This window comes from Talpa europaea (assembly GCF_964194135.1).
Source record: "Talpa europaea genome assembly, chromosome: 7".
NCBI lineage: Eukaryota > Metazoa > Chordata > Mammalia > Eulipotyphla > Talpidae > Talpa > Talpa europaea.
The window spans coordinates 120282655-120546279 of record NC_140074.1 but is presented as its reverse complement, the minus strand read 5'-3'; the positions used below and the strand labels follow the sequence as shown (position 1 = coordinate 120546279).

The following is a 263625-nucleotide window of genomic DNA, read 5'->3' as shown; positions in this document are numbered from 1 at the left end:
TCAGGCTGGGCAGATGAGATGTCCTGCTTTCCACCCAGGGCCTGGAGGCAGGTACAGTTGGGTGAGCAGGAGGGGAGGGAGGTGATGGTGGTGGAGGCAAGAGCAGGCAGAACTTGGGGTCTACAGCAAGAGGGACAAATGTACAGACAGCTTAGTGACCTTTCGAGTTCTGTCCCAGCCCCCAAGTCTCTGCCGGAGACCTTGAGAGCGGTATCACCTCCAGAGGGGTAGGCTGGAGGTTTGAAGTCTTAGGTTGGCATTTGAGCAACCCAAGACTTGCTAGACCCCCCACCCGCCCTCCACTTCCATCCCTGGCTAGTGGGGCTCATTTCCCCACGCAGACCCCATGGGAAATAAGCTAATCACCCCTGGACATGGATTCTTTGGTTCTCACTGCATTTTTTTCAACCTATGAATTAGTTACCAACAGAAGAGTTAACACAAAAGTCCACAGATTTCAGCCTTTCTAAAAATTGGGAGCACTGGTGACCCCGGGCCAGTGTTTCACCTGGCAGTAGCTGGTGTCAGGTGGCAACTCTGTTCTTTAGGTGGGTCCTACACCCCACCTCTTCCCAATCGCCAGGTTTCTTGATCTTCTGATGCCCAGCTAGCTTCCCTCATTTGAATTCTTTCTCTGGTCTCTGTGGGCATTTGACTTTGCAATCCCTGCCTTAGAGTGTGCTCCCAGGTTCCCGTGCCCTAGTGGGTGCTTTGGGGGCAATGCCTAGAGTTCCATCCCTGGGCCTGTCAATATGTCTGTTTCTGTCTCTCTGCAGGCTGTCATTGAAGGTGGTCTCTTCTGTTGCCAGCAACTTGAAACAGTCCCAGCAGCAACCCCCATCCTTCCATACCCCCAGACCTCAGCCTGTTCTCTCCACTTTCCAACATGGTCTCACTCAGGGCCCTGACTTCTTGCACTCACCCTGGTCTCCAGCTCTTGTTTACCACCCAACACTCTGGACTCACTTTTGGATAGGAAATAAATGCTTTATTTTTGTAGTTGTTGGCTCTGGCTTGGTTTCTGGGGGTTGGTCTGAGAACCCCAGGGCTTTGGAGGAGCCTACATGACAGTCACTCCTGCACTGTACCCCAGGGCCCTGTTGCTGTCTCTAGGAAGGGCAAAGGCGCCAACCAATCCACTTGGCACCACGTTCACGCCACCAGAGGCCCCAGGGGTGAGGCAGAAACCTTAATGAGTCACTATGGGCCTGTTATATCCCCTCCTCCCCCCAGCCCCACAGATTCAGACACAGTATAGGAAGAACAGAGTCCTGGCGCAGGCCCACCTCTAGCTCTGGAAAGAGGACCCCCAGGACACCCCACCAATCCTGTATAACCGATTCTGTATGTATTGCAGGTAACACACAGCAGGGTTTAGGGGAAGGTTTGTCATCCACAAGAACCTAGCAGGATTCCCACTATGCGTCATCACCTCTGCTCTCGCAAGTCTTCTTAGCTTTCACTTCTCTAATCATCACTGGAGGGTGGCTGGGGGATGTTATGGATGTTGTTGGAAACAGCCAGCCTGGTGACCCGATAGAAGGAGGCGTGGACAGCTTTGTGGCAGGTTATTCCTGACAGGTCACCTCAGGCTTGAGTATGACTGGTGTTGGCTGGTGTCTAGTAGGAACAATGCCCACAGCTGTCTCTGGGGTAAGTTTTGATTCCTTAGGGATTGAGTAGTGTCGCTGGGGATGGGATGCAGAAGCAGAGGAGGTACTGGTTTGTGTTGCGGGGTAGGGATTGGGCAGAAGCAGTTGTGGTTCTAATCCACATTAAGGGGCTCAACCAGAAAAAACAGAAATAGTCCTGAACCATAGGGACAGATACTTGGTGATCTGTAGCTAGGACTGAAAAAAGCTCAGGTCAGGGGGTCTGGGGATAGGGTGGGGCCAAACAGAAGTGTTCTGATGTGTATTTATGGATGGGGAGAGAGGAGACAGAAACGGTCCAGCTGGTTCTGGTTGGGGACGAGGGGAGGCAGAGGCAGAGGTGGTGCTGCTTTACAGCTGGACAGTGGCTGGAGCGCTTCCTTTCATCTTACCCCGTGGCCTCCAGAGAAAATTTCCTAAGGTGCTTCTATCACCTCCCCATCACGGAGTACCCCCAAAGGTCCGACTCCCAGAGCTAATTTGGCCCCAAAGTGCGGATGGGAGCTCCGGTTAACGAGTCACAGGACTAGTCCGCGCGGCCTCAAGTGCACACTCACACCATGTTTTTCCTCTCCCAATTCTGCACGCACAGCCCCCTGCCCTCTTCCAACGCTCTGTCGCCCGCCTCCCCTCCGGGCGCCAGGAACCAACCGTGACGCGGTTGGCACGCCTGCCCTTAAAAAGTTCCCGGCTGGGCTCCGCCTTGCCAGCAGCCGGCTCCACCCTGAGCCCGAGTCCCAGGCGGTCACCGGCTCCTCCCAGTGCCAGGAACTACAAGTCCCACCGTCCCCTGCGGGCGCACTGCCGCTTCTGCGGCGTCCCCGACTCACGCCAGGCGTGCCTCCCATTGGTCTCTCCTCCCTGCCAGTCACCTGGGAGTTTTGAGGGGCGGGGCCCAGGTGGACATCCGGATCCGGAGCGACTGAAAGGCGGAAGTGGAGGCCGGAGCCTGAAACACCGCCGGGGGGAGAGAATCGGAACCTGGCCGAGCCCCGGCTCCAAGTAACGCCGCCGCCCCGGAGCCGCCGTGAGTGTGCCTGTCCCGGGATCCGTGTCCCGCTAGCGTTAAATCTTCTTTGGGGCAGGCCTTCCTCCCGCCCAACCCCGGCTTAGGGGGATACTGACCCCTCCCCCGATCCGTAGCCCCCTCTTAAGGGGCTTCCCAGACGTCGGGCCACAGGGGGTCCCTTCTTCCCTTCTCCTGCCTGCCTTTCGTGAGCGGTGGGTTATCCCCAGGGCTCTCCTGTGGCCTGTCCAGTTCAGTTGTAGGAGGGAGATAACCCAAGTTCCGCTCCCTCTGTGCCTAGAATTGGAGGAGTCTTTGCCTGGTGCAAAGAAGCCTGTCCTCGTTCTCTTTTAGAGGTGGCCAGGAGTGTTATCGGTCGTCATTTTTCCTCACCCGCCACGGCCCCACAAAAAAATAGTGGTGCTCTCAGCCCTAGAGGAATTTTACCTCGGTTCTTTTTTTTTTGGGGGGGGCGGGGGTCCTAGGAGAGACCGTTGCACACCACACGCTCCCACAGACTCCTACTTCCTCTCTTTCTCAAGCCAGAGAGCCTAACAGGATCTCCGCAGAGTTTGGGTTACTTTTTAGGAATGGGCTGTTTTTCTCCTTGCCTCCCCGCCCCCCAATCCCGTCTTCCAGTTATGAATCCTGTCCTCCAGTTATGTTGTTCTTTAGTGGTGGTGTTCTCTGAGTATCTTTCTTCCTGCCTCTCAAGAATTTAGCTGAGGTTTGCTTAATCCTAGCTACAGATCACAGATCAGGGTGGATCTGCCCATTCATTATCTTCTGTCTCTGCTCCTCCTCCCCGCCCCCCCCTTGCTCCAGGCTCAGCACTGTCCTCCCAGAGCACGTGAGTGGTTTCCAAGCTGCCACTGAGGGACTGCTCCTCCTGGGACTGCTGCCTTCTGGCCTGTAGGGAGGAGGAAAAGATCGGGAATGAGGAATCCGGAATTGAAGGGTCCTAGGCTGTCTCTTTCCCACCCCAAAGCGCATGCACGCACACACCCCCCTGATCAACAGGTCCTCATCACTTCTAGTATCAGGGTCTGTCTCCATTTCTTTTTAGACTTGGACAAATTATAGACAGTAGAGAAATAAGTTGAGATCATAATGGTAACTCTGTATTCTTAATGTGCTAATCTTTGTAGCCCAGGGAATTCCCATACATGCCAGAAAATGCTAGTTCTTCTAGACTTCCTAGGAGACTACCTGTACTGTCATATGACCCTTGTCTGTTTCTTGGGACTTAAATGTGTGAAATGGCTGCTGTCTCAGACCAAGTTGGGCGGCTCTTTGTTATGTGGCCAAAGTACAGGCCAGAGACTGTACCTTAATGAGGGCAACCTGACTCTGAGGCCATGACTGACCCTTGCTATCTACAGTGGAGGGAAGACAGTGCAGTCTTTGGCATTTCTGTGGCTCAGTTTCTGGGCACCTTTACTGCCTTTGGATGCTATTTACAAGTGCTAAAAAAAAATTTTTTTTTTTTTGTGGGTCTTGAGAGCTTTTTGACTTCTAGACAGTCATCAGTGATCGTTTCCTACAGTCTTGAGCTAGACCTGCAGAGCATTTATTTCATTTCTTAACGGACAACAAAAAAGCCTTCCTTCAGTAATTGGAGCACAAATTCTCTGTATGGACGTCTTTGGTGGGTGTTGGGGACTTCTACACCCACCTAGTTTCTCTAATCTGGTCAGCCTGTGCCTCGGAGGGGCAGAGCCAGAGAGGCCACCTGTTCATCCGGCTTGGTGTGACCAAACTTAGTTCCTCAGTAGAAAGCTGCAGATCTGGAGCTCTTTGGGTGACCAGTCTTCTGAAGGGACCGTCCTTGTCTGGACATGCTCGCCTAGCTCTGATTCTGAAACAGACTTTTGAAAGAAGCTCTCCCTTTCAGAGAGCTGAGAAGGCCCCAGTGCACCAGGTGGTTAGGCAGCCACTTCTGGCATCGAGATTATAGAGTCTAAGGAGAGATCTAATGCCGCTGGGCAGAAAGAGGGAGGCTGTGTGTGGGGGGCAAAAGCCCCTCCTCTCAGAGCCATTCCTCTCCACTCTTGCTTCTTAAAGCTAGTTGGCCTTTTTCTACCTTTATACTAAAGAGGGGTGGTAACAAGTAATTTTTAGAAATCATCTTAAAGTTGCAAAGTTCTTTTTTGTACATATTCCTCACAAGAATCCTGGAAGATAGTGGGATTTGTATCTCTACTCTAGGGATGATGTTGAAGGAATTTAAATAACTTACTGTTGATCACATGGAAAGTGGCAAAGAGCAGGGGCCTGGAGCTCAAGAGTGGGACAAGATATGCCTCATCTTCCCTAAGAGTGGGCCTTCATTCAGTCAGTTCCTTAAAAGAGTGGACATGTTGGTGAGCAAGCACAGGCCCAGGTGCAGACCCATCAGCATTCCTCATCCTCTGCTTCCTTTTTCCTCCCCATCCCTTCCTCACCCTTCTGTCTTCTTTCTTGAGCCCCTTCTCCTCTGCCTCTGAGGCCCATGGCAATTATGACTGCCAAGTTAGTACTCTTCAGGGCCTGAGAGCTTGCTGACATCTGCATACCCTTCATTTCTTGGGAACCTAAAAGTCATGATGGCTAGAAAATGAAAGTAAAAGTGAGTGGACTCAGGGGTCCTTGGAGCAGGCCAAGGGTATAAGGAACCAGTGAGGCTGACCTCTGCTTAGCCCCCTGATTCTGCTTTGGTGCTGTCTCCTGCTTGCAGGTGGGAAGAATGTGACCCTCCACCATGAGCTCTTTTCACTAGAATTTACAGGAAAACAGAGCAATGTTCATATATTTAAATTCAGTCCCACCAAGCACTTCTGAGAAACAACTTTCTTCCTTGAAGGTAAAGAGAGAGAGGCAGTGTGGTGGGCTGGAAGGCCCTAGAACTTTAGAATCATCCAGACCTGAGTTCACATCTGGATTCCCCCATTTTAAGGTGTATGGCCTTGGGGTTGTTACTTGACCTCTTGAGCCTCTGTTTCTTCCAGTAAAATGGGGGTATAAAATATCTTATAGAAATAGGAACAAAGGGTGAAAGAGTGAGTCCATTCCCTGGTACAGAACTTATAGCTCACAAATAGTAATTTTGTGGGTTCATGGCATTTGGAAGATGCATCATAGAATTCCTCCCTTAGGTTTCTGATTCAACATTCATACTGCATGTCACTGTGAAGCCTGGTGCTTTACTTGATGGTTTCACATGTTGTCTTGTCTCATAGATTCTGAACAGTGGAAGTGGGTGGTATTCCCATTCTACAGAATGCTAACCCATGGCTGTGCATCTCCTGCTGGGCTTCCCCACCCTGCTGGGGTTTCTGACCTGCTGGGGTCGTGTGTGGTGGATACAGAACCTGAGTGAGGTCTTTGCATCTTTTAGGTACTTCCATCTTGCTCACTTTTACACATTTTCACATTAAAATAGTTCTGAACCTACTATAAATTGAATGCAAAGTTTGTATGAATTTAAGCTAAAACAGGAAACTTGAAGACAATATTTTAGTTGCAGCAGGCTGCTTTGCTTTTCCTCTCCCTGGTTTGAGTCAGGGTACTTTGTTGGGGCCATTTTAGAGACATCATTTCAGGAAGGATTTATAAACTAGGATGTCCCCAAATCCAGGTAATAGTGCTGTCTAGAGCATTAGCAGAGAAGAACTGGGGTATTTCTTAAGAACTTCTCTGCCTCTTAATACCATTAATAGCCCGGTGTTCTTTGGCATTAGTTTTCAGGGTAGACATACCTAGGTAGAAGCAGCGGTTATAGGTCACAGCTAAACTCTTCGAGCTTTTTGCCTACCACAGGCCAGGTGATCTCCTGAGCCCTTTGTATGTTCTCACCCCTTGAATCCTCACAGTGTCCCCGGGAGGAAGGTACCATGTGCGATCCCCAGGTTATGGTCACAGACTCCATAGTAAGTGGCAGAGCAGGGGCCAGAGTCGTGTCTGCTTGGAGCCCCATGAAACACAGTGCCGTCTCTGGAGTGTGTGCGCCTTCCTTGGCCTGGAAGGCTCTCTGCCTCCCCTGCCTGGGAGCTGCAGCTCTCCACTTTCTTTCCAAAACTCAGTTGGAATGCTGTTACCCTGCTTCCTCCGGAGTCCTTCCTTCCTCCAGGTAGGCTGAGGACAGGCCTCCCTGTGCTGGCCTCCCATTACCGGTATGCCCCCTTGTGTGGTGTGTGGCCTGCTAGGGGCACAGGTTGTTTTGTCTCTATGTCCAACACCTACGATGTACCCACGTGGTGGGCACCCACTTTGGTGTTCAAGGGAAGGGCAGCCCCTTCACTCCTGCCCTGGAAGCCAGTGTCAGGCCACTTCCCATACATGCACTTCTTATTCTTAAGCTCACAGAGCTTGGTTGTCAACCTCAGATTCACCCTCACATTCATCTGACCCCAACTCTTGTGACATTTCTTAGTCCTTCCTCCAATAAGCTGCTCACAGACAGAGCAGACAGGTAAATAAGATGAATGCTACGGTATGGTTGCTGTGGGGGCGGGGCGGACCAGGTCACACGCTCAGTCTCCAGAGGCCAGATCTCCATTGCCAGTGGAGGGGTTCCTGGGGAAGGTAGCTGTACTGCTGCGCCTGTGCGTGTGTGTGGCGGGAGGGGGGCGGGCGGCAGCAATCCCAGGCCAGGACTTAGTGAGGATCCACAGAAGCGAATTAACTCTGGCCCCAGGTGCTACTTGCACATCTGCACAAGACTCCTTGAGGGAGGTGGGTTTAGGAAGGTGATGCCCGCAGCTCTGTAGACTGCTGAGTGGTGCCTCCCATTGTGGGGCACAGGCATGGCCCCAGAATCCCCCGGCCCCGAGTCTGCGGGCTTTGAGTGTTACCCACTCTTCACCCTGGGCTGTAGTCACTTGGCATTATCTGTAAATTCTTGGAAACTGTAAGTTTAAGGGAAGCGACATATAATGAAACCAATTACTATAGACTGAGCAAAACAAGGGTTGAATTCCTGTGGCAGATTTCTGGTCACAAAAGCATCATAAAACGTCTAAATAAAAACCTAGGACACGTCCAATATTTAGCAATAATTCGTGCTCATTCATTCATTTTCCAACCTGTTTATTGGGTGGCTGGAACCCTTGCCGACAGCTCGGGTACGAGGCGGGAACCCACACGGTACAGGGCATCCTTCACCCTGGGCTCACCCACACCGCACTAGGCCAGGCCATTGAGACACGCCAGTGAACCTAACGTGCACACCTTTGGGGTGTGAGGGCAAACTGAGACAACCTGTGCAGACCTGGGGAGAACTGCCAACTTCACCCAGCAGCCCCCCCATAATAGATTGTTTTCTCGACAATGTTGTAGCAAAGTGATGTGGAACGAGACTTTTTGTTGTATTTCTGTGGCTCTCACCCACCTTCCCACACGCCTGTTGGCTCAGCTCATTTCTACAAACGTGAGTTCATGGTGACTGCGGTCCGTGGAGCTCATTTTGTCATGCGCTGAGCTGCGCCTTGTTTTTGTTTTTTAAATAAACTTTCATTTCAGAATAGTTTCAGAAAAATTGCTAAGGTAGTAGTTTTTCCACAACCCCCTTCACCCACTTTCTACGATTAGTACCGTCTTTACACAGGTGTGATACATTCCTCACCATTAATGAATCAGTATCAATACTTTGTTATTAACAAGAGTCCAAACTTTATTCAGATTTCCTTGCCTTTGATCTTACGTCCCTTTTGGGTTCCGGGATCCAGGACAGCACAGCCTTGTCATCACGTCCCCTCAGGCTGCTCTCAACTCTGACAATTTCTCAGACTTTCCTTGTTTTTGATGACCTTAACAATTTTAAGGAATACTCGCCCAGTATTTTAGAACGTGTCTCTATTGGGGTTTGTCTGACGTTTGTCTCACAATTAGACTGGCATGATGAGTTTTGGGAAGAGGATCACAGCAGTGCCTTTCCCACCGCATCGTCTAGGGAGCACGCAGACAACAGTGACGTGATTGTCCTGCTGCTGTCAGCCACCATCCCCTGGCTGAGGTGACACTTGTCAGGTTTCTCCCTGGGAAGTTCCCATCTCCCCTTTCTTTGGAACGAAGTCACCACTGTAGCCCACCCATGAGAAGAGGGGAATATGCTCCTCTCCCCGAGGGCAGAGTATCTACGTGGATTATTGGGAATTCTTGTACTGGCTACTGGGATTATCTCTGTCCGTGTGGAAATTAATTTTCACTTGGGTTTATAATCCAATACTACTTCATTGCTCTGGTTATTCCAACTTTGCTCATTGAGAACTCTTCAGCTCCCCTTGACCAGCCTCCATCATTAGGGGGGCTTTTCTTGTTTTCGTTTGTGAGCACCTTGTCTCTCTTCAACACGACAAGATGCTGCAGGCTCACTTTGTGTTATTTCCTGTCCGAGTCCTGGAGTCGGCGGTCTCCCCAAGGCCACCGTCTTTTCAGTAAACACTTGCTCTCACACCTGTCGATGTGGAGTATGGGGATGTTCAGTTCTTTCTCTTGATGGATAGTCATAGTCACTGAAGACTCCGAAGCTGGAGAAGGTGATATACCTGGGAAATCTCCCCCTGGAGAACCCTGGGTCTTTACCTGAAGAGTGGGCTGTTGCTTCCCTGCTTGCTCATTCAGGTTGGTATTTACCCTGGAGTAGGAAGCTGCGGGACATGAATTGTTCTCTAGTTCCGGTGCGGAGTTCTCTAGCCAAAGAGTCCCCATGGCGTGGAGCAGCATCTTTTGCTGCCATTCAAAACCTCCCCTTCGGGAGGTTGGAGGGTTTGTGGCTCTGGGTGGCTCAGGCAGGCTGTCACTTGGGACTGTGAGCCTGAATCATTGAACAGCTTAAATCCTTCCACTGTACTGTCTTCCCTCTGAACACGTGTAACTGGAGCTCTGCTGGAAACACTAACTTGGGATCCCAACAGGAGTTGGTTTACAAGCCTCTTGCCTTCTATTCATAGCTCGGTGCATCCCCTTCGGGTGGCTGTCGAGCTCCCAGGCCTGGGAGAGGGTATAGGTGGCCTCCCCTGCCCTGGCAGCTCTCCCACGCCTTGCGTTGCTCTCCTAATGACGCCAATTTCCAGACCGCTAGCATTTCAGCCTGATTTTTTAAAAAGGAACTCTGGTTTCTTGGTCAGCTGTCCTATTCCTGTCCCCTCCCCCCTGTCCACAGTGAACTACTTCTTCCCTTTCCTGAAAGAGGCATTGAGATAGAAGGAAGGGTGTTTGGGTTGTAAGATGCTTTTGCGTTGTGCACTTTTTTTTTTTTTTTTTTTTAAAGAAGTTAGGGTTTGCCTAGTGGAGGGCTTCAACTTTGTGCTAATGTTTTTGGGTGGTGGTGATTCCATACTTGTGGCTTTGGAAGCCCATCTCCAGAGAGTACAAAGGTGGGTTGTTGACAGGACACAAGATATCAAGGCATGAGCTGGCCCCTATCCTGGGACACTGGTGAGAGTTGGTGCCTAAGTCTGTCTGAGTCACCATATCAAAATACCGCCAACTGGGTGTCTTATCAACAACAGAAATTTATTTCCTACAGTTCTGGAGCTGTGAGGTTCCAGAGAGTGTTCCAAAGAGCGCACTCTGGAACCTTTTTGAAGAGGGCACTAATCCCAGTCGTCAGGGCTCTGTCTCGTGGCCAGGTCACCTCCCAAGGACCTAGTCTCCAAATACCATCGCATCAGGGATTGGAATTTCAATGTATGGATTTTTTGGGGACACACACATTCATACCATAGCGACTGTCCCATTTAGCGTTCTCACCAAAGGAGAGGCACTGAAGGATGGGGTCCAGGAGTGGCGTCTGCGTGCTCCGACTGAGAACTCCCCTCCTTCACAGGGACTTCTAGGGGCAGCCCCGTAACAGTGACTGGTGCTCACTCTGAGCCTGGACCTTTGATGGGTGATACGGTCTCTACGTTTCCACCTGAGGAAATGGGTTTAGTGACACAACGCAAGGTCACCCTATGAAATGGTAGCATCGGGATCTGACTGAAGCTTGTCTGGCTCAGGTGCCTGAGCTCTTAACCCCTGTTAAGAAGGAACCTAAGGGTCCTGAGGGGTTGGAGTGGGGAAGGTGTGTCCTCTTGTTGGACTGTGGCTCTGGCAGGGGAACTTGCTCTCTGACCGGGGGGGGGGGTTACCCCTTCAACTGTCCCCATTCACTTGTCAGACCTAACGAAGCCCAACCTTCGTCACAGGCTTGGTTCACCATATTTATGAGCACCTACTGTGTGTCATGTTTTGTGCTGTTAAAACAAAGGAATCCCATAGTCTGCCTTTGAGAAGTCTGTAGTTTGGTCTTTTCATCACTGGTTTCTCTCTCCGAACTCTCAAGCCCCCAAGTTCCAGCCTTTGTCCACCTCTAACCATCTTAATGAAAATTTGGGGGCATGGAAATAGAAGTTTGATTTATTCACTGAAACTTGTTTAGACCCATTCATTCCCTGATTTCGTCATCTGGTGCTGTCCTTGGTTTTGTTCAGCAGAAATTAAAGAAAAAGTCAGTCGAAAATATTGTCGCTTGCCATCCAGGCTCCCGAGAGATCCCACAGCGAGAACTTTGACCTCGGTTCTTGTTGGCTGGGCAGCCTTTGACCACGGCGTCCGTGGTGTCTGAGCAAGAGGAATTTGGTTTACTGGTATCTGATACCTGATTCTCTTTTCCCCTGCTCTTCCCTCAAACACGACCTCTGCCTCTGCTCTCTGTTTAGCAGCTGAGGGCAAAGCAAAGACGGCAGTGAATTAAAGTGGCTTCCTTGTTCTGTTTGATAAAGACAGGAAGTTTGTGGAAGGTGTCAGTTGGTCTGAGTAGCTGGATGAACAGGTGCTGCTGTTCAGTTGAGGGTGTCAGACTCCTGGGTCTAAGGCAGCAGTGATGTGGATGCTGGCCTAGCTGGTCTTCCTGGTTGCTCAGAGACCCTCCCGAGATGGGGCGCCAATGAGATTCCAGTGAGACCTGCCCTAAGGACAGTCGCTGCACAGGCTTGTGGATCAGCCGGGGTCCTGCGTCCATGCTGACTGGCTTCCGTGGGACCCGTGCTCCATCCTGGGTTCCAGGAGGGGATCGTGTGTCTAGGTTGGCTGTCTTCCTAGCTTCCCACCTGGTGCTGGCAGGTGAAGAGCGGAGGAACGGCCTGTGAGCCCGCAGCTGCGGCCCCTTGCCCACGTGCCCAGTGGCTGGATGTCTGTGTGGATTTGTGCTGCAGAAAGTGCTGAACTTCAAATTGACCTTTTGCTAGATGCTTCTTACAGAACTGCTCAAGCTGGGACCTGAAAGCTGCCCCAGCCTTGCTGACTGAAGTGTGCTGAGTGCAGGGCTGATATGGGGACAGTAGTATCTTAGGACTCTTGGGGTTAGGACCGAGGGCCCTAGTGCCTCCTAAAATCAGTAGTCAGGACGAGCCTTGCCTGGTGTAGCTCCAGGGAACCCCTGTCTGGCCTGCCTTGCTACTCTGTCACCTGAACCCCTGGCTCCTCTGCTGGCCATCTGGGCTCACGAATAAGAATCCCAGAACTGCCCATGAATCCTGGGGCCTTTCTGTGGGCAGTATGGACAGACCACACTGGCCAGGCTGATGTCAGCAGATACGTGGGGCTGTTCCGCCTGCCGCCCCCCAACAGTCTCCCTCCCTGTGGGTGCAGGAAGGAGAGGGAGCAGAGATTAGAGGTTTCCATCCTCGGCCTGCAAGTTAGTGCTGACTCTGCTTCTCACTGCCTCTGTGGGGACCCGTCTGTTATCAGCTTGGAGATCGGGGAAGGATTTCTTGGTGCTGCGCCTGGGGCAGGGCACCAGGAGGCTGGGGGTCTGTCCCTCAGGGTGGCCTCCATCTCAGTATAGCTTTTGTCCCAGTGGAACAGCAGGGGAGGTTGTGGGAGCAGCCGTGCTCTGTCCTGGCCCATCCCTGGCGAGGCTCCAGGTTCGTCCTAGGTGGCGTGGTGAAGGACCACTCCGTCCTATGTCTCCAGGGTTTGGGCCCCATGGTGCCCCTGCTCGCCGGTCCTTTTTGTAGCCTCGTGGAGTTGGTGGCCTCAGCTGACCACTTGTGGACTCCATCCGGGCCTCACTGTGGTTTGGAAATCCGGACATTCGGCCCCAGCGGAGTCTTAGTGTTCAGGGTAGTGAAATGAAACAAATGCCCATGAAGGGAATCGGGCCGCCTGGGGCAGGTGCGAGGACCTGTCCCAGCGGTAGGGGACCCCGCTCTCCCTGAGTCGCCCACTGGGATGAGTTGCCTCCGTTCCCCTGGAAGGAGGTCATCTTACGCTAGCTGTGTAAAGGGAGCACCCACTTCCTCTTCTGCTGCCATCTCCTCTAAGCCCCTTACTTCCTGCTGGCATGAGGAGTCCCAACCTTGGCCTGATGCATTCCACAGAGTTCTTCCCAAATCTCAACCTGGACTTTTAAATTTCTAGCTTCCAGGGCCCAGCTTCCTCTGTTACACACTCCAGGTCAGACACCACCCTGTGTGTGGTGATTCCAGAATCCTGCCATCTCCCGTCTCCACCCTGAGCCCCTGCTTTTTTCTCTACCTATCTCTAGGCTGGTTGAAGAGCTCACACCATCATAACCTCTTTTCTGTTAAGAAGACATAAATGTCAGCTTCTCTTTTTATTATCATCAAGCTTTAAACAGCTTTTAAATTCTTTAGTTTGCCGTTAAGTATAAACACAAACTATATCCTCATTAAATATGCAGCATTCATATTGTTTGTGCTGAATCCTTTATCTTGCCCTTGTTTGTACATCTTTATTCTCATTTGCTTTTCTGACGCAGGCTTCATCTTTTGATAGTCTATGTCATTCTGCTCTTATACTGAAGAGGAGGCAGAAAGTATTTCATACACAGGGGAGCCTGATTGGTGTCATATCATTTGTAAGCTTTAATTTCTCATGGGTGTTTGCAAACTTCTAGGCCAGCAGCATTTCTAACCTTTATATCGATATCTAACTACTATAGCAAAGCTTAAGGAAGTAGCCCATGGGGTTTCACATTTGTAGACCTCCATGTAACTACCTCCCAAGTCAGGACATAGAACAGCCAGTAGTGTGGTTTTCAAATTTTATACAAACTCATTTTCCACAGTTCAATGCCATATTCCACTATCGTATGTAATGACATCGTCAATATTCTTCGGTTTTCTGTCTCATCGGGGGAGGGCCTGGCAGGATGCTCCACTACCAGCTGGCCATAGCCCTGGACAGGCCCCCTCACCTTCATCTCCTTCTCTGTAACAGGGAAGAGGAGGGCCAGGTATTCAAGCACCTTGGAGCTATGGCAGTGAGGCAGACCAAGAGACAGCGAGACAGTCAGCCTCTCAGTATGGTGCCCCTGCCACTTGTTGGAGCCTCACCCTCCTGCCTGACGGCGCTGTGCACACCATGCCTCACCGTGCCTCACCGTGCCTCGTTTCATTTAACCTTGACAGCAGCATGGTGTGATTAATATTAAATAATACCTTTCTCTAGATAAGGGGCTGAAGCTGACAATGGTCACTTGTATGACTTGGTCAAGGTCACACAGCTAATAAATGGTGGAGCCTGGCTTTAACCAAACCCAGTTCAGTCTCCCCAGGCCTAACCTGCTTGTCCTGCGGGGGAAGGGCGAGTGGGCACCTCACGTGGCTCGTGTGGCGTCAGGTTCTTCTCTGTTCTGGTTCAGCCACCAGCTCGAGTCGGGTAACCCTGCTGTGAATGTGTTCTCCGGTTGTGTGTGCTGGCGGTTGTGGCTTTCCCCTTTGAGGAAGAGCTGTGTTCTCGAATCTGTGGGTAAATTGTCTCCCCCACTGACCCGAGCTCTTTGATGTTGTCCACCTTAGCCTTTGAGCCTCATTACCTCTCCCCCATGTCCCGTGCTTCGTTTTCTTTAAGCTAACAAGTTGCTTCAGCTGAGGTCTTCTCTTGCCCAACTCTTGGGGTGTTTAAATATTCAGGAATGCTAAATTCCACAGTAAAGTGTAGCTGAAGAGTCACTGGCTAGAACCACCTCCTGGGGGCCCGGGGTGGGGTCACCCGGCTCCGCCTCCCTCCCCCGCCCCAGCTAACTTAACCTTGAATGAGCAAGTCTTGGCCCAGCCTCTGGTCAACAGAATCTGATTGGTTTCCCTAATCAGCTCACTATCCAGACTGTCAGCTAGAGGAAGTCCCTGAAGCAAACAGGAAGTGTGAGAGACACCCATCTGCTGGAATTGCTCACCCTTTTACAGGAAGGACAATGAATATGAAGTGGGTGACTTCATGGATTAGAGAAGAGAAAGGTGAACATTTCATTTCAGATGGGGCCCGAGGAGGGGGCGACAGTCCGGTAGCACGCCTTAAAGAAGGCCTCAGTGATGAAGCAGAGACCAGGCCCACCCCCCTCTGACCCACCTGTATCCCGCACAGTGCTGATCTGGGGGTGCCTTTCTGTCTCCTGCATTCCTCCCTCCTTCCAGTAGCAACAGTTGTGCTCATACTTAAATTGACTGCCTAGAGTGACTTGGGGAACTTATGTTAAAATCCTTAGTTTCTGGGCTCCACCTCTAGAGGGTCTGTTCAGTTGGTCAGAGTTTCTGTCTGAATGCCTGAGTGATTCTGATGGGAGAAGTTGGAGACTCACTGACCGGTAGTGTCCAGAACGGAGACAGAAGCAAGGAAGAGCAGATGCTGCTTTTTCCCTGTCTTCTCCCCGCCCTCGCGGCTTGGCACGTGCCCTTTATGCCTGATCACAGGCGCGCATGTCCGGGAGCTCGGGCCCTCTGCCCTTCCGTGTGCATTGTGGGAAAAGGCATCGGGTGTCCCCGGGTCCTTACTTCACTCCCCTGTCCTGTGATGTGAGGTGGGCACGTGCACTCTTTCTTCACGGCCTCCAGACAGACCAGGTCCTGATTTGGAGGATGGTGGGGGAGCTCGTCTTGGCAAGGAAGGCCTTTACCATAGGTCTGAAGTTGGCCATGCCAGCAGCATCAGGAAGCTATCCCAGAGGAATTCCATCCTACCTGTAGTGTTTTTTTTCTGGTGTTGCTGAAACTGGCATTAAAAAAAATTTTTTGGCCCATTCTGTACCTCATAAGAAACTTGGCTTCAGCTTTAGCTCTTCAAGAGACTCTGCTTTTTGTCTGGGGAAAAAATACTTTTATAGTGCCATGTTTATTTGTGACTGCACCTGTGGATAATTCCTGCCCCTGGTTCAGAGGAAAGATTCCCTCTGTGAGGTTCCCTACTCCAGGCAGCAGGCCAGCTCAGTCCATGAATTCACCTTTACCATCTGATGTAAAGGTTTCCCAATCTTGAGGGGTGGAGGTGTATGTGTAAAGCTTCCTGGGGCTCTGGGTCTGGCCTGTGACTATCTTAGATACCCCCACGTCTCCATGAGTTCTTCATGGCAAAACCAGCTTCCTCCCTACCTTGGTGTCGGGAAGGTTCATTGCCTCTGTTCATGTGATCATGGGGGTGCGAGGGGGCAGGAAACCCATGGGACAACAGGTCATAAAGGTGCCATGCCTGCTCGCTCTCTCTGGAAGGCAGCATCAGTGTCCAGGCAGGACCTGTCCCCAGCCAGTTTGTGCCAGGGTGGAGCACCTACATATTTGAAAGAAATGCTACGGCCAGGCCCTCCTCTGAGTCTTCTGAGGGGTTCGACTGCACAGGTGATTGCCATGGGCAGTCAAGAGCCACTACATGCGTTATCTTTCTCTCCTGCCTTGTTAAAATATCAAATCCCGACTGGGCTGGTTTGACAGGGACAAGACTCAGATATTACCTCTATTTTTCTTCACTTATCTTCCCTTATCCCCATCCCCACAGCCCTGTATGCCCCAGTTGCTTTGATGGTTTTGGAACCCGAAACTTGTGCTCAGATCCCCTGTCCCCCACTCCTCTGCACCTCCTCTTCTAGTGTCCCAGCCTCACCCTGCCAGTCGAGATTCTCTGTTACAGGGATTCATGTTAATAACCAACTAGTAATTCCACTGTGCTTTCCCTCTGTCGCTGTCGTCTGGCCTGGCCCGGGGTGGCTCCTCCTCTTGTTGGGGGTACTCTGGGGTGGCAGGGATCACTGTGACTGTCGCCAGAGTAAGAGCCGGTGCCAGACCTTGCTGGGCCAGCAAAGCTGTTGCCACCAAAAGAGAGTTTCATTTACCCCGCAACCAAACAACGGGGACACGAGGGGTGGGGCATCACCCCTATCATTCCTCCCAAGGCAGGGAGAATAGCAGGATGACAGGAAGGCCACCCGAGTTTGTGCCCACGCAAGGTGGCCTTGAGCAGGGTGTTCGATACCTGAGCAGCAGGACGTTTATCTGAAAAACTGGAGATTGTTTGGAAACTTAAAGGAGATAAGAATTGCACAGTAAATGTTGCTCAGTAAATGTTAGTTAGCTGCCTTGAAAATTTACTTGATTTAGTAAACACTCTGAGCCCCCGCATGTGCTCAGGCCTTGGGAGTGTTAGGGGGAAAGGATGTCCTGAGCTAATCACCCCGTTTTGTATCGGGGCTGCCCTATAACAGGAGGAGGGCAGTGCAGAGAAGCAGAAAGCAGAGATCTTGCCTCAAGGCTGTAGAGTCTGCTAAACGCTGCTGGGATGAAAAGAGAGAGCATTTTAAACTGCAGGAGATTTCATAAATGGCATTTCTTGTCACTAATTGACGTTATCCCCCCCAACTTCCTTCCTGTAATTTTGGGGAAGAGGTGGCCCCCATTTCAAACCCCTTTTCCTTTGGTGCTATCCAGAAAGGAAACTTGGTCCTGGGGTCAGTGAATCATTCTTCCTGAAGCTCACTGTTTAAACAAGTAGCTGGGAGAACTTGGATGTGAAAATGATCTGACCTGAGGTTGAACAATGCAAGCCCTTCTCTGTCAGCTGCTCCCTCCATGGTCCGTGTTTCTTTGCACGGTCTTTGACTGTAAGGGAGCGCACTTCCCTGTATGCAGCGGGGGGGGGGGGGGGGCAGCCTTCTCTGGGGGGGTCTCACTCCAAAGACCCCTTCTTAAAGAATGAAGCCACTCAGAGGGTGGCCTCTCTAAACCTCTGCTTTCCCACTTAGGTTCACACGGGGCTTAGTTCACACGGAGTGTGCAGGACACAGTGCCCACATGCTCACAGTGTAAGTCTACTAGAAGCTTCTGGAGACCGGCTCCTCATCCTTCTTTGCAGTTCCAAAATCTGAAAGAAGGAAAAAAAAAAAGCTTGTCTTCCGCAGCTATCACTCACCGAGTGACTAAGATGTCAGTGCCGGAACACCGGCTGTTGGGTTGCGGGTCTGGGTGTCCCATGTCTGTCTCCGCCCGCCCATACCTCCCCCTGTTCTCTCCCCGCGTCACCCTCTGCCTGTGCCAGCAGAGAATGGAACTGAGGTCTCTATTTAAAAGGGAAACCTGGCAGCCGTTCTGACTGCCAGCAGAGCTCTGGCTTTGGTGTGTGTTTTGTTTTTTAATGTGTGTGAGACTTCTGGCCCATCAAAACTGAGAGAACTGGGGGAAAGAGGCTCAGGATTGGGAGTGAAGCGAGCCTTTGATTCCAGTGTACAGTGCAGTCTCAGACTGAGCAAGTCCATCGCTCCTTTAGGACATGGCAAGAAGAAAATGGCTATTTTGATAACGACGTGGACTGCCCAGGCCCTGTCCCCTTGGTGCCCCAGAGGGAGGCGAAGCACCTGGTCTGAGGAGTGCCCACGGTGCCGCAGTCGGCCTCGCCACCCGTTCTGGCATGGCAGAGGCAGCTGGAGCCTGCACTCCGGCATGTTGTTTGCTGACCTGGACAAGGTTTTGGTGGTTTGGTGACTTAACTGTCACCAGGCTGTCCACTCTTCTCTTGGGTGTGTTTATTTATGTGCGATTGTACATGGTTGGGTTTGGGAGGCCAGTGTGTTTGCTCAGAACCTAAAGGTGGGAGACCACTTTCCTCTTTCCTCTCAGATACATGTAGAGTGGATCCGGGGGCCTGGTCAGAGGGGCCTGGTTAGGCTGCTTCTGACTCCTGGGGTGGGCTTGGGTGGGGGTGCGGGGAGGCCGTCAGCCTGGTCACCAGGTTGCGATCTCTGAGCTAACCCCCTACTTCTGTTTGCTCTCTTGCAGTTGGAGCCCCCCTCCCCACTAAGTGCCTCTTTGCATAGCGCCAGCCCTGCCCCACGCTCATTGGTACCTCTACAGCGGGAAGGGCCATGGCGGGTCGGGGAGGTGCAGCGAGACCCAATGGACCAGCAGCAGGGAACAAGATCTGTCAGTTTAAGCTGGTCCTGCTGGGGGAGTCCGCAGTAGGCAAGTCCAGCCTCGTCCTCCGCTTTGTCAAGGGCCAATTTCATGAGTACCAGGAGAGCACAATTGGAGGTGAGTGCGCACCAGGGTGCTAGGTGACCTCCGGCAGGCCAAAAAACACCTTGGCATTGAGGAGAAGGGAGCTGCCTGCCCAGGGAGGCTCTCATGCCTGGGGCGGCAGCACCTCTTCCTCATCTGGGCCCCAGGATAGGCTCCACAGCTGGTCAAGCGGCTGGAGTCCTAATAAGCATGGCCTTGGGAATAGCCAGGAGTAGAGAATGTGCCTCCTCTCCTCGTTGCACCTCTCGTTCCGTCCCTCCTCTCATTGTGTGGCCTTGGCTCCGGCCCTCCTCCTGACCTGGACTATCCGGGTCTTCTTACTATGCCAGGCAGAACGTCTAGCCTGGCCTCTCTCACTTCCAGAATGGGGAGATGGCCTTGATGAGTGGGCAGGCCTTTCTGAAGCTGACCTTTCTTGAGCTTGGAGTGTGTCATCAATTTCCCAGTGGTCGGCATTTAGGATGTGAGGGTCTGTGCTTAGGCCCCTGACTCAGTGGTTAGTATAAACCTTGAGTGCTCAGGCCGAGCTTGGGCTTCATTCACCCTTTCTCTAGCCTCTTGGTTGGAGGTTTCCAGGCAGCTGGAAACAAAACGGGCCGTGTCAGCAGTCTCCTGCTGCCTCCTCAGCACTCGGGAGCTGGAGAGGGGGAAGTAAGGCGGTGTCCTGGCCCCTCGGCTGGGGGGCAGATGAGGAAAGCAGGCTTTCCTCACCAAGTTTTCTGGGATCCTTGCTGGGTCTGGGGCACAGGGGACACCTACCTGCCTGCCTCTCCCAGCCCTAGACTTCCTCCCAGGAAGCCTTTGCGTTAAATGCCTGTGTTCCCCTCCTCCTCTCTCCAGAGATAGGGTCACTGTGTTCCCTGAAGGTCGAACCATAGGGTGGCCAGTCAGGAATGAGTCTAGGTCAAAGCTGGGGGTGACAGCCAGTCAGCGTGCCTGGAGGTGGCGGGGGCGGTTGGGGAACTGGCCACCCCGCCTCTGCCTGGCAGTGGAACAGCTTGTACTTTCAGGCGTCCCCAGCATAACTGAGTGTGTGAGGATGTCCTCAGGAAACCGAAGGCCAGCGACACCTCGGGGCTAGAGCAAACTGAGGGGCTCGTGGGGCTTCCAGCTGGACTGCTCCCTGAGGGGAGGAAGGAGGGGCGCATGCCCACCCTTCCAGGCCTGGGGTCAGGTTTTCCCGGCTTCCCCTCTCCTGCCCCTTGCCACATTCCTCTTCAGCCCGTGCCCTCCCCGTCCCCATTGACACACACAAAACAGCCTCCACTGGCCCTGCCGCTGCCCGCTTTGGCGGCCAGGGTGGGGCCCTGCCGCGTCCCTCTCAGCAGAAGGCTTCCGAGTGCCGGGCCTGGGTGCGGTATGAAGGGTGGCCTCTCCAGCCCCTTCTTGCTGGCTAACACCGCTTTCCCTCCTACAGCGGCCTTCCTCACACAGACCGTCTGCTTGGACGACACAACAGTCAAGTTTGAGATCTGGGACACAGCTGGACAGGAGCGGTATCACAGCCTGGCCCCCATGTACTATCGGGGGGCCCAGGCTGCCATCGTGGTCTATGACATCACCAACACAGTAAAGATTTTCCCTTACTTCTCAACCCTCCATTCTTAGACGGGGTGTGGGCAGCGCTCGTCTGTCGTTCGGGGTTGTCTCACCAGAATCCTTTGGGTGCTGACATCTTAGGCACCTTGGATCTGCTGGCTTAAGTTTCTCTAGTGGGTGGTTCTGGACAGAATTGTTCTTCTGTCCCTTTGATGGTCTGACCCTGTCTCCTCAGGATACGTTTGCACGGGCCAAGAACTGGGTGAAGGAGTTACAGAGGCAGGCCAGCCCCAACATTGTCATCGCACTCGCGGGTAACAAGGCGGACCTGGCCAGCAAGAGAGCCGTGCAATTCCAGGTGGGGGGATGGACAGGACTTGGGGGTGAGGAGGAAGTTGGCTCCTCTGGCCCCCCGCCCCCTCCCCGGCCCCCGCAGTGGCTCACCAGCTCAGGGAAGGGCCGTGTTGGGAGGCAGCAGGGGCTTTGATTTGTTGTCCTCGAGACTCAAGCATCAACATGAAAGAAGCGGGCATCTGTTTCCTTGTTCTTTGGTGGCGGGATACGAGCGTGACAGATAGCTGAAGCATCTGCTTGTTTTCTCTGTAAACTGACTTTTTATGAAACTTATTGGAAAAGAAATACTTTTTTCCTGCATTTAAACCCTCCCAGAAGAATGCGCTGTCTCTGACCCTAGAAACACAATCTCCGGTCCCCAAGTTCCTCATCTCTGCAGAAATGTGTGTGCATGTGATCTCTCTGCATAGATGGGGATGTTGTGTATTTCATGTCCTTCCTACTAGTCCTCTGCTGATGGACTGCCACCTTGTGTGTGACGAGACTAGAGATGGTGCTGCAGTCGACAGCCATGTCCTTCTGTGCTTTTGTACAAATGTGCAGGGGGATTTATAGGCTAACTTTCTAGAAGTATTTTCTAGCCTAGTGATCTTGAAGAGCAGGAAGGCAGGATGGTCCTCGGGAAACCCAAGTCAAAGTCTGCCAATGTCTGTGAGCTGAGGGGTGCTCAGTGTGAAGAAAGGAGCAGGGGGTGTGGTACAGGTGTCTTGGGGGAACCCTTGGGCCTGAAGCTCCCTGCATGCGGTCTGTTACATGATCAGGGAAGGTTTTTATTCTGGGCCCCGGTCCCTGCTGGCTGTCAACATTTCTGTCCCACCCACTCTCTCACCTCCATCCAAACCAGGAAGCACAAGCCTATGCAGATGACAATAGTTTGCTGTTCATGGAGACATCCGCAAAGACCGCAATGAACGTGAATGAAATTTTCATGGCAATAGGTAAGTTGCTCTTCTTGTCCCCCACCCTCTAACCGGGGCCCTGTATTGCTTGCCAGCTGTTCTGTAATAGGTGTCTGGGCTCCCGTCACCAACACAACTGTCATCATTTGTAATGTTTTCATAAAAGTGTTTTCCTCTTTGTCTGATTCCCAAAAGTTTCTAAAGCCTGAGCCAAAGTCTCAACCTTTCATTTCCTGAACCTTTAGCTTGCCACCCACTTAAAACCCTTCATCACCATCCCCCTAACCCACATCTTGGGATTTTTGGCCTCATCTGGCTAGGGAGTCGTTTTTCCTGGGTTTGAATTCTAGCTCTGCATCTTATTAACGATGTGGTCTTGGGCTGGTCATTTAACTTCTCCTGCCTCAGTAATGCTCAGAACGCGCCAGGCACTTAGAAGCCCTCGGTATGTTAGTTCTCAGTGACTGGGTGGGAAAGGCCAGGTTCTACTCAAGTGGGTTTGGGGGAGAATGCTGGGGTACTCTCATAAACACGTTTTTCCCGTCTTCTCCCAAACAGCTAAGAAGCTTCCCAAGAATGAGCCCCAGAATGCAGCTGGTGCTCCAGGCCGGAACCGAGGCGTGGACCTCCAGGAGAACAACCCAGCCAGCCGGAGCCAGTGCTGCAGCAACTGAGCCCCTTGCCTGCCCACTGCCCCCACCTCCTCCGCCCGAACGACCCGACTGGAATCCACTCTAACCAATCGCACTTAACGACTCGGGCCACCACGGGGGGGTGGGGGGGACAGGGGGAGGGGTCCACCATGATTTCTCTATATAATTTTGCTCATAGGGTGAAGTGAAATACTCCACCTGCACCTTTGTGTACAAATACTAATTCAATTTTAAGTCTTAAGTCACTTTTTTAATATATGTGATCTCCTCTTCCCACTTCCTGCCCTTCCTACTGCTCTCCCGCTCTTCCTTTGCTGGTCGCAGCCACGGGCTCCTGTGCCCCCAACCCTTCTACGTGGAGGAGGGGATAGAGCAGTTACCCTTCCTTTTCCTCTTGCTGATTAGCACACTCAGCAAGAGCATCTGTATCCTTACCGTGTGTGGAGTGGGCTTGGTTACGGGCAGGCCTTAGGGGCACTGGAAGGGAGAGACTCTTCGGCTGATGTCATCAGGCTGCAGACCCCCAGCCCCCCGGCCCTGACGCGCAGCTGGGAGAGACCACAGCATCACCACAGCATTATCGTGACAGCCATGAACCCAATGCCCACAGCCCGCCCCCACCCCCTCGTCCTGGGTCACCCTGACCTCTGGCTCTGAGCCCTGTTCTGACCAAATCACGATGATAAGTATTTGGGGATGGGTGGGTAAGGGGGGGGAGTGGGAGGGGATGGAACCAACTTTTTCTGTATTTTGTATTGTATGTTTTCTTCAACATGTAACCAATCAGTATCTTGTCAATATAGTCAGCCGATCGATCGACCTCTAGCTTGTTGTCCTTGTCTTTCTCTGGCAGAGTGTATCAGACCATACCCTCCAGCTTACGTGAAGTTAACTGAAAACAGTTCAGTAAATCTCGTTAAAGCAAAGCACGTCTCTCCCCTCCCTGCCTTCCCCTTCCCCCAAATGAGGAGATGCTGGTGGTCGTGGTAACCAAGAGAAAGGGGCCTTCACAGTTACTGGCTTTAGTGGAGTGCGGCGATGTCCTACCAGCCTGGGCTGGACCTCACCAACTTTGAAGTTGAGGGTCCTCCAGATTATACTGGGGATGATACACAGTCTGTATTTAAAAATAATTGTTCTCTGAAACATCAAGCATCCCTTTGAGGTTATGGCTACTCTATGCCAGGCCCCTGAGGAGGAAGGAACACTGATGTCCCCTGGAGCCTGGGACTGGTCAGAAGGCCAAGCTGTGGTCCCCAGGCTTCTTCACCTCTATGGGCCGCAGCAGCCCTGTACCAAGTCCAGGCCATCTGGCCCTTACTCTCTCAGGGCCCTCTGCTGGTTCTGGAACCTGATGCCCATTGGCCTTCCTGGCCTCTGTGGCTCCCTGCTGGAGCTGCTGCCCAGGGCAGTGGGCTGAGGTGGACCAGCCAACACTTCTGCCTCCAGCTTCTCCCAGTGCCACATAGGCTTGGTTTTTTTTTTTAAGATTTGTTTATTTATTTATACAAGCACTGGGTACAGTCAGAAGCGTGGGAGGGTGAGAGAATCCACCAGAGCCAGAGCGGGGAGCAGAGCAGGCAGAAGGACCGAAGTACACTGCTGAGGGGAGCAGCGGGCGGCAGGAGAGGTCTGCGCACCACGTGGGACCCTCCTCCAGTGGCCGGGGAGCAGCCGGCGATTGAACCGGCGTCGCAGAGGCCGCGGGCAGCATCGCAACCCAGCGCTCAACCGCTGCGCCACCGGGGAGGCCCTAGGCTTGGTTCTTGATGGACCACCACCCTGATGTGCCTTTCCTGCTGCCAAGGGCATTGGGCTGAGGTGGGCCAGGCAACACTGCAACCAACCTCCAGCTTCTCCCAGTGCCACATACGCTTGGTTCTTGATGGCCCACCACCCTACTGTGCCTTTCCTGCTGCCTGGGCCCCTCTGCTTGGCCTTTCTCTGCCTTTGCTACACCTCTACTTTTGACCCCAAACTCCACCAGTGCCAAGGCTGCTGACACACACCCCAGCTGTTAAGTGTGTCAGGCTAGAGCCCCTGCCCCTGAGCCTCGTGGGCAGACCCCAAGAGGTATGGGCTTGGGGAGTTAGCATTTGGCACTGGCTGTGGATGTACAACTGGCCAGAGGGGGTCAGGTAGCAGGTACAGCCGGTGGGACCCAGCTTGGGCAGTTGTTGCATCTCCCAGTGAGTCTTAGGTCCCACGAAGTAGCTGTCCCCATCTGCTTGCAACCTTCCACTTGCCGCTGGCAGGTCACCATCAGGTACTGGCTGTCCACTTGCACCACCATTTCCTAAGGGGTGAAGCTGTGGGCATCCGTCATCACCTGGAAACCAGTCTCAACAAAGACATCATCCCTGGCAGCTGGCAGGTCTTCCCCCAGCAAGGCCTGGTTCTGTTCAACAAGCGCCAGGCTGGGGCACCTGTGTGCACCTGACTCTTGGGGAGACCACTGCTGAATGATCAACTGCTGTTCAACGGCACTAGGCTGCGGGCATGGTGCTCAGACACCAGAGCCAGGGTGCTCACTGCTCAAGTGCCCTTTGCAGCTTGGTTCTACCCTGTTCTGCTGGGCCCCCTTGACTTCCTGCAAGTTCTTGGCAGAATTCAGGTGATCTTTGCACATCTTTCTACCCATCAGATCAGCACCCTGGCCTGCCTGCTGCTTTTATGAAGGATCTTGCCCCTTTCTCAGATCCTCACCCCACTCCACCAATGGGCCAAGGCTGCCAGGGTCTGTGACCCAGTTGGACCCACTGAACAAGTTTGGAAAACATCCTGGAGCCCCTCCTGGTGCCACATGGAGATCAAGTTGAGTTGATCTCTAGAAGCGTCCTGCCTTTCTTAGTCTCCTGTGATATTAGGAGGTGAGCATGACTTTCTGGCTTTCCTAATTCAACTCTGAGGTTGATCGACTGCAGCAGGTCTGGGCTCCGGGGCCACTCCCTGCCTGGTACCCACTACTTGGGGCCAGAGCTGTTCCCAAACCTGGAGAGGCCCCTCCCCTCCTTGGTGATCATGGCCATGTCTCTGGCGCTCAGTGCTTTTATAATAAACTTTCTGTCGAAGTATAATGTATATGCAGAAAAGTACACAAAAAAGGGCACAGTTGAATTGTGACAAGAGAACACATTTGTGTAACCACTTCATAGGTCAAGAACTAGAGGTGCTGCTATTTAATCTGTGCAGCTGCAGTTCTGTGTCCGCAGATGTGTGTGATGGTGCTTCCCCTTGTGAGGGTGGGAGAGAGATGTGCCCGGAGGCCAACAGGACCCTAGGTCTGGGCCTGCGCGTCTACCTGGGGTTTGAGAGGTGAGCAGAGCCCACGACTTCCCCCTAAAAAGAAACCTGTTTTCTGGAATGCTTTTCCTTCCCAAGAAGACAGCAATTTAGTCTATCCCGGAAGCCTTCAAGAGGGATTAGAAGTGAGCAGAGGTCAGTCTTGGGTGCCGCCTCGGCCTAGTTTGGCTGTCTGGGACCAAGACACAGGACAGAAAAGTCTGGAAGCTGGAGATTAAGGGAGCGACCGTGTATGACTACAACTCCCATCATGCTCCGGGGCAGCGACGCCTGCGCACTGAGCGCCGGTTGCCCATGCGGCCCTAGGGCTGGGAGCGCCGCGCCGCGCTCCGCTGCGGGGGAGGCCATGGCGGAACCTTCCCAGGCCTCGACCCCGGCCCCGGCCTCGCAGCCCCGGCCCCTTCAGTCCCCAGCCCCTGCCCCAACTCCGACTCCTGCCCCCAGCCCGGCTTCCGCCCCAACTCCGGCTCCCACTCCGGCACCAGCCCCAGCCCCAGCTGCAACCCCAGCCGGGAGCACCGGGACTGGGGGGCCTGGGGTAGGAAGTGGGGGGACCGGAAGCGGGGGGGATCCGGCTCGACCTGGCCTGAGCCAGCAGCAGCGCGCCAGCCAGAGGAAGGCGCAAGTCCGAGGACTGCCGCGCGCCAAGAAGCTCGAGAAGCTCGGGGTCTTCTCGGCTTGCAAGGTGGGGGCGGGGTCTGGGGTAAAAGGGGCGGGGCTTGGGGCATCCTTGGGCTCCGGTGGGAATGGGAGCAAAACTGACTGGGGAGCGCTTTTTTGTCCCCCGAGCATAGGGTCATTGACTGAACTTTGTGCCTTCAGGCCAATGAAACCTGCAAGTGTAATGGCTGGAAAAACCCCAAGCCCCCCACTGCACCCCGCATGGATCTCCAGCAACCAGCTGCCAACCTGAGCGAGCTGTGCCGCAGCTGTGAGCACCCTTTAGGTAAGGCAGCTGGTGCGCTGGGAACTGGGGTGGGAGTGGAGGGCAGCAGCTGGGTCCTGCTTGCACAGGTGCCACTAAGCTTCTTCTCTGGAAAACCTAAGTTGCCTCCTAATGAGGGTTGGGTTGGTAGTGTGTGTGCCCCAAAGGAGGAGGAAAAAAAATCAGCTGGGCCAGAAGACTCGGGAGGCCACCCAGGGGCTGACAGCAGCAGTGAACTGGTTGCTGGCTGCACTGGTTGGAGGGACTGAGGTTGCGCCTGCGCTGGTGGTGAAAGGACCAGGAAGTCCTGTTGATCCTACTTCCCCAACTCTGCCACCTGCCCGTCTTTCAGCTGACCATGTGTCCCACCTGGAGAACGTATCAGAGGATGAAATTAACCGGCTCCTGGGGATGGTGGTGGACGTGGAGAACCTGTTCATGTCTGTTCACAAGGAGGAGGACACGGACACCAAGCAGGTCTATTTCTACCTCTTCAAGGTGAGCTCCCTGTGAGGGAGGGAGGAAGTGAGGAGTGTGGTGTTTGCAGCTCTGACCCCTGCGCCATCCTCTCTTCCAGCTCCTGCGGAAATGCATCCTGCAGATGACCCGGCCTGTAGTGGAGGGATCCCTCGGCAGCCCCCCATTTGAGAAACCTAATATTGAGCAGGTGAGGTGAGGAAAGTGGTAAGAGAATTGGGGGCCTCTTGGGGAAGTGGGGAGCCTTTGTTTCCCCATCTTCTCAGACTGAGAATGGGAGAGATACTCAGAAAAGGGAGGATGTTTGATGAGACCAGGGTGGTTCTGGAGTGGGGTGGGACAAGGCCATAGTTCCCCTTCACTGAGAGCCTTGGAGTGGGGGGGGGGGCCTTTTCCCTGTCCTCAGAAAGCACCTGCTTTTGGTTAAGAAGACCTGCTGGCTGCTGACCCCTCCTCCTGGGTTTGGTAACCCGCCTGTCCCTTTCAGGGTGTGCTGAACTTTGTGCAGTACAAGTTTAGTCACTTGGCTCCCCGGGAGCGGCAGACGATGTTCGAGCTCTCAAAGATGTTCCTGCTCTGCCTTAACTACTGGAAGCTTGAGACGCCGGCCCAGTTTCGGCAGAGGTCTCAGGCTGAGGACGTGGCTACCTACAAGGTCAATTACACCAGGTAGGCCTGGCCAGCGACGGCACGGGGGAGGCGCAGAAGCCACCCTGGTCTCAGCGGTTTCCCGTCTCACCGCCTGCCCACTCCCCCAGGTGGCTCTGTTATTGCCATGTGCCCCAAAGCTGCGACAGCCTCCCCCGCTACGAGACCACTCATGTCTTCGGGCGAAGCCTCCTCCGCTCCATCTTCACTGTGACCAGACGGCAGCTGCTGGAGAAGTTCCGGGTGGAGAAGGACAAGCTGGTGCCCGAGAAGAGAACCCTCATCCTCACCCACTTCCCCAAGTAAGGCTGGTTGTGCCCAGTCCCCCCAGTTGTCGTCTCTTTCCCAGGAAGGCTTCCTGGATTCGGCCCTCCTCTCCCTCCATCAGCTTTCAGGGGTCTGGGTGTCTACCTGGCAGTCTTGCCCATGGCCCACACACAAGCTGTAGCATTTCCTCTGCATGTACTAATCTGGGGGTAACAGGGACATGGCCCGAATATTAACACTGCCCCCGCCCACACCCTGGTAGACATTACTAATTGTCCCCGTGGACACAAGCTCAGAATCCTTCCCACCACAGCACTCCAGGAAACCAGACACCCCTTACACTGGAGGTGGAACTGACTTATACCCCTACGCTTGTTCTCTATAATATAATTTTCCGGGGTTCTATCTTACCTTTCCCTCATTTTAAACCTGGTTTGTAGTTACCCAGTTCAAGAAGCCTTTACTCAGTAATTCAGGCCTTCCAGTGCCTCCCCACTACCAGGTAGGAATAAGAGGTGGCATGAGAGGGTGGATTCTGAGTCCCATTTTGATACCAAGGCCTGGGGTGACTTGGTTCCCTGCCTGACCACACAGCACAGGGTGGCCTGGTTCATGCCCTGTCTCTCCATGCTGCCCACTGTGGCCTCTATCTCTGTGCTGGATTCTCCTGTTCTCTCTTCCATTAGGGGCTCCCTAAAGACAGGGGCTGTGCCTTCCCCTGGGCGGAAAGCAGGGGCCATCTCTACTCTCAGACTCTACTCTCAGTTCCCTGAGAGCGGCATCTGTCTCGCTCTGCCTCCAGCCCTCTGGTGTCTGGCTGCACCCTTGGTTGGAGACATTTTGGGGGCCTGGGGTGCCTGTGTTTTCCTTCTTCCTCAAGCTGAAAAGAGGGAAGCATTGAGCGAAAGGGGAATGTGCCCTCCCCACACACTGCCCTCCCTGCAGATTCCTGTCCATGCTGGAGGAGGAGATCTATGGGGCAAACTCTCCTATCTGGGAGTCGGGCTTCACCATGCCGCCCTCAGAGGGGACCCAGCTGGTGCCCCGGCCAGGTATATGTCACCACGGGTCCTGAAACTTCTTCCCTGTCCTCCCTGGCTGAGCTCAAACCCCTGCATAGAGGGGGGGCTGTGCTGGCAGAGGTGGGGAAAGGCAGGGTGGGAGCCCAGATCCCTTTGAGGGACCCCTCAGCCCCTGCCTCCTGATTTTTCTGTCTCTCTCAGCAACAGTCAGCGCAGCAGTTGTCCCCAGCACACCCATCTTCAGCCCCACCATAGGTGGGGGCAGCAATAGCTCCTTGAGTCTGGATTCCGGAGGGGCTGAGCCAATGCCAGGTGGGTACTTGAAACTCTGACCCTCCTTCACCCCTCCCTCAACCTCTCACTATCCCTAGGAGACCCTGTCTACCTCCCCAGCAGGCGAGAAGAGGAAACTCCCGGAGAACCTGACTCTGGAAGATGCCAAGCGACTGCGTGTGATGGGCGACATTCCCATGGAGCTGGTCAATGAGGTCATGCTCACGATCACAGACCCGGCCGCCATGCTGGGGCCGGAGGTGGGCCGCCCCACTTGCTGACCCAAGGGGGGCGGGCCTCATCCCCTGAGACCTGGCTCACCACCCCTCCTCTGGTACCCAGACCAGCCTTCTGTCGGCCAACGCAGCCCGGGACGAGACAGCCCGCCTGGAGGAACGCCGCGGCATCATCGAATTCCATGTCATCGGCAACTCGCTGACGCCCAAGGCCAACCGGCGGGTGTTGCTCTGGCTCGTGGGGCTGCAGAATGTCTTCTCCCACCAGCTGCCGCGCATGCCCAAGGAGTACATCGCCCGCCTCGTCTTTGACCCGTGCGTCCCCAGCCCCAGGGCCCCCACCCGGTGGCTCTCCTTGGCCTCCCTACCCTCCCTGCCTCTTCCGCCACCCCTGAGGGTTCTTGCTTCTCGGTTCCCAGCACTGAATGTAGCTCAGGCCTCCGGGCCTGTGGGACCCTCAAGAGCATTTGGGGGACAAGTTGGAACTGTGACTGTCCTTTTTTCCCCTCAGGAAGCATAAGACTCTGGCCTTGATCAAGGACGGCCGGGTCATTGGTGGGATCTGCTTCCGCATGTTTCCTACCCAGGGCTTCACAGAGATTGTCTTCTGTGCTGTCACCTCAAATGAGCAGGTCAAGGTGAGTGTGTGCTTGAGTGTGGACCAGGCCTGAGCAGGAGGGATGGTCATGCACCCGGCACTTCTTCCAGTGGCCCGACAGTTCCTCACGCCCCCACTAGGTGGCAGTTGCACTTTGACGGCTGTGGGTTGATAAAACACCTGTTGTCAAGTGGGCCCAGGACATGTTTAAATAGCCCTGAATTTTCTTCTCTCAAAACGTTCCCATACCTCGGGGAGTTGATTTTTGCATTAGCCCTTCACTGGGTGCTAATCCTGGCTTCTGTCCTTCCACCACACACCACCTGGCGTTCCTTGGTTCTTTTGTTGACATAACCCAGATCTGCAGGATGCCTGGGGGCCCAGACAGCTGTCAGAGGCAGAGCTCCTCCTCGGGGTTCAGAGACTCTGATGAGTAGGCTCCTTGTCACCCCGCTTCCGCCCACTTCCGAGCCTGTGGCCAGCAGCTTTCTGACGGGGCTTGGGTCCTGCTCCACCGTGGCTGGCGCCTGCCATTGAACATGTTTCCTACATGGCTGAGTTTCAGTTTTTCCTTTTGTGACGTGAAGGTAATAATACCTACCTCATGGGTTAACTTGAAAACTGGTTTGTAAAGCACCGTCCTTGGCACCTGACCCAGAGTAAGTGCTTAGAAACCAGCATCCTTCACTTTCCTCCCATAAACCCTCCTTCCTCCACTGCTCACCTTCCTCCTACCTGCCCTGGATCCCTCAGCTCAGCCCACCCCCGCTGCAGTCCGCCCCCTCTTCTCAGTTGGCCAGCACCAGGCCCACCTGCTCCCCTCCCCCACAGGGCTATGGGACTCACCTGATGAACCACCTGAAGGAGTATCACATCAAGCACAACATCCTCTACTTCCTCACCTATGCTGATGAGTACGCCATTGGCTACTTCAAAAAGCAGGTGACCCTTGCCACACCCCACACCTGCCTGCTGGGTGTTGGGGGTCATTCTCTATAACCCCCTGGTGTGGATGGACCGGGAGTCCCTTCCTGTCTTCTGCTCTGTCTGCCACTTGTGGGGAGTGAGTCATGCCTGTCTTCCTCCGGCTGCTGCCCGGGTGAAGGATTGAGTCGGGACAGCAGGAGGAGGCCAGATTTGGGAGGCTCCTGGGGTGAATCAGGAGGGGCAGCTGACCTGACTTTTGAGTCCACACAATGCAGAGCATGCTGGGACACAGGATGGCTCAGGAATCTGAGAGGGGATGTGTGCTGGGGAGGGCTGTGGAGTTGGAAGGGCGTCAGCCAGGCCTCACTGACGGATTGGCCACAACGCCCACTCCCTAGGGCTTCTCTAAAGACATCAAGGTGCCCAAGAGCCGATACCTAGGCTACATTAAGGACTATGAGGGCGCAACACTGATGGAGTGTGAGCTGAATCCCCGGATCCCCTACACGGAGCTGTCCCACATCATCAAGAAGCAGAAGGAGGTGTGTGTGGTGTTTGTGCACACATTGGTCAGGGGGCTTTTCTAGAATGTGCGTGTGGGCTGAGCACATGTGTGTGTGTGTCTGTGGGGTGTGCACGTGTACAGGTGTGGGGAAGGGCCAGGATCTTGGTTCTTGCCCTGCCTCTTGAGGTTTGGGTGGGAGGTACCTGGACTCAGTGGCAGGGGCTCTGGTTCTGATCCTGGGGGTCCAGTTTGTTCCTGGGCCGGAGTTGACCCCTCAGGCCCTCCCCTTAGATCATCAAGAAGCTGATTGAGCGCAAGCAGGCTCAGATCCGAAAGGTCTACCCTGGGCTCAGCTGCTTCAAGGAGGGTGTGAGGCAGATCCCCGTGGAGAGCGTCCCCGGCATTCGTGAGCAGGGGTCTTGGCGGGGAGGTGGTGCCCCGCTCGGGGTGCAGACAGGCATTCTTAGTGATGCTCTCCTTACTCCCCACTTTGCAGGAGAGACAGGCTGGAAGCCACTGGGGAAGGAGAAGGGGTGAGTGTTGTGTGGAGGGGGAGGGAGTTGGGGAGGCAAGGGGCCCAGGCCCCTCAGACTCAACATCTTTCACCCCAGGAAGGAGCTGAAGGACCCTGACCAGCTCTACACAACCCTCAAAAACCTGCTGGCCCAGATCAAGGTGGGGAGACCAGGTTCCCTTCTGGGGGTCCCTAGTCAGTGGCTGTGCTGCAGGACCCAGTTGGGTGGGTGGCAGGCACAGCGGGCTCGGGGCACAGCGGGCCTGACCCCATCTCGGTTCTCCTCTCCAGTCGCACCCCAGTGCCTGGCCCTTCATGGAGCCTGTGAAGAAGTCAGAGGCCCCGGACTACTACGAGGTCATCCGCTTCCCCATAGGTGAGGAGCCTCCATCCTCACCCCTTCCCTGGCTCCTGCTCTCGGGGCCACACAGCCCGCTGTGACCTACCCCCTGGACAGCCCCAGCTGTTCTCCTCAGCCTCCGAAAGGGCTCCCCTCTCTCCCACTGCCCAGACCTGAAGACCATGACAGAGCGGCTGCGTAGCCGCTACTACGTCACCCGGAAGCTCTTCGTGGCCGACCTGCAGCGAGTCATCGCCAACTGCCGGGAGTACAACCCCCCCGACAGCGAGTACTGCCGCTGCGCCAGCGCCCTGGAGAAGTTCTTCTACTTCAAGCTCAAGGAGGGGGGGCTCATCGACAAGTAGCCCCGGCTCCGGACCTCAGCCTCGACATGGAATGTCTTCGCCTCGGCTTCTGATCTGATCCCCGGAGCCCAGGTCCCTTTTGGCTTGAGTGCTGCAGCCCGGGCCGTGTAACCCTTTCTGAACCCTCAGTCAGCAGCTCTGTCCCACCCTTGTGTCTCACCTTGGGGAGCTGTTCCTGGGTCTGAGGGATGGGCCAGAGGATGAACCCAGAGATGACCCCAGCCCCTGTCCCCTTAGAGCTGTGGTATCTTGGAGGTCGGGCCTGGCCCAGGGCGCTATTTCCTCGAGGGCGGGACTGCCAATTTCAGCTAGAGTAAGGGGGCTGCAAGGGCTGGAAGTTCAACCCGGAGTGGAGGGGCCATGCCTCACCCTGCACTGTTCTGTCGGTCTGTCCCCCCCAGAGGTGGGGGACATGGGGACCATTTGTTTCCTGGCATTAATCCCTTGGAGGGAACAATAAAGTTCTTTTTTTTTCTCTGTGTGATCCTTTCTTCCATAGAGCCCCCAGTTAGCAGGCCAACCCTGCGCCCCCGCACCTCCTGCAAGCTAGACCCTATGAAGCTTCGGGTGGTGCGGGGCTGCCCTGCCCTGCAAGCCTCGTTCATGCCTAACCTGGTGCTCTTGTTATAGGACAGGGAGAGGGGCAGCCCAAGCCCCGCAAACCTGCCTATTCTAAATGGGTTCTGCCATCCGCCGCATCAACACAAAACATGAGACTTTAATGGGAAGGAACTTTAATTAGGAAACAATACAGGAAAGGCAAAGAATCTAGTTTCTAAATGAAGCACCCAAAGTTACCCGTCCCCTTGTGGGTAAAAGTCCATCCATATGGGATCGGCCCAGAACAAGGCCCCAAAGCCTGCCACAAGTCTAAAGCATCTTCCAGTGGGGACCCACAGAAAAGGGTCACAAACAACCAGACAAGTCCGGAAGGAAAAGAGCAAAATCAACATCAAGATAAAAGCTGCCATTGTCACCTCCCCACGGGTCTCACCCACATCTGTGTTACCCAGTCCACGACCAAAAGACAAGCGCAGTTCTTCACGTGTCTCTAGGCTCCATGCGCCTCCTCCAGGGCTCCTCCTGGCTCCATCCTGCTTCCTTCCCCAGTCTCCTCTGCAGCAGCTTCTCTCCCTGCTCAGCTCCACCCTCCCTTGGGTGGGGCAGGGAACCTCCCCCTTTCTGGGGACCACCCTGTTACAATCTGGGCTGATGGGACCTGCCTTGCAGCTGGTGGGGGGTGTGTGGAGGGGGGCGCTGAGGGGAGAGGCAGGTGTGGGGGGTAGGAGAGAGGAGTAAAGACCTAGAAAGATGGGGTGTTTTGTTGTCAGCGTTTGACGGCAGAGGAGGGATAGTCCTAAGGTCATGTCCGCTGGACTGGCTCCTCCCCCTAGTTTCAGTTTCCATTTCCCAGCTCCGCGGAGCTGAGCAGAGCCCAGTACAGGCTAAGCCACACAGGGGCTCCCTGCGGCAGGCCACTGGCAGCAGGTACAGTAGCTGGTGTCACTCCTGTCTCAGCTGTGGCCAGATCAGGCTCCTGGTCAGTGCCTATGACGCCCCGTTTCACCTCCAGCCGCATGGAGCCCCTGGCAACGGCAGTTTCTTCACCTGGGCTGGCCAGGAAGGGGGTGGGGGGGCGTGTTACCTCTGAGGGGTCTATTCCTGGGGGGGGGGGGGAACCAGGGGTCTGAAGCCCCTGCCCGGGAGGGGGCTGGGGATTTAAGGCCCCTGCCCGGGAGGGCCCGGGGGTCTGAGGCCTCTGCCCTTCCTAGAATGGATCTGCGACCCTACCAGTGGGAGGTGATCATGCCTGCCCTGGAGGGCAAGAATATCATCATATGGCTGCCCACCGGCACTGGGAAGACCCGGGCAGCTGCTTATGTGACCAAGAGACACCTAGAGACGGTGCAGGGAGCCAAGGTGGTTGTACTGGTCAACAGGGTGAGTGGCCTCCCTACCCTCAGTGGGACCTCAGCTCCTCTGGTGCTTCCAGAGTGGCTGCGGCCCTTGCTAAGCTCATCCCTTCCGTCTGTGGCGCCGCCCCGCCCCCCTGACTCACCCAAGGTCCACTCCTGCCTCCTCCACTCCCAGGTGCACTTGGTGACCCAGCACCGTGAGGAATTCCGCCGCATGCTGGACAACCGCTGGACCATTACCACCCTGAGCGGGGACATGGGGCTGCGAGATGGCTTTGCTTACCTGGCCAAGACGCATGACCTGATTATCTGCACAGCTGAGCTACTGCACATGGCGCTGAGCAGCCCCCAAGAGGAGGAGCATGTGGAGCTCAGTGGTGAGCACTGCGGACAGGGGTCCAGGGTATACACCTGAGGATGCCCGCCTGCCAATCCCAGGGTACCTCTTCTGGTAAAGGTGCCAGAGAATCTGTGGACTGGGGTTCCCCTCTCACCACTCCCCAGCATACACCCTAGTAGAAACAGACCTGGCAATAGTGCAGGATCTTGGGCAAGTCCCTTTCCCAGCTGAGCCTCAGTTTACTAATCCATGAAATGGGGGTAAATCATCCCCACCTGGTCCTTTCTCAGGGGCCTGACTACAAATTGTGATGGGGGGAAGGAACTGATGGTGAATTGTGGGGACTATATGAGACAGCGGAAGGCGAAGGGCTTTGCATGCAGGTCACAGCCTCCCTCCTGTACCCCAGCCTTCTCCCTACTCGTGGTGGATGAGTGTCACCACACACACAAGGACACTGTCTACAACATTATCTTGAGCCGGTACCTCGAGCATAAACTCCAGAGGAAGAAGCCCCTGCCCCAGGTGCTGGGCCTCACAGCCTCTCCGGGCACTGGTGGGGCTTCGGGGCTCAGTGGGGCCATCGACCACATCCTGCAGGTCAGTTTGGCCCCTGTGACCCTGCCACCTCCCACCCACCAGGGACTTCCCAATTCCCTCCCCACCCACCCTGCCCAGGCTCCCCCACACAGGGGCTGGGCCCTTCCTCACTTGAACTCCAGGCCTCCTCCGGTGGCTTCTTACTGCACTTAGAATAAATTCCCTTCCCAAGTCTTTACTCCGGGCTTACAAAGTTCCAGGTGATCTAGCCCCTTCCTACCTGTCAGCTTCGTGCCCTAAGTGCTCCCACTCGACTACTGTGCTGGCTTCTTTCTCTGTCTTGAGCGTGTCAGAATGGTTCTCATTCCAAGGACCTTGCACTTGCCATTCCTTTTGCCCTGAATGCCGCCCCCCTCCGCCCCTGGACTTCACCTGACTGGCTCCTTCTTGTCATTGAGAGGAAAGCTTAAATGTCACCTCTTCAAAGTCCCTGATTACCCTCCCCACACACAGTCTACCATCTCATCCAATTTTATTCTCTTCTGAGCTCCTGAAATCCTCTCATTCTGTCGCTCAGTACTGGTTTATCATCTGTGCCCTGTACATAGAACAGCACCAGGCACCAAGGGGGTGAGCACGGAATACTTGTTGAATGAATGAATCCCCATTCCCCAGTGACCCTTCCTCAGGCTCTCCTTTCCTTGGCCGGGACCCATCCTGTCCCAAAGCTCTGCCCATTGTCCCCCCAGGACTCACCCCACTGTTCCAGCGAACCCCTTTCTGTTGCCACAGCTCTGTGCCAACCTGGACACCTGGCGTATCATGTCACCCAAGAACAGCCTTCCCCAGCTGCGGGAGCACAGCCACCAGCCCTCCAAGCAGTATGACCTCTGCCAGCGGCGGAGCCAGGTGTGGGGGAGGGGCGGGGCTGGGGTGGAGTCTGGTGTGAAGTTCTAGTCCCTGGGGGTTGAGCTCCGACCTCATCCTCACTAGCTGTGACTCCAGATTGCTTTCTTATGTATCCGAGCCTCCCTTGCCCCTGCCTGTGATACGTTGACTCCCCTGTGGGCATCTGTCTAAACCTTGGGTATGACGGAGAGTTCTTTGCAAACGAAAAAGCTAGGTCACTTTACCCTGAGGCTGTTCCAGGCTCCTGTGGACACTGCCTGGTGTCTGCTATGATGGGGCTGGACAAAAACTAGACGGGACTGCTCAGGTCAGAGGTGTAGGACACGTAGAGGTGGAGATAGGATAGGAGTCTGGTGCAGGGACCTGACCTTTGCCCCCAGCTAGGACCCCTTCACCCCCAGCTGCCTTCCCTGGAGCTCACTTCTCTCCAATACCAACTTGACAGGGCAGGAGGGATGAGGGTAGCCGTGTGTGCAGAGATCAGTGTGTGCTGGGGGCGCCCTGGCCTCCTGGGTGCCCATTCTGGGATGTGGGTGGAAATCCCCTCACTCTTCTCTTCCAGGACCCGTTTGGGGACATGATTAAGAATCTCATGGACCAAGTCCACGACCAACTGGAGATGCCGGAGCTGAGCCGGGACTTTGGGACACAGACATATGAGGGGCAGGTGGTGGAGCTGAGCCGAGAGGGTGAGAGGGCTCCGCAAGCCGCGCAGGGCGGGGCTGAGTCGGCCTGGGTGGTCTTTTCTGGGCTACTGAGTCTGGGCATGAAGAGGCTGGACAGCGCACCTTGGGGGGGGCCTGACCCCTGTCTCCCCATCCCCGCTTCGGCCCCCCTAAACTTCCCATCCTCCACCCAGCCCCCCTAATCTCAGCCCCCACCACACCCCCTGCTAAGTGACCTGAGGGGTGAAGGGGGCGTCTCCGACCCTGCCCCCTTGGCTGTCCGCAGCGGCCGAGGCCGGGCTCCAGCAGCGGCGGGTCTACGCGCTTCACCTGCGGCGTTACAACGATGCGCTGCTCATCCACGACACGGTCCGCGCCGTGGACGCCCTGGCCTTGCTGCAGGATTTCTACAACCAGGAGCGTGTCACTAAGGCCCACATCCTTCACGCTGAGCGCTGGCTGCTGGCGCTGTTCGATGGTGAGAAGGGCAGGGAAATGGACTAGCTGGCAGGGAGCAGCCCAGGCACAGGCACCAAAGCAGGTTGGGAAGGTGGCGCAGAGCATAGTGGGGTCCTATTTTTCTCACCAAAGGGCAAGAATATGACAAAGGATGTATGTCCTCATTTTGTGTGTCCCAATTATATGAGCATTTCTATGTCCGAGCTTTGTGAAGGTTTACAGACATATGAAGCTACTAGCAAAGAGGTTTTTTTTTTTTTATTTATTTATGCATACAAGAACTGGGGTGTAGGCCAGAGGTGCGGGGCCGAGGGGGGAAGGTGTGTGTGTGTCAGAGGATTCACCAGACACAGAGTGGGGAACAGAACAGGCTGATCTCCTGAAGTACACTGCTGAGGGGAGCAGCAGGCAAGACAGGAGAGGTCTGCTGCTCCATGTGGGTTAGCTCACTGGCCAGGGATCGAACTCATGCCTCAATGGCTGGTGATAGCTTGATAGCGCTGAGACTTTAACCGCTGCACCACCACGGAGGCCCAATTCTTATTAATTTTTTCAACCTGAGAGATGCTGATTATTTTTTTTTAAAGATTATTTATGCATACAAGAACTGGGGTACAGGCCAGAGGTAGCGGGTAGTGGGTAGTGAGAGGATTCACCAGAGACAGAGTGGGGAGCAGAACAGGTTGATTGACTGAAATACACTGCTGAGGGGAGCAGCGGGTGAGACAGGAGAGGTGTGCTGTGCCATGTGGGTAGTTTCCTGGTGGGGGATCGAACTCATGCTGCAGTGGCTGCAGATAGCTTCATAGTGCTGAGACTTAACCCCTTGTGCCACCAGGGAGGCCCAGCAAAGAATTATTTTTTTAAAGCATTTAGTTGGAACTGTCACTGAAGTTCTGGAGTATATGAGACCCTTAAACTGGACAAGTGAGGTGGTCAGAAGGTGAAATTCAAAGTTGAAGGCTTCAGCAAAAGTTGGGGAGCAAGACCTGAGGTTAAATCAGTCCTGAGGAGAGGAGGTCAGCATGAAATGGTGAGGGGAGGGCCTCCTGGCAGCTGGCAGAAGAGGGGTGCGGGGTGAGGCATGTGAGCATGGACACCATACTGTAGGCCTCTGGTGTAAGGCTGGCTGCCTTGAGGCTGGCCTGGCAGAGTGTCTGTAAGTGTGCTCTTGCGGGGGCTGCTCAGGGGGAATTAGGCAAGAGCGGGCACTCTCTGGTCCCTTTCTTGCTCCTGCAGTCCTATCCCTGTGAGCTCACAGTACGCCCTCCAGCTCCTGCCCAGCTCTCCTCCAGCCCTGAGATCTGTTCTTCGGCTTTGGGCTTTTTTGCAGATCACAAGAATGAACTGACTCGACTGGCAACTCAGGGCCCAGAGAACCCCAAATTGGAAATGCTCGAACAGATCCTGCAGGAGCAGTTCAGGTGCCCCGACAGTCGCCGGGGCATCATTTTCACCCGGACGCGCCAGAATGCTTCTTCCCTCCTGCTCTGGCTCCAGCAGCATCCCAAGCTGCAGGGAGTGGACATCAGGGCCAAGCTGCTGATCGGGGCTGGGAACACCAGCCAGAGCACCCACATGACCCAGGTGTGGGCTTCGAGGACAGGGTCTGAGGCTGGGAAATTGTGGGGTGAAGGGATGGGGTCTTTAGCATGCAGAGATGGGGGCAGGGAGAAGGGTGTTGATTATTCTCAGCCAGAGGGGCAGAGAGCTTAGGGAGAGAGGTGGGCACTGAAATCCCCAGGTTGGGGGGCATGGTCCCTAAGTGTCTCTCAGGAAAGAGGTGAATGATATAGATTATATAGATCCTCAAGATAGAGTATCAGAGGTCTGAGGCTCCTTGAGGGAGAATAGGTCCTAGGGGTTCCTAGACCGGAGGAGCAGGGGTCCTTAAGAGTCCTTAGGAAAAATAAGGGTTAGATGGTCACCTGTGGAGGCGGGAAAATCCTGGGGAGGAAGGTGGGGCAAGTCTGAGAGTGAAGGTCTGAGAGGCTGGACTGAGGGAGGATGGGCAGGACCCACGCACCTATCGTCCCCTTTCTCCACCCACCCTCCCCCCCACAACAGAAGGACCAGCAAGAGGTGATCCGGGAATTCCGGGCGGGCACCCTGAACCTCCTGGTGGCCACGAGTGTGGCGGAGGAGGGGCTGGACATCCCCAGCTGCAATGTGGTGGTGCGCTATGGGCTGCTGACCAACGAGATCTCCATGGTCCAGGTGCCCAGCCCCTCTTACCCCTACCCCTGCCCTTACCCCCATCCCTAATAGCCCTTGAAGGATCCTGGGTGGGACCCCAACCCCACTCAGACCCCTCCCTTATTTCTCTCCAGGCAAGGGGCAGGGCACGGGCTCATCACAGCATTTACTCCTTTGTGGCAACTGAGGGCAGCCGGGAGCTGCGGCGGGAGCGGACCAATGAGGCCTTGGAGAGGCTGATGGAGGAGGCGGTGGCTGTGGTGCAGGCCATGGACCCGGCCAAATACCAGGCTAAGGTCTGTGGTCAGCCTGCGTGTCTGCAGGGGCCTGGGGTAGGCTGGGGGTCCTGAGGACACTGCCTGGAAAGTCCGATGCACCCACGGTACACTCCTGTTCCCCCCTCCTCCAGAACCAGGGCCTAATCAGCCCCCCGTTGTCCAGGATCACCGTGATCCAGCCTTGTCCAGGAGGGTTCTTTCCTCCCACTGTCCCAGCATAATTACTAATGATGTTAATGTTAGATTCAAGCAGGCACTTTTAAAAATTGGATTTTATTTTATTTTTCTATTGAAACAACATTACATTATGACATAATTTTCAGGTGTGCATTACTGAAAACCAACATGTGTATGCACTACCTTCCGTTTACCACTGAAAGCAAAGAAACAGCTTGACATGAAATCCTCCAAAGAGGGAACAGGGATTCAGTGAGACTCTCCCCACCCCCACCATCGGGCCTACCCCAATATTATTTTCACACTCAGAGCTGTTTCCCAAAGCCCCGGAAGGTGTGAGCAAAGTCCCTTCTGTTTACTAGTGACCTGAGCCCTCTGTCCCCTGGGAGCATCCCTGGGCTCAGGGCTCTTGGACTCCAGCCTGCCTGGTGTCGCCTCCTCTCAGATCCGGGACCTGCAGCTGGCCGCCCTGGGGAAGCGGGCAGCCCAGGCGGCCGACCGGGAGAAGCGGCAGCAGCAGTTCCCGGCGGAGCACGTGCGGCTTCTCTGCATCAACTGCATGGAAGCTGTGGGCCATGGGAGCGACCTGCGGAAGGTGGAGCGCGCCCACCACGTCAACGTGAACCCCAACTTCTCGTGAGACCTGTGGAATGGGTTGTCAGGATGAGGGCGTGTGAGGGACTGAGAAGCCCTCCCATCCAGACAGCACTTTGAGGGCTGGGGAGGTTAAAAGGGCATTTTCACAGCAGTCCAGTTAGACTGGTTTTTATCACCACCCCGTTTTACAGGTGAGGAAGTAGAGGCTCAAAGAGGCTGTGACTGGCCCCAGCTCTGCAGTCACTATATGGTTGAGCAAGACTAGGATTCAGGGCAATGCCAAGGGACCACAGACTGGCCTCCTGGTCCTGCCTACTCTGAACACAGAAGAGGAGCTGGTTGTCCCTGAGTCATCTCCTTTTCCTCTGCCCCCTACAGAGTAACTGCCCATCCACCATCCATTCATTCACTCAGTAAGCAATTATCAGACACCAACTGTATGCCAGGTCACGGTACCAAGGATTTCCGTACGGGTGCTCTCATTTGAAGAGAGCATTTTGATCGGGCCTTGAAGGAAGGATTATTGCGCTAGAATATGAGAAGATGAGGATAGAAGGATGAGGCAACAGGATTGATTCTCAGTTAATTTGAGAGGGAGAAATCATGAAGGATGAGGTTCTAAAGAAAGACAGATTAACCTGTGGAGGAGATGAAGGTTGGGCCAGAAAGTTTAGCCTTTGCCCAGTAAGTAGTGGAGAGTTCCTGGGTGGATTTTGAGCAAGGGAATGTTAAAGTCAGATTCCCGTGCTTAGATCACTCTAAGGAGCTGGGAGTAGGAAGGAAGCAGGGAGATCCACTGGAAAACTTGAAATCATCCAGGTCGGCAGTGCTGAGGGTTGAATTTGGGCTGAAGGAAGTGGAATAGAGATGGCATGGGCAGAGTGTACTGAATTTCCTGGCCCCTGTGCGGGCAGGCCCAAGGTCTAGGAAAAAGGATAAGCAAGAAAGGGAGTATGAGATCTGGGGTTGGTGGGAGGGGGGCAGGGGGTCCCTGAAGACTGCGACCACTTCCGTTCTCTCCAGGATCTACTACAGCATCTCCAAGCAGCCCGTGAACATTGGCAGAGACTTCAAGGACTGGTATCCTGGGGGTGCCATTAGCTGTAGGAACTGTGGGGAGGTAAGTGCTTGGCCAGAGCCCTCAACTCCAGTCTTTAGAAGTCCTCAGTTGAGGGTGGTGGTCCACTGCATCTCAGGGAGCCCGCAATGTGATGGGGGAGATAGCTGTCAGTGTGAAGTGGGAGACCCCTCAGACTTCTTCCTGCTTGTCATGGAACCCCAGCCTGAGGAGAGAAGTCCAATCCCATGGCAGAACCCCAGACCCAGTTGTCTCTGTCCCACTCCAGGTCTGGGGTCTGCAGATGATCTACAGATCAGTGAAACTTCCAGCACTCAAAGTCCGCAGCATGCTGCTGGAGACGCCTCAAGGACGAGTCCAGATCAAGCAGTGGTCCCGCGTGCCCTTCTCTGTGCCTGAATTCAACTACGTGCAGTACTGTGCCCAGCTAGACAAGGACTTCTTGGACTGACCACCTTCCTGCTGCAGTACCAGGTTGAGGCTGCAGGGGGCAGGAGAATCCACAGCAGCCACCCTCTTCCCCTGAGCAAAGCCGGGTCCAGGCCCCTCTAGCCTGAGTCATCAGCTACCAGCCCGGTGCTGAGCAGCCCGGAGGGAACTGTGACTGCTGTGGACGCCCTCACTGAGGAAGCAACTGGAAGGCCACAGCTCAAACCAGACCCTTCTCACACTCAGATACTTTGTGTGGATGGCGGTAGGGTGGAGACTGAGGCAGGAGACTCAGCGTCCTGGACTATATCAGGAATCTCCCTCAGCATTCTCTCCCTGCCAAGACCACCTTCATTTTTTGAGGCTCCCATAAATTAAAAACAACAACAACAACAAAGAATGGAAAATTGGTGTAAGAAATGTATGGTATTTTTGAAACATCTGTTGCGGTACAGCGGACATAAACTGTCCATATTGACAGTGGACAGTTTGATCAATTTTCTCATGCTCCTCCAACAATCAAGATAATGAACATAACCGTTGCCTGTTTCATCATCCCCCGTGGCAATCCCTCCTTCCCAGCCCTCCGCACCCCTCCACCTGCTTTGTAGAGCATTTTTAATACCAAGGCTTGTTTTGTTTTTTTTTTAACACCCCTCTTTGGGGCTATCATGTAACCTTGTTTGAAGAGATTGTCCAAGCCCTAAATTTGAGTCACCAAGAATGTGAAGCCTTCCTACCCCGCTTACCCTATAAGGGGCTTCAACCCAATGCCCTTACCTCCATCTTCCCCTGACCCCCCGATCATTTTCCTGGGCTGGGGGAGGCTGAGGTCCAGGAAGTGTGGGGTGCAGCTCAGGTAGACATGGGGGTGGAGGAAGTTATAGAGGCCTGAATTTTTTGTTCTCATTTTAGCAAAGAGAGAGAAAGGCAAGATCTAGGTTGATTCTTCAGGGAAAGGGCTATTTCTGTAGTAAGAGACCCAGCAGGCAGGAGTCACCTTCAAGAGGAAGGGAGGGGGCTAGGGCAGAGATTGGAGAGCAGAATGACGGTCCTTCCTGCCGTCTACCCTCTTCCTTCCTGCTGCATCCTGGGGCCTGCCTCAGGGCAGAGGGCAAATAATGCAGCTCCCCTCCTGCAGCATCTTCTTAGGTCAGCCGACCTTTCTTCAGATTGAGGGTGAAACTTCAGTTCCAGTCTTTGGCCTTCATCCCTTCCAGAATGTGTGCCCATCGCCCCGAGCGCGTGGCGCTGCCTCACCTCCGGGGTCCCTTGGCCTGCCTCCAGGAGCCCCCTTCTCCCTCTCCTCCCGTCTCCTCCCCTGCCCTTTTTTCTGCCCAACCACTCCCCCACTTTACCCTCAGTTATCTCTCCTGCCAGCAACGTGCTTTTTACGGGTCAATAAAATGAGCGAGGAGGGGCAGAGGGAGGTGGGCAGGGGCCCAAGGGTGCTAAGCTCAGTGGCCTTGAATGCGGCTGGACGCACGGCGCCCGGACGCCTGTCATTCCAGGGCTAAACAGTGACAGCTGGGGGACCTGAGCTGGCCTGGGGGGGCGGGAGGTGGGGGGAGCTGCGTTGCAGGGAGAGCAATGGACTGGGGATAAGGGTGTCCTGGGCACCTACCACAGGGCTCCCTCCAACACGGCCTAAGTGCCCGCACAGCTGCCCTGTGGACTTCAGCAAGGGGCGCGGGTGTCCTACCCCGCGTGGACCTTACCAGGCCAGGAGAGCTTTCTTGACCTCAGCTGGAAGGGACACTCAGGCAGGGAAGAGTTTCTTCTTGGGGTGAGGGAGCTTCCTATGGAGCCACCCTCGGGGCATGGATCCGGGCAAGGCTACCTGAAGGAGGCGGGGTGTTCACGACGCCCTGGGCCCCAGGTTTCCCCAGTCCTCAGAAAAGCTCAAGCGCCCGACCCTGCCAGTAGCCCGGATGCTTCCCTGCCCCACCCCCACCCCACCTCCACCCGCACCCGCACCCCCACCCCCACCTGGCTCTCCACCTGAGAAGCCCGCCCACCCCGCGCGGCGAGACTCCGCCCCCAGGCCCCGCCCCCGCGCGGGCCCCGCCCCCCGACAGCCCCGAGCCGCGGCGCCCGGCGCGGGGAGAGCAGGTGGCCGCCGCGGGCTCCGACTCTGTCCCGCAGGTAAGTCAGCGCCGCGGGCCGGCCCGCCCGAGCACCTCGAGGGCAGCGCAGGAGAACGAGACAGTTCCTTCTAGCTGCCCTGGACCCTCGTCTCAAAACTGGGGTACCCCAAGGGACAATAAGGTCGTCTCTCTGCCTCTGCCCGCCCACGCCGGGCAGTTAGCCGGGCGACGAAACTTCAGGGACGCTGAGAGGGTCCCGGCTGGCCATCCCTGCCTCCCGGGATGGGGCCGCGCGGAGGCTGAGGTAAGCGGCTTTCTGGAAAGCAGGTTGGGGCTGGTGAGTGCGGGGCTGCGGAGTAGGAACCTCATTAACTCAGCGCGCCCTGCGCCTCATCCAAGCTCGGCACCCTCTCTTACACCCCCTCTTCGGGAGTGATGGGGTGACCCCCAGCGGCTTCTATCATGTGGGCAAAATGAGCTGCTGAGCCGCAGGGCACCCGATTATTTACTTACACCGGGTACGGATGTGCATGGGCGAGGGGGGTAAGGGAGCAGGGACTGTCCCAGATGGCCTGGGAACCCGGAGAGTCTGGGACTGGGTCGATCCTTTCTGTGTCTATCTCTGTCTGTGGTGGGGGAGGCGATCACAGAAGTGTACCTTATTGTAGATGTGGGGCACACATGCCCTGTCCATGTTGGAATTTGGGCTGTAAGAAAGGGGTTCTGGGCCTCCCTGGTGGCGCAGGCGCTAGAGACACAGCACTATCAGCTATCACCAGCCCCTGCAGCACAAGTTCGATCCCAGGCTGCCCAGGGAGCTACCCACATCCCACATGGCGCAGCAGTCCTCTCCTGTCTTGCCCGCTGCTCCCCTCAGCAGTGTATTTCAGTAGATCTGCCCTGTTCTGCTCCCCACGCTCTCTGGTGAATCCTCTGAATCTTCCCCCTACCGCCCCGAACCTCTGGCCTACACCCCAGTTCTTGTATACATACATAAATAAATAAATCTTAAATTTTAAGATAAATAAATCTTAAAAAAAAAAGAAAAAGAAAGGGGTTCTGCCACCCAGGACGGTAAGGAAGCCTTCCTAGGAGAGAAGGTCCTGAATGACAGCTCAGATGTGATGCTTAGAGCCCTGAGCTGCAGAGGAGAAGCAGACTTTGGATCTTGGCACTGGGTTGGGGTAGAGCAGAGGACCTTGGATGGTAGAACTGAGGGGGATCAGGCTGCTGCCACCTCCTTCCAGCCCTGGCCCCACAGACCTTCCAGAGACCATCACAAGCCAAACTCAGACCAAGATCCAAACTCAGGTGGGAGGGCTCCTGTGTCTGTCCAGTCCATTGTCTCCTCCCTCCACATTCATTCTCATTGTCAGGAAGTTCTTTCTCCTATTTGAGTTCATCCTTTCTGCTTCTGTGTCAGCTTCTTGCTCCTGAGAGAGAGGCAACGCACTCAGGGTCCTTTGGGGCCAGTTACACTTGAGTTCTATCACCTCTACCTACCCTGTGACCCTGGGCAAATTCCTTAACCTCTAGGTTCACTTCCTCATCTGCAAAATGGAGCTAATAATAGAACCCACCTCCTGGGGTGGCTGCAAGAAGTCAACGAGAATACGCATGGAGTGCTCAGCGCAGGACTGGTGCCTGGTCAGGGCTAACAAGTATAAGTGCCACCTCATGTAGGACAGCAGAGCCCATCTGCGGGGGGCTGGGGGAAGGCTGGAAGTTTTTTTAAAACTTGGGCAGAGCCAGCAGTGCCCTTCACAATCCCACCAGTCCCTGCCCCTGCTGCTTCTTGGATCTCTGTTGGACCAGTCTGGGTGCCCAAGGTCCCTCACCTCCTCTCTTCGTGACCCTGAATTTTTTTTGTTTTTGTTTTTTGTTTTAGTCTCCAGGATGAGGAGCTGAGGGGGCGGGCAGCAGGCCAGGTACGAGTGGTAGCAGAAGCCAACATGTAGCTATATCTTGGGGAACTGATTCTAACTTAGAGACCTAACCAGAAAAAAAAAAAAATACTCCATTGTCACCACCTCCCTGCCCTCTTACCTCCAGAAATCCACAAGTTGGGATCAAGCTGCACTGAATTTCCCCAAGATAAATAATACAAGTAACTGAAAATCCTGTTTGGGGATTGTCCAAGTCACCCTCTAGTGGAAAGACATCTTCAGTTCTCGGCCCGAGCTCTGCAGGCTGCCAGGAAGCCTGGGATGACCCGTTCCCTAGAGGGTATTTCTAAGGACTCGATCTGACCCTCCATGAGCTATACCTCTCCTGTGGGCTGGCATGCAGTAGGACCAAGGGGTGAGCTTGTGCACCCTTTTTGAAAACACACATCTGAGACATGTAGCTAGAGGTCCTGCCAGGTGCTCACCAGGTTATTCCAGCCCATGCCAGCCTCCTCCCTGTCCTGTTCTCCTTGGGGTCAGAATGCACGAGCATGTACACCCCAAAGCCTGAGGGACAACTGAAGACAGCAGCTGTTCATAGGATGTTAGGGTAGAACTAGGATGTGGGGCTGATGAGCCCCCTGAGGCTCTGAAGAGGACCTGGCAGTAGGAAGGCACAGGGATGGGGGGCAAGGGTTAGGGGGGTGCTTGCTGGGGCCAGGGTGGGAGTGGAGTTGTCTCTACTCACACAACATCATTCTGCAGAACTCCCAGGGGTCCCAAAAATCTAAACTGGAACTTTCTTCCAGGTCATTATGAAGGTGTATTTATGAAGGCGAAAGATTAAAACATGATCAACGTTTCGTTAGTGTGTTTGTAACTGTAAAGTGTGTAGACATGTGTGTGCGGATCCCATTTGTTCTCTTGCCCCAGGGCCTGCAAATGTGACCTGGAAGTCTGCACCCCAAACCACCCTTTGGTGAATTCCTTCCTGCTCTCCCTGTCCCCTAACATATAGTAGCTCCCTGGTAAAATAGGCTTAGGACACACCCACCTGGGCCAGGAGGGAGTTTCAAGGTGACATGAGGACTGTCAGCTGTCACCAACAAGCAGTCCCCCCTTGGGTCTGCTGACCTCATTCTCCACCCCAAAAGTGGAACAATTTTTTTAAAGTGTCCTGTGATGCTTGAGAGCGAAGGAATGAGGATGGGGGGAGACAGGCTGCTGACTTTCTGAGCGTGGGGAAGGTGTCATCATTCCTGGGGCCCCTGGAGCAGGAGGGAGCTGGTGGGGCTGCAGCAGCAGGAGAGGTGGAAGTTAGACTGGGGGAAATTCAGGATCGGTCCCCAACAGCCCTCCAGCTGCCCTTCTCAGAGGGAGCTGCGCCTCTTGCCCGGAAGGACCACATGTCTGTAATATGGGTTCCCCTGTAAGTGTGGCTCTTGGGCTCGGGGAAGCATGTGGGGGCCAGCTGGCCGGGCGGTGGGAGTCATCCCTGACGGGCATGAGTGGCATATTGGTCTCGACGGTCGTGGAGAGCCCTGTGGCTTCTGGACACACCGTCTGTTCAGAAGAGAGAGGGACGCAGGCTTTTGTGACTGTGGCTGACTCACTGGTTGATTGACTGGGCTGCTTGAGGACCAAACCTGCCCCCTTGGCCTCATTAGCACTGGAGGTGTTGGATGGAACTGGACGTGCACACACGCACGCTTACACACCCGGACAGGCGTGCCGCCCTGCACTCACTCACGATTTCGCTGCACCAGCTCATGATGTTACAGTACCTCACAGCTGCATCCTCCAAACGCCGCTTCAAGTGCAGTCTCAGCTCCTGCCCTCACCACCTCCGCCACCGTCTCTCTCCACTGCTGGTGACTTTTCGCTCACTCTGGGTGACCCGCCGGCTCCAACGGCCAGGCCTTGGCTGACTTGAGTGCGGCTGGGGGTCAGACGCTTGCAGTGGCTCTGCGCTGAGGACAGGAGCGACCCTGCTGCCCTCCTGGGGCTCCCCACAAACCCTGCCCAGCTCTGAGTCTCATCCCGCACATCTCCAGGTCCCCAGTCTCTCCGTCCTTCTGTCTGTTCCGGCTGTAATTCTGTGAGTCTTGCTCTGCCTGTCAGCCCCTGAGCACGTCTGTCCCTGTGTTCCCTGCTCCTGGATAGCTTTTCCTGTGTCTTTTCTCTTCTTCCTCCTTTTTCTCCCTGTGTGTGTGTCTCTGTCTCTCTTTCTCCCTGAGTGCCTGCCCCCTGGTCTGTGTCTCACACACTCTTCCTCACTGTCTCTCCTCACCCCACCTCTGTGTCACGGGGTATGGCTTCTCCACTTGATCTCTGTGCCTGTGTCTGTCCTCACCTCTCTCCACCTAAGTCTGTGTGTCTCTCAGACTCTCTGCCTTACTCTCAGGAAGCGCCCCGGGGAAAAGGACAGCAGAATGTGTCTGAGTGTGTGGGAAAAGGTAGCAAAGTATCTCCCCCGGCTGCCATCACTCTGGGCCTCTCCGCTGCCCAGCCAGGCCAGGCCTGGCCAGGGAGGGGTGACCCCTGCCCCCCCAGAGGGCAAATGTCCCGCATCTCCTGGCTCCTCTGCTGAGATCTTGGGAGCTTGGGGTCTTTGGCTCCAAACTGAAATGTTGTTCTTCAGCAACAAACCCCAGTACTGGAGGTTCAAGTTGCCGAGGGAGCACCCCTTATCTGTCTGCTTGATCTGATTGGCCTTGAGCCGAAGGGAGGGTGTTGGAGACTTGCTTCTCCCTCAGGTGAGGTGTTGACCGGAATGGGGCTGAATTGACACTTTTCTTCTTCCTCGAAGCAGCCCAGCTCAGTGCACTCGGTCCAGGCCTCAGCTTCCTGCTCCAAACCACCAGTGTGTGCTCCCCACCCTGTTCCAAACATTTCCGCCAGCTGCCCCTGGGCTTCGGGGCCTGTTCAAACAGCCTCCCTGCCCTCTCCCCGGCCTTCCCACCTCTGAGGCCTCGTCTAACTGCTGTGGCTTCTCATACAGGGGCTGCTGTGTTGGCTGTTTGTTTATTTGACTAAGGTTTCCTTGGGTGGGGTGAGGACTGAATCCACAGATACTTCTCCCCCCTTCAGATACCCAGGCAAGAGGCCAGGCAGGGCCCCATCATGCTCCATTGCCCTCACTGCCCTATAGGCCTCTCCTAGATCCCAGCCACCCTCCTCATCTCTGGTCTGTTGATTCCTACATCTGATGCCAGCCTCCCTCCCCCCACTGCCAAGGGCAAGCTAGGGAGCTATGAGACACACCCCTGCTCCCTCTCATCCTTCGCCTAGGGGAGAGGAAACGGCAGAGAAAGCTCTTGAGAACTAGAACCCTTGGTTTCTCTGGAGGCTCCCAAAGAGGAGCACATTGGGGCGGTCTTCAGAATGTAGGAGAAACTTCCCGCTGCCCTGTCCATACCCATTCACCCAGGCTGGAGCCAGTGCTGGAGTGAAACTTCAGCAGAAAAATAATTTTCTGTTGGGTTTGGGGTCCCTTCCAGGAACCATCCCAGAGCCATCTCTCTGGGACCCCGAGGGTCTTTCCATCCTGCGTTTTGTAGGCCATTTTCCTGAATGCAGAACTGTCTCCCCCACCCCGTGAGCACCTGGACAGGCAACAAAATCCCAGAGGAAACGAAATCTCCATCCAGGCATTCTGGATTCAAACCCAGGCCTCCTCACCCCCCGCAGCTAGGCCTCCTCTCTGCGCCATGCCGGAGCTGCTCCTTGGGGCGCCATCTCTGTGCTTCTCCCCACCTTCCCGGGCCTCCAGTGGGGACTCCTGGTCCCCGTGTCTCTGGCTGGGAAGGGAGTATAGGGACAGGTAGTGTTCTTGTGACCTCGTTCTGAGATCTGCTGTCCTAGATAGTAGCTTCCTGAGGGGAGAGGGACACGAGAAGCTTTTCGGGATGGTTTCAACCATCTGGGTGCTAATTGGAAACATGACTGTCTCTGGGTTGAGGCTAGGGACAGTTATTCCCGGGGCTTCAGGATGAAGCGTGGGGGTGGAGAGGCCAGGAGGGGGATCAGGAAGTTTCCCCAAATAGACTGGCCAGCAGCCAAATGTGGGAGGCGGGGTTGGGGGCAGCTCAGCTGGGGGCCAGCTGGCCACTTGGCACCTGGGCCTGGAGACCTTGGGATCTGGGCAAGGGGCAGAAATGGAGCAGGGCTGGTATCATCTCCTCTTCACTCGCCTGCTGAAACGAGCTGCTCTGGACACTGGCGGCTTTGAGTAGAGACGTGATAAAGGTGGAAGCATGTGTCTCCTGGGGCCCTCATAAGCCAAGCCCATGCCCCTGGCCCTCACCCCAGTGCCCTGGCTTATTCATTCATTCGGCCAATATTTATTGAGCACCTAGCATGTGTGAGCCTTACTAGGCCCTGCCCTGGGAGTTCGAGAAGGACCAAGACAGGGAGAGTAAGAGAGAGTAGGGAAGCAGGGTGGCCATCAGCCTGAGGGAAAAGAAAGGTCTCTCATGGAGGTGACGTTTCAGCATCAGCCATGAGAAGGGGAGTAGGAGGCAGGAGGGATGGAGTGTTCAGGATGGACTAAAGGAACAGATTTGGAGGTGAGGAATACCTTGCTGTGCTCCAGGGAGAGAAAGAGCCCAGGGTGGCCGGCAAGTCATACGTAAGGTAGGGTGAGGCATGAAAACAGACCCTAGGGAGGGACACAGGATATGTTGACCTGCACATTTTGACCCCAAAGGTGTTTGGAATGCAAACATTTTACACCAAAACATACCAACACTGAAGACTTTTTTAGAAAGTGTTTTCCAGTTTAAACTCACTTCATCCAACTTTATTCCTTGATCAGATTTTTCACTATTTCCTCCAGGGGACAGTTCAACGTATTTCTTTTTTTTTTTTTTTTTTTTTTCTTTTCCTCATTCCATTTTAATTTGACTGAAATCACTTGGTGGGCATCAATTTGGCATAAATCTTACTGTTTCATCGGTCAGTTTGGCATCAACGGCTCCTGATCCTCATTTCTGCTGTTATGCAGCTGACTGGGTGCATCATCCAATTTTGGAAGGTTTCCATTACTAAGGCAAAATTTCTGGCAAAGATGGAATTTTTCTGTCCATCTTAGCCAATAACAAGTTTTCTTGTGTCTGGTTCTAGCCTCATTGGTGTCACTTCCAGCGGTAGCAGCCTTGGGTGGAGAGCTGTATTTTCTGTCTCAAGTGGATCTGTGCATGGGTGGGGTGAGAGGAGCCAAGGGAGAGCAGGGTCTTGGGGAGGTGGGTCTGGGTCAGATCTTCCAGGGGCATAAGGATTCTCCTAAAGTGAGGTGAAGCCTTTGGAGGCTTTTTTTTTTTATGCATAGAAGAACTGGGATGTAGGTCAGAGGTGCAGGGGGTGAGAGGATCCACCAGAGACAGAATAGGGAGCAGAACAGGCGGATCTACTGAAATACACTGCTGAGGGGAGCAATAGGTGAGACAGGAGAGGTCTGCTGCACCGTGTGGGTCAGCTCCCTGGCTGGGGATCAAACTCATGCCTTGGTGGCTGGTGATAGCTTGATAGGGCTGAGACTTTAACCCCTGCGCCACTGGGGAGGCCCGCATTTGGAGGTTTCTGGCAGGAGACTGAGGAAGGGGAGGTGGGAACTGCAGGCAGGGGAGCTGGTGAGGAGGCTGCTAGGTCAGTCCATGTGGTAGAGAAGTGAACAGATTGAAGAAAGACTAGGGAGGAGGAAAACACAGGGTTATCAGCACCGCACCCCCCAGGATCCCAGCACGGCCCTCCCCACAAGCACAGAGTGGCTTCAGTGCATTTCCCCACACCCTCTCTACTGCCCTTTACTTCCTCCAGGGCCCCAGCTACCCCAGAGTCTGCCCACTGGAGTTTGCACAGGGCGGAGACCAAGTACTGGGGTGTTTTCCTTGGGGTTCCCTCCCAGTCTGTCTCCTGCCTGAATGCTGCCAAGGGAGGATCAGGGATGCCCTGCTGAGGTTGGGTGGGGGGCTGGAAGGGGTGGGAGGTGGCCTTGGGATGCAGGAGCAGCCAGGGCTGGCGGTAGAACAGACCCAGACACAGGGTGCTTGTCCGGCCCATAGCTCTGAGTTTAGGGTGTGACCCTGGGCTGGGGCACAAAGGGACCTCTGTCTGTGCAGGGCATGGAGCCCACCTGGGCCAGGCCTGGCGCCAGTGGAGCCAAGGAGGTGGACCTGGGGGCACTTGAACAGAGGAGACTTAAAGTGAGAAAGACCTGAGGTTTGGGTATTATCTGGCGGCACTTCCTTTCCTTGATCCTCAGTCTTCCTGCCTGTAAAATGGATTTTTTAAAGATTTATTTATAAATGCATACAAGAGCTGGGGTACAGGCCAGAGATGTGGGGGAGAGGGGTGAGAGGATTCACCAGAGACAGAGTGGGGAACAGAACAGGCAGACTGACTGAAACACACTGCTGAGGGGAGCAGCGGGCGAGTCAGGAGAGGTCTGCTGTGCCATGTGGGTTGCTCCCTGGCCGGCCGAGTATCGAACTTGTGCTGCAGCAGCTGCAGATTGCTTCACAGTGCTATGCTTAACCCCTTGCGCCACCAGGGAGGCCCCCTGTAAAATGGAATCTTAATCCCAGCCTCCAAGACACAATTTTTTGACTGACTAAAGCATTACTTTCCCAGAATCATGTATTTTTAAACATTAGTTAACAAGCACAAAATGATTACTGTATACAAAACACTTTGCAAATTCTGGCTCATTTAATGTCCATAACAACTTTTAAGAAAGGTACTATTTATTCATATTTTACAGAGGGGAAACTGAGGCGGTGAGGTGGCCAAGGTCACACTGTCATGAAGAAGCAGGATTTGAACCCAGGCAGTATGGCCACACTGGGCTGCTCTCAGAAAGGAAGGGATGGCATGGCGTCCCTTGGGCCCAGGCACCAGGGGTGGAGGGGTATTCTGAAACATCAGGCCGTGGTCTGCCACCCTGGGCCTGGCCATGGGGCTGAGAGTGCGGTCAGAGGGAGAAGTCAAGACCACGAAGGCATCCGGGACCAGAGACACAGGGCACGAGTAGGGGTAGCGAAGGGATCTCAGGTGTGGGGGGGGGGGTCACACCCTGTTGTGACCAGTTGTGGGAGCAGGTGTGTGACCTGGAGGCTGGGGTAGACTCCATATTCCTTCGACTAGGCTGGTGCTAGGCTTGGTGCCACATGCTTGGAGGAGCCAGCCCTACCCCCAAGGAGTCCACAGTCCAGGCAGACACGAAGCATGGACATGGAACAGAATGGCACCGAGGCTTCAGGGGCCGAACGACTAATGGCGGTGTGGATATGTGGGGTTCGTGACAGGCCTAGGAGCATGCACGGGACTTGATTGGTAGAGAAAGGAGATGGGGCTTCCCAGGCTGAGGGCGCCAGGGTGGGGCTTGCTGGAGTGGGCGTGGCTGGGTCCGTCTGCGGAGGGGTCCGTCAGACCCGTGAATGTGAGCCCCTGGGGTTGGGGCCCAGCCCTGGATGCCTGAGTAACACCTGATGGTGCTGACCTACTCTGGCGCTTGGGAATCCCGGGGAGCCCTTGTTCTCACCCTTGGCTGCGCATCAGAATCACCTGGGCAGCCCCGCCCACTCCCCAAACCAAGCCCTTGGGAATCCCTGGGCAGGGGCCGGGTGATTCCAGTGAGCAGCCAGGGTCGGGACCCTTAGGCAGGTGGGTCTGTTGTCCCTCATGCCAGCCAGGTCTGGACTACATTGTCCGCTCCTCAGAGACTCCTTCCCCGACCTTGTGTGTCCCATGCCCACTGACTTTGCGCGCCCCCACTAGGTTGCAAGCGCGGTGTAGGCCCCTCAGGACATTTATTCACTCCTGGGTCCCTGGGCGTGGAATGGAGAGCCTGGCATATAGTGGGTGTTTATTTATTGTATTTTTTTTAAGATTTATTTATTTATACAAGAACCAGGGTACAGGCCAGAGGCATGGGAGGGTGAGAGGATTCACCAGAGACAGAGCGGGGAACAGAACAGGCAGACTGACAAAATACGCTGCTGAGGGGAGCAGCGGGCGGGACAGGAGAGGTCTGCTGCGTCATGTGGGACCCTCGCCAGCCGGCAGGGATCGAACTGGCGCTGCAGAGGCTGCGGACAGCTTCACAGCGCAGCGCTCAACTGCCTGCGCCACCAGGGGAGGCCCTATAGTGTGTGCTTAATAGATGTTTGTTAAGCCCCTACTGTGTGCTGGGCACAAAGAGAGATACTCCGGATGTCATCTCTTAATCCTCCCAGCAGCCCCTCTGGGTAGATACGAAGACGGGGCCCATTTTACAGATCAGAGAGGTGGCCAAGTCTGAGCACTCCAGAGCCCAGCCTGTCCCTGGGTCCTCTGCCACGTCTCAACCACCACCTTTTGCTCCACCCTGCTGTGGGGGGCAGCCTGGAGGCTGGACAGAGGGCTGGGAGCACGGGACGTGTTGACACAGGCCATCCGCAGGGCGTTTCTTGGAATCTCTGGTCTGCTCTTGAAAGGCCTCCTTCATGGCCTGCAATGGTCTCGTGCTTCCATGCTCTGGATGGACCGGAGCGGAGGACTTCTTGATGTGGTCGGCAGCTGCTCCCCAGCCAATGAAGTGGACTGTGGTCACCCAACACCTCCCCCTGCCAGTGGGCTCCCCGGTTCTGCCCCAGGTGACCCCCAGAATCTCAGGGTCATCCTCAGCTCCCCCCACCCGCCTCCACCCTTCTGGGGTCAGGAAGAGTTGGGGTTAGTTTCTCCTACTGAGGAGGGGGAAAGGACCCAAGGGCTGGTGGGATGGGCAGGGATGGGAGGTTCTGCTGGACAGGCTAAATAAAAGCCTCAGGAAATGAAAGAAGGGTGGGTCAGGGAGACTCAAAGATCTTAATTCCTGCAAGGTTGATCCTGGCTGGCTGTCAAGACCCCTCCCGGCCTTTGCTGAATGCAGCTCTTTAAGTAAGAGGGGCAGTAGCCAACGTGCCACTGGGGACCCCAGGTCTTTAGCCACGCCTTCCCTTTCCATGCGGAAGTCTCCCCAGTATGCTGACTGCCTTCTGGACTGATGCTATTGCAGCTAATATTATTGGGGAGAGGGCCACCCTTGCAATGAATACCCCAGTTCCCTGCCCCTTCTCCTCCAGCTCTGGCCTCTCCTCCACAACCCAGGCAGCTCTGCCAAGCTGGGTGAGAGGTTGAAATAATTTCCGTTGTGTTGGCAACAAACACAGGTTGGATACAGCTCCTGGATGGAAAGGTTGGGGCCGGCCTGGCAGCCCTGGGAGGCAAGATGATGGGCAGAAACAGGGTGGGGAATTTGGTCTGGACATGGGGATGGCATCTTGGGTTATGACGGTGACAGTTGATGAGGTTTTGGGGGATTCCACGTGGGACCTTGGGTATTGGGGGTGGGAAAAGCACCAACTTCAGGTGTCTTGTCTCTTTTTGCCCCATTAGTTTCCAATGCACCCCTGTGAGAAAGTTCTTTCTCCAGTCTTACCACTGTCACTCCTGCTGTAACTAACGGTGTCACCTCGCATCACAGCGGCTCTTGACAGCTTGCAGGATATTTTCTAGGTTATCTCACTTAATCTTCTGCAACTGTCAGCCTTGGGTCAGGAGCATTATTATTAGTGATTGTTATTGTCATCCCCATTTTACAGATCAGGAAACTGAGTGTGGAGAAAGGGGGTGCGTTAGTAAGTGCAGAGGTATGATGTGACTGCATGTTTGCCTGATTCCGGATTACTCTGGTTCTCATGGGATTCTCCAGGTTCCCTCCACGGATAAGCTAACCCCTGGCCCCTCTGCCCGTGCATCTCACCAGAGCTCAGAAACAGCCCAAGTCCAGAGAGGGCATCCTGTCCGTCTCCCTGCCTCTGGCCCGGGAAGTGGAGCCTCCGTGCGGCTGGTATCTGGAGTTCCTCTGGCCATGGTCCAGGAGAGGGTGGTGGAGTCAAGGGTGTCAGCTGCTGCTGCTGCTTTTTGAGCAAAGACTTTTAGAGTTTAATGTGATAATCTCATCCTGATTACTGCAAACTGAGGCCTTCAGGCCCGTCCAAGAACCCATTATTAGCCTCATATGCCGAGGGATGGGCCTTCCTACCCCATCCTCAAGCCTGCTGGGAGGGACTGAGCCTTGTGCTTTTGGTTCTTGGTATTTTTTGGGGGGGCGGGGGGAAGGAAAGAAGGTGTTTCTACATCGTGGGTTGACCATGGGGCTCCCTGCTTCAAGATTTGTATCGAAGGACCCCAATCCTCCCCCTTGACATCCAGGGATTTCATGTTCTCAGGAGGGGTGTGGTGAGGCTGGTCAGAAGGCTTAGACAATCAGCACAACCAGGGGCATCATGTCCCCTACCCCATTTTACTGGCCAGGAAACTGAGGCCCATTGCTGTTTTCCCCACATCATCTCTGTCCAGAGGCAAACTAATTAGCGCCGTGTCTGGTTCTGTGTTCCCAGCGCCTGCCTCATTATTGGGGATTTATGTCTCGGTCAACACGAAGGGCAACTGTGCCTGTTTCCATTGGGGCAGACTGGCCCGCCCTGGAGCCCAGCAGCGGTGGCAGGAGGTGGTGCCATTCTGCTTGGGGCAGGATGGGGATTTAATTTCAGGGGGATTTGCAAGCAGTGGGGAGCCGCCCTGGGCACATGGTGGCTGTGGGCTATTTTAGGAGGCAAAAGGCTGGCCCTGTTGGGGGAGGGATGATGGTGGACTTGTTTAAGGAATTTGCCATTCTGCCCTTTTAGTGGGAACGAAAGGACCCATGATGGGCAGGCAGCCAACCCGAGTTTGGGGCTTCCCCCACCCTCCAGAATTTCATGGCACACCCCAACCCCAGTCTGGGCTATGACCAGAACAGAAATTGCTGGCTGGGCAGGGGGTGATGGCGCCTGGCCTGAGCCCCTGGCTTCAGCTGAGCCCTTGGTATCATCAGTGTGAATAAGTATAACCTTTTCCTATATTTGTGGTAGAAATTACACTTGTTGAGCACTCAGGGGAGGCCGCAAGGGGCAATGAGAAAGGCATAACCTTAATACCGTGTACACCAGGCACCTGTTCTACCCCCAAGTCCGCCGCACTGTGGGTTGTGTGAGCCCCTCCCCCTTGCTTAGTGTCGGTGCTCCTGTCTCTTCAGTGGGAAGTGGAACTCCTCACCTGGATGCCATATCGCTCACTGGGTATATGTGTGCCAGGTGCTCTATGGGCCTGAGCTCACATCACCCTCTGTCATACTGTTTTTATTGCTCTGTTTTACAGAGAAGCTCAGAGCAGGATAGGAACTTTCCTAAGCCCACAACAGCCAGCTCAAGGAACTTGATCCCTTCCTCACCCCCACAGGGTTCACCCCTCAAATGCAAATATATTGGTTGCCTTCAGTGTTCCAGGCACTGTTCTGGGGCTGGGGGTTCATCATGAACAAAACACAAGAAGAGATAATGGGAAGAGACTGGGCAGGAGCGAGAACTGAATGGCCCAACTAGAGACTCGTGGCTTTATTTAGACTAAGGGTCATTTTCCAGAGGGGGGAGCAGTAACTTAGGGCCTGAATCCCTCATTGGACAAGCAGAAGGTGGGCAAGGGAGTGTCAGCACCACTCACCACTCACCACCAAGAGGTTTTCTGTGTTTTCTGCCTCTTCACCCACCTTAATCGGAAAAAAAAGTCACTGGACATATTGGAATAAAGCCTTTAGCAGAGCCATGAAATAGAGGAAACACAGCAAGTAAACTAACCTCTCAGAGTCTCTCTTCCTTATCTTCAAAGTGAGAAGAATACTGACCTTTTAGTGTTGTTAGGAGGATAAAACAGATGGATAAAGGTGTGGGGAGGGACTGGACAAGGCTGCCAACAGCTAACAGCATGTTTTGTGCGGCGAAGGGTGGGAGTTTAGGGACATGTTATTCCTAGGTATCTAGGGGAAGCCACGTCTTGGTAGTGGCACTAAGCTGGCACCTGTGGTCCGCTGAATGATTTCAACAGGCTGGGCAGAACAGGAGAGCCAGCGAGCCTAAACAGAAGGTCGGGTGCTCCTGGTCCAGCTCCCTCTTTTGCAGCCTAGATGGGTGGCTGAACTTGCCAGCATGTCTTGTGAAAACAGACCTGGAGGGCAGGGATTCACAGAGCTCACTAAAGAGTGCGGGAAAGATAAGAGGTGGGTAGGCAACATTAATAGAGGACAAGATCGAGGATAGGGGAGGTGATTGCCCCCCTTGTTTTCTTCTAAGGAGGACATTGAAAGCCTAAATAAGTTTAGGGGGATGTGACTGGGATAATCAAACACCTGGAACCACATGTGTCTGTCTTTGCTTAGTTCAGGTCACTTGGTCACCATGCAAGGTACTGGGCATAAGTGAATAAAAGCCAAGAACTGCCCCACTCATTGCCATGGGGTGGCTGGGGCAGGGTTTGGGGAGAGAGTCAAATGTAATGCCTAAAAGCAACATTAAGGACCCCTGTAAAGTGCCTTGAGAGCATGTAGGAGGGGCTTCCTGGAGGAGATGGACTTATCGGGGAAAGAATGATTGAGATTCTTTAGCTGGGAGAAACAGCATCTTGGGAAGAAGCTGCCATCCACGTTTAGCTGACTTTGGAAGGTGGGGTACGCTATCCCCACATTACCATGGAGCAGACCTAGGACCCTGCATATGTGTGTGCTTGTGGGCAGCTCTCAGTCCTCCATGTTGACAAGCTTCCCAACAATGGAATGGGCCAAGGCGGGGAGCTCCGCATCATTGGCATGTGCAAGCAGTGACCAGAGGGTGACATGTCAGGGACAAATTACTAAAGGGACAGGATGACCTCAAAGATCCCTTCCAAGTCTAAGCAACTGCAGTTCTCCGTGGGCGGGCACAGATGTGGATGGACCGGAGAGAGGTGTGACTGGATGAAGTTAGAGGGTGGGTGTGTGCCCGAGGCCTTGGCCGGCGCAGGCATGACCCTACCCCGCTGGTATTATAATATTTCTTAGTAACGCCTTATTGAGATATAATTCACATACCATACTATTCACCCATTTAAAGTAGACAGTTTTGCGGTTTTAATGTTAGAGTGGAAATGCATTCGTTCAGCAGTTACTTACTCAGCATCTGTTAGGTATGCATCAAACTTGCGCCAGTGCTTGGGTTACCTGGGGAATAAAGGCCCCACCCTCCGGGAGACAGTAAGTGTTCAGGCAAAAGAATTACAGCCTGGGAGATGTGTTAAGAGGGAACTGGGGCAAAGAATAACAGAGCTGGGGCGATGAGGCCAGGGGCTGATATTTGAGCTGAGTTGAGAGTGACAAGGAAATGACTCTGAAGTTCAGGGGAGTCTTCCAGGCTGGGGAACTTCAGGAGCAAAGGCCTGGAGACAAAAGAAAGAAATGCTGAGACTGGTGGCAGCAGGTGCCCTGTAACATTGGGCCAGGGCTCCCCTCGTGGCCCCTGCCCCCATGGAATCCTGGTCCACGGGAGCATGAGGTGGGTGAGCAGCAACGAAACACCCCTTTTTTGACTCCATGAGCCAAAGCCAGAGCCAGAGCCACTGGCTTTCTTACCCGATACTGCTCCCCAATACTGGAAAGATGGCAGAACACGCTTAGAAGGTCACACTACCAGCTCCTGTCTGCTGCCCGGCCTGCTTTGGCTTCATGATCCTGTTGTGCCCAGTGTGATTCAGACTCTGTGCCCCGATTCCCTGGGAGGGATCATAAATAACCCTGCTCCACACACCGAAGTCTCCCATGGGCTCTGCCTGCCTCCCCTGACCTCCAAAAAGGTCCCTCGGAGCAGCCTGGAGTCTTCCATCTGGTGTTTACTTCCTGTATGACTTTGGGCCAGTCTGTTAATGTCCCCAATCTTTTGTTTCCTGATCTGTGAAATGGGGATCAAACTATTCCCGGGAGAGCGGTTATGAGGATTGACTGCGATCCCCGCTGGCTCCTGGTAGGTACCAGTGAATGGGGGTTTCCTCCTTCTCGCGCACCTTCCCCCTTAAACAGGGGTCAGTTTGCAAGGAGTGGAGCAGGTCATGGCAGATGATCCTGGGAGATGCCACTTTGGGGTCTCCTTCCCAAGATCTGGGACCCCTCTGGAGCCCAGGGACTCTCAGGCCTGGCAGGCAGGGGTAGCGAGGATACTCACCCGTGGGAGCGGCCCTGGCGCGGGGGGAGCCTCTGGTCGCCCCCTCGCCTCCCTTCTCAGGGAGCCCTAGCGCGCAGCCCTCCTGCCGGCCGGCGCTCGCCTGCGCTCAGCTCCCGGCGCGCGGCTCCTGGCACCCGCTCGGCGCGGCCGCCCAGGGGCGGGTTCGGGAGACGCTGCCCCGGACACGCGGCCCGGGACTCGGCCGCCGCGCACCCCTGGGAGCCGCGAATCCGGATCGCCGCGGGCCGCCCCCCCGCGCGGGTCGCCAGCCTCGGTCAGGTAGGCGCGAGCGCTCGCCCGGGGCGCACTTGTGTCCCCCCGTCCGCGACCCGCGCGCCCGAGAGACCTGCGCGCGGGGCGGGGATGGGGGTGACCACCCGTAGGGCGTGGGGCACCGCGTAGTCCCTGCTCCGCCTTGTGTGGCAGAGCCAAGCCCCCCAACTTAACCGGAAACTGAGGGTGATGACAAGAAGGACTTTCAGCCCCGGTAGGGAAAAGGAGGCTGGGGACCGCCGGTGGAGGGGGCGAGACCTTCTTCCCTAACGAGAGGACCATTCTCCGGAGCCAGGGGCTCGACCGAGACACCCGCCTTTTCCTAAGGAGTTTAGGGGATCTGACAATCAATGCCCCCGATCGGCCCCAGGGATTGAATAGAATGGAAGGGCTGGGGGAGGGGAGCTCTCCTACTGTCTTGGGGGAGTTGTGCAAAGAGCACACTTGCCACCCCCTCGCCTGCACCTCTGTGATTCAGTCATTGGAGGCCTCCCTGGCCGGCCCCTCCCCCTCCAAGCCAAGCCTCATCTTCAGCAATGGGCGTAGGTTGGTTTCCCGCCTGCAGGAGGAGGCAGTTCTGCCTCACCTGCCTTCCATCCCCCCAACTCACTGTCTCCAGACCTCCAGACCCTCCCTCTGTGGCTGCCAGGACTGATGCCCCCAGCCCTGGCTTCATGGGACCGGACCATCCAGGCAGGGAGTGGGGTTGCAGGGACTGCTGCTCAGGGCTCTGGGGAGTTGGGCTGGCAGAACAGCGTGAAGGAGGCTGAACTGTGTCAGGATCTGGTCCTGGTGCGAATAAGGGGGGCCACGGGCATGAGGGGCACAACAAGTCAGGCTTCCTTGTCTGGTGACTCACCTGCCTTTCTGCCCCTGCCCGCAACCTGAGGCAGCTCTGCATGGCCACCGCGGGACCCACGAGGAGAGATGCAGGTCAGACAGCAAGAAGGGCTTCCTCCCCAGGGTGACTCAGGGGTCTTTGGAGAGGGTCACGCAGCCCAGGAGAGGCAGCCCCAGTCTTTGGGGTGTCAGGAGGGAATGAGGCCTTCTGAGACACCCAGCCCATAGGGGGTGAGGACTGAGCAAGCTGGGGGAGAGAGGGCTGGGAAGCTCATCTCTGGACCGTCTCTGTCCCCTCCCTCCTAGTCCCTGTCTCCCTTCCTGGAAGCTGGAGTGTTGACCTTCAGCACCTCTCATTCCTGAAACCCCAGCACCCTGCAGTTCCCAGGGAAGGTGACAGGCTTCCTGTTACCACTAGAAGGGGAGTTGCATGTGGCTGCCTTGGTTTGCCCCTCACCTGGCCCATGACACCTGCACCGGCTGTTGCCCGGCCCCAAGACCTCCTACCCTGGCAGAGCAGGGAAGTGTGGGCTGGGGGTTGGCACAGCGGACCCCATGCAAGCTGAGCCCCTCCTCTAGGTGGCGTCTCTAGGTGGCGTCTCTGTGCCCTGGGGAATCTTTGGCATGACCCTGGTAACTCCAGTTCTCTGGGTACATGGCCGTGCCCTGAAGCAGGCTGCTCCCCTTTCCTAAGCTGTGGAGGTGTCAGTCCCGGGAGAAGGGAGGTGGTAGGGAAGAGGGACCAAACGCTCTGTGGTAGCTCCGTGGAGCCTTCAAGGGGCAGCCAGGCCACGAGGGCTCACACCCTACAAGGAAAGAACAGACGAGGCCTCTCTTCTTCCAGATTCTTCTTTCTGTGGCTGGGTCAGTGGGGAGGGTGGTACCCCAACTCCTACTTGTAGCCATGTGAGTGATTGGGATGAGGGCTGCCAGGGTCTGCTCCCCACCCACACCATAGGATGAGAAAGAACTAGCTTCACACCTGCCTCTTTTTTCAAGTCAGCCTTAGTTTCCTCATCTAAGTCTCACAAGGCTGTCATGAGGGCTAACAGAGGCCTTGCTTCTGCAGCGTCCAGAGGCACCAGGCAGTTGTTTCTCCACACCCACCCCTCCTTTCTTGGGTGCTGAGACAAACAAGTATTATTTAGCCTCCACACCCCACACCCCCCACCTTAGAGGCAGCTGCTCTGTGTTGCCACCACAATGCCGCCTGCAAGGGACCCAAGAGATTAGCCCAACCCCACCCCCTCTTTTTAAAGATGGGACACTGAAGCCCAGAGGGGCAGGGACTGACCCAAGGCTGGCAAGCCAGCCGGTTCCCTTCTCAATGGCAGGCCTGGGAACTGGCTGTGGGAGGCAGGAAGATAGGTGTTGGCAGATGTGGGGAAAATTCCAGAGGGTAATTGGGCTTTTTGAGTGTTTGGTGAGGGAGCCCTTCATGCCCTGACAGAGGCTGGGCAGGTCTAGAAACTTCCTTACCTATTAACCCTTTGGCAAAAGCAGGTCCTTCCTGAGGACCCCTTCCCCAGGCTGCAGCTGAAATAACTATGGCAGGATTTATTTGGCCTCCAAGTCCCTTTCCATCCAACCCTCTTGGATGGGCGGAGGATTCCCCTCCCTGCAGTGCCCGAGGACCCCACTGAAGCCCAGAACCCTGGAGTCCAAGGATCTCTCAGCAAGATGGGGCCCAGCCCCTGCCTTCTCCGGTTCCATGTGGACAGACACAAGACAGCAGCCCTGACCTCCATCAGCTCTCCAGCTCATCACCTGCTTCAGCACGAGTTCCCTGCCATGGTCCGACCCCCACCCTCTTGCCACAGCCTCAGGGAGGGTGAGGACAGGGGAAGATTCACCCCATTCCTTTGTGGATCAAAGATAGATGGACAGACATAGAGCGCATGTACGCTCGTCTTCTGTGCTTTCAGCTTGTGTTAATCCAAGTTAAGTTTGCTTCTCCCCCTTCCCTCACACCCCTTCTCCAGGCATCTCTGCCTCTTCTTGCCCAGGGTGTGGTGTCTCCCGCCCAGCACCTGGGCCTGACCTGGGTTAGGGAGCCCCGAGTCTCCCAAGGAACCCCTCTCTAAATCTGTAACTCCCCTCCCCCAGAAGTTCAGGTCGGACTTGGCAGACTTTCAAGAAGTGGGGTGCGGACGCGGGCAGGGGTTAAGGACTTGGGCTCCAGAGCCAGACAAGTGCAGGTTCAGGTCGGGCCATGGGCCCTCCAAGGCTGTTCTCTAATCCATGAAGTGGGATAATAGGTTAATAATAGTATCCACAGCATGGGTGTAAATCACCCGGCACACAGTAAGCTCTCAATAAATGGGGCTGTAATTATAAAGAAGAGGCGACCCGGGCAGAGAGGGAGGTAGGGAAGCTTCTTGAAACAGCTCTTGCACTGTCTTTCCAAGCACTTTGAAACAAGTCTGCTTGCTTGCTCTGGGTCTCCATTTCTTCTGTTACAGAGGGCACGTCCACTACAGGTCCAGCTAGGGTGAGTCATGCTGGTTCAGAATAGGGGCCAGCAAGGGGGTGCTGACTAGCTGATGGCTAATGCTCATAGCGGGGGTCAGACCTGTGTGTTCCCTAAAATTTGCCCATCCCTCCAAAAGTTCTGTTGGGGAGCCCTAGCTTAGCTAGAGCAGTGTAGGTCCCCAGGAGACAGCTGGGAAGGCTGGGTCCGGCAGGGCATGCTGTAGCAGGCCCAGGAGCCTGGCTGGAGGGGGACACAATTAGACCAGGGCCCTATGAGCCCAGAGGCTGTATATCACAGAGGTTTAATCAGCCCTGTGGCAGAGATTTGTCTGCTATCTTGGGCCATGTCCCCAGGCTGCCTGTCATAAATTGCACTGAGATTTCAAAATGCCCCTGTCCCTTTGCTGGCGGGCGGGCAGCGCTCTTTGGCACGGCCAGAAAAATCTGGTCTCTTCCTTCAGTGAGTTGGACACCTCACTCCCACACTTGTACCAGGTACTTTCTTCCCACCCCTTCTTCCTGGCGGGGGGGTGGGGATGAGAGAAGACTTTTAAAGGCAGGAAATAGCTGTGATGACCTCCATCTAGAGGTGAGTGAGTGCAGAATGTTGGTGGGGACCTCTGTACAGCATTGCAGGGGGTCTTCTCTCAAGGTGATAGGAATGACTTTCCAGTGTTCCCTCTGTGGGTGCAGACGCGGGGCCCAGGAGCATAGCGTGGCTCAGAGGGGAAGCCTAGCTGCTCCAGGTGGGCAGAGAAGTGGGGTCTGCCTTGCCCCCACGGGACCAAGTGCCACCTCTTACTTTCCTGCTACATGCTCGCCGCGCCCCCTGGAGGCCCTCTCGGGCACAGCACCCAAGTCTCCCCCTTGGCTGGGCAGAGAATGAGGCCCATAGGTCACCGGGCCCCATGAGGGCACCCATCAGATTCAGTGTATAGGTTTTCTTTTTTTTTTTTTTTTTTAATAGAGGCATGTTTTATTTATTTATTTGTTTGTTTGTTTGTTTATACAAGCACTGGGTACAGTCAGAAGCGCGGGAGGGTGAGAGAATCCACCAGAGCCAGAGCGGGGAGCAGAGCAGGCAGAAGGACCAAAGTACACTGCTGAGGGGAGCAGCGGGTGGCAGGAGAGGTCTGCACGCCATGTGGGACCCTCCTCCGGTGGCCAGGGAGCAGCCGGGGATCGAACCGGCGCCGCAGAGGCCGCGGGCAGCTTCGCAACCCAGCGCTCAACCGCTGCACCACCGGGGAAGCCCTCAGTGTATAGGTTTTCTAGGGGTGCTGTGACAAAAGTGCTACAAGCCAGGTGGCCTAACCAACAGACACTTATTACCTGTAAGTACTGGAAGATGATTGTCCATGATCAAGCTATCGTGGGGCTGGCACCTTCTGAGGGCCCTAAGGAGTCTCTCCTAACTCCTGGTGGTTTGCTGGCAGTCTTTAGCACTCCTTAGCTTGTAGAAGCATCATCCCAATCTCTGCCTTCATCTTCATGGGGTTCTCCCTGTGCATGATTGTGTCCAAATCTCCCCGTTATGAGAACAGTCATGTCAGGTTAGGGTCCACTCCAGTCTGGCCTCATCTGAACTAAGACCATCTGCAACCACCCTTCTTCCAAATAGGGTCATATTCTGAAGGGCTGAGGGTTAGGATTTCAATAATTAAATTTCAGAGGGGACACAACTCAGCCCCCGCCATCAGTCTCAGATGCACAAGTGACAGTCTCATTCCATGATATGGGCACAGTGACACCACATTGTGACACAGCTACACTGTGACATGCACACAGAGCAACATCAATCACGTCAACTCGTGACGACCTATCCAAGATGCTCAGTGACCTGGATGCTGTGACAGACATGGGGTGACAGACATGCACGGCAAAGCACGGACACTGCAGATTAGTAATAGCTGACTTGCACTGAAAGTGTTTCCGATAGATCAGCTCACACAATCCTCACGATGTGCTTGTGACCTAGGAACTGTCACTTATCACCCCATTTTACAGATATTCGGATGAGGGGACTGAGGCTTAGGCCCCCAGCAGTAAGTAGCAGAGCCGAAATTCAAACCCAGGTGTGAATCAACAAGGAGCGGGCGCTCTAATCACTGCACCCCTGTTCCCTTCACGCAGCCCCCACACATGCAATGACAGATGTGTTGCTTGGGGCCCTTGCCCAGGAAATGAGCAGCTCGCTGAGAGCAAGGGGCAGAGTAGGGGCCTACAGGAGGTTTCTTGAGAAGTGGCTTTTCCGCTGATGTGGGCTGCATGCAGGTGTGTGGCCCTAAGGGGATGCTAAGGCATCACTTGACTTCACTTGGTCTAATTTGCAAAGTGAGCCTGAGCCTGAAAAACACAGGAAATGCCCTTTAGGGGTCTCTGCCAAGTGAAAGCATCTCTGACTGAGCAGCCTGCAGATCCTGGGGGAGGGGCATAGAAGTCTGAGAGGGAGGATCGCAGGGTGGGTTTCTTGGGAGGCCCCTCTCCTTGCCTTGCAGACACTCATCTTCTTCCAGTGTCTTCACAGGCTTTTCCCTCTGTAACTGTGTCCCAATTTCCTTATAAGAACACCAGCCACACTGCATTAGGCCCACCCTAATGACCTCATCTTAACTTAATCACCTCTTTATACATATAAATCTCCAAAAGGGCAGGTTTATTATTAAAAAAAAAAAAAAAGGCTAATAAGGACACTTGCATAGACACACGTGGGCAGAAAGAGCTGCTCCGGGAGGGACAGGTTTGTTGAAAGACGCCTGCATAGTCACAGGCGGGCGGCCTTGGAAGGAAGCTGCCTCTGCTCTCTGCAAAGGGGGAAGGTTGGTGAAGAGAAGCACCTGCATAGGCCCAGGTAGGCAGGATAGCTGCCAACTTAATCACCACTTTAAAGATCCTCTTTCCAAATACTATCACATTCCTAGGACTTCAACCTAGGAATTTGGGGGAGCACAATTGAACTCATATCAAAAGAACAGGTGCAGTCTTGCCTCAGTCAGGCCCTTGCCTTGGGGCTCCCCCAGCTCCTGACCGCAGGAAGGCCCCAGTCTGAGGCGGAGGCAGGGAGTGTGCATGGGTTTCGGGAGAAGGGACAATGTACAGTTCCGTATGAGAAGGGGGTCGGGCAGCTGGGAACAGAGCTGGCTGGAGGCAGAGGAGACAGGCGGGGAAGTTTCAGGGAAGGGAGTTAGAAAGGAAAGACCATTTGTGGAAGATGAGAGGCCTGGAAGGGTGATGCATGTGCTCTGCAGGGGCCAGGGTGTGTGTGTGTGTGTCTGTGTGTCTGTGAAGGAACTGTGTTCAGCAGAGCCACACAACGGGGCCCAGGTGTCTACGGAAAACAACTGTTGCCACAGCCTAGGAGGCCAAGACAGCAGGGGCATCTGGAGCCAGGCAGGGCAGGCGTGGCGAGGCCTTCACACACTGTCACCCTGTGTGGCTGTCACGGTGGGTGCTGGGTTTCTGCCATCACACTCCACACGCCTGCCTGTCATTGGTTCAGAGCAGGGCTGAGGCTCCCCAGAGTGACTCCACTTACCTGCCTCTGCTCCCTCACAGCGCCACCTGTTCCCCAGCCCCGTATTTCCCTCCCTGAGCTCTGCTCTGGCTTCCCAGTGCGTAGACTTGTTACCCTTCCAGACTGTCCTGTTTTAATGCTGCTTTGTTTGAAACTGACCCCATTAGGCTCCCTTTGCTCTGGAAGCTGGAGAGCTCCTGCCCGGATACAGGACCCAGGCATCGGCCTGAGCCCTTTCTGCTCCTTCGTGCTCGCCACATTCAGCCCTCGTCTGTCTCCCTCTATCTGCTTAGGTATGAAGCGGCCACTGAGCCCCTCTCCCCTGGCTGAGAAGGAGCCCCCCATATCTGGAGCTGCTGAGTGCCCTCCTCGGCCCTCAGAACCGCCTAAGCCCAAGCGGGAGAGGAAACGGCCGTCGTACACCATCTGTGACGTCTGCAACATCCAGCTGAACTCGGCGGCCCAGGCGCAGGTGCACTGTGGCGGGCGGGCCCACCAGAGGCGGCTCCGGCAGCTCAGCCTGGGGAAGAGCCCCGCAGGGCCAGGTCAGTGTGGCAGGGCCCTGCTCCCGCAGCCTTGGTGTGGGCTCCTTTGAGGGGTTCTGGGTGGAGTCCTTCCTGTGTCTTATGGTCCGCATTCGCCTCGCAGGGCCTTAGGGTCTGAAGTCCCCTGGCTGCTGTGGAGTTTTGTTCTGCATCTGGACAGCCCTCTGTGGGGTGTCTCACAACCTGGGGTCTTTAGGTCGGATGCCTCCTCTGAGGTGTTTGGGGCTGGGGGTTTCCCCTGTGGGGACTTTTGGGACCAGGACTCCCAAGTAGCAATTCTGCATGGGGAGTGTTACAGATAAGGGCTCCCTGAGGGGTATCCGGGACTCCTGCTCTGGTCTCTGAAGACCAGGGTCACCAATGAGTGGTAATGAATGAGACGCGACGCTCCCATTGACCGCTGGACTCCTGGCCAGGATTTCTGCCTCTCCCTGGCTGGGGAGGCTTGGTGGAGGTTTGTCTGCCAGCGCTGAAGGGACAGCTGGCTGCAAGGAAGATTTCTGGGGGAAATGGGTGACTGCGTGCATGAGGGTGATTTCAGCTGACAGGCTCACAGGGGCCAGGGGCAAGGAGAGCGGGCTGCTGGCTGGCAGGGACACAGGTTCAGGCCCAGAGCAGAACATGGGATCGACTGGAATGTCTGTCTGGTTCTTGGGTCCATCGGAAACTCACCTTGCTGCTCGGTTAGTCAGCTTTGAACGACACTGATAGCTCCCCTCATAGCACTGGGCCTGGACACAAATCCCAGCCCTTCCCCTCCCCAACCTACCCCAAGATTGAGTCTGTCTTTTGGGCTGAGACAAGAAAAGATATGTAGGCATCAGGCAGGGCAATCCCCACCACCAGGGGTACAAAGGAGAAAGGGTGAGCATACCTGGGAATATCTGGAAAGGCCTCCTGAAGGAAGGGGTGCAGAGCTTTGGAACGGGGGGTTGGGAGAGGCGGGATTTTGCAGGCAGAAATCAGTGCATAAGCAAAGGCAGCTGGTACCAACTCCCCCACTTGAGAGACGCTGAGTAAGTGTGTAACCATATGGGTGTTTCTGGATCATGTGTGTGTGTGTGTCTACAAAGGTATTCATTTATCAAACATGTATAGACAGCTTACGAAGCGCAAGCTGCTGTTTGGGGGACCCATAGTTTTATTTTTTCCAGCTTTATTGAATGTTATTGACATAGACCAAATATAAGTTTAAGGTGCAGAATGTGATATTTAGATACACGTATATGCTGCAAAGTGATGGCCATAATACGGCAGTCAGCACCCCTGGCCCCTCACACCACAGTGACTGTGCAGGGGTGATAACACTGCAGATCTCCTGACTTTCAGGTCTACCATGCAGCTTTGTCATTTCCAGCCATGCTCTAGAGCCCCAGGTCCTGTTTATCTCATGGCTGGGAGTCTGTACCCCGTGACCAACATCTCCCCATTTCCCCCACCCCCAAGTAGCTGGCGGCCACCGCTTCCCTCTGTCTCTATGGGCTCTACGTGCTCAGATTCTGCACATCAATGAGAACAGCCAGTATTTATGTGGGGCTTCATAAATTTTTTTAAGATTTATTTATTTATGCATACAGGAGCTGGGGTACAGGCCAGAGGTGTGGGGGGTGAGAGGATTCATCAGAGACAGAGAGGGGAACAGAACAGGCAGACTGACTGAAACACACTGCTGAGGGGAGCAGTGGGCGAGACAGGAGAGGTCTGCATCGCCATGTGGGTTGCTCCCCGGCTAGCTGGGGATCGAAGTCGTGCTGCAGAGGCTGCGGATTGCTTCATAGTGCGGTGCTTAACCCCTTGCACTACCAGGGAGGCCCCAGGCTTCATATTTTTAAAAGGCAGCATGCCTGCCCTCTCAGGAAGGTGGAGTAAATAACCACACATGGGTGGTCTGTCCAAGGTGATAACAGGCTTCTTAGCAGTGGGGACCGGGAGATTCAAGAACTGGAGGGGGGAGCTAAAGGAATAGGCCTCAGGGGAGCTTCAGAGAAGTGACACTGAAGTTGGGGCTTGGCCCGGCCAAGGGAACCCAGGAGGGAAACAGCAGAGCAAGTGTTACGAGGCTAGAAGCCCGCGGCTTTGCAGGAGCAGCAGGCAGCACCGGGCACAGGCCTGGGGGGTGAGCAGCAGTAGCTGTGTGAGGGCGTTGCCGCCAGGCTGGGCACCGGGCCTGTGTCTGAGGGTGACAGGTGTCGCGAAGGGTTCCGAGCAGGAGTGTGTTCTGATATCTGCGGCAGGGGGGAAAGGTGACAGTTGGCAGTACCTGGAAAGGGGGGTGGGGCGGGGTGGAGGGAACAGAACTGGCCAGACCTGGTGACATGGGGTGTGTGGCCCCGGGGAGGGAGGTGCCGGAGACGCTCTGGTTGTGCTGTGCTGAGCAGTTAGTTCAGTTACCAGGAAGGGGGCACCTGGAGGAAGCAGGGCTGGAGGGCAGCGTTGGGTGGGGAATGCCAGCTGTGTGGCCAAGGACTTGGTCCGACCCCAACCCCTTCTACCACAGCCCCTTTAGGACCTGCTTCCCAGGCAGAGTCCCCAGGAAAGGCCTCCCGCTTTCTCTTCCTCACCCACCATACCAATGTGGAGCGAGCAGGCGGGGCATGTAGAGAAGACCGCAGCGGCTGAGTACCCAGAGACAGGCTGCCCAGAGGGATGGCGACCCCCTTACTTGGGTCTCCCCTTGCCCGATGCTCATCTCCTGAGTCCTGGGTAGGTGAGGGGTCCCCAGGAAACACAATGCTACATCCTGTCCAGAATGCTGAATGGATCTGGGCCAGGCATGGTTCCTCCGGCCACCTGTCTGTCCATTTGTCTGTCCTTCGGGCTTAGCCCTCAGCCCCATGCTGGCCGTGCAGGTCTCAGGAATTCTGCACTGAGCAGTGCCCGGTGCTGGCCCTGGGCACTTGGTCCAGAGGGGCACAGTCAGTTGCCGGGGAGCAAACAGTATTGTGGGAGCACTGAGGAGCAACTTATGCTTAGGGTAGGGGTGAAGGGGCCTCTGATTTCTGGGCACCCCGGAATTCTGGGGAATCCAGCCAGAGAACCTGTTCTCCATTGGCTTGGTTATCGCTGAGCCTACTCTGTGCCATGACCCCCAACATCCAGCCTCTCCTCGGACAGTCTCCTTGGCTCTCTGAGAGCTGAGGATGGGAGAGGCAGCTCCCAGAAAGAGGCTGGCTGCTGGCCCTGGGGCAGGGTAGGGTGAGGCGCCAGCCATGCTGACCTGCTTACCCAGACCCCCGTGGGGACAGACCAGAACCGAGAGCCCTTTGGGTTCCACCAAACAGAGAAAGCCACTACTTTCAGGATTGAGGCAAAGTATGAAACCCTTAACATGGCTTTGTTCCTAGACACGTGGCAGCTCGGAGGACCACTGGCTCCTTGAAGGACACTGGAGATGGGGGGAGCCCAGTGATGCCCCTTCAAGGTTTCCACTCTGGGAGGCCTCCTGGAGCTGTCACTTTAATTAGGGGTCTGTGCAGCGGGCAGCTTGCACAGTGACAGCCGTTTCTCCTGCCCACCTCCCTGAGGCCTTGGAGGGAGATGGGGGGCTCTTTCCTTTCTGAGCTTCCTTGCTAAGCCTCTGGTCAGAGACCTCCTTACTCTGCCATACTCTGTGAGCCTGGCATACCTGGGAGGGGTACAAGAAGGGGAAACCCAGGTACCTCACCTTTCCTGTTTCCCTTCCAGGTATGTCCCCAACTTTCCCTGCCCTGCGCCTCTCCTTCCTCCACACAGGAGGCCCTTTCATTCTCCAGGAATGTGTCTGGAGCCATCTCTCCCTCGCCCCTCCTCACACCTGGGGGCACTCCCACCCAATCAGACTGAACTGAATGGCTCCTGATCACCACAGCACCCAGCTCTAGCACCTCCAAAGGTTTGTGAACATCTATCTGTACAGAGAAAGGTTTGCTGGCTCTGTCCTCCCAGCCAGGCCTTTGTGTCAGGCCAGCACTGGACAGGGGACAGGAACAGCAGAATAAGCAGCAGTGACCTGCCCTTAGGCCAAGCTGAGCGTCTGCCCGCAGTCTCGGGTTGCAAAGCCCTGCTGCAGGTGGGCAGCATGGCATTCCCGCTCACCCCCCCTTCCCAGGCGTTCTAGCAGGAAATCATGCCAAGCCCCTTTCTGGCATCCCCAACACAAATGACTTATTAGAGTAAAACGCTGAGATTCCAGCTCAAACACCCCATGAGGGTCCCCGCCAGGCAGGAAGGCCAAAACCCCCTCTGCGGCGCCTTCCACGCCTCTGCTCCTGTGATCTTTTCGAAACTGCACTGCTCCTCTGCTGTGCCTTCTCGCTGCAGGGAGGCCTTTCCCTGGTGCAGTTTCCCAGCCCAGAAACCTGGCTCCCTGCGCCAGACCTCAGCTTTCCTGTCCCCCTTCCTCAGCCTGCCCCTGGGCGGCCCCAGGAAAGCAGAGATGGAGCGAGGCTATCATGGATTTCAGGGCAGAGGAGGCTTCATCTGCACCAGGTGTCCCTGTGCCCGTGGGGGTGGGGGTGCGAGGGTCAGAGTGGCAGGTAGAGGCTGTCCCTGCCCTGTGCCCTCCTCAGACTGTCCTCTGGCTCCTGTTCTAATCAGCCCATCCGTCTCCTCTCCTCGCCAAGGCTTTGACTGCAGAAGCGCCTGGCTGCTTTCTGAGCCCCAGAGATCAAAGCCCTTGAGCTGGGTGTGGGCTTCTCACCCCCCCCCCACTCCCCACAGATGGATTAATTTCAGTCCCATCAGGCGGCCCAGGAAGCCCTCCAGCCTGTCTCCCCAGAGCCTCAATATCTCCCTGAGCTGCTGCCTCCTCAGTGCCCCCAAGCCATCCTGAGGCCTTTGGGTACATGTTTCAAAGACTCTGCTCCCCCAGACCATTAGGAAGTGAGTTCTTGTCGCTCAGTGCCTTCTGCGGCCATTCTTAGGCGACAGGTGATGGAAGAGCCCCTCACTTGCTCTGGATGGCCACCCCACGCCCCTCCCAGGGGCCACCAGGAAAGGCGAGGCTGTCTGGGTGGAGAATTAGGGGGCTTAGCTCAGATCCCTGCCCCTGCAGAAGACAAAGATTCCGTCTGTGTCTGGGTGGGTTAATTAGCTCGGGGCTTGAGTTTCCTTCCTCTCCCCACACCAGCAAGTCCTTCCCCCTCAAGTCTCTTCCTAACAAACCTGTTTTCAGGAGTCACTGCTGCCAGGCCCTCCCCGGACCTTCTTTGCAGCTCGACCTGGGTACTGGCTGCTCCAGAGATTACAGGTTATTGTCTGGTGGAGACAGGATGCTGCGGGGGTGGGGGGCTAGTGCTGGGACCCAGGCTTGGAATGCGAGGCTGGATCCAGCTGTGGGTTGGCTGTCTCTTCTCCCCCACCCCACCCCCCTGCCAGGCACCAGGTGCGCAGGTGGTTAGAGAGTCAGGCCTGTTTCTGGAAGAGGAGGGGGAGAAAGTAGCAAATGGAGGAGAGAAAAGACTGGGGGACGGAGACCCCTCCCCCAGGAAGAGTTCTGGCAGGGGAGGGTGTCAGGAGTCCTAGCTGATCAGATGAACGCCCCTCGCCCCTCCGCAGTCACTGCCCAGGCAGCAGACCCAACAGTCTAGGTTTTAGACACCTGGGCAAGACACCTGGGCTTCTTCCCCCACTGCCAGGGCCAACGCTTTGGAATGAAGCCTCAGTTTCCCCTCCAGCAAAACGAGGTGACTATGAGGAGAGGGTGATCAGAGGGTGAGTAAGGCTGGACAGGGATCCCCAAGGCCGGGCTTCGAAGTTCAGCAGCAAGAACTTTCTGGCAGGCAGAGAAGGGGCTCCTCTTTTCCTGCGGGCCTCTGTGGGCAGGGAGTGGGGGTTGCCCCTGTATAAGAGGCACTAGGCAGGGACTGTCCGGGAGAGGAGAAGTGGGCGCCCCACATTCCCCCCTGTCCCTAGTCTGCATTTACCCCTCACTTCTCCCCTGGGGAAGGAAGTGCCCTGTCCTTTTCCCTGTGGTGGGCGGGGTGGGGGAGACCAGTACAGGCAGCTCCTGCCTGGCAAGGGGAGCCAGGGCCCAGTGCTCTCCAGGCAAGCGCAAAGGCCCTCCCTCTAGCCCTCCCTCCTGCCCCTCGCACCCCCACCCCTTCCCTCTGTCACTCCGGCTGGGTTTCATTTGCTTCTTCCTCTGCCTCAGCTCAGCCGTACCTCTAAAGGCAGAATGCTCTTGGGTGAGTGCTGAGAACACTCAGGTGGGAGTGTGGAGGGGGGCTCAGAGAAGTCGGGGGAAGCTTCCAAACGAGGGTGGGCCTCTCCCCACTTCCCAGCCCTATCCTTTCCTGCTATTTTGGCCCAAAAAATCATCTGTGGAGAGACTCCGGTAGTCAGTAAACCATTGGTGTCTTTCCCCAGGGCCAGGGCTAGGTAGGGCAGCCCCCTTACCCTGGCTGGGAACAAAGGTGGGGGTGGTCTGGTAGGAAAGGTTAGGGAGCTGGAGGCCCACCCTGCAGGAATGAGGGGTGCTGCACTTCCAGACAAAGGTATGTCCTGGGTGCCTGGGTCAATGGCTCCTTGTGTCAAATCTTACCTTCTACTGCCTCGAAGGGGGGCCTCGCCTCTGGGGCGGGCTGGGGACTTGTTAACGCAGCGGGAAAGAGAGAAGCAGCAGAGAGACAGGCAGAAACCTGGATGCCCGCTCCTCTCTTGCTCCATGTGTCCTGGTTCACCTCTCCAAACCAGTTTGCCTGGCCTTGTAAGGGGCATTTTTGGTACCCCCTTCTCTAGGGGCAGGGTTTGGAGACAGGGGGCTTGGGCATCTTCCTCCAGCACAGGGAGGGCAGGAGTCTGGAACAATTTGTCTCAAGTGTTGGCCTGGCCAGCCCAGAAGTAGGGTGGGGGCTCTGTAGAATGTGGGGAGTAGGAATCCTCGACTGCTGAGGAAGAGACACCCTGCCATTCTCTCCCATTCTCTGCCTTTGCCTCTCTCTCCCTCCTGGACTCCCATTTTCGGCTTTATCTGTGATCAGAACAACAACTTTACTATCTGAGAGGGGGTGTGTGTGTGTCTGTGTATGTGCACGCTCACACACTTACACCTCTGGGAGGACCCCACCATCTGCTCCTCTGATTTGGGGGTGGGGGTGAGAGACTCAGGCTACCTGAGCATGTGTGTCTGTGAGATGCATTTCACTCTGGAAGGGCAGGTGTGTGTGCCTGCACCTGTCTGTGTAGCGTGTCTGCACGTGCATCTTTGTGTACACGCCTCTCCGGGGAGGTGTGTGCCGCCGCCTGCCTGCTATTTTGAGTTGTCTGTATGTATGTCTGTAGAGGTCTGTGTGTCCTCCCCACCTGCCCCTCTGGGCACGTGCCAGCTGCGTCCACCTGCCCGTCTGTATTGCATGCTCATGCGTGGCCTCTGCGCCCTCCTCTGCCTCTGCCGACATGGGTGGCTATCACTCTCCGCGTGAGCAGCACCTCCATCTCTAGGCACATCAGCGTGCGAGACGGTCTCCTGGGGGTGGGCAGCAGGTGGGGGAGAGGTGTATGGCAGGTTGCCGCAGCAGCCTGTCACATCTGTGGGGTCTTGTGGTATGAGTCCTGTGCTCCTCTCTCTCTGTCTTCCCCAGGGATGGCAAAATAGCAGGAGGTGTTTTCCCCAGATCCTGGGAGGCCAGTTAGGGTGATGTTATTTTGGGAGACATCTGCTCCAGCCTCAGCCAAACCCCCAAGGGTGGTCTCTTCACCACCATTCAGGGTGGTCTGTTCACGTTTGACCAGAGCACCAACCTCCAACCACCCCTGCCCCCCCATCTGAGGCAGCCAACCGTGAGGCATGGTTGGGGGGTTCCCAGAGGTGACCTCTGGCAGGGGCTGAGGAGGGATTCTTTTGATATACTGAGGGTGACTGTTCTGCAGAATGCCATCAGAGAAGACCCCCTGTCCCAGCCCCTTGGGGAGTCCAGAATTCTAGATCTATCAGGACCTCCCTTCATTTGAGTGTGCCCAGGGGCCTGCCACACATGTGTGTGCACGTGCCAGGAATCCAAGCTCATCCCAGCGGCCCTGGGATGCTCTCAGCCGTGGCACAGAGGGGTGCTGTGGGAAGGGTGCTGAGGGAGTGGTTCCCAGCAGCTACTGGAGGGATCCAGACATCAAATCAACATGTGCACTAGGCCATGTGTTGGACAGCAGTGTACCCAAATATGAGGCATTTCTGGGTGACTCTGTGCTGACTGGAAAGAGAGCTGGGTCACCACATACCCCGGCACCTTGACACCTCCCTTGGCCTTCAGACCCATTCCTGTCCTACCCTTTACTCCTCTCCCAACTGTTAAGTCCCACTTCACAGAAGAAGCAGAGGCTCATTGCTCAAGTGTCCTGCCAAAGGCCTCAGAATCCACTGTAACTGGAGCTCCACTGCAGGCTTCTGGGCTCCACACCTGGGAGGGTTGGGGTGCAGCACCTGACATTCCTCCTGCAGGGATTCCACACAGTCATGGGCGAGGGTGCCTCTGAGCGTTCTAGCAGGAAATCATGCCAAGCCCCTTTCTGGCATCCCCAACACAAATGACTTATTAGAGTAAAACGCTGAGATTCCAGCTCAAACACCCCATGAGGGTCCCCGCCAGGCAGGAAGGCCAAAACCCCCACTGCGGCGCCTTCCACGCCTCTGCTCCTGTGATCTTTTCGAAACTGCACTGCTCCTCTGCTGTGCCTTCTCGCTGCAGGGAGGCCTTTCCCTGGTGCAGTTTCCCAGCCCAGAAACCTGGCTCCCTGCGCCAGACCTCAGCCTGCCCCCGGGTGGCCCCAGGTCTGCTCCTGCCTCTCAGCCCTCGCCAGGCTGTAGCTTTCCCAGCGCTCCACCTGTTGGGCTCTCACCTGCGGGCCCCTCTGGGAAGAGGGATAATGCCTCGCCCCCTCCTGTCCCTCCTGTCCCGGGGACCACCTGGTACCACCTCGGTCACCCCCGCGCGCGGGCGGGCAGGGAGAGGGTGATGCGGGGCCGGCCCCCCTGGGGGAGCCGCGGGGGGCCACCGCGCTGTCCACGACCCCGGGCTGCTGGCGCCCCGGTTACCGCTAGTGGCTGCTGTCGCTCAGTGGAGCCCAAGGAGACCGCGGCCAGAGCGTCCACCGCGCAAGATGGTGGCTCCCGTGACTCCGTGAGTGTGTGCGGGCGGGGAGGGGCGGGGGGCCGGGGCCGGGCGGGGCGCCCCCTCTCGGAGCCTCCGGGCCGGGGCTGACCACCCGAGCCCGCGGCCCTGCTGACAGGCTGGCCTGCGGGGCGGGAGGGTGGGGGTCCCGTGCCCCGCGCCCCGCGCGGACCCATCCGAAGGTTCCTTCATCACGCGCCCCCCAGAGGAAGTTCCCCGCGTCCCGGCCCCCAGGGTAGCTCTACCGTCACCCAGGCTGCTGGGGGAAGGGGAGCCACGCCCTTCCTTGCTGGGAGTGTAGACTTCTTTTAGTGGGGTTCCCAAAGGAGGGGGCCCAGAAGAGCCTGGGGAGGAGGCAGGAACCACCATCCTGCGCCAAATACATAGTGTGTGAGGCTCACCCCAGAAGCACACCCTCACCCAGGGGCCTCTCAGTTGTGCAGCCTCCCAGGTGTGCAAGAGATGGAGAGCTCTGAGTGGAGACAGGTGTGCCCCCAGCCTGAGTCACACAGCCCCTTTCCTGACAGCCTAACCAACCCATGTCCCTCAGGTTGTTAATGTTTGGCTTCCTTTGTTGATTCTTAGCTCAGTGTTGTCCACTAGAACTTTCTAGCATGACCTCAACATTCTCTATCTCTAGCTGGGTTGCCTAATTAACAGCCACTAGCCACACGTGGCTGCTGAGAGCTTGAACACGGCTAGTGCAACTGAGAAAATGAACTTTGATGTTTTCATTTAATTCTGATTAACAGCCGCATGTGGTTAGTGGCTGTCATTGGGCAGAGCCGCTCCAGAACTGCATCTTCCCACAGCCTCCTCCCTATTCTCCTGTGTTTTATCAAACACATCCCAGGCCTCACCATCACTTTATCCCTGGGCAGAATGGGGCAAGGCAGCAGTTTCTGGGTACAGGACGGATCTGACCAACTCCCAGAGGGAGTCGCCTTGGCCGGCCTGTACTTCCTCCCAATCTGGGGTCATGGGCTGGACAAGATCAGAGAATGGTGGGATCTTGAGAGGAAAGGACATCAAAGGCAGCTGCTTCAGCCCTGGACAGGTGCTGCGGGGCCCACTCCACTGCTCTCTCTGCCTGAGAGCCTGGGCATCCGTACGCACCCACCTCCCGCGTTGTGTGTTGCCCTTGCCAGGAGCCAGGCCTGGTCCTTCTCTGGTTCAGATGGGACAAGTTAGTCACTTTAGCGCTCCTGCCCTCTGGGAGTGTGCATGCAGTAGGGAGAGGCCAGACGAAACAATGGCGCTGCACAGAAATATGCCAGTTTGTACTTTGGGGAGTGCAATGAGGGAGCAAATAGGGGTTAGTGACAGAAAAGAAGGGGACTTCTTGGGAAGGGATAACTAGAGGCGCCTCCTCTGAAGAGGGACCGGTTAAACCAAGACGGGGGAAACTAGAATAGGTAAAGTGTTGGGGGAGGGGTGGGAATATTCTGGAAGAAGGTACAGAATGTGCAAAGGCCCTGGGGTAGGAACCTGGTACTCTGGAGGAACCAAGAAAAGGCCAGTGTAACTGGAAAAGAAGGGAGGCAGGTGCACATGGCGCCAAGTAGGTCAGCAATGCCTGGGCATTCGGCAAACCTCAATGGGAATTCTGGCACTGGTCTCGGAGCAACACACAGTAGCGGAGGGGCTTTACGTACTATACCTTAAAACACCCCTCTGGCTGCAGGGGTCTAAATGGCTGGCTGAAGGGTAAGAATGGAAACCCAGAGAGCCATCAGGAAGCAGCGGCCTTGTCCAGGAAAGAAACAAAGGTGGCCTGGATGAGGCGGGGGCCAACGGCATGGAGAGAAAAAGGGTGTTAGAGGTAGATGTGGAGGTGGAATCCACAGCTGGACCAGGTCCTGGGTGTGCACGAGAGCAGGAGCAGGGGAAGGCTTCTGGCCAGAGTGCCTGGGTGGGATGGCTGGGAGAGGAGCGTATTTTGTAGGAACAGATGGTGAGTTCTGTTTAGACAAACCAGGAATGGGGTGGAGAGGTAGGGGACCCAGAGGAGCAGCCCGGGCTGGGGTTGTGCCTTTCAGAGTAGCCAACATAGGTGATTCTGAAATCTTTGGGCAGTTCGAGGTTGAGAAGAGGAGGAAGAGGTGACATCATAGGTCCAGGAGTGGCTGATAAGGAAGGACAAGCAGGGAATGTGGCATCCTAGAAGCCTAGAGAAAAATGCATTTCAGGGAGGGCTGTTATGAGGAGGGTGAGCAAAACCAAATGGCACATGGAATGCGGGGGAGGGTGACCCAGGGGTTTTGCCCACATCTAGCAATATCAAGCACCTTTCCCAGCTTTGAAAGGGTTGCTCTGGAATTCCACTGCACTGCCTTGTCTTACCTACCTGATGGATGCCAGGTTCCAAGCAGAGTGCCAGGTACAAAGTCAGGGGGACAAGATAGTCACTTCCTTCTGGAGCAGAGAATCCCCTAACCCACAGCCTCAGACAGGAAGTTCTTTCAAATAGACAGAACCAATCCTTTGATTCATTTAAATGATCAAATTTTGCTGAGCAGCGTCTGCATGCCCAGCCCCGTGCAGGGCAGGGGTGCCTAGAGAACCCCTGTGTTCAGGCTGTAACAGGAGGAGGCATGCCAGGGAGATCTGGGGACACTGGAAGACAGGTACCAGCCCAGGCTGGGGAGGGCTGGGTGACAGAGGGGATACCTGAGCTGCTCTCCAGGAATGAATGGGAAGTGGCCAGGGAAGAAGAGGACAGGAAGTTCCAGGCACAGAGCATGAAGGTAGGAGCCACAGTAACAGGAGCGTGTGGGGGATGGTAAGCCTTGGGGTCCGCTAAGGAGACTTGGGTGGCAGGAGGTGCTGGGGGCTTCCAGAGGCTGGGGAGGGCCGCGCTGGCTCATGGCAAAGCAAAGGCACACAGTTGGATCTGTGTGGCAACTTGCTCTCTGGCTGCTGGTTGAGGGAAGAATTTAGAGGGATGACTGCCGAGGAGAGGCGGCTGCCTACCCCAGGGGAGCAGCGCAGCCCAGGATCAGGAGGTCTTCTCCTGACTGTGCTTCTGGCTTGGTCACTGTGACATCTTGGGTGAGTCACTTACAGTCCCCAAGCCTCAGATCCCTCCTCTTCCAAGTGAGGCCCCCACCACCACCCTCAGAGCTTACTTACAGCACAGGGCGGAGCTCGGGGCTCAGGTTTCAGGTCGTGCTCCATCGGCAGTGGCAGTGGGTGCTGTAGTTACCAGCAGGCCAGGCCGGGAGCTCAGAGAGATGGTTAGGAGGAAGAGTTTCAGCCTTTGGTCATCAGCTGGACATGGTCTTCTGGTCCTGAACTGCTCATCCTGGCCTCGTGCCTGGCGGATGGCAGAGTGAGGGAGGTAGAGGCAACCAGCTAGCTGCCTTCAGTCTGGGCCCAACCCCACTTCTGGGCTGCTCTCCCCAGAACCACTGCTGTGTGTCTGCGTGCCTGCATGCCTGCGTGTGTGCACTTGTGTTCTTAGGAAAAGGAGCATCTGAGAAAACAGATTCTGTTCCTCAGTCCTGGGGCTCATGACCTTGGCTTTGTGCTAACTTCCTCCTAATGCAATAAGTGAGCTGGACTGGAGGACCAGTCATCCTTTGGGCGAGGCTCAGCAGGCCTGAGTTTTAGTCCTGGCTCTGTCATGAATGATTCATGATCCTCCCTCCCTGCTCCCCAAATCCCCCCCCCATCTCTGAACTCAATCCCCCCCTCCATAAAATGGGGTGGCACAAATGGTGCCAGTCTCTCCAGCTCTGCATCAGTGGTCAGCACTAGTGCGTGTCTTGTCCTGGATGGAGGGAGACCCTTGGAGGGGCCTAAGGCCACAGCCTCCCAGCCCTTTGCAGGACCCACCTGCAGAGCTCCCAATAGCCCGCCCTCATTTGGTGCAGTCCAGCCCTGAGCTGGGGAGAGCTCTGTGGGCTGCATGAACCCATGGCGGACCCCTAACACCTCTCCCTTGTTTCTTTCATCTCCAGTCTCCCGCCGGCAAAGCAGGAATAGACTTTCCTGGCTAAGTTAGATGGACAGTCCTGATTAGCCTGGCGGGCTGCCCACCTCCTGCCTCCCCACCTTTCCTCTGGTCCAGGGAGGTGCCAGGGAGGCTGGGGGGCCAGGGCTTTTGGGTGGGGGTTGGGAGTACCCAGCCCCTGGAGCAGGAATGGTGCCCCCGGGTAAGAAACCGGCCGGCGAGGCCTCCAATTCCAACAAGAAGTGCAAGCGCTACTTCAACGAGCACTGGAAAGAGGAGTTTACCTGGCTGGACTTTGACTACGAGCGGAAGCTGATGTTTTGCCTCGAGTGCCGCCAGGCCCTGGTTCGGAACAAGCATGGCAAAGCTGAGAACGCCTTCACCGTGGGCACCGACAACTTCCAGCGCCACGCCCTCCTGCGCCATGTGACCTCGGGGGCACACCGCCAGGCCCTGGCTGTCAACAGGGGCCAGCCCACGTTCGAGAGCCAGGCCGAGGGAGGAGCAGCCTATCCAGGGCTGGCGACCACCCCCACCCCCAGGGGCATCAAGGTGGAGGTGGACCCGGCAAAAGTGGCTGTGCTGACCACCGTGTACTGCATGGCCAAGGAGGACGTGCCCGATGACCGCTGCTCTGCCCTGCTGGAGCTGCAGAGGTTCAATCTGTGCCAGGCGCTGCTGGGCACGGAGCACGGTGACTACTACAGCCCCAGGAGAGTGAGGGACATGCAGGTGGGTGGCAGCCAGGTATGGCTTGGGGCAGAGCAGGGGGCGGGAGGACATCCAGTGGTGTGGGCACAGCCTTCCCTCCACCCAAGCGTCAGGCACCCCTGCAGTGGCCAGGAGCTCCAGTCAGACCTTCACCCAGCAGCCTTCACTGAGGGCTACTTGTGCCTCGGGGAGCACAATAGTAGAGGCCAGACCAAGGCTGTCCTTGGGGACCCCGGGCCCTTCCCCCATGGGCATATAGGTTTAATTCGCCCGCAGTTGTGTTTTGTTGGTCTTCACTGTTTCCAAAAAATTTTAATTCCTTTCTGAGTTGAACAAAATAAGAGATCACGTGTAATAAATTCAGATTTGTGACTTCTGCAAAACCAGTTCCCCCCACTCTGGGGACATGATATGGTGGCACTGGAGAGTAGGACATGGGCTTCTCTATTCCCTTTGGTTTATCCCTGGCCTGCTTCAAGCTCCAAATCACCCAGTGGCCCCTGGAGGCAGGCAAGTTGCAGCTCAGTCCTAGGGACTAGCTGTGTGAGTCCTGGGGGCCAGTGTGGGGGTGGGGGAGCTAGAGTTCACCCTACAGAGAGATGACAAAAAGAGTGGGGGGTGGGAGTGAACATGGCTGTCAGTTAATCCCTCAGCAGCATATTAGGGAGGAGACCCACAGGAATAAGGCAGATTGGGGCCACCTTAGCAACACACACACACACACACACACACACACACACACACACACATACACAGACAGACAGACAATGCTATAGAACCTTTATGGTTCATAAGCACTTTACATTTATAAACCCAACAACAGTTACATTTAGAATTCACAACATCCTTTTGAGTATATTGGGGGCTGGTATGCCACTGATTTTAGGGCTATGGAAATGGGGGCTCAAAAGGGTGAAATGACTCGCCCAAGATCCTGCAGTGCAGCCTTAAATAGCAAAGCTAACTCCCTAAGTCTGACCCCAAGGCCTTTCCTGCCTGTCTCCCCTTCTCAGGACAAGCCTAACTCTGTCCTCCCTCCTTTCTCTCCCTGGCTGTCCCAGGTGGCTATTGCCAGTGTCTTGCACACAGAGGCCTGCCAACGCCTGAAGGCATCCCCATATGTGGGGCTGGTACTGGATGAGACCAGGGACTGGCCTGAGTCCCACAGTCTGGCCTTGTTTGCCACTTCGGTGTCCCCGTGCGATGGGCAGCCAGTCACCACCTTCCTGGGCAGTGTGGAGCTCCAGGAGGGCGAAGCCACTGCTGGCCAACTCCTGGACATCCTGCAGGCCTTTGGTGTGTCGGCACCCAAGCTGGCCTGGCTCAACTCCAGCCTCCCCAGTGACCGCCTAGGGAGTTTGGGCCTGCAGCTCCAGGCCACCTGCCCGCTGCTCACTGAACTACATTGCCTTCCTGGCCGGACAAATCCAGCACCCCCTGCCTACCTTGGTGAATATGAAAGTGTACTGGATGCCCTATTCCGCCTTCACGGTGGACCCAGCTCCCACATGGTCCCTGAGCTCCGGGAGGCACTGGACCTTGCAGCTATTGACTTGACAGGACCACGGCCAGTCCCCTGGGCTTCCCTGCTGCCTGTGGTGGAAGCAGTGGCCCAGGTTTGGCCTTGCCTGGTGCCCACACTGGAAGCCTCTGCCCCAGCCTCACCTACAACTAGGGCACTGGCCCTTGCCCTACGCCAGTTTACCTTCGTGGCCTTCACCTACCTGCTGCTGGATGCTTTGCCCTTGGTGCAGAAGCTCGCCCTCCTCCTGCAGTCGGAAGAACCAGACTTGGGCTTGCTGCAGCCCCTGGTAATGACAGCTGCCGCCTCCCTTCAAACGCAGCGCAGCTCCGGTGGGGCCCGCCTTCAGGGTTTCCTGCAGGAACTGGCATCCTCTGGTAAGGACAATGAGGGCAGTGGGCACTGCACCTACCGCGGCGTGGAGCTGGTCGGCTACTCCGAGGCTGCGGCCCGGGGTTTGGAGCGGCTACGGGGCACGTTCCTGGACTCCATGCAAAGGGGGCTGCGGGACTCCTATCCCGGGCCTTCGCTAGACGCCATAGCCGCCTTCGCAACCATCTTCGACGCCCGCCGCTACCCGCAGGCGCCTGAGGAGCTGGGCGCGCACGGGGAGGGGGCGCTGCGCATCCTGCTGCGCGCTTTCGCCCAGGCGGTGGAGCGCCCGCGGGCGCTGGGCGACTTCGCCCTCTTCAAGCGCGTGGTGTGCAGCCTCGGGCGGCTCGGCCCGCGCGCCCTGTGCGCCAAGTTGGCATGCACGCATTCGGAGCTACACGAGCTCTTCCCTGACTTCGCCGTCCTCGCCAACCTGGCTTTGGCGCTGCCAACGGGCGCCAGCCTCCTGGACAAGGTGGGCCGCAGCCGGGAGCTGCGGTGGTGGGGCCAGAGCAGGGCCGGGGAAGGCCGGGGCGGCCCCGCGGTGAAGATCGCTGTGGATGGACCCCCGCTGCACGAATTTGACTTTGCACTGGCGGTGGAGTTCTTAGAGAGCAGGTGGGGGGAGCGACTCCTGGGGTCACAACTCACGTGAGGGCCACCTGCTCTGGTGCAGCCAGCTTGAGGCTCTGGGCTCTCTCAGGGCCAAGGAGGGCCTGACTGCTGTTCCCAAGCAGACCTACTAACTGTGGCTTCCCACCCACCTGTGGGGCTGCAAACTAACCCAGCCCCCTGGTGGTTGCGGAGGCACTGGCTCAAAGGGGTCTGGGCGAGTGGGCAGAGAAGCTAGGGCCTGGGGCACCCTAAATATCACTCCTGATCTTTCTGGAATTTAAGGAGAAATCACTTACCCATTTTCCACTGGTTTTGGCCCTAGAAAAGTTGGGGGTCTTGGTTGGTGGGTGCAGAAGACAAGGTCTTGGGAATTGAGGGGTTGAGGGAAAGAATGGAGCCTTGACTTAGCCCCCTCCTGGCAGCGCCTCTTCCCATAAGTTAGGGGTGGAGAGCAGATCACCATCTGAGTTTCTGACACTCAGCTCAGCACCCTCTCTGTGCACAGCTGAACAGTTCCAGGGAAACAGCGGTGCACGCCCTGCCCCACCATAGGCTGCCTGAGACTGTATATGACCGTGTATATAGACGTATAAGGCTATGAATGTAAAATAAACCTACCCTTTCTTAGAGTTAACACAAAAATCTAAAAGGACTTCTTTTGGTTTTGCAATGACAGGGTCCAAAAAAGTCCCAAATGGACTTGATTTATTTCTAATTTTTTTCTTCCTCCAAGCCTGGTTCCTCCTCGAGTTCCTAGCCCTTCCTTGCCTCACCTCAGACCTTTAAGACCAAAGACTGTCCAACCACAGAGCTGTGCTGGCCTCCAGGAGAGCCTAGGGCCTCACCAGAGCTGGGGGAATGTCCTTTCAGACTCCATCAGGTTTCCCATGCCTTCTGTCAACTCTGCAGTCGCCATGAATGTGAGGGGATCTGGAGGAGGGTGGTTAGTGAGAGGGGAGGGGCCTGACCCTTTCCCAGGCCTCCTGGGTTTGGGGCTAATTTGCAATAAAGTGAAAACCCAGCACCGCATCATGCAGTCTTGGTGGTGGTTGGGGGGTGGGGTGGGGGTGGGGTGTCAGGGGCCGCTCTCCCCTCCTCCTCTCCCTTGGCTGGACCTTCCCCCTCACCCCCATTTGGCCCATATACTGCCTCTGGAGGGGCAGGAGGACCTCCTTTTGGGCTGGGAGACTTGCGCTGTGAACTCCCTGCTTTCGCTTCCCCAGTTGCAGAGCAGAGAGGCACCAAAATGGGCTACAATTGCTCTGGGCTTGGCCAGTGCTACTTTTTATTTATTTATTTATTTATTTATTTAAAAAAAAATTAATTTTACCAAACTAAAACAACTCTATAAGTAAATATAGCCTTCAAAAATTGAAGGTGAAATAAAGATACTTTTCAAAGAGGAAGATAGAGTGTCTGCCCTGGCTCCACACCTGAAGCCCCTAAGCCTCTGGTTCTGGCTGCCGGGACAGGAGAGAGCCTGTGGCTTCCCAGTTCAGACCCTGCCCTTCTTCCTCCTGCAGCAGGCCCGGCCTCCAGCACCCCCAGCCCCCTGCTGGCTTCCCTGCCCCTGCCCACCAGGCCTCTGCAGCCCCCGCTGGACTTCAAGCACTTGCTCGCCTTCCACTTCAATGGCGCCCCGCTCAGTCTCTTCCCCAACTTCAGCACGGTAGGGGCAGGCGGGGCTGGGGAGGGGGGCATTGGCCAAACTGGGGATTGGGTGGGGAAGGTGGGTTCAGAGAAGCCAGCTCTCAGAAGCTGGGTCTAACCAGGAGCTCATTCTCCTCCAACACCTCCCAGAATGACTATAGGGGCTCTCCCAATAGGGGTCCCTGGGTCCGGCTCACCCCTAGGACAAGGAACCCTTCCCCCAATATAACAACTGCTGGGCCTGTAGACTGCAAGCATCACTCGAGGGTTTGTATAGGGGCTTCCGTGGCTTCTCTGTGTGCATCTGGGTGCAGGTGGGGTGCGCCCTTCTGTTTTAGTTTGTGCCTCTATAGGTCTATGTGTGTTGCTTGTGGATGAGAATGTGTGTTGTGTTTGTAAACAGCTCGTTGTGCTGCATATTTAATCTGTGTGTGTGTGGACTCGGGAAGTGTTTGGTGTCTCATCACTGAGTGCGTGGGCAGGTTGGGTTGTGAATTTGTCTGTGGTCACATGTCATTTCTGTGTGTGTGTTTGCAATTTGTTACTGTCTGCAAGCTGTGTGCTCTGTGTCTGTGTATTGGTCTGTGTATTTCTGTGTGTGTGTGTATGAGAAAGTCAAGTGCTGTGAGCTTGAATTTTACTTCACATATGAGCTCTAAGGAATATCCCCCCTTTCTTTTAATTTTGATAATCCAAATGTCATCAGTGACAAGCTCCCCCGCCTCAGCCTGACAAGATGATGGGAACTTCCATCTCAGTCACCTTCCAGGGCTGTAGAGACTTGAGGCCCCTGAGACAAGGGGCGAGCCCTCTGGTCTTCGGCCCTGCTGTCCCTTCCATACATGCTCGCTGTTGGGGCAGGTTAAGGCAAGAGCGCTGTCCCATCTCTGGGCGCTGCAGGCCACTCCCAGAGGTGGTCCCTGCACCCATTGTCCCTGGGTAGACTCTCTTCCTGTGTTTGGAATTTTCTGAAACCATACTTTTCTCTCAAGGCCTCTGTTTTCTCTCCTCAGGAAGGTCTGGCAAGTTCCCCTTGACAAGCCTGGGCAGCTTCTGCTTCGGGGCCAGCAACCAGGTCCCTGAGAACAGGGGACATAAAGACTTGGTTTGAGAGAGGAAAAGATATTGAAAATAAGGAAAATCAAAACCACGCTGATTAATTTTTCAAAGAGAGATCGTATTGCTCGGGCCTCCATGGCTGCTCCACCCCAGCCTCCCTCTCCCTAGCAGGCCAGGGAGTGGAACAGACAGGACAAGCCCACAACCCACAGACCCAGCACAAAGGCTGGGTTATGCGAGAGGAAATTCCAGCAGAGGGCTTCCTTGTCCCTTCCCTGCCTCTCCCTGCCCCAGTTCTTTTTTTTTTTTTTTTTAAAGATTTGTTTATTTATGCATATAAGAGCTGGGGTACAGGCCAGAGATGGGGGTGGGGTGAGAGGATTCACCAAAGACAGAGCGGGGAACAGAACAGGCAGACTGACTGAAACACACTGCTGAGGGGAACAGCCAGCGAGACAGGAGAGGTCTGCCGTGCCATGTGGGTTTCTCTCTGGCCAGCCGGGGATCGAACTTATGCTGCAGAGGCTGTGGATTGCTTCATAGTGTGTTGTTTAACCCCTTGCGCCACCAGGGAGGCCCTCCCTGCCCCAGTTCTATCCCAATAGTTGTGATTCATGCGAAAGAGAAAAAACGATCAAAAAGCAGACCAGAGTAGGGCCTCCCCTGGTGGCGCAGCGGTTGAGCAGTGGGCTGCGAGGCTGCCCACAGCCTCTGCAGTGCCGGCTTGTTCCCCCACTGCCGGCGAGGGTCCCACAAAAAAAAAAAAAAAAAAAAAAGGCAGACCAGAGTAGCAAAGCTGCCCAGGCCATCCTTGGCACGTGGCTCTGTTCTTCAAGCCTGGAGGTTGCCCTGGCCAGCCCCTGCCTCCAGCAGCATCCCAGCTGACAGGTCAAGTTGGCCAGGGAAGAAGCTGATTCTCTTACCCTGTGGCTGCCATCTGCAGGAGGGCAGATTCTTCCAGGGGGCTGACCACTGCCCTCCTCCACAGTCTTTAGTTGTGGGCATTCTGTCCTGCCCCCTACCCCTGCTTTCCCAGGCTGACCCCAGAGTTACTATGCCCTCCCGCCCCCTTCACAGATGGACCCAGTCCAGAAAGCTGTCATCAGCCACACGTTTGGGGTCCCCTCCCCTCTGAAGAAGAAGCTCTTCATTTCCTGTAACATCTGTCACCTGCGGTTCAACTCGGCGGTGAGAGAGTAGTGGACACAGGCTGAGTAGGGGCCGGGCACTGGGCTTCCAGGGTCTTTCCTCGAGGAACGGGGGTGGGGCAAAGGGGCGGTGATATTTTCTGTCCTTGGTTATAGAAGAGGCACTTGTGTTCCTTTACCCCATCTTCTTCTCTCTCCAGATTTCTCTGCCCCTTCTATCTTTAGTCCCCCTAGGGTTCCCTATTCCTCCCCTATCCTCTCTCCTGTCTTCTGGATCCTTCTACAAGAGAGAAAACTCTCCTTTCCCACTCTGGGTGATAGGGGCCACCCTATCAGCTCCTGGCCCAGAGCTGAGTTTTTGAAGCTCCTGAGTGTACAACATGTGTTCATGCCCATCATTAATTAGTTCTCATGATAAATCTGAGATGGCCAGAGGTGCTATTATCATCCCCATTTCAGATGAGAATTGAGCCTCAGAGAGGTTAAGTGACTTGCCTGAGGCCACACAGCTGGTAAGTAGTAGAGCTGGGATTTGGACTCAGGCCTAGTTGACCCTGAGAATCACATTCTTTCTAGAACATTCTGCCCCTCGGTAGTAAAGGAGCCACATCCTGCCTCCCACGAAGGTTCACCTTCTGTTCAGGCAACTGTGTGGTTTGGGAAGATGCTGTCAGAGGACCAGGGACCCTTGGTTGAAGAAGGAAGGACCCTGACAGGCAGGGTTTGGGGATCCCCTCTAGAATTTCAGGTGCAGATAGATGGAGGGACTTCAGGTGGGAATATGTCCTGTGATGGTGGGCCTGGACCAGTGCCTGGCAAAGGCTCCATAACTATTTGCTAACAAAGCAGAGAAAGGGGTGAATGTTTGTGGGGTACACACTCCAAAGTGTGAGGATGGCTCTCTTGTTTGCATTTGTGCATTTATAGATTTAATAACCAGCTTTCATTGAGCACCTACTGTGCGAACTTCACCTTGTCATTCATATTCTTCTCACAACCCTGTGAGGTCAGTACAGTCAGCACAAAAGAAGGAAACTAAGCCTCAGAGGTTCAGAGAGCTGATGCCACTTGCCCGAAGATGCACAGCTAGGAAGTGGCGGGGTCAGAATTTGAAGCCAGAAGCTGCTTACCTGGGAGCCTGTGCACATCTGAGGGTGTGGTCTCTAAACCTCGGAGCCACCAGCACACAATGACAGCAGTGACAAGGAGTCGCCTCGGTGTGACCCAAGTCCTGCCCAGTGCCAGCACTTGGATGGGGCATGTGGACTCAGCAAGTGAATGATAACTCGTATCCTCCCCTCTCCAGAACCAGGCCGAAGCACATTATAAAGGCCACAAACACGCCAGAAAACTGAAGGCTGTTGAAGCGGCCAAGAGCAAACAGAGGCCGCAGAAGCCAGCCCAGGACGGAACACCGGCATCCCCAGCCCCAACTCTGGCAGGTGGAGCAGCTGGAGAGCCACAGAGCAAAGGTCAGTCCCGAAGTCTCTGCCATCCCCACTCCAGGTCTAGTTTCTGAGAAGGGGTTGAGAGATTGCTGCTTGTGATTATTTTGGCTTGTGTTGGAGCGAGCAAACACACATACACACAGGAAAAGGGGGGCACCAAAAGTGCAGGGTTCAATGCATTTTCCCATTCTGAATATGCCCAGGTCAACATAATTTCCTAGGGCTACCTGACAAATGGCCATGGGCTGGGGGGGCTTAAACAACAGAATATTTTCTCACACTTCTGGAGGTAAGAAGCCTATGATCAAGGTGTTTGGTTCCTTTACAGGGGTTCATGTCTTGCTTCTAGAAGCTTGTAGCTTCCGGTGGTTGCAGTTCTTGATGCATAGATGCACTGTCCCAATCTCTATGTCTGTCTTCTGTTACCTTCTCCCATGTCTCTGTGTTTTCACAAGGTCTTCTCATAAGGACACCAGTCATTGCATTAAGGGCCCACCCTATCCAGGGTGGCCTCATCTTGACAGGTTACATCTGCCAAGACCCTGTTTCCAAAAAAGGTCACATTCTGAGATTCCTGATGGACATGGATTTTGGACAGACACTTTTCAACCACCTACACCCTCCCCCTGGGGTAACTGTGTTCCTGAGTCTTGTCAGTGTATGATCAGTTTTGCTTGGCTTTTGTGCCTGAACATTCACTGTAAGATTTCTTCCATGGTGTTGCAGGTAGCTGTAGTTTGTCCTTTGGCATTGCTGTGTAGTACTCCATTGCACGATCACACAACTGTCTGTCTATCTATCTATCTATCTATCTATCTATCTATCTATCTATCTATCTATCTATCTATCTACCTTTTCTCCTCTCATGGATATTTGGGTAGTTTCCAGTATTATGCTGTTATGAATAGTGCTCTTGGAACATTCTGAAACATTTTTGGTGATTTCAGCTTATTCAGTCAGCTAATAACTATAAAGTATCTGGGCTGTGAGTGCCTTCTGAGACCACTCTGTCCAACTTTATGATTTCAGATGGGGAAACTGAGGCCAAAGAGTCCCACATCTTCCCAGTGAGTTAGTGGGAGAGTGGGGTCTGGCTTTAGCTCTGGTCATCCCTACACATAGACCCTCCGCTCTGCCATGCCACCCCCATATTGTCAATGCTTGTGATCATGGTCTTGAGTCATCTCTAGCCTCACTCATAGTGATGCCTCCCCTCTCCCCAGCAGCTCCTGCAGCTCCTCCTCCTGACCCCTCCCTCCAGCCATCACTGACTCCGGACCCCACACCCAGGGAGCCAGCCCACCCAGACCTCCTGGATGCTGCCTCTTCTTCTTCTTCTTCTTCTTCCTCTTGTCCACCCTGCTCCCCAGAGCCTGGGTCGGAGGTGCCAGAGCCGGAGCCGCTGGCGGCTGCCGTGGGAAGCAGTGTGAGCGGGGAAGGCCGGAGTGAGAAGGGGCGTCTCTACTGCCCCACGTGTAAGGTGACCGTGAACTCCACCTCTCAGCTTCAGGCTCACAACACAGGTCAGTGGCCCCACGAGCTGGAGTCAGGGAGGAGGGGGGCAGGGAGGCTGCCCCTCACCCGATGTGGCCGACTGGAGTTCTGGGCACTTTGTTTAAGGGCTCGGGGACAGGTGTGCTCAGCTGTCAGCCAGGATCTCAGGGTCTCCCACTAATGCCTGAGGAGGGAGAATGGGGAAGAGGAGTCTGAGGCTGCCTAACTGAGGGTCACTCCAGACAAGATGGGGGACCTCCTCCCTCTCTCCTTAGGTCAGATCCAGAAGGGCTTGAGATGAGGACGGAAGCTGACAGTGGCACTGCAAGAAGGCCTTTCTGGTGAAGGCTGGCACAGATTGAGAGCAGCTGGGGGTGGGGTGGGATGAGAGATGGGCAAGTGAAGTCTCCCGTGGCCAGAGGGATAGGCTGTGCAGAGCAGCCGGAGGCTTACAGGGACCACCAGACTGACCTAGTTAGGAGGGGCCGCCGTGGCCCTGGCAGCCCCCATCTGGTGCTGACAGTCCGGCTTCTCTTCCCTCCAGGAGCCAAGCACCGGTGGATGGTGGAAGGCCAGCGAGGACCTCCCCGGAGGGGCCAGGGGCGCCTGGTACCGCGGGAAGGAGCTGGACACAAGGCCAAAAGAGTGTCTGGGGGTCGGGGGAGCAGGCAGGGGCCCAGCCCCACCTTTCACTGTGCTCTCTGTCAGCTCCAGGTCAATTCAGAGACCCAGCTCAAGCAGGTGGGAAGAGAAGCGGGCTGGGACTGGGGTTGGAGCAGGGGTGAGGGAGGACCAGGGCCAGGTGAGGAAAGAGGCTGAGGGGAGAAGGTGGGGAGAACCGGAGAACCGAGCCCCGGAGCAGGGTCAAAGCAGAGGATCAAGTGTGACCGGACAGTGGGGTCCTGGGGGGCAGAGGCCAATGTCCCTCCCCTCTCCCAGGGTAAAACCGGTAAATGTGCATCAGTGCCTGAACTGGGAGAGGAAGGGTGAGCTAGTCGAGGGTGGGGGAGTGGTTTGGGGGTTCTTGGGCTTCCTCATCTTGTTCCCAGCCTGTCTGTCTGTCCATTAGCACATGAGCAGCAGGAGACACAAAGACCGCCTGGCCGGGAAGCCCCCCAAGCCCTCCAGCCAGCAGAGCAAGCTGCAGAAGCACGCAGCGCTGGCTGTGAGTATCCTCAAGGTATCTGTCTACAGGCAACAAAGCTGGGATGGTCGGGAGGGGAGAGGGTGGCCCAGAAGGGAGGACCAGCTGAGGGGGTGGGGCAGGAAGGAAGCCACACACAGCCCTGCCCCCACGCTGTCTGGTTTGGGGTTTTGGTTGTCTTGGGATCCACCCAAAGGAATTTCCGGCAGGTGGGCTGGGGTGGTCAGCTCAGGGGCCTGAGCAAGGGGTGGGCTGGGCGTGTATCTCCTAGAGACCACATCTACTTCCAACCCCCATAGCCTCCTCCCTTTGCCCATCCTGACTGTCCTCCCTCCGGCCAGGAAGACAGGTGGTGGAGAAAGCCCTTTGGAATGGGTGTTTGGGTGTGGGGAGAGGATTTAGGTTTGGAACCCTAAAAGGCACGTTTTTCCTGCAGCAAAATCCCAAGGATGGAGCCCGGGGAGGGAGTGGAATCTTCCTGGGGTCAGATACTGTGTCAGATACTGCCCTCTCTCTTCTTTGTAGTCTAAACTGGCCTTGCAGAAGCAGCTCACCAAGACACTGGCGGCCCGCTTCCTGCCCAGCCCGATCCCCACTGCAGCCGCGGCCATCTGCGCCCTGCCTGGGCCCCTGGCCCTCCGGCCTGCCCCTACAGCAGCCACCACCCTCTTCCCGGCTCCCATCCTGGGCCCAGCTCTGTTTCGCACCCCGGCTGGAGCTGTCCGTCCTGCCACGGCACCCATAGTCTTTGCCCCCTATTAGCTGCCCCTGGAGGCCGGGGCTGATTTCTCGGCAGTGGGCATCCAGCTCCTCTGCACCTTGCCCTGAGATGCCCAGGTCCCTGCATCCCACAGAGGACTGCTTTTTGCAGCCTAGGGGTTTCTGCTGGATTAATTTTAAGGACAGCTGCCCTTCACTCTGTCTAGACTGGAGGTTCAGCTAATCCCCCCTGGTCCAAGGACCATTCCCACCTTCCAGGACTAGTCTTAGGCTCCCCGGCACTTCCCAGTCTGATTTATGGGGAATAAACTGATAAATTCCAAAGATCTATGCAAAACCCCACCCCAGCCCTGTGGTGCTCATTTTGCCCACCCAAGACCTTTATCTACATGGCCAGATGCCCTAGGGATCTTAACTAGACAGGGGACAACTCCAGTGCCCCAGGGAAACTGTCGCCACTTGCTGGATTCTCTGGCCAATCGCTGGAGGGGCTCCAAGGCCAACCGGACAGTGACCGTGTGGAGGAGAAAGGAAGCAGTGCCAAGGTGGGGGTGGGGTGCTGGCTGCTCTGGGGCCTCATGCTGATGGATGGATGCAGCTAAGAGAGGGATAGGTGAGTGTGATGTTCTGACCGCCCCATTTTAAGAGTGACCAGTTCCATAAAAGCTCTCCCCTATTCCTCCTGAACCCCAGCTCTCAGCAGAGAACTGGGTCTCCCTCAGACTATGGACCTAGCTGACACCGAATCCCCCCAGAATGCCCAAATGAAGAGCCTCCTCCTCTAGCTCCCCACCCCAAGCTGGTCCCTAGCACCACTTAGCTTTCCCTCCTCCCATCCAGCACCCCAAGTTCCAGCTCACTGTAAAGCTGAGTATTGGGACCCCTTCGAAGACCCACTTTCATGCTGTCAAAGTCAATGTCACCACCTCCATCCCACCCCACACCCCCTCACCCCATGATATGGGACTTTGCCAGTATCCACCTGTGTTTTTGTTTTTTAAGATATTCCCAATGAATGGACATAGAAAAAAGGGAGGGGGCGGGGAAATTTTTGGTAACAGTTGTGGTTTTATTGTGTCTGACAAATCAATAAATGAACTTTAAACCTGAACCTATGGCCTTACTCAACCTGCCCAGTCCTGGACCACCCGCCCCTGCTCATCACTCCCGTTTTGGGGAGAAGGGGCGTGTCCTGGAGGTGCCTGGCTAGAGTTGTCTCAGCTCTGCTAGCAGTGCACGTTAGGAAAGCACACGGGCACAGGAAGTTGTGGGTCATAAGCTCACCCGACAGCATGTTGAGCGTGACCACCCTTCTGTGCCCTGACAGATCTGTGGGCGCCTGAGAAGCTGCTACTGGTTTGCCCTGTTCTGTTCAGGCATCTGAGGTAAGGAAGGGCTAGAGGAGCACCTTGTCCAGCCTTCACCATGGCAGCAGGCCAATTTATAACTGGTAATTTATAAACAGAAGTCCAGCTATTAGCTGAAAACAACCACAGGAAGGGGTGAAGACCAAAGCCACCAGGATGAGGTCCCCCATTGGCCACTCGGAAACCAGAGTGGATAGTGCACTCCTGCCCCCTGGTCGTTGGGGGAGAGAGTGTCCCAGCCTCCAGGGCAGTAGCCTTAGCACCTTGAATAGGGATAAGCAAAGGATACAGTCATAATCTAGTTGGGTCACAGTCAGCTGGAAGCCAGGGCATTATAAAATTATAGGACTAGAGAGGCTCTAGAAGGTTGTCTAAACAATTCCCATCACTTTACAGATGAGGAAACTGAAGCCCAGAGACAGGAAAGGCCTTGGTGGGTCACAAAGCCAGTTGGTGATTCATGGCCCATACATCATTCCATTCCTCAACCAATGAGCGCCATGTGCTCTCTAAGCAGGAAGAGAAACAACTGGGGAAAGAGGTAAAAGAGAAAATCTCACTTCCCAGGCCAGCTTCTTAGGGTAAAGGACAGGAGAAAGGTCAGGAACGTGGACGCGTATGCACACAGTACCCGACCACCCTTCTCCAGACTCCAGCTGGTGCCACCGATGTGTGAGGGGGGCATGGGGCCCCTGTGATAGGAACTAGGCCCTAGGGTGGGCACTTCTTCATGGTACCTCTGCTTCCTACCAGGCAGGCAGAAGGGGCACTAACCCACAACTGCCCCACGTCACGGCAGGGCAGAGATGATGAAAGCAGGGGGTGGTGGGGGCTGGGGGGTCTAACCTGGATTACCTGCGTTTCCTGGGGCTAGGAGGGAGCAAAAATGGCCCTAGCCTGGGACAGCCCAGCAGCCTGGCCTAGTGGGGTGCGCCCCCACTAACTGAGGACAGCTTGCCTAACCCCTTCCTGGAGCTGGAATGGGCCTGGGAAGGTGGAGAAGGGATGCAGGTCTTCAGCCATCCAAGGAGCCGCTGCCCTTGTTCTTGCGGCTGAGGGGGAAGGCGGACTTGCTCTGGGGCTGGGTCATCTTGCTGGCCAGGTAGATGAAGGGCTCCAGGAGGGATCTGCGGTCAGCCACTGACACCTCCCACAGCTTCACCTTCTCTGACTTGGCCCAGTGCTGAGCCACATCTGGGTCCACGCGCCGCTGCTCCTGCAGGTCGCACTTGTTGCCGAGGACCACAATGGTGACCTGAGGATAGGGACAGAGGTTGGTGGCTATACCATGGGCTTCAGGAATGGGTGTGAGAGCTGGTGACCCTCTAGGTGTTCTAGAAAGAAAGTCTCAATGGCTGACACCTCATCCTTTCCTATAGCAGAAATCATGGGCAAGGGGGGATGTTGAAGCTGCTTTTTCCTTCTCCTTCTTATTTCAAATTCTGAACTCCAGCTGGCCTTCCTCCAAGAGTTCCATTACAAGCCCTGTGTCACCCGTGACTGCTCATTACTAGCAATCAATTTCTGCCTAAACTGCCTGCAGCTTAAAGGGGGATTTAAGAACAGAAGGGCCTTCCTAGCTAAGAGAACAAAACACTTATAAAGAAATACCAAAGAGGCTTCCTGCCTTAGGTCAAGGTCTTCTTAAACTGAAGAGAAGTCTACTGGGTTGAACTGCCTCAATATGTGGCCACCTCAAAGGTGCAACACACGCTCCAAAGGCCTCCATCCCCCTTCTAGCTACTAATCCACTCCTTAACAAACAAGTGAAAAACAGCCATGCCAGGCCCCTAGGTAGCCCCCGGCCCCTCACTCATCATTCAGGCTCCCACACAAACCTCCTTCTTGTCCTTAGACTTGTCAATCTCCTTCTTAAGCAGTTCCACTCGCTGAAAGGACTCTCGACTGTCAGTGCTGTAGACCAGAACGTAGCCGTCAGTGCAGGAGAAGCAGTGTCGGGGCAGCTCTGCCCCATCTCGGAGCCCCCGGGTATCGTAGAAACGCACCTGCTCCCGGACCCCCCGGTCCGTCTCAATGGAGCCCACATAGATGTCTTCCTGTGTTTCAATCATCTCGGAACCTGGGATAAAATGAGAAAACTTGTTTGTAGGGAGGAGGGAGATGGGTAGATCCGAATGGGCCGGCCAGACGGGAAGAGAAAGGAGTGTGGGGGCTGAGGAGAGGGAGTCCGAGGCTGAGAATCTGGCCCAGTTGGAATGATGGGGGAACTGATTAACCTCATGCTAATGCTGGGGTAAGTGTGACTGGGGAGCTTTTCCTCCCTATCTCAGATACTGTTTCCTCCTTCCACATTTGTTCAGATTTGCTGGAGGATGGAGAATTATGATGTAGATTTTTTTTTTAAGATTTATTTTTATTTATTTATTCGTTTGTTTATTTATTTATTTATACAAGCACTGGGTACAGTCAGAAGCACGGGAGGGTGAGAGAATTCACCAGAGCCAGAGCGGGGAGCAGAGCAGGCAGAAGGACCGAAGTACACTGCTGAGGGGAGCAGCGGGCGGCAGGAGAGGTCTGCACGCCAGGCGGGACCCTCCTCCGGTGGCCGGGGAGCAGCTGGGGCTCGAACTGGCACTGCAGAGGCTGCGGGCAGCATCTCAACCGCTGCGCCACTGGGGAGGCCCATGATGTAGAATTAACTCTTTCAGGTGCAGTGATGATCAAGAGCAGCTTTTTTAGCCTTTGCATATGATCAAAGCCTATTCCTTCTTCTCCAACTCCTCCCACCAACCCCTTGGTCCCCAACAACACTCACCCACTACATGGTTCCCGTATAGAAGCTGCTCCAGGATTGAGGTTTTGCCCACGGATGCCTGGCCACACACGACCACCTTGCAGCTCTTCCCCATGCTTAGCCTCCAACCTTGAATTGAAGAACAGAAGTGCACTGGGTGAGGTGAGGCAAGACAGGATCAAAACAGAGCCGACCTCCCAGAACAGAAGAGCCCAAATTTTGACCTGATGAGTAGCCTCAGGAATTCAGCACTGCTTGATCTGGGGTGCATCAAAGGGATGTGTCTGCATCCACTACAGGAAAGTGAGGTGACATTATTCATCTTTGTTAATTTCAGTACATGGCCAGTGGAGCAGGTGATCAGGAAACGTTGCCTCACAGGGGGAAGAGTCGCTGGTTTAAAGGATTCCCTACCGTGCACAGCACATAACAAAGGCACCTGGGCTCAGCTGCTTCTTTTCAACCATGACACCACACATGTGTCTTAAACCACTCTTCCTTGGGGCAGCAAGCAAATAAAGAGGCTGTATCGCTTTCTTGTATGACTATGTGGACAATTCCTTCTAATTCCCAGTCAAGTCTATGGGTAAGATGAAAAACATCAAACAGGAAAGAAAGGACCTGACCAGAGGAGCTAGGCATCTAAACCAACAATTTCAGAACAGCATGGTAAGAGCTACTGCAGAAGGAATCTTAGGGAAAGGCTTCGAAACATCATCTTTGCTGCCTTGGACTGACAGACTCAGATGAGAAGGCACACACACACACACACACACACACACATCTCTTGTGCAAAGAGGTCCCAGAGCTCTCCCTCCAAGCACCACCAGAAGTAGTCCCAAGCAGAAGTTCCCCCGGAAAGCAGATACAATCCTCCCCAAATGGGGTCCCAAACAGAGGTCCCTCTGCAAAGGGATCTCTCTCTTTTTTCAAAAAAGATTTCTTTATTTATGCATACAGGAGCTGGGGTACAGGCCAGAGGTGTGGGGGTGAGAGGATTCACCAGAGACAGAACAGGCAGATCTGCTGAAATACACTGCTGAGGGGAGCAGCGGGCGAGACCGGAGAGGTCTGCTGCACCATGTGGGTAGCTCCCAGGCGGGGGATCGAGCTCAAGCTGCAGTGGCTGCCCACAGCTTGACAGCGCTGCCTTTAACCCTGCGCCACCAGGGAGGCCCTGGGAAGGAACTCTTGATACAGGCCTCCCTCCCCTTCTATCGAGGGGCCCTAGAGAATAAACCCCACCGCAAGGGCTAGCCCAAGAGAGACAAGCGCCGGAGGGGCCTCGGTCACAGATTATCCCCCGAGGGGACCCCGGCAGGAATCGGAGACCAGTCACCTAAGGCGCCCCGGCCGCGGCGGCCCACCCCACGTCCCAGCTCCGTACCTCCCGGGCCCCTCGCAGCACCCGGGCCGGGACCTGGAGGCGCGGCTGGGCCGGGGAGGCAGTGCCGACTCCCGAACTCCGCTCTCCTCCGGCTGGAGCCAGGCCCCGCCCGGCGCCGCCCCCCCAGCTTCCGTCTGGGAAGTGCAATTCCGACGGCGGAGAGCGGGCGCCGGCCGCACAGCGCCCCCAGCGGCCGGCGGGGGGATGGCGGCCGAGGGCTGGGCCGCCGCTGCGCCGGGCACACGCTGCTAGGCTCCTCGGACGCGGGGTGCTGTCCTTTCTGGGGTCTCTGATACCCCAACACTCTTTCTCGAAAGGCTACCATAGTACAGTCACACTTCGTTTATTTATCAAATGACTTCTGAGCACCTGCTCCGTGCCAGGTACAAGACCATATGCTGAGAAAAAGCGGGCGGATTAGATCCAGTAGAGTGTTGCCGACTAGAGGAGCGAGACATCTGAACCAACAGTTTCAGGACAGCATGGTAAGAACTATTGCAGAGGCGTCATTACAGAGGAAGCCTAGCAAAAGGGGCATTTAACTTGAGGGCAGCAGCATCTTGGAGAACTTCCTGGAGGAGGTCATGTTTGTGTTGAGGTTTGAAGGGCTTGCGAGGAAAGGGTGGAGCCATGGCAAAGCCTTGGTGTTTTCTGGAACTGCAATATTGATGCTAGAAAGGACAAATAATCAAAGGCCTTGCGTGGTAGGCCAGAGAGTTCAAACTGTATTCTAACTGCAGCAGAAAGCCATTGACAGATTTTATGCCAATGAAGTGATGTCAGTTTTTGCTCTTAAGAAGGCCACTCTGGTAGAAGAGGGAAGATTGGAGACAGATGAGATGGGGGCGGGTCAGTTAAGAGACTACTGGGTAGAGCCTCCCTGGTGGGGTAAGGGGTTAAGCACCACACTATGAAGCTGTCTGCAGTCTCTGCAGCACGAGTTCAATCCCTGACAGGACAGGGAGCTACCTACATGGCAAAGTAGACCTCTCCTGTCTCACCGGCTGCTCCTCTCAGCAGTGTATTTCAGACAGTCTGCCTGGTCTGTTCCCCACTCTGTCTCTGGTGAATCCTCTCATCCCCCACATCTCTGGCCTGTACCCCAGCTCTTGTATGCATAAATAAATAAATCTTTTTTTTTAAGATTTATTTTATTTATACAAGAGCTGGGGTACAGTCCAGATGCGTGGGAGGGTGAGAGTATTCACCAGAAACAGAGTGGGGAACCGAACAGGCAGATTGATGAAATACACTGCTGAGGGGAGCAGCAGGCAAGACAGGAGAGGTCTGCTCACCATGTGGGTTGCTCCGAGGCCGGCGGGGATCGAACCAGCACTGCAGAGGCTGCAGACAGCTTCACAATGTTGTGCTCAACTGCGTGCGCCACCAGGGAGGCCCTAAATAAATAAATCTTTAAAAAGAGAGAGAGAGAGACTATGGTAGTATTGCGAATTTTTTTTTTTTTAAATGATGAGAGCCTGAATTGGGAGGGGAGAGATTGGGGAGACATTTAGTAGGATTATCAACAAGAATTGGTGATAAATTGGAAGTCAGGGAGGAGTGAGAAAGGGAGGAATCATGTTTTCTATCTCATTCTGTGACCAGCTGAATAGTGAATCTTTTTAACAAGGTAAGAGAAGCACCTATTGGTGAGGGGCGGGGAAAGCATCAAACATTCAAGAGATATCCAGTAGAAAGCTGGATAGATAGATCTGGAAGAGAGGTCTAGGTTGAAGAAGGGAAACAGAGTTGAGAGTCAACAAAGTTGATGCAGTTAGTTGGCTTGATGCAGAGAACACAAGTGGGAAGCTGGTTAAAGACGGCTGGCCTCCTGACCCAAACTGCACACTGTGAGCCATTGGCAGGCAGGGCCAGTGGTCTGTGAGTCTGTGCCCTCCCAAACTAGCAGAGTGGGCACTTTGGAGAGGGCTATGGCAAGACAGGCTGGATAAATGCTCTACAAAGCACTGAGCTGCTTGCCATCTCCCACCCAGTGGTGGGTGTGGCTTCAGCTACCCCAGCACTATGATAGGCAGGGACCATACAAGCAGCTTATGGACAGTGTCACAAAGTGTTTTGTTGGAGAAAAGAGTAAATCCATTTTAAATTTCCTGTTCCTTTCTTCATTTAGTTTCCCTTTAGCTTTAAAAATTTAATCTCAATCTAACCCCAGAAAGTTCCACTTTAATTCAAGCCACAAATATTATTGGTTAGGGTGAGGGAAGTACTACAAAGATGATTAAGTTGTATCTTTGCCATCTATTAGGTCCCAATCCAGACAGCATTTGGCAAGAGAAGCGTGCTGAACAGGGAGTTTATATGAGGGGCGGGAATATCGGGGACACGGGGGCAGGGACCTCACCCCGTGAGCTGCCTTATAAACTCCAGGGCAGGGTCTGAGGCATCGTGCCACCCTCCCTAGGCTTAATGCTGAGATGGCACTCCCAGGCGGCTGACATGAAAGCAGCCTCATAAAAGGCCCAGCGTCATTAGGGTGATGAACCAGTTGGTGCTTGGAGATCCAGAAGGGATGAAAGGCGGGGGTGAAGACGCCCTGCGTTCCCCTCGCTTGGTTGGGCAGGGCTTCCAGGGCCGATGAAAGCTGGGGGAACTGGGCTCAAAGTGTCTCTTCTGGCCTTTCCCGAGAGGAAGCTGTGGACACACTCCAAGGTCGGAAAGGTAGTAGTGGGAGCGCTTTCCTTCCAGAGTCCTGGGTCGCCGGGATCTCAGGCAACAGACTCCCTTAAGCCTTACTGGAGACGCTCTAGGATTGGAAGTTGCTATGGCAACGAGGCTCTCGGACTACTGAGGAAAGCCAAGGCCTAGAGAGGCAACAGCCACCTGTACCCGCTTCCGACCCTCGGGTAAAGTGGCGCCCCCTTCGCACAGGAACCGTCCCTGGGCCTCCGCCCTGACGCGGAGACCACCGTGGACCTCCGGGGACGGGAGGCCGCTCTGGCCCCAAGTGGATCCTCTCGCTGGTAGACGGGCTCGAGGGAGCCACTCTGGGCGCAGCTCCGCCGAGCGGCTCGATGCTCCGACCGGAAGTGCTCTTCACCGCCGGCCTCCCACCCGGCTCTCTGGTCCCGGCGGTAAGATGGCGGCTGCCGCGGAGTGCGATGTGGTAATGGCGGCGACCGAGCCAGAGCTACCCGACGACGAAGCGAAGAGGTAAACGGGGTGTCAAGGTAGTAGAAGGGTGCACTTCAGCTCCATGGCTCCGGGAAGTCCGTCCTTGCCATGATCATCTCCTAGCTGTTGCGGCCATGCCCCGCCCTCCGAAAACAACCCCCCCAACCCCCTCACACACCTGAGGTAAAGTCCGGATGGACCCCCTGAAGGGGCGCTCTCTGAGGTCGGCCCTCCCTTCCCGCTTCCGCCTGGCTGGGAAGCTGAGTCCGGCCTTGTTACCGCGCAGAGGAAGGTCGTTCTTATTGTAAAGGCCAGGTCTCGAGGGCATCTCAGAGGTCTGCTGCGGGATGGGGGAGGCGGCGCGGCGTCGTTGACGACTTCCTTACAACGCCCCGGACCCCCGCCTACTCTTGTTAACTTCTGTGCATTGTTGCCTGTCAGCACTTTGCATCTCCAGAGCCCTTGCCCTCCTCTCCTTCTTTCCACAGTAATTGCACCCCTGACACCACTAGTCTGGATCTAAGCTGATTTTCTTCATTTTGACCTGATTGCACCCGGGTTACCCCAGGAGTCGATGATTATGATTGAGCGTGAAGGAAGTGGGGGGGGGGCTTGTGTAATGCTCTACACATTAAACTCCTCTCCTCCCTTTCTTCCTAGGATCCTCCTCCTTCCCAGGACTATTCTTAAGTTAGGTAGCAAGGAGGAGGGCAGCTTCTTGGGCACTCTTGGTACTGCTGGACAGCTGCAGTGGCTCGGGATTGCCAGTCCTGACTAGCCAGGGAAACTGCTGAGTGAGAGGTTGTCCAGAACACTCTGGATTCTGGCTACAACTAAGGCTGCTGGAGGTCGGGTTGAAACACGGTTTGGATAGTCATACTAGTCCTCATCTTAATTCTAAAGTAGAATTAACAAAAAAGACTATAGACCTTTGGAGTCATTTCCTTATCAACTGCAGATTACAGTCTGTTTCCCACGTATTTATTATCTTTATATGCCAAGCTCCTTATTGCTTCAGTCTGGGTGCTTTGAGGTGGTGATGTAGAATTAATTCATGAGATCTGAAATCAGGATTCCGAGATTTTTTGCTATCCAAGTGAGGCATGTAAGAGGTGAGGCAGAGTGAGTAGTTACCAAGTTTAAGAATATTAGTGAAACCTTTGCCCCAAGTGCCTGGCCTTTTGGGACCTGACAGAGAAGGCAGGGTACCAGAGACTAGTCTTTTTCTCTTAATTTTGAGTTTTTAACATCATTCCTAGTTGTTTCCAGCTAGAATGAAGCATCGTCAACATCGAGAAACTGAAAAATGGGCAACAAAGCTCCCCTGACACAGAAAGTTTATCTGTCAGGATTTACTTTACTTGGGCTTGAAAGAATTCACTGGTTCTTTGTGCTATAAATAGGTACTTGGGCTATATATAATTTAAGAAACTCATCCTGTTCAGCTTAAATCACTGGTGTAGGGTTGTTCCTAATTTGAGTTCTACTTCAAAACCCCCTATCCAAAGCATATCTCTTCCTTAATAAAATAAAATCACAATCATAGATGATATTTTATCCTGTCATGAAATGGTAGTAAGTGAACAGGGAGATACATTAAGACACCAAACACGTGATGCAGTGATGTGGCCACATCACCCCAAAACAGGATGTTTGGTAGCACAACCAAATAAGGGTGTCGCTGATGTTAACTGCTCTATCTCGTGGAGTTTGTTGTCATTAACTGTGAAAGTTTTAACTGCCAAGGAAAACAAATTTAATTATGAAAAAATGCATTCTTACCAAATAGATTTATGTTATACAAATGTTTCTAGAATCTCTTTTAAAAAGACAGTAAAACAGATGGTATATGATAAACATTTATATGAGCAAATCAGAAGGAAAATATAATAGAATTAAAAAAAAACAATTTGACTTTCAGGCATATAAGGCATCCTTAGGATAAACATTAGGCTTTGTTATTAAGGAAAAAAACTTGTTTATGGTTTTTCAGTGCTAAAAATGGAGATTTAAAAGTTTAAGAAGAATATTATTTTACATTTTTCACATATCCCGAAATCCTGTGCAGCCGAAATCCTGTGCAGTTGCCCTTTATTGTCTGGCTTGGTTAGTCATTTGGCCAAGTTCATGTCTCCTGTTATAGTCCTACAGCCAGTTTGCTTGGGGAGAGGTGAATTGTGTTGTTTCTGTGAAGTTCTGCAAGGGTTCCTTCCTTCCTTTCGTCTTGGCTCAAGGGCATCCTGCTGCTGCTACTAAATTGTCACAGTCCCACAGGGGCAAAATGAGAGGAGCCTTCAAGACACTGCAGCATTTTAAATAGCTACGTGCTTTATTTCCTCAGCTTTAGTGTCTCTAGAGAGAAAAGCAATGGACAGCAGGTTTTTTGCCTGTCACTCTTACAAAGTTCTTTTTCCCCCATAGCAGCTGAGCGGCTAAAATAAAAGATGTATTAGTTGACACTCCAAAATAGATCAAGATTCTGTACATGAAGATTATTTATTTCTCATTGCTCACCAGAACAGATAAAGCTACTTGGGAGCCAGAGGGCTAAATTTGAGAGGTTTTACTTTTCAGCTAATGAAGGCCTTACATTTTCCTGGGAAGTTGCTGCTGCTTTACATAGTATATGAATGCCTGTCTTGAGTGCAGAGGCTCTGGTTACATTTTCTGTATTGGAGACCAACTAGGTTTCTGTTAGGTAGTCTTAATTGTGGTAAAATTGAAGGATTTCGGATAGCTCTTTAGTAAAAGAAACACTTCAGTGTCTCAGCACATACCTGGCATGACCGACAGTGATGTCTAAAAGAACCAATAGGGGGCCTCCCTAGTGGCACAAGGGGTTAAGCACCGTACTATAAAGCAGTCCACACTGTGAAGCAATCTGCAGACTCTAGCACAAGTTTGATCCCCGGCCGGCCAGGGAGCAACCCACATGGCGCAGCAGACCTCTCCTGTCTCGCCCACTGCTCCCTTCAGCAGTGTATTTCAGTCAGTCTGCTTGTTCTGTTCCCCACTCTGTCTCTGGTGAGTTCTCTCACCCCCCGCATTCCTGGCCTGTACCCCAGCTCTTGTATGCATAAATAAATAAATAAGTAAATAAATCTTTTAAAATTAAAAAAATTTTTTTAAGACTTTTTTTTTTAAGATTTATTTTTATTTATTTATACACGCACTGGGTACAGTCAGAAGCACAGGAAGGTGAGAGAATTCACCAGAGCCAGAGTGGGGAGCAGAACAGGCAGAAGGACCGAAGCCCACTGCTGAGGGGGAGCAGCGGGCGGCTGGAGAGGTCTGCGCGCCATGTGGGACCCTCTGGTGGCTGGGGAGCAGCGGGGCATCGAACCGGCGCTGCAGAGGTGGAGGGCAGCTTTGCAACCCAGTGCTCAATCGCTGCGCCACCAGGGAGGCCCAATAAATCTTTTTTTTTTTTAAAAAAAAAAGAACCAATAGGAGCAGTAGACTTAGGAGCCAGGATGTCCTTACCTGATTACTTGAGCTAATAATCTTAACTTATCTATTTTTCAGATGGATGCGAACAAGACAAATATTTTAGACCTTCTGCTATTAGATATCTAGGTATTGTAAAACCTTTGTGGATTAGGATTTTTCCTTTAATTCTTTACCCTTATTATCAGTGAGCATGAAACCCTGGATCCATATCCTAGAGTCTGCTGCAGTTGCTATTTGTTTCCTGCTGCTTCTTGGAACATTTTGAGGTTGATGACCTTATTTAACTGTACAACTTTTGGGGATGCCTTCCCACCCCTTTCTTCCTCAGTCTGTTTTAAATTCTTGGGCTTTTGTAGCCCTGGTCTCTAAGTTCCTAAGGCAATTGGCTAAACATTTCATTAAGACTGCAAGTTGGATGCAAATTTATCTTTGACTTTGAACTCAAATCAATAAAAAACACTGCTCCAACCTTCCTTTTGGTGTACTTACAGTGTGGGGTCCAAGATGTAGAAATGGGAACTAGGGCAAATTAGTCACGGTTAAGGACGAGAAACTTAGGAATACAGAACCCTGAAAACCAGCAAAGTAATTGAACCCTGATAGTCACAAGTGGCAAAATTGTTAACTAATTGTAACTAGAGCAATGGTGGAGTACAGAGGGTAGGTATCTTTCTTCTTGCTGCTTTTAATTCATATCAACCAGAACCAGGTAACTTGAATAATTTTAATAAAATGTTGAGCCAAGTGACAGTTACTCTAGTGTGTAGTCTGTTCCCAACGACCAGAACTCTGATTGGCTTACAGCGCAGTCTTATTGTACATTCCAGCCAATCAGAGATTAGTTTACTCATTGAAACTAGTGTTTTAAAAGTTTTTAAAAGCTGAGTACTGGGCACTTGCCTTTGCTTTCTTTCTCTAGGACTTTAGAAGAGAACAATGATCAGCGGCTGCCTAGGTGCCTTACCTGATGCAGAGTCCCTCTGAGAGCCCATTTCTCCCTTTCTCCACTAATGTTTGGTCCCCTTTCTCCAGTGCTGAGTCATGTGGAAGTTACTTAGAGGTCGTTCCAGGTATTCTTTTAAACTGTCTGAATTTCAGCAGTAAGAACAGAATTCAGAATACAAATTATTCCAGTAGCCTATTCATTGTATTGGAGTGACCATTTTTTTCTTCCGCAGGCAGATCAAAAATGGCAGTTGCTGTTTTACCCCACGTTAGCCAGGGGTATGAGTGGTTGAGACTTTTGTGGATGGTAATATGAGGAAGAATATTTGACTTTTAAAGTCCGGTTCTGAGACCTGATGTTCTATTGGCATGTCATTTAATCTTAGCGTGGGAAGGCCAGATTGTCAAATAAGCAAGATGTTTACCATCTCTTCTTCTTTTTTTTTTTTTAGACATATTTATTTATGCATACAAGAACTGGGGTACAGGCCAAAGGTGCGGGGGGTGAGAGGATTCACCAGAGACAGAGTGGGGTGTAGCAGAACAGGTGGATTGACTGAAATAAACTGCTGAGGGGAGCAGCAGGCGAGACTGGAGAGGTCTGCTGCGCCATGTGGGTAGCTCCCTGGCCAGGGATTGAACTCGTGCTGCAGTGGCTGTGGATAGTTTTATAGGTTGTGTCTTAACTCCTTGCACCACCAGGGAGGCCCCTATCTCTTCTTATTCTAATTATAGACTTTTGGGGAGGTGAGAAAGGCAAGCAGGACCTTCTCTTTTTTCTTAATTTCTGTCCTGAGAATTCTTCCCAGTGGCAGTTTGCTCTGAGACAGTCAACTACCTGTTGAACTAAGAAACCGAGAAAACTTGGGAAGCAAAACACTGGTTAATAATCCAGATCGATTCCTCTCTCCAATACCTCCTCTCCCCATGTCCCCCAAACAAAAATCCAGAAAACAGCCTTTTTCTTAAGTATATTTCCTCAGTTCTGAATTTTTGATGGGTGCTATTGTCCCCTTGAGGGTAGTGGAAGATGACACAGAGTATAAAAACAAGTTTCTGGCTAATGCTAAAAAGCCAATGACTTGTGTCCTTCATATAGCTTCAGAGCTTGTTTCACAGAAGCAGCTGTATACTTGGGTCACTTCTCACAGGGGTAAATGATGGTTAGGTAGATGCACAGATTGTGACACTGCCCTCTTAAGAAATTAGCATGAATTTTTAACTCACAGTTGAAACAGAATGTCCCGGTGCCTGCAGTGGTGGGATCTCCTCTGATTTGATTGGTTGCTTGGTTTTCCCCCATTGAATTAGATATCGCCAGAGTTGCCTGGTGTCCTTCCCTGTTCGAGCAGTAGGGAGTGCTACTGCCTTTATAGACTGAATCTGTGACTCCACTTGGTGCCCCTTATTCTTCTGGTTCTGCCCCTGTTGAGGCTTCCCCCTGAATGTCCAGACATTCCAGAGGGATGGCCATAGAATAATTTGAATTGCTATGTTAATGAGTTTTCTTTACCTTCCTCTCCTTCCCTCTTTTTGGGGTGGGGGGAGGTGTGGGGCAGGTATTTTGATTGTGCTTTAAAATGAAAGTGGAAACTATTCATTAGGAGATTGGGTAAAGGAAACTGGGTGGCCCACCTTTGCCAACAGATAACAGTTGGATAGAGCCCACCCTGTTTTCTTGACAATTAAGAGGCCTTTATTTGTACTCAACACACAGTACCTTGCATTTAGCAAGCATTCAATCTGTAGAATTGATTTCCATTTTCTCTGTGAAATTTAAATTGTCATTTCACCCCTAGATTACTTAGAAGATTTTTTAAAAAGTAAGAAACAGTCTGATAATGCTTATTCTTTTACATTATTCTCTCATGAAGGTCAGAGAGAGTACAACATGAAACAAGCCCTGTGACATGCCTTTGGGGACAAGAGGTCTCCGACTGTGGGAAGGAGGAAGGAATTTCTACTCTAAGGCTGGCCAAGATCCCGTAAATTCTGAAGGGTGGAGGACATTTCTACATGAACGGGCCCCTAGTAAATTTGACTGAATAACAGAAATGGGTGCAGTAATCATAGAGTTAAGGTGACATTTTGGAAGTAGTAAATATAATAGGAATGCATAAAGGATATTTGACTCACTGGCAGTATAAAGTATTACTGTTACTGTTAATAGCCTGAGGGTAAACAAAGGACAGATCCTTTTTTCTTAGGTTCCTTCTGCCAATAAAAAAGCCTCCAAAATCAAAAAACCCCTAAATACTTCTCTCTAATCATTTTGTCCTGTGTTGTAAGTTTAGCAAAATGGATTTTTTCTTCTACATCAAGAATAGCAAATACTTAAAAAGAAATGCAGAAAACCAGCAACCTATAGAAAAACATTCAAACCGCTACATCTGTTTTGATATCAGTTATCATTAATGGCTATAGAAAAGCTGGACTTTATTAAAAATGTTACTCTAATCAAATATGTGAAATAAATAAAAGCAGTGTGGGGTGTTTTTTGTCATAGAAAATCTGATCAGCATAGCCTAGATTACAAATGTTGTAGGTTAGTGAAACAGTTCTCTTTATTTCTCATACACTGAGGTAGAATAAACCCTAAAATAATATTGTACAGATGAAGCCCCTCATCCCTACTTTCATAATCTATAAGCCCAGGATATTTGAAGCAATTCCCGAGAAAACCCAGCTATTTTGAGGACATTTTTAAACCTATCATCCACTGAATTTTGCATTGGTGAAGGCTCACCGAAGTTTCTGGATGCCTCTTTAATTGCTAAAGGATAGACCAGTTGACCTAAGGCAAAGAGTCTGCTTAAATGTTCAACTTGAAAATTTTTTGAGAAAATGGTTATTTTTGTAGGGTGTCTAATTTGGGGCACATTGAAATGTCAACTATGGTGTTTTAATGTGTTTTTAATTTTGCTGAACTGTAAACGCGCAAAGTTGGCTGGTGATCACAAACACAGGTTTGTCTGATTTGGTCACATGATGCTAGACCCTGCTAAGACCTGTGTGATACCTAATGATTCCCTTGGCAGTGTTTGTTGAGTGATCAGTATCTGTGATGAATGGATGCTAAAGAGAGAATGTAAACTGCATGGTCAGAGGATATACAGATTTTTAACACATGTAGTGTAGACAAGCAAGTTTTCAGAGCTGCAGTTTTCTGATTGATAATTTATCTGTGGGGAAAAAAAGCCATTTTAAAAGAGTAAAACAGACCAAGAGTGGAGTGTATTCTTCCCTATACCTGTAGGAGGGAAGGCTAGCCAGTTCCTCACTGCTTACTTCCCATCATGACATCTAAACAGGATAGAGTTTTTTGAAAACCTTTCTGTGTCTGTTTTTCAAGAAATTGTTGCTTGCTATAAAAGTGAAAGGACTGGTTTAATGCAGATGGAGTCAATCCCAGCATCTCTTGGTGAATCAGAGAGCTGACACTTATTCTGTGCACTTATTTTGCTTAGAGTTGACCCAGCGATTGGATGGGGAATTGGATAAATTAGTTTTAATCTAATATCCTTGACACTTAGTAGAGGAAAAACACAGGACTCCAGGAATTAGGAAACCTGTGCAACCGCACTGGGTGCTCACTGCCTCTTCCTCTATAAGGACATGTGGTATCCCGATAACTGCTCCAGCAGGCCACTGCGAAATCTTCAATTGTAAAGCTTTCAATATCTGAAAAAGCATCGGATTTGTTATGGCCAAATCTGTATTTTGCTATAGTGTTAAATTTCAGCCCTTAGTGTGATTTACGTTTTGTGGCTATAGAAAATCTGTAGTTTCATTTAGTCATTTTGGAGCTTTCATTTTTTCAGTTGGTCCAAGTAAACTCTGTTAATCCTGATTCTTTCTTTCTCAATACCAGTGTGTTTCAGTGGGTACATGTCGCAACCTCACTAGGTTATTGAATGCATTTTCCCTGGCAGTGAGTAGAGCAACAGAAGCCACTGCAAGATTGCCCTCAATTCCAGTGTTAACCAGCTCTTCTCCTTCTTTTCCAGTCCCACGCCTTTGACATCTCATCCTTCAGTCCCTTTGCTATAAGGGCAACTTGAACAAGCTTCAGACCTTTCTCAGACTCCCAGGGCAGGACTTGAATGGATTTGACCCTGGAATTGTTCCTGATGCAGCCTTGTTCAGTTCTTGCAGCTGCCATGCTGGATTCCAAAGATCCACTCTTTCCTCGGCTGGTCTCGCAGGGTCAGGCCCATTGGTTAAAGCTTGTCGTGTATTTGGTGGGGAGGTTCACAACGAAGGAGGGACTCCACTTTGGGCGTTGGATCTGGAGGCAAAAATAAGCATTCAGTCTAAAAGCACTAAGTGCCCATTGTTTTGGCAGCTGTTAATCAACCATGTTTCTGTGAAAATAAGTCCTTTTCATGAGGCAGTTGTGTGGGAATAGCTAATTCTGGCCTGATGCTGTGCAGTGTGAAGTTAAAAACATGGTAACTTGTCACAACACAATTCTTCTTGTTCTTTCTGCTGTGGGCTGACTCTACATTACTCGCTTTGTTTGCTCTAGAATGGAATCTACTCACCATTTACTAAAATGAAATGCATTTCTTGGGGGAGGCGGTGTCCAGTTCACTAGGTCTTGCATCTTAAAGAGAAAGAAATCCTGCTCCTTCTGTGACTAATGTTAGGAATGCCACTTAGCTTATTTAAGTCCAGGTTACTGTTCTGGGATTGGATTTTATATGCTGGTACTGTTTTGACTTAAAGAAATTCATATTCATTGCCTGAGTCTTGTTCCTAGCGGTACACATTAATTTTCAAAGTCTTAGGCAGCATGTAGAGGTGAACAAGAGAGAAAGTTTAGCATAGTAGAAAGTGCACGAACTTTGGAATCTGACCTTATGCAAGTTATTTAACCCTGAACCATAATTTCTTCTTAGAAAAGTAGAAATAATGAAACTCACTTGATAACACAATGCACTGAAAGTACCCAAAAGTACCTGGCCTGAATAATTCTGAATAATCTTCCACAAAACTCATTCTTCGCATTTCTACTAGAAGCCAATGCTGAACTTACTAGCTTCCATGGGAGTTAGGCAAAAAAAAAAAAAAAAAAAAAAAATGGAGGGGGGCTCCCTTCAGTACCTCTACAGGTTGTCTCACCTTTGACTTATAAGTTTCATGCTGCTGACAGTGTCCAGGTGCCTAGGTGCTGCTGGTTTGCTTCAAGAATTTGTGTGTTCTTAGCCACTAGCAACTGAAGAGAGGGCTTGATCTTCTCAAATACAGTCTGAGCCTAATGTTTCCTTTGTACTTACTACATTTATTTATAGCAGCTTGACAGTAGCTTGACTCAGTTTCTGAAATTCAGTGTTAGGAAAAATCCTTTATTCAAATCTCTTGGCATGTCCACTCCTAAAGGATAAACCTCTTTGTAGTTTTTAATAGTGACTTAATTTAGAGTTGCAGGATGCTGCATGTCATGCAGAAAGATTGCATCTGGTGCTATGAGTCTTGCAGTTGGGGGATTCTTCTTAAAGACTTTTAATGACAGATGTCCTCTTTACAGCACTGTGACAGTAAATAAAACTACTCAAACAGGTTTATATCCATCACAGTTCAAATCTGTCAGTGTTTATAGATCATTCCCATTTTCCTTTTCCTTTCTTCTAGTCTTTTCATGTTAGTAGGGCTTGCCAGGACAGTGATGGAGAAGAATGGAAAGGGAGATCACCTCAATAAAAAGAAGGCAGCTTTGCCAGTTTGTAGTTTAAAATACGTAAGTAAATAAATCACAAATCTTTCCAATGATTGATGTCCGTAGAATCAAGCTCTAAACCCCATACCATCACCAAAGTTAAGAACTATGTACTTTGTCCTCACTTCAGGTAGCCCCTGAACTGGCTTCTTTACATATGTGGAGGACAGGAGAAGAAACTGATTCTTCCTTATAACAAAAATGCACAGATATTTAGTTATTGTTGCAGTAATCGTTTTGGTAAAGAACCTTTGTACTCAAGTTGGTCAATAGAATGATTTTAGATATATTTGATAGAGCTTGCTAGTTTGTTCTTTTAAAACATCTTGGTCGTGTGTGATTTGATTCTAGTTCCTTGGTGAGGAATATAATTCCAGGTTTTATAACATTGTTCCTTTGAAAGTACAATTTATCTAATGCCACAAAAAATGGATCTTAGGGTCTTATATGACCTGCCTACTATTATACGAGATACTGCAGTGATGGCAAAGGGAAAGTAAGTACCCACATAAATGTGATGGGCAGAGGGAATACCAATAGATGGGTACTTCTTACAGCATGGCACTGGCAGCCTGTACCTTGTTTGTGCCTGTCACCCAAGTTCTTGATTTCTACTGTCACTGAACTCTGTCCTCCATCTTACACACCAATATGCTATGCTTTTAACTTCTTTGCCACCTGCTTTTGCTCTGTTTGTCTTTCCAGTGACAAATGCATGAGCCATGAGAGAATAAATCAGTAAAACTCACTTTAATGTGATCCATTTTGCATTGAGAAATCAGTTGCCCTGAAAGGAATTATCTTTAGCTATTTTTTTGAGGGTTTGCTAAAGACACCACTTATGGACACAATGGAAAGGAAGTAACTATAAGAGAACATCTCAATTTAGCTGTCCTAAAGGGAATGGCTGCAGGTGGGAATAGCAAGGCAAGGCAAGCAACATAAGAGGATTTTTTATTTAGTTTGTATCTAAGTGAAAAAAAAAAAAACAGCATCTGAAGAACCTGGATTCTTTCATTAGCACCTCCTTTTGGTCCATCAGCCCATTGAACAAATCTGTAAATTACTTCAAGTATTACACTAATTTGCAGCTCAGTGAGCTGGGGGCACTAGACCAAAGCTTGCTCCCATGAGTTTACAGAGTTTAGTCCCTAGCTATGGTAACATAATTCTCTTTCTCTTTCTCTTTCAGGGAAGCAGAATCTTTCAAGGAACAAGGAAATGCATACTATGCCAAGAAAGATTACAATGAAGCTTATAACTATTACACAAAAGCCATAGGTGAGAAGCACCTGGGACTTATGCGGGAGAAATAATTTGCCAAATACTGTGATAAATAGCTCCTCTCTGAGAAGTGGCCTCTTGCATAGTAGGTGGGTAGCTGTTACTATGTGAACTCCTCTGGACTTCAAGATCTCATGAGGCATTACTCTTTTTTTTTTTTTTTTTTTTTTTTAAGCTCAAGTGGGTATTTCTTCTTTTGACAAATTAAAGTCACTTCCAGAAATTGCAATATATTAGGGCTAAAAAGATGCCCACTTAAATGCATCTTAGCTGTTGCTAGTTCATTTATTATCTTAGACAGTAGTCTTTGTAAATATTGGCAAATCTTAGTTACCTCCATGCTCAGTTGGCGGGCATATTTTAGTCCTATGTCAGCATTTTTCTCACTTAATTGCAAGATCAACTAACACAACGGAAACCACAAGTTCGTTTTATATGAAACACATCTTCTGTAAAACACACAATCTGTTAGAAGGATATATATTCTGACCCATCTCCCCCAAAAGATAATCTGTATACTTAAAGGCTAAGTATAAATTATTTTTTCATAGCTTTTTTGTTCTTAAATTTACACCACTGCTATTGTTCATTGCACAGGTACTCAAAAATTTGGCTATGACCTCTTAAGGAGACCGTATCAGATTGCTTTATAGTTTGGTGGCCTTGGTATCATTCTGAGGTGGAATGACCCCTGAGATTTTCTTTCTGCTTTACCTATAGATATGTGTCCTAAAAATGCTAGCTATTATGGGAATCGAGCAGCCACCTTGATGATGCTCGGACGGTTCCGGGAAGCTCTTGGAGATGCACAGCAGTCAGTGAGGTTGGATGACAGTTTCGTCCGGGTATGTAATGGGGCTCTCTGGGGAGTCTGTGCAGTTGAGTTCCTCTAGCCCAAGGTTCCTCATTCTCAACACTAGTGACATTTTGGGCCAGTGACAATTCTTTGTTGTGGGGAGCTGTACATTGTGTATTATGGGATGTTTAGCAGCACCCCTGACCTTTAACCATTAGATATCAGTAGCACCCCTTCCCTCCCTGGTTGTGACAGCAAAAAAAGTCTCTAACATGGGCCTCCCTGGTGGCACAGGAGTTGAAGTTTCAGTTCTGTCAAGCTATCACCAGCCATGAGTTCACTCCCCAGCCAGGGAGCTACCCACATGGCGCAGCAGACCTCTCCTATCTCCCCGCTGCTCCCCTCAGCAGTGTATTTCAGTAGATCTGCCTGTTCTCCCCATGCTGTCTCTAGTAAATCCTCTCACCTCCCGCACCTCTGCAGTAGGTGCAGCCCTTGTATGCATAAATAAATAAAAATAAATCTTAAAAAAAAAAAGTCTCTACCATTGCTAAATGTTCCATGGAGGGCAGACTCACCCCTGGTTAAGAACCACTGCTCCAGCCATTTTCATCTCATGTAGATTTTGTGTAGGTGTTAATTGCCACTCTTGATTTCTCTCTGCCTGTCTGATCATGCTCCTTTTCTTCCCTTCTTGTGTTTCTTCTAGGGACATCTACGAGAGGGCAAATGCCACCTATCTCTAGGGAATGCCATGGCGGCATGTCGTAGTTTCCAGAGAGCTCTCGAATTGGATCATAAAAATGCTCAGGCACAGCAGGAGGTACGGCTTGATCCTGTTTGTATGGAAAGAGGCATTTGGGAGGACTCAAGACATGAGAGTTAGAGCTGTGCCCTAGTCTCACTTCCCTATCAGCCACATCTGTGGGTGGTTGTAGGCAAATCTCATAGGCTCTGAACCTCAGATTATTTATAAAAGGATTTACAACTTTAGAAATCTGTGAAAATTAGGGTATTTCTGAGTTTATTCAGGGATAGGGAGGTATTTAAAGGACTGATCTGATTAAGGTTAAAGAATTTGAGTAAATTCAAACCCTGATTAAGTTGATAATAGCTAACACTTGATTAGTTTTCATCGCCATAGAGTGTCTATCCCTGATGAATTTTAGTGAGATTCTCAAAAGTTCTGCTCAATCCCTGACAATGCCTCGCCTTTATTTCATGTTTGTCAGGATGCAGCTCTTGTATTCCTGACTTCACATTTAACCTGAGGGTGAAGGTTGGGCCTTCACCTTCCTAAGGAGTCTTGGCTGCACTTGCGTTCATCATCTTGACTTGTGAAAAGTTCATGATTTTGATTTTCTTGAAAGAAAGATTCATTGAGGCCTTAATGATCTTTGTCATTGTTGAATTTACAACTGTAATAAAGCTTTTTCTTATCTGATTTCTTGGTATAGTTCAAGAATGCTAATGCAGTCATAGAATATGAGAAAATAGCAGAAACGGATTTTGAGAAGCGGGATTTTCGGAAGGTAAAGTACAACGGAGAAAATCTCATCTCTTCTTTCTCACAAAGTTTCTAGTGTGTGTGTGATTAAGAGGAGTATGGTACAGAAGATATAAAATAAATTATACTTTAATTTGACTCCATCCCTCTTTATTAAGACTGTTTTTTAAAAATTCACAGCAAAATTGAAAAGAGGGAACAGATATTTCTTTTTTTTTTTTTTTTTAAAGCTTTATTTATTTATTTATACAAGCACTGGGTACAGTCAGAAGCGCGGGGAGGGTAAGAGAATTCACCAGAGCCAGAGCGGGGAGCAGAACAGGCAGAAGGACCGAAGTACACTACTGAGGGGAGCAGCGGGCGGCAGGAGAGGTCTGCGCGCCATATGGGACCCTCCTCCGGTGGCCGGGGAGCAACTGGGGATCGAACTGGCAATGCAGAGGCTGCGGGCAGCTTCGCAACCCAGCGCTCAACCGCTGCGCCACCGGGGAGGCCCGGGAACAGATATTTCTTATATACTCTCCTGACCCCACTTCTACATAGCCTCCCCCATTATCAACATTAACCAACAGAGATACACTTGTTAGAACCAAATTTTTATGAATATGAGTAAAACTGCTATAAATATCCATGTGTGGGTTTTTGTGTAGATATAAGTTTTCATCTCCTGCAGGTAAATAGTAAAAAGTATGATTGCTGGATTGTATAGTAAGAATAGATTTAGTTTTTCAAGAAACTGCCAAACTGTCTTCTAAAGTGGCTTTACCATTTTGCATCCCCACCAGAAGTGAATGAGAATTCCTGTTGCTCCACATCACCACCAGAATTAAAAAAAAAAATTTGTTTTGCTAAGGTACTGAAGCAGGCTTTGGATCCAGGAGGCAGACCCTCAAGGGACTCTTAGTTCTTATCTCAGTAAGGAAAGAATACAGCGTTGAGACTAAGGTTAGGGGGGAAATCAAGAAGTTTTTTGGCAGATGAGGACAGTAAAGCTCTCTCAGGAGACAGGGGGCAAGAAGCAGGAGTTTATATGAATGTGGAGAGCATGGGATAGAAGTTTGGAATTGGGGTAGCTTGGCGTTGTGTCTCGTATTGATTGGTTGAGGCCCATTGGATCTCCCAGGTTTCTTGGTCAGTTTTCCGGGAACTGGCTTTTGTCCATTGCTTCTGCATTGTGTTGGTTTTCTCACTGAGTTGGGACACCCTGACAGCCTGTGCTCAGCCTGACTTCCTCATTCAGTACTTACTAATTATATTTCACTCTATAGTAAGAAGCAAAACAAGTTTGTTACTTGAGTTTGTTCCTTATTTGGTATAAGGTAGTGGGTTGACAGTATGCTGGTTCATAATGTTAACAGAGGAAAGTCCAGTTAGAATTGAATATTAGATTTGGGTAATTCATCTTTATTTGAATGATGAGAGCCAGCTTTCACTCCTGTTTATGTGAACTGGATGGACCGAGGAAATCAAAAATAGAAAAAGACTACTTTTTTTTTAATAGAGGCATGTTTTATTTATTTATTTGTTTGTTTGTTTTGTTTATACATGCACTGGGTACAGTCAGAAGCGCGGGAGGGTGAGAGAATTCACCAGAGCCAGAGCGGGGAGCAGAGCAGGCAGAAGGACTGAAGTACACTGCTGAGGGGAGCAGCGGGCAGCAGGAGAGGTCTGCGCACCATGTGGGACCCTCCTCTGGTGGCCGGGGAGCAGCCGGGGATCGAACCAGCACTGCAGAGGCTGCGGGCAGCTTCGCAACCCAGCGCTCAACCGCTGCGCCACCGGGGAGGCCCGAGTACTTATTTTTTTAAAGAACTTTTTTAATAGTGTACATTATTACTGCCTTTTTGACATTAGGCCTTTCTATGGATGCATACCACTGTTAATTATGAAATTTTGTGACAGTTCCTAAAAATGTATATCCAAAGGGATTGACAGATCTGAAACATGGGGAGTATATAAAAGTTCTACTTTCTAGATCTTGTGGTTATGCTCATCTGTATAATTCAGCTCCCTTCTTTAGACATACTTGAAAGTAGCTTTCACTAGAGTTTTTTTTTTATTTAAATATTTTATTTTATATAATTCTTACATCTTTTTTCATCTTTGCACAATGTATACATTTTCATTTTGGTTATATTCCCCATAAAATTGCACCCCTTTCCCCTTATTTTGACTCTAGTCCTTCCTTTCCCCGCCCCTCCCTCCCCCCTCTTTCACTAGAGTTTTAAAAAGAGATAAATGGCCCCCAAAAATGTTGAAAACCTCTATCAAGATCACTTTTCAGCATCACTTAAAAAGTGAGTACTATCCGAGGAATGGAATTGTTTCATATGTGGGAATTTGCTTGGTAATTCTTTCTCTAGCAGGTACTCAGTAAATGTCTGATAAGGGTACAGATAAGAATCATTTTATAGCCATACTGTGAAGGTCACCTGGTAATACATATATCTGATTAGCTTATGTAGAGTCCCAGCATTAATCTGCTGTTATCCCTCTCTGTCCATTGTTTTTAAAAACCACAGTGTCTTTGTAGTGTGATTCACATATTTGGGGTGTGTGTGTGTGTGTTTAGAAAGTGATTCTGCCTCCTATCACATCTTCTGAGGTTTACATAGGCAAAAGCTTGGTCTCAAAAGGCGGTCTTTTGAGTTTCTTTACTGTCTTGCCCACTCTGGAGCCAGAATCCCCAGTTGTGACAGAATCCTGTTTGTGACATCCCAGCCCCCCTCCCCACTGTAGCTCATGGTGATGTCACAAATGAAGAATTATGATCCTGGCAGGGGAAACAGATGAACTTGGAAGAAACAAAGATCTTCTTTGCCTGCAGCTGTCTGTAGTCATAGAGAGGTGGGGGTGGGAAGTGAAGCACTGAGCCTCCAGCTGACACTCAGAACCATTTCTGTACACTCCCTGTGAAGGCAGCAGGGTGTGGCTGCTTACACTTTCACTGAGCTCCACACTGTCGGTCTTTCTCTAAATTGAGGGGAGGAGATTAGCACCTTAATTCTGCCCTACATAATACCTGAGTTTTCATATTGTCCTTAGAACTTTTGGGCAGTAACTTGTGCCATTGAAGAGACATTCCTGCCACTGCCCTGTTGAACAGCTTCCTAGTAGAACAGCTGTGGTGTTTGCCTGCTTCCCCATATTTTTTGAGTTTTTGAGTAGGTGCTATTCATGGTTCAAAAGCTAGAAAGTGTAAGCAAATATTCAGTGACCAGTGTTCCCCCAAACTTCTCCCCCACCTGCTTAGTTCTCATCCCATAGAGTGACCTTTGTTCTTGTTGATTCTATTTCCCTCCATGCTTTTGTTCTCCATAAATAAGCAAATATAAATACAGATTCGTAATTTCTCTATTTTTTTACTTTTTTGTATGAAAGCTATTGTGCTGCATGGTTCCGAACCTTGCTCTTTGTCACCCAACGTGGTGTTAGTATATGAAGAGCTTCTTCCATTTTAGAGCCACACAATGTTCCATTATATGAATGTCTGCATTATTGATATTAGTATGTGAAGAACGTCTATGTTTTAGTGCCATGTAGTATTCCGTTATATGAATATCTTCATTATCTAACCATCCTTTTATTGATGGAATTTGAGTTATTTTTTGCTCTTAAGTTTTCATACTTCATCTCTTCCTCCTCTTCATCCATAGAGGAAATGGTTGTCCCTTATTTCCTGATTTTCCCTGTGGCTCAGTTATTCTTTTTTCTTCTTCTTTTTTTTTTTTTCATTTATTTTTGCATAAAAGAACTGGGGTGTAGGCCAGAGGTCCAGGGGTTTAGTGGATTCACCAGAGACAGAGTGGAGAGCAGAACAGGTGGCTTTACTGAAATAGTCTGCTAAGGAGAGCACTGGGCAAGACAGGAGAAGTCTGCTGTGCCATGTGTGGGTTAGCTCCCTGGCCAGGGATCAAACTCAAGCCATAAAGGTAATAGCACTGAGACTTAACCCCTAGGCCACCAGGGAGGCTTGGGTCAATTATTTTTTTATTATTATTATTATTATAAAGATTTATTTATTTATTTGTACAAGCACTGGGTACAGTCAGAAGTGCGGGAGGGTGAGAGAACTCACCAGAGCCAGAGCGGAGAGCAGAGCAGGCAGAGTGACGAAATACACTGCTGGGGAGAGCAGCGGGCGGCAGGAGAGGACTGCACGCTATGTGGGACCCTTGCTGGCGGCCGGGGATCGAACCGGCACTGCAGAGGCCGCGGGCAGCTTTGCAACCCAGCGCTCAACCGCTGCGCCACTGGGGAGGCCCTTGGGTCAATTATTCTTGAAGGGAAATGTGATTCAGTAATCACCTCCCAGAAATAGCAGTTAAACCAAAATGAAAGTTCATAGAACAAATGTCTAAAAAGAAAATGGGAATATATGGAGAGCAAGCCTTTATGAAGCTGTAAGACTAAATTAAATCTTAATGTGGAGAGAGAGGTCTTGGCTTTTGGTTTGTATAGCAACTTACTGGGTATAATAATCTGATGTAATCTATTTAGGACCACTTAAAATGAACTATTGGGGGCCTCCCTGGAGGTGCAGGGGTTAAAGTCTCAGTGCTATCAAGCTATCACCAGCCACTGTGGCATGAGTTCAATCCCTGGCCAGGGAGCAAACCCACATGGTGCAGCAGACCTCTCCTGTCTCGCCTGCTGCTCCCCTCAGCAGTGTATTTTAGTAGATCTGCCTGTTCTGCTCCTCGCTTTGTCTCTGGTGAATTCTCTCCCCCACACACACACACCTCTGGCCTACACCAAAGTTCTTGTATGCATAAATAAGTACAAATAAATCTTTTAAAAGATGGGGGGAAAAAACGAACTATTGATATATTTCTTTACTGAAATTGAGGGGGAAGAATAGCCACCCAGTCCTCAGTGAAACATGAGCTCATGGAACAGAAAGTGCTGGAAGCCCGCTCCAGCAGAATGTCGTGTCAGGGATCGCAGAAATGAGAGGACAGTGTCGGCGAAATCTTGCGGGGCGGAGTGGAGATGAGGCAGACACAGACACTCTTATATTGGTGCAAGTATCTCCTACTGAGGGTCTCAGCGGGTCTTTATTTATACCTTAAGGCAAGCAGTGAGATTACATCAGCATAAGTATTGAAGCAGAACAAAGACAATCATTAGATATTTTCTCATGACATATAGAGACTCCCTTGGTCTCATATCAAAAGGGCATTTCTTTGGTTACCTTAAGAAAAACATCAGGGACAATTAGTTTCCTAGGTACAGCTAATTTTCTAACATGATCAATTATTTAAGACAGCACAACATTTGGTAAAACTTAATCATTCTATTAAACTTTCCTAGTTTCAGCGTGGGCGTGAAATTCCTTTTCTATATTTTTTTTTTTAAAGATTTGTTTCTTTTTATTTATACAAGCACTGGGTACAGTCAGAAGCGCGGGAGGGTGAGAGAATTCACCAGAGCCAGAGGGGAGAGCAGAGCATGCAGACTGATGAAGTACACTGCTGAGGGGAGCAGCGGGCGGCAGGAGAGGTCTGCGCGCCATGTGGGACCCTTGCCTGGTGCCCGGGGATCGAACCAGTGCTGCAGAGGCTGCGGGCAGCTTCGCGACCCAGTGCTCAACTGCTGTGCCACCAGGGAGGCCCTCCTTTTCTATATTCTATTACTGAAATCAACCTATCTCCTTAGCATTCGATTAACTTGGCTAATTTATCAATTACTTCAAAGTGGCCTAAAGGGGGCCTCCCCTGTGGCGCAGCGGTTGAGCACTGGATTGCGAAGCTGCCTGCGGCCTCTGTGGCGCCGGTTCGATCCCCGGCTGCTCCCCGGCCACCGGAGGAGGGTCCCGCATGGCGTGCAGACCTCTCCTGCCGCCCGCTGCTCCCCTCAGCAGTGTACTTCGGTCCTTCTGCCTGCTCTACTCTCCGCTCTGACTCTGGTGAATTCTCTCACCCTCCCGCGCTTCTGACTGTACCAAGTGCTTGTATCAAATAGATAAATAAATATTAAAAAAAAAAAAAGTGGCCTAAAGCAACTCATCAAATCTATGTTAGTTCTACTAAAGTCTAACTCTTAACCAGAAATACCTAACCTCCACACAGCCTGCGAATTATTGACCTTTTGCATACACCAGGAGATGTACTGCTGCCGCAAACACGTACCCCCTGGGTTAGGCTGTGGTTTCCAAGCACAGCTGGTTCAGGGCAGCTTGTTCTCTTTAGTTCTCAGGGCCAAAACATTTCTTTCCTGGCTATACCTTTAGCATTTTTTACTTTCTTTAGTAATGATTTAAGCGTAAGAACAATAGACCAATTAGCGTCTAGGTCCAAATTAGATTTTCACAAGCCAGTTTATAACTAACTTACTTTTGCATTAAACAAGAACAAACAGAGGAGTATTAGCAGGCATTGCCATGGAGACTCCCTTATTCAGATCTTCTGGGAAGTGCATAACTCCCCTCTTCTTGGGAGTCTTCCCCCAATGCCCGGACCTTGTCAAGAAACAGCATGGGTAGCGCTGCCTACCGCAAGAAAGGAGGGAATGAGCAATGTCAGTGATGTAGGAGCATTGATCTACACCAGGTTAATTTTGCTATTCCTTGTCTTACTACATTAAGAATGGTGAATTAGTGCAAAATAACAAATAACAATATTTCTATACTAGAATGTGAGTTTTGGTAACAGTCACTGCGTAGGCTGCTTAGCATGGTGATTACACAGAGTACTCAGTAAATGTTTGCTGTCATTATCATCTGGATCTCTTGCTTTCCTTATTTCAGTGGTTTATTCAAATGAATTAGGTATGTTCTTAAACTGTACTTATACTTTCTCTGACCCTGTCTGTTTTCTGTGACCAAATCAAAGTGAAGACACTTCTAGAGTCCAGGAAAAAGAGCCTTAATATTTTTTCTTCCTCCCCTTAGGTGGTTTTCTGCATGGACCGTGCCCTAGAATTTGCCCCTGCCTGCCATCGCTTCAAAATCCTTAAGGCAGAATGTTTAGCAATGCTGGGTCGTTATCCAGAAGCACAATCTGTGGCCAGGTATGAAGTCAGGCCGTTGTGCATTGAAATGCCTGCTACCACTGGGTGGTTGCTGTCTGGCAGCTCTCTGCAATTGGGGTAGGTCCTACTACGCCCTGTAGTAGGTAGGCCAGCTCGAACTAACCAGGCCTTCCTGGGACTTAAAGCCAAAGGTTATACTTGTGTGAAAACCCACAGTGGATATAGGAACAGAGTAGGTACTTGGACTTTATGTGAAAGAGCGATGTGCAAATTTGGGTTTGATGGGTTTTTTTGTTTGGTTTTGAAGTAGTTATTTTCTTCTCCAAGGGTTTGCAGATGCTGTGAAAGGCTAGATAGTAAATATATTAGGCTTTGCAAGCCACATGGTCGCTGTCATAAATGTTACACTCTGCCACAGAATACAGCTAAACAAAAGGTGTGGCTGTATTTCAAAAAACTTTAAATTATAAAAACTGGTGGCAAGCAGGATTTGGTCTTGTAGGCTATAGTCTGCCAACCCTTGTTCTAATAAAGATTGTGAGATACAGAAGTATATTCAAAGTAAATAAGAGAAGGGTTCTTAGGACTCTTACCTTTGAATTCTTTTCTTAACACATGGCACGACAAAAAAAAAAAAAAAAAAAACACACCAAACCTGGCCACAAATGATAGTGATGGTGGTGAGGTGCAAACTACAGCTGAACGTGCCCCTTTCTGGCTGTTGCAGTGACATTTTGCGAATGGATTCAACCAATGCAGATGCTCTGTATGTACGAGGTCTTTGCCTTTATTATGAAGACTGCATTGAGAAGGCGGTTCAGTTTTTCGTACAGGCTCTCAGGATGGCTCCTGACCACGAGAAGGCCTGCGTTGCTTGCAGAGTAAGTTGGAGCTCCGGATGAAGCAGGGAAAGAAAACTTCCCTTTTGGGCCTAATGAATGGAAGATTTTAGAATCACAAGGGACATCATAGCTCTTCTTCCCGCCTTGCCAGGATGCTTGGTCCTTTTATTAGAAATGATTTCAGGACTACTTCTATTTGCTTATGGGTAAATGTGATCATACATGGTTAGAACCTTTAAGCATTTTTTGTTGTTGTTCTCAGAAAAGATAATAAGATGCTTGTCCTGGAAAATGGAGGTAATCCCTGTGTAACACAGGTCTTACTGCTATTGTTTTGTATATTTTGGTTTCCCCTGTCCACTCTCAGAAGCACTAGTGAGCAGGAAATAACCCAGGTGGTGCATGGGGTGAGGGCCTATGATACTAATTACTGTGATCTGAGAAATTGAAAATAGACCTCCAGTGTCTGAGGATTTAAACTGACCTCTTCTTGCTTTTCTTTGTAGAATGCCAAAGCATTGAAAGCAAAGAAAGAAGATGGCAATAAAGCATTTAAAGAAGGAAATTACAAGCTAGCATATGAACTGTACACAGAAGCTCTGGGGATAGACCCCAACAATATAAAAACAAACGCTAAACTCTACTGTAATCGGGGTACGGTTAATTCCAAGGTAAGCATTTGGTCTAGGTGCCTGTGGAAGTGTTTTTAAGGGACATCCAAAGAGTCTTGGGAAATCTGCCAATGAGGATAGGCCAGATGACAGGAGAAAAAGTTGTTCTTGTTGATAGAAGCTTATAGGAAACTTCCACAATGCAAGCTTTTATTTGTGTGTAGAATTTAGGGGTACTTGAGGGACCTGTTTTTCCTTAAAGTGGTCCTTTTCCTCCAGTAAGAGAATGGCTAGAGGCTTTGGCATTTTTTTTTTTTTTTAAGATTTATTTATTTATGCATACAAGAACTGGGGTACAGGCCAGAGGTGCAGGGGGATGAGAGGATTCACCAGAGACAGAGTGGGAAACAGAACAGGCAGGCAGACTGAAACACACTGCTGAGAGGAGCAGCGGGGGTGTCAGGAGAGATCTGCTGTGCCATGTGGTCAGCTTCCTGGCGGGGTTCGAACTCATGCTGCAGTGGCTGCGAATCGCTTCATAGGTTGTGTCTTAACCTCTGCGACACCAGGGAGGCCCTTTGGCATAATTTTTAAGCAAATATTGTTGCCTCTTTTTGTCTGAGCAAGTGGTTATTTCTTTTTAGAATTGATTTGGAGGAAGTCAGTGAGGTGGGCTTAGTTTTTTCTCTCCAGCATACCTGATGGTTACCATGCATGCTTGAAAATGGCCCGCGTGTCCCCCTTGGTCATCAGACCATAAGAACCAAAATAGAAGGCTCCTTGCCCTCGCAGACTTTTGTAGATAAAAACCACAGTAATTTTGATCCCTTTAGTTGACCTGTGGCATAATCTTTTATTATTTCCATGTATTGGTTAAGTACTAACCTGGAATGGAGAGTGATTTATCTTGCAGAGAAGTGTGCCTGGCTTCTCTATCACTTAGAAAAGAAACCAATTTTTTTTTTTTAAAGATTTATTTATTTATGCATACAAGAACTGGGGAACAGGCCAGAGGTGTGGGGGTGGGGTTTGAGAAGATTCACCAGAGACAGAGTGGGGAACAGAACAGACAGATCGACCAAAACACACTGCTGAGGGGAGCAGCGGGCAAGACAGGAGAAGTCTACTGCGCCATGAGGGTCAGCTCCCTGGCCGGGAATCGAACTTGTGCTGCTGAGGCTGCGGACAGTTTCATAGGTTACGTCTTACCCCCTTGGGCCACCAAGGAGGCCCCAAAGAAACCAATTTTGAATAGGATATGCTTAATCCTCTGAGATGCTGGCTTTTCCAGTGACCCAGAACCAGTGTGACAGTTAGGGGGCCAGTCTCACTAATCCTGTTAGAATTTTGAAGCCATGCTTACAGCTTCTGGGCTCCCTCAATCACTAAAGATGTGGAGTTTGACTGCTTTCTCTCTCCTGAAGCTTAGGAAACTAGATGATGCAATAGAAGACTGCACAAATGCAGTGAAGCTTGATGACACTTACATAAAAGCCTACTTGAGAAGAGCCCAGTGGTGAGTGCCATCAGGGAGTGTGGGGGAGAGGGAGTTGCTGCTGGCTTGCCAGGGGAGAATTGCATTATGGATGATGAAGCAGACCAGGGACGTTGTGAGGTCATTTGGTCCTTCCCCCTGCCTCTAGGTGGGATTGTTCCAGCCCTAGACTATCTTTATAGACCTCCAGCGGAGGAGATTGCACAAGCTCCCTCAGTCTCCCATGCCTGTGTCTTACGCCCCTCACGGTCAGTAAGTTTCCTCTGATGCCTGACCCAAATTCCTTTTGTTAAAGTTTAAATCCATTTCCTTTGGAGATTTTATTTTATGTTGTTCACCTTTGCTCTAACTTGGCACAGTGCTTAGCACACAGTAGGTGCTCACTCAATAAATGTTTTGTTGAATGAATGTATTGTGCTTGAAATAAAGTATATCTTGAGGCAGTTGAGAGTTGTGCTTATCCTCTTTGTTCTGGCTTAGGGAAAACAGTCTTACTGTTGGAAGGAATTAAATCTGCTTCAGCCTCTCAGCTGTATCAAAGGAACCCCCTTTGGAAAGCTCCTGTCTGACTAGGTAACATGAGTCAGGCTATGCCTGCCTCAGTTTCCAGATTTACTTTCAGAGTGAGGGTGCTCCCCAGCATATCAACTTACTGTTGGCCCCATCAGACTCTTCCAGACAAGAACCATTAGTATGGGGTAGGAGAGACCTTTCCCCAAAATCCATCTCTTCTTTTTTCAGATTATTTCCCAGAGAACATCATCCTGTCTTTAAAGTTCCTAAAAGAAGACATGCTTATTGTATACCAATCCTCCAACACCTATTCCATTCCTTGTTAAGAATTGTTATTTAAAACACAGTGCTATTAGTCAGGGCATATAAGGGATTGGGGAGAGAGGGGAGTAGATGGTGCCATTACTGATGTCTCAGGAGCCCAAATCCCCCAGTCTCATCAGTGGTGCAGAATGTGGCCTATTTCCCATTTAGTTTTCCTAAAATTACCCCCATTTTTTTAAATATAGGAAAACCGCTACTATGTGGTGCTTTTTTAAAGTGAATTTCTAAATGTCAAACAGAAACATACTTGGTATTATATTATAGATGCTGTGAGATCAACTACCAGTCATCTCCACAGATCACTGACATGACAGACGAGTGTGGAAACTTTGGGGGCCAGATGACCTTTGATCAAAATAAAGACTTAACATACACAAAATACAATATCCATTACTACTGCTATCTGTAATAGCAAAAAAAAAAAGGAGGCTCACCCATATTCTGCATTCAACAGAATATTCTGTACTGTTTGAACAGGGAGTAGGGAGAGACCAGAACATTCTTGATTTGTTAGTAAGATAATGATGGAGGGTTGTTTTCTTCATCTGTGGATAATAAATGAAAATCAGGAATTGCTTTGATCAAAAAACTCCATATCACTGTTAGAAATAGAACTGTCCTCTACAGCTGTGCTTCTGAAATCTCATCACAGAGGATTGGGTGCACTGTTTGGCACAGTTGGCCATGACCTTGGCAACAGTCCCATGAAGCAGCTGGGATTGTCAAGAACTGGAGATTATCTTAGACCTGACTGCTGCCATTCTGCCTCAGTTTATCCCTAGAGTTGGGGAGATGCCAGCTCTTTGCTTCATCTGCCGTCAGAAGCTGAAGATCTCCCATTCTCCTTAAAGCCCTACTAGCGTCTACTTTCTCTTCAACTTAATTTTTTTTTCAATGTGAGGATACCGTTGCATTTTAAAAAGTGTAAAATAGAAATGCAAATTGCTGTAATAAAAGCCTGTTTAACACATTACCTTGAACCTGTAAAGTTCATCAAGTTTGCTTATCACATCATTCTGCACCCAGGCCTATCAGTTCCAGTTTTCTTTACTTCAGTTTACATTATACTTCATAACTTCATCCTGTAAATGGCTTCTCAGAGCACCTAGTAGCATTTGTGCCCTCTGTCTGCAGGGCATTGGTTCTGTCACCATTTCTTTGATGTTGTAAATTACAAAATCAGAGGTGCTTAAGATGTGCTTCAATCTAGGAAGCCACTCCTGTCCTGGCCAAGCCCAGTGGGGCTCGGATGTTTGCCAAGAGGGGCTTGTGTGGTGGTGTGTTGTGAATTGATGCTCTGCTATGTGGCAGCTAGCTGCATCACATGGCCACTTCCTAGTCCCCAGCTGGTGGTGTCGTCTCTGTTACCATGGTCTCTTTCATCAGTAGGCTGGTCTTGGTGCCAGTGACCTTGTTAAGGACATGGGAAATGCCCCTTTGCTTCTTTGTTTTTTTAGACTTATTTTTTACTCATTTATGTATACAAGATAGGCCAAAGGTGTAGGGGAGAGGGGCGGGTGAGAGGATTCACCAGAGACAGAGTGGGGAGCAGAACAGGTGGATCTACTGAAATACACTGCTGAGGAGAGCAACAGGCGAGTCAGGAGCGGTCTGCTGCACCATGTGGGTCAGCTTTCTTGCCGGGGATTTAACTCATGTCACAGTGGCTGATGATAGCTTGATAGCGCTGAGACTTTAACTCCTGCACCACCAGGGAGACCCCCCAACCCTTGCTTTTTGAAAAAGATTTTTGAAAGGTCTGGCAATGAGCTTGGCAAGCTAGATTATTCCCATCTTGGGCCAGCAGCCCCTCCTTTCTTTTCTCCTGCAGGAACAGAAACAATCTCCTTTTCTATCTCAACTTAGCTGTATTTCTCAGGTTGACTTGTCTTAAGTTTTTGCTAGCAGCCACCACCTTGAGCCTATCTTCTAGTGACTCACTAATCCCACTGTGCTCTGGGTTGGAGTTAGCCCTGCATGTCTGTGGCGCTGTCGTTGTCAGGGCTCTTCCTTATCCATTAGTACTTCTCCTGTATGTTTCAAAAGCCCAAGTAATTAAGTAGGTGCCTTCACATTGCTTTCCTGAGGCAGTCCAGATGCTTCTCACTAGCTCTGCGTGAAATTCAAAGGAACTTTCTTTTGGTTGCCTTGCTGCTTCAGCTTGGGTCGAAGTGTCATGAGGCCTCTCATTTTTCTCTTGAACGGTAGCCAGTTTTCTCTCACCACTAGCTTAAGACTCCTGTTTTATGAAGCTTCTCCACCAAAAGTGTGTGTCTCTTGCTTGAGCCATGCCTCCTCCCCTAGAGTGACACTGCAGGCCGTTGCTGTTCATTTATGTCTGAGCCCTGTGCTGCCCTGTATTTCCTTTTCAGTTACATGGACACAGAACAGTATGAAGAAGCAGTACGGGACTACGAAAAAGTATATCAGACGGAGAAAACAAAAGGTAAAAGAGTTTGAGAACGTATATTTCTCAGGGAAATATGCCATCTTGTAGGACACAACTGTTTGATTCAGGGATAAGGGGTGTACCTGGAACTTAATTTGAGTCACCGGTCAGGAAGAAGTGAACATAGATTCTGATCCTGACATATACACCTATTTTCTAGTCCCCAAACCTGTCATTTTCATTTCCTTTTCTGTGTGGTGAGGTTGATAAGAAGAACTTAAATATGAGTAGATTTCTTAAAAATCTATAGATTTTTAAGTGGTGTAGTTAACAAGACTTCTGACCCTAAGCTAGCTGGGCTGGGACCTGGTAAGCGAAGCCAGCATCAGGCTAGCCCACTGACTCTGCATGTCTCCCTCTAGAACACAAGCAGCTCCTTAAAAATGCACAGCTAGAACTGAAGAAGAGTAAGAGGAAAGATTACTACAAGATTCTGGGAGTGGACAAGAATGCCTCTGAGGATGAGATCAAGAAAGCGTATCGGAAACGGGCCTTGATGCACCATCCAGGTAGGGAGTGAAGGGGGCTCAGTGGGGAGAGCAAGCTAGACAGGCCCCCGCCTAACTCAGTCCAGAGTGAAAGTTTCGGAGAGTCTCTTCAGCTGCTTGTCAGTGTGATAAATTCCAGGCCCTCCACATTTCAGCAATCAACCAAATTCTACTCAGACGTGAAATGGTCTTTCTCTTAAATTTTGTTTTCTTGAGATTCTGAGTTCTTCCTGTATACCTCCCTCTAGATCGACACAGTGGAGCCAGTGCTGAAGTTCAGAAGGAGGAGGAAAAAAAGTTCAAAGAAGTTGGAGAAGCTTTTACCATCCTCTCTGATCCCAAGAAAAAGACTCGCTATGACAGTGGACAGGATCTGGATGAGGAGGGCATGAATATGGGCGGTGAGTTGGTTGGGGCAGCCTGGGATAAATCTGACAAATGTGGAGTGTTAGAAGTTTTCCTGAAGACATTCCAGAGGGAGAATCTAATTCCAGTGGTTAGGAAGCTGCCTCCATTGATGGAGACCCAAAATGTGTGAGACCCCTCGACTGCTAGAAATAACAGAGATGGATAAAATAGGTGCCCCAACCTCCAGGAATCCATTGTCTAGGGGTTTGCAAATTCCAGCCCACACGCCAAACCTGGCATGAAATCCATTGAGTACCACGAATATAGCAGGTGCCCAGGCTGCAGAGAGGGCACTGAGGCGACAATCACTGGCAAAGGAAGGTTTGGAAGTAAAGAGCACATTGGGGATCTTTGAAGGACTCAAAGTGCAGAGGTTGGTAGAAGCAGGCAGTGGTGAGAGAGGAAGCCAGAAGGTAGCTGGTCAGACCTCAGAAGGTCTTAGAGGCTATTGGAAGGAATATGGGCTTTTTCTCTTGACTGGGAGTTCTTTTTTTCTTCCATTGCAAAGTCTATACTGACTGACATTTATTTATGTCACACATTTCTGTAGGTCCTCACAAATTTTAGTTTCCCCAGAGACTTATAAGGAAGTAGAGGAGAGCTGTTAATGTCTTTGCTCACTGTGAGCTCAGTCAGAAATGAAAGGCCCTGAACTGTGCTAAGTTCTCCTACCACTATCTGATGGCAGCCTTTTCTCCTCCACTGTGAAAATCTATTGGAATTTAAAATAAGATGGATGGGGCCTCCCTGGTGGCGCAGTGGATTGAGCGCAGCACTGTGAAGCTATCCACAGCCTCTGCAGCATGGGTTCGATTCCTGGCCAGCCAGGGAGATACCCACATGGCGCAGCAGAACTCTTCTATCTTGCCCACTGCTCCCCTCAGCAGTGCTTTTGGTCCATCTGCCTGATCTGCTCCCCACTCTGTCTCTGGTGAATCATCCTACCCTCCTGCGCCTCTGACCTGTACCCCAGCTATTGTATAAATAAAAAATCTTTCGGGCCTCCCCTGGTGGTGCAGGCGGTTCAGTGCTGGGCTGTGAAGCTGCCCACAGCCTCTGCAGTGCCTGTTTGATCCCTGGCCACCGGCGAGGGTCTCACATGGCACAAAGACCTCTCCTGCCGCCCGCTGCTCCCCTCGGCAGTGTATTTCGTCAGTCTGCCTGCTCTGCTCCCCGCTCTGGCTCTGGTGAATTCTCTCACCCTCCTGCACTTCTGACTGTACCCAGTGCTTATATAAATAAATAAACAAACAAACAAACAAACAAACAAATAAATCTTTAAGAAAAAAAAGTTGACCTATCCTAAATATTTTTAAAAAATAATAAAATTTTAAAATAAAGTAAGATGGATGATGTTACAGTTATCCCTGACATCTCCACTGCTCTGCCTCGCAGTTGAGAACAGCTATAAGCAATCAAAAGTAGAAATTGAGGGCCTCCTTGGTGGTACAGGGGTTAAAGTCTCAGTGCTGTCAAGCTATTTACAACCATTGCAACATGGGTTCAATCCCCAGCCATGGAGTTAACCCACATGTTATAGCAGACCTCTCCTGTCTCACCTGCTGCTCCCCTCAGCAGTGTATTTCAGTCAGTCTGCCTGTTCTGTTCCCCACTCTGTCTCTGGTGAATCCTCTCACTCCCCCCCGCCCCACACTCTCACATCCCACCACCACCTCTGACCTATACCACAGTTCTTGTATGCATAAATAAATACAATAAATCTTTTAAAAATTTTTTAATTAAAATAATTGAGACATTAAGGGATCTAGGGACCAGATTTAGACTCTGGAAATTTATTTGTGATGGCCATGAGGAAAGGTGGTTTGAAAGGGATGAAGGGAAGACAAAAGATAGGAGAGGATTGGAGGGTATAACTGGGAGACTTGGCTGCTGCATGTGTTTGGAGAGGGAAAGGGCTAAGTTGAGAGAGACAGAGTTGACCCTGGGGACATTGACTGAGCTAGTGACTCCAGGAAGATGAGCTGATGCAAAGACCTTTTGGACACTGTGTCCCCGTGGAATCCACTGGTGGTTAGCTTAGTGGGTCAGAAGGGCTGGAGACAGCAGACCTGCCACAGCCTGGGGAAGTGCACAGTGCTGTAGATACACAGGAGCTGTATGACCTTAGGCAAGTTCCTTGTGCTCCCTACTTCTGTTTTGTGGGTTTTTTTAAAGATTTATTTATTTATGCATACAAGAATAGGGGTACAGACCAGAGGCATGGAGGGCGAGAGGATTCACCAGAGACAGAGTGGGGAGCAGAACAGGCAGTGACTGAAATACACTGCTGAGGGGAGCAGCGGGCGAGACAGGAGAGGTCTGCTGCACCATGTGGGTACCAGGACGGCCAGGGATCAAACTCCAGCTGCAGTGGCTGCAGATTGCTTCATAGGTTGCGTCTTAATCCCTTGAGCCACCAGGGAGGCCCCCCCTACTTCTGTTTTGTTGAGTATAAATTGGAAATAATATCCAGACAAACTGTTATTAGGATTGAATGATAAAATGTGTACAAAGTTTACCCAGCACCACTGGTACCCACTAGGTGCTTAATAAAACTGGAGCTTTTTCCCTGCATACAGTCTAGAAATCAAACAAAATTAATCCTAGGTCTGATTCTCTAGTTGATGCATTTTAGCCTTTCCAGCAGCAGCTGCAGCATTAAAGCGACAGAATGTGGGGAAGTCTTTTGTCATTAACTGCAGATGGCAGTCCCAGCCAGGTGGGTTGAGGCAAAGAAGATTTTCCTTTGGGATTGCACTTGGAAGGCGGGAATAGGTCCTAGGAATAAGAGCAAGTGGTGAGTTTGGCATAGGTCTGGGCAGACTTGCTTACTTCTAATGTGAGGTTTCGGGTAAGAAGGGCGGGAATACTATGGGAAGATGTTGAGAGCCACTCTCAGTGTCATGGTAAGTTCCTTTTCTAACACTTCTCGTTTTCTCATTCTTTTGTCCCTTCCCTGTTTCTCCACATGCTCCACAGATTTTGATGCAAACAATATCTTCAAGGCATTCTTTGGTGGTCCTGGGGGCTTCAGCTTTGAAGGTACGTGTGGCTACTGTTAGGAGTTCCCAGGCCCTAGCCACGCAGCAACTCCCCAATAAGAATCAGAGTGGAGGACCCTTGAGTGGAGGCAGCTGAGTTCTCATCTAGCACGGCACCTGCCCACTGTGTGCTGCTGAGGGTGGCGGAAGAGAGGCTCCTGGGCACACTTTTCCAGGTTTGGGGGTGTCGCTAAGCTGCCTAGCGTCAGGGCTTCTCTGCAGGGGTGAAGGCGTTGGAAGTCACATGCCGCATGCACTGCCCCTCTGCCACCCCAGGGCCAATGCTGTTTGACACCCTTAGAAGTTTTTCTCTGAGTTTGAAGCAGCGATTGAAGACTTTTCCATAGCCAGAGCAAAGTGACCTTCCCTAGAAAACCCACAGAGCCTATGAACAAGCCTTTCTTTTCCTTTACAGCATCTGGTCCAGGAAATTTCTTTTTTCAGTTTGGCTAATGAAAGGAAGTCATCCAGAACCCAGAAAATGCAAACTTGCTCAGTTTAACCTTGAATGTGGACACAATTCACCTCCTCCCTTCATCATGTCTCCATGTACTTAGAGCAGTTTTGTTTCCTCAGTTGGATCCCCTGTGTCCGTGTGAGTGGGGTGAAGGAAAGGGAGCCAGCGCCTAAGACTGCGGGAAGGGGAGGGAGGTGGGTGGTGGACAGGGAAGCAGCTTGTGAATTTTTGTTTTACTGTTTAACTTTATTAAAAAAGAAAAAAATTAAGAGAATAAACGGGTTTGACCCTTTCTGGAACTTTGCTCTGGCAGCTGCTTTGTGTCAATTCAGAGTCAGCGAGCCAGAGCTGAGCCCCCAGCATTGAATGGATGCTGACTTGAACTTCACGCTCAGCGAGCTGCTCCCCAAGGGGTGTGGGCCCCAGAAGCTGTTGGCAAGTGGGTGCTTGCTGCCACTGCCAAACCTATCGAGCATGTGTGTGCTGAGCAGGCCTGGGAGTGCTGCTGTGCCAAGCTTGGGCAGTCATGGGAGTCATCAGAAAAGTTGCTGATCTTATGGTGAGGTCACCAGAAATCACAGAAGCCTCGTGTCCAGAGCTCACACAGGGTGTAAGTGTCTGCTCACTGCCAGGCTGGGCTGACCTAGGAGATTATCACAGGTTTGCATGGTTCCTGTTGCCAGTAGAGTCTGGAGGAAGCTGAAGCCAGGGATAAATCCTGCCTCCCTGATACCCAGACCCTCACCAGGTGTGGGCTATCACTAACATTGATTCAGCTAGTGGGTCACTCACATTCTTAGCAAGTGCCCCCTGCCTTCTCCAGTGGTTGCCCTTTCTGCCTGGGAGGCCAGCTGGGGAGAAAAACAGTGTCATCTGTCATGCTGTTTAAGTCAAACTTAGTATATTCATGGCGAGTAATCTTAGGGTTTCCTGGCAGAGACAGAGGCTTTGGCTGAAGCTTAGACTTTTGGTGCTTTGGTAGTAGATGTGGCCAGTGAAAGACCTTCAATCAATCCTAAATAGGATTAGATAAGAAAGGTAATCCTTTCTTTCCAGACTTCCCCCTTAGTGCCAAGGTCAGGTTGAAATGATTGAGTCAGCCTATAAGTTCCCCCTATAGCCATTCAAGTGCCTGTTGTGCCTGGAAGAGATTCAAATGTCAGGTCTTCCCGTTTGAAGTAGCACTGAGCAAGGGGAGCCTGCCTTAGGGATTTTGGGGAACCCAACTAAGAACTTACTTACTGAGAAGCCTTGAGTTGGATTAGGCTTTGGCATACCTGCCAAAGCTGTCACGCTTAATGGGGTGACAGCAGGCCCTGTGCTGTATAGCCCTCTACCCAGCCAACCCCCACTTTCTGTGTGCACCCTAGGCCAACCTCTCCTTTCTGCCTGCTCATGAAAGCCAGCACTGTTCAGCTGCCCAGCCTCACCACAGCTGTGCCCAGCCAGCAGAGGGGAGACAGGACCGATGGCCCCAAGCTGTGGGACAAAGCCAGTCCTAATACACCCAGCCCTTGCCCCAGGAAGACTGAGCTGGGCACAGAAGGGTGAGAGAGACGGCACACGGCTCGGATTAACATGATTTATTTCATTATCAGTCTTACAAGTTGCTGAGGTTGGGCAAAGCCAGGATAGTAACTTAAATCCCAAGCACTTTCGTCTAGTGACAACCTGATTAGCAAGGTCCTGTTACTGAGCAGAGGCGAGTGGAGGGCACCCCAGGAATCACAGCACATGTAGCAGTGTTAACCCCTTCCAGAGGCACCGGGAGGGGCTTGGCCCTTAACAGCAGGAGTCTGCTGCATTGGCTCTTGGTACCCACCAAGCCCCTTTAGAGGAGGCACAGAGGCCCCCAGAGGCACCGAGGAGGCAAGATGGGCCGGACAGACAGCAAGACTGGAGCTTCCCCACCGAGGTCCTGTCTCTGGCCTCGATCTCCCATCCACACGGCCAGACCACTGGGAAGGATGGCCAGGGCAAGGCCAGTAGCCAGCCTGGATACGGCTGCTTCTTACTGTTTTCTTCCCTAGTTACCAGACTGTTACCTAGTTACAGTGTGAAAGCAGGGACAGGCACTTTGGACCAAAGGTGGGAGGTAACCCCCTTTTTCTACCCTGATAAGTAGCCCCGGCCTTCTTGGGGCTGTACTGATTAAGAAATGGGATCAAAGCCCAGGGATCCTCCCTCTCAAGCCCACACTAGTTTCCCACAGCTGTCCTGCCCGCCCTGGGGGTCCATGCAGCTTTGGATAGGGCCATGGACAGGGCAGGAGCTAGGGCACCAGTAACTGGAAGCAGGGCTGGGTTGTGGCTGCAGCGCCAGGCCCATTCGGCCCAGCCTCATCAGCTTTGGTCCAGGTTCCTGAATGTTGCCTACCCACAACCCCCTGCTTGTGTTGACAACTTGAGTGTTAGAGGGGAAACAGTGGGTAGGAAAAGGGCAGTTATTTTACACATTTTTTAAAAGTTACAGGAAGGTTAACTTTGAGTAAAAAAAAAAAAAAATCAGATGAAGCTGGGGGCACGTCCCCCTCCTCCCCCTTCCCTTCTAAAGATCGAGGGGCACATGGCAGTGAGGGCACTCAGATGATGGTGCAGGACTGCATGGCACGGCCTTTCTGGGCGCTGTGTGTGGACACAGGCTTGCCCTTCCCGTAGTACCCTGTGAAGATGGTCTTGAGCTCCATCTTCTTGGCCAGGTTCAGCATCCAGCGCCCACTGCCCAAGTTGTAGAGCCTGCCCCGGCTTAGCTCACCCACCTCCTCGCCTCGGTTGCCCCCCTTCTCCTGCCGCACAATATCTAGGAGGTCAAGGCCTGTCTGCACGGCCTCCACGTCACCGGCGCAGCCAAGGGTGATGTGGGCGCGGCTGCCCCGGGGCAGGTTGTCAGAGGGGACCACCGTGTCCACGTCACTTGGCCACAAGGGCAGCTCCTGCTCACTCAGCTCTACCCGGGCTCCAGCTGTCTTGGGTGTCACAAAGAGGGCAGAGATGGTCAGCGTGAAGGCCTTGCAGTAAGATTTCTTCACCACCTATGGAGGGTGAGAATGAATGAGAGGACTGAGCTAGAGGTGGTGGCCTCCGGGGAGGGAGAGCGAGATAGGGTGGGGCGGGCAGAGGCCAGCAGGACTGAGCAGTGCTTGTAAAGGCCTCTCATCCAGACACTGCCACTCAGCCTGTGTGTGTCTCTGAAGAACGTGTCCATGGACAGTGTTCAGGCGAATGAGAGGAACACCGAGGGGCCAGAAAAGCAGGGGCTAAACAGACTCCTGAGTTCGGAACCCAGCTCCCCAACCTAGGGGCTGCAGGGCCTGGAGCAAGTGCCTCTGTGAGTTGGCTTATTCACCTGTCAAGAGGGATGATATGAAAACCTACCTCGAGGTGGGGGGAGGGGGGAGGGATGGGGTGAGGAGCTTAGACCAGTGTCGGGCACAGAACAAGCGACTGTCACTACTGGGCTCACTACTGTTGCTAGCCAGGCAACATCCTGGAAGCCAGGACGAGGCCAGAGATAAATGCCCTTGATCCACATCTCCCAGCACCTGGTTGGCAGCTGATTATATCTGGGTGTAGCTGGTTCTCTGGGAAAGCTCATCCCTCTCATCTGACATAAAAGCTGCTCTATTTCTGCTCAGCCCCAACAGTGTGTAGCACGTAACGGGTGCTGACTAAGTACTGCCAAGTGAATGGATGGTTAGAGACCATAGTGGAAGGCCTTCGTCATGCACCTATGCCAGGTGCTAAAGGTACTCTATGGTGTGCCAGTCAAAACACCCCAGGGAGTTTCCATGTGAGGGGGAGGGGACTGACCAATGAGCAAGGGAAGGGGGAGGAGGGTGAAGGGCCAGGGAAGGGGTTAAAGGGTTTAAAGATCAACAAGTAAGAGGCTGAGGGTGGAGGACACAAGTTGTGTGGTGGGGTCTGTCTGGTACCCCTAAGCCAGTAAGCCTTGCTATCCCACGACAGTCCCCATTCTGGGGCAAGGCCAGGTCTCGGGCCTGGGGCAAGGACCTCAGAGCTCCAGGGCCCCACAGCTACATGTGAGTGCGGGCTCACACAGCCAGAGCAGGAGCCTGCTGCCAACCAGCGTTCTCCATGATCTGCAGAAGGAAAAGGCACTGAGGGGCAGGAGGCCAGCACAGGCGGGCGGTACTGCCAGGTGGGCTCCCTAGAAAGGCACCTGAGGTCTGCCCTCACACCTGTGAAGGGGCCATCTGGAGCAGGAGGCGCCATCCTTCTTGAGCTGCTGTTTGGTTTCTGGTCCTCATCTCCGGAGCCCTTCCCTCTCCCTACCTCAGCGGGATACCCCTGGGGAGCACTCACATCCTGCTGGGCATACTCCTCTGCCCCAGGAGCCTTCCCGTAGTTGCAGAACTTGGTGGTGCAGTGCAGCACACCCGGGGGTCTCTTCCCGAAGTAGGTGACCAGATCAATCTTCTCCCTGGACTCATCGCCAGGGACAACTGCAGGGAGAGAGTGCGGCGGTCAGGGCGGGAGAGCAGGGACATGGGCCCGGTTCCTCCAGGGCCTTCCTGACATCGACCACCAACACCGTGGGGACCCAGAGGAAAAAAATCGGACCTCAAGCCTAAACTTTGTGCAATCCACTATCATTCACTCATTGGTCAAACTAACAGCAACTTTGGAACTATGAAAAAGTACTTTCATTCCCTGGTTTCAGGCTTGAAAAGCAAGGCACTTGGCACTTGTACCCCAGGGTTAGACAGGAGAGGCCAAGGGTAACTGAGGTTCACAGTATCACATCTGGTGGGAGAGGCAAGTCAGGAGAGGTGGAGGAGGAACAAGGCAGGCTGGGGAGCACGCGGTACAACGGGAGGAGGCAGAAAGTGCTTCATTAACATCCGGCCCACTTACTGGCCCTTTGGCAGGTCACGGACCCTTATCTGTCCATCCAGTACAAGTTAGGGCAGCCCCCGCCCCCCAGTTTTCCCACCACCACTCCAGGAGCTATCAGTAGCACCCCCTCTCACTTGTCCACTTGGACAGGGAGTCACCTGGTCACCATAACATACCCCCTGCCAGCTGGCTTGGCAGATGAGAACCTGGCCTGGTACGGGAGGGCTCTTGGGAGCTACTAGGATGGCATGTAGCTGCTTTGGCGTTTCTGTGTCCAGACTTGTGGTCCCCATGCCTAGGTCTGCCCTTCACTGTTTCTCCTCCTTCCCAGAATTGAGCCCCTGCAAGGATGTCTCCAGCTTCTGCAGAGCAGGGGAACCTCTACCCTAGAGCGGCCTTGCTACGTGCCGGGAGGAGGAGTCCAGGTTTAACAGTGAAAAGCAGCTGACAAGAGGCACCAGCTCTAACCGGGAAGGCTGCCTCTGGGGTACTTTTCTCTCACGCTGTTTGCAGGGACAGGGCTCAAGCCTGGCCAGGCCACGGCCAGCACGTGGTTCCGTGGCTTCCAGAGACCCAGCTTTAGGAGCTGAGGAAGTCCTCTGGGGACCCATAAGAGGTACAAATTAGCTGCCTCTGAGCAAAACAAGGGAACATGGGTGGGAATGTGAACGTGAAGATCACCTGGAATTGGAGGGAACTAGAAATGGGTTAAAGTGTAGCTGGGTCTCCAATAGGGAGAAAGGCCACGGGGGTCCTCCTCCATGTCCAGAGAGCCCCAGTCCCGCCCAGGACAGGGAGGCCTCTGCTGCTGGAGTCGGCAGCACCCAGGGCTCTCACTCTGACTTTGGGCAAACCCCACATCCCTTCTGGAGTTTTCTCATCTGCAAAAGAGGGGGTTGGACCAGGCGTGAGACCCGCATTCTGGAGCCACAGGATGCCCTGAGATGGCCAAAGTCTGGCAACCATCCCCAGTGAAGTCACAATAGCCCCCTCTTATAATTTTTTGGCAACCTACTGCTATACCGGGGTCAGGGGTCTAGACCAAGGCAGGGAGAGGAGAGAAGAGGGCAGGAGGAGTGAGATGGGAGCTGCTCTGGGAAACGCCTCTCCCCTACCCCAGGGGCTTGCGCTAGCAGCCCCCTCCCGCCTGTACCTGGGGAGGTGCCCTGGTAGCCTCCCCAGGCTTCCCCACGCTGCTCCCGGGGCCTTGGAAGACGGGCCCATGCGCGCAGCCCCTGCGGCCAGCCAGGGGCCGTGAGTGTGGCTGACCGCCCCCAGACCGCCACCTACAGTGTCGGAGCTCCTTCCTGAACGCCTTGTGGTTGCCCAGCTCGGACAGGAAGGCCTGGCCAGCTTTGCGGAGGTTCTCGGAACTCTTCCTGGTCAAGAACCAGCCGAAGAAGAGCGGCTGGATGTCTTTCTCCAGCCCAGGCTTCAGCTTCTTCAGGTCGTCGACCGACAGATGCCACTGGTTCTTCTCCTTGAGCTGGGCATAGTCCAGCCGCCACGACGTCTTGGGCTCCACCATCACCACCTGGTACTGGAACTGGTCGGCCATTTCAAAGAGCTGCTCCAGCCGCTCCCGCTCGTGGTTGGTGTCGTCCAGCACAATGATGCGGGCGTCCCGGCGGCAGTAGGCAGCCAGCTCCTCGTCCAGCTGCTTGTACTGCTGCGAGAAGTCCCCCCGAGCGCCAGGGGTGATCTTGTAGTCGTCGGCGGACACCAGCTTGGTGCCGTCGTGGTACCTGCTCACGATGGCCCGGGCCAGTGTGGTCTTGCCGCTCCCCGGCAGGCCGCGCAGGATGAACATCGTCTTGCACTCATGCAGCGTGGCCACCGTCTCCTCATCCTGCAGGAAGGAAAACTGCAGCTCGGGCTTATCCTTGGTCCCCGAGGATGACATTTTGCGGAAGAAGATCTTGGGCAGGAATGTGTGGCTCTTCCGGGAGAAGCCTCTATTCTGTGTGAGGAGAAGAGCAGAAGTCAGCCAGGTCACTTGGGCCCACCCCGCTGTGCCCCTTGTCTCTGTCCTTGTTTTAACCCGGGACCCCTGGCTCGGGGTTCCCCAGTCAGACCAACAGGCACCCCGGTGTAGTGGCAGCTTCCCCAATGGCAGGGTGTATGTACCTGTCTGCTCCTGGAGGTGCACGGTGCAGGGAAGTGCCCCTGAGCTTTCTCCTAAACCACCTGCCGCTAGTCAGGGCCCAAGCCTCAAGGCCCACCCCCTGCTGCCGCTGCTAAAATTTTAGGACAATACGTGTGCAGGGGAGGCCCGAAGGCTGGCCCTAGGAGCTGACCCTCGATGTTATATTCCTGACACTGACCAAGGAGGACCTCTTTGGAGGTGGGGGTCTCTGTGTCTGGGCAAAGCCACAGCTGCCCTGGCTCTGAATGTGCAGAAATGGGAGGAGGTGGGGAAGGGTTACCCAGAGACCGCCTCCCTTCCCCCAACAATGGCAGCCAGGGATAATACTCTCTTGTCTGGGATGGGGGGACAATGGTCTCACAGAAGGGCTGATGGGGGCAGGGCAGGAGAGCTCTGGACAACGGGTCCCATTCAACGCGCCTGCACCTCCTCCTCTGCACTCGCCCCCACAAAGTCGTGGTCTCTGTGCCTGCCCCAGGACTGGGCGGCACAGGGCACCTGCAACCAGGGCCCAGCCCACACTCTGCTGTGCGTCTTTGCAGCACCTCTCAACCCCTTTTTTCGTGCCTGCTGAAACCCACAAGTGACAAGTTTCACCGGAACCCTTCTCCTCTAACATGGCGCCACCTCCGCCAGCGCCTCGAGTCAGGCCGGCACGCAGATCCCTACCCCTTGGGCCCGGGGCGGCGAGGGCCGTGCGCCAGCTCTGCCCGCGCGGGGTGGCAGCTGCACGGGCTCCTCCCGGGCGCTGGGCCCCGCGCCTTGGGGTCCGTAGAGGCGGCAGATTCCGCAGCTCCAGACCCCTGCCTCCTCCAGGGCCCTCCCCGCGCCCCCACTGCCCCCGCCTCGGGGCTGCAGAGAAAGTCTCCACTCCGCGCCCGCCGGGGCCTCGCTCCTCATTCGCAAGCCACCGCCCTTCCCAAACCCCCGGCGCTTTCTTCTCCCGTGAAGCGGGCACCCCTGCCCGGCTCGCGCCCTCCCTCCCCGGCCGGGCCGCGCCCGCTCACCATGATGAGGGGCTCCGCGTCGCAGGCTCGCGCTCTCCGGGGCCGCCCGCCTGCGCGGAGGGACTCGGAGCCCAGCGGTGGCGCGAAGCGCGGCCGCCCGCCTTACATAGCCCGGGGGCGGGGCGCCAGGGGGGCCGCGGGGGGCCGCGACCCTGCCCGCGCGGCGCAGGCGCGGGAAACCGAAACTGACGCGCGGCCCCGCGGTGCCACGCGCCCGCCACCTGCCCGGCCGCACGCCGGTGCCCGCCGCCCACCTGTGCCCGCGGCGCCGGCGGCGCGCGCAGAGCCGGCAGGAGCGAGGGTGAGGCCAGGGAGACAGGGTCGTGCAAGTGCAAGGTCAGAGCCTGTCCTTTGTTTCCATTTTGGATATTTGACTCATTGGGGCTTTTCGCAGGTATTTTGATTTTTTCCCCAACATTGCACTAAAATACTGTTTATTTTGCTGCGTCGGGGGCTCCCTGTGAAATGTATCACTCGCTTCACCGAGGCAGAATCATGGCCCAGCCTGAAATCAGCCTCAGCCCCAGCCCTTAGGAATTGTGGAGCCGGGGTCAGGATGGGAATGGCCAGAGGACGGATGAAAAATGAAGTCCCCATCACCCCCTGCCCCTCAACTCATCCTCTGAAGCAGTTGCTCAGCCACCACCTCCTCCCTGATTCACAGGTGGGTGAGATTTTCAGCACCCTCTGTGTGCCAAGTGCTGCCTAAACACTCATAAACCTCACCACGACCCTGAAGACACTTCCCCATTCTACAGAAGAGAAAACCAGCTTGGGGAGCCCCAAGCTTGACTGTACCCCAAAAGGGAAATCTGGGGGCCACTCATCCCAGGCTCTTGGGCAGAAGCACCTGTCAGAGGGGGCATTCCAGGTTACACAGCTCCTTTCTGTGCCCAAACTCTTTTTTTTTTTTAAAGAAGTTCCATCTTTTTTTTTTAAACATTTATTTATTTATTCATACAAGCACTGGGTACAGTCAGAAGTGCGGGAGGGCGAGAGAATTCACCAGAGCCAGAGCCGGGAGCAGAGCAGGCAGAAGGTCTGAAGTACACTGCTGAGGGGAGCAGCGGGCGGCAGGAGAGGTCTGCGCGCCATGTGGGACCCTCCTCTGGTGGCCGGGGAGCAGCCGGGGATCGAACTGGTGCTGCAGAGGCTGCGGGCAGCTTTGCAACCCAGTGCTCAGCCGCTGCGCCACCGGGGAGGCCCCCAAACTCTTTCTTACTGAACTTTCAACTTAAAATCACTGTTGACTGAAGATGTTTCCAGCTAGGCACAGCCTTCCCAAGAACCTGCAGGCATCTTCTCTTCTTCTCTCTCCATCCTAACCAAAGCCAGCTTGACTAAAAGTCAGGGACATCTCAGGAATATAATCCCTAACCAATCATAATTCTTGGGAAAAAAATTTGCAATCTTGGGCCTCCCTGGTGGCACAGGGGTTAAGACGCAGCCTATGAAACTAGCCACAGCCACTGCTGCACGAGTTCAATCCCCAGCCAGGGAGAAACCCACATGGCGCAGCAGACCTCTCCTGACTCACCCGCTGCTCCCCTCAGCAGTGTATTTCAGTCACTCTGCCTGTTCCTAACTCTGTCTCTGGTGAATCCTCTCACCCCCCCCACCTCTAGCCTGTACCCCAGTTCTTGTATGCATAGATAAATAAATCTTTAAAAATATATATTTGTTAAAAAAAAAAGTTTGCAATCTTACCTTCTCCCTTCTTTTCTCCTTTATAAACCCCTTAAACAGAGACCCCAGTCAGACACAACTTGCGCTGACCCCTAAGTTTGTGCTGCCCAGTTTGCAAATCTAAAACACCCAGATAAGTGCTTTTTTATCGTAGCCTTTTCCCCCCTCAGTTTACAACTTCATTCTGCTTTCAAGAGTTTCAAAGCTTATAAGTGGCCTCCCTCCCTGCGACATGATGGCTGAGGCTGGCACATCTTTCTTGTATAAAGCCTCCTCCCTTGCCAAGCCCATGGCGGGTACTCAGCAAGATGACCCAGTGGCCACGGGCTGGGCATTCATAGCTCTACATCCCCAGGCCTTCCCCCCGCCCCACCCACGGCCTGACATAGACTTTCAGGGTTCCTTGGCGCTTACCTCTTTCTTCACTGCCCGAAAACCCTTCTTAGCACCTCCCGTACCTCTTCCATGAGGGCCGTGAACACCCCTGGGGAAGAGAACTGTGTTTCCATGTTCTACCCTCAGTCACACTCTGGTTGGAACTTTTTGGGGGGTTCTCTGTTTCTCACCAGGGTCAGGCAGACTTCTGCCGGGAAACTGGCACCCTATACCCTAAAATTCATTCACTGAGGCTCTGTTGAGAATGGGCGCAGGTGAGGCGGCAAAATGACAGACTTGGGGTTGATAAGAGTGAAAATATGTATTTAAAGTGAAAGCAGTAGCAGCGAGCAGCAAAGGTGACCTGCGGGACCCAGCCCCCAGTTTTTCCTATTAAAGATAAATCTCAGCTTGGAAGTCCAGGTTACAGAGATCTGTGTGGCCCCTTCCGGCACCAGCCTCCCGACCCCCACCGACTGTCTTCAGTCAGCCTCCCTGTCACTGGTTTCCCCTCTCTCGGCCTGACCTGCTGTTTGCATTTCTGGGGATTCCCTTTTCCCCGGCCCCTCTAGCTCACTCCTGCTGGTTTCTAAAGGTGCCTCCTGTAGTTCTTCCAGGTCCCCTGTGCTTGAATCTGAGAGGTTTTGATCCAGCAGTGAATCCCTCCTATAAATTTCTCTTGACTCTGTCCTGCCCACTTCGGGTAATTGCTCATCTACTTCTTCGGAGCTTCTGGCGCCCAGTTCTCCCGACACTGCCTCAGCAGCCTCCCCTGACTCTGGCCCCCCCTCCCCGGGATCCCTTGTCCCGGGGGAGCCGGTTCTGGCGGCCTCGCCCCTCGGCCTGTGCTCCCACGCGTCCTTCTCTGCGGCGCGGGGGTCTTCCTCGGCCTCCTGGCCCTCGTCCTGGGTGTCCCTCTCGCTCTCCCCGAGCTCTCGCTCCCACCGCTTCATCATCTTCTCGGTTTCCTGCCTCCTCCTCAGGGCGCCCTTCTCTCTTGTGGCTTTTGGCCTACTCGGTACAGGTGCCTCTTCTGGAACACGAGAAAGGAGGGAAGACAGGAAAGTTGGCCCCTCTCCGGGCCTGGTAGACCCCAGCCAGGGGGGAGGCTGAGAGACCCCCGAGCCCTGCCCGGGGCGTCGGGTGGGACCTGGTGCCCGGTGCCCCGTTGGGTCACCAGCAGGTCGCACACGTCATTGACTCAAGTGTGTGACCCAAGGGCCTGAGGCTGAGGAAAAAAGAAACACACAGAGGTCAAACCGCAGAGGGGAAGGGCAGTCGCATCTGAACCCAGAACCGTCTGCTCCAGGAGCGGCTCCTTCCCAGCAAGAAACAGCCCGGGCGCCGGGAGAGGGGCGGGCGGCGCGGCTCTTGCCCGGCACCCGCACTGCCTTTGTCGTGGAGCCTGGGAAGCACCTGCATGGTTTGTTGGGAGGGTCCCTGTAACGATCTCAGCAGCCTGCTGGGAGTTGAGCCGGAGGCCTATTTTACACCCAGAGGATCCTGGCTCCTGGTGTTTAACAGCTGCGGAGCAAAGGCGCGAATTCCCTTCTGAGTCTCCCTCCACACCCCTCCTCCAGCTCCCCAAGTCTCTGGCCTGGGTTCCCCGGGTGGAAAGGGCTGAATTGGCCTTGAAGACGCGTGCCATGCTGCCCCCTGCTGCTCCGGGGGGGATGTGCTGGCAGCTGCCGCCGGCTGCCGCCTGGGGAGCCCAGGCTGGGGGGGCGGGGGGGGGGCCTCTGCGGGTTCCCTGTGGTGTCGCTTCCTATTTATTGTTCCTGTGGCTTCTGAGAGCTCCTCAAGGGCATGTGGGAGCAGAGGCGCGTCTCCCTCTAAGCGGACCCAGTCACCACATGGCAGGCACTGGATCATAAAGGGCTGGTACCTGGCTGCTCTGGGGCCAGAAACCCCACATCCACATTCTCCTGCCTGCGCCTGAACCAGAGAGAGGTGTGGCCTTGGTGCTTGGCGGGGCTCTGTCCCCACGGTGGGACTGGACCCCTGAGTCCTGATCTGTAACATCAAGTGGACAGTGCTGCTCATTTCCTCGTGCTCTTGGGGGCGGGGGGTGGCTCAGAAGAGGCACTACCCAGAAAGCCCCGCTGAGAGCGCTGGGCACACAGGAAGCACTGGCAGGAGATCAGCTTCCCTTCCTGTCTCCCTCCTTGCACAGTGCCGGGTCAGAGAGCAGGGGGCTGGGGTGAGGTTTAGGTTCAGCAGGGAGGGGAGGACAATCCCACTACTCCCCCAGAGACCTTGGACAGCAGCAGCCCCTGCCCCTTAGCTCACATCTGCCCCTCTCACCTCCTGTGCCTCTGGCCCCTCCCTCCACACTGCTGGCCCCACAGAGCAGCCCACGCCCACGCGTCAGGGAGAGTGTGGCTCCAGGTGAGACTGCCACGTCACCAGGCGGATCTTTCCGCCTCACTTGGCTCCTGAAAACAGCTGCTGCCTCTCAGGGCGGCGAGCACCCAGTGAGATGGCTCCTGCCCCAGGCTCAGCCCAGCTTCTGCCCCTCAAGAAGTGCCCGAGAAAGTATCATATTGTCTGCCTGTGCCTCTGTTCCCGCTTTTCCCTCCTAGGAATGCCTTCCCTCTTCCACCAGCCCCTGGAAAAGCCTTGGGGCATCATTTAGAGCCACAACCCAAGGATTCTTCTTCCTTGGAGGCTTCCCTACCTCCCTGGAGAAGCCCAGAGCTCCCAGGATTCGCTCTCACAGCCGAGTGCGCCCACCTGGGCCGCCCGGGTGCAGGTGCCTGTGCATGACAGCCCTGTTGTCTGACTCCGCAGGGTGCAGGCTTCTCTAGAGCAGAGGTGAGTCTGTCTCCCCAAAATCTCATCCCTTCCTGGCACAAGACAAGGGCTCCACAGATATTTGATGGATCGATGGAAGATGCACATGTGGCTCTCAGGGCAGATAGCGGGGTTCAGACCCCTTGGGAGAAGGCTGGTGCCGCTGGGGGCACTGACACAGGATGCTGGGTGGGGAGAGCTGGCCAGGGAGGGCGCTGACATGGCCCTGTTCCCGGCTCTGGAACTCACCTTTCTCTTTCTTCCCTTCGAGAAGATCCCTATAGTTGGTTTTCTTCAGCACTTCAACAATGCCCTTGTTGGCATCATCCAGAGCCTATGGGTGGTAGAGGGAACTGGTGAACACCTGACCCCTATTTGGCACCCACACCTTGCCACCCATGCCCCATCCCCAGAGGGCAGGGCTGGGCCCTGATGCCCCCCACACACACCTCCTTTCTCCAGGCTGAGGCCTGCCCGAGGATAGCTTACAATTCCTGACTCGGAGCCGCCCACGCCAGGGCTCTGACACAGAGCTGGCAGATAACAGCCTTCACCTTGGGAGTATGTCCTTCCGCTATATTTTCTGCCCTTTTGCCTAAAGCTCTTTTTGGCTTTAGCTAATGTGGGGAGGCCTCTCAAGCCCCTCAGCACTCACAAGGCAAACCACCATGGTCAGGACTCAGAAACACTCAGCAGGCTCGGTGCTGGGGGGCTGGTGGCCTTCAGAGTGGCTCCCAGGGTGTCTGCAGGTTCCCCTGGGCCTGGAATTCAGCCTGTGAACATCTGGGGGGCAGGCTCTGCCTCTTCTTCCTCACAGAAGGCCCCACCGCTGGCACGGGGCAGATGCCCCGTGGGAAATGGGTTCAGAACAACCACTGGGCCTAGCGCCTTCCCGCGGGTTAGTTTGCCCCTTCCCCGCACCTTCACCCCTCCACGTGGCTTCCTGCCTGGAGGCCAGTCCAGGAGAGGGAAGGGCCAGGGGCCGTCTCAGTCTTATGAGGTCACTCAGGGCTGCGACACTGTCTGGCCTGGGCAGGAGGGACTGTTGTCTGCCTCTCCACCTGTTACCCCTCTTTGCTGTGAAAGCCTCCACCCCAGCCCCCCCGCTGAGGTCTCTCGTTCTGAATCCCCCTAGTCCCCATCACACTGGTCATGGACAGGGGCTTGTTGTTTTAACTTCCTGGGGCCAGGACCGAAGTTGCCACCTTTGGGCTGGGCAGCCCAGAGCCAGGCCAGCAAATGTGTTCACTGGGGTGCACCAACCGCGTGCTCGCTGCAGACACGCACAGGCTCGTGTGGCGAGGACTAAGTGGGAGCGGCCCCCCCGAGCGGCTTCGGTGAGAGGAGCTGACTGGAGGCAGAAGCACAGGGAGGTGCCTCCCCGACCAGGACCTCACAAACCAATGGGTCAGGCAACTTCTCTGCCCTTCCCAACTCTTAGGTCCAGGCTGGATCCACTGACTAACTGTGGTCTTTTGACCCTACTCCCCTTGCTGTGAACCCCACCAGCCCTGGGGTCCCCCAGGCCATGGCTGCCAGGCTTTAGTGCTCTTGCCCTTCTCAGCATGGCCAAACTCTCCCTCCCTGTCTTCTAAAGTCCTTGGGGGCCACTCCCCAGGGCCCCTACTCTCCCTCCTGAGCACATGCCCCACTGGCACTTTCTGCTCACTGCTTCTGCACTCTGGCCTCTCAGCCAGGCAAGCTCCCCAGGGCAGGGCCTTGCTTAATTCACTCGAGTAGCTGCTTGTTGGGGTCCTGCTATGTGCTGTGGCAACTTCAGAATGTTGACATGGGAAGGCTTAGGGGCAGCAACCTGGCTGGCAGTAGGAGCTAGGGTGGCCCGGGGGCTCGTGCTAAGCTGCCTGTGCATCTGCCAGGCCAGGGTGCTGCCCCACCCCCAAGGTGTGCATTGGCCTAGAATGGCTCTGAGGGCGGTGGGGCATCTCCAGGCTCCCCACCCCACCCTGGTCCCTGCGTCCTAAAGCCTAGAGTCTAGGCTAATATGTCCAACAGAAATTTCTGCAACCAGGGGTGTGCCCTGGATCTGCACCCTGTGGTGGCCACAAGCCATGCTGAGCACTTGATATGTGGTGAGTGTGGCTGGGAAACTGACCGTTACCTTTCACTTATTTCATTTTAAGCTAAATGGCCACCCGTGCCTTACTAAGCGGGGACATTGAGGTCTGCCCTCCGGGGTCTAGGCAGTTACCATACAGAGTGATGTGGACAATAACAGGAGACATCTGGAGCAGCGGGGGCCAGGAGAGAGGTCCCCTGGCCCAAGCTGAGAGCACAGAGATCTGAGAGAGGGGATGTTGAAACCTAAGGCTGGAGGGAGCTCGCCAAGTGGAAGAGGTGGGACAGGCAGTTTAGAAGCACATTCCAGGCAGGGGGAACAGCACATGCTAAGAGGCATAAGAAAGCCTGTTCAGGGAAAGGCAGGAGACTGCCTTGGTTGTAGCCAGAACTAAGGCTGGCGAGCCCCCCAGGGAGAGGTTACCACAGGCTCCCCAGTTCTGGCCAGAAAAGGCCTGGAGCACTCTCCCAGGAAAGCCAGCAAAGGATTAAAGCAAGGGAGTGGGGCAATCATACTCTTGCTGGCTCCTGGAGGAGGTGGCATTTTTCAAACCTATAATCAGTCTTAAAGGCTTCACCCTGTATTAAAGAAAAGAAAGGGGAAACCGAAGCAGATACCACAGGGGGTACCAGCACATGGGGAAGGGGACTGTGTTATAAAACTCGTTTCTATTTTTTGTTTATGTTGAAAGAAAATACAGTTCTTGGGAACCTCAAGCGTACCCTGCAGCTGATGGGTACTAGGCAGGTGTGGGATGGCTGAGAAGGCTGAGGGGCTGAGGGCTGCACCTCCCCCCCTTCCCCCCACCCCCCCACCCCCCCACCCCCCCACCCCCCGGCCAGCAGGGCCCAGTGGAGAGAGGCTCACGCTCAGGATGGCCTTCTGTGCCTCATTGTTATGGACCAGCTTCGCTCGTTCCAGAGCCTTTTCGAAGTTGTTCACGGCTGACTCAAAGTCGTTCAGCTTCACTGCAGAGCAGGGGAGATGCACAGGGAGGCTGTGTTGTGTGCTGAACAGTGTCGGGGGCCACAGGCCTGTGGTCCCTGGGCTGCCTGGCAACTCCCAGGGCCAGTCAGCAGCCTGTGTGAGCTGGAGCCAGCACAGGCAGGCCTGCTGCGTCACTGCCCAGCACCCTCTTTGCATCACGTTCTGGGCTGTGCCATATCTGAAGCATGGAGCCTTGGGCTTCCGCCCACTCAGAGGGTCAGCGAGGGAAGGGGATCTGGGCAGGGGCCAGTGCACGCATCAGGTGTCTTCAGGGCAGGGGTACAACTACATCCTGCTCCTTTTTAGATTGTTCCAGAAGAAATCCATAGTTTTAAAATTGTCATTCAAATTTTTCAAAAATGCTGTGGACACTAAATGAAATATGGAAGGGCTGGATGTGACTGGCTCGTGCCAGCAGCTGGAAGCTCAGCCCCCACACTGGTGCCCCCTCAGCTGGGAGAGGAACAGGGCGCTGCCAGCTAGTTGATGCTAAAGCTGGGACTGGACACACTGACTGACTGGCTGATGTCGGTCCTTTAAAAGAGCTCCACTTCAGGAAGGGAGAAAAGTACCCGCCCTCTGATTTCTTCATATACCACTGCTTTCTCTGAGAACTTAGCATCCCCCAATTTCCCTGCCCCAAAATGCTTCGGGATCCATGGGGAGAGGAGGGCCTTGTGTCCATAAGTCAAACTGCAAAGAGCGATTACATTTGAAAAGCAAGGGCCTCCCTATGGCACAAGGGGTTAAGATGCAGCACTATGAGGTTATCTGAAGCCACTGCAGCATGAGTTCAATCCCTGGCCAGGGAGCTGACCCACATGGCACAGCAGACCTCTCTTGTCTTGCCTGCTGTTCCCATCAGCAGTGTATTTCAGTTAATCTTCCTGTTCTGTTCCCCACTCTGTCTCTGGCGAATCCTCTCACCCCCCACACCTCTGGCCTGTACCCCAGTTCTTGTATGCATAAATAAATAAATCTTTTTAAAAAGAAAAGAAAAGAAAAGTGATTAAGATAGTATGTGGAGTGATAGGAAATGGGACCAAATAAATGTTTTTTCAAACACATATTGGAAAAGAAGGAGTCACAGCACCCATTCGGAGGCTACTCAGAATGGCAGAGCTATTCCAAGCCGCAGGCCCAAAGAGGCGTCTCAAATTAATAACCTGGGGTATGAATAAAAGATGAATTATAGACGCTGTCACAGCTGCTCCCTCCCTGGGGGCAGGCTGTGTACCAGGGTGGTCTAGACCAGGGAGCCATGGCTTGGGCACTGGAATATATGAACGGGTTCTAGTTCCAGCTCCATCACTTAGCCGGTCACCTGGAGCCATTTCTTTTGAATGCTACATTATGAAAGCCTTCAAATACATACGCAAGTAAAAGGCAATAGTATAATGAGTCACCATTACTCATCACCCAACTTCACAATTACCAAAATATCACCAATTCTGTTTCATCTATTCCTCCATACTCCCTGGCCCTTGCTGGTTTTCTTTTCTTTTCTTTCTTTTTTTTTTGGCAACTTGACTGAGATGTAATTCACATTATAAAAGGCACCTCATCTGTGAGTACGCAGTTCTGTGATTTTTGCAGCGGTGTAGTGAATCACTACCACTAAGCCCAGTTTAGGACTCTCCCATCACTCCAGAAAGTTCCCTTAGATGCCCCAAATTTTGAATTTAGCTTGATATCAGTGCTTTCCACAAGGTGGCGAAATGCAGGATTTGTCCCCACTCTTAGAATCATAACTCATCTGGACAGGGACACACAGGTGCAGGAAGTTGGGCTTGTAGGATTCCCAGCCCTGGCACGGCTGCTGGGTTGTGTGCTGGGGAAGGTGGAGTGGTCCTCTCTGAGCCCATACCTTGTGCCTGTGCCACCAGGACGCTGGCATTTAGCTGCCACTCAATGTCCCCTTCTTCCTCGGCACACTGCTGGGACCTCTCTCCATAGCTCTGGGCCTGCCAGGCCTGGTCTAACTCCAAGTAGCAGCGGCCAATCTCATGGAACAGCCAGGTCTTCTCTAGGGTGGTTTTTGCCAGAGGAATCTTTTCCTCCCACCTGGGGATCAGTGCACAGAGTTAGCTTGTTCCACTCAACCCCTGCACTCGGCCACAGGTGAGCAAGGCTCCAACAGGTGGCAGAGGAAAAACTGTTCTGCATTCGTCAGTTCTGTTAGAGACAGGGTGAAGCTAAGAAGCATTGATAGATTTCTAATACTACCAAAGCTATTCTGGTAGATCTATGGGATCAAATTTGACAAAACAGTTGAAAATAATGTTTACAAGGTAGCATTTGAAATAACATTAAAAATGTGTGAGAATATTCTTAAATGAGTATAAGAGAAAAATCAGCACAGAAAAAAATTTGGAATAAAGAAATCAATAAGGGGCCTCCCTGGTGGCACAAGGGGTTAAGACACAACCTATGAAGCTGTCCTCAGCCACTGCATCACGAATTCGACCCCCCCCCCCACCGTGGCCAGGGAGCAACCCACATGGCGCAGCTGATCTCTCCTGACTCACCCACTGCTCTCATCAGCAGTGTACTTCGGTCAATCTGCCTGTTCTGTTCCCCACTCTGTCTCTGGTGAATCCTCTCACCCCCCGCCCCACACCTCTGGCCTGCACCCCAGCTCTTATATGCATAAATAAATAAATCTTTAAAAAAATAAAATGAACAATGATATAATATATATATATATGTATATAAAAGAAATCAACAAGAGTAGGGTTAAAATCTGTGCTTGTCTTTGGGTAGTGGGATTGAATCATTGTTGTTCTACTTTTCTGTCCGAGAGGTCAAGTCCACAATTCCTGAATTTGTCCAAGGTAAGGATCAACTGGAATGCTTGTTAAATGCAGATTCCTGAGCTCCACCCCAAACCTGTAGAATCAGAATTTCTAGGGGTGAAGCCCATAATTCCTATACCTTGCAAGTACTCCAGGTAATTCTAAACACTGTCACAAATTTTGAGAAAGTGCAGATTCTGTTAACTAAAGGGATGAGTCCCAGAATTTACAAAGAGCTGCCCAAGATGGCCTCACAGAGCCAGGAGCCAAGCTCATGTCCAGCTTGGCAGCTCGGCCTCAGGCTAGGCATGTTGGCATGGGGTGGGGAAGGGACAGTCCTTTGCAACTCACGTGTCAATGGCTTGCTGGAATTTCCCAACTCTGGCAAAAACCCTGCCAATATTGTCAAGAGCTCTCGACTTGGCATCAGGAAGGTCACTGTGGGGAAGAAGCAAGTCATGTTGTTCACTACAATTGGGTACTCTGAGATCTGAAGAAATAGTAAAGAAGCTGATAAACAGGGTAAGAAGTAAAGAAAAAATAAAAAGCGGGCATTTTAAAAGCAGTCCAGAGAACTGTAAGTACAACTCTTTTTTTTTTTAAGATTTATTTATTTATTCATACAAGAGCTAGGTTGTAGGCCAGAGGTGCAGAGGGTGAGAGGATTCACCAGAGACAGAGCGGGGAACAGAACAGGCAGACTGACTGAAATACACTGCTGAGGGGAGCAGTGGGCAAGACAGAAGAGGTCTACTGTGCCATGTGGGTAGCTCCCTGGCCGGGGATCAAGCTCATGCTGCAGTGGCAGCAAGGCAGCAGAAGCTTCATAGTGCTGAGACTTAACCCCTTGCGCCACTGGGAGGCCCTGTAAGTCCAACTCTTAACTCAGAGATATGAGTCCAACTCAGAGATACGAGTATGAGGGTAACTTCTAATTTATCCACACTAATTAAAAATGTTATAGTATTCGGACCTCCCTCACCAGGGTGCAGGGGTTAAAGTCTTGTGCTATTAAGCTATCATTAGCCACTGCAGCGTGAATTCAATCCCCAACCAGGGAGCTCTGCTGTCTCACCTGCTCCTTCCTCAACTGTGTATTTCAGGAGATCTGCCTGTTCTGCTCCCCACTCTCTCTGGTAAGTCCTCTCACCCCCTGCACCTCTGGGCTACACTCCAGTTCTTGTATGCATAAATAAATAAAAATAAGAATCTTAAAAAAAAATTTTTTTACAATATTCATGTGTCATCAGAAAAGACATTAAAGGCATTTGCTTCCCACACATCCATTCTTTGCTGTTACCATAGGAAGGTTCTGATCTCTCTTTAAAAATTCCTCCTTCCCAAAAAATAAAACCACAACTTCTCCCCACATCTCAGATCCCCTCCACCAGCAGCCCCTCTCTCCTTCCCAGGCAGGCTTGGAGACTTTCTCAAGGCCCTGCACCCAGCTTCCCTGCCTCAGGGGTCTGCTCCTCCTCCTCCTCAGCCTTCACCTTGCCTGTCAGGCCCTCCCTCCATATCTCTGGTGAGTTTCACTGCCCTGAAATAACTTCCTTTAAAGCCATTTAAAGACCTAGGTGTGGAATTGCTGGATTATATGGAAGTTCTATCTTTAGTAGGTTGAGGAATCTCCACACAGCTTTCTATAGTGGTTGGACCAGTTGCACTCCCACTAGCAGTGCAGGAGAGTTCCTTTTTTTCCTCAACCTCGCCAACATTTGTTGTTGCTAGTTTTTTTAAATATGTGCCATTCTCGCTGGTGTAAGATGGTATCTCATGGTAGCTTTAATTTGCATTTCCCTGATTACAAGTGATGTGGAACATTTTTTCATATGCCTGTTGGCCATTTGCATTTCCTCTTTGGTGAAGTTTCTTTTTAGCTCTTCTGCCCATTTTTGGACTGGATTATTTTCTTTGTTTTTGTTGAGTCTCATCAGCTCTTTGTAGATTTTGTGATTAGTCCTTTATCATTAGTGTTGTGTGCCAAAATTTTCTCCCAGTTGGTGGGGTTTCTCTTTGTTTTGGTTATTGTCTCTTTCAAAGACACATTCTTTCAAAAAACAACAGAGTAAGGAGTTGCTTTTGTTTTGAAAACCCCGTGTATGTGTAATGTTCAGAAGTATATGGGTAGACATGCTGGAAAGGGTCAGAAGGGTACAGGTCTGGATGAGCTGTGGGAGGGAAATGGAGGGCAGGACTCTGGGAGGCGGGAGGAGAAGGCACAGAGGATGGTGGGGGAGGGGATGCGCAGTGAGCAGAGGGAGATTCTGACCAGCTGGAGGGGTCCGAGGGACCAATAGCTCCATCCGCAGAGTAGGTGCCTGAGGGGATCAAGATAAGGGATTCCATTTTGTACAAGTTAAATGTGGGGCTCCTGAGTGACAGGATAGTGGAAATGCAGCAGATGGAGAAAGATATGTGGGTCAGAGGCTTGGGAGGGAGGTCTGGTGAGAAGGAAAGATTTAGACATCTTGGATGGTTGGATCCAACCTTATGCCATCATTAGAGATGAGGAAAGCAAGTTAACCAAACCCACATGGCTCCGGTGCGCCGTAGCCAGGCAGCAAAGTCAGGTCTATCTCCAAAGCTGGTTGTCGTTTGTTTTCTACTTCAAGAATGGCCACCCTGTGATTGTCCGCTCAGCATGGTGAAGGCAGTTGGGTTAGGAACTGTGAGCGTGGGCTAGGGCAGGCTTGAGGAGTGAAGAGGAGCAGGCAGGAGTTCAGGAAATGCAGAGGGAGGCCTGACGAGGGAGAGTTGTGGAAGTTGGTTCAGAGAGGGCCTGCAGTGCCAAGCAAAAACATTTGGTTTTAACCTGCAGACACTGAGAGGCCAGTGTTTGTCAGAAGGGGAAGGAGAGTGGACAAATAACAAGCAGTGTCTCTGGAGGTGACGTGTGGTGTGGGAGAGCTGGAAGCAGGGAGGCGGGCCTGTGAGTGCAAATGGGGTGATGGGAGACTGGGAGAGGCTCAGAAATGTGTGTTGGAGGGGGTGGGTAGAAACTGGGCAGGAGACAGTTGCAGATGACTCTGAAGGGCAGAGGTCCAGGAGGTGATGGTTCTTCTGAGAGGAGACCATCACCTCTGGAGAGGGCTCAGGCCTCGGGGAGTTCATCTTATTGATATTTTGTCCTGAGACCTCCGCGTGCACTTCAATGTGCCATTCTCCATCCCACCCTGCTCAGGTGGGGGCTACTGTTATTTATGTCCATTTGACAGCGGAGAGGCCGAGGCTGAGCAAAGTTCAGTGGCTGGCCCAAGTTCCCACGCCTGGGAGGTTCAGCTCCGAAGCCCAGCTCACACCTACTCCTGAGCTCAGGCCCTGGGGAGGGGCTGTGGTTGCTGAGGCCTGCCTGATCCAACCCCTGTCCGCTGCTCTGGCCTTCTCTTGGCCACTGTCCCCTGGCAAGACTGTGCTGGCCAGCCCTACCTTCCTATTGCCTGCCTCAGGGCCTTCCCACAAGCCATGTGTTTTCCCCAGGGAGACACACACACACACACACACACACACACACACACACGTCAAGGCCTCCTGGGATATACTTCCCATAGTGCTGGGACCTGTACTTTTCCTTCACCATGCATTTCACAGGGACAATTAATTGGCTGTATCATGCTTTTTGTTTGTAGTTTGCAAGCAAATGACCCTTGTGTCTGATCCCTATTATGTTCTCCTCGACTTAGCTGCATGTGGCATGTCTGGAGTTGATGATAACTTGGGCAGATGATATGAAAACAAAAGCACCCCTAAGAGCCACCGCACTGGGAACTTTGGAGAGTTCTGGGCTACGGCCCTCCTCTTTGTGGCAAAAAGGCTAACAGTCTTAGTTTGCCCTGTACCCCACCCCCAGTCCAGGCAGACTGCTCCTCCCAGGGGAAATCTACCTCAGGCAAGCAGGGCAGAAAATGGCCCCAGTAGCCCTGGCAAAAGGCTGAGATACATCAGCAGCCTGCAGGCCCAGTGGCCTGCCCCCGGCACTCACTATTCCTTGGCGATCTCTAGGTCCTTTCGGTGGCTCTGCAGGGCGGCCACCATCTGCCCCAGCTCGATCTGGGCATTCCCTATGCAGCTGTACAAGTTTCCAACCAGTTCGTCCTTGTTGGGCACTTCCTCCTTGTTCCATTCCAGCACCTTCTTTAGTACTTTCTCAGCTTTCTGGAGGCTCCCATCAGCACTGCCGCTGGTCAGCACTGGGGAAGGAGAGGTGACAGGGAGGTGGAGGCAGTCTCCTCACACTGGCCAGCAGCCTGGAGAACCCACCTCCCCCCAACCCAGCTTCAGATTACCATGTCACCCCCTCCCCACCTGGCAGAGGCCTGGCCCCCTCTGAGAACACCACCCACACATGTCAATCTCCTCCAGGCTCTTGAGGATGTAGCGAGCAGTCTGTGAGGGACGGCGTTTGCGGTCCCGCAGCCATTTCTCTTGCATCAGCTTCCGGTCCCGCTCCCTGGCGTAGATAGGCTTCTGCTGTCTCCAGAAGTTACTACGGGTGTCCAGGTAGTTGATGCCGGTCATGATGAGGTCCTCCACGGTCAGGCCATGCTTAATGGTGCCCTTGATCAGGTCTGTGGGGAAGGGTGAAGAGGAACCAACTAGAACAGCATCTAAGAGAGTTGCCTCCTCTTGGTTCGGGGCCCCTGCTGCAGGGCCCTCCATGGGCAGCTCTGCCCAGAATTGCAGGAACAGGAAGGAAAGTGAGAGCACATGTGTGGCAGAGGGGGTCTACTTTCCCAAAGAAGCCAGAGCTCCCCCTCCCCTCCTTGGGGTACTCCTATTGCTCAGAATCTAGTGCAGAGGCCACTTATGACTTATGTAAGGAGCAAGCAGGAGGGGCAGCTCTCAGGGCCCCTGCATTTCAAGCCATGTCCTCAGAGAAGACCAAGTCTACAGGCATGACCTGTCTCAAGGTGCCCATGCCCACTGATTCCCCAGTGCCAAATGGGCCAGTTCCTGCTTGTAGCTGGAGGGGTATGCCCTAGTCGTGCCTGCCCATCTGCCCAGAGGTTAGACCTGGTGGCAAAGCTACAGGGCCACTTGGGGTAGTGTTCAGGCCACCTCCCCCCTACGCAAAGGCTTCTCTGGAGGGAGGAAAGTGGTCAGGCCAGTGACAGGTATGTGACAGCAGTGAAGCTGCCCCTGTGCCAGACCTGCATGGAATCCTGCAAGTGACCTTGTGAAGTCAGTTCTGGAGAAAAGGCATCTGACTGAAGGGTGACCCCTTCTCGGGGGCATACTCCCACCCCCACACTTATGGAGACATTCATTTCAAGGCTCTGTCGTCATCGTCCTAGTGGCTGTCAGCGTAGTGTGGAGGAAGAGCGTTGCACTGGAGACTAGGAGGCCTGGTGTTGCTGAGGCAGTAGCTCCCTGTCGCCTGGGACAAGTTACTCATGACTTAGGGGCTCTAATTCCTTATCTATAAAAGCAGGAATTGGACAGATGGGATTTCAGGACATTCTAGTACTAGAAGCCTAGGAATCCCCTTCCAGCACCTCCCAGCTGGATTCCTCTGCCCATTATACAGACCCCAGGCTAGGGGACACCCCTCAGGGACTCAGGAGGGTAGTTAAGTACCAGGTCTCCGGTGGCCCCTCCCAGGGTATCACAGTGCGTAAGAACACTGGTTCTGAAGTTGGGTTCCTGTGCTCAAACCCAAAAGCCAGGCCGCTGCGTATCTCCATGAGTTACTTATGTACCTGTGCCCACATACATATCTGTATGTCTATGTGAGTTACTTAGCCTTGCTGCACCTCAGTTCCCTTGTCTGTAAAATGAGAACACTAGTAAAGCCTGCCCAGAGGAGCATGCCAGCTGTAATTAGAAGATACATGATCTCTGGCTCATGCATGACACATCCACCCCAGATTCCTTTGCTCCGAGTTCTCTGTTGCAAACCAAGTATCTGAAACCTTCATCCAACAGGAGCTTCTCCAGATACTCCTTGTCCACGTAGAGCTCCCCCAGGAGCTGGCGGACAATCTTGTCACTCTTGAGGGAGCCCTTTCGTTTGTACTCTCTCTTGGGTTGTTGTAAGTGGCGTCTCATGATGAGATGAGGTTTCTGCTGGGCTTTCATGCTCTGCGAAGATACAGCAATACCCAACAGGGCCTTGATAAGGAGCACAGGGTACCCACTCACGGCCCCAGAGTCTAGGATCCCAGATTTCTCCTCCAGGATCTCTCTGTGGGCAAAGAACCATGGAACAGTTAGTGTCTCAGGCCCCTCTGGAGCTGGGGCAGAGCGCCAGGGCTGCCTGTCATGACAGGAGCTAATCACTCCAGGAGAGAGTATCCCTGGGACCTGTGCTTCTCAGGTCACTGGGGCCTCCCCTTGGAGAACCAAGTCTCTTCCCTCAGCCTCAGACGCAGGGCCCTTACCTCAGCTTGCTTGCTTAAAAAGGAGAGGTCCCCTTTGTTCTCTAGTTTAACCGAAGATGGACCTGTAAGGGCAGAAGCTGGGACTCAGGCCTGCCAGGCCCCTGGGCATGACCCATCACATCTTTTTATGTGGAAATGGCTGCCTTGGGCAGGAGGATGATGGAGGCTGTAGCAAAGCTGGCTCTGAGCCAGTCTCGCAGGCAAATGGCACAGGGTGCCTGGTACATGCTCCTAGGAGCTAGGCATGCCCCTGCTAGCTCAAGGCATGGCAGCCAGATTTCCAAATATTGGAAAACCCTGTGCCATTATCAGCCACAGTGGCCCTCTCACGTTCTCCTCCCTCCTACCCCTACCACTAAGGCAATGGGGAAGAGAACCAGACACTGCAGTACTGGGCACTGTGGAGCAGGGACAAGGCTCCGGGCGGACAGTTCCTAGGCCTCAACAGAATCAGCAGCAGCCTGTTACTCCCCGCAGGCCGGGTGGTGGTTGCTCACTCCCTGTAACTCAGATCATCCTTAAACCTAAGGTTTGAGAGCCTTCTTGGACAAGGGCAGGGCCCCAAGGTCACTCACTTCCCACTGAGTTGTTGATGGCTTCCTGGGCTTTCTGAATTCCAACTTTGAATTCCCGATCAGGCCGTAGTTTGTAGCCTCGATGGTAGAACACCAAAGCAAACTCGAAGTCTCCCATGGTGTACAAGGTCTCAGCCTTTTGTAAAATCCCCTGGAATGAAAGGAAGTCAAAATGGACAGACAAGACCTCGCAGGACTCAAGTGTGGTGGAAAGAAGGGTCCAGGGTCGGGGATCAAGATTGGGCTCCAGAGGACAAGGGGCAAGTGAAGAGAAAGTGGCATCAAGTTCTAGGCAGTTTGGCTGGTTCTTCAATTCGTTAAAACCAGAGATTGCTGCAGGCAGTGGCAGTGGTGAAAGCAAGATTGAGTCTTCACCTTGCAGAAAGTCGGGTCACCCTGGAGTGAAGCCTCAGCATCCTTCAGGGAATTCTCCAATTCTCCCATCTTCAGGAAGCACTTGGAGCGGGCAACCAGGCAATTCTTATCTCCATTCTGAAGGTGGAGAGCCTGAGAGAGGAACCACTGGGGTTGGCAGGCTCCAGGCAAGGAAGGGTAGAAGCTTGACAGGAAATAGCAGCCCAAACCCCCCTCAGAGGTACAAGAAGACTCAGGCCAGCAAGCAGGGGCTCTAGATCTTATCAGATCCAAAGCAGCACCACATTGATTTGGGCTCAGTCACCCTGATTAGCTCTACACTGGCTTGTCCTGAGCAAGGCCCCGCCACAAATTACTGCGGAAGCTACTGGTTGCGGTGTGAGAATAGACTATTCAGGAAAAACTGAATTTCCCCAAAAATCTGGGATCCCTCCCCTCCATTCAGGCAATAGAATCTCAGAATGTTGAGGCATAACAAACATCCTTCCGGGCATACCAAACCTGAATGGCTGTACCTCATACTTGAAATAGATTTCAAAGACTGAGCATTCTGAAAGCTGATAAGATTGGCCATTGACAATGTGCAACTTCTGCTACCTGTTCCACTAACCCTATCTCTTTTTTTTTAATTAATTAATTAATTTATTTATTTATACAGGCACTGGGTACAGTCAGAAGCGCGGGAGGGTGAGAGAATTCACCAGAGCCAGAGCGGGGAGCAGAGCAGGCAGAAGGACCGAAGTACACTGCTGAGGGGAGCAGCGGGCGGCAGGAGAGGTCTGCTTGCCATGTGGGACCCTCCTCCTGTGGCTAGGGAGCAGCCGGGGATCGAACCAGCGCCGCAGAGGCCGCGGGCAGCTTCGCAACCCAGCGCTCAACCGCTGCGCCACTGGGGAGGCCCTAACCCTATCTTTTTTACATAGTTTATTGAGAATGGATCACTATTTCAGGCGATGATGAGGAAAATGCCAAGAAAACTGAAATGGTGATTTCGGCACTCCAGGGGGAGTAGGGTGCTTCCTGGCTCCCCACCCTCTTCTGTCTGAGATCATTCCCAGAGTCAGTGATGTACTGTCCTTCTGGAAACATCAGACTGTACCCACCCCTTTCTAAGACCTTCTATTGATACTTTTCTAGGAAGAGGAAGTAGCTTCTGTTTTTCTCAGAAACAGACTGTTTCTCATTCAAAGCTCCCTTCCCTCGGGGTGTACTTTCTTGCTGCCTTTTAACATCTGCAGGAGGGAACAAGATCTAGAAAGAGGAGAATGGGCTGAAGCAGGATGCCTGAACTCAATTGGTAGCCCATCTAATCAATCATTTCTGCGTGTAGTGTGTCTGGGATGATCAAAACAGATGGGAGACAGTTGCTGTAGAGGACCTTGATTTTGGGAGGAGTCTTGGGACTGATAAGAGGGCTACCCTACCATTCAGTTAGAATAAGAGTGGACTTTTTGCACCTCCATGGCCTGAGTTCTATCCCTGCCCAGGGGGCTACCCACATGGTGCAGGAGACCTCTCCTGACTCGCCTGCTGCTCCCCTCAGCAGTGTATTTCAGTGGATCTGCCTGCTCTGCTTCCCATCTGTCTCTGGTAAATCCTCTTACCCTCCTGCCCCGCACTTCTGGCCTGAGCCCCAAATCTTCTATGCAAAATTTTTTTTTAAAAAAAAGAGTGGGCTTTTTGTTGTAAAAGGACTTGTCTTGAGAAGATCCAATAGCTTCCTTGTGAGAGAGTATAGTATGGTGGTTAACACCTGAGCACTTGAGTTTCAACCTCTGTATCAGTTTAGTCTATAAAACGGAGTAGTAGCAATACCTCCCTCATAGGCTAGGACTGCACTCACCAGTGTGCCTGATATCCTAAAACTTCACCCAACCCCACAGTGTGGACTTCACCCAACCCCACAGTGTGGGTGGAGCAATTTATACTAAGCTCATGTGTAATATTGTTATTTACTGACCACCCTCTGAGAGCAACTGGGTGCCAGAGATTTAACCACTTCTGCGCTGCAGTCGCCCAATCTTCCCAGCCAAGATGGGAAATTGACGCTGCTCTGTGGAAAGGAGGCCAAGGCAATCACGAAATATTAAAGTAAAAAGTAGAAGGGGTGATGGTTTATGCATGGTTATTAACCAGAGTGGTTATTAACAAAGGGCCGTGAGCAAGTGGAAACTGATTGAAGATGGGGCCTCCCTGGTGGTGCAAGGGGTTAAGATGCAACCTATGCCCCTCTGCAGCACGAGTTCGATCCCCTGGCCGGCCAGGGAGCAACCCACATGGAGCAGCAGACCTCTCCTGACTCTCCCGCTGCTCCCCTCAGCAGTGTACTTTGGTCAATCTGCCTGTTCTGTGCCTCGCGCTGTCTCTGGTGAATCTTCTTAACCCCCACCCCCGACACCTGTGGCCTGTACCGCAGCTCTTGTATGCATAAATAAATAAATCTTTAAAAAAAAAAAAAAGAAATTGATCGAAGTTGACCAAGCAGGAGCTTGTCTGTGCAGTAGTGCATCAGTCAGGCACCAAAGAATAATAGGGACAATACCCGCCCCCCAAGCATTGAGAGGACCTCAGAGTGATCAGGCATCAGAAGTGGGGGTGGATTCAGAGCTGCACTCACGTTACTGAAGCACTGAGCGGCCTTAGCGAACTCCCCGCACAGATAGAGCCGCTCGCCCTCCGTCATGTAAGAGGGAAAGGTGCTTCGCAGGCCTTCGGTTTCTGCGTCTGACATGGTGACGGGATTCGGAGCTGCTGGAGCTGTGAACGGGAGGAAAAGAAGCCGGAGAACATCTGTTTGGCTTGTGGAAGCCCCGTCTCTTAGCAACGAGGGACTCAAGTTACTTCCGGCCCCGCCCCTCACCGGGGCCCGAGTCCCGGGTGCAGCCGCCGCTGCCTGCGGCGCGAGTGCGCATGCGCCAGTCGGCCGCGCACTCGGCCGGGGAGTGACCAGCACGTGGACAGCGGCTGCTTGGCCCCCGCACTGCGCTCTTTGCTGTGGCACGCTCCCTCCGTGCTCTCCAGAGTTGCCTTGTGTCCAGAATTTACAGCCAGGAAAACAGGAAGGTATTTAGGGGCAGCACTCCAATAAGGATTGGGCGTACGTGGCAAGGATGTGCATGACTTGTTGCTGTCGCTGGGCTTGGAGTCACTGTGACCAGCTTGACCCTGCTCCGGGCGCATCAGGGCTCGGAGCCTTAATTTTTTCGCCAAGTAAACGGGAAGATAATGAAACCTTCAGGGTGTGAGGATTTGCGTGAGATTACGTGTGGAATAATGGGGTTCAGTTTAACCCATTTATTATTGCAGTATCAGCTGCAGGCTTTGACAAAGGGCTTGCCTGGCTTTCTTCTTCATTCACTCGCAGTCCCTCCCTCCAAATAAAGGTGGATGAGGTTCTTCTAGGTCCCAACAAATACCTTGTCTTTACTGCATTTAAAATGTCAACTCCTGGACCTCCCAGGTGGCGCAAGGAGTGAAGTGTCAGCACTAGGAGGCTGCCCACAGCCACTGCAGCAGGAGTTCGAGCCCTGGCCGGGGACCTGGCCCACACGGTGTTCTGTTTCTCACTCTGTCTCTAGTGAATCCTCTCACCCCCACACCTCTGGCCTGTACCCCAATTCTTGTATGCATAAATAAATAAATCTTTAAAAAATAAAAAAAGAATGTCAACACCCAAAGCTAAGGGGATTGTGACCTGCACAAAGGCAAAGCCCTTAACCTTGTATTTCCAGAATTCAAGTGTCTGGCATGTAGTAAGAGTTAAATAAGTCATTGTGAAAGTTTAAATACAAAAAACATGGCCTTAACTACATTCACATTACACACAAATGTGTGCTTGTAAAACTGGGGAAATTTAAATAAGATCAATGGATTGTATCAGTGTTAGTTTTCTGGTTGGTCTATCATCCTAAAGTTGCCCCCACACACACACCCACACACACAATTGGGGGAAACTAGGTGAAGGGTACATGATTTCTCTTTGTATTATTTCTTACAGCTCACATCAATCTATGGTTATCTCAAACTTTTTTTTTTTTTTTTTTTGCTTAGAAGAACTGGGATGTAGGCCAGAGGTGTGGGGGGTGAGAGGATTCACCAGACAGAATGGAGAGCAGAACAGGTAGATCTATTGAAACACACTGTTAAGGGGAGTAGCAGGTGAGACAGGAGAGGTCTGCTGTGCCATAGGTGGGTTAGCTCCTTAGCAGGGGATCTCACTTAGATCTGAACTCACTTAGAAGTTAAAGCTCTCGGAGAAGATGGCCTCCATCCCCTGGCAAGCTGCTTGTTGGCATAACTTCTCTTTATTTTATGCATAGTCGAACACCATCTCCCCTGATAAAGTGTAAGCTATACACAGGGGTGAGCATCTTTCTTTCCTTCACTGTTGTTGCCCCAGCGCCCTGGCACATTGCAGGTATTCATCAAGTCTGTATAGAATGCACACGTATAAAATGAAAGAAGAACCTCCCTGGTGGCACAAGGGGTTGAGACGCAACCTATGAACCTATGAAAGAGTCCGCAGCCTCTGCAGCATGAGTTGCTCCCGGGCCAGCCAGGGAGCATCCCACATGGCGCAGCAGACCTCTCCTGACTCGCTGCTCCTCCCCCCAGCAGTGAGTTTCAGTCAGTCTGCCTGTTCTGTTCCCCACTCTGTCTCTGGTGAATCCTCTCACCCCCCACACCTCTGGTCTGTACCCAGTTCTTGTATAGATAAATAAATAAATAAATCTTTAAAAAAAAAAAAAAAGACTGTGCTCAGAAAACATCTACAGACAACATCTGGGACTGGAATATATGAAAAAAAGAATCAAAGTCTTAATTTTGAGTTGCAATCTTAATTGAGTTGAAGTAAAAGGAAAGACCATATGCATAACTGTATCAAGATTTGATATACATTTCATCCCTACAAATGGCCATTAATGCTGGAAAAGATTACCAAAAGGACAAAAAGATACTACACTAAAGTATTGTCTGAGTTTATTTATCATAACACAAGTAGAACCAGGTTCTAGGGAAATCTGGCAGTCTCCTGAAAGTCTTCTGCTCAACTCCCTCGAAGGGAGTTGACAAATTGGCCTGTCCTGTCACCTGTTTTTTTTGTCTGACTTTAAGGTGATGTTTACATTTTTAGATGGCTGGAGAAAAAAATCAAAAGAATTCATGAGATATGAACTATGAGTTTTAAGAAATCATGTTAAATCATCATGAGAAATCATCAACCAGACTCTAGCTTCTCCAGGAATATTATACAGAATGATTTTAAATAGGCATTAAACAGGTATTCTCTCAAGTGAGTTAAAATCCATTTTATTTCTAAACAAACCTATGTGACATGTTTTTTTCCCCCTTAAAAATAATGCCTCTATTCCAAATAAACCAAGGTCAAAATAAACAGAGCCCAGGATGACTTCAGTTTCATTTGTCTGACTGGTATTGTGTAGATGAAAAGCAGCAGGCAGTTATGATGACACATGATAGAGCCAAAGTAATTGCCAAATTTGTCAGCATTTTCTCATTTCTAAACCCTCCTTAAAGAAAACTATGTACAGGGTCACACTGTCCAGCAGGGCAACCATACTATCCGGATTCATGATTTTACTAATGAAAAACTGGTTATTTTTGAAATTAGCAAGAATGATTTGTTTGGCAGCATCTGTCCTAAAAAGTTTTACTCTTTCTAGTCTCTGTTCTTCAAGTTTGCTGTTAATTGAGTTCAGATGATTTTTGATACACATCTTGTAGGCTTCTTGCAAAGCTAGCTTCCTGCAAGTGATGGCTCATGTCAGTATCAACACTAGTAGTTACTGTGCTTTTGGGACCTTCAGTGGAGGCATTTCTACCAGTGAGGAGTCATCAGTGATGGTCTCTGTCCTCCTAACTATCTTCCCTTCCAACTGCAGGTACAGCCCATCCAACTGGATCTTGTATCTGTCAGAGAACTAATCATCCTAGCTGCTGAGGTCCTGCTGTAGCTAATCATGATGGCAGCTGGACTCACTTGGAGGGATGGTGAGGGGGTACAGGGTGGCACTGGGGCAGAGCAGGGGGTGATAGTGGTAGGGGTTAGGTAGCAGGTTGCTAAAAACTAAACTCTTAAGACTGGTGTCAGGGTAGAAACTTTGGCCCAGAGGGAGCCTGGCAACTTTTATTTATACACCATGACCTCTGCTTCTGCCTGCCCTTGAAAGATTCCGTAACACAGAACATGGTAGTGAGAGGCAAGAGGCAAAAATAATAAACTCAGTCAGAGATAAAGTTAAGTATGTCAAGTAAAAGTCAAGGGTAAGTGATCTGTATATGGGGGGAGCTGTGCAGATGCTATCTTAGGACAGGAAGTAGCAAACTGCCTTTCTAAGGGAAGGCTTCCTGCAAGAGGAGGGAATTTCACAGGAACACACCTGGTAGGAGGTGGCAGCTGCAGTTTTTAAGACAGGGTGAGAGTAGAGTCTGGGTTGACTCTGGGGAGAGCCCAGCAGGAGCTGGTTGGTCTGGTTGCAGAATCTTTTCTAAGCACATATGCTGGCTCTGACCACACCTCCCTGGAGGGCTTCTTTGGCACAAACAGGCACATGGGTCCTTGGCATCAACTGGAGACTGGTTCAGTGTTGGCAGAAAATGAGTGTCAAAGGAATGAGAAGTCCTCTGGTTCTTCGCAGGCTGGGTCATGATGGGCCTCTGTTGTAAGCCCCTGTCTCTGGCTGCTGCAAGGAGAGACGTGGGTTTAGAACTACACACTCAGGTAAGACCCTTCTGGCTATATCACCCCTTCCCCCCCAACCTTTCCCCTATAATTTCTTTCATTCATATGTACATTGCAGTGTTTATCCAGTCATGAATACAGCAAGAGCCTAACGTGTACCTAGCTCCCCACTTGGCACTGGGGATGCCAAAATAAATAAACAAGGTCACTTCTTGTCTTGAAGCGTTCACAGTTAGGTGAGGGAGACACATGACACATGATTTTCTTTCCTTTCTCACCTGCCATAAGTTGTAGTGGACAAGACAAAGGATGTGGCAAAAAGCAAAAGAGTTTGTTTTTTTTTTTTAAAGATTTATTTATTTATTTATTTATACAAGCACTGGGTGCAGTCAGGAGATCTTTTTTTTTTTTTTTTAATAGAGGCATGCTTTATTTATTTGTTTGCTGGTTTGTTTGTTTGTTTTGTTTATACATGCACTGGGTATAGTCAGAAGCGCAGGAGGGTGAGAGAATTCACCAGAGCCAGAGCGGGGAGCAGAGCAGGCAGACTGACGAAATACACTGCTGAGGGGAGCAGTGGGCATGGCAGAAGAGGTCTGTCGAGCCATGTGGGACCCTCGCGCAGCTGGGAATCGAACCGGCGCTGCAGAGGCTGTGGGCAGCTGGGCAGCTGGGCAGCTTCGCAGCCCAGCACTCAACCGCTGCACCACCAGGGGAGGCCCAAGTGAAAGAGTTTTTTTTAAATCAGGGAACAGAAAAATGAGAAGTGGGACCCAGATTGATTAATTTGGGGCAAAGGAGCTTCAGTGGGGGCAGAATGGATTTAAAAGGGTATTAAAGAACGAGAGAGCATTCCCTGTGGAGGTTGGAGCTGGGGATCTGGACCACAGAGAGAACCAAAAAACCTCACTGATTGGCTTATGGATCCTCTGGCCAGCACCTCTCCTGGCCAGCACCTCTCCTCCCTTGGTTCCTGGATAGTTACTTTCTTGTTATCCCTGCCCAGGACTTGTCTAACATAGTCCCAGCAAAAACCTACATGGAGGATTTAATCAATCATCATATTTGTTGAGCATTTACTATTTACCAAACCCTGTACAAAGTGCTGGAGATACAGTGAAGGAAACAAAGATTTCTATGTATATTTCGCAAGTATATTGGACAGATAAATTGAAAGAAAATGAATTGCTGGGGCAAAAGGCATGTGCATTTAATATATATATTTTTAAATCACTATTGCCACATTAACCTATAAGAGTTTGTTAGTTTATATTCCATGTGGATGCCTGTTTCTGGGTGAGTGTGTCTTTCTAACTAGAGGGATAGTTGCTGCACAAATGATTCCTCATTACCACAATCTCCTCTAGCCCACAAAGACCCTGAGTTGCAGACCCCAAGTCCAGAAATGGAGTACCTTCATGGGAGATGTTTTTTTCACATATGGCGAGGTGATCCTTCTCCCAGATTCCTGCTCTTTGGGGGATTCTTGGAAGGGCTGGAGCTCGATTCCTATAGGGGTGGAAGACTCCCTAGAATAGAGCAGAGAGACGGTGAGAGAATATGTGAGGGAAGGGACCAGGAAATGACCTCACTAGAAATCACTTAATTCAGGTATAGATCCCAAGTTTAGCTGCCCCGCTCATGTCCAAAAATGGATCTGGGGAGAAAGACTTGGGGGATTTTGTTAGCAAGAATGATGCAACACTGTTGCACTGTCAGTATGACCTGCAGTGCTTGGCAGGGGCTCCGGCATACAGATAACCTGCACAGTGGGATGACCCCTTCACCTGAGCTGCCTGGCACATGATTTTCCCTGGAGCTGGATAGCTGTTAGGGTCAGGGAGCAGCTCCTGCGCCTTCAGGAGTAAAGCATAGCTCCAGAACGTGATTACGAAATATATGTCCTGGCGCCCAGGACTGTCTAATTTCAAATACTCTCCCCCCAAAATTCATACCACCTGTCATCCTAGTTTCTCGTTTGGAAAATGTAATGTCTCACAGGTAATGGAGAAGGGGGGACAGGGCAGTTCATTAATCCAGTGTTTAAATGTGGGATTGGCTGGGGCGAGCAGGAGACTGGAAGCGACCCAGCCAAGTGCTAGAATCTCCTGTTGAATTCTCAGCTCCGCGCGGAGGTGAGCAGAGTGGGACAGAAGGTGCTATGAGTGGCACTCTCCTAGCCCTACCTGTTCGCCCTGTCTCCTGCCCTAACCCACACTGGGAAGTCTGGGACTGAACTGGGCTGGAGAGGGTTGTCCCCACGCAAATTGAAAACCTGCCGGGCGCGGCTGCTTAAAAAACGGGTCTAAGCAACTGGGTTTTCGGTCTGGCCGATTTCAGGCGTCCAGAATGCGGACGTCAGTTGCTCCCATGGAGAAAGGGCAAACGACTCCAGGTCCCTAAACTGCGCTACAAGCAGCTCCCCCAACCCCTATCCTGCCCAACCCCCCCATCCAGTGGCGGTCGGCCCAGCCCTTCGGCGATCAGGCCACGGCCCCCAGCCCCGTACATTCTCCTCCCAGCGTCGCCCCGCCCATCTCCCCACCCGAGGCCACGCCCCCGCTCCACCCCCGCCCCGTCGGCTCCGGAAAGGCGGCGCCGGTCCGCGGGCTGGAACGTACTCCCCAGTGGGACTACAAGTCCCAGCAGCCCCCGGGTCCCGCCTCCGTGGGCGGGGCTACGCCGAGCAGCGAATTGGGAGGAGCCCTGGCCCTCAGGCTAGGGAACGCGTGTGACCAATCGCGGGGCCGCTCGCGCCGTGAGCCGATAGGGGCGGGGAGAAGCCCGCCGGGGCCCGGACAAAAGCCGGATTCCGGGCGCTGCCGGAGGCTGGAGCGCGCCGGAGAGTGGGTGGCGTCGGGTCAGGCCCTGTGGCGGGACCGCGGCGCTCGGACTTTCGCGGAGAGGTGAGTGGAGGGCGACGGCTTTCCCGGGAGGGGCGCCACCTACCCGGGGCGCTTCCTGCGCGCCTCCTTCAACCCGGAACCGCCTCTCGGCGCCGGCTCGGCTCGGCTCGGCTCGGCGCGCGCCGCCTGCACCTGCTCGGAAGTTTCGGGGCTGGGGGCGGCCGTCGCCCCGGACCCCGGCGGGCGGCCGCGCGCCGACCCCAGCACGCGCCGCCAGTGCCCGGAGTTTGCGCACGGCGTGGGGCCGCCTCTGCTGCTCTTCCCGCCGCCAGCTGCATTTGCCCCATTCTGGCGCCCCTCGCCCCGCCCGGGCCGGCCGCCGGGCTCGGTCGGGCCACCTCTGGCCCCCACCCGGCTTGGCCCACCGGATGCGGGGTACGGGAAGTAGAGTGCGGGGCCTCTCCCCGGCGCTCACCCCGGGCCCCTCCTCAAGCACCCAGGCCCTTTCTCGTAGTTCTGTGAGAAGCCGGCTGCACCCCGCGCCCAGGAGGAGGGAGCGAGCCGGGCGCGGCGCCGCCACGGGCCTCGCGGGGCGGGGTGGCTCTGGGAGCCCGAGGCCTGGCCTCGCCGAGAGGACCTAGTCGTGGAGCCGTCCCGCGAGAAAGACCCTCCTCGAGCTGGAGGTGCCGTCGGGCCCAGATTCTCAGCGACAGATGGTCGGGGTGCCAGTCTCCATGCCCAGCCCTGGCGCTAACGCCGAGCCTGAGGCAAGGTCCTCAAGGGGCCGGAGGATGTCCTCCTGTGTGGCCTGGCAGAGGGCCAGCCCCAGCGTCTGCTGCCCTCTCCAACCTTGGCAGATACTGGGCAGTTCCAAGGAGTTCTGCCTTTCGGGGGTCACCGGCAGTCTCCCTGGGGAGAGGACTTTGGAGAGGGAGGCAGAGAGCAGTGCACAGCACATCGCATCTCTCTCCACTTTTTGATGTTAGTGTTTCAGTTGCTTAGTTCCATGGATTTCTGAAAAGTTGGGTGAGGGACAGCTAAAGACCCCGACTGCCCAAAAGAGCCTCCTAAACAGCTAGGGGGGCAGTGATGGGAAATGCTCTGCAACACTAGGCAGCTGATGTCTCCACTCCCATTTTAACATTATGCTTGCTGCACTGGGGACACTCAGAAAATTCTGTCCCTGTCCTTTACTCCAGGGATTGCCTGTCCTCTCAAAAAACTGAATTCTGCAATACTAACCTTAAAATGAGTGCTCTTTGCCCTTCCCAGAGACAGACCCTAAGTAGCATCCCCAGTGATTCCTCCCCACTGGCTGAGTCCCAGGGGTAAAGTCTTAGGAAATAGACTCCTTTCATTCAGCCTTCCCTGTGGGCTGCTTCTGTCCTCAGTGGCAGCTGTGGATGAACTCAATCCTGGATCACTTACTCTGTCTGTAGAAAAGATCCCATTCAGCTTATAAGTTCCCTCCCTTTTGCGGTGTGGGGTGCGGGGGGGTGGGGTGTGATCAAGCCCACACACTCACTTATGTATTTTTCAGGTTCCTTGGCATTATTTCCCCTAAATACACATTTATACATTTACCTGTTACTAGGTAACAATTCTAGGAACCCCAAAGAGGATTCCCCCCCCACCCGACACCCCGGGTCTTAGCTCTGCCCTGAAACCATCTATCATCAGTTTGACAGTGCAGTCAGTTCCCTGGGAGGCAGCCTAAGACTTTGGGAGGCCTCCCCAGTCCCAGATTGGTGTACACCTTAAATGCCATTGTCGCTACGCTTCTGTTTTTAACTGGTGGTCTGTGGACCATATACAGTTTCAAGTCAGCATTTTGAAATGATAACATTTCATCATTGGGTATGTGCACATTTTTCTGGGCTTTTCTTCAGGTGCTAAAAAAGCCCACCTCAAATAGATTAAGTCACTGTCCTAGAGAGATTTCAAGACTTGTTGAACCGTTGGTTCGACTTGTAATTTATCTCCCCTGAGTCCACTCCCTGGGTTTGTGAACCTTCATAACCTGCATTGGTGAATGTGACTCTTTCCTTGCTTTTACTTTGTCACATGGACTCTTTCTTGGCCTTGAGAGGACCTGAGCCATCCAAGCCAAAGTGTTCTGGTGGCAAATCTGTTTTGGTAAACGGACAGTTTCATCTCCCTGCTGTGTCTTCTCCCCCATCCTCTTTCTGAGGACCCTGTGGAGATGGGCTCTTGGGACTCAAGAAAATTGTGATTTTTTAGCTGCAGGCGGTCCCTATTCTCACCTTTGTCCTTTCCAAAGTTGGGTCTTTATCTATTTGGGGAGGTGCCAGATTTGTGGATTATTGTTCTGGGATATCCTTTGGACTTCCCTCTGCTAGAGAGACTTCGCTGACAGCTCCATCCTCCTGAGTTTGTGATCACTGGCTTCTGATGGGTCTGAGCTGTTCAGAGTGGTCAGTGGTTGTCCCCTCCTTTCTCAGAGGGATGTGCCATCTGTTGCACTCTGTTTGGGGGGGCGGTGGTGAGGAGAGGTGTATCCATCTGATTTCAGGACCAGTTTTTCTGGTCTGAGTCAAGGAGGTTGAGAAATGGAGCTAGAGTGGGTGGGGGGGTGGAGGGCTGTGGGGCATTGGGGATGGTTGAGGCCTCTGCTTTGGAAATTCAGAAGGGACTGGAAATCATGCCAGGGGAAGGGACCATCACCTTTGAGCCCCTTCCCAGCTACCACACTTTGGGCCAGACACCAGACTGAATGTGCCTATTGTGCTGAGCTGGGGACTAGCTGGGAGGCAAAGGGAGCCAGCCAAGCCAGGATTAGAACCTGAAGCCTCAGCCTGGCCAATTGGGAGGGAAGTGCAGCAGGGCCCCTGGAACGTTTGCCTTCTGCATGCTGGGAATGAAGACCAACCTTCCTGTACCTTCCAGCAACTCCCAAACTCTGCCTGCCTTTATTTACTCTTTTTTTTTTTAATTTTTTTTGCATGTTTTTATTTATTTGTTTGTTTGTTTTGTTTATACATGCACTGGGTACAGTCAGAAGCGCGGGAGGGTGAGAGAATTCACCAGAGCCAGAGCGGGGAGCAGAGCAGGCAGAAGGACCGAAGTACACTGCTGAGGGGAGCAGCGGGCGGCAGGAGAGGTCTGCGCGCCTTGTTGGACCCTCCTCCAGTGGCCGGGGAGCAGCCGGGGATCGAACCGGCGCCGCAGAGGCCGCGGGCAGCTTCGCAACCCAGCGCTCAACCGCTGCGCCACCGGGGAGGCCCCCTTTATTTACTCTTGACTTTTTTCCTCCAGCCAATTCAACACCTTCAGTTCTGGATCTTTGTGGGAGAGGTCAGAGTGACTTTTCCTGAGCTGGCTAAGCTCTTGGCATGAGACTTGACTTGGTTTCTTTTTCCTCCCCTTCCTCCTGTTCCTCTCCAAGCTTGCTCCTATCACTACCCCGGAGAGAATGGGTGTGTCAGGGCAAAGAAGTAGGGAGGGAAGATGAAGAACTTGTCATCAGAGATCTTTTTCTGTGAGGTGAAAACCATGGCCTGGTCTTTTCTCTTGGGCTGAAGTGTGGGGTTTTCTGCGGACCAGGAATAAGAGGGTGTGGCTACAAGTCTTGGTCCCCCTGCTTATTCATTAGGCTCTTAGGCAAGTTCTCTTAACATGTTTGAGCTGTTATTCTTTATCTAAAACAGCGCTATGATTCTCCAGGTACCTCCCAGGGAGTTTCTATGTGCGTGTGACCAAGATGTCTACTGAGGACATAGATGTCTACCTCCTGCCCCAGCTCTGACTCAGTTAGAAGTGACCAGTACAGGGTGGCCCCAGAGAGGTCCCTGTTTTGCTCCAAGTTAGCTGCTGGGTGACTCAGCAGGGCGGGTGGGATGACTGAAGGTCAGTTTCCCCACCCTGTGTCTGCTGTGAATGTAACGGCGGGGGGGGGGGGGCGTGTTGTGTAGTATAGCATCCCAAGAGAAATGTGCGTTGATATGATTCTTCCTCTTTGCTATGGGGGGGGGGTGGAGTTGATCCTTCTCAAGGCTAAGAAACGCTGGTCTGGACCTCATCTTGGTGGGGTGTGTAAAGGTGAAGTGGCTGGGTGTAAAGGTGAAATGGCTGGGTCTGGATGTGGGGGAGACAGAACCTGTAGGGGAAGCAAAGCCGGCATCACCCAGTTGCAGCTGTGCTCCCACAGATCGCAGAATCAGAGGGTCTTTTCATGTCTGTGCCCACATCAGGTTGGGTCACATCACTGGTATTACTGGGCTCCCCATCCAGCTGCCTTTTGTTCCAGGATGAATGTGGTCATGGGTGAGCTAGTTTGCCTGAGGGAGTGGAGACGGGGCTGAGGCCAAGGGGGGTGGGAAATGCCATTTTGTTTTTTTCCCAAATCTTTCCTCTTTCATCATTTCCTGATCCTCCTCTTCTGCCATGGAAAGTGCTGTGTGTTTGATATCTGTTTTATTGTCTGCGGGCAACTGGGTGTGGGTGCTCTCTGCTGGAGGAAGTCGTACCCCCATTCCCTGTCCTTTCTGACTAGTTCCTTTTACCCAGCAGCTGAAACAGGTCCCTCTGCAGCCATGTCGGCCAAGGCAATTTCGGAGCAGACGGGCAAAGAACTCCTTTACAAGTACATCTGTACCACCTCGGCCATCCAGAACCGGTTCAAGTATGCCCGGGTCACTCCTGACACAGACTGGGGCCGCCTGCTGCAGGACCACCCCTGGCTGCTTAGTCAGGTGAGCCCGCCTCTCCTTGGGCCCTGCTCAGGGGCTGGAGAAGAGAAAGCCACCTGTTTGTCGGAGATGTCCAAGCAGGTCATGGAATGGCAGACTGCCTGCCTCAGTGGGCAGCGTGCTGTGCACTGAGCAGGGTTCTGTGTTCGCTTTCGGGTACCTCATGTTGAGGGGCACACACAGAGCCTGGGCTTGGCTCGGCAAAACAGAGCCCACATCACAGCTCCCTATTCAGCCGTGGGGCCTGGGGCAGGTCCTTTCACCCAAGTTACAGCTTCCTCTGTCAGCTGGCTAGACCACTCATCCTGCGAGCTCTGAGAGCAGCAGTGATGTCCGGGGAGCATTTCAGGTGCTGCCTGGCACTTGGTTCTCCCCAGAGGAGCATACCAAGAATGTGTCAGGTCCGCGAGGGAGTATGACATTGTACTTGGGGTGGGGTGCTGTCTGGAAAAGAGGCTCTCTTCAGATTCCCACAGGGATGTTGTTGGGAAGGTGCTGGGGAGATTCCTTTGGCAGGGCCCAGAGGGCAGGGCGGGGACCAGTGGTGGTGGTTCCAGGGGTGTGAATTTTCTCCTGCTGTGAGGCAGCTGCAGCCACAGCTGCCTGAGGAGGTAGTGAACTTCTTGGCAAGGAGTGTGCGCTAGTGGCTCGGTGCTGTTTGTTGGGCTTCTAGATACAATTCGAGCACAGGGGCGGGGTTGACCAGACAGATAATCGTCTTAGGTTCTTTGTCACCCCGGGGTGCTCTCTCTTCTTCCTTTGGGAACACAGGTGCTGGTCCTTCTTCTAAGGAGTTTACCATTTTACGAAGCTGAGATACCTGATAGGGAAGGTGGGGGGCCCGTGTTCATTCAGCAGTTACTCACCTAGGGCCTGCTCCGTGCCAGGCCTATGCTGGGCACAGGTGGCTCCAAATTCCTGGTTGTCAAGAAAAAATACAGGCTGGAATAGGTGAGGGAAACTTCCGAGAGCTGACCCTGGAAAGTGTGGAGAGGTGGGTTTGCTTTGCGAACGGGGTGGGCCAGAAGCCGCACACGCGGTCCTGTGCTTGTTGCCCAGACTATCACCTCTTGCTCTTTCCCCTCGTTCCAGAGCTTGGTGGTCAAGCCAGACCAACTGATCAAACGACGTGGAAAGCTGGGCCTAGTTGGGGTCAACCTCACTCTGGATGGCGTTAAGTCCTGGCTCAAGCCGCGACTGGGACAGGAGGCCACAGTGAGTCTGGGTATAGGGTCGGGTGGATGTACTATGGCAACAGAAGCAAATGTGGTCCCCTCCAGATCACTGCTACAACTGATGAGACTGCAACCTGGGCACGGTAGAAGTCCTGCAGAACTGCCGGGCACCAGGACCATTCCTGGCTCCTTATAGGAATGGCGAGATGTTTCTGTAATGACAGGCTAGGGGTGGGACTGAGGCTCATTCTGGAAACTCCTTTTCAGTTTCTAAAAAGGGTCTGGTGGCTTGCCATTTGAATCACTGGGGGCAGCGGGAGTTTGACCTTCAAGCTTCCAGGCCCTTAGAGAGAAGACAGCAGGACTGGAGGCTGAGCAGTGTCCCCAGGGAGGTCCTCATGCTCTCCCCTCAGCTGGCTGTTAGGAGGGGGTGCCAGGGATGTCTGGAGCAGCAGGAGCAGCTCATTACCTCTGATGGATGCTGTCTGGTCCCTGACTCAGCAATGACGTCAGCAGGCAGGAGTAGGGGGGGCTTCAGAACATGCTGGGGTGAGGGCTGTCTCTCCTCGGCTGTCACCAGGGACCCACTCAAACTGATTAGCTCTGCAGGCCTGTTGTCCTCAGCCAGGAAAATCTGGAAAAGTTTTCCCTGTCAAGCTACGACTCCTCCTTCCCCCACTCCCCTGCCCCACTCACGTCCTCAGACTAGAGCTCTGAGCCCTGGCATGGCCTGCATTTGTCTCAGCTCTTTAAATTGATGCGGCTGCAGGTGGGGGAATGTGCTTTTGGGGTGTGCTTTTGGAATGTGCTTTTGGGGTGGAGCAATGTAGCAGCTCATTTATCACCCTCCAGAGGAGGCAGGAAAAGCATACTCAAGGTTAGCACTTGCTGAAGTGTGCTTGGCACAGGATAACCAGGTGGAAGAGGGGACCTCGTGATGACTTCTTTGGCTTAGGACTCTGTGATCCTTTGCCCTGGTTTCTGGAAAAATCTCTGCCAGGTGTTGTGGGTCCCACCTTTGGGTCCCACCTTTGATGGAGGGAGCAGAGGGTGACAATTCCCTTGCCCTGGAGAGTAAGCCAAGATTTTTCTCCTTCAATCTCTCTGTAGGTTGGGAAGGCCAGAGGCTTCCTCAAGAACTTTCTGATTGAACCCTTCGTGCCCCACAGTCAGGTATGTATGAGGTGGCACCAAGCACTTTGTCAAGCCTCGAATAATGAGAGGAAAAACCATGGCTCGGGAGCCCAGAGGTGACAGAAGGGCCTAGTTTGCAGCAGGGAGGAATCAGGGCTGGCAACAGGGGACTTCTGGGCTGAGAAAGAATTAGGCGGGACCCCCTCACCCAGATTTGGTCACACTGGCTCAGTCTGGACTATCTGCCAGTAAATCAGTGACCTCTTCTCCCCGTTAGCCCCCAAGGACAATGATGAACACCCCCACCCTCACCCCCACCCTGGGGAATGTTTGCTACCGGCTTTTAGAAATGAGACCCCAGGGGTAGGGCCCCTCTCTGGCCAGGGTTGGCCTCGTAGTCCCACTCACTGCATGTGCTGTCTTCACCTACAAGGCGGAGGAGTTCTACGTTTGCATCTATGCTACGCGAGAAGGGGACTATGTCCTGTTCCACCATGAGGGGGGTGTGGATGTGGGCGACGTGGATGCCAAAGCCCAGAAACTGCCGGTCGGTGTGGATGAGAAGCTGAATCCTGAGGACATCAAGAAACGCCTGTTGGTCCACGCCCCTGCAGACAAGAAAGAGTTGAGTGAAAGGGAGGGCAGGGGGTCGCAGCGGGGAAGGCTTTGGGAACAGCTCAGAGAGTGGAGCGGCTGCCTTCCCATCTGGACACCTCAGCATTGGGGTGGGAGGTGGGGCGCACACTGTGGGCACAGCCCCTCCCCTTTCCATGGAGGGGGGTGTAGACTGAGACGGAGTATGCCGTCAGCATCCCTCACCTCCTTGCCCCTGTCTGTTTGCTGCCTCCTCTGGCTCTGTGTCTGACAGCTCCTTTCCGTCTCACTGGCTGAAGAGTGATGTCTTGGGAGCAGGGTTTGCAGAGGAGAGCGAGGGATCAGCAGGTCCAGTGTCGGGAAGTGGAGCTGAGCTGTCAGTAGCCATGAGAGATTGCTGTGGGGGTGCTGCTCAGCCTGCTCCCTGATGGACTGTCTCTCCCCCTCTAGAATCCTGGCCAGTTTTATCTCCGGCCTCTTCAATTTCTATGAAGATCTGTACTTCACCTACCTCGAGATCAACCCCCTTGGTAACCTGCTCTGCTGGGGTGGGATGGGTCAGGGCCAGTTATTACAATTATAACCTTGGCCTTGACCTTCAGAGGGAGTACAGACAGGTGTGTGTGTGCACAAACTCACTGAGGTGGGCTCCTGAGTTTTCAGAAACCGTGATTATCCCTCTTTTTTTAGCCATTGCCATCTTCCTCCGGTTAATTTGTCCTGTGACAGGGAAGTCCGGTTTCGATCTGTGTGCTCTGTGGCTGTTCCTCCAGAAACTGGCTGTTTCTGCACCTGCCCAAGCCTCCAGACCCTTTCCTCTCAGTCCCTTTTGTGGCCCTACCACTCCCTCCCCAAGTTGGTCAGTCATTGACTGCCCTCTGCCCCCAAGGCTGGGAAGGCCTTGGTCCAAGATCTCAGGTTGTGACGGAGGAGGCAGGTGGCGGGAGCCAGCTCTGCCAGGGCTCCTCGGGACAAAGTCCTGATTCCAGGTTCCAGCTGGGGATGCAGCTCCTCTAATGGACCAGATGGCTCGGTGCTGACTTAATTAACTAAATGGCCCTGGGGGAAGGGAAGATGGACTTGCAGTAAATGAATCCTGCTGGCTGGGGGCCTAGTGTACCCCACGGCTTCCACTTTCCCCGATACCAGGGCTGCCCAGAGCTAGACCCCAGGGACCCCAGTTGTGTACACGTAAGGGGTTCTGAGGGCAACCTCTACCTTAAACCTGTCATTCTTAATGGCGGGGCATGGTTGGTGAGTGGTTAGATATTTAAGAAATGTTGCATGGCAGTTTATAAAAATGTTTAAAAATTGCTGTGGCAACAAGAACAGACTTCCCTGTCATATTACCTATGGGTCAGGGAGGGGGAAACTGGTCTTACAGGATTTGTTTTACTTTATGGGGGGAAATCTGTGTCTCTATGTGGGCCATTCTGTTTTTTTGGCAGCTAGGGCGTGGTTGGGCCTGGGAGGCACCCATGGAGTGGTATCTGGGGGAGTCTGTGGAGGGTTTTGGAGGTGCTGGTCTCCTCTGCCTGGGGCTGGTGTCTGATGTCTCTACTGTTTTCACAGTCGTGACCAAAGATGGCGTCTATGTCCTTGACTTGGCCGCCAAGGTGGATGCCACTGCTGACTACATCTGCAAAGTGAAGTGGGGCGACATAGAATTCCCTCCCCCCTTTGGGCGGGAGGCTTATCCAGAGGTAATGCTCGCCTGGGGAGGAGATGGAGATTGTGGGGGGGAGGGAGGAGGGGGGTGACTAATCTTTGGCCTCCCTTGTGGGCTATATATTTGGCAAGGAAAGGAAGACCAAGAACCATTTAATTTTCTTAAAACCCCAAAGGGGGTAGGGGTGGGAAGCAGCCAAGCCTCTGAATCCCAGCCAGGAATCCTTTTAGACTTCTCTCTCAATCAGCCACCCTGGGCTTTTAACTTGATTTGTTGTTTCTCGATAATTCTAAGTGGCTCCCCCTAATCCTGTCAGGAAGGTATTTCTCACAGCCACTTGCTGAGAATTTTAATTGCTCCTTCCCACCCCATGCTCTGAGAGGTCCACGTGGCAGGATCAAACTTTGGGTGATGTCACCCAGGCGGGGTGGGAGAGAGTTGTGTGATGAGCTGAGGAGCTAAGTACACAGGTGCTGGATGGGGACCTGGGTAGAAACAGTGACAGCAGAGTGACACAACAAGGCTTGGGACTTGGGCCAAAGATTAAAGGCGGAGAAAGAAGAGTTGAGAAGTTTGTCCCCAGGCAGTCACTATGGCCGTGGGTGGTTTGGTGCTTAGTCCCAGACATGGGGGCCCTACCCAGCCCCTTCTCTCTCAATGTATCAGGGCAACTGAGGATCACTTTGTGTGTCTGTAGGAAGCGGGGGGAGCTGGGATCTGGTACCTGGTGAAGGGGGTTGCTCCCAGGCCCACCTGTTGCCATCTGTTCCTAGGAAGCCTACATTGCAGACCTGGATGCTAAAAGTGGGGCAAGCCTGAAGCTGACCTTGTTGAATCCCAAGGGGAGGATCTGGACCATGGTGGCTGGAGGCGGTGCCTCTGTTGTGTACAGGTGACTGTGGGGGCTACTGAAGGGACTGCAGCCAGGTCCATCCGGCATCCACAGGCATGGGGTCTGGATCAAGTTGCCTCTCCTTGGGGGAAGTGGGTGGGTCTCTAGTTTCTCCCCTTGCAAAGTAAGGACTCATGGGGTGTCTCCAAAGGGTGTGTGGGGCTCTGGTGAAGGCCTGCCCTACACAGTCTCCTACACCTACACCTCCTTGTGTGCTTCAAAAGGAAGTATTTATATTAGCTTTAATTCTTAAAATTGGTAGCATGTGCTCCATGCAAAGGTACAACAAAGACAGAGAAACCACAAAGTATACATCGCTGGCCGTGTCCTGTCCCCTCCCACCTCTGGGTCCTTGCACATTGCTGTGTGTCCTGACAGGGTCTGTTCATGCTTTTCACACTTTATAGAAACATCAGGGTCATATTCTACACCCTTCACAGTAATGGCGGGTTTGTTTATTTCCAGTTCCAGCACAGTAGACACACACCCGCTGCCAGCCTGTAGCTGGGCGCCTTCTCTCTGTGGGCGCCTGCACTCGTCCCTCGGCTGCAGTTTTGCTTCTCTCGGGCAGCCTGGCAGGGACTCTTGATGTGTGTTTTTTCTTTGTGTCGTGAAGGTCACCTTGTTCATCCCACCTCCATCTCGGGGCTCCAGGACCCACTTAAGTCCACGGTGGCCTTGAGGTCTGACCTTCAAGGTGGACTTGAGGGCCCGAGGGCCAAGAGGTTGGATCTGTTCGCTGACTTCTGGTGTCAGGGGCATCTGTGTGTCCTCCCAGGCACCAGACTGCCACCCTCTGCCACTGGTGTAGGAGCCAGCACTCACTCCCATGTTTCCCTGGCAGTGATACCATCTGCGATCTGGGGGGTGTCCATGAGCTGGCCAACTATGGGGAGTACTCGGGTGCCCCCAGCGAGCAGCAGACCTATGACTACGCCAAAACGATTCTCTCCCTCATGACCCGTGAGAAGCACCCAGATGGTAAGGCACATCCGACATGCCTGGCATGGCTCGGCCTGCCCAGTGGGACATGCTTGGGGCGAGGAGGCACCAGGATTGTGGTTGGGGCCAGGCCCCCGGGCCTAGAGCAAGTCATTTTGCTTCTGGACTCAGTTTCCCTGGCTGCATAGTGGCAATGGCAGTGTCCGTCACTGCCCTAAGAGGTTAGGAGCCCTGCAGTAGCTCCTACTGTTTTGGCTCTTAACTCAGGTCTTAGTGACCCACTTCTATACTTGCTGCCCAGGCAGTGCACTTGGCAGCCTCTGCAATGCTTTGTGACCACACATCCCAATTTCCCTTGCTTTGAGTCAGATAGGGAGAAATTCCCACCAGACATACCCAGAAACCAAGCTAGACCGGATTCCAGCTAGGGGTGATGTGAGTCTGGGTTTGGGTGACCACCTGCTTGGTGGTGTGGGCAACGGTAGGTGGAACTGATAGGCTGGTAGATGCTCCCCGTCTCTGCACAGGGACCTCCTAACAGTTGGGGGTGGGGGACCCTCAGGAGAGAGCTCCCTGCCTTAGATTTCTGCTCAGGTGCTCAAGTCTGCCTTTCTAAGCCTTTTTTGACTTCTCTCATATTCCAAACCCAGGCAAGATCCTCATCATCGGAGGCAGCATTGCAAACTTCACTAATGTGGCCGCCACATTTAAGGTACCCAGCCTCAATGGATTGTGTAGTTTCTGGGGAACATGGGCTGGAGGGAGCAGGAAAGAGAGGTTTCCACAAGCAAGGTCTGAGGCAGAAGCAAGTTCCCATGAGTTTTCCAGGCCTGGTAGGGACTCTTGTCCCAGAGCCCCATATTAGGGTGCAAAGATATGGGATTAGGTCTGGATCTGTAGTTGTGTGACTCTGGACAAATAGCCGTCTCCTTGGGGCCATCCTTTCCCCATCTGAAGTGTGGGGAAAAGGGGAATTTCTTCCTTCCTGCCTTTCAGGACCAACCCTCAAGGTTCCGGCTCCACCGACCTTCATTTTTACCACTTGAGTATAATACTCGCGGGGGCTCTGCCGCTCCTCTTGTCTTTTGTCTCAGTCTTCAGCATCACAAGGGGTGGTGTTTCCTAGACCGCTGGGTTGCTTGAGCACCGTCCAGTCTGCACGCAGAAACTTGTGGGAAATTGTGAACTCGGGGCTGTCTTGCTTTGTGAGCAGTCCCTGTTCTGTGCACCTGGTGCCTGTATTTATCATTTGTTATCACCCATGATTTATGGTGCTTTTATTTTTAACCACACGCCTATTCTCCCTTTGTGCTACAGGGCATTGTGAGAGCTATTCGAGATTACCAGGGCCCCTTGAAGGAGCATGAGGTCACCATCTTTGTCCGAAGAGGTGGCCCCAACTACCAGGAGGGCTTGCGGGTGATGGGAGAAGTTGGTAAGATGGGGACCTTTTCTCTCCCTCCCACCCTGAGTATCTATGGCCTGCCTGCTTAGGTTTCCTGAAAGAAAGCTGGTCCCTCAACCCTCCAGGCCTTGCGCCCCTCCCTGGAGGTGTGGCTTGCTTCTTCTCAGCTCTCTGCTCTCCACCGCAGAGCACCTGTCCATACTGCCTCAACCCCAGAATGGGCAGTGAAGCACTCACTGAGCTGTTCGTCTAGCAAATATTTGCCTAGTCACTGCATGCGTGGGGCACTGTGCTGAGCCTTGGGGTTACAGCTTCACATTTGACAGACAGCACACACTTCTACCATTGGGGATTTTGGCTGTGATGTCAGCTAGTACCTTGAAGGATGACAAACAAGGAAAAGGGATAAGTGTGCACAGGAGGGGACAGGCTCAGTTTTACACAGGATGATCAGAGAATGCTTTACTGAAAGGTGACGTTTGGGCAGAAACTTCTAGGAGAGGGGGCATCTACAGAACAAGAGGCCTGAGACCACAGGCCCGGGGCAGGGAGCGAGGGGCAGATGTGTGGCACTGCTGGAGGTCCTGGGAGCGCTGACAGTGACCTGGGCTGCTGCTGCTAGAAGATTCTACAGGAATAACACAGTGTGGCTTAGAGCTGAAGGGTTATTTTGGGTGCTGGTGGAGAGTGGACCGAAAGGCAGCCGCGTCAGGCTGACCAGTGGGGGCCTGGAGGTCAGGGGACAAAGGGATGGGAGAGGGCCACCCCTCGTTGAGATGAGGGATGAGAGGGTGTGGCATCCACTGTGGTTTCCTTATGTGTTTTGAGCGTCTCATGCAGGTCCATGAACCTCCAAGAAGTTGGGAATCATGTCTCTTCACTCAGGACTAAGGCAGGGTCTTTCTAGATTGACTAGATTGAACCTGAACTTTGTGGCCAGCAGCTCTGGTCATGAGAGCAGCTGTGTGTGGAGCAGGGATTCATGTGACCTGTCAGAGGGGTGACAGACATGAGATGCTCTCGCTCAGGGAGACTGGAGAGCCCCAAGAACCTTTTCATCTCCCATCTTCCTATAGCTGGCAGCTATGGCAACTACTAAACCTGCCTAAATCACTTGAGTGGCACCAAGCCCTGGCTCTCCCCTAAAGCTGAGCACCTGATGTGGGCCTGGCCTTCAGGGCAGCGCAGCGAATGTCACTCAGGCATGGTCCAGACATTAAACTCAGCAGCTGCTGAGCAAGTAACTGGCTAGCGAGCAAGATGCTGTCAGGTGGGGGTCCACACGGTGAGGCCGGCGCGGTGGGGCGGAGCAGCATGGCTGTCAGCAGAGTCAGGGAAAGCCTTTCTGGGAAGGTGTTCTTTGGACTGAGAGCCGCTGGTGAGGGCTCCGTGCAGAGAGAGGATCAGGATCAGAGCCCTGAGGGACCAGAGCCCTGGGGGACAAGCCTGGGGGATGCCAAGTTCTGGGGGATAGAGACCAGGCAGGAGGGCGAGGCCGTGGGGAGTCAGGAAGCAGATTGTCGTTTGTGGCCACTTGGCAGTGTCAATAGGGCTGTTGCTTGCACTTTGTAGCAACAGGTGGTCTTAACAAAGATCCATGGGTGTTGCAATACACCAGCTGACTTGTCCTGGGTAATTGGTCTTGCCCAGAAAGTGCCAGACATCAGGCAGGGCTCTCACATGGCCTTTGCAGAGTCACGGCCTTGGGCACTTTTTGGAAAACTTGAATGACGGTTCCTTTTCCCTCCTTCCCAGGGAAGACCACGGGGATCCCCATCCATGTCTTTGGCACCGAGACTCACATGACGGCCATTGTGGGCATGGCCCTGGGCCACCGGCCCATCCCCAATCAACCACCCACGGCAGCCCACACTGCAAACTTCCTTCTCAACGCCAGTGGGAGCACATCGGTAGGTGCCAGCCTTGCTCCGCCTCAAAGGTGCCATACCATCGTTCCTGCCCCTTCCCACCCCACTTAGGACATCAGGGAAATAGAGGGGGGAAGGTCATACTTGGAGTTTTAAAGTCAGATCTGGGGCCTCCCCAGTGGCGCAAGGGGTTAAGCCTCAGCACTGTGAAGCTATGGCAAACCACTGCAGCATGAGTTCAATCCCCAGCCAGAGAGCCATCCCACATGGTGCAGCAGACCTCTCATGTCTCGCCCGCTGCTCCCCTCAGCAGTGTATTTCAGTACATCTGCCTGTTCTGCTCCCCACTGTCACTGGTGAATCTTCTCCCCCCACCCCCCTGCACCTCTGGCCTATACCCCAGCTCTTGTATGCATAAATAAATAAAATAAATCTTTAAAAATAAATAAATAAAGTCAGATCTAAATCCACATGTGCCAGGGTAGGGACTTGGGCCGGTGTGGTATCTGCTCAGAGCCTCAGCGGCTCCCCTGGGACAAGGGGACTAGACTTCTTCCTGTCTCAGAAGGTGGTAGGAGTAGCACTTTTGAAAGCACCTGATTTCTCTGGGGCCTTAAAGGACCAGTGGCTTTTCTCTGGCCACTCAGACTCTCTCCATATCCCACCCCAGACTCCGGCCCCCAGCAGGACAGCGTCTTTTTCTGAATCCAGGGTCGATGAGGTGGCACCTGCAAAGAAGGCCAAGCCTGCTATGCCACAAGGTAACTCCAGCAGTTTCGGGTCCTCCCCACCCCTTTCCTTTTCCAGGCCAGCAGAGGTGCAGTTTGGGCTTTGTTCTGAGTGGTGTGAGGGATGGGGTCAGGGTATGAAGATGCTGTGACTTGAGTCCCCCCACAGGCTCTCTAGGCTGTGTCTAGGTGACCTCACTGCTCCTCTTCTCCTTCACCCCACTCCTGCCTTTGGAGGCAGAGTGAGCTGGGCAGGGAGGCTATGGAGGAGACGGAGCTACGAAACACCATGAGGTGGGAAGAGGTCCCAGAGCTCCAGCGTGGGAGTTGCCACACATCCTCATCTTCCTGGGGGTCTTGCAGGACAGTCCCTCTTGGAGCCCAGTATAAAAACAAAAGCCCATCTGTACTTTGCCTCTTTTGTCTCTTGGTCCTCTGAGCCTTGCCTGCCAGCCCTTGCGACCAGCATTAGGTAGCAGGTGTTAGTTCAGCGCTGGGCTGGTGTGGCCTGGTATGGACAGAGCCTGCTTAAGGCATTTTGTGAAATAGCAACCCTGGCTCCAGGCACCTGAGATTGGAAAGCAGTGCCCTGCAAGCCCCAAATCAGCAGCTTTGTCCACAGCACGGAGTGACAGGTCCACGCTCCACTCTGGCCTGATTATCTTACTGTGCTTCGTGGGGACAAAATGGATTGGCGTGGAGAGAGGAGGGATGGGCCACCTGTCCTTCCAGAGGGCCTGGGGGAGACATTGGTGTCCCATCAAGACTTGGTGCTCCTCCTGTCCTTCTCCTGCCCCCTCTGGCCCGTTGCCCTCTCTCACTTCCCCTCCGCTGACTGGCGCTTTGCCCTCTTCTCTTGGCAACACTCCTGCCTACTGTGGAATAGATGAGAGGAGGTGTGGGCGTCGCCCTAGAAGGCTGGTCCATGGGGCCCTTCCCCGTACCCACCCTCTCGTTCCAAAACCTCCCGTCAGTGGGTCACTCAGTTGCCTTGGTCATTTTCTTTGACAGATTCAGTCCCAAGCCCAAGAGCCCTGCAAGGTAGGATGCCCCCGCCCCAGTCCACGTGTGGCTTTGTTCCCGGTTAGTTTGAACGTGTGCTTTGTTTTCCCTCCCTGGTGGGTTACACTGTTGTCTGGGAAATTTTCTGTCCCTGCCTCCATGTGACCTGCCCCCAAGTCCTAGTCTTTGCTTTCCCTTCCCACCCCTGCTTAGTTTGTGCCACCACTTAGCACCCCTCCAGCCAGGCTGCTGTGGACTTTGTACTTGGGAGGGTAGCTTAGAGTGCAGAGGCTAAAGCACAGCCCGGGAGAGTGGAGTGGTGCAGGGGGGAGAGAAGGGGGACATAGAAACTGAAAAGGGTGTGTTGGAGCTCAGTGGGCGAGGAGAGCAGCCTCCTGTCACCCCCATTCTCCTGTGTCTTCCTTGTCTGCCTTTTCCCGCCTCAGCCTCATTACTGCTGACTTCACCCCGCGGCTCCCAGTACCTGGAACAAGTTTAGATGTCTCTGGGGTTTGGGTGGCAGACAGGAAAGAGAGAGAGAGAGATCCAGAAGGGTTAACCTCCAGAAGGCACCTGGGCTTTGTGTAGTGTCTAAGGGGCCTGTTTCCAGTGCATGTCCTCTGTGCAAGCTCACTCAGCCACACAGTTACCTAGAGATGGAGTCAGACAGGTTCTCTGTTCAAAGCATCCAGACTTCCATTTAGTGTGTTGGTATTCACAGCTGTGAGTGATTTCACCCCAGGGGAAGGGGAATCTTCTGATGATGTCTTTGACCCTTTACCAAGAGGAGGGGAAGGAGTAACTAGGGGATGCAGCCCTCAGACAGGCTCCCTTTCAAGCCTTACCTTTTCTCCCTCTGGCAAGTTCATTGTTAACCTAAAAGACCAGACCTGAGACTCGGCCTTATGGAGAGATGGGGTGGACTCTATTCTCAGCTCTTCCGCCCCCTGGAAGAGAGCTGTGGCAGTGGCTTATTCTTCCTGTCAATCCCTGAGCTGTGCTGAGAAGTGGGGGACGGGATGCGCCAGCTGAGGAGGAGCCTGGTGTGGGAGTGCCTGTTTCCTGTAGGAGGAGTGCTCTCTGGGCCTCCCTGCTGCTGGGGGTGCTGAGGCTCTCCCCCTAAAGCTTTGCTGTCTCTGTGAGCCCTCTGCCCCTTTCCCTTCTGTGCTGGAGGTGCAGGTGGGTCTGCAGATTCCAGGTGACTTCTGTGGGCTCTCGGTGGGCAGATGCACGCATGTGCACATGTGCACACTCTGCCTTGACCGTAGGCTCCTCCAGGAGTGGGAGTGGCTGAGCCACACTGGGTTATGTCTGTCTGCCTGAGTTCCATGATTGCAGTACAGCTTAAGTTAGTACATAACCCTGGCTCTGATGCTATGTGACCCAGGACCCTTGTCATTTATCACCTCAGAGCTGCTATTTCCTGGAATTGGGAGGGGAGGGAACTGGATTAGGTGCCTTCCCTGTACTGTTTCTCATGTCTTAGCCAAACCCAGATAGGTCTGGGTGACAGTAAATTCCAGGATTTGCAACATCAGCTTTCTGTCGTGAGAAGCTTACCTCGATGATGGAAGAGGCGCCGCTGTGCAGGGATGAGAATCTTCCAGGTCCTAGGAAAGTAAGCTCTTAAGTCAGATCTTGAGGAGCTTGGTCATCCAAGCCTGTGCTAATGCAGTAGGTTAATACCAGATGTCACTGAGCTTGGGGCATTGTTCTCCCTGGGGGAGCTGGGAACCCCCCAGGTCCTCTCCTCCAATGAGATTTACAGGGAACTGGAAGGTCAGATCACCCATCTGCAGGGTGCTGAGGGCCTTTCCCTTCAAACTGAGCAGTTCTTGATCCTTTCCTTAGCTTCTTGTTCCTTTCTTTTGTCCCTTACCTCTTTGCTGCCCGGGGAGAGCTCATCTAAGAACATTCTGAGCAGGAAAGTGCCACCTGGTAGAGGGAGAAGACTGGGGGTTAGAAATAGGCTTCTAACCTCAGTTACAGGTGAGCCCTCCACTGACCTAGAATTGTGAGAATGCAGATCCTCACCCGAGCTGGTTTCTGTCCAGATTGCAGTGATAAGGATTGTTGGAGAGTTGTTGAAAGTAGCCACCAACATCAGAAGAGTTAAACATTTTTTCCCGGAGACTGTAAAAATGTTTTCTCCAGGCCTCATTTGCATATAAGCCTGCGGCTGGTTTCACCTCCTGTGCGGTGGGGCAGGTCCTGGAGGGCCAGGTCCTGTGGGCCCATTCTCTGCATGGGGAGTCCTTTCTCTGTTCACTGCTGAGCTGTGTCCTAGCCAGGCAAGGCCTCCTAGCTGTTTTTGTTCTTTCTGTCACCTTTTCCCAGAAGAAATCGAGGCATCTCTTCTCTAAGCATTCAGAGTTCCATCTTCTTGAGGTCCCTTGGTGGTTTTGATGAGCCACCTTCCCTGGACGTGGGGCAGGGAGGAACCCGGCAGGAAGTCTCTGCCCCTGTGTCTCCCAGGGGTGTGCATTCTGGGTGCACTCGCTCTGTCTCTGCCCACCAGGGAAGAGTGCCACGCTCTTCAGCCGCCACACCAAGGCCATCGTGTGGGGCATGCAGACCCGCGCCGTGCAGGGCATGCTGGACTTTGACTACGTCTGCTCTCGAGATGAGCCTTCAGTGGCTGCCATGGTCTACCCTTTCACGTGAGTAGCACCATGATGATGGACGCCGGAGATGCCTGATGAGTCTCCTCCTCGGTGGTCGCCTTTCTCACTAAGAGAACTTAGGGACCAGCTAGATTATCCACTTTGCTGAGGAAGCATCTGCCTAGCCCAGACTGGGGTGATCTCTAGTCCTGGGGATGGTGGGGTGGTGGTGGTCTTCTCCCCCTCCCCCAAGGTGGAAGCTTTTGAGGGCACCACCTCCTACATGAAACGCCTGCCCTCGGGTTCCTCCTCCCCAACCCTGACAGGCAGGGAGTGTCCCTGACCCTCCTTTGTGCCTCTCACAGTGGAGACCACAAGCAGAAGTTTTACTGGGGCCACAAGGAGATCCTGATCCCTGTCTTCAAGAACATGGCTGACGCCATGAAGAAACACCCAGAGGTAGACGTGCTCATCAACTTCGCCTCTCTCCGCTCTGCCTATGACAGTACCATCGAGACTATGACTTTCGCACAGGTAGATCCCTAGACTGGGGTAGGGGTTGGAGGGAATGGGATAGGCAGGGAAAGTTCCTGAATGGTATCCGTCATCACTGCCACCTGGGACAAAGGGCTGGGACTTGGGACTGACCAGCGGTTTGGGTGAATATGGTTGGAGACACTTGATCTTCAGAGGCAGGGTGGAAACAGGCCTGGTGTGCTGGGCAGGGCTGCTTCCCTGGCCTGACACAGGATCTGTCCAGAGTCCTCCGTCCTGCTGATATTTGAGTACATCCTTTTCCACACCTTTTTCTGGATTGGAACAAAGGAATCATTTTATATAACTTTTATAATCCATTTCTATATCCGTAAGTGCTCGTTGGCAACATTATTGTTCTTTTATGCCTTGTGATAAACCCTCCAGATGAATGTCCTCATTCATTTCCCCTATAAATATCAGGAAGTCAGATCGCTTCTTCAGGATGTGCAAATTTGGAAACCTTTGACCCCTCTTGCCCGGGCTCTACACACATCACATTGATGTACACACCTATCCATAATTTACCTATTTCCTTGTATGCTTTGCCACCACTGGCTGTTCGGACTTTTAAAACATGTAAAACGTATCATAGGCATTGTATTTCTTAAAAATTTGCATATCTTTGATTATTAACTAAGGTGAACTTTTATAAAGATTGATTTATTTATGCATACAAGAACCGGGGTGTACGCCAGAGGTGGGGGTGGTGGTGAGAGGATTCACCAGGGAAAGAGTGGGGAGCAGGACAGGCGGACCTACTGAAATACACTGCTGAGGGGAGCAGGCTGGCGAGACCAGAAAGGTCTGCTGCGCCATGTGGGTCAGCTCCTTGGCCCGGGGATCAAACTCAGGCTGCAGGCGATAGCTTGATAGAGCTGAGACTTTAACCCCTGTGCCACCAGGGAGGCCTAGGGTAAAATTTTAAAAACATGCAATGGTCATTAGTATTTCTGTCACCTGTCCTCTCCCCGCCCTCCTTTTTTGAGGCATTGTGTTTTTGTTACTGATTTGTAAGAGCCTTATAGATTTAAGATATTGATTCTCCTGTTCAGAATTATTGTCTGTTCCCAGGCTGTCTCAGTTTAGTTTATGACTGGAGAACATTTACTTGCTTTGATAGCTAGATGAAGCAAAAACAAAAGCATACCCACTAAAATTGTGCTGCTTTTCAAGTCTAGAGCAGAGGTTGGCAAACTACAGCCTCAGGGCCAAAACCTCTACTTCACCTGTTTTTATAAATAAAGTTTTATTGAACCACAGCCATGCTCATATTGTCCATAGCTGCTTTCATGCTGCAAAGGCAAAGTTGAGTGGTTACCACAGCAGTCACATAACCAACAAAACCTAAAATACTGTTTGGCCCCTTATGGAAAAAGTGTGGCTGTCTCCTGGCCGAGAGCCCAGTGGAGGTGGTTCTTAGCTCTGGCCCGCCCATCCCTGTCCCCACTGGCTTTCTCTCTCAGTCTCTTGTCTGATTATGGAGGCACCTCATTTCTGTCACATGTGGACCCTGTCCTCTGGGGATATTGGAGGCCTAGGGCACAGTGGAGAAAGCCACAGCTAACTGCACCAGGACAAACGGGGAACAGGTGGAGATGAGTCTTGTGAATTTTGAGATTGGAGATAGTAGAGCAGCTTTGAATGTAGTAGGTCTTTCGAAACATTTGCTCCTGCTCAGTTACTGTACTGCTGCGGTATTACCAGTGGAGATTAGTTTTGAGTGTCCTAGCCTCCCTTTTAGGGTGAGGATTGGAGTAATCAGGATAGGGACTTCCCTATGGGAAGAGGGGGTGCCTTTGTTAACATTGCTTTGTTCTTAGAGCCTGAGAGGCCATGGAGGATGGGGTATTGAATGGTTGCTGACATGTTGCCTATGGGGCAAAAGTTAACAGGAAGGCACTGTTCTCATCCTCTAGATCCGGACCATTGCCATCATAGCTGAAGGCATCCCCGAGGCCCTTACCAGGAAGCTGATCAAGAAGGCGGACCAGAAGGGAGTGACCATCATAGGCCCTGCCACGGTGAGCATCCCTTCCATGGTCCTTGTTTAAGTTCAAGGCTACCGTCAGGGCCCTCAGGAAGCTCACTTGTTGACTCTCCCATCTCCCTTGTAGGTTGAAAAGATTTAGAGAGGACCTGTTGAAAGGCAATCTGTCCATTTCCAGTTAATTTTTAAAGGACTCGCTCCTTGGTTCATTTCAAACCTTTTTAGTTTCAAGGGGCTAATGGGAAGAATTATTGTTTGAAGTGTCTGTCCACCCGTCAACAGTTCCTTTCACTACAAACCAAAGAAAAACCTACCAAGAGGGCTTTTATTTCTTTTCTTTCTTTATCGAGGTGACATTGGTTTATAATACTGTGTGATTTGGGGTGTAGGTTCCCACCTCCCCAGATGGATGTTACCACACCGGCCCCAAGAAGTCTTATTTTTGACCCCCAGATCCTAACCTGAGAAATTTCTCTATTCCTTGTTTGTTATTACTTAGTCGTTACATTAAAAAATTGTCTGAAGCTAGAATTTTGAACTAAGCAAGAGACTTTTCATCTGACAGACGGGGGTTGACGTTGAGCAGAGGCGCACACCTGTGCTACATGCTTTTTTGATGGACACTGTGGTCCCTTGACATCAAGGAGCATCCAGACCCCACCTGTGCATGCCTGAACCTGCAGTAGCCATGGCTTCTTTCTGAAGTCTCCTGGGGGAGAGGAGACCCTCCCTCCACAGGAAGCCCCATGTTGGGGGGGTACTCTCCGGCATTTTCTCCCCTGCCTGGCTAGCATAATACCGGACTTTGCAATCCCCTGGGCCCTGCGGTCAGGCAGGAGCTCCTCTTCCTCCCTGACTGCTGTTTCTGCCCCTGCAGGTTGGAGGCATCAAGCCCGGTTGCTTTAAGATCGGGAACACTGGGGGGATGCTGGACAACATCCTGGCCTCCAAGCTCTACCGCCCCGGCAGTGTGGCCTACGTCTCGCGTTCTGGGGGCATGTCCAATGAGCTCAACAACATCATCTCTCGGACTACCGATGGCGTCTATGAGGGCGTGGCCATTGGCGGGGACAGGTGACCAGCGGGGGGGACAAAGGAGCCTTCTGCGCTGAGAGCTGCTGCCAGGAGATGGGGCCCTGTCTCCCCTGATGTCTGCTCATGGCCACTAAGTACCAGGCACAGGGGTGTCACTTAAGTGCCTAGGATAGGGCAGCGCTACCCTTAGCTCAGGGCTAACGTGAGCATAAGATCAGACAGTACAGGGAAAGGTGTTTTGGACTTTGGGGTAATTCTGTTTCTTGCCAGTTGTGGCCATAGGGAGGCAGCAGAGTGCAGCACTCAGTGGGACCCCGTCTGAACCCACTGAAGGGCTTATTCACCTCCAATTCCTTGTTTACCAGCTGTGTGTCCTGGGTGGCTTCTTACCTTCCGTACATTTCCAGCATCTTTTGTGTCAGATGCGAGTAACAGCACCCACTTCATGGGGTTGTAGGGAGGATTAACTGAGGTAATATATACAAAGTGACTTTTAATAGGACCTGGCAGGCTCCCTGCCCTCTCTGGATTCTCACGGGGCTTCCATACCACAAAACCCTATAGCATAGCCTCTAGGAGAAGCATGCTCCCTGCACCTGCGCACACACCTCCCCAGTCCTTCCCTGATCCCGTATGTCATCCCTGTTCTCACAGGTACCCAGGCTCAACATTTATGGATCATGTGTTACGTTACCAGGACACTCCAGGAGTCAAAATGATTGTGGTTCTCGGAGAGGTAAGTTATTGGGTAAAAGACATTATTTTTCTGACTGTGAAAGTCATGTATGATCTTAGACTTTAAAACATTCATGCATTTTGGTTCTAGATAACTTAAAATGACAGTGCCTGGTAATCCTACCCCGTAGACTCTGGGGCCTAGAGCATGTCACTTTTAACACCGCTGTGTTCTGGCCTGAAAAAGGAGTCTTGCCTCCTGGTCCCATAAGATTTTTTTTTTTTTTCTTTTTTTGTGGGACCCTTGTTGGCGGCTGGGGAATGAACTGGCGCTGCAGAGGCTGCGGGCAGCCTCGCAGCCCAGCGCTCAACCGCTGCGCCACCAGGGGAGGCCCCCCCCTAAGATTTTTGTGTCAATAAAAGAGAAGCCTGCACTAGCAGCCCATGGTCTATAACTGGTGGGTGGTGGACACCTGAAGTGAAAAGTCTATTTAATTTAGGAAAGTCTTCTCATCCCATCCCTTAGTTATGCCTCTGATCAGGTCAAATCATCTTATACACTTCGATCAGGAAGGAGTAGGGTTGTCCAAGGGATGCCCTGAGGGTGCCCACTGTCCCTCTACAACTCTTCCTTGTGTCCGGTCTCAATGTTCTGGACTCTTATTTGGCAAAGCCCATGTCCCCTCTTTTTTCTAGGTTATGACTTAGGACACTTGAGAACTTCGTCCCTGCCTGACTGGAACAGATTTTCCTGCTATAGTGCTGCTCTCGCTTGGGGTGACTCACGATGGGTTCCACTAACTTGTGGGCTTTTTCTTATTCCCTATTCTTTGGTAGATAGGGGGCACTGAGGAATATAAGATCTGCCGAGGCATCAAGGAGGGCCGCATCACCAAGCCCGTGGTCTGCTGGTGCATCGGGACTTGTGCCACCATGTTCTCCTCCGAGGTACGACCAGCAGGGAGTCAGAAGGCCTACAGAGGGCATCTGAGGTGAACACGTCGTCATCTTATGACAGCTAACTCCATCGAGAAATGGCCAATACTTACTTGGTTACTACAAGGTCTAGTTCTCCAGAGTCTTGAATCTAGTTGGAGAAGACAACTCCTCATCAGATTAAGGCCAGAACAGGGCTCTGAGTCCTGGCTCAGAGTAGGGAGTTAGAACCTACCAGCTGGAGGAGCTGAGAAGGCTTCATCGAGACAGAAACACTTGAACTGCGTATTTAGGGAAGAGGAGTTTGCTGAGCAGAAGGGGGACTGGGGAAGGAGAGGACACACCCCAGGCTCAGAGTTGGGGAGGGACATGGTGAGAAGTTCTGTGTGGGGAGGGGCGGGAGGAGAGGAGGTTTGTTCTGGATGCGTTAATGTGCTAGAATTCATGTGACAGTGCCAGCGGCATCCAGTAAGTGCAGGAATCGTGAGTCTTAGACAACGGCCTCTGAGTGGTGTGTCTCCTGCGGGGTGGGATAAGCCAGACAGCTGCCCCTGTGCTCCAGCTTAGACAGCCCTGTGTCTTGAAGATGTACTGCCCAGTGCTGATGTAACCGAGGGACACAACCACCTGCCTCCTGTCAGTCATCAGGAGCTAAGCAAGCTCCGCACGTCAGGCCTTGTCCTTGCTATGCGCACTGGAAGACACGACTTGGCGTTCAAGGCCTCCTATAACAACAGTAATCCTACCCTTATACCCTTGTGCCTGCTACCAGCACACCTGCCACACTGTCTTTCTCCCTTCAGATCCCTGCCTACCTCAGAGTGGCAGTATTTGGTCAGTGGGAAATTGCACCTGTCCTTTAAACCAGCAATTCCATTCCTGTAAATTCACCCTGTGGATAAGCATGTAAAATATGCAGGATACGTGTACAAGGATACACGCTGCAACTTAATAGTGGCAACAAATGGGCACCATGTATGTGATGGCCAAGAGGGGACTATAGCAGGGCACAGCCATATATTGGGAAACTGGGTCAGCCTGAAGCATGGAGTAGGAGGGTCCTGCTGGGTTACCTCAGGAAGAGTTGGTGATAGGTGAAGTCTAAGACAGGGCAGGGCACAGTGCATGCCATTGTGTGTGTGCACATGCATGTTTCCCAAGCAGGTCGGGGGCATGGGCCAGAGGTCATGGCATCCTCCCCATCCTCAGGGGTGAGCTGAACTTTCACAGGCTTTCCCATCAGAACTTGATGGATCTGAATGACCAGAGCAAGTCATTCATCCTCTTTATACCCCAGTTTGCTGAGCTGTGAATGGGGATGACACTCACCATCATCCCGTGGGTAGGCAGGTCCTAAGAGGCATTCACTTGTGCTTTTCAATTAATTTTTTTTAAGATTTATTTATTTATTTTATACAAGAACCGGGGTACAGGCCAGATGCATGGGAGGGTGAGAGGACTCACCAGAGACAGAGCAGGGAACAGAACAGGCAGACTGACGAAATACACTGCTGAGGGGAGCAACAGGCGAGACAGGAGAGGTCTGCCGCGCCATGTGGGACCCTTGCCAGCCGGCCAGGATAGAACTGGTGCTGCAGAGGCTGCGGACAGCTTCACAGCGCGGTGCTCAACTGTCTGCGCCACCAGGGGAGGCCCTCCATTAATTTTTGATGAAAAATTTTAGGCATAGACAAATGCGGAATAGTAGTATCGTGACGGTCTGGCTAATAGGTGAATTTTGAAATGGAAGAGTCACAGGACCTTGCAGAGCTTTGCGCCCTGTTGATAAGCTGGGTTAACCAAAATCTCCAAATAGCTCCCAGGAAAAACTGAATTAGCATGTGGACACCTGGGGGGAGACAGTGGGGTAGTGATAAGGTGGCTTTTCCGGAAGTGTTTTCCACAAAACATAGTGATGATTCTCAGAACAAAATAAACCAGATGCACAAAAATGGAGGCTTTATACACGGTGGACATGCAGTTGTCTCTCTCCCTGTAAACAATTTCTGGTTTTAGTTTTGAGAAGTTTCAGAATTAAGCTAGTTTAACTTCCTTGAAGCCAGCATGCTCTCAGTTTATTTGCCTGCAGAACTATTCCTTCCCACCCATGCACCCATGCAAATCGAGTCCCACACAGGATGCACTGGAAACCTGCACTTAAAGGCACGTTGTCAGCAAGCATTGCTCACCAGAGCCACCTGTCCTAAGCTTTCAACACTTAAAGCCCTTTTTGTTTATAGCTAGTGGTTAAGAGCACAGAAGCCAAATTGCCCGGGTTCTTATGCTACCTGTGTCGCCTTGGGCAACTTACTTTACCCCTCTGTGCTTCCACTTTCTTTTTTTATGGCAAATAGTCATAGCGACGGAATGATTAAATGGGAAACACTTTTAGAGAATTGCCTGGACAGAATAGGTGTTATTGAAACAGGTTAAGTATTATACTGCCCACCATATCCGCCCTAAGCCAAGGCTTTGTACGAGATGTTCTGTTATGCCAGTTCATTCTCCCGTGGCTTGATCAAAGGCACAGTTAGCTCTTGCAATTGGTTTTCTCTCCCCCGTGCTCACTTCCTATAGTTGGTCTGCCCCCAATTCCACTGGATTTATAGTTGACCTCAGTGCACACTCAGGTCGAGGGGGGCCGTGGCTTACTGGCTGCTGTGTGGGACTATATGCCTGGTTGTACAAAATCTGATTTTTTGAAAGAATGTAGGAATTTGTATTTTTGCATGAAGTCATCTTTTTTTTTTAAATATTGGTACCTGTTATAAAAAGCATCTATGGGACAGTTAGCATGTGTGAGCTCAGCCTAAGGTTGCCAGTTTGTAACTTCTTTCTCATAAAGCTCAAAGCCACTCCTGTTCATCACCTTTGCCCCAGGGGAAGTCCAGGGACAGTGTCTGGGGTGGGCTGCCAGGCTTTGTATCCTGGTTCCAGTACACACCAGCTGTGTGACCCTGAGTAAGCACCTAAACATCTCTGCGCCTCCGTCTCCTCGTCTGTACAGCGAGAGTCACCATGTCCCTATTTAATGAACCCGCGTGAGGCAGGAATAAAGCAATGCAGGTGTGGTGTTTGGCGAGGCTGGCCTTTTTCTGGTGCCTTTGTTCTGTCTCAGGGGACTAACAAGCCTGGTGAATCTGCTCTCCTTTGCCTTCCAGGTACAGTTTGGCCATGCTGGAGCTTGTGCCAACCAGGCCTCTGAAACTGCAGTAGCCAAGAACCAGGCTTTGAAGGAGGCAGGAGTGTTTGTGCCCCGGAGCTTCGATGAACTTGGAGAAATTATCCAGTAAGTGCATCTTGGGTGCCAGCCTGTCCCTCCGATGGAGAGGTGCCCGTGTCCCTGGTCCCTCTCAGGTGTCTTGTGCAGCTGGCAGATGGGCCAGATCCCTTCCTTTCTCTTTGGCTTTTGTCTTGTTTTAGTTTGTAGAGCAGTGGTTATGGGTTGTACAGGCTGGTGCCAAAACACGTTCAGTTTCCAAGCCTAACTGCTTGTGGGCCGTCAGTGAGTGGGTGAACACAGAGATGTTTAGAATGTGTCCCCTCTGACAGTTACTGCATAAGCTGCCATCTCTCCCCATTCCTCTCCTCCATTCTTCCTTGGCCTCCAGATTCAATTTTCTATAAAGCCCCATGCAGAAAAGGGGAGCAGGCTCTTTAACAGAACTTTTTCATTTAGTACTCAGGATTCCAACTGGTGACAGTAAGCCTTTGACAGGAAGGGGTGCAGAAGAAACCTAAGTATTTGGGTGAGAAGGAGGAGTGTTCTTGGGATGACATAGAAGAGCCCAGAATAAGATCCATGTCTTTTCTCCTGCTTCTCCCCTGCCTCCCAGGTCTGTGTACGAGGATCTTGTGGCCAAAGGCATCATCGTACCTGCCCAGGAGGTGCCGCCCCCCACGGTGCCAATGGACTACTCCTGGGCCAGGGTGGGTGTCGTGCATGTCCTTGACTGTGGGCAGAGGAGGTTTGGTGGTTAAGGTGGTGGGGTCTGAGTGGATTTGGCTTAATCCTGGGACCAGGCCCACCCTACTACTATAGCATCCCTGTCATCATTGCTCTGGGCTCCAATCCACACCCCTCAGGGAGGCTTCTCCAGATACCTGAAGAACCAGCAGTGATCACTCTTGAATTCCAGCCCCTCCTACTATGCTGGAGCTCATGAGGTGGCCCGGCCCCTCTGACCAGCAGGTACAACAAATGCAGGCCCAAGCGGGCACAGGCCTGGGTGCGTCTCCCACAGCTATGTGGCCTGCCCTGGGGGTGGGGGAGGCAGTCTGTATCCCCTAGCCTTGTTTGTACTGCTAAGGAGTTTTGGAGTAAAGCAGAGATTAGTGTCCAGTCTGCCTCCTTCTCTAAGGGGTATAGCTCACGGGTAAATTTTCTTAATATTAAAACACTCTTAGAAATCAATTTTCAAAAGACTAGTGATCCACTCAAAAAATAGGTAGGAAATGGCCTTTCAGCGTGAATAAAGGCTCAACCTCACTCATTATGAAAGGAATCAAAATTAAAGCAGTAGGTACCCATTATCCCATCACTGTCCACTCTTTGCGTGGGTGTGGAGACCGGGGCATTCGTTTGTTGGTAGTGGTTGAAATGGGCACCACCTGTCAGAAAGGTAGTTGGATAACAACAGTCATACCTAGTGGCGCACAAACCTGATGGCCCAGCAACTCCATGTCTAGAGAGTGACTTCAGAGACTACTTTAAAAAAGTTATGGACTTCACTTTTAAAAAGTTTTAAATCAGGGCCCCCCATAGATGTGTTCACATAGACGTGGTTATTATCAGCGGAGGACGGGCTGGACTGTGGCGCTGTCCTCTGGTGGGTTACTCCACAGTGGTCAAGTGTGTTCCCCATGTATGTAGATAAAAGTAGAGACAGAGAGGTCCAGAAAGAGGTCCACTGAACTCACCAACACTAAGGCAGGAAAGCAAGATGGGATAGAGGCCAAAGTCAGTGTTTATCTGCTTTGTTTTAAATGTTTACAAGTTTGCAAATTTTAAGAAGTTTAGTATTTCAAACTTTTATTCATGTTACTTGGGTAGTGAAAATGTCACTTTCAAGCATTTTTTTTTTTATCTTTTTTAAAATTTAGTTTTCTTTTTTTAAGGACATCTGGACTGATTAAAGCTTTTTTAAAGTCAAGTCCATAAGGGATATTGAAGAAGTGGGCAAAGTGGGTTGGTGCTATCTGCCCAACTGTGGGGAAACCAGAAACCTGTGCTCCAGACCTGGAAATAGATAATTCAGGAGCTCTGTCCCATGTCCTCCTGTGGGTAGAGGACATTGAGGGGATCCCCCATTTCCACAGTCTTGGGCCTTGTTACATTATCACAGGGGGCAGGGTTGGCTTTTTGTGAATTGTTTTTAAAATTTCCTCTTAGTGGGCCTCCCCGGTGGCGCAGCGGTTGAGTGCTGGGTTGCGAAGCTGCCCGCAGCCTCTGCAGCGCCGGTTCGATCCCCGGCTGCTCCCCGGCCACAGGAGGAGGGTCCCACATGGCGCGCAGACCTTTCCTGCCGCCCGCTGCTCCCCTCAGCAGTGTACTTCGGTCCTTCTGCCTGCTCTGCTCCCCGCTCTGGCTCTGGTGAATTCTCTCACGCTCCCACTCTTCTGACTGTACCCAGTGCTTGTATAAATAAATAAATAAAACAAAATAAATCTTTAAAAAAAAAAAAAAGGTTTATTAAAAAAAAATAAATAAAAAAAAATAAAATTTCCTCTTAGACTCATTCTTCTGTGTGACTTCACTTATGGAGTCTCTGAGCCTCATTTCCTCTGCTGTGACATGAGTAATTCTCCTTTTTTGAGGTTAAAATGAACCAATGGCTATAACTTGCTTAGGGCACAGCATGGCCCCACACATGCTCGGTAAAGAGCAGAAATAGTGCCCAGGCTGAGCAGGTCCCACGGGCACGGCTCTCCTATCTGCTGTGCCCCACTTTACTAAAAGGGCTTTAGCACTTCTTTCTTGGGAGGAGTTTATCTGAGAGGTGATGCTCGGCTCTCTGAAGTTAGGACATTCTTGAGACATCCAGGGCACCCCCTCTGCAAATTTGATTCTGAGAGCGCAGAAAAGGCGGTGGGCACTTCTGGAGAAATCTCTGTGCTCACCATAGACTTACTTCCTCTGCCCCCATATCTGCTCAGGAACTGGGCTTGATCCGAAAACCTGCCTCATTCATGACCAGCATCTGCGATGAGCGCGGACAGGAGCTTATCTACGCAGGCATGCCCATTACTGAGGTCTTCAAGGAGGAGATGGGCATCGGCGGGGTCCTTGGCCTCCTCTGGTTCCAGAGAAGGTGAGTGTGGGGGCTGCAGACGCTAGGGCCCTGCCTCTCAGCGTGAATGGTTTTCCCCTGATGTGGGCATGGGAGTGGGCATGGGCTTGCCAACTTGGGGAGTATGTCCAAGGTCAGTCCAAAAGGCTAGAGGAAAGAGATGGGGGCTGTTCCTAAGTCTTCCAAGGACAAAAAGGCCAAACTAAACCAAGAGAGGTAAATGCAGTGACGTCATCAGGGATCATGCATCAGCCCCTTTCCCTTGGGGACTTTTAAAGAAAGGGAGCAGGGTTAATGCAGTAAGGGTGGTAAGGGGTCAGTGGATGGATTTGGTCACTTAAAGAGTGCAGACCTGGCGGAATTGCTGAACAGGTGGTGTTAAAGCAGCTGTGTGGTATCCTCTGCAAATTTGTGTCAGTCTGTGAGGAAAAAAGTTTTTTTCTGCAGCTCCCCAGCATAGCCCTCCTCTGGGACTGCCAGCTAGTCAAGGGGGCCAATGAGTACGTGATGCACAGAGTCCTGACTTGGAGGTGGCACTGGGCATCTGGCCAGGTCAAAGTCTTGGTTGGTTTTATGCCCTCACCTGTGGAGAGGTGGGCCTTGGTCCTTTCCTGAGAAAAGTTCACAGGTTGTAACACCTGAACAGGTTTTGCTCTGTCTACTCTTGTATTCCCATGTCTCCAGGCTTTGTTCTTCATTGTCAGTTGGGAGGTTGAACATTGTACAGGAGGCTTTAGGGGCCCCTACACTGTAAAGGAACAGGGGTCTCACCTTTTCTGTCCGGCCTATAGGGGGCAGCCACCAGTACAAGTGGAATTCTGTTGTAGCCATTCATGCTGACAACTGCCCTCAAAGAAGAGATCACACACCCTGGAACTAACTCTGTTAAAAGCAGTATTAGATGTTAGTCAGGTGCAAAGCTGCGCAGGAATCAGGAGTTTTGCCTTGGTGCTGTGACAGTGTAGACATGGATCCAGAGATTGCTGGCCCTCTTGAATTGACTTGTTCAGAGAAATGGAGAGAGCAGGAGCATGGCCTTGTGCCCACACCTCCTGCTCAGCAGCTTGCCTCTGTTCCAACCCTCTGCCCCTTTACCTGCCCTCGTAGGTTGCCCAAGTACTCCTGCCAGTTCATTGAGATGTGCCTCATGGTGACGGCTGATCATGGGCCAGCCGTGTCCGGGGCCCACAACACCATCATCTGTGCTCGGGCTGGGAAGGACCTGGTCTCCAGCCTCACCTCGGGGCTGCTCACTATCGTGAGTACCGTCTCTCGGCCCACAGAAGGGGTGCTGGGCTTTGGTGTGGTGCTGCTTGACTGCAGTGGGTCCTGGAAGGAGCCCCTGAGGGCAAAACCCTGTGCAGGGAGTGGTATGTGAGACTGAAGGCAACTCCTGCCAACAGCAACGTGGACTTGTTTCTCCTCCAGGGGGACCGGTTTGGGGGTGCCCTGGATGCAGCAGCCAAGATGTTCAGTAAAGCCTTCGACAGTGGCATTATCCCCATGGAGTTTGTGAACAAGATGAAGAAGGAAGGCAAACTGATCATGGGCATCGGTCACCGAGTGAAATCCGTGAGTCATCCCCCTCCTTCAGGGACCGGGGGATGCCCTCCTTCAGGGCAGACGGTGACCAGAGAGCATGGATTTAGTTGGGAACACCCACACTTTCAACTCCCAACATGCAGAGATTCCTGTGTACAGATAGATGCGAAACAGAAGTCAGCTTTTTTTCCCCCATTGTAAAACAGACTGCCCTTCGACAGTTTGTATAGAAAATCCAAAATTTGGTGTGAAAATAAGATAAGCTGAAATCTTGCTAACTTCAGTTTTCCAGTTTTCTTCTTAACAGGAGAAAAGACTGAGGTCAGGGCTAAGGGGATGTATCAGTCGCCTGGTGCTAGATAATGCAACACATGGTAGTAACAAAGCATCCTAGAAAGCCCAGTGACTTGCAACAGCAAGGCTTTGTCTCCTGTTCACCCTGCAGCCACAGCGGGCTGTGGTGCTGTCATGTGCGCTGAAGGAGCGGCCCCCATCTGGGGTGGCCCAATCTCATGGCAGAAGGGAGACTATATTGGTGGAACCACATGGAAGTTCTTTTTTTTTTTTTTAAAGATTTATTTTTTATTTATTTATGCACACAAGAACTGGGGTGCAGGCCAGAGGTGTGGGGAAGGGGTGAGGGGATTCACCAGAGACAGAGTGGGGAACAGAACAGGCAGATCGACTGAAATACACTGCTGAGGGGAGCAGTGGGCGAGTCAGGAGAGGTCTGCTACACTATGTGGGTAGCTCCCTGGCCATGGATTGAACTCTTGCTGCAGTGGCTGGTGATAGCTTGATAGTGCTGAGACTCCCTTGCGCCATCAGGGAGGCTCCACATGAAAGTTCTTAAAGCTTTTGCTCATGAGTTGCACAACTCATTTGCCCTCACATTCATTGTTTGGCTGATGGCCAAAGCAAGTCAAACTGCTAAGCCTGATGTCACTGGGAGGAGTAATACTCTGAGGGGAGAGCCTGATGGGAGGGGCCAAGGGATGAATATTTTAGTTAATAGTAATCTCTGTGTGTCCTGATAGTGAGTTGTGTTGAGAAACCGAAGGGAAAGAGAAGAGGGTCTTACAGGAAGACCCTTACAGCCTCAGGGTCCTTGGCTTTGTTGCTCTTAAACCTCATGTAGTCAGTCACTCCACTGAGTATATGACTGACATTAATACAAGAGGGTCAGCGTGTGACCCTGACCCCCTGTTTCAGGCATCCAGACACTCTGCTAGCTCGGGATAAACATCCAGAGGTTGTTTGATGAGCAAGGGCTGCATTAGTATCAGGGAGGGGGTTGGTGCTGAGGGATGTTCCATCCTGGCTTTGCTGAACTTGGCTCTGCAACCCCAGCCCCTGTCCCCAACTTAGGCCTCCTTCGGCCCATCTCTTGGGCTCCTTTTCTTAGCATGTCTCTTGGCTAAGGGAGGAGATTGCCCTGGTACCGGGACCTCGCATATGCTGAAACCACCTGTGACAGCTCATTGTGCAGCAGGGTCTCTTAAATGATAGTTCATCTCCATTCATTGCAAGGCCAGAGTTTTTCCTAAAATTTCAGGGGCGCTATGAGCTGGTGGGGTACATGGCTGATGGCTAGAACTTTGGGTCACTTTCTAGATAAACAACCCAGACATGCGAGTGCAGATCCTGAAAGATTACGTCAAACAGCACTTCCCTGCTACCCCCCTGCTCGACTATGCGCTGGAAGTGGAGAAGATTACCACCTCAAAGGTGAAAAAGGGAAATTTCCTAATTCCTGAATCATAGTTTTGGGTGGATTTCTTGGGGGATATGAGAGTCAGGTTACCTTTTGATTGTGCAGCTAAAATCAAACCTCATTTCCTGGAAAATTTTGCTTCTGTTGTGTGCATCCAACAGACATGTATTAACAGACATGTACTTAGGTGTTAGGTCCTTTGCTAGACATTGGGAATTGAACTAAGACAGCCAGTCTCCTAACAGGCTCGTGGGAAGTTTAAAAATGGTGGTGAGAATTCATAGTAATAGTGGAAAATTATAAGGAAAAAAATGAAAAGTAATGACAAATGCTTTGAATTTTTTGCCTTCCCAGAAGCCAAATCTTATCCTGAATGTGGATGGTTTCATCGGAGTTTCATTTGTGGACATGCTTAGAAACTGTGGGTCTTTTACTCGGTAAGCTTTGCAACTATTTTCTTCTTCATAATGTTATTGACTTTTGTTCTTTCCTCCCAACTCTGATAGCAATGCATGCTCATTATAAAGATTTAGAAACTAGAGAGAGGTATGAAGAAGAAAACAGAAATTGCCTCTATTCCTACCACCCAGAACACATTCCACTTTTCTACTTTGATACCAAAGAGAGTCAGTTTCTCATCCCTGACAGAAATCTCACTGTGGAGAGGAGGCCAGTCACGCAAGCCATTTTAAAACTAGAGGTTTATTGTGTATTGCAGGGAGGAAGCTGATGAATATATTGACATTGGAGCCCTCAATGGCATCTTTGTGCTGGGAAGGAGTATGGGTTTCATTGGTGAGCAAGTTGTTTTTTTTTAAGAATTCTTTTTCCTCTCAACTGCACTGTTAAGTTACACACTTTTACCCACATGGTGAGTCTGTGTTGTCTTAATCATTATTCATAATCCTGCCTTTCTTTAACTTCCCCCTTATTTTTCTTTGTCTATGTTCTTAGAAATGACTTTGATTGCTAGCCCAGAAAAACAGAATTAAATCCAACCATTCTCTTTTACAAAGGTTCTGGAACAGATCCAGATTTACTTCCCCATTTCTTTGTATTTACCTTTTTGTTTTAGAAAGATGTCCCTTCCATATCCTTCTCCCCCCACCAAGCTTTAACAAACTTACCGGGTCTTAACAAAAAGATGCATTTGCTCCGTTTTAGGACACTATCTTGATCAGAAGAGGCTGAAGCAAGGGCTGTATCGTCACCCGTGGGATGATATTTCATATGTTCTTCCGGAACACATGAGCATGTAACTGAGCCAGGAACCCTGTTGCAGTAAAGGGAAGACAAGAACTCCTCTTCCCGGGAAATAGCGTGCAGACAGCTGGCACTGGAGCTTGCTCTATAGGATGGACCTGGAACATAAACAGCCACTGGTGTGCAGGCACCAAACACCAACCCACAGGCTAACACTGTTCAGTCCATACAAAGAAGCTTCATATTTTTTTTTTATAAGCATAGAAATAAATACCAAGCCAATACTTGTGACATTTGCTCTGTTACCTGCTGTATTTATTATCCAAAAGCATCTAAGCATTGTCAGGATAGTGTTTTTCCTCATTGTAGGGCGTTATGATGTTGTTGGTTGGTTGTTTTTTTTTTTCCCCATTAAAATTTTTTTTTTCCCTTGGAGGGAGAGAATTTTTGTCTTGTTTTCTCCACCTCCCTTTCTTCCTTCTCAAATGCCATGAAGAGTGTTGTATTATTCTGACCTTTTTATATGTTATATGTTAAGGGTTTGTTTGGTATCCCTCTGAAACATTCCATGTTGCAGACCAAAGTCTGCTTATGTCAGGGGGATGGGACCACTGCATCCTCAGCCATTGTCACAAAGTATGTGCAGTAGTAATTTAAAATGTAAAGTTGTAACATACATATGTTTAAAATGGAAACACAAAGCAAAAAGCTGTGAAATGTCTTGTGTCTTATGTTCTCTGTATTTATGCAACTGACTTGTCTATTACCTTGTGGGTCTCCAGCCAGTTTGCATCTGTAATCCACAAAGACTCTGGGCAGCTGCCACTTCACTCTCTTCTCTGTATTATCATAGTTGGTTTAAATAAACTATATAGTAACAATGAAGACACACTGCTGTCGCAGATTGTCCATATCCCTTCATCTGAACTGTGCTCTTGAATAGTTTTACTATGTGTAGTTTTTAAAATGCTCCCTCACCCTTCAAACCAAAAAAATCAAAACTACCTTAAAAAGCGCTATCTTCGGGGCCTCCCCGGTGGCGCAGCGGTTGAGCGCAGGGTTGTGAAGCTGCCTGCAGCCTCTGCAGCCGGTTCGATCCCCGGCTGCTCCCTGGCCACCAGAGGAGGGTCCCACATGGCGAGCAGACCTCTCCTGCCGCCCTCTGCTCCCCGCTCTGGCTCTGGTGAATTCTCTCACCTTCCTGCACTTCTGATTGTACCCAGTGCATGTATAAACCAAACAAACAAATAATAAATAAATAAGACATGCCTCTAGAAAATTAAAAAAAAAAAAAAAAGCGCTCTCTTCTCTAAATCTACACCTCCTGTTGTTCAGTAAATTCAAACCAAAGTTCTACCTAGATATTCCGGCTCCAAACACAGGAACCATTCTTTCCTCTATTCGCCTGCCAAGTCCTGTTGACTTATCCCTTAATTATCCTTATGATCTGCCTGTGTCTGGCCTGGTGACCAGTCTGCTGACAGCTCCACTGTGCCCTTATCAGTCCATTCTGCCAGCAACCACCAGTGATACTTCAAAAAACACATCTAATAGAGCCACTTCCTTGCCTAAACCCAAAACTGATTTACTCGTCTTTTTCACAAGTACATTAGAAACAGTAGTAACTGCGGACGAGCCCTAGGCGAAGCGCCTGAGAAGCATCTCAGTCCTCAGCGATCATCCAATGTAGCTAGTAATGGCCCCGTCCTTAGAAGATAACTTTGTTCCGAAGTACCAGGCAGCCCGCTCACCCGCGTCACCTGGGCCGGGCTGTCTGCAATCTTTCCGCAAATGGTCGCTCCAGAGCCACACTGAATCTGGAAATCCAGACCCTCTCGCCACCCGAGACACTAACAGCGGGTGGCGGCCTGAGGTGGCTCTCGCTGCCCCGAGGGGCAGGACGCGGGCCGGTTTCCCCCCCAGCCGCGGCCGGGAGGCCCCTGGGGCAAGCGACCGCCACCGCGCGCCGCCCGCGGGGCCCGGGCCGGGGTCCGCGCCCACCGGCGGGCGCCGCGGCGCGTGCGCAGACCCGCGGCCGGCCGGCTCCGCCCCGCGCCCACTGTGTATTCCCAGAATCCCTCTGTGTCGCACCAGAACGGCCGGATCGTTCCGAGGCTGCGGAGGTCGGGCGCGGCGGCGTCAAGATGGCGGCGGCGGCTGTGGCGGCGGCGGCCGCGGCGGCCGCGGCCGCGTCCCTTCAGGTGCTGGAGATGGAGAGCATGGAGACGGCCGCCGCCGGCTCGGCGGGCCTGGCCGCCGAAGTGAGGGGCAGCGGCACGGTGGACTTCGGGCCCGGGCCGGGCATCTCCGCGATGGAGGCGAGCGGGGGCGACCCGGGCCCGGAGGCCGAGGACTTCGAGTGCAGCTCGCACTGCTCGGAGCTGTCGTGGCGGCAGAACGAGCAGCGGCGCCAGGGCCTCTTCTGCGACATCACGCTGTGCTTCGGCGGGGCCGGGGGCCGCGAGTTCCGGGCGCACCGCTCGGTGCTGGCCGCCGCCACCGAGTACTTCACGCCGCTGCTGTCGGGCCAGTTCTCCGAGTCGCGCTCGGGCCGGGTGGAGATGCGCAAGTGGAGCTCGGAGCCCGGGCCCGAGCCCGACACCGTGGAGGCCGTTATCGAGTACATGTACACCGGGCGCATCCGCGTCAGCACGGGCAGCGTGCACGAGGTGCTGGAGCTGGCCGACAGGTAGGCGGGGCGCGGGGCCGCCGGCCGGGGGTGCTCGCCGGGCGGCGCGGGGCCGCGGCGGACCCGAGCGAGCGCTGACGAAAGGCGCCGCCGTGGGGCCCCGAGCGCCGGGCGCCGGGGCTGCAGCCGGCGGGTCCGACCCGGGCGCCTGCCCGCAGAAAGCTCGGGTTCCAGGGAGGGACAGAGGCGAGGCCCAAGAAAGTCTGCATGTGGTAGGTGCAGGGCTGACGGTAGAGAGATGAGAAGACGTGACTGGATAGAGGAAAGAACTTTCGAAGAAGTGCCATGTAAATGGACCTTTCCATGGGAAGGAAGACCTGGCTGTGCAGAGGGGGGGGGGGGTGCACATTCCAGGCAGACAGCGCCAAGCCCGCAGGCAGGATCCAGTTTGGCCGAGAGGAGAACTGACACCGAAAAATGCAGCGAGACTGGATGTAGTGGGTAAACGAGAAGGGTATGTGAAAGGCATTGGACTAAGGGGTTTGGATTTTGCTGTGTGATGGAAAGCTGGGGAAAGAAATGACCTGATTTAAATATTCTAATGGATAGATCTGCTGCTGATTGTAGGGAGCAAGAGTGGTTGCTCCAGCAGCGGGTTAGAGGCAGGCGAATGCCTTTTACAGAGATGGGGGTGTCCCTTTCGGCAGTGTGATGTTACAGGGTCATTGTCTTAACACATACCTGTTGAGTACCTTATGCATAAGATCAGACCCTGGGTTCTAAGGTGCTGGGGATTCAGCCGTGAAGAAAGCAGACAAAAGTCCTTTTCCTTATCTCAGTTACATTGGGGTAGATTAACAATAAATGGAATAGATACCCTACTAGGTGGTCGTTACAGGTGTAATGAAAAATAAAGCATGGTGTGGGCATATAGGATATCCTGGTGGAAAGGGACTTTTATTTTTTTTTTTTTTATTTTTTTTTTTTTTTATAGAGGCATGCTTTATTTATTTGTTTGCTGGTTTTGTTTGTTTGTTTTGTTTATACATGCACTGGGTACAGTCAGAAGCGCGGGAGGGTGAGAGAATTCACCAGAGCCAGAGCGGGGAGCAGAGCAGGCAGAAGGACCGAAGTACACTGCTGAGGGGAGCAGCGGGCGGCAGGAGAGGTCTGCGCGCCATGTGGGACCCTCCTCCGGGGCTGGGGAGCAGCCGGGGATCGAACCGGCGCCGCAGAGGCCGCGGGCAGCTTCGCAACCCAGCGCTCAACCGCTGCGCCACCGGGGAGGCCCGGAAAGGGACTTTTAAATTGAATGGGTAGAGAACCCCTCATGAAGAAAACATTTTGCCGAGAATTAAAGGAGGCAAGGTAGAGAGTGTTTCGGGTGAGGAGACACCCAAGACACTGAGGTGGGACCTCTCTGAAAGCTGGAGAAAAGACCAGCATGGCTGAATCAGATGTGCAGGGTTAAGAGGAGTAGGAGAGGTCTCCAGATGGGATGAATTCAGATACCATAGGTCTTCATTGCCCTGTGGAAGGATTTGAGCTCTTATTCTGGTGAGATGGGACGATCTGGGACAGAGGAATGATGCAATCTGGAAGAATTCTGTGTTCAAAAAAAGAATGGGCCAGTGGGGAAGGGGCTATCAGGGCAGACACAGACCAGCTTAGGAGGTTGTTGTAATGGAGACTTGGGTTGAGGAGGGAGAAGTTAAGAGAAGTACTTCAATACTAGTTATATTTTGAAGGTAGGAGAGATGAATTTCCCATTAAATTTTATAGGGGTATAAGGGAAAAGACCACGGGTTTCTTGACCCAGGAAATCAGAAAGATGGAGTTGTTTTGTCTACAAAGATGTGTAAGACTACAACAGCAAGTTTGGAAGGATGATCAGAAGTTTGTTTTTGGTCCAGCAGATGCCTGTATAAGGTAGTTGGCTATAAGAACATTGGTTGCAAGAGGATCGGAAGAAATTAGCATGCAGCTAATGGGACTCCACAAAATTACTTGAAAAAGAGTGTAAATAGAGCAGGGAAGGAGGCAGGACCAAGCTTGAGGTTCTCTAGAATGTTAAAGGTGAACCAGTAGAGGAGTCTGAGCTCATGCAAGCTACAGAGAAAGGGTATCAGTGGGAGAGTACTCCAGTCAACTGTTTTTGTTTTTTAAGATTTATTTATTTATTTATGTAAGAGCTGGGGTACAGGTCAGAGGTGCGGAAGGTCACGTGAAAGAATTCATCAGAGACAGAGCGGGGAGCAGAACAGGCAGACGGACCAAAGATACTGCTGAGGGGAGCAGCAGGCAAGGCAGGAGAGGTCTGCCACACTATGTGGGTTTCTCCCTGGCAGGCCGGGAATCTAACCACACTGCAGAGGCTGCGGACAGCAGCATGGCACTCAACCTGCTGCGCCACTGGGGAGACCTTTTATTTATTTATTTATGCATACAAGAGCTGGGGTACAGGCCAGAGGTGTTGGGGGTGAGAGGATTCACCAGAGCAGACTGGGGAACAGAACAGGCAGACTGACTGAAATACACTGCTGAGGGGAGCAGCGGGAGAGCCAGGAGAGGTCTGCTGCGCCATGTGGGTTGCTCGCTGATGGAAATCGAACTCATGCTGCAGAGGCTGCAAGCTTCTTAGGTTGCATCTTAACCCCTTGCGCCACCAGGGAAGCCCCCGCTCCAGTCAGCTGTTAAGGGGTCTTTGGACTTGATCATAGAGTCTTTTTTTTTTTTTTTTAAAGATTTATTTATTTATTTATACAAGCACTGGGTACAGTCAGAAGCGTGGGAGGGTGAGAGAATTCACTGAACCAGAGCAGGGAGCAGAGTAGGCAGAAGGACCGAAGTACACTGCTGAGGGGAGCAGCGGGCGGTAGGAGAGGTCTGCACACCATGTGGGACCCTCCTCCAGTGGCCGGGGAGCAGCCGGGGATCGAACCGGCGCTGCAGAGGCTGCGGGCAGCTTCGCAACCCAGCGTTCAACCGCTGCGCCACTGGGGAGGCCCTTGATCATAGAGTCTTTCATGTTATTGATGAAAGCCCAGTGCTAAAAAGATCAAAAAATTAAACCTGTGGAACTGTTCGGGAAAGAGTCAAGGGAGTTCTGTTCCCGATCCCACCCAAGATAGAAGATTCCAGAGCATGTTTGTGTGCTGATGAAAGATGAATCAGTGGAAGAGGAGAAATCGATGAGGGGGGGTAGGTAATTGTGGGAGCAAGAAGATAGAGTGTCCATTAAACATGGAAAAGTTGGACTGAGAAGGCAGAGTATAGGACACAGCAGCTGACCACTCTAGAAGGTTTCTGCCCGATTGCTTGTGTTTTCCCAAAGTATGAGTCTGTGGATCACCCATTAGAGAGTGGGGTGGAGGAAGTATAGGTCTAAGAGGGAGGTTTATTGAATGAAAATGGATAGAGGTGGATCATTGCACTCAAACTACATTTGCTTCTGTCCTGTGAGCTTGTGTTCTCAGTTTGCCCCTATTTGCTTGGGAAGTTGGGTTGAAGAGAGGGGGAACACACCAGACCATTGACTTCAAGCTCTCAATTTATCTATCAGCTGCTGGGTGACTGACTGCCTTGTTTAGGCACTGTTCCAAGTGGGCTTCCCCCCCCCACACACACATCTAATCTTCCTTATCGGCTCCAAGGCAGCATCACGCTCACTGCTGCCCCTCCCCCCATGTATCTGTTGATTATCTTTATCTACCTTGTAGGGCAAGGTAGATTAAGAAAATATCAGGAAGTGCCCTCTGTGACTCTTGTCACATGGCAGGTGTCTGGTATGTGATAGCTGTTGTTTTCAAGGATCAGTGTTTCCAGACCTGCTCCTGTCTAAGCTCTGGGTAGGGGGTTGGGCAGCCTGGGGATTTTGTGACCCTGACATTCAGACAAGTTTGGGGGCCACTAGAGCTCTTACTGCTCCACCATGTCTTTGTCTTATGTCTGAGATGGTGTGTTCCCTGGAGAGGGTGACTAAAGTTACTCTCAAATGGGCTGTCATCAGAGCTGAATTCTTCCAAATTTATGGGTTTAACTGAAACCATTGTGGTGTTTGTTTGTTTGTTTTAACTTTAAATGAATATAGGTGAGCAGACAACTTCTTGTCAGCTGCATGCCAGACTACTTTCTTTTCCTTTTTTAACCTAGATTACCCTATACATGTGTTTTTTGACATTTTTCTTTCCTAGCTTCTTCATTGCCACCTCTGCCTGAATGAGAACCCAGGTTAAGCCAAATCCCCTGCATACCACCTCACCCTCACTGCTGCCCAGGGACAGAAAGCTCTGGTAAAGAGGAGATTAAAACCTGTCACAAAGCATCCACTGCTGATCCTTTAGATGTTTGAGCAGACAGTCTCCCAGAAGTCACAGTTCCTTAATAAACGTTTTTCACTGGGGCCCTGCATCATCAAAAAGATGATGGACAAGAGATTAGGGCAGGATATTAGAGGCCCATTTGAATGGCATTTGCCAAGGGCAAATTAAAGTGAAAATAAAGTATGCACTTTCATACTTCATTAAAGGATAGGTTTTGTTTTTTTTTCCAAAGATTTATTTGTTTATGCATACAAGAACTGAGGTGTGAGCCAGAGGTGCTGGGTGTGAGAGGATTCACCAGAGAGTAGGGAGCAGAACAGGCAGATCTACTGAAATACACTGCTGAGAGGAGCAGCGGGCAGGTCAGGAAAGGTCTGCTGCACCGTGTGGGTTGCTCCCTGGCCAGGGATCAAACTTGTGCAGCAGAGGCTGCAGATTGCTTCATAGCACTGTGTCTTAACCCCTTGTGCCACCAGGGAGATCCTGTTAAAGGATATGTTTCACAAAACTTTGCATGATTAATAATATTAATATGAACGACATATCACATATATTTCTTTTTTTTTTTTTAATATTTATTTATTTATTTATACAAGCACTGGGTACAGTCAGAAGCGCAGAAGGGTGAGAGAATTCACCAGAGCCAGAGCGGGGAGCAGAGCAGGCAGAAGGACTGAAATGAAGTACACTGCTGAGGGGAGCAGTGGGCGTCAGGAAAGGTCTGTGCGCCATGTGGGACCCTCCTCTGGTGGCCGGGAAGCAGCCGGGGATCGAACCAGTGCTGCAGAGGCTGCGGGCAGCTTCGCAACCCAGCACTCAACCCCTGCGCCACCGGAGAGGCCCATATTTCTAATGTATAATTATATATTATAATTAAACAGATGACAATTTTAAATATGCTTTTTTCATATGTGCATAAAATGAGATGAAGTTGACCATTTCAATTCATATAATTCACATGTTCTCAGATGCAGCCACATAACATATGCACATTTGAAAATTAATCCTTTCTCTCTTTCTTGATTTTAGGTTCCTATTAATTCGGTTAAAAGAATTTTGTGGAGAATTTCTCAAGAAAAAACTTCATCTTTCTAACTGTGTTGCCATTCATAGTTTAGCTCATATGTATACTCTGACCCAGCTTGCTCTGAAAGCTGCTGATATGATACGGAGAAATTTCCACAAGGTAATTCAAGATGAGGAATTTTATACTTTGCCTTTCCATCTCATTCGAGACTGGCTGTCAGACTTGGAAATTACAGTTGATTCTGAAGAGGTTCTCTTTGAAACAGTTTTGAAATGGGTTCAGAGAAATGCTGAAGAGAGGGAGAGATACTTTGAAGAACTTTTTAAATTGCTCAGATTGTCTCAAATGAAACCCACTTACCTTACCCGGCATGTCAAACCAGAGAGGCTGGTAGCTAATAACGAAGTCTGTGTCAAGCTGGTGGCTGATGCTGTGGAGAGGCATGCCCTAAGGGCCGAGAATATACAGTCTGGCACATTCCAGCATCCTGCCTCTCATGTCTCCTTATTACCTCGCTACGGGCAAAACATGGACGTGATCATGGTTATTGGAGGCGTGTCAGAAGGGGGGGACTATTTAAGTGAATGTGTGGGATATTTTGTTGATGAGGACAGATGGGTAAACCTGCCCCATATTCATAATCACCTTGATGGACATGCTGTCGCAGTAACAGAATCCTACGTGTATGTTGCTGGGTCAATGGAACCAGGATTTGCTAAAACTGTGGAAAGGTATAACCCAAATTTGAATACGTGGGAACATGTTTGTAGTTTGATGACAAGGAAACATTCTTTCGGGCTAACAGAAGTCAAAGGGAAACTCTATAGCATCGGAGGACATGGCAACTTTAGTCCTGGCTTTAAAGACGTGACTGTTTATAATCCCGAACTTGATAAATGGCATAACTTAGAATCTGCACCGAAGATTCTTCGAGATGTCAAAGCCCTAGCCATCGAAGACCGGTTTGTATACATTGCTGCCCGCACTCCTGTGGACCGGGACACTGAGGACGGATTGAAGGCTGTGATTACTTGCTATGATACGGAGACTCGACAGTGGCAAGACGTGGAATCTTTGCCACTTATTGACAATTACTGCTTTTTCCAAATGTCTGTGGTCAATTCAAACTTTTATCAGACCGCATCATGCTGTCCCAAGAGTTACTCCTTAGAAAATGAAGAGGCAGTAAGAAAAATCACCAGCCAAGTGTCCGATGAGATCCTTGAGAGCTTACCTCCGGAAGTGCTAAGCATTGAGGGAGCAGCCATTTGCTATTACAAAGATGACGTTTTTATTATTGGAGGCTGGAAAAACAGCGATGATATTGACAAACAGTACAGGAAGGAAGCCTACCGATACTGTGCGGAGAGAAAGAGGTGGATGCTCCTTCCTCCCATGCCACAGCCTCGTTGTAGAGCTACCGCTTGCCACGTGAGAATCCCGTACCGGTACTTGCATGGCTCGCAGAGGTACCCCATGCCTCAAAACTTAATGTGGCAGAAAGACCGAATCAGACAGATGCAAGAAATACATCGGCACGCCCTAAACATGCGGCGAGTGCCGAGCTCCCAGATCGAGTGCTAAATTCTCCAGTATGTGCGGCTTAGAACAGTTATACCTGTTTCGTGAGGCTGAAGATATCCAGACTGTTACTTGAAAAAGTATGTTGATAACTTATTTTCTACCTGAACTGTTTATTGCTCCATTAAAGGAAATATAGTTAGAAGCAGAAGAATGGGAAACTCAATTCAATACGTGGTAATTTTTATTAGCTTGTGGTCTTCATCTGTCTTGGTTTGTGTGTTATGTGCTAGCGAAATGAGATCTTACTAAAGACAGGTGGGAAATCCAGGTGTGGTTACACAGCTATTTTTCTGCCAAGAAGTTACAACTCCTTTGTCTTAGGGACTTATGTTTTGAACATGCTTTAAGCATCCATTTTATTTGCACATTTACTTTGATATTTTTGTTTTTTCCTGAATGGTTGGTTTTGATGAGATCAGAATTTAAAAGTGTTAAGCCCTCATTTGCAGGAGGTATGTGCAATAATAGTGAGACTGAAATTAGGAAAAGCACAATATTTCAGCAAGATGATTTCAAAACGTTTGCATTGATACTGTGTTGTATTTATCTAGAAATGCTATTTTATTTATTTCTAGAAGAAAGGATGAGACATTTGTGACTGAGTGGTGCATTTTTAATATAGTTTTCATTTCTTTAGCAGCGTGTTACAGATTTCAAGCCATCGCTGGAAATGATGGTGGTTGGCAAAAGTATTGCTCTTTAGCACATTAAGAACATGGGCAGTTATAGGTGTGAAATGTGTTGCTCAAAGAAGAAAAGTATTATAAGCGAAGACTGAGAAATCAAAGGCATTAAAAAAATGTAAAAAACATGTTGCAGGAGTTGCAGGTTATTTGAGGATAAGTTAATGAGTGTAAATAATGCCTATGACAATCGACACTAATGCCTTCAATTTGAAATTGTGTTCTAATGCATACTGTATCTAATCCTCATCATTCCTCTCTAAAAGAAACTGGTTTTAAATGGGAAGGAAGTAATTTAGACGATTACTAAAAAAGAAGCCTTGTTTTTTCTCAACGCTGATTGTTAGGATATTTTGTCCAGTTGCCCTAGACTTTTACTGGCTCTTGCCTGAGCCTATATACCAAATTTAGATGCATAATTACAGCTCTTAAAAATATCACTGAAATTATCTTTTATTTATTTTTATGTGTTCTCCTGGTTCTCTTACACACTCCCAGGCCCTATCTAAATCAGCACTCAGGTTGACTCTCTAGCACTCAGTGAACGTACAGGGCTCCTGCTGTAATGGTTTATAATGGGGTCCAGTATGTTTTCCGTGTTCCTTTCCAGAATGTCTTTACCATCTTAGACATTCTGGAATACCGCTCTAGACATCAGGTTCCAAATGCAGAGGTTTCTCCCTGCCCCCAGTCCATTATAGTTTAACATCAAGAGTGAAAAAGCACAACCATGGATCTCGATTTGCTGCAGGACTATTAATGTTTAGCCCTTGGACTCTATTCTAAGAACTTTCCTGAAATTTCTAAATTAGCATCCCTCCTTAGGACAAAGTTTTTCAGTAAATGTGTTGGCATCTGCTTTAGACTGATGTGGGGGTCAGAGAACTGTAAGGCTGTTTCTATGAGGATATGTTATTCTACCCCACTTCTACCATTTTCTCAATTTCCATTTATTTGTAATTGTTTTAATATAAGCCACTTGGACTCTAATGCGTAGTTGTGAGTTGTACGTAAGTAAGAAAAGCTCACGGATGAAGTTCTCATTTCTCTCTGATAAATTGTGTGCTTGCAAACCTCCTTTTCTTGGTGGTGGTGAAAAAAGTTACTATCTCACTCGGATGCCAGTTTTTCTAGAAGAATGTTTTTTTTTAGTCTCAGTTATTTGTAGGGTTGCCAAGTTATTTGTAGGGTTGTCTCTTTTCACATGATGTGGCAGAAATGATAACGTAAGATTTAGGTATAATCTTGGTTTTGAAAACATGATTGAAACTCTTGTTTTTTAACTCAGCAGGCAGCCTAGGCCATGGCTGAAAAGAAGGGGTAAGTCTTTCATTGCATGATGGTGTGTGCAGGTTTTCCTGACGACTGAGTTTCTGATTTTCATATTTGAATTCACGTGTGTGATTTCACATCAATAATTTGTGTTTCTGAAATAGCCTGACTAACTTGTCAATGAGGAAAGAAACCAGATTGGCTTAAATCTGTTCAAGGCTGACATTCTGAACTGGAGATAACTCCCCAGAGTATTTGGGAAGGGTCTGATTATGATGACCGGCCTAAAATGGTTCTTTGGGAAAGAAAGTTCCTTTTTAATGAAAACTTAGATTATGTTTGGTATTAGCAGTTAAAAATGCAGCTCTAAAAAGCAGCTCAATGTATATTCAAGCAAACCTTTTTTTCTTTTTGTGACTTTGGTTTTGTGGAAAGAGAGGAATTGATTATACCAAAAAGTAATAACTACATATAACTTTGAGTGAAGCTACTTACTTATCTTAGAATGGTTATCCTTTAACTACAGCCACCCTATCATAGTCTAAAAAAAAAAAATCAGTGCTATATATTGAGAATGTCAGTCGTGAGCTTAGTGTTTAAGTAATACATCTTACTTGCAGTTGTTTGCATGATTAGTTTTGTGTATTTTGATATCCAACTTTGCTTTTGCTGTGCCAATTCAAAAATATTCTGCTGGAAAATCTTAAAATTTAGTGATATCAGTTCTGTTTTAATCCTTTGTGTGGTATTTTGGGGACCAGAAGTTTTTTAAAATACTGACTTTTAAGTGTTTATGGAAAAATCTGTGTGCTTTTGCATTTTGAACTGCTGCCAGAGCACACTTCTTTCCTTTTTATGTTTCTTGACTAGTGTAGCATGTGGTATGTTTAAATATTTCATTCTCTGCCTCATAATTCTAGTATCAACACTATGCGATAGTTAGACTGGTAAGCTGAATCGTACAGTTATTTGACCTAATCAAGCATAAGTAAAGGGACTTTTTTGTGTACTTTCCTCAAATTAAATAAGAAAGGCATATTGGCCACGTTCCATATCTTCGGAAAGTATACAGAATTGTGAAGCAAGTTCTCTGCCTACACTCCATAAATAGGGTGCTTGTGGGTTGCCATTTAACTGTAGAGTGTTTAAGAAACAATTCAGTCTCTCCTTTTGTAACTGTCAAACATTTCGGCACAGTTCATCACTCCAGTTTGTTGCTTTCTTGAGAATAGTCCATTTTTTGTTTTTGTTATAATGCTTACATTACAAGTGTTCTGGTCATTGGAAACAAAACATTAGTTCAGTGATACACTAACAGTAACAATGTAGTAGTCGTTTCATGCCAAGGAATTTAATTAGATAGCCAGATGACTGCTCTTTGTTGATTACCTTGTAGGGCTTTGTCTTACTTTTTATGACCATAACTACGAATGTCTTACATTGAAGCACATATAATAGAGCACTTGTTTACTTAATCCTCCTGCATAATGCACTGGTGAAAAGTAGTGCTTGCTAGATGTTTGAAGATCTTATGATACATGTGCTAGGGCTCATTGAGTTATTTGTAAAATAAATATTTAGTTCAAGTTGATATACAGTGAGTTTTTTTGGTTGTCAATATCCAGGCCCCTACTCTACTGAGAATATATTCTTGGCTGTCTCCCTTTAAGTCAGAGGAGGTGTGGAATTTAGGACACTTTGAGACATTGTACAATAGCTTGTTTTATGTTCCTAAGCTATCTTGCTCCTGTTAAAGCTACTAATTGTCTCAGTGTAAGTTTTAAATAAACGTATTTCTTTAGAGTTGGTTTGTACTGTGATTTTTTCCTTTTTAATCACACGCTATTGAGTATCATTTTCCTTGTTCCCTCTTACTCCCTCATTCATCCAACCCTAGGCTCCCTTAAGTTCAACATTTTCCAGTACTCTTACAAGTTTAAACACTGCATTTATTTAAAAAAAGAATTAATTCTTATTGCTTAGACTTTTTATTAGCTAAATGAAGAGGCTCACACAGGTAGGGTGCTGGTCGAAGCGGAGTACTTGACCTCATCTCGCAGTGCCAGCCCCGTGAAGTTGTCCCGTCTTGCTGCATATTCGCCCACGTTCGCCAGCCCTGGTACCACACAGCAGCTCAGAGCACTGCGGTATATACTCATGTCGTGAGCATCGTACCACTCGTCGGTCTTCTCATCATAGCACTCAACATTAAAGGTGGTGGTGAAGCCGTTAAAGCCACCCACCACGAACAAGAGGTCATCTACCACCTCGATGCCGAAATTGCTACGAGGGTTAAACATGGTGGGGATGGTGCGCCACGTGTTAGCCACTGGGCTGTAGGCTTCTGCACTCCTAAGTCGATTAGCTCCATCAAAACCGCCTACCTGTGGGCAGCAAAGGAAACGTGTGGACTGTCAACTGCTGCTTCTGTCCCGGAGGAGGCCCTCTTTGTGAGGAAGCCCCTCTTCCACGGGAAAAGAAAAACATTTTTAAGTACTTACCAAAGGTAGTGTAAACCTGCTTGCTAATAGGAAGCCCAGGGCGGCTGGCCGTGGTGCCGGGGACTCACCGCATACACGTGCTCTCCGTAAGCAATCACGCCGATTCCGCTCCTCCTGCTCCGCATGGGCGCTATGACTGTCCACTGGTTGCTTTCCGTGTTGTAGACTTCTGCTGTGAACAGGCATTCGTTCCCGTTAAACCCACCACATATGTAGACCTGTGTGGAGAGTGGTAAGAAGATTAAAACTGGGGCCTCGGGGGAGCAGGAAGAAAGGCTGCGTATTTATGGAGGAGAGGGACACGTTGGTGCCTGTTTTTCCATGTGTGTGTGCTTGGCATTTTTTACTTGTTTAGCTCACATTAGTTTGCCACACTAGGTTCCAGATGGAAGTTTCTCACCCCGGCAGCTGTCTGCCTCACCACTCCCACCTCCCCGCGTGCAGTCACTATCCCCACCGTGCGCTGCTACTTAATAAGTGAAATCAGAGAAGATAGTTGCAAAGGGCCACTTAGGCATTCGGGGAAGAAATTCATACTGCAGAACAGCTGCTGTCACTTCTGTTTTCCATTCACCCTGGAAGACGAAGAAGGGCACTGCCCTTGGCCGGCTTCCAGTCTCCAGCCCCTGCTTACCTTCCCATAGAGGGTCGTGGCGCTCGCATCACTCCTCTGTTCGTGCATGGGGGCGATGAGTGTCCACTGATTGGTCTCTGGCTCGTAACGTTCCGCAGTGTTGAGACGTACATAGCCGTCAAATCCTCCCATGGCATAAATAAAATTGCTGAGGACTGTCACACTGACATAGCAGCGTCTGGAGTGCATCGGGGCCACCTGGTGCCAAGTTTTCTTGACTGGGTCAAAACGTTTAACACTATTGAAGTAATCTACGCTATCGAACCCCCCAATGATATAAACGTAACCTTTCAAATAGGCTGCCCCGTGGTAGGCACGGGGACTCTCTTCCTCACAAGTGACATTCACCCATCTGTCTGCCCGAGCATCATATGCCTCAATGGCATTGGTGGGGCTCCCACCACTCCAGCCACCAATTGCAAATAGGATGGCATAGGGCAGGCGGGGCCTAGTGAGTGGGTTGGTGAAGTCAGAATTAGAGGGTCCATTCATGTTCAGGTCATACATGGCCTTTAGGGCATTGATGATGACTGGCTTGCATTCCTCGCTGTCTTTGACGTAGTCATTCATCTTAACGTTGTTCATGAAGTACTCAGCGTGCATTAGGGCCAGGCGAACCTAAGAAGGGAACACAGAAAGTCATTTAGATGAGGTGAATTTGCCTGGGAAACCCGTACTCCTTAACCCCCGTTTTTACAGTGTGCCTTTGAGGTGTGGTACTGTCAAGTTCTGTTTTTGAAATTTACAACTCAGTTGAAATAATTTGATTTTGAGAGGTGGTCAACATTTGGATGCTGAGAATGAGCTAGATAGAAGGCACCGCAAATGATCACAGAACTTAGGCCAGAAAAAGCAGTGGTGATTATTCAGTAATTGAACAGCTGTGTCTGTAAATGTAAAATAACATACATTAGGGGCCTCCCTGGTGGCTCCAGGGGTTTAAGTGTCAGCACTATGAAGCAATCCTCAGCTACTGCAGCTCAAGTTCGATCCCCAGCCAGGGAGCTGACCCACATGGCGCAGCAGACCCCTCCTGCCTCGCCCACTGCTCCCCTCACCAGTGAATTTCAGTAGATCCACCTGTTCTGTTCCCCACTCTGTCTCTGGTGAATCCTCTCACACACACACACCCACACACACACCTCCGGCCTGTTCTTGTATGCATAAATAAATAAATCTTTTTAAAAAATAACACAAATTAGCATCAAATGGCTACAATTGTGTGTAATACACAGGGTTTGATTTCTAGTCCAACTTCTACCTTGGGTTTGGGGAAACTCAGAATGGAAAGGGATAAAGAAAGGAAGGCCTTTCCCCCTCCTTCCCCTGCTACCAGGGAGAATTTTGGTCAAAGACCATAACTGGGGCAGGGGAACTAGTAAAGCCCAAGGGAAAAAAAGTAGTGCCACAGTAGGAAGTAGTACGAAATGGTGAAATTATGTCAATACAGCCCTGGACTCTGCCAGACGTCTGAATCTGGCTCTTAGGACAATCCCTCTGGGATGTCTCAACCGTGGCAATTAAGCATCCACCAAAAAATAACTAAACTTGACCTTCGGAAGCAAAACTGAAATATGCTGTTTCCTATTTTGGGGATCATGAGAAATCCATTTTAAAATGGCCTCAAATACAGCATCTTCTTGTTTGACGTTGAGCTCATCTTTCTCAATGATATCCTTAAGTTCAGTGACTGAGAGCTCTAAAAACTCTGCTGAGACTTTCACCATCTCCTCGAAGTTATGCAGGATGAACATGTAGGCCTTCTGCCTCAGCTCAGGGCAGTAGTAGTAGTCTGTGAACTTGCAGATGCCAATGCAATTATCCAAACACAGCTCCGACTTGAGGAACTCGCAGCAACCCCTGACAATACCCATGATGTTAAATTGGTCTGCAGCAGCCAGCAGCTTCTCCACATTGTCCGGCGTGATGGGGACCGTCCGGGTGTATGCGTACTCGATAATTAATTTCATCATGTCGGGGGAAATGCCAGGAATGTTGTATACTTTCTTTTCAGTGTTGTTCCAGCCACTTGTAAACAAAGCTCTGGAAAAAAAAAAGAAACTAGCTGTCACTGAAACATTTCCCTCCGGTTTGCCCTGTTCTCCCCCACCTTTCTGTGTTGAGAATTTGGACATTTTCCGAATGGCACACAGTGAATATGTTGGAAATAAATTGGTGTAGGGGAGGGGGCAGCAGACAGCTTTATACAGAGGGCAAGAGAACTTTCCCGAGAGCTATGACATTGGGGACCCTTAGGTTATCCTCAGGGTAACTGGGTCTTTTGCACATTTTGTAGAGAAATTGGGATCTAGATCTGGGAGTGACCCACTGCCCACCAAATTCTACCTTGCTTCAGAAATTCAACATCTTAAATCGTGTTGTTCAGCACATACCCAGGATATAATCACTTCTCATTTTTTGCTACCTCCTTGGTCCAAGCCCCACCATCTCTTTCCTAGAATATTAGGAATAATCTTCTAACTGATCTCTCCCTTCTGTCTTCAACACTCCTGCAGTTTGTCTTATTCCAGCCATAAGAGTGATTTTTTTTTTAAAGATTTATTTATGCATACAAGAACTGGGGTACAGGCCAGAGGTGTGGAGGGTGAGAGGATTCACCAGAGACAGAGTAGGGAACAGAACAGGTGGATGCACTGAAATACACTGCTGAGGGGAGCAGCGGGCAAGCCAGGAGAGTTCTGCTGTGCTATGGTAGGGTAGCTCCCTGGCCAGGGATCGAACTCATGCTGCAGAGGCTGCGGACAGCTTCATAGGTTGCGTCTTAACCCCTTGCGCCACCAGGGAGGCCCCACAAGAGTGATTCTTGAGGATTTATGGTTCACTTCCACTCAAAACCACCTACTGACTTCCCTTGTTAGAGTAAAATAACATTCCAGAGACTACAATCCCTCTGAGATCAGCCCTCTCAAACCAGTAATAGCTCTCTGGCCACATTTCCTCTTGCTACCCCCTCATTCTGCTTGGCCCCGCTGGCCATCAAGCTTTCCTTGAATACACCAGAGGTGCCTCTACCTTTGGCCCTTTGCACTTGTTATTCCCTCTGCCTAGAAATCTCGACATCTCCATATTCTCACTTCTCAACTTCAAATGCCACTGTCATTAAGGCCTTCCTTGATAATCCTGTTTAAAATTGCCACTCACCGCTCTCTAGCCTCTCCTTTTGTTCCCTAGTGCTTAGGATGATTCGATGTGTATTTTATTTAATGCCTATTTGTCCCAGGAGAAGGTAAACTTAATGAGAACAGAAATGTTTGTCTCTTTATTATTTCCAGTACCCAGAAGAGTGCCTACCACAAAACAGGCGATACTTACTAAGTGACACTATTCCATAGCTAATTATTGGGTTTCTGCTGGGTACTCTCCTAAGGTATTAAGCAAGAAGTCCCTGCCCTAATACATTTTTCCTTTTTCTAGGAGGTTTTAAGGGAACATAGGCTCAGAGATCAAATTATTCTCTAGCGCAGGGGTCTGCAAACTTATAGCCTCTCAGCCCATCGCTTGCTTTTGTACCACTCACCAGCTGAGACTGTCTTTTACACTGTCAAATGCTTGGTGGTGGGGGGGGGCGGTCAAAAGAATATTTTGTGGCACCTGAAATTGTAATAAATTCAAATTTCAGTGTCTATATGTATTACTTTATTGGAACACAGCCATACCTATTCATTTAGTATCATCTATGACTGCTTTCCCACTATAAAAGCAGAGTGGCGTGACACTGTATGGTCTGCAAAGCTGTCAATATGTACTACTTGGTTTTTCTGGAGACCTTGCTCTAAGTCTAGAAGAATGAGAGTTTTTAGCAACCGGTGGGATGCACATATCACATCTTCATTGGCATTGATTACACAAACATTTTCAACGCATGAGCAAAAACAGCTCTTCCATTTCTTGGGTTACAGTGATTTTGGCCCCAAATCCCCCTTTTCTTCTCATACAAATTTGTATGAGGGCACTTCCAATGCCCTCAATCCTTGTTAACTTATCACCCTGCTGGTAACAGTCTCTACTGGGATAGGGGGGGAAGCAGTGACCAAAGTGGCACCTGTCACCTAAGGTTGTGTAGGAACTCCGGTAAGGGTGACCAACCTCCCCAGAGGCTGGCTTGGGTGAAGAGAAAAGCCCCTGGCCCACCAACGGTTGGTTTTCAAATCCGGCTGAAAACTAGATGAGGCTCTGGCCCTGGTTGTGCCTCTTGAGACGCCAAAGGAGCCCGGCCAGTGCCAGTGCTTGGACAATGCCCCTAAACCAAAGGAACCAACATGTCTCCAAATGAGCCCAATTCCCCCTTTGGCTTAGTCCGGCAACCCTTATACCTAAAGTAGGAACTGCAGCTACAGAGGATGTTCTTGTGGGCATTGAACTCAAAGCCATTGACCTTGATGACCACGTCGCAGAGCTTGCCCTCTAGCCTAAGCTCGTTGAAGATCTCACAGGTCATCGCACTCATCTTCCTCTCCATGTGAGGCTGGTGGAAACGTGCGGAGGCCGCCGTGCTCTCCATCTCCATGGCACCCTGGGACCAGCGGAGAGAGGCTGCTCTCCTAGGGTGTTGGGGAGGGTTGTGAGGGGGCCCTTTAGCCAGCTGTCGCTCCTTTTCCCTACTACATCTTTCATATAGGGCCCATCAGGCAGCCCAAGTTCCAGAATCCTGGGCACGCAGTGAGATCACTCTCAGGATTGTGCTCTCAGGTTCTGGAACTCTCTCCAGTGCCTGTCCTCCTTCCTTCTCCCCTCCCCCCAGCACCACTCAGGCTGAAGACCACCCCACACTTCCTTCCATGGCCCTGCACCTGCAGCAGCTCAGTGACCACCAACACCCGTGTCAGGGCTGTTACTCATTCCAGCTCCTGTTGCCCACTCGCTGGCCAGGGTCTGTCCCTGTAGCATCCATCTACCTTCCTTCCCTGCTGAGCACTGGCTGCCCAGGCCCTGCGTAAGGAAACCCAGGCAGAGGAGGCAGAAGGGAGAAGTCAAGCCCACTGAAGGTCATTCTGACCCACATTCCAGGGCCTTCCTGTCCCTGGGTCAAGCTCAGGTCACTGCTTCCTGATGAGGAGCCCAGTTAAGGAAGCACCTTCCAGAAATGTTTCAGGGAGTCCACTTTATGGCTTCTAGCCCCCTATCAGCCTGAGGCTTTTTTGGCCATGCAAACTGTAAGCCTGGTAATGCCCACTCCTGCCCGGATTTTCGCTCTCTAAAGAGTGGCACCCGCTTAACCCCAACTCCTGGGGACACTCGCCCTCCTCAAAACGGGCCTCGCTACCAGGGTCCCCAACGAGCGCGCGGCGAGCCCCGGGGAGGCCGCCTCCCGCCGCGCGCCCCGCGGGGTGCGGGTTCCGGGTGCTCGGCCGCCGCCCCCACCCGGCGAGGGGCGACGCCTGCGCAGTGCGGCCGCGGGGCGGCCCTGGCTCGGCGCGGGCGACCCGGCCGCGAGCGCCATGGCGGAGGAGGTGAGGCCGGAGGGAGCGAGCGGCGCGGGGCGGGCGAACCCCGGGCCGCTCCGAGGCCCCCGGCGGGCAGAGCGGGCCCCACCGCGGCACCCCGGCCGGTAGCGGCCCCCCCGGGCCGGCCGGGCCCTCCGCACCGCCCCTCGCGCCCCCCTGCCCCCAGCGAGCCCCGGGTCCCCCTCGGACCCGGTCGGTGCCGGGGTCAGCGCTTCTCTCGGGTCTCGGGACAGGTGAGCTCCTTGATGAAGGCCACGGTCCTGATGCGGCAGCCCCGCCGGGTGCAGGAGATCGTGGGCGCCCTCCGCCGGGGCGGGGGCGACCGCTTGCAGGTACCGCGGGCGCGGGCGCGGGCGCGGGCGGGTTCTGCCTGCGCGGCCTTCCCGGGGACGCCGGCATGCGCTCAGCCCCCAGCCCCCCAGCCCCCCGAAATGGCCAGGGAACCTGCGGGCTTGCCTGTTTTGTCTTGGGGGAGACCTCACCTGCCCTGAAATCTAGCTGTCTACATTCCAAAAAGACCAAGCCGCCTCCTCAAATTAGACAGAAGCAGCACCCCACACCAGGACCAGAGCTTTAGTTTCCACGCTGGCAGAGGTCAGCCGGCTCCCCGAGGTGCGCATGTGGAGAGGGGCCATAAACCGGGCGGAGGCACCTGAGGAGAAAGTCAGGGCATTGAATGGATGCTACTGACAGAGTTTAATGGACTTTGATTCTTCAGTCCCCAGTGACTCCAACTCCAGGAGGCCGGGCGCCTTTGGATTAGTGCCTGTACCTACTAGGATTAGCTCTTCCTTATCTCTCTGCCCGCCCCCCCAACTCCCTACGCTGAGGCAGCACCCCGCTGCAGGCAGCACCCCGCTGCAGAAGCCAGCTAGGTAGGCATCATCTCTCTTTTGCATTTTAGGTCATTTCTGATTTTGACATGACCTTGAGCAGGTTTGCATATAATGGGAAGCGTTGCCCTACTTCTTACAGTAAGTCATATACTGGCTTGGTTTGTTAGACTGGGCGAGAGGATGGCTTCTAAGGGGCCAAGTTAAGGGCATTTTGTGTTTCCCCAGATATTCTGGATAACAGCAAGATCATCAGTGAGGAGTGCCGGAAGGAGGTGGGTGTCTCCCTGCCATGCTCAGGATGGGCTAGAAGATACTACTTCAAATGGTTCTGGGTTAGGACCAAAGTTTCCAGGATAGAGACCTTAGATGATTGATTGATTAAAAAAAAAAAACAAAAAAAAGTTCTGCTTATGTGACTCTGGTCCTACCAAACTGGGACAGCTTTTCCTTCGTGGCCAAGGCCTGTGATGATGGATGATTGGGATGTGAATATGAGACATCAACATATATGTCATTTAACTTCCTGCAATTCCAAGAGTTGGGTAGAACCATTATTGTCTCCATTTAACAGATGAATAAAATAGAGACTCAGAGAAGCTGAGCAGCTTACTCAAGGTCATACAGCAAGGCACAGAGCGTGGTTTTCCCGTAGATCTGATTTGATCTCAAACTCTTCACTACATTGTGCTCTTTCCTTAACAATATGATTTTCTTGGTAAGGCAACAGGTTTTAAGAATGACTTCCAGATTAATGTCTGTGACCATAACTCCTGTTCATTTGGGATACATGCAGATATTGTAAGGCAGTCCATGGAGTTCATTTTAATTTGCTCCACATTTCTCCAGTGTCCTCTTGGCCAGAGCAGAAGCTGGACTTTTCCTACTGAATAGCCATATCATTAGGTCCCCTTTGTAAGGAATGTCACTGGATTGCACACTAAGTGGTCTGGTGGGTTGTCATATTGGTCAGCTCTTCCAAGGCACTGTCATGGTACTTGTTATTAAGATGGGCAGTGAGTTAGAGAGCTCATAGGGCTGAAGCCTGTCTCCCCACAGATGCCACCTTCAGCTGATGGTAAGTTCTGGCACCACCACTGCCTGCCTCTGGCAAGGTGCTCTTTTTGGTTCCTCACATCCGTGATCTTGTCAACTTCCAGGAAGCTGTGTCTGTAAGTAACGAAGTAGATGCCCTCTCTAAGATAAGAGGCTACACAAAGCTAAGACTCTTGGTATTGATGGTTCCTGAAAAAATAAAGCAAGGTTTACATATGAAATTTACTTTTCTCTCTCTTTTTTTTTTAAAGATTTCTTTATTTATTTATACAAGCACTGGGTACAGTCAGAAACGTGGGAGGGTAAGAGAATTCACCAGAGCCAGAGCGGGGAACAGAACAGGCAGACTGACGAAATACACTGCTGAGGAGAGGTCTGTCCCGTCATGTGGGACCCTCTCCGGGGGCTGGGGATCAAACTGGTGCTGCAGAGGCTGCAGGCAGCTTCACAGCCCAGCGCTCAACCGCTGCGTCACCAGAGGAGGCCCTACTTTTTTCTCTTTAAAAATATTCTTCTGTTGACTCTATTGTACTTTTAAAAAAATACTCACACTGAAAACAAATACCACTTTGAAAATATTTACATCTCAGGAGCTTTCTGCCTTTGCCAGAATGTGATCTTTTCTTTTAACCCCCTTTTGAACCAATGGTCTGGAACTCCATTTGCTCTCATAATACTCTGAGACTGTGCATATACTAGCATTCACATTCCTTTTTTTTTTTTTCAAAGATTTATTTATTTATGCATACAAGAACTGGGTTCCAGGCCAGAAGTGTGGGGGGTGAGAGGACTCACCAGAGACAGAGTGGGGAGCAGAACAGGCGCATCTCTGAAGTACACTGCTGAGGGGAGCAGTGGGCGAGACAGGAGAGGTCTGCCGCGCCATGTGTGTTGCTCCCTGGCTGGGGATCAAACTCAGGCCGTTGTGCAGTGATAGTGCTGAGACTTAACCCCTAGGCCGCCAGGAAGGCCCCCAGTCATGTTCCATTTTTACTAGACACATTTACTAACTGACTGACACATGATCCCTCCCGGGAGTGTCCGAGGTCCTGGCCTAGGAAGGGGCCTGTGGCCATAGAGATGCATGTGAAGTTGTGCAGCTGGTGCTGCCGTGTCAGGGGCTCACCCAGGAACACTGTGTCCCACACTGCTGGCTTTTGTGTCCATGATTTTTGCCATGTCTGTGACAATTCACTAAACATTCACTAAACATTTCACTAAATGTTTTCCTCTAATCAACCTGATACTAAAAGATCTGAAGGCAGTTAACTTATAAAAGAAACAATCTTTATGAAACTTGCGTTTCATGGGCCAGTTGGCTTTTTCTAATATATATTAAAAGCAGTCAAAAACTGCTAACAGGAGGGCCTCCTCGGTGGCGCAGCAAGTTGAGCACAGCGCTATGAAGCTGTCTGCAGCCTCTGCAGTGCGGGTTCGATTCCTGGCCGGCCAAGGAGGTGACCCACATGGCGCGGCAGACCTTTCCTAGTCTTGCCCGCTGCTCCCCTTAGCAGTGTTTTCAGTCTGTCTGCCTGTTCTGCTCCCTGCTCTGTCTCTGGTGAATCTTCCACCCTCCCGTGCCTCTGGCCTATACTCCAGTTCTTGTATAAATAACAAAATAAATCTTAAAAAAAAACCAACAACCTGCTAACAGGAACAGTGTTCATCCCTGCACCCCTAAAGTCATCTTGCCCACCACCTGAGAAAGGACAGCACATTTTGAGGACCATAACATTAAAACAGTTACTGCTCAGGTCCTGCTGACAGGCGACAACAAAATCCTAGTAGCCCTATCATCTGATAGCAGGAACTTGTTGATTTTTAGACCTCACTGTTGGGGCGGGCAAAGGAGTGACTGCAGATCCAGTCACTCCCCTCCGTGGTGTTGCGTCTTCTGGGTGATATTTTTCTCACACTAAACTCGGCCTTTCCTGGGGGATACTTGATGTGAACTAAATGGTTTTTCTCCGCATTTCTGTTTTCCCAGCTCAACGCGCTGCTTCACCACTACTACCCGATTGAGATTGACCCAAACCAGACCATCAAAGAGAAGCTGCCTCACATGGTGGAATGGTGAGCCATGGCCTGGTGAGGTCCCCAGGCCTTACACAGGCCGTCCCACAGGGGCTGCCTTTTCCCTGAGCTCTGTCAGCTAACAGCCCCTCAGCCTCGCTGAGGCCCCGCCCAAGGCCGCCAGCCCAGCTGTGGGAACAAACCTGCAAACACACCTGGGGCTACTGCTGGAACAGAGCCTGCAAGGATCTTTGGAATGAGCTAGAAGTGCCCTGGGCTTGGGGGAATAAGTGCTTTGGGGAGCTCACCTTCCCATAGAAAGCAGTATCACTGACAGAGCCCAGTTTTCCAGAGAGTCACAGGGAAGGGATTCAGAAGGGCCCTGACTCCAGCATCCACTCACCCAGCTCTTGCCTCTCTGAAGGCTGCCAGAGGCCCACAGGCCGTGGCTCTGCGGGAAAGGAGGGGGCCTCCACACCAGTGCTTCCAGTCAGGGCATGGCCCTAGAAAGGAAAAGGACACTTTACTCGTTTAGTGATTTGAATTTGGGCTTTTGTGGGGTGACTGTTTCTAGGTGGACCAAAGCGCACAATCTCCTGTGTCAGCAGAAGATTCAAAAGCACCAGATCGCCCAGGTGGTCCAAGAGTCCAGCGCGATGCTCCGGTCAGCTGCTTGCTTTGCACACATTTTCTGTCTGACACTGGTCTGCACACGACAGAGAGGCTGGGAGTTGGGGGGAGAGGCCAAAGAGTAGTAGCGAGGTGTTAGTGGCTGGGAGAGTAAGAGGAGACAGATTACAGATGTGGGAGAAGTTGTGGCCTTTCATCTCCCATCCAGCCCTTCTGACCGTGGCTGCCTCCCAGGAAGCGGTTTGTGGGGCCTGTGACCCTGACCAGGGCTGCCCCTCTCAGACCAAACAGCATCCAGTCCAGCTCACTGGTCATATTGGTAAAAGACTTGGGGTCCCCGTGGTCACCAGTGTTCTTTGTTCAGACACGGGAGCTGGCTGGCTGCGGCCCTGATCCTCAGTGGCTTCAGGACACATCCTCTCTGCTGCATCATTGTTTACCAGAGCGGGGATGGACCCGGGTGTCAAGGTGGGAGTGTCCTAACTGGGGTGAGGAGAGCTCACGAAGAGCCAGGAGAGTAGTGGAGTAGTCACGCCTAGTGCCGGGTGGCGTGGGGTGCTCCTCGGTGAGGCCGCCCCAGGGTAGCTGCCTGGTTGCAAACCCTGGCTGAAAGCTTGTGCCCACCTTCCCGCTCTGCGGTCCTCTCCTGACTGTGAGGCCCAGGGAAATCAGCGTGTGCACAGGCTGTTCATGGCAGCCTGTCCATAACAGCTGGAGTCTGGAGCCTTCTCATTTGTCTGTCAATAAGAAACCGGGTAGCCGAGTGATGGCGTATTTACATGGAGGAATTGCGCTGCTAGTCGTGACAAAGAGCCAACGGCTCAGCATTTGCAAAGCCTGGATAAATCACACAGATTAACCAGATTTAGCCAGAAGCAAATGTGAGACTATTGTTATGACGTTCAAGGACAGGCAGAGCTGATGAATGGTGATGTGACGTTAGGGGGGTGGCATTGACTGGGGAGGGATGTGAGGAGCCTGGCGCTGGTCAGGCATCACCGGGACAGACATGTCGGTAAATACTAGTTGATCTGCGCACTTAAGATGGGTGCGCTTTAACCATGTGCTGGATGCATCTGACATTCGGTGTTTTACGCTTCTGTGACATGTTTAACACATGTTTCTGTGACATGTACCCCTCAGGGAGGGGTACAAGACGTTCTTCAACACCCTCCACCAGAACGGCATCCCCCTCTTCATCTTCTCCGCGGGCATTGGCGACATCCTGGAGGAGATCATCCGGCAGATGAACGTCTTCCACCCCAACACCCGCATCGTATCCAACTACATGGACTTTGATGAAGATGTGAGCCAACCTCGTTTGCTCTGGGAACGGAAGAGGGGTGCAGACCGCCAGCCAGCAAGTCTCTCCCTAGACACGAACCCTAACGGGGTGGGGGGTGCTTCTCCTCGGCATTCGTGCATTGTGCCTGCTAGAGACAGTCACTGACGAAGGACCCATGGTTGGTGTTTGACAGCTCTCGCCCCGAGGGCCTAGCTCAGGGGTCAGACGCGTTGGTTCTCAGGGGTTTGCACTTGACTTGTTTTCCTAGAGCCACAGGTGGGTGCTCCAGCTCACCCATGTTCTAACTTCCCCTTAAATCAGTGGCCAGAATGTTTGTCCCTTTGGCCTGTGGTCAGTATGTGGTGGCCCCTGAGAGCTTGAGCACCGGTTGCATCCTGGCTCCGGGCCTGCACCAGAGTGGGTGCTTGGCACTGTGTGATGGCCTGTCAGCCTAATTCGGGGCTGCACACGCTCCCTGGCAAGGGCCAGGTAGTAAATATTTAGGTTTTGTGGGCTATACATGTGGTTTCTATCGCAGCTCTGCAGTGCAAACCAGCAGTCATGGACAGAAAGTAAGCAAATGAGTTGGACCATGTTCCCAAAAAACTTCATTTACAAGAAAAGACCAAATTTTAAAAAAATAGGTTAATCTGGCCCCCAGCCCTAGTTTGCTCACCCCTAGTTTAGACACCAGCAAGGTTTGGCACAGTCTGTGACTCTCAGAATTCCCTTTCCTCTGTGACAGGCAGTGGAACCAGCCCTCGATGGCTGCCTGAGCCCTGCCATTTCTCATTTTGATCATTTAGGGTTTCCTGCAGGGATTTAGGGGCCAACTCATACATACGTACAACAAGAACGCCTCCGTGTGTGAGAACTCCAGTTACTTCCAGCAGCTTCAGGGCAAAACCAACGTCCTCCTACTGGGAGACTCCATGGGGGACCTCACGATGGCTGATGGGATTCCTGGTGTGGAGAACATTCTCAAGATTGGCTTCCTGAATGACAAGGTAGGTGGCTTGTCATTGGCTTCCTCCCATCATGCCTGGCTGCTTCTTCAGTACCTGTTCACCAATGCTTGTCAGGCACCTTCTGTGTGCTGGACACCACTGACCATGAGATGTACAGAGGGGAAACCCAAACCATAGTGTCTGGAATATTCCATATTCTCATAGGAAAACAAAAGCAAATCCCAGTGGAGAGACGAGGTCTTGCAGGCACAGAGGTGGAGCTCACTGACCAAGTGCTCGGGTGCTCCAGGCACAGTTCATCATCAAATGCTCAGACCCATGTCACAGACAGGGAAACTGAGGCAGGGAGACTCACTTGCCCACAGAGACATAGTCCTCAGCCGCAGCACCATGGGGCTCTATAGAGAGGAGAGATGTCCATAGTCAGGGCGTGGGTTTATTCAGAGACGTATAGGAACAGCACAGAGGCCGACGGCGGTATGCTAGGATGGTTGTAAAGGCACGGTTTGGTGTGAAGCTAGAAGCTACCTGTCGTCACCCTCGGCCAGCAGGTGCTGAAGTTCCCACAAATGCTTGAGCCTTGTGGAAACTCAGTAACAGGTAGATTTAGAGGTGACACCTGGCTTTCTGTTTTCAGTCCTTGTTATGTCCTTTTGACGGTGACCCACGGGTTAATGGTGGCTGTCTGTGCTCATTGCCACCCGTACCTCCAAAGGCAGGTCCCTGTGACTGTGGTCTCCTCTTGGGGAGTTGCAGCACGGATGCTGGCCCGCGCCAGGTGATCACAAGTGGGAGGGCACCTCGGGACTGGCTTCCTCCCCTCCCGGCAGGTGGAAGAGAGTCGCCAGCTGTACCTGGACTCCTATGACATTGTGCTGATGAAGGACGAGACTCTGGACGTGGTCAACGAGCTGCTGCAGCATATCCTGCACCAGGGGGACCCGATGGACATTCAGGGCTCCTGAGCTGCGGGGCTAGGCCCTTCAGGGTGTGGTGAAGAGGGAGGCTCCCCTGTGTGAGCTGAGTCCCTAGTGGCTGAGCTGCTGGCCCATGCCCCTCTCCCCACACCCCGCCCTTCCCTATGTTCCCCGGAGGTGGGGGGCGCACCTGGTGGGAGGGCAGAACAGCTGCTCCTGGTGAGCGCATCTGCAGGTGCTGGCGCACTAGGGATTGTCTGGCTCAGAGGTTCTTTTTTTGAAAATTTTAAAAACGGACTGGAAAGCTGTTCCAACAAATCCAATGTGTGAAAAAGATCAAAATAAAAAAAGAAAAACTGCTGTTTTTTAAAAAAGATTTATTTATGCATACAAGAACTGGGGTGTAAGAAAGAGGTGTGGAGGGTGAGAGGATTCAGCAGAGACAAAGTGGGGAGCAGAACAGGCAGATCCACTGAAATACACTGCTGAGGGGAGCAGCGGACGAGACAGGAGAGGTCTGCTTCGCCATGTGGGTCGCCTCCCTGGCCGGCCACTCCTGCTGCAGTGACTGCGGGTAGCTTCATAGTGCTTGCGCCACCAGGGAGGCACAAAAACTGCTATTGTAATTAGGGGGTGTGTGTAGATGGGAACACCCATGCCAGCTTGGCCTTGGGATCACAAGAACCTCCAAGAAGCTGCTAGGGTTCCCGAGGGCAGTGCTGAAAGTACCGAAATAACCCAGGAGACCCTTGAGCACAGTCTACACGGGGTGGGCAGGTAGAGCTGGGATGATTTGATGATTCTGATGCAGGAGTTGAAATTAAGTTGGAATCAGTTGGATTCAGTGGACCCTGCTAGCAGAACCCCCCTTATGGTCCCCGAAGAGATCCACATAGGTCAGGATTTTCCCTGGGGCCCTGGGTTTTTCTCCTTTTGTGGGTCCTAGGCCACCATATGGATGACTTGGGGGGAGGTGCTCTGGGAGTGAGCTGGAGGGGTCCGTGCTCTGTGGCTTTGCAATGCTGGGTGTCAGTTTCTTTCCCTTCTGCCCTCACTGCTGACTTGGATAGTCAGGAAAGAGCTGAATTCACTTTAGGGCACCTTTTGAAGAAAAAATGTCTACCAGTTCAAGTAGCATTTTCTTAGCCTGCCCTCCAGGGAAATTCACCCCCCCCACCCCCGAAGGGATGGCGGTTGCTGGGAGGTAGTATGTGCAGATCTGTGGGGAAGGGAGTGCTGTTTGCATGGCTCTATCTGCTGTGGGAGCACCTAGATGCCTCCTGGTCACCCCACTGGGTGGAGTTCCAATTTACCTATGACTGAGAGAGGAGTGAGGAGCCTTGACCCTGTAACTAGGAGCTCCTCCAGCTGAGCGAGATTTGGGGGGCTGAGTCAGTAGCCAATCTGGTCTGAGATGCCTGTGGGTGCTTTGGGGCCAATGTCTGTATAGACTGTCTCACAATGGGGAGCAGTCACATCTGGGGGATCCTAGGCAAGAAGTCAGTGCCTGTCAGGGGGCTCTTCAGCCTGAGTCCCGCCTAAGCACCCCCAGCCTCAGGTGGCTATGGATCATCTCTGCCCGCTGGCCAGTCTAGCAGATGAGGTCAGTTGTCCCCCAAGACATGGAAGACTTGAACCCACTCACTACCTTTCCTTCAGGTAAAGGGAGAAGGGTTGGGCAGGGGTGATGGCTGGCAGCCAAGGGCAGTGGCAGGTGGGAATATTGAAGTTGAGAAAGAGTGGAATCCAGGCCTCCCCTGTGGCGCAGGGGTGAAGTCTCCGGGCTGTCAAGCTATCGCCAGCCACTGAGGCCTGAGTTTATCCAGGGAGCTACCCACGTGGCGCAGCAGACCTCTCCTTTCTCCCCACTGCTCCCCTCAGCAGTGTATTTCAGTAGATCCGCCTGTTCTGCTCCCTACTCTGGTGACGACTCTCACCCCCCACACCTCTGGCCAACACCTCAGTTCTTAGATACGTAAGTAAAATAAGTATTTTTTTAAAAAGTGGAATCCAACCTGTGATTTCATTTAATCTTTGAACTTTATTGTTTTGAGGTCAGGGTCTGTCTTTCCATCCAATTGGGACAGGAGGTAAGAATCACCCCTCCCAGCCTATGGGGCTCCCTCTCCAGGGTGATGCCCCCACTTGGCCTCAAGAAGGCAGGGACCTCCAGGAGGGACCCAGACCTAGGGCCACAGCCTCCTGAGCCCGCAGGCTATGGGGACAGCCTGCTTGGTCCCCTTCTCCCCCAGTCTGAGTCTGAGGGCTCCCCCACTGAAAGACCCCCCCAGGGCCTCTGGTTTAGCCTTTTATTTGGCACAAAGGAGAAAGGGACCTGATACCAGTTCAGGGCTCTGCCCACCCCTCCTCCCGTGGCCTCCGTGAGCCCCTCTTCCAAGCCCATCCCGCCCAGAACCAAGGAGTCTGCAGCCCTGAGACCCGACTGGTAGGTTCACTCACTTAATTTTCTTCCTGTCTCAGCCCTTAGGGAAAGCAGCCTTTTGAGGCAAAAGGCAACACCCTAGGTCACCTCAGTGAGGGGGGACAGGGCAGATGAGGAAGGATGGGCTAGGTGCTGAGGGAGGAGACGTGGCGGGGGTTCCTACCAGCCTGGCTCACGTTCTTGGGGGCTGGTCCATGACAGAAATGGGGCTGGACATGGAAGGGTGGTGGATGATGAAGAAAATTTATGATGAGGAATAATAAAGGACCGCAACCACGACGCAAGTGTAGGGGGATAAAGAAATGAGGAGTTTGGCCTCACTCAGTGTAGCGATGCAGCGGGGAGGTGGGGGCGGGGGCCCAGCAGCGGCCCCATTCATTCCTCAACTCCACCAATGCCCAGACTGGCTCTGTAGTGCCAGCAAGTTGAAGGAAAGGGCTTGGGGACTGAAGAGAGACTCCCAATAGGCGCGGGTGCCGCGGGCTCTCCCTGAGGGCAGGTGGGGGAGCAGAGCTGGCTTCTCTGACCACTTGCTCCACGCTCCCAGACATCGTCCCAGCAGAGGGGAGGGTGACTTTGGAAGGTCGGTCCCAGGCCCCTGCCCCCAGGTCCCTGCCCTCAGAGTTCCTCGTGGACCCGCTCCTGGTCTTCATCGGACTTCAGCTTGAGCTCTTCGACAGTGATCTTGCCGTCGTGGTTGCGGTCCTGGTTCTGGAACATGTCTCCTATGGTTTTCTCGGGGTCCTGCCCAGGCATGAGGCGTCCTTTGCCCTCACTGACTTGAGCCTTGATGAAGGTGGAGAACTGGGGGCGAGGAGAGCCAAGGGAGGGGGGTCAGTCAGAGCAGCAGTAGATGGCGGCCTTTGGAAGGGCCCTGGGAGGCGGCCAGGGTGGTTTCCTTTCCTTCCCCCAGGCTGCTCGCCCCCTCCCGAGGGGGCCTGGCACAGGGGGCAGGGAGGAGGGTGTGTCAGCAGCTGGGGGAATGGGCTAGAAGCAAAGGCAAAGACAAGGAACCCAAGGCACAGCGAGGGCACAGGGCCAGGAACCCGCACACGAGAGCCGGACGCGCGTTTTTGAGAACTGCAGCCATGCAGGCGGCTCCTGGGTAGAGGGTGGGCGCGGTTATTGTAAGGACTGAAGTCCCCACCCACCTCCTCTGGGGGGACCTCGCCATCCTTGTTGAGGTCCAGGCCTTCAAACAGGTTTGCAGGAGGGTCCTCGTGCCACACAAATAGGTAGCCAGCGGGCAGCCCCTCCTCCCGGGACACCAGCTCCACCTCAAACAGCAGCACCGCGCTGCCAGGGACTCCCCGGGCTGGAGGGAGGGAGAGGAAAGAGCCCCAATTAGGCCAGGATCTGGGCCTGCCGTGCAGCCTTCCCAGTGTGCTCCCCAGCCCACAACCTTGGTTTCTTGGAGAATGGAGAGTGGAGCCTGGGATCTTTACAGAACCATCCGGAAAGCTTCCCTGACTCCTCCCATCAGCCATCTAGGCCCCAAGTGGGCAGAGGCAAAGGGGCAGAGCGCCCATGAGACCACAGTCACGCCTCACCTCCACTCTCCCCGTGTGCCAGGTGCGGGGGGATGATGAGCTGGCGTCTCTCTCCCACACACATTCCCTGAAGGCCGGTGTCCAGGCCTTCGATCACCTTATTGGCCCCTAGAGTCGCCTCCTGGGGGGTCCCATAGTCATGGCTGGGGGGAAGCAGATTGCAGTGTTACCACTAGTCCTGTTTCCTCTCCCCAACTCGAGTTCCCCCACCCTGCCCCACCCCATCCTACACTGGCCCAGGGCACAGGACAAGCCCTCGGTCAGTCCACAGTCACTCCCAGTGACCGCCCCTACAGCAGAGTGCGGGCCCAGCGCTTCAGAGGGGGCGCCCTGCTCCCCCGTGGTGCGGCCTGGCCTGGCGGCTCATCTCCCAGACCTGGCTGTCCCCTCCAGAGGATGGAAACAACAGCTCCTCCCGCTGCCAGCGCCACTTCCCTTTGCCCACCCATCAGTAAAGCATTTCAGCTCCTCATGTTCCCCCCTCCTCCAAGATGGGAACTTAAGTCAGGGTGCCCGGCCCACCCACCTGCCCAGCCCTGGCCCTGCCCCGGACCCACGAGGAGAAGAGCCTGGTGCCGTCGAGCAGAGAGCAGTTGTAGTGGTATCGAACAAAGTCCCCAGGCCTGGCCGTCTCGGTGCAGGTCTCGGGGGGCTGGGCCAGCGTCTTGACTTCCACCGGGTCCACAGGGTTATGGAAGTCGATGACGTGGACGTCGAAGATCAGCACGGCAGAGCCGGGGATCTTGTCTCCTGGGGCCGAGTGGGGTTCGGAGCAGCTCAGAGTCCAGGACGGCTGTCTGTGGAGGCCCCTGGACCTGCTCCCCAGCTCCCAAGCCACCCCCACCCTGTGCTAACGCCCTCTTGTTGGCAGGAGCCCTGGGAGGCACGTGCCTTGCAGCCTCCATCACTTTGCTTGTTGGTCAATGCCATGAGTCCCATTTTACAGGTGAGGACACTGAGGCTTCCAGCAGAGGTGGGTCTTGTAGTTTCCTAGGGTTATGCTATTTCTGTTCTTCTATAACCGCCCCCGCCCAAACTCAGGAGGGCTGCCTGCCTCCAGCATGGGAGAGAGAAGTGGGGGGTGGCCCGAGATAATGAGGGAGTCTGTGGGAGGAACCGGGGGGTGGCTGGTTTTGTGATGAGAGGCTGGGGCAGTGGGTGGAAGCCCGCTGTGTGTGTGGGGGAAGGTCACCGAGCAGTGGGTCCAGACCCAGGGACAAGCCTACCGGTCCCGTTCTCCCCATAGGCGAGGTGTGGGGGGATGGTGATCCTCCTGCGCTCCCCCATGCACGCGCCCTGGAGCCCCTGGTCCATTCCGGGGATGATGTAGCCCTGCCCCACATAGGTGTTGTAGGTGTGGTTGCGGGAGTAGCTGCAATGCAGGACCAGCAGAGGTCAAAGGTGCCCTGCCCTTCCAGGCAGCTCAGAGCCACCCCCATATCTGGCAGCTTCTTCTGCCCCCTCCCACCCCCACCCTCCATCCTCAGGACCCCCTGACCTGGAATCAAAGAGGGTGCCGTCCATCAGCGAGCCATTGTAGTGGTACCGCATGAAGTCGCCGGCCACGGCTCTCCGGACACAGCCAGGTGGTAGCTCCAGGGTCTCCAGCTGGACAGTGTCCTTGGGGTTGTGGACGTCGATCAGTAGGACATGGAAGACCAGGGAGGCCTGTGGGGGGATCACAGTCCCTGGGGACGGGATAGGCTTGAACCATACAAGTGGAGAGCACCCAAGGCTCCTCTTGCCCTTAAAAGGCCCCTATGAGCCCTAAGCAAAAAGGTCCTGGCCCTGCTCTCCAGAGCCTTTTCTCTTCAAGCAGGGGCCCTGTTTTTTGTCTCCCTCTGAGGCCCGAGCTGAATTATCCCCAGGGCCACCACCGGCCCATATTGAGCCTTTGTGTGGATCAGAATAAAGTACCCATTCTTAGTGAGATAATTACCAAGGGCTACATTTCATCCCTACTTGCCTCCTGGGCTGGTACCGTTGTGCAGTGCACAACCTGAACAACTGTGTGTGGCAGCCCACTTCCGGAGACTCCCCAAGCCACTGTCTGCCCTCACCATAGCCTTTCTCGCCATAGGCCAGGAATGGAGGGATGATGATCTTCCTTCGCTCTCCAGGACACATGCCCAGCAGCCCCTGATCCATGCCCTTGATCAGCCAGCCGGAGCCAATGTAGGTGTCATAAGTGCCACCCCTACTGTAGCTGAAAGACAATGAGGTAGAGATGATACTGCTGGGGTGGGGAGTCAGCATGGGCCGTGAGTCCCCCGGCCTCTGCCACCATCCTCAGCACCTCAGGGTTCCCTCCAGCCCTTACCTGGTGTCAAAAGCAGTGCCGTCCAGCAGTGTGCCATTGTAGTGGTAGCGGACAAAGTCGCTGTCCTGGACCATGCGGGGGCACTGAGGTGGGCGCAGCAAGGTGCTCACCTGTACAGTGTCCGCCTTGTTCCACACATCCAGCAAAACCACATCGAAGTAGAGGGTGGCATCGGGGGGAATGAGTCCCGCTGTGGGGACAGGGCAGTCCCCAGGGTGGGGGTGGGGTGGGGGTCTGAGAGTCTTGCTTTGCCACCCCCTCCACCACCTCACATTCCCCTTCTTGCTAGTGAAGCTGTGATCCCACCTGGGCCCTGTCACACCCCTTCTTCCCACCTCAGGGGTAGGCAGAGACAAACCAGCCACGGTTCACATCATTTGTGTAGTGTGACCTTGGGTCAGTGACTCCCCCTCCCTGAGCTTCCTGCCTCCGGGTCCCTCCTGTCCTCAGGCCTGTGTCCACCCTTCTCACCCACGCCGATGCTGCCGTAGCCCAGGTGGGGAGGCACAATGAGGCGTCGCCGCTCGTTGACACACATGCCCATGAGGCCTCGGTCCATGCCGGTGATGAGACGCCCCACGCCCACCACGATGGCCACCAAGGTGTGGCGGTCGTAGCTGGGAGGGGAGGGAGGGCACAGATGGGATACAGTGGCCTCTGCCCATGGCCAAAGGTGCAGGTGCACGCACACACAAAGACACAATCCCCCTCCTACACACATGTAGACCCATGGGCACCTCACCCCACGTCCCCGTGGTGGGCCGCGCCTCCCGACTTGATAGGATGGCTGTTACTAGAGGGAAGTCCCAGAGGACAGAGGCTTGAATTTGTTGGTTTGAGGGGCTTGGGGGAGTGTTCTGTAGGCCTGTCTGATACTATTATCTATTGACAGCAATGGAGTGGTAAGTACCGCCAGGAGGGAAAGAGCAACATATATTGAGCACTTACTGTATGCCAGATTAAATGCTTGGCATTTTGCATTCATCAGTCATTAGCCATATAACTGGTGTTCCCTTACCAGGGGATGCGTAAAGGGAGGGGGGTCCCTTTGGCTAGACTGGGGGATGATGAGTAGGTGCCACCTCCCAGGTTTGTTAATTACACTCTAGCACCTTCATACAACTAGAAAATCGCCTAAGGACAATCGCCTAAGGACGCATCTCTCAGAAAGCGGCTCCATTACAACCTGACTGTATCTTGTTTAAATTCCCCCTCCCAGGGGGAATGATTATTTTTATTTTTCTTAGAAGAAAAGTTGAGACTGGAGCGCCTAAGTAACGTGCCAGCTCACACAGCTGAGGTGTGCTTTGCGGGACACCCCAGCCCATGTCTCTGCCACTGATTTCCAACCCCGGGACTGGTCCCAGGGCCAGGGACTGGTTTTCAATTTTCAAATGGTCCAATCTAAAATTGTCCTGGCTTGTATTTGGTTTTAGTTACAACTTTTAATTTACTTTAAGGTTCCAGAAGGGAGGATGGGAGATTTTTATTTTGGATGGAAGGGAGCCAAGGGTTAGAAATTTTCCAAGCTCAGCGCTGCATGAACTGGGCCCAGCCCAGTGGCTGGAGTCCCCACCAGGAGTTAGACCCCAATTCCCAACAGTGGCCATCAAGAGCTTGGTTGTACTCTTATATACTGCCGGGACCTCAGTTTGGGCCCTCTACACCCGCCACCCCACCCCCATCCCGCTGGTTTTCTGCCTGGCCTGCCTGGCCTGCTTCCTTCACAGCACAGGGGGCCTGTGAGCGCCCCAACACTGGTGGAGTCGGGCCAGTTAAACACCATCCTGGTTCTCCCCAGAGTCAAGGTAAAGAATGTGTATTGAGCCGGCTTTTCTGTTGCCAGGCACTGTAAAACATCATCCTATTTCAGTCCTAATGTCAGCCTCAGAAGAGAGATAACTTTTATTGTCTATTTTTTCAGATACAGCAGGGGTGAAATTTAAAAGGGGCAAAATTCCTTGATTATTGTAATAATCTGAACTTGAACCCAAGAGCTGAGATTCTGGAGTTCATACTTTTGCCCAATATACATACTGCTTGCCTCCATAGGCATGGCCACTCACTTCCTGTGGGCTGAGCTGTGTGTTCTGGGGAGGGGGTGGAAGAGGGACAAACTTCTGTGTGTGTGTGTGTGTGAGAGAGAGAGAGAGAGAGAGAGAGAGAGAGAGAGAGACCTGGCCCCAAGGTTTGACTAAGGTGGAGGCACATCCCTGCCTGTCCCCACCAACAAAGGTAGACTTCCCAGAGCAGACCAAGGTCTGGATCAGACCAGAAGCCAGTTTCTCAAACCCCAAGCCTGGCAAGGCAGGCTGCAGCATTAGTCTGGTGTAGCTAAGATGGACGGAGGGGTGTGTGGGGGGTGGGAGGCGGGGGGCCATGCTGGGAGAGAGGCTTGAGAATCTTCCCAGGGCAGCCCAGGTGGTGTGTGGGACTGTGTGTCACATAGACAGGGTGCCCAGAGAGCTGCCCCACACCCAGATCCATCCTGCTGTTTATTTATAATGCCCAGTTTGCTTATCCTGTCTGTTGCAGATAACCCCCACCCCCTCCAAACAGTTCTGCTCCTTATTTACTAACCACAAAAGTACTGAAACCTGGGCTGGAGTCAGAAAGGGAGCCAGGGTGGAAAGGTCGGGGGTCCCAAGGTGAGAGACCACCTGAAGATGCACATGCAGCAGGGACCATGCCCCTCCCCCCATGTCTTTAGAACAAAGCAATGGTAAGTAAGAACAGAGCAGTTTACCTGTATCATCAAGCACTTTGTGGAGGGAGGGTACTTGTACGGAAGAAATCAGGGACAAATAGTTGAAATTGAGGACGGGGAATGTTTTGGGGAGATAGATGTCCAGGAGTGCCCCCACCCCACCCCGAGGGTACGGTTTCAGCTTAGGGTATTGTGGAGTGAACACCTGGATACAGACACAGCTGAAAGGGGCAAGGAGGGACCTAAGAGAGCCCAGAGGGGGCTCGGGGAAGGGGAATGACCAGTGGGGGGAGGCACCCAACCCATTACCTCGAGTCAAACTTCTTGCCATCCTCGAAAGTGCCATTGTAGTGGTAGCGCACAAAATCCCCCATCTGCACTTCCCGGGGACAGGCCCTGGGGATGTGGTACCTCTCGATCACCACATCTTCCAGGGGACCCCCGGCGGGGCTGGCGCGGCCCAGCCCCCTCCCCACGGCCTGCACCAGCAGAAGCAGCAGCTGCAGCCGGGGCAGCCGGGGGCGGGTGTGGCTGCGGGGCGCCTCACCGAACATGGTGCCTGGAGCTGGAGCTGCCGGCTGTGAGGGCGAGCGAGGGAGACGCCGCCAGCGGCCTCCTTCACCCCTCCTCCCGGGGCTGGCTCCCCCCCTTCCTGTCCGTCCCCACCCCCGCGCTGGCGGGTCCACGTGGAATGGGGGCTGGGGAGACTGAGTTGGCTGGGGCGGAGGTGGGGTGCGGTGGAGGAATAGGGGTGGACTCGGAGGAGGGGGCGCGGCTGAGGCCGACTTCATCCCCCTGCGCGCCCCAGCCCGGGGCTCGGGACCGGGGGCCCGAAGGGAGGGAAGTTCGGGGAAGACGAGCTGCGGAGCGGACTAAAAAAAAGGAAAAGTTCGATGTCTTTTTTGGCGGAGTCTCCGGGTCCTAAAGCCGGTGGCATCCCCTGCTGCTTTGGCCGGCACCCCCAGCCCTCGGCCTCCCCAGGCGGCGGGTGACGCTCCAGCGGCCCCGGGGTTTCTCCGCACGTCCTGCTCCCGCACCGCCCGCAGCCCCTCCTGGGACGCGGCGTGGCCCCCGCGGAGGCCGGAGCGGGGACTGGAGCGCGAGTGGGCGGCGGCGCGCGCGGACGGCGCGGGGGGGATCCGGGGTGTGCAGAGGGGACTCTCGGGGGCCCCGTCGGGGCTGGCGGCGGGGCGCGTGCGGAAGGGCCGCTGCGGGAGGCGCCACGCCAGCCCCCCGGCTTGGGCCGAGCAGAGGAAGGTGGCACTGCCCTCAATTTCTGCCTCTAACTGGGTGTGTGTTGGTTGGGGGGTGGGGCCCCTCTAGGTGTGGGCGGTCTTTCTGAGCCCCGCGTCTCTTCGGAAACACCCCCCTCCCCAGCAGTCACCCTCTGTCGCTGGGGAAGAGCCCCGCGGGCCGGGGGGGGTCAGTCGGCCGTCGGGTCCCGTGAAGAGGCGGCGCGCAGGCGTGCGCCCCTGGGCCGGCCGGACCCAGGCTCCCCACCCCCGGCTCCCCCCCACCGGCTCCCCTTGCGCCTCCCCCGCGCCGGCGCTAAGACCCAGCGGGCGCGCGGCCCGCCCACCCCGCCCTCCGCCGCGCCGCCCCCGGGCCCGACGCCTGCTCCGCGGGGAGAGCCGGCCGGCCGGCGCGGCGCGGGCATGGGGCGGGCGGCGTGGGCGCTGCTCTGGCTGCTGCTGGGCAGCGCTGGGGCGCAGTACGAGAAGTACAGCTTCCGCGGCTTCCCGCCCGAGGACCTGATGCCCCTGGCCGCCGCCTACGGGCACGCGCTGGAGCAGTACGAGGGCGAGAGCTGGCGCGAGAGCGCGCGCTACCTGGAGGCGGCGCTGCGGCTGCACCGGCTGCTGCGGGACAGCGAGGCCTTCTGCCACGCCAACTGCAGCGGCCCCGCGCCGCCCGCGGCCTCCGCCTCGGCCCCCGGGCCCGCGCCCCGCCCCGACGGCGGCCGCGCCGACGAGTGGGCCCGCGAGCTGTGGCTCTTCGGCCACGTCCTGGAGCGCGCCGCCTGCCTGCGACGCTGCAAGCGGACGCTGCCCGCCTTCCAGGTGCCCTACCCGCCGCAGCAGCTGCTGCGCGACTTCCAGAGCCGCCTGCCCTACCAGTACCTGCACTACGCGCAGTTCAAGGTGGGCGAACCCCCGATCCCCCCTCCCCCTGGCCCGTCTCGGGCTCGGAGCCCCGCACAAACCCGGGCCCGCGTGTGGGCCCCGCCCCGGCCGACTGACCCACCCGTCTCCACCCCGCAGGCTAACCGGCTGGAGAAGGCCGTGGCCGCGGCCTACACCTTCCTCCAGAGGAACCCCAAGCATGAGCTGACCACCAAGTATCTCAACTACTACCGGGGGCTGCTGGACGCCGCGAATGAGCCCCTCACCGACTTGGAGGCCCAGCCCTATGAGGTGGGGAGGCGGAGCGGGGCTAGCCCTGACCCTGACACGCCTCCGTGGTCCTCTCAGGGCTTGTAGGGGAGTGAAGGTCCTACTGACCCCTGCCGCCCCCTCCAGGCTGTGTTCCTGCGGGCCGTGAAGCTCTTCAACAGCGGGGACTTCCGCGGCAGCAGCGAGGACATGGAGCGCGCCCTGGCCGAGTACCTGGCTGTCTTTGCTCGCTGTCTGGCCGGCTGCGAGGGGGCCCAGGAGCAGGTGGACTTCAAGGACTTCTACCCAGCCATAGCAGGTACCCCCAGCCAGGCTTCGCGGGCACCCCACTCATCACAGGACTGCTTCTCCGAGGGCCCCTAATACAGATTTTCATTCCGTACAATTTATGGAACATCTGCTGATTGCCTGGGAGGTGGCTGGAGTCAGGTGTTGTCCTGACCGGTCCTCCTGCTGCTGGGTGCAGAGGCCTCCAGTCGCCAGTGTCCAAGGTGCTAGACATGTGTGCAGAGGCGTGATGGCCCATAAGATGAGGGAGTTGGGGCCGCAGGCTTTCCAGGCAGAGGACAATGTGGGTATCAAGGCGCCAAGATGGCATACAGCCAGCCCATGTGTGCAGAACGAAGTTTGTGGCCAGAAATCACCTGGTGACGGGGATTCCTGACCTCAGGTGTCCCTCAGTGGGGGGCAGAGAAGCCAACCTTAGCTTCCCTAGCTGGGCTTCATCCCCCCCTGCAACCTCACGGCAATCTCACAGAATGCCCTGGCTCCCTCTGCCTGGGATGGCTATGGGGGTTGTCAGTCAACCCAGCTCATAGTCCCCCTCAGCACCTGTCGTAATCAGAGAGAATGGACACCTCATCGCACGGGAGTGGGGCTCAGCAGGCTGAGCCAGCTGAGCCGTGACCTGAAGTCCATCACCCTGTCCATCACCCCGTCGCAGCAGCAGGAGGGAGCAGTTGAGTACCACACCAGCCCCTCACCACTGCCTCCCCGCCCCCAGATCTCTTTGCAGAATCCCTGCAGTGCAAAGTGGAATGTGAGACCAACTTGATCCCCAACGTGGGCGGCTACTTTGTGGAGAAGTTCGTGGCCACCATGTATCACTACCTGCAGTTCGCCTACTACAAGTGTGAGCCTCCCGGTGGGGTGGGGCAGGGGAGGGAGGCACTGCACTGGGAGTGTCACGGACATGGGGTGTGTGCCTCAGAAGGGGGGATCCTGGGTGATGGAGGAAGGCTGGGGGTGATGGGGAGATGGGCGAGGATGCCTGGGGCTGCTAGGGAGGGCACAGAGCAAGAGCGGGCCTCCAGAGCACATGATAGATGACCAGCTGCACGGCACTTCACAGTTTGCATAGCCCTGCCGCAGCTGCTTTTCTCACTTCATCCTTTCACTTATCCCTGCAGCTGACATGACTGGGCCCATTTTTTCAGATGAGGAAACTGAGGCTCATATAGAGACCAAGGGATTCTTAATCATACGGCGAATAAAAAGCTCCAGGGCGTATGACTGGTGTCAGGAGGGGCTGAGACAGACATCCCCAGGGTTACTGCAATGCAGAGATGCCAAGTTCAGGTCGGAGCTGGCGTGGAGGGGCTGAGATCCGGGACCTTCAATGGGTCCAGATGGCCGAGTGATTAAGGGCTGGGCTGCTGGCCTGGAATTCCTCAGGCCATCATTCTCCATCTGTGTGAGGCTGAGCAGTTCACCTAACCTCTCTGTGCCTTGTGTTCCTTGCCTGTACACTGGGGATGGCAGTAACAGTGAGGCTTAAATGAGTTACACAGGACTGGCACCCAGTACATGCCCTGTGTATTCTAGCTTGCGTTATCACTGGGTGGGGTGAGGTACCCAACAAGTGTTCTGGGAGGCGGCTGGGGAGTGGGGGATACTGGACTCAATTGGGAAATAGGGGTGGGCTAGGTGGGGGTTGTCTCTGAGCTAGAGAGGTGGCAGGGCCATTCTGCACTCTGTCCCCTCGCAGTGAACGACGTTCGCCAGGCCGCCCGCAGCGCTGCCAGCTACATGCTCTTCGACCCCGGGGACAGCGTCATGCAGCAGAACCTGGTCTATTACCGCTTCCACAGGGCCCGCTGGGGCCTGGAAGAGGAAGACTTCCAGCCCCGGGAGGTGGGTGCTGCCATCGGGGCGCTCGTGGGACACTGGGGGTGCTAGAAGGGGACAGGACAGGACAGGATGGACAGGATGTGTTGTGATGGGGGGTCCCACCAGCTCTGAGGTACTGGGAACATTACTAGCCCTTTTGAAATCTCTTGCCTCACCTGCAAAATGGCAGTGGGACTGCCCACCTCGCCAGCACCCAGCTCCAATGTGGGACCTGTGGTCTGAGAAAAGGTCCTGGCTTCCTTAGAAGGCAGGATAGAAAGTGGAAAAGAAAAATGCCAGCCCATTCCTGCCCCTCAGACCCTCATCACCCTCACTGATGGCCTTTGCCCTCTTCCCTGCCCTCCAGGAGGCCAGGCTCTACCACAACCAGACCGCTGAGCTGCGGGAGCTGCTGGAGTTCGCACACATGTACCTGCAGTCAGATGATGAGGTGAGCGGCCCCTGCATTCCCAGCTGCGACGGCCTGCTGATGGAGGGAGAGCCCCAGGTTCTCTCCCTGGGGCTGTTGTGACCAACTCCTCGTGGTCAGCTGCTGTGAAGCAGGAGAGATGGCCTGTCCTGACCCACATCTACCCTTCTCTGTCCTCTCGTGTGTTCCTGCCTCCTTCTCTATGTGTCTGAGTCTCCTCTGGGGTCCAGCTCAGGGGCACCTCCTCCAGGAAGCCCTGGCTGCTTATCCTGGCTCTTCTCTAGGCTTTCAGTGCCAATTCTGACCCTTGGCACCTTCCTGACCACCTATGGCCTGGACCTAGAGTTACTGCATTTCTAGTCCATTTCGCCCCATTCTTCAGCCAGGCTTTTAGAGGATTGCACTCCAGTACAGGGGACCAAGCTATGCCCAGCTCTCCCCTGCCTGGTGCAGAAACTCAGAAATGGAGTTTGAATGAGCCATGAGTGAATGAATGCCTGCGTGCAGGACACAGGAGGGAGGACCACAGCCTGTCACTCTGACTCTGAATGCAGGCTTGAGAGCCTGAGTTTCTGTGAGGTGTTGCTGCTTGGTGCTTATCCATCCATCCGTTTTCATGCACTCGTGACCCCACGCATCACCACGGGGCAGGACTGACACTGCTGGTGCCAGACTGTGGTGCAAGCCAGATGTGGCTCTCCACTTACCAGGTGGGCAGCTCCAGGCAATGCTGAGAAAACCCGCAAACTTCATTTCTTCATCCACTGAGTGGGGAGAATAATGCTCATGCCATGCCATTGTGGTTAGAATTAAGTGAGATCAAGTAGGTAAAGCACGTAGCACGTAGCTAGCACATAGTTGGTGCTCTGTGAGTAGAAGCTAGCTTATTAGTGTTACTTGTAGCCTGCTCTCTGCAGATACCGTGCTTGGGCTGGGCTGAGTTGACGAATGGCACAGCCTAGCAGAGGAGGCACCAACAGTGCTGGGGAGGGCCAGCGTGGGGCCCCGCTGGAGGGCTTCTGACCCAGTAGGGGTCATCCTTCAAGGGCCACATCCTGGAGCTGATGCCTGGCTTTGGAAGGCTGGACAAAAGCCATGTGGGCACAGCAGGTAAAAGCATTTCTGGCCTGGAAAACAGCATGGCCTGGCATATTGGGACTAGCACTCTTCTTGCCACATGTTTGTGCTTAAAAGGTGGGCTATGGAGAGGGCCATGTTTATGCTAACACTGAAATCTGTGGGTGGGGCCCTTGCATCAGCTCAGGGAGGGGGCAGTTTGGGAAAAGGCCCTTGTGGGAGAAACCTTCATATGGTTCCTGGGTGAGACCTTGAGCCTACGGCAAAGGGCAGAAGGGGCTTCAGGACAGATGGGCTGGGAGGGCCTCTTGGCCTGGCTGGGGGCCCATCTGGGTTTACCTCTGCTCTTACCTGGTTTCTTCCCTCCACCGTGGGCTCTCTAGATGGAGCTGGAGGAAACAGAATCTCCCGTGGAGCCCAAGAACCCCCCATCCGATGCTGAGTTTGAGGGAGAGGGTGACTATGAAGAAGGCATCTATGCTGACTGGTGGCAGGAGCCGGATGCCAAGGGCGATGAGGCTGAGGCCGGTCAGTGGCTGGGTTGTGGGCGATGGTAGTGAATGCATCCTGGGGTGGAGGTTGGGACAGAAGGATCCATGCACTGGGCTGCAGAGGCAGTGGAGTGTGTCTTGGGGGCTGGAACCCATCTTGGTGGCGGGTACATCCTTCCTGGAGCAGGGACCAGCTGAGGCCTGTTCCTCAGAGCCCCACGCCTGCCTGTTGCACCTCCTTCTAGGACAGCATCCAGACACCTGTTTGGAGTTGGGGAGCACCCTAATGCCCTCTTCTTTCTTTTTCAGAACCAGAGCCTGAATTAGCATGACAGAGAGCCACCCCTATGCCCTCCAGACCTTGGGAAGCCTGGACCAGTGGCAACCCCCTCACCTGGGCAGCGGCAAGAGCTATTTATTAAAAAATGTAAAATGGACATAGCTGACCAGGCCCCATCCCATCCCACCTGCAAGCACTGCTCAAGGCCCTCCTGCCTCCTCGCTGGTTCCAGGAGCACAGGGGGGCAGTGCTGCCTCTGCTGCAGGCCCGGCCTCCTTCCTAGTGCTCTCCCCACTTGGACGGTCTCCTGGGGAGAAGCTCTAGCTCCGTGTAGTTGGTGCCTCAGCCTGAATTGTTGAGACAACAGGGGCAGGGGCATTGTGAAGCGCTCCAGTCAGGACACCCGCCATTCCTGGCACACTGGCAGTGGGTGCTAAATAAACATTTCTTACTGAATGAGTCACAGTGCCTGGGGTCCAGTCCCCTCAGAGCTGAGTGGTGAGGGGTGAGGCTGATGATCCTTCCCTCTACCCCTTCTTCCCTCCCGTGTAAATGCAGGCTGCACGCATGGCCTTGGCTGGTCCCCCAACCACTGCTGGGGAGTTGGGGAGTCCCGGGCGGTGCGCGATTGCAAATGGCCGCCAGGGGGCGCGAGGACGCATCCCCACCGCGGCCTGGGGAGGTGGTTTCGGGTTTCCAGGCTGGGATGGCCTGTTTTTCCCTCGTTCAGCACCGCCTCCCTCGGGGAATGTAGCGAGTGTGGGGATGGGGCCTAGACGTTTTCCTCGGGCCTTTACTTTCCAGGCATTTACTGACTCAGGCTCCTTAGCGCCAGAGCGAACATCCTCGGCCCCATCTCCCCATCCCACCGCAAGGCTCCTGCCCCGCAGCCCTCCGGGCATGGCTGGATGGCGAAGCCTATGGCGGCCAGACCCTCTTCTCTAACCTCTCATCGGCTTCCTCGGGCAGAGAGTCCAGAGGTGTGGGGGTGAGGATGATGTCAGGTGGCTATCACCCAGCTCTGACTCATCAGCCCCCCTCTCTCCCCCCAGGCTCCTCTGCAGGGAAGTGGGTGCACAAGGGGCCTCTCTGGGGAGGGATCCTGGTCAGGTGACCGTTCAGCTCCCTCCCCTCGTTTCTAGCCTCGGGGAGGGGAGAGGGGCTGGGTGAAGGCGCAGCCTCTCACTGGAGGGTGGAGTTAGAGTTGGGGTGCCCAGTTCTCACCGTCCACACCCCCGCCCTTCCCCGAGAATGTGCCAGTCGGCCGAGCCTGGACCCCGCCCACGTCTGTGCCTGGCAGGACACCTACCGCACCCCAAACCCCTCCCCTGGGACTTTGTCCGGCGGAGGGCGGAAAGACTGAGTCGTCGGAGTCGGGAGCGCGGGCGGGGTCCAGGCTGGGGTGCCGGTGACCTCACGCCTCCCTCCCTCCCAGAGGCGCGTCTGCCAGGCGGCGTCTCCCGGGCCCTGGGTCCAGGGTGGCCAGCCCGGCCCGCCGCCCCCGAGCTCCCCGAGCCGCTGCGCCGTCAGCTCCCCCGAGCCCCGCCTCCCGCTTCTGGGCGGGGCTCCCCGGGGCGCGGGGGACGTGCCGGAGCGCGCCCGCGTGAGCAGCCGCGCAGGAATCCGGGCGGCGGGCGAGGGGACGGCGCCGGTGCGGGAGGGAGTCCGGGCGCCGCGCGCCGATGTGCGGGTCCGCGTGGACGTGTCCGCCGGTGTCTGCGGCCGCGGCCAAGGGGCCGCCCAGGGGGTCCTGGTCCGGGCGCCTTACTCAGCTCCCCTGCTCTGGAGGCCGCCAGCCCCTCCCGCCACTCCCAGATGCCCGCGTCTCCCCACTGCGCAGCCAGCTCCCCAAACCGGTGAGACCGAGTCCTGGCCTGGCGTGGGCCCTCTGGGGCCCTTGAGCCCATTCATCCAACCCCACCCAGGCCAGACGCCCTGGCCTCCGCCACATGTCTGACCCAGCCCCCTTCTTACCTGCCCCAAACCCTCACCCCGCTCCTCCTCAGTGGTCGCATCTGTAGTAAAATAGTTAGTTTACGGGTTTCCGAGAGGGCACTGGGGGTTCTGAAACACTAGGGCCAGACTCAGGTGCCACAGGGTGTGCTGGACCTGGACCTGGGAAGAGCCCATCCTATGGAGAGCATCACTGAGTACCTACTATGTGCTTCATTACTAGTGAGTTCGTTTGAGTACCTACTATGTGCTCAGCACATGGCAGCTTTTTATAACCCTCAAAACAGTCTTGCAAGGTAGATATCAGTTCCCCTCTCAAAGGCGCAGGCCGAGGAATGGACAGCAGCTTGCCCAGGGTTCTCTGAGGTGGGTGGTGGCCCCAGCTGGGTTTGAACCTTTTCCTGCCAGGTCTCTGGTGGGGAGGAGGGAAGGACAGGACAGCAGGCTGCCAGGCACCCTCTCAGACCTGATCCCAGAGCTCATCCTGTCCCACCCCCACCCCCATTGTCAGCTTTGTGGGATTGGATGGGATATTAGGGTACCTGAGGACAGACTTGCTGAATCTTAAGACATGATGGCCAGGGAAGGGGCAAGCCCCATGGACTACTCCCAGGTTCCAGTGAATTCCAATGGAAAAATTTCCCTCTTAGGTTTGAGAACTTTATGTTCCCTTCTCTGAGAGAATGGGTGTCCCCTGGGGACAAAGAGTGACCCCTTCCTGGGTCAGAAGGCTGTGCCAGTTGGCACTGGGGCCATGAGCATAACCTGACAGGGGGAAGTCCTGGCAGCCCCACAGCAAGCCCCTCACAGCTTTCCCACTCTGGAGCTTTCATTTGGGCCTTCTCTGGCAACTTCTGCCCAGTAACTGCCCTAACAGATGGCCCCAGTTCTGTGAATGGGGAAACTGAGGCCCAGAGAGGCTAACTGGGGCTCCCAAGGCTGGGGTTGACTTTCAATAAGGCTGGCACAACCCTGCCCAGCTCCCTGCCATGATCAAGCTCCAAGATGCCTGAAGGATGAGGTGGGGGCATGCTGGGGGTTGGGGCCACCTGCTGGAGCCAGCCACAGCCCAAACCCCAGGCCCGATATGTGGACACATCACCCCATAATCTCCATAATCACCACCTGTCTGGTCCCACCTGGCGCCGGGGTACCTGGATAGCATCTCTTCCATCCCCCAAACAACCCTTGGGGTGGGATGCCTCTCATGTCCATGACTCAGGTGGGGAAACTGAGTTAAGCAGACATGCCTATTTGTTGACCCCTCCATCATACACATATACTTGATTCTCTGAATCCAGTGAGTTCTCTGAAAGAACTCACTAAGGTAGGTCATTCTCCAAGAAGAGGTCAAGAGGGAGAAATCCAGCCTTTTCCATCTTTTCTTTTAAAAGCAAAGTGTGATGTTATATTCCTGGAGCAAAGTAAGGAGTGGTCAAAAGAGATTCCTTCCTTTTCCCAGGACCTCCAGTCAAATCCTGGTGACCTTCCTGGAGGAGGCAACACAACTTGGCAGGAGCCAGCTTGTGTCAATCTAAATGGGGAATCTGGCCTCTCTACTTGGCCCAGGTGGGTGTGGGAAGCGGGGGCCTTTTGGCAGTTGGTCTTACAGTCATGAAGGACTTCCCATTAAAATTTTTTGTTATCTTCAAATGAGGTTTGTGCAGTTGGAGACACAAGGACAGGCGTGAAGTCAGAAAATGCTTGCCAGATGACTTTAGCCTTCAGCACTATTATTTTTATAACTCTGATTTTTTGTTTGTTTTTCCGTACTACATTGGCATCCTCAGAAATGGAAATGTCCCTGGCCTTGAAGCTCCTCCCTCAATCCTCACCTCCACTCTTTGGACTGGGAGCCTGGTCCAGGCCTCCCCCTCCCCCACTCCCCAGCCCCTCCCCCTCACAACTTCCAGGTTCTCTTCTGGAACCATAAATTACCCATGAGCTGTAAGTTGGCTGCTTCTTCAACTGGAGGCTGAAATGCTGATGAAATATTCAAAGATCTCAACTCTCGAATTCCCTGGTGGCCACGGGATGGGACTGGAGAAGATGCGATTAATGTACAGGGTTGGGGGGGTCTCCAAGTCCTGGCCCCACTTCCCACCAAGGTGGAGTCCAGGACTGGAAAGCAGGAGGGCCCATGGGGGAGGGGGGAGGTCTCTTTGCATAGTTGATTGTCTTGATTTGAGTGGTGCTCTGGCAGCTTAGAGGCTGTAGAGTAGAGTAGGGGAGGCCTGGGAGGTTACAGATTCAGATCCCTGGGGGTCTAAACCCACCCCCAGCCCACTCCCAGCCCTGGTTCTCTAATCTCAAAGGTTTCCTGAAGTCACACCTCAGGGTGAGTTCTCACAAAATTGATCCTTACCTCCTCCCTCTCCTCTCCTTTGTCGCCCTCCCCTCTGTTTTGTCGGCATGGGAAGAGACCAAAATTGACCAAAGAGGTAGGCGGGTGGGCACAAGCAAAGGTTCCACTCCCAACCCGACCCGATTAACTTGTTGGGCCTTAGGGAAGTACTGGATGCAGCCTCAGCTTCCCCAAATGTACAAGGAAGGAGCCTCTGATTAGACTGTTCCTGGGTCCTCTTTCCAATGACTCTTGTCCCGTCCCTCTTCTCCCCTCCCCCCTGCAGGGAGGGGTGGCCTTCCAGTGGGAAGAGCGCCTGTTGGGGCAGGCAACTATCCCGGCTGGTTGCGGGAGGGAGGGGCAGGCAGCGGGGGTGGGGCTCCAGTTGTGTTAGCCTGTTAGGTGAGTGCCATGGCCGGGAGCAGGAAGGGGTGTGACTCAGGTGAACAGACTTCACCCCCCTCTTCACCCCAGTCATTCTGGACGGGGTGAGGGGGTTGCTCAGAGAGCCAGGGACCCCAACTCCAGAATATATTTCTGATGCTTGAAGCCCACCTGTTGGGCTTCCAGAGTCCTGTAATTGCACTTTGTGGGGAAAGGTTCCGGGGTGGGGTGGCAGTGACCCTTCTTCAGCCTTCTCCCTCCACCACCAACAGCCCTGGCCCCGGCCAGGCCCCAGCCCTGACTATCTCGCCCTGGCCTGTGCTATTTCTAGCCCTTCCTATCTCTATTTTCCCGTCTTCCAGTTTTCCCTTTGACATTCCATCCCCGCCCACATGCCTTCCAGGGACGAGCCTGGAAGCTACCTCTGTCATTAAAGCCTCCCCACCAGCAGGGCACACCGCCCACAGGATCAGGCTATGGGCCGCCTCTGGCCTCCAGACTCCTCCCCTGGATAAAGGGCAGCAAAAAATCAGGAGCACCCCGACCCTGGGGCCTTGCAGTGTCCCATCGGGCTCCCACACGACTTGGGTCCATGCCAGTCAGAAGAGCTTGGGAGCCGAGCTCATTCACTGCAGTCAGTTTCCTCTCTCCAGTCTCAAAGGGTCACCCCGGCAAGTCCCCCTCCAATGGAGGGGGCCAATGGAGCGCCAACGGAGCCCACATACCATAGATCTAGATCTAAGTAGGTTCCAGACCAAGAGAACACTCTGCTAAGATATCCTTGACATGTACGTCTCCACGGTGGCCTGAAAGGCTGTGGTGGAGCTGAGAATACCCAGCCCCTGCTCGGAACATGGCAGGGGGATAACAGCTCCCTGTCCCCCAGCCCCTGGGCCGTCTTGATGACATCCACAGCACAAAGGGCCTCCAGCACAGCACTGGACACCCCAATCTGCAAGTCCAGCTGTGTTCATCCCTCTCCAGCCCTGCCCCTTGTCACCCATTTGCCGCCATGTGCTGCTGTCTGTTCTGGGGTGGAAGGTCAGCGTGCGAGCCCTGCAGGCCCTAGAAGCTGGTCCTGGGCTAGGCATTTCCAGTACCTGAGTGTGATCTCAAGGGGGAGAGGTATGAGCCCTGGGGTGGGAGGGAGTGCGCTGGGGTGGGGGGCAGTGCACGACCCTGGGAGGAGCAGAGACCAGAGCAGGGCTCTTCCAAGGGCAGGAGCCACTGCTCTGCCTGGATGCTGAGAGGTGGCCCAGTCTGGGACACTGAGAGATGGCCCAGGCTCCAGGGGCCTCTTGCTATTTGCATTGCCTTTGATCCAGCCTGCTGCCTGGGAAGTTCTGCCCCCCTTCCCCTGCTGTAAGGCTGGGGACCAGTGGTGAAAAGGACATCACCTGCCTGAAGTATAGCAGCCCATCTCTTCATCCTGTCCTCCTTTTTTTTTGTGTGTGTGTGGGACCCTCACTGGTGGCCTGGGATCAAATTGGCGCTGCAGAGGCTGCGGGCAGCCTCGCAACCCAGCGCTCAACCGCTGCGCCACCAGGGGAGGCCCCATCCTGTCCTCCTTTATAGAGGTGCTGACCCCCCCCCTCAGCTTAACCCCAAGGGGAAAGAAGAATGGTGTGTGTGTGCGCGCGTGTGTGTTGGGGAGAGTGCTGATAAGGCTGGCATTAGTGCACCTGAATCTGGGCCCATGACTGCATATTCCTGAGGTGTGAGCACAGAAGGGTGTGTGTGTGTGTGGTGTGTGTGTGTGTGTGTGTGCGCGCGCTCGCTCCCATCTAAGCCTCCCCCTGCCTCTGTCTGGGGAAAGGGCTCCTGGAGAGAAAAGACCAAGTTTGCAGAAGAACAAGAACTCTTCCACTTCCTTATATGGCCCAGAGACCTCGTGGAGCATGATGGGAAGTCAGATGAGCTGAGGGGGAGGCCTGGCTCATGTTCCCTTCCCCTGGGGATGCACTCCCCTCAGCACCCACCCTCCCAACAGGTCCTCATTGGACCCCTCTTTGTCAGTTACTCCTGGCAGCAGGCAGAGGGGTGAATCCTTTACTCCAGGCCCCTCGGAAGCTGCTAGGTTCCTGTGGAAGCTGCTTCCATGGGGCTCCGGGCAAGAGAGCGGAGTGTGGACAGCAGGACTCAGGCTAGACAACAGCGTTAGAAGAAAGAGAAGGGGGTATCCTGATGGAGGTTGGCACATCGCCTTTCCTGGGAATTGTCAAGTGGAGAAATCCCTGCCTTTATAGGCTCGGAGGCAGGGGGCTGGGTGAGGTGGTCTTAGGGCCTTTCCTTCAGGTTCAAGCTACAGAGGAGACTGTGGCCACAGCAGCCCTCATTCTGACCCCTCGGCACCGCCTCATCCCGTGAGGCCAGACGGCCTGCCTAGACAGCTGATTCGAGTAAACACTACTTTCTGATTCTTTTCTGTATCCTGCAGATGGACCCCTGGTGCTTGGCACATAGTAGGCAAGCATATAATAAAGGCGCAGAAAATCCTTTGATCTGGGAGGAGCCATCTGGGAGCGCTTATGCCAGAATTTCCTGCTTTGGCGGTGCCTCACCCAGCCCAGCCTGAGCACTTGGCTTTGGGGCTGGCGTGTCGTGGCAGGTTCCAGGCTGAGACACTCGGAGAGCATTCTGGGCGCTGCAGTGCACACGCACACATATACGCACACGCATGCTTCATTCTGAAGTTTTATTTCTGCCCCTCTACTCCACCCAGACTCCTCCACCCCTCTGCTGTCAACCAGCCCTACCCTGCTGTGTGCTGAAGTCAGGAGAAAAGAATGAGTTAAGCAGGCTTGGGGCTGGGAAGTATGTGTGTATGGTGGGGCGGGGCAGTGGCAGGTGGTGGGGGAGGGGGGAGATGGAGGAGGGAGGTGGGCAGGGGACATTGGGAGGTGAGAGAGGGAGGAAGGGAAATCCTGGTGCTGGCAACAGGGCAGCCAGAATTGTGAGTCCTGTCAAGCTGCAGATGGCCACTGCATGGCATGGCAGGGTGGCAGGCAGGTGGCTGGGTAGGGATGAGGTAGGGGAAAGACATTGGGATAAGCAGAAGGAGGAGGAGGGAGGGAAGGGAAGCCAAGGGCAGGGGCAGGAGCCTGGCATGGGGGATGATAATAACTGATGAGGGATATAGATTCTCCCTGGCCCTTCTGGAAGACTCCTTGGGTGGCACAAACTTCAGAAGTGAGAGTGCTCAGCCATTATTCCTTTCTCTGATGTAGAAAGGGGCTAGGGATCCTGCTGGGGTAGCTTCGTCCACCCTGTCCTGTGTGCTAGTTTTGGGGCTATACAACTTTTTTGAAGGGGGCCCTTCAACAGTCTTCAACAGTCACTCCCCCAACACAGAGTTACCCACATACAGAGGGGTTAGGAGACCTGTTTACACCTAGCCCTCTTTTCACCGTTTGAGGGTTGGGGTGGTTTTGACTCCCCATGTCATCAGGGGCTAACCCAATGCATGGCATATGCAGCCGTGCTCAAACGTCGATGAATGAATATCCATGGGTCCGCACGCTGAGCTGCCCCCAGTGGGCCTCCATTTCATCAACCACAGAAAGGAAGTGCCCTTGTCTTCTTCACTGGCTTATCAGGAAGTTCTCTCTGATAACTAATAGACTCTTGCACTAAGAAGCTGGCTGTCCCATTTATTTTATGCCAGTGCTGATTTCCTTTAGATCTGCTGCCTGATTTTTTTCCAAACCCACCAAAGCCACCTTACGCCAATCCTTTCTCCATCTTTGTGCCAAATCATTGCTCTTCTGTCTCCCCAGGTGTCTGTTTTCACTTTCCCCTACCCCAAACCTTCCCCACTGCTTTAGCATTTTATGTCTATGCTGCTTTTCCACCAGGAGATGTGTGCTTTGGTGGCTCTTGAAATGAGACAAAAGGAGATCTAGTTTAGGATGTGCCCCTTTCTAGTTCTGTGGGCTCATGGAACCTCAGTTTCCCCATCTTTAAAATGAGGATCATGTGTTGTCCTCACATTCTTTCAAAATTGTCAGAAGAATTTTTTTTAAAAAGCTCATGCCGTTGATTTAAGTTCCAACACTTAGCAGTTGTCCAAGTGATTCACAGACTTCATTTAATCTCCACCCATCTGTGTGAGAGCTACAGCTAATGAACCCATTTCACAGATGAGGAGCAACAGGGTGAAAGTTGAAGACCATGTAGCTACTAAGTGGCAGAAACCAAAACGAAGACTCCCAATTCTAAATCCCAAGAGCATCTTTGGGGGGAAATAACCCAGTCTAGCAAAGAGCTTATGAAAAGCTATGCAAATATGTTATTATTACTTTGTGGCAAAGGTGAATAAGCCCAAAGAAGCATCAGCCTGACGCTGAGTTGGCGGGCCTGTGAAGGCGTCAGTGCTTTCCCATGGCTCCCCTGACTCACCTGTTGGACAGGTAGGGGGAAGGGGAGAGTAATGAATGAGTCTTACCTGCTGAGAGTTAGGGTGGGGCAAGACACACCCCATCTCTCCCATTGGCCCTTTTCCTTAGCCTTCCTGACAGCTCCTGGCCCAATCAGGAGGAAGTAACCTTTTGCCTGCCAATAGGTGCGGTGTTAGCATGGAGTCTCCGGGGCGGGGGAGTCCCCAGAGCCGACTGGCAGTCCCTGGGGCCAATGGCCAGCGGATAAACAGAGGCGGCGGTGGACGAGGCCTGCGCTCGCCGCTCCGCCCCTCGGCAGGACGGTCAGGAGAGGCAGCCAGTGAGCCCGCCTCGGAGGGTGGGCGTCTCCCTCGGGGGCGGGGCTTCCAGGGGCGAGGGGCGTGGCTTGGCTGTCAGGTCCCTTCGCCTTTTGTTCGGTTACGGAGTTGCTGCCTTGGCCAGAGTCCGGAGCAGCCGCCGCCCGAGCGCGCCGACCTCAATTCGCTGCCCGCGCCGGCTCCCATCCCGGCCTGACCCCTACCCAGCCCGGCCAGGCTTCACACACAGGTGCGGGCGACCGGGGACGGTATCTCTGGGCTAAGGGGGGACGGCGCGCGGCCGAGAGGCCGATCTTCGCCTTCTCCGGGCAGGTGAGGGCGGGTGCCGGGGTGCGCCACCCTGCACCGGCGACAGGGGGCGCCCTGGGGTCCTGGGCACGGCGACCAAGGGGGGACGAGGTTCGAGCCCAGCGCGCTCGGGGGTTCCGGAGTCCTGAGCAGGACTAGGGAGGGATCGGGCAGGTGCCTCCGGGGTCGCACCTCCCCTGGGGCCGGCGGAGCTGGTCTGACGCCAACTCCCTGACTCTCGCCCTGAGCCTGCAGGGGAGACTTCGGCCCTCTTCATCTGCACCCCAGGGCTCACTCTGCAGGCGGGAATGTGCTGTTTGGGAAACTTGCTGCTGCTGGTCTCTTTGGGGCCACCCCCACCCCACCTCACGCGCGTCATCCTCGCTTTCCCTCCCTCCCAACTCCCCCAGGCCTGGGTGCGGCCCTATTGTCTGCGCGCCCGGCTTGCTCAACTGTGGGGGCCGAGTGCGCATTTTCCCAGCTACACGGGCCCTACCTGCCCAGCAGGTGAGCAGCCGGAGTCCAGAGGCCCTGCCCTCCAGTCCCGGAGCCTGGGAGCCTGGTCGGTACCGTACCTGGGGCACCTCTCTGCGCTCGGTGGGTGCCTGGCCGAGGCTCCTCCAGCGGAGATGGGGTGGGACTGAGAAACGGGTGCAGGGCAGTCTGCACCGCAGGGGCTGACTCCCGGGGCTGGGGCTGGGGTCTGGTGGAGGGCTCCTGCACGGATGGAGAATTCACTGGCCCAGTTTCCAGTAGCTGAGGCTTCCAGGGTGCTGATAGGGAAAAAAGACTACCCTACTACCCTTCTTCTCTAACCACTTATTGTCGGAAAAATCACCCAAAACAAACTTTCCAAGAGGAAGTACTCATGGCAGCTTTCTTGGGGGGTTTTCCTGCCTCCTTGCCCAGGACTTCCCCAGGCTTAAAGGGTCCTTCTTGGGGCAAAGCCCCCTCCTCCAATCCGGCGGGCTGAACCCAGGCCAGTGCCTGCGCTCTGACCCTGTCCTCCCTGCCCCCACCTCCATCCTGTTTGCCGGGCCCCTGGGGCCTGAAGGGGGGGTCGGGTGGGCTGAAAGGGGAAGCAGCTTCTTCCTTCTCTTCCTGCCTCCGGGGACCACCACACCCCCTCGGTAGAGGCCGGTGCTAGTGACTCTCTCCCAAGCTCTGCCCCCCTCCCCAGGAATGGGGGTGGGGCAGGGCCGTGCCAACCGGGAAGAGTGGGGGGCGTGATTGTTCTTGCCTCTTTTTACTCCCTTCCATCCCCCAACTTCTTTAGTCGGCTGGTGAGTGAGGTAGAAGTGCCGCGAGAATGGGGCACCGTATCCATTCGCTTCCTGAATTATGGAGGTGCATTCCTTCTGGAGGCTTTTGCTGTTCTTTTCCCACCCACCCTCTTTCCTGAGAGCTTAATGGGGAAAGTGGGACTGGAGGGAAGGCTTTGGGGGGCTAGTTTTAGGCAGAGCTGCCTTAGCCACCTCCCCCGCACAATTTCCTGAGAATCCCTCCCAGGCCAGAGTTGGCAATCTCCACCAACACTGGTTTCAGAAAACCTGAAGTGTGGTCTTTTTGTAGGGATTTGGAGCCCAGCCTCCTTGGGCAACAGAAGGGGTGTGCAAGAACCTACCCCTTCTCCCTCAGTCCTGGGGTGACAGGAAGATTGAGAGGGGAATCAGGGCTGCATGCCCCAACTCAGGGTTGGTTGTAGATGGGAGAGTGGGGTGGGGTCAGGCCCACCTCCAGGGAGAGGCCTCCGGTGGTAGGCATCTGATTTGGCCCCTCAGGCTTGGGGGAGGCTGAGGAGGGAACCTTATTCCCTCTTCTGTTCTACTGGGCAGTGTGCCTCCAGGGAGCCATGGAGTTGGGGCAAAAAGAACCTGTTTTCCCTTTTCTTGGTGCCAAGGTGGAGGAGGGGAAGGGATTGTAATCACATTGGTTAAATGAGTAGTTTAGCTAATCTGGTTTGTGGCTCTGATGAAAAGATAATACTCAGGAAGTATTGCTTGGAGGTGCCTGGGGAAAACGGGCCACTTACTGCACTGGAGGGAGAGGGTGGGAAAAAAGATAGGATCCAATTAGTCATTTCTTTTTTTTTTCTTTTCAAGATTTATTTATTTATACAAGAACTGGGGTACAGGCCAGATGTGCGGGAGGGTGAGAGGATTCACCAGAGACAGAGTGGGGAGCAGAACAGGCAGATCTACTGAAACACACTGCTGAGGGGAGCGGCGGGCGAGACAGGGGAGGTCTGCTGCGCCATGGGGGTTGCTCTGTGGCCGGCAGGCTATCAAACCGGCACCACAGAGGTTGTGGACACCTGTGGACAGCTTCATAGCACTGCGCTCAACAACTGCCTGCGCCACCAGGGAGGCACCCAATTAGTCATTTCTCGCTAGATCAAGCCCCAGCCTCAGTGACATGAGTGCTTTCCACCCCCACCCGCCCCCTTGGAACCTCCCTTTGGGCTGCCAGGGCTTTGAGAATGAAGCTGGGGGTGAAAGTCAGGCCTGGGCTGGTGCCCTGCTTCCCTCCTGGAGAGCCTTGGGGCAGGTACCCATGTAGGGATGGCTCTTACCTGGGAGAGGGGTCCCTCCTGTAGTGTGGGTTTGGGGAGAGGACCCCACCTTAGATTGAGAAGGGGGCAGTTGATGAGGGAAGGGCTGTTTACTGGGAGAGCTGTTAGGCTGGGGAGCTTCTGAGCACAGGGATTTGGGCTGGGACAGAGCTGGGTTTGAATCCCAGCTTTGTCCTTCATTCCCTGTATGGCCTCCGTCAAATCACGTCACCTCTCTGAGCCTTAGTAATCTCCTCAGCAAAATGGGAATAATACCCCTTACCCAATAAGTCCTTATAAAGAGATGGATTAAAAAGTCCTGTCTTACAGATACCAGGCACTTTTACTAACAGTTCTAGCTGAATCCTTGTGACTATCCCTAGAGGCAGGTGGCATTACCTCATTCTACAGATGAGGAAATTGAGACTCAGCAAAGTTAAGTAACTTGCCCAAGGTTGCACAGCAAAGACCCAAGCAGGGCTAAGACTACCATTCAGGTTCTCTGACTCTAAACTGAGCCCATTCTGCTCTGTCACCCCACTGCACCACTGGGGAGAATTTTTCTGCCATCCTTTTTGAGATCCTCTGCTCGGGAGTTTGGGGAGAAGAGAATTTACAAGGGCCCAGGAAGGTATGTGTGGGTGGTGAAGGTGGGGGCAGATTTGTCAGAGGAGTGACTCATGTCCTAGCCTCCAGCCCTTTAAAGCCTCCCTTGTGGCTTGCTTTTTCCTTCCTGCAGGAGGGGGCTCTCTCCCCAAGGCCCAGGGCTGTGTCGGGGACTGTGCGTTGGTGTGGGGTGTATAGAAGGGGTTTTTGGAGAAGGGAGAGAGGAGAGCAGGGGGTCAAAGCTGCCTCCTGACTTGAGCTGGGCAGAATCATGGGCTGTTCTGGGCTTGTCCCTGGATAGGAAGTGGGAGTTACTTGCTTTGCTGGGGGCTGGGGCTGTGCCAGGATGAAGGGGGGCCTGCTCTCTGGGGAGTGGAGAGAAATGAGAGTCAGATTTAGGACTGGGCCAACATCTGCTGGACTGTACTAGTCGGTGCTGCCAGGGTGCTCTTGGGTGGGGAGCTGGCTCAGCCTCTGCCTTAGGGCTCAGGAGGCTGGGGGCTGGGAGGAGAGTTTCCTACTATTGGGAGAACCTTTCTGGGCATGGGGCTGGGCTCAGCCAGGGGCATGGCCCTCTGGTGAGGGGCTAGTGTGAGCCCTGGCTGTCTTTCGCACTTCTGCCAAGAGGCACCTGACACCAGAATGGACCTGGGAAGTGGGGCCTCGCCTGGTGTCGCCGCAGTCTGGGTACTGAGCTTACATACAGGGTGTCCAGGTCCCCTGAGGTCAGAAGGGGGCCCCAGATATGGGGCTTATTGATCCTGGAGAAGAAAAGTCTGAGGAGACTTGGTGTGACAGAGACGGAAAGATGGAGTTAGTTCCAGCTGATCTCCCTAAAGAGGGCGGAGGGCTTGCAATTCCCCTGGCCCCTGAGGACACAGGTGCGCTTGACACTGAAGCTTTTGTGGAAGGAATGTGGGTCAGACAGGAGAAGGCACCGCCTGTGTGTCAGAGAGATCTTGAGTTGAAGACTAAGAGGAAGAGGGAGAAGCCAAGCCCCCTTGGGGTGTGCTGGGTTTAGGCTATCCCCCCAGAGAAAGGGCAGGCAGGAATCACTACCCTTTGGGGCGACTCTGGTCTCTCAGGGTCCCTGGAAGACCCTGAGTCTTGCATCTTTTGGTGGGAAGAGATCTGGCTGTGAGGGGCAGGTACCCACCAGCAGGTGGGCCCAGCCACCCCAGTGAAGAGAAAGCACCATGCGGCTGGGGCAGGTCATCAGTGTTTGTCCCTGCAAGTGACACCTCGAGACTCTCTCCTGGGACATGGTTGAATCCCGTGGAAGTCTAGGGGGCACAGACTGCCCCAATTTCTGGCAACTTCTTTCCCAAGCTGCTTTGCTCTGTCTCATGGCACCTTAACCTTCGGGGCTGCCCCGGGGGGGAAGCACACTCACTGCAGTGTGCAAAATGCAGGCCGACACACCTGCTTTCCTCCCACCTTGATCCTGGCTAGTCCCCATGGGGGGTTGTGGGGTGCGGCAGGGTCATCAGGTCACTGCTCGGATGGACGATGTGAGCCTCCCTTTTGGTTGAAAATGTAGTATCTGATCATTGTTAAAAAACAATCGGAAAGTTCAGAAGAGATTCCCAGAGAGGGAAAAAATCCACTGTCTCTTCCCTTTTCTTAGCCTCGTCCGTATTCTCGTCTCAGTCTCGATGAGCTCATGCTCTGTATACAAACAAACCCTTATCCAAACTCTGGTGTTCTCCAGCGTACACTGAACAGGAAACTAAGAGTCTGTCTTCCCTGCTCTTCCAGAGAGGGCTCTCTGATCCCTGCAGCACGAACCCCTGGGGAGTGGTGCCCTGAGGTGTGGTGCCCCCGGGGGTCCCCCTGGATGAGGCTCTACACAAATCAGCCCTTTGCTGGGGCTTCCTGAGGCTGGGTAAAGTGTTTCTCTATTCCCAGGGGTCCTGATTTGGGGTTACCTGCCAGTTTGGGATTTTGCCCACAGAGGGTCACCTGCAGGGGATGGTACTCCAGCTGGAGCCCTTTCCAGGGGCACCCAGAGGTTCCTGAGGTCGAGCCACCTGGCTGGAGGCATTTCCTGCTCCTCCAAGTCCCCTTCATTTTCCCACCCTGGTTTGTTTGCCTTGGGAAGGAGCCCAGAAGGAAGAAAACAAACAGCAGCTGGGTTGGCCTGACCTGAGCCTCCCCACCCCCCGGCCAGGCCTCAGCGACAGCTTGGGCTGCCCTCCAGCCCGGAGTTTAGGCTTTCCTCTGGAAGCTCAGGATGGGCTCCTCTGTCTTCCCCTGTCTCCAGGGCCCTGCTCTTCACGGTGCCTGCCTCAGTGTCTGCCCATTTGGAATGACCGGTCTGATGGGGGAAATCACAGTCTCTGCCCAGAACCTCTATTCTGCAGGGGCTTCCTCCTGGAGCCGCTACTCTGAGGGGGGAGGCCAGGTTGGGAAGCCCCAGCCTGATGGGAGAGACAGGGCTCCCAAAGGAAGCAGTCCTGCTGCACCTCCCCCTGCAGTGACCTTTAGGGTTAACCGGCCCTAGGTCCGGCTGGGCAACCAGCGCGCAGGGGGAGAACAGCAAAACCCTACATACCTGCTGCACCTCCCCCCGCAGTGACCTTTAGGAATGGCTTTCGCCACGGTCCCTAGGTCCCGCTGGGCAACCAGCGCGCAGGGGGAGAACAGCATAACACCCTGAAGCAGAGGAAGTGCAGCGGAAGTTCCCTGAAAAGGCAGAAGCTTATCAATAGATAACGACCACCGGGAACCACTACAAGACAAACTTTAATCCCTTATCTGTCTTTCTAAACTTCCTTCTTTCTTCTATAATGGTCATTGTTTGTTATGTAGATCACCTCCCTGATGGTGATAGACTGAGCCCATGAGCAAGCTAATTTCTTTGATATTCATTCCTGTGCTTTTGGAAAACATATATATACTGGTCACAAACTTAAAGAAAATCACACTCAGATTTTCACTCTTGAAGTGTGTCTGTTTGTCATTTCTTTCACCGACGCCCTGACCTGCACGCTTTTCTCAACCCTGAGGTGGCCTCATCCTCTACTGCTGTGCTGGTCCGCGGCACAGTCCTGCCTGTCTCTGGACCTTTCCAGAGTCTATTTCCATCTGTGCTTGGGATCCCTGGCCAAACCTCTACAGAGATAGAGTAGAGAACATGGGGGCTGCTGCCCCTGTGGAGCCAGCCTCTCCCTTAGGGCTGCTGTGCTGGGGATGCTCCCACCTGCCTGACCTGGCTGCATGGGATGTTCAGTGTCTCCCCGTGGCCGCCCTCCCAGGCCCTCCAGAGCTCCTTCTCTGCAGCCCTCCCCAGGGGGCGCTGGCCTAGGCTGGGAGGCAGTTCCCACCCTAGCTCTCATTTGCTGGCAGTGAGAAAGGCCGCCTGGGTCTTCCCCTGGGTCCTGGGTCCTGAAAAGCAAGCTGGCTCCCGTCACCTCACCTGGCCTGTCTCTGTGCTGCCTCTTCGTCTCCATTCCTTGCTGCCCTCATAGAAGGACACTTGCCTGGGCCCTTCCTGTCAACAGCAGGCTTCCAGCGGCGTGCTTGTGTCCCATCTACTCTGAAGAAAGCAGTGGCTTGATTCCCTGCCCTCACACAGCCTGTGGGGGGAGGGGTGGATGGAGCCCCTGCCCTGACACTGGGCTCCTACCTGCCCACAGCGTCTGTCCTCCATGGCTGTCCAAACCCACCGTCAAGTCTGTGCAAGGGGTGGTCTTTGGACCGAGGCACCTCTAGGGGGCCCGGCCTTGCCTGCTCTTTGAGTCCCCTCCAACAATGTCTCTGGGCTTAGTTCCCGCACACCTCTTGGGCAGCCCATTCCTGTCTTTTTTTCCAGATGTTTTATTGACACTTGGTGTCCTGCAACCCAGCCCAGCTGTGCCCACTGAGGACTGTCCCCACTAGGTGCTGGCTGGGACAGGAGGCTGATGGAAGCTCTTTTTTATTTTTTATTTAATTTTTTTATTTTTTAAGGATTTATTTATTTTTATACAAGAGCTGAGGTATAGGCCAGAGGCACAGGAGGGTGAGAGGA

General features: G+C 52.9%; 15 protein-coding genes across 26 annotated transcripts; 10 read left to right on the top strand and 5 right to left on the bottom strand.

Annotated features, from left to right (window-relative positions):
- Positions 1 to 18695: 18695 nt before the first annotated feature.
- RAB5C (RAB5C, member RAS oncogene family) lies at positions 18696 to 22386 on the top strand (the record flags this gene model as incomplete). Its single annotated transcript, XM_084239379.1, has 5 exons — positions 18696 to 18932; positions 20338 to 20489; positions 20695 to 20817; positions 21658 to 21751; positions 22271 to 22386. The coding sequence occupies exons 1-5, from the start codon at positions 18767 to 18769 to the stop codon at positions 22384 to 22386; spliced, it is 651 nt and encodes a 216-aa protein (XP_084095505.1). The 5' UTR covers positions 18696 to 18766.
- A 3560-nt stretch (positions 22387 to 25946) lies between these two features.
- Positions 25947 to 32765, top strand: KAT2A (lysine acetyltransferase 2A; the record flags this gene model as incomplete). 3 transcript variants are annotated; one of them, XM_084239294.1, is made up of 18 exons in its annotated part: positions 25947 to 26353; positions 26491 to 26614; positions 26946 to 27091; positions 27171 to 27260; positions 27558 to 27739; positions 27829 to 28020; positions 28931 to 29037; positions 29209 to 29319; positions 29401 to 29540; positions 29623 to 29831; positions 30028 to 30154; positions 30946 to 31056; positions 31440 to 31583; positions 31838 to 31952; positions 32043 to 32079; positions 32158 to 32221; positions 32352 to 32436; positions 32572 to 32765. In XM_084239294.1, the coding sequence occupies exons 1-18, from the start codon at positions 26015 to 26017 to the stop codon at positions 32763 to 32765; spliced, it is 2517 nt and encodes an 838-aa protein (XP_084095420.1). In that variant the 5' UTR covers positions 25947 to 26014. The 3 variants fall into 3 exon arrangements, with proteins under 3 accessions (XP_084095420.1, XP_084095421.1, XP_084095422.1); XM_084239295.1 differs by having other exon boundaries at positions 25972 to 26353; positions 29404 to 29540; XM_084239296.1 differs by having other exon boundaries at positions 25972 to 26353; positions 29404 to 29540; positions 31440 to 31586.
- Positions 32766 to 34538: 1773 nt separating this feature from the next.
- DHX58 (DExH-box helicase 58) lies at positions 34539 to 42371 on the top strand (the record flags this gene model as incomplete). The annotated part of the gene is made up of 12 exons (XM_084239341.1): positions 34539 to 34706; positions 34857 to 35058; positions 35431 to 35621; positions 36354 to 36470; positions 37033 to 37159; positions 37422 to 37613; positions 38928 to 39181; positions 39662 to 39811; positions 39925 to 40086; positions 40691 to 40881; positions 41866 to 41962; positions 42189 to 42371. 12 exons carry the CDS (start codon positions 34539 to 34541, stop codon positions 42369 to 42371), a joined length of 2034 nt encoding a protein of 677 aa, XP_084095467.1.
- Positions 42372 to 67800: 25429 nt separating this feature from the next.
- Positions 67801 to 93013, top strand: ZNF385C (zinc finger protein 385C; the record flags this gene model as incomplete). 6 transcript variants are annotated; one of them, XM_084239347.1, is made up of 8 exons in its annotated part: positions 67801 to 68050; positions 85835 to 85977; positions 88095 to 88205; positions 89472 to 89637; positions 90840 to 91136; positions 91652 to 91848; positions 92177 to 92287; positions 92777 to 93013. In XM_084239347.1, the coding sequence occupies 8 exons, from the start codon at positions 67801 to 67803 to the stop codon at positions 93011 to 93013; spliced, it is 1512 nt and encodes a 503-aa protein (XP_084095473.1). The 6 variants fall into 6 exon arrangements, with proteins under 6 accessions (XP_084095473.1, XP_084095474.1, XP_084095475.1 ...); XM_084239348.1 differs by having other exon boundaries at positions 85832 to 85977; positions 89478 to 89637; XM_084239349.1 differs by having other exon boundaries at positions 85832 to 85977; positions 92177 to 92272.
- Positions 81278 to 84419, top strand: LOC311174696 (uncharacterized protein C17orf113; the record flags this gene model as incomplete). The annotated part of the gene is made up of 2 exons (XM_084239326.1): positions 81278 to 81820; positions 82861 to 84419. The coding sequence occupies 2 exons, from the start codon at positions 81278 to 81280 to the stop codon at positions 84346 to 84348; spliced, it is 2031 nt and encodes a 676-aa protein (XP_084095452.1). The 3' UTR covers positions 84349 to 84419.
- A 2340-nt stretch (positions 93014 to 95353) lies between the features above and the next one.
- On the bottom strand, positions 95354 to 97208 carry NKIRAS2 (NFKB inhibitor interacting Ras like 2; the record flags this gene model as incomplete). 2 transcript variants are annotated; one of them, XM_084239372.1, is made up of 3 exons in its annotated part: positions 95354 to 95593; positions 96177 to 96418; positions 97115 to 97208. In XM_084239372.1, the coding sequence occupies 3 exons, from the start codon at positions 97206 to 97208 to the stop codon at positions 95354 to 95356; spliced, it is 576 nt and encodes a 191-aa protein (XP_084095498.1). The 2 variants fall into 2 exon arrangements, with proteins under 2 accessions (XP_084095498.1, XP_084095499.1); XM_084239373.1 differs by having other exon boundaries at positions 96345 to 96418.
- Positions 97209 to 101577: 4369 nt separating this feature from the next.
- On the top strand, positions 101578 to 133010 carry DNAJC7 (DnaJ heat shock protein family (Hsp40) member C7; the record flags this gene model as incomplete). Of its 3 annotated transcripts, XM_084239353.1 has the most annotated exons (15): positions 101578 to 101651; positions 110015 to 110053; positions 112919 to 113007; positions 113731 to 113855; positions 114516 to 114629; positions 115264 to 115338; positions 122206 to 122324; positions 123013 to 123166; positions 123634 to 123798; positions 125163 to 125254; positions 128443 to 128516; positions 128882 to 129028; positions 129256 to 129408; positions 132395 to 132457; positions 132872 to 133010. In XM_084239353.1, 15 exons carry the CDS (start codon positions 101578 to 101580, stop codon positions 132907 to 132909), a joined length of 1521 nt encoding a protein of 506 aa, XP_084095479.1. In that variant the 3' UTR covers positions 132910 to 133010. The 3 variants fall into 3 exon arrangements, with proteins under 3 accessions (XP_084095479.1, XP_084095480.1, XP_084095481.1); XM_084239354.1 differs by lacking the exon at positions 110015 to 110053; XM_084239355.1 differs by lacking the exons at positions 101578 to 101651; positions 110015 to 110053 and adding an exon at positions 106104 to 106132.
- A 1478-nt stretch (positions 133011 to 134488) lies between these two features.
- CNP (2'',3''-cyclic nucleotide 3'' phosphodiesterase) lies at positions 134489 to 140984 on the bottom strand. The gene is made up of 4 exons (XM_084239357.1): positions 140923 to 140984; positions 139060 to 139729; positions 137236 to 137375; positions 134489 to 135944 (listed from the first exon to the last, which is right to left on the bottom strand). Exons 1-4 carry the CDS (start codon positions 140923 to 140925, stop codon positions 135495 to 135497), a joined length of 1263 nt encoding a protein of 420 aa, XP_084095483.1. The 5' UTR covers positions 140926 to 140984; the 3' UTR covers positions 134489 to 135494.
- A 2481-nt stretch (positions 140985 to 143465) lies between these two features.
- On the bottom strand, positions 143466 to 161696 carry ODAD4 (outer dynein arm docking complex subunit 4; the record flags this gene model as incomplete). The annotated part of the gene is made up of 12 exons (XM_084238007.1): positions 143466 to 144016; positions 146026 to 146110; positions 148721 to 148821; positions 150708 to 150904; positions 151987 to 152073; positions 155618 to 155825; positions 155979 to 156203; positions 157548 to 157716; positions 158016 to 158077; positions 158591 to 158741; positions 158966 to 159097; positions 161583 to 161696. 12 exons carry the CDS (start codon positions 161694 to 161696, stop codon positions 143466 to 143468), a joined length of 2082 nt encoding a protein of 693 aa, XP_084094133.1.
- Positions 161697 to 173067: 11371 nt separating this feature from the next.
- On the top strand, positions 173068 to 203210 carry ACLY (ATP citrate lyase; the record flags this gene model as incomplete). 2 transcript variants are annotated; one of them, XM_084239291.1, is made up of 28 exons in its annotated part: positions 173068 to 173226; positions 174316 to 174438; positions 175509 to 175571; positions 175966 to 176156; positions 176577 to 176656; positions 177699 to 177829; positions 178569 to 178687; positions 179532 to 179668; positions 180280 to 180341; positions 180947 to 181064; positions 182790 to 182944; positions 183573 to 183663; positions 184642 to 184671; positions 187151 to 187292; positions 187601 to 187769; positions 189689 to 189793; positions 190637 to 190833; positions 191449 to 191530; positions 192307 to 192417; positions 195567 to 195694; positions 196242 to 196335; positions 198562 to 198716; positions 199803 to 199953; positions 200124 to 200267; positions 201852 to 201965; positions 202306 to 202388; positions 202670 to 202746; positions 203116 to 203210. In XM_084239291.1, the coding sequence occupies 28 exons, from the start codon at positions 173068 to 173070 to the stop codon at positions 203208 to 203210; spliced, it is 3306 nt and encodes a 1101-aa protein (XP_084095417.1). The 2 variants fall into 2 exon arrangements, with proteins under 2 accessions (XP_084095417.1, XP_084095418.1); XM_084239292.1 differs by lacking the exon at positions 184642 to 184671.
- A 2088-nt stretch (positions 203211 to 205298) lies between these two features.
- On the top strand, positions 205299 to 212716 carry KLHL11 (kelch like family member 11; the record flags this gene model as incomplete). The annotated part of the gene is made up of 2 exons (XM_084239320.1): positions 205299 to 205843; positions 211135 to 212716. The coding sequence occupies 2 exons, from the start codon at positions 205299 to 205301 to the stop codon at positions 212714 to 212716; spliced, it is 2127 nt and encodes a 708-aa protein (XP_084095446.1).
- A 3964-nt stretch (positions 212717 to 216680) lies between these two features.
- KLHL10 (kelch like family member 10) lies at positions 216681 to 222334 on the bottom strand (the record flags this gene model as incomplete). Its single annotated transcript, XM_084239342.1, has 5 exons — positions 216681 to 217055; positions 217241 to 217390; positions 217807 to 218424; positions 219360 to 219849; positions 222141 to 222334. 5 exons carry the CDS (start codon positions 222332 to 222334, stop codon positions 216681 to 216683), a joined length of 1827 nt encoding a protein of 608 aa, XP_084095468.1.
- A 1058-nt stretch (positions 222335 to 223392) lies between these two features.
- NT5C3B (5'-nucleotidase, cytosolic IIIB) lies at positions 223393 to 231261 on the top strand. The gene is made up of 8 exons (XM_084239365.1): positions 223393 to 223603; positions 224176 to 224245; positions 224333 to 224379; positions 227148 to 227233; positions 227748 to 227837; positions 228947 to 229109; positions 229895 to 230095; positions 230887 to 231261. The coding sequence occupies exons 1-8, from the start codon at positions 223517 to 223519 to the stop codon at positions 231019 to 231021; spliced, it is 879 nt and encodes a 292-aa protein (XP_084095491.1). The 5' UTR covers positions 223393 to 223516; the 3' UTR covers positions 231022 to 231261.
- Positions 231262 to 234034: 2773 nt separating this feature from the next.
- Positions 234035 to 240547, bottom strand: FKBP10 (FKBP prolyl isomerase 10; the record flags this gene model as incomplete). The annotated part of the gene is made up of 10 exons (XM_084239343.1): positions 234035 to 234220; positions 234568 to 234731; positions 234967 to 235109; positions 235524 to 235716; positions 236193 to 236338; positions 236465 to 236654; positions 237027 to 237172; positions 237287 to 237476; positions 237758 to 237903; positions 240303 to 240547. The coding sequence occupies 10 exons, from the start codon at positions 240545 to 240547 to the stop codon at positions 234035 to 234037; spliced, it is 1749 nt and encodes a 582-aa protein (XP_084095469.1).
- Positions 240548 to 241648: 1101 nt separating this feature from the next.
- P3H4 (prolyl 3-hydroxylase family member 4 (inactive)) lies at positions 241649 to 246825 on the top strand (the record flags this gene model as incomplete). Its single annotated transcript, XM_084239289.1, has 8 exons — positions 241649 to 242134; positions 242255 to 242407; positions 242513 to 242684; positions 243390 to 243518; positions 244374 to 244519; positions 244863 to 244946; positions 246386 to 246530; positions 246803 to 246825. The coding sequence occupies 8 exons, from the start codon at positions 241649 to 241651 to the stop codon at positions 246823 to 246825; spliced, it is 1338 nt and encodes a 445-aa protein (XP_084095415.1).
- Positions 246826 to 263625: the final 16800 nt, after the last annotated feature.

Coding starts and splice junctions, on each gene's coding strand:
- CNP (XM_084239357.1), bottom strand. Junction 137,376..139,059: donor CAGGAAGGAGCTCCGACACT/GTAGGTGGCGGT, acceptor CTCTCCCTGCAG/TTGTCCCTGGCGATGAGTCC. Junction 135,945..137,235: donor AGGAGTATGCCCAGCAGGAT/GTGAGTGCTCCC, acceptor CACCCTCCATAG/GTGGTGAAGAAATCTTACTG.
- NT5C3B (XM_084239365.1), top strand. CDS start 223,517: ATGAAGGCCACGGTCCTGATGCGGCAGCCCCGCCGGGTGCAGGAGATC. Junction 223,604..224,175: donor GCGGGGGCGACCGCTTGCAG/GTACCGCGGGCG, acceptor TTTGCATTTTAG/GTCATTTCTGATTTTGACAT. Junction 229,110..229,894: donor ACATGGACTTTGATGAAGAT/GTGAGCCAACCT, acceptor TTGATCATTTAG/GGTTTCCTGCAGGGATTTAG.